Source organism: Pagrus pagrus (assembly GCF_965226575.1).
Source record: "Pagrus pagrus genome assembly, chromosome: 13".
In the NCBI taxonomy this organism is placed as follows: domain Eukaryota; kingdom Metazoa; phylum Chordata; class Actinopteri; order Spariformes; family Sparidae; genus Pagrus; species Pagrus pagrus.
Window position 1 is genome coordinate 11,279,163 of NC_140197.1, and position 286,835 is coordinate 11,565,997.

The following is a 286,835-nucleotide window of genomic DNA, read 5'->3' on the forward strand; positions in this document are numbered from 1 at the left end:
TATCAGCTACATCATTTTGCAGGACTATGTTTTCTGCTTGATAGCATCAAGCTGCTTCACTGCTCAGAAGCAACAGATAGTCCAGAAGTCACAGTTAATACAACTCTAGGAATATAAAATATTAACATTTCAAAAAGACATATCAAACTTTGCCATGAAATTCTTTGTTATTTATTTATATTAGTTAAAAGCCCAAAATACCATACTGACTGTTACTCATTTATATTGGACGACACTGTTTTTAGTTTTTAAGACACTTTGGTTCAGAGAAATTGAGATGAAGTCGGAAGAGGGCGGAACAAGGAAGACGCGCGCGACGCGCGTGTGTAGAGGCTGCAGTCCCTCACTCGGGTGTAACGTTCAGGTGCACTTCACCCTCTCAGAGGTGAAATCTCCTCAAGTCGCCACTATGGATTACGTATAACCGACAGGTAGCTTTATATTTATATATATATAAATAGATAAAACATGTCGAGGCAGCGATGCAGCGTTGGAGAAAAGTGTCGACTTGGTAAGTTATAAAAACTCTTCACTAAGTATTAGATAATGTTCGTACCGAGCAAAGTTTTTTAACCTATTGTGCAAAACGCATGGATCGCATTATAATCCATTCGGTAACAAGCTATTTTGGACGTGTGATACTTAAAGGTAGTCTACAGTGGTTCTTCTCTGACGTACTGCCTCGTAGTTATCTAAATTATTAATTAAAATCTAAATTATAACTGGTTTAGTTGCTTCTTGGGTAGATAGTAATCCAACTATCTAGTCATCTATCCAACTAGATAGTAATCCAACTTTTTAGGCGAGTTTGGCTGTAGTCTCTCATTGACTTGGCATTCTGAAACAGTCATTGTGCTTTACTGCTGTTGCAGAATCATAATCTCCATAGTTTTTATGTTACCTTAAAACATTTTTTTTTATGTTTATGTGAAATTTGTTTTGCCTGTTGCAATTTTACCCCCAAATAATCAAATGCATCTAAGACACAAAACTGCAGTTGGGCAAGATTTATGATACTGTCTGATAACCCTTAAAAGTGATGCCTTTGTAGTTTGTATACATAAATGAATGTACTGCATTACTTCCTGTGGGATGGGAAATATTAGTCATCAGATGTTTCCATGCACAGCTGAACTTTATGAGCCTCGGCATTCACAGACTGACTAAAGCAGAAAGCCTATTTGCAATTATGCAGCATACTCGATTCTCAGCATTCAGGCCACAGCACTGAGATAAAAAACCAACATCACCACAAGCTGACGTTACATACATGCAACAACACAACCACAAGGAACCTATAGTGTATGTCTGTTCATCGGTCAGTACAGTTTCTTTTTAAGTACCTGACATGGCCCTGCTCTCATAACTGCTATTCTACGAGAATCTGCAATACAAGCACAGCTTGCATACACTTTTTTCTTCCCCTCCCAGGTGTTTTGTCTTGACTTTGTGCTGCCTCAAAGAAAGCAAAGCTAATCTGCCTCAACTGTTCCATCAGCACTTTCCACAACAGATGTAAGACATAATAAACAAACAGGGGAAACTATACCAATAACAATGATGGGTATTACCCCTATACCCCTACACTATCCCTGCATCCCAACATATAGACAGTGCAGGTAGTGTACAAGCCACACAGTGAGGCAGCAGATACAATGTTAACGTGCGACAGAGATGTGGCGTCACTGTGGCCAGAGCTCTCATATTGTGTCCTCAGCTGGCACCAACAGCAGGGGAGTATTCACTTTCACACAAGGACAGTGGACTACACAGCACACCATGACTTGACTTGATAAAAAAGCTGAAATGTGAGGCTTTCCTTTGGATGGGAAGTGGTGATGACTGGAGAGAGAGATGATAGAGTTTAAGTATCCCCCCTTTTTCAAAGATGCATTTCAGATCTGAATGCTCGCGGTGTGACCGAAGCAATGTGAAAGTCACTCAAAACTGTGGAAAGAGGGGAGAGAAAAGGGAATGAGAACAAAGGCAAAGACAAATGTAACAGAGGACTTGCTGACTGAAAAGGAAGGGGGAGAAAGCTACACCAGACTACATTTTGTTTCAAGTGTTGAAAAGAACAATTGTAAGACAGATTTTTGGGCACAATAATGACTGATTGTAATGCTGAAAAGGCAATGGAATTGATAACGAACCATCATTACTGTAGTGGCGATGATGGATTTTTATCTCCAAGCTGATGATACGAGGAGATTCATATTTATTATAAGGAGAGAATTTTGGCTCCACTGCATGAGATTGCTTTTCTTTAGTTAATTAGATTGATGGGTCTGTCGCTATGTGCGCTGAGACTCCATTCAGACCGAATAAACCCCATGTCACATAATAACGGGTAAAAGAAGAACAAAAGAGGGAATAATAAGAGGCACAACAATGAAATGCTTCAAGGCATTTTTCATCTACACTGTACAGCCGTTGTAACTTTTATCCATTTATCCACCCACACAACAGCACCACACAACTCAGCCTAGACTCACCCTTTAAGTTGGTAGAAAATTGCTTTTACTGTAGAATAATCTGTGTGAGCCTGACTGTTAATTTTGTTTCCCCTCCCTCTTTTTATTTCTATATACTCCTCCAGGTTTCTAATCACTTTCACCTTTTCTCTCTCTCATTTTTTCTGTTTCAATTGTCACTTTTCTCATCTGGTCATGTTCCCTCTCCCTGGCTCCTAGGTTGGGGGTTCTAATCTTTCTGTCCATGAACTAACCAATCTGTCACACCACAAACTATTTCCTCATTCTCTTCAGCTATCCTCTGTCTTCCCTTCTCCACTCCTGTCATGTCTGTATCCATGAGGAACCCGCCCCAGCGTCGGCGATCTCTGGGTCCTGTCTCACCCAAACGCATCTACAGAAACCTGTCCGTCAGACTGAGAGGTGGAGAGTCATCTGTTGGCGGCGATACGGACACACCCAAACACCACAGCAAGTCTGCAGACACTGTAAGATATTTTGGTGTGATTCGGAAGAGAAGTTTGGGTTTCTTGGTTACTGGGTTTCTTTTTTAAATTATGAGATCTTATTTTGACATTACATGCTGACTTTGTGCCACTATGAATTCATCATCTCAGGCGAGACTGCTGCTCTGATTTATGATTTCATTTATGTACCCCGGTGTGTCCTTTGCCTCTTCCTTTGGATAGCACCTCCCTTCCCTCTACATGAAAAAATAAATCTCTATCTCGCTTTAAACCCTTCTTCCTCTGTCTCTGTCCCCCACCTACTCAACCCCTTTTGGCCCTGCACCCTGTCCCCTGCTCCCCATTAGTACAAGACCCTGTGGGAGGCAGTGGAAAATGAAGACACTTTGGCCGTACAAAGCCTGCTCTCCAGAGACCACACCAACCATGGAGGAGGAAGCATGTGGGAGAGAGGAGAAAAGAAAGAAATGGACTGGGAGAGAGCGAGGGAGAGGGGGGTGAACAGGGTGAGCGATCAGGGCCTGGTCCCCCTGGACGTGGCCGCCCTTACCCATAATTCTCCTCTGCTACATGTGTTGACAAAGGCTGGGGCCAGACATAATCCTGTTTGTAAGTTTGCATTCTTTAAAATATCACATAATAACAAGATTTCTGTTGGGAGCAGATGGTTTTAAAATGCTTCAAGGTTAAATATATTCATCATTATACAACACAAGATTGTGCCCATAAAGACAAAATTATTTAATGGAAGAATAAATAATCAAGTCAGAAAAATCAACTTCAATGCAAATCATTTTCAGAATCCATCCTCTCTCTTGCTATCTCAATCTTACTCAGTGTGCCGACCAGCAGAGTGGGCACTTAAGCTGGATGCTCTGGTGGCACTGGCGGGCAAACGGGTGGAGGAGAGGAAGAAGGAGTTGTTGAGGAAGGCGGGGGCAGGGCCTCAGGCCCAGGCTGATGTCCACAGACACATCCGCCTCTGGAGCCTCAGGCTGCAACTGTACTGCCGGATGAGACAGAACTTCCATAACACAGGTCAGTGGTTAGGTCAGTTTGTGGCATTTCTCGAAATCCAGCTTGGGACACAAATCACAGGCCTGTTTTCTTTCATTCCTGACTTTCTAGAAATTCTGGTATTTTTTCCTGTCCTCTTCAAAATCAATCTGAACAAGGCAGAAGTACTTTTTTGTCCAACTCTCCTCTACGAAGCCCCTCCATCACTGCTGGCAAGACCACAGTGATCAGGTATTCAGCCCAACTTCTTGCTTAAGTTTTACTGATTTGCTGTCTGGACTCCTAGCTGGCCTCTTGATAGTCTCCCTCCAGCCCCTTTCACCTCATCCAAATTCAACAGACTTGTCATCAACCTTCCCAAAATCTCCCTTGCTCTACACACTGTCCACCGGCTCACAGTGGCTGCTTGTATCGAATTAAAAACTTTGGTGCTTGGGTGTGTGGATTAAACAACCAGAATACCTCCAAAGGCTTTGGTGCAGCCTGTGTTCTGCAATATTGGGCCTCTTAGCTTTGTTTTCCCTGCACTAACCTGCTCTACATTGGTTCATACTCAATTTTTTGTTGAATGATGTGATGATTTCCCCCCTATATTTTCTTTAATTGTTCTGTATTAATGTCTCTTTTTAGCTCTCACTTTAAGCACCTCCAGGTCTCTTCTCTTTTGTGATCACAATGCTATTTAAGGGCAATAAGGCCCCGGCTCTTATTCCCGGTACATTGAAGATTGTTAGCAAAATGCTTCAAATGTGAAATAGAATTGTGTTTTTGTCTGAGGTTTATGACTTAATCTATTTAGTACAGATCATATTCCATTTGAACCAATGCAGAAGTTCATCTTTATAGTGATAGGGATGAAGTTACTGTCATGATGATTTGGTGATAGTTTGTAGGGAAACTGTTCAGTGGCTCTATTCATATGAACGCAAATCATTGTGCAGGATCAGCTCTCAGAGAGCAGGTAGAGATTAGTCCTGGGGCTATGCAGAGCTCCAGGCAGCAGAACCACTAAATTTTACTAACAACCATGGCTGGTTAGGTTGAGGACCAAGATAACAAGGTTCTTGTTGAAATGCAAAACTGACTTGTCATACTTATGGTTATTCACTGGGAGTTGGCAAAGCATGATAGCTGTTTTGATATGCAACAATTAAGGGACAGCTCACCCAAAATCAAAATACATATTGTCAGGTGTCAGATTTTTTGTTTTCAAATAAGAAATAAAAAGACATATTTTAAAAAGATTTTTTTTTATTTTCTTCATTCTTTATGTATGAGGTGTCATGTACTATCAGAACAGTAAGTATGCTCATTTTGATCACTGGTGTGTCTAAATGTTTCACCTAGAGCTCCCTGGGCCTCCCAGTAATGTGTCCATACTGGTGACCAGCACATCATCTCTGTTCGTGGCAATCAAAGAGCCAGAAGGTCACACCACGGGTCTCATCACCCGCTACAGAGGTAGGTGGTGAATAAGACTATATTATTTTTTATGGATGGATGGATGGATGGATGGATAGATAGATAGAAAGATAGATAGATAAAGGAATAATATGATATAATCAAGGTCTCACACACCATTTAGGCTGATCAGTATAAAAGCCTTTTATTTATGGATGTAATTTAGCCTCTCTGTTTTTGCTGCTTAGTTTAGCAGCTATGTACATGTCATACTTTGCAGCCAAGGGTAGATTAAGCCCAGGTACAGCAAGTTCCCCGAAACTGTAAACACTCAAATCCGTAGTTCTGCCCTATGGGGGCTTTGAGTAAAGCCAGAGAATAATCTGTCAGTGAGATTGTTTTGTGTTCACAGTGGAATGGAGCACCTCAGCCAGCTTCAAACGCATCCTTGGCTCAGCCCAAGTTACAGAGACCAAGAATCCATCCCATAGTATTAAGGGACTCACAGCAGTAAGTCATCCTGTACCTACTCTACTAGTGGACTAGTAGCTCATATTGCTACTGCAAACACACACATACACATACCTTAGATCTAAACCTACGCACAGACTCTGTGTTTTACTCCTAAATCATCATCTTCTTCTCTCCTATATCTTTGCCCTAGAATTGATGATTCAGATTGTTAATGCATGGTGATAATTTGGCGGTCTGGTGCTTCTCCAAATACAGGGAGTGCATTACTTTGTAAGAGTGAGCGCCTTCAATGTGAAAGGATGGGGCCTGCCTCAGTGCTCCACTCCAGCCAGCGCTGCCCCCTCCAGTGAGTATACTGAACTGCAAACTTTGATGAATGTCGACTTAGTTCTTTGAGAAGGCTCCATTCTTTTTCTCTCTGTGCCCAAGTAATGAAATCTCTCGGCTGACATCAAGCTTGATGTGAAAGAAGTGGAGTCCACTCAAGCCTGGTAGATTAATGAATTATTAAAACCTGGAAAATTAAAGATGTCACTGTATGCACTGAGTTTGAATTTAGCTCAGTAGTTGCTGTTACTTTCTACTTTATGTTGTGCAATGACTGCAGAAATTGCCACACAGTGTCTTTGAAATGGAGAACATGTTGCAGGGTCAGTTGGGTAACACAATGTAAGTTGTAAATCAATTTTAATCTAACTTAAAAGGAGGCATAGTTTCAGTAGCTCAGACTGAATCAGCAGTGAAACTTTCAGAGCACACAGATGGTCTCTCATGCAGGCGCTCTCACCTCCTAATCAGAAACTGGGGGAAAGCAGCACTCAGGCCTCGCCAGCAAATGAGTTCTTGATTTCCCTTAATTGCATAAAAATGAGAGTGATGATTTGTTTCTCTTTTTCTTCCTGTGCAGGTTGGAGAGAGTGCGTTGGTGTGAAGTCACAGTTCAGAAATCATGATGGCCTTGTGAAGAAATTGCTGGAAGATGCCAGAGAACCACATTACAGAGGATTCTGCATAGGTAACACTGGCTCTATATGTCACTTGTGTGTCCTTATATATGCATATTTACTATTAAATGCATTGAAGCAAAGTCAAAATGTTTTTCTATTAACATCTATTCCTGTACTTTTAACCCCTGGAAATCATTGTACCTTTGGTGGTTACTTCATATTCCAAAAAATCTGATAATGAAAACTAATCTTGCATAAAGCCTCCTTTCAGAATCAAAGCATTGTGTTCTTTTTTTCAACCCCAACCAATTTCTAATCAGAATTGCTTTTATTTTTGAAGGCGTACAATAGTGTTGACCTTTTTTCCGTGTACCTTTGAAGTGTCAGACAAGGAAATGAACAATGACGACATTGCAACATATTTTTAAATGATTTTTTGTAAGCACCTACTAAGCTCACTCTACAGTTTGTTTTCCTACATAACATGATTTTATATTAGCAGCATGTACTGCATGTGTCAGCTCTTTTTACCACCAATTCAACTATCTTGTGCATGCACAGTGAATATATTTTGGCAGCAAAGTGATTCTCATCCTGGCTGATCCTCCTCTCCTTCGCTCTACAGAGAGCTCGAAGCCCCAGAGTCCCAGCAAGCGTCTGTCTGTGTCTCGAGGCATCAAACAACTGTTCCAGTCCGCCACCAAGTTTGTTCGTCTCCTACAGAGGTAGCGCTCCATCTGTCTTACCTGTCCCACTGTGCCTTGAGGGTACAGGGAGTAACAGATTAAATGTGATGCGATTACACCGGTGTAGGCTGCAAGTCCAAACTTGTTTTTGTTACAGTTATTGAAAAAGAACAGTAGTCGCATTAAAGCTACTGAAGCCTCAAGATCAGTGAGGAGGTCTTTTGAACAGGATGCAGTTTGAAATCATTCAATTGTAGAAAGTGGCATGTGGCTGTTCAAGGCTTCTTGCTGCCCCAGGTGTTCAGTGGACCACACCAAGGAAATTAATTACACAAACCAAAATTATAGTAGACCAGGAAACATACAATATATTTTAAATACATGTATTTTCTGATCATGCTGTTATTACTGTCAGCTGTACTATTATATGTAATACTGTACTATAATTTTGGTTTGTGTAATTAATTTCCTTGGTTTTTAGGGAGGATGTTTTGTAAGTTGAGGAAATTCTCTGATCTCTCTCAGTTGATGGCAATTTTAAAGTTTTATCATTTTCGTGTCAAGCTTGACTTTAGTAAAAAAAGAAAGTAGTCTGACAGAGCAAAGGTCAGTTATACCATTTTTCCACTGTTGAATTTAGTTGTTCTAGAATTAAAATATCTTATAATCTTTTATTCATGATAATTTGATCTTAAAAGTATGATTTTGTTTTGTATTTGTGCACAGATTTATATATTGCCTTGTATTTTTCATCGTCTTTTATTGTTGTTATTGTGCCTTTTTTTGCCACTGACTAATTTGTACAGCTTTCTGGTTGTTTTTAAACATGCCACATAGAATAATATATATATCATATAAAATATATATTATAAAAATAAACTTGATTTGATTTTTTTCTGTATTCTCTCTTTGTTTGGTCTGTCTCATGTTGATCTCATTAGGGGTGTGTACTTGGCTACTGTGTTCTACCACAAGGAAAACATCCTGGTGACTGCTGAAGATCAGATCCCACTGGTGGAGATCCAGTGCTGCTCCACCTCCATCACCCAGGACTTTCTTTGGTTTGCCAAGGTGAAGCACATGCACACGTTATTCAACATACATGCTGTTGGTAACTCATCCATATGAAACATCCAAAACATGTGAAGTCAGGTAGCTGTTTTCCAAGCACACACAAATCCTCCATTGTTATTTATTGATTCTACAAATTTTAACTATTCAGTCGGAAGGCAATGGAACTTTCTGTGTGAAATTCTGTTTAAAATTAAATGTCATTTTTTCCCCCTTTAGTTGTCCTGTGCATGGCAACAAGTGCCCTGGCTTCAGCAGGCCCTTTTCACGGCTCATTCGTCCCCCTCCTCCCTCCTTCAGAACAGGCACAACATTTTAAGAGCTGTTTCCCAGCTGCAGGTAGGAAGTTAAGCAGCTTACCCTGCATGATAAGAAGCAGCAAAATGGGTTAATTACTATTTTAATTACCTCCTACTCCTCCTACCCTTCTTACTGGTGCCTCGTTTCCCTATCTCATGCTACAAACCTGTTCCCCAAGAACCTGTGTTTCACTGCATTAATCCCTAATATCCTCATATTTATTCATCCTCATGTTTCTCTTTTAATTCTCCACCCTTCTCTGCCTTCAGTCCTCCCTGGGAACAGTGGACCTGGGCCAGGTGTACTATGAGCCTCTGAAAGACCGGCAGGGCAATGTCTTACTAGTGACTCTGAAGGAGTTCCCAAACCCTCCCAGGTGAGAAAGAGTCTTTTGTCACTTTCTGTTATTTTCTGTCAGATATTTTTTCTTCCCCCACCCAACAAAGACCTCACAGCCTCAAAGAAAGCTCTAACCCTGTTTTCTCTTTGAAGAACATTTTCCAACTCACCACTCAGCTGCTCAAAGTCACATCCCAAACATTTTAAAAATGTCAGTCAGTCACCCAGATCAGAATCTTCCTTTCCACATGGAAGATACAAGCCCTAATCAGGCATCAGGCAGGGTTTTCAGCATTTCCAGCCTGTATATTGATTGTTGGTGTAATACCGGCTGTGTTATACTAATATGAATAAACCAAACTGAGCATTTCATTGGTTGTTCCATGTGGTTGCATTTCATTTTCACCGACCCAAGCCATCCTGACCCTCCGCTTCACTGGACACCCCTCGCCCGCCTGGAAAAAAACCGCAGCAGAACTCCTTTGCTTCCAGAGCCCACTGCCATGGACATGCTGTATGAGCAGCTCAAGGTGAACCTGGGTTTGTGTTTGTGTGAAAGAGAGACGCATAGAAAAAGTACGTGAGCAGCAGCTATGTGCAACAGAATGCAGTGCATAATGATTGAGTGTATTGACTTTCCTGAATTGATTATTGGGCTTTGTTTTTCTCCTCTGTGCAACTCAAATAGCCCTGAAAACACAGTGGAATTCATCTAACAAGCCTGAACCTAATTATCTAAGACGCTGCAAATTAAAGGCATCTAAACATCGCTTCCTATAAATATCTTAAAACCCCCATTATTGTTTCTCCCTGTTCTCCAGGAGAAACTTTCCTTCCACAGACACAGTATTCAGTGGGCACAGTCGGGTCTGTACGTGGGCATCCTGAAACTGTGCAGCTCAGTGGAACAGATCAGGGTCCTGGTGCCACAGAGGCTGCCCAATCTGCTGTGCCACACACGGGTCCGACACAATGCCCACGTTTCTAGGTAACACCGTTTGAACATGTGACATACTGAGCCAACATGTGACACACCATGCCAGTTCTCCATATTGTAGCTCAACAACAAATCATACATGCATTTTCCAAAGCATACCATGCCACACTTGCTGCTTTCTTGGTGTTGTAGAGAGATGATATTTCAAACGCAGTAGTTCCTACCATTACAAAGGGGTGCTGTTTGGCAGCCAACCATCAACTTTTGAATGTTGGACCACAAGTCTTCACCAACAAGCTGCCCCTTCTTGCAACTTAAATCAGCCAAAAAAACGACAAAATATTCTTTGCATGAACATTAAGTATATGCAGTTCTTAGTTAATGGGCCACAACATGCAACAAAGCTGCTCACATGGAGGGTTTTTGCACCTTTGAGGTCTCTACTTCTTTGTCACAATGTTTTGCTAACTGTGTTGTCGTTGTGACAGAGAGGAGTGGGCGTGGCTTCAGAGTCATGTTTACACCACAACCAATGGCAGTGTTCAGAACCTTTTGAGTGGCGAGGACGAGAGCTTGATGGAGAGCAGCGGTCTGGTGGAGTTCGTCAGGTCTCTGAGGGTTGCAGTCACACATCTCTTGACAAAGCTTAACATCCCCCTCTACAGGGTAAAACTGGTTTAAGTCACCTAGAACTTCTCCTTTCTGTGCTATTATTGTTAAGAAAGGATAAGACATGACAACGTTCAGCTGAACATATAGCATCCAACAGATCTTCATAACATTTGGTCATATTTTTTGTCGGTGACAGGCTTATCAGTATGGTGTGTACACCCGTGAGCTGGTGCAGTTCGGAGACAAGCTGTCCATGTTGCTGCTGCTGCCTCCCAGTGAGGACTTCAGCTCCAGCTACTGGCCTCTGGTGGGTACCAAGGAGCCTGGGCTCACCATGCCCCTGCAGATCTTTGAGCTGGGTAAGTGTAGATCTACACTTGCACATGCATCCATGCATATGGGATCTCTCTCATAATAGTACTACTGTGTTTTTTCAAGCAGCACTGAGAGAGCAGGGCCACAAAAAGAGGAGCTAGACAATGCCACAAGCAAGCGTAAACACAAAAATATGTTATTCATACTGTTACATGTTCATCTCTTACCAAGAACAACATTGTGTCCAGGAGCCCTTTTTAAGTTAAAGGAACAGTGCATCCTAAAATCAAAAATACATATTTCTCCTCTTACCTGCTATTTATGCACATAGATAGTTTTTTGATGTGAGCTGTGAGTTTTGGAGATATCATTTTAAAAATCCCTTTCCAGAAACCATGACCTGGTTATTTAAGATAATCCACAGACCTTGTTGTGAGCTGTTTCATGGAGGAACTATTTTCTATCTACCGTATAACACCTGACAGCCTTGGCACCGAGGCTCGTGACAGCACAGGATGTACACATTAATGGCGTCCTCCTCGGCTGAGCTGTAAAGTTAGCTAGCTCAGTGAAGTTAGGTGAGCTAGCAGCTAGCTATGAACTAATCTGGTTTAATTAGTTTGCTCCCTTCCTCATCCTGCATAACAAAGTTGATGGGTGTAGTTTGTTTGAAAGAAATTAGTTCCATCATTAAACTGCTCACAATACGTCTGTGAGTTTAGTGAGATTATCTTGAGTAACTAGGTCATGATTTCTAGAAAGAGATGGATTTTTTTTTGGTGCTTTGAGCACTGCAAGCCTAATGCTATCTAGGTCCATTATATTTGAGAGAAAGCAAACATCTCCAAACTGGGGTGAACTGTCCCTTTAGGAAAAAACGCTAGCATCACATAAGAACAAAGTGACAGAAGCATACACCTCGTCAAGATCAATAAATGTGTCTTATCTTCAAAGGAACTAAAGGAAAGTTTTTTACGCCCAACAAAACCAATGAAATGCATTTCAACCTGAACCAATTAGGTTTAAAGCTAAGGTGCAGTATCTGATCTTTTGGTCTTTTGAAGACGACTCACCTTTATTGTTTTTTTCTTTCCTCATTAGTCCTTTGATCCTTCTTTTCATTTACACTTTAGGATTTGTTTTGACTCTAATTCTCACGCTAAAGGTGTGATAAAGTGCACTAATGAGTTCCCAGGCTCTGTCTCTCGGCTTTGATGCAGTGATTGCTTTTTCTCCCAATCTATCTTATAACTAGTTCACTTCTGGACGTATGAAAGGGACTTCCTGGCCCAGTACTGTCAGGGCTGGGTGAGGCTGGAGCTGGACACTCATCTGGCCCAACAGGCTCTGCGGGAGGCGCTGGACACCAAGGAGGTGCAGGAGGCCCGAGAGCGTCTCAACTACATCACTGAGCTTTCTCATGTAAGACCATGAGAGCAGAAACAAAAGAAAAGCTGAAACATACCTTTTATTCATCTCTCCTTCTGTAATAAATATGGGTTTAATAATGAAAATGAATAAGAAATTAAGGCTTTCACTTGGATTCATCCGTCAGTGTATATGATTAAATGTGATTTCGGTTTAACTAAGTCAGCCGTTTCTTTGTTGCCATTTATTTTCCTGTTCCTTCAGCGTCTGGATGTGGTCTGGAGGGACGCCCGCTGGATTATGGACTGTCTGCAGTGTGTTCGGTCCAAGCAGTGGGTGGGGGCCGTGCCTCTAGGCCTGGTGATGGGAGGAGACCCGCCGGCACGTCCTGATGGTGAGGACGAGGAGGAGGAGAGTTTGACTGCCAGGCTGACGTGGCCGCATCGGATACAAGCACAGAGACAAGCACAGAGACAAGCCATTTCAGGTGGGTGAGGGTGTAAATAAGCATGGATCAAACTACATTTTAGTACTGATTTCAGAAAGAGGCCGCCAAGTTAATAAATTTAGTTAAAATCATAAATACAGCATGTATGCTCCTTAGTAACCTATTCAATCATATTGCAGGTTTATTTTATGCAAGTACACATTCTTTAAATCCACAACATTCATTTATAATTCTTGTCAACATCCAATTTTCCATAGGTATTAAACACAAGGAGATATTGTATTCTATGTATGAAACAATGCATTAGTAATGCAGTATACAATTTCCCATTTGAAATTGCTGTTATAACTTATAATACCATCTTGGGATGGGATCACACGAGCTGCAACACCTGTCAACATCCATGTTCCAATCCATGAGTACTCAGTACTCCCCTTGCTCAAGGTGAACCTGGGTTTGTGTTGAAAAGAGACGCATAGAAAAAGTACATGAGCAGCAGCTACGTTCAACAGAATGCAGTGTATAATGATTGAGTGTATTGACTTTCCTGAATTGATTATTGGGCTTTGTTTTTCTCCTCTGTGCAACTCAAATAACCCTGAAAACACAGTGGAATTAATTTAGCTAGCCTAAACCTAATTATCTAACTTTTTTTCTTTTTGAAATGAGACGCTCCAAATTAAAGACAGCTAAACATCACTTCCTATAAATATCTTACAACCCCAATATTGTTTCTCTCTGCTCTCCAGGAGAAACTTTCCTTCCGCAGACACAACATGCAGTGGGCACAATCACAATCTTGGGATGGGATCACACCAGCTGTGACACCTGTCGTCATCCATGTTCCGATCAATACTATACGAGTACTCAGTACTCCCCTTGCTCGGACCACACCCATATACGAATTTGCCCTTCATTTGATCTCAACTACGAACCTGTAACGTGTAGTGATTGTATCTTATTTGGTTGTGATTCTATCGGCGTGACAAAATCTGTCTGTTGTCAGTGTTTGACAGTGATCCGCAGCTTAAAACGAATATGGGCCAGGGGCATAAAGTGGGGGACCAATGCCCCCTTTCCTACTCCCTTGCTCCCTGTTACCAGTGCTCTTGTGCAGACCACTTCCATTTTCAAACTCAGACAGATATTGATCTAAACTACACACCTTTGAAGTTTCGTGACTGCATCTTGCACAGTTGTGATGCTATGATGCTGACAAAAATCTGTCCACAGACCAACAGACAGGCATATATATACTTGGCAAAGTACTCAAAACCACTTCTGTGTTAGTTCCCGCTATATTAGGTGTCTCCAGGGCAACGTTTTGCCATGATGACACACACACACAGACTCGCAAAGTGAAAACATTACCAGCTGACATTGCCACAGATGCTTTGAGTGCTTTGAGTAAAATGCTAATGTCAGTGTGCTAACATGCAATAATTACAATTACTACTTAGCTAACATGTTGATGATTAGCAGGTATAATTTTTACCATCTTCATAACCCTTGTTGAGCCTGTTAACTGCAACACTGAATTACTGTGACTTGAATGCTGCCATAACTTTTTTTTTTGGTAAAAGCAGGACATTCACATATCAGCATATTTTATTTTTACTTTGACTACAGCAACATTAGAGCTCAAAGAAAGAAAGACAAATAACAAAAAATTCAAAAACAAAAACAGAACAAAACCACACACTATAAGAGAAAGCAAAAGAAAAAAGAGATAGGAAAAACGGAAAAGGTTATTGAAATACTCAATAAATTATTTCCATTAATAGAGAGACCATCAGAATTTTGTTTTGTCCAAGCTTTGAAAAAACGTCACGTTATTCAACTGGACTGTAAATGAGGGTTGAAGATTTGAATTTGTTTTTCGGTCTTCCCTTTCAGACTGTCCAGTCAGCGGGACGCCACCAAATGTTGTCACCGCCGAGGTCTCACCTCCAGCGGGGATAATGGATGTTCAGGAAGAGGCCGCGTTGATGTTGACGGAGGGCGTTGCAAAGGGAGGATACCCTGTAGACATCGCCGCCCAGTCGACCATAGACTTGACGAGCATTGGCCAGTCAGAATTAGGATGCCCAAGCGCTTTAATCGAACCTGGACTAGAGCCTGCTGCTGATGCACAGCTGCAAATGAGCTACACAGTTCTGGACACACAGGAGTCTTACAGCGAGGAGCAGGACTTCCCTTCCATTACCGAGGTGATCCAGCCAATGGAGATGGCAGAGTTGGTGGACATCCTGCCCACACTGAGTCTTATTGAGGAGGAGACCCCTAGCGGCCCGTCCACACCATCAGTAATGGAAATGCTAGAGAGCTTTGGACTAGGGATTAGTGAAAACAACACCGTCTTCGACTTAGAGAGTTCAAACTTAAACAGCGGAGCCGGCTGTCTGTCACAACCCAACCGAAACTATGCCAGCAGCAGCAGCAGCATCAGCAGCATGAGAGAGACGCACTGTGAGAACACTGTTTTACAAGAACAGGACATGTCTGCCTGTCACGCCGTAGTGAACGACACAGGTGGTGACGTGCCTGTTTTGAGCCGGGAGTTTCCCCCAGAGGCTCAGCAGGTTCCCAGCAAGGGGGCGTGCTTTCTGGTGAGAAACCAGGTGGAGTGGGACAGACCCTCTAACAGTTCATCCTGATATTGACTCAAGTTTGAGCCTACTTCAAACTTGTACCAATTAAAGGATAACTACCGTTTTTTACAACCTGGACCTTATTTCTAGCAAAATATATGGTCATTTACTCACCCAGATAACTTTGGTGTCATTTGAAGTTGTTTGGATGAAATTAGATCCGGTGTAGCGCCGATATAGCCATATAATGCGAGTGACGGGGCACCGAAGTGCAGCCTTTATGAGCATTATCTGCCACGAAACTAGTTCATTTCACCAATATTTTGTTATGATACGCTAGCGCTATTCCCCTCTGAGTCCGGGCTCGTGTATTGTCAACATCCGGGGTCTGTAGGTTGCCCTACTACCTCTGACCTGGAGGATGTCGTCTCTGAGCTGCGCCCGCACCCACGACAGCCCGGCTTGTTTACCTGTAGCTGCTACTGCTAGTTTGACCCCGGATGTTGATAACAGACGAGCCGGACTCAGAGGGGAATAGCACTAGCGTATCATGACAAAATATTCGTGAAATGAACTAGTTTCGTGGCAGATAATGCGTTATATAGAGGCTGTGTGTCGATGCCCCGTCATTCGCATTATATGGATATATCGGCGCTACGCTGGATCTAATTTCGTCCGAACGACTCCAAATGACACCAAAGTTATCTGGGTGAGTGAATGACCATATATTTTGCTAGAAATAAGGTCCAGGTTGTAAAAAACGGTAGTTATACTTTAAGCAGTAGATTTATAAGCAGGACTTTGAAATTTCCCTCAATTGCTGACTGTCCATCAGTGTCCACCTGTCTCGTTAATGAGAACTGTTATGGAAGGAAGATTCAAGTGACGTCTAGTTATATCTTTATCTAACACATCCTTAAAGCTGACGTTATAATGGCTATGGGAAATGAAAAAAGACACCATAACTACACTTTTTTATGTTGTTTGCACAATTCTGGGCCTGTAGTTTATCTTTTGTAAGGTTCGGTCCATTAGAGCTTCACGTGTGGAAAATCTAAGCTTAGTTTGTAGTTTTTATGACTTTAAAGTCCATCACTCACTACAGCCTGAAGCAACATTACTGCTTGTTGGAGGTGGCAAACAAACATTTTAATGCATATAGTTCAGTAAAATGGAAATGTTAATGTACAGTTGAAAAGCTGGTATACTGTATGTGCAATTGAATACTTGTGTAGTATTTCTGGTTTACCTTTGTGCACTTTTGGCATTCCTAAACAAAACTATAGCAAGATTTATAATCCAGTTGATAATACATTTACTGCTGTCTTTCTGCAAATTATGATAATCAAGTTCTGATAATGAGAGAAAAAACCTGATTTGGACATGAAATGAAGTCAAAATGTGTGTGCTGTAAAACAACCAAACTCAAGATGTCAGTCCACAGTTTGTTCTTCAGTTATTTTCACTAAAAATTGCAAATTCAAAGGCAGGTTTTCAAAAGTATACTTAATTCTTTGTCTGGAATTACATTTCTTGGTTGCACACAGCACACAATATTCTCTGGGTCTTAATTTGTTCAAATGCACACACTCGTGTCAGTTATTTTTAGCTTTGGAAGAGATTTGGCCTTGCATTCTTGCTTCTGTATTTACTTTGTCTTTACCTCCTTCTGTACAGCATCCAGTCAACCAGAGATCGAGATGACAAAAAAGACAAATGAAATGATTACATAAAAATCTGCTATAGTTTCGTTCCAGCAGCAATGAAGTGATGTACTCTAGGCAGGCTGAAAATACAAAGTTAAACACAGTTAAATAGAAGAGAATATAATGGAATAGCTTTTTCTTGCAGCTCAGTGCCTTTCAGTTGCATCTTGCATTTCCATAGTTCATATTATAAGTGAGGTATTATATGTGGTCAAATAAATACTTATGTGGGTTAAGTTATAATATTTTAAAAATCATGAACATGTGGATAACCATATTATGTATTAATCTGTTCAGTGGGATGAAATTGCCCAAACGAATGTTATTATAAATCCCATTAAATACTGCCTGAGGCTTTCACATCGTGCTTTATAATTTTGTTTCATTTTCGAGGTGGTTTGTATTGGTGGTACACGGTGAACTCCAACAAGTGTCTTCACGTATTTTTACATAATTAAATCTGTTCTCAGGACTTGATAGACATCTTCGCACTCTCCAGGTGCACTTGTTGAGGACAACCTACACATTTTACCAGAGCCAGTCTAATGTTCATAAAGATGTTAGGGAGTAAAATAATTCTTATGAATATGGCTGATAATCTGCACTGAAACAAACCTCATGGGGAATTAAATAATTACAAATAACCCCAAACATCTTTTTTCTGCATTATGTTCTGTAAGAAAAAAGAGGTTTTTTTTTATATTGGACAACATATACGCCATTACATATATATCTGTGTAAGGCCGATACATCAGTCGGGCTCTAAATTTGATATTCTTATTGGTACATTGGTGACCTCATGTAAATCAGGATAACTGAAAACACCAGTGTGTGTGCAAGGCTTTTAAGATATGCAATTACACGTTATTAATGAAGTATACGCACACACAACCAGTTTCACTCGAGATCAGTGAATTGCCACATTAATCACATTTCATCCTAATGATAAAGAAACATGGGGACATCTACTCCGGGGGCATATGTTCAGTTTAACAAAACAATCTAGCTGAACAATCTGTGGCGAGTTTCCTCCCTGCTGTGCTTTAACAGCTTTAACATTTGTGCGATAAAGGGGTAATAATGTGACATTAAATTTCAAATTAACTTAGTGCCAGCTCTGCCTGACATCAAATAGTCACTGATTAAGAGATCAAAGCAGAACCTTATCAATTTGTTCTGAGATTAACAGTCATTATTTTTGTTTTCCGATTACTAATTATTACTTGCACCACTGATGAGTGTGGCTCAATATGGTTAAATGGTTATCTGATGGAACAATCTCTATGGCATCTACTATGTAGACTAGTTCAGTGGAGTCACACTGATCATACATAAAGTTTAACAATCAATCAATCAATCTCAACAGCCAATTTCCACAAACATGCAGTCATTAAATTTAATGTTAAACTGTAGTTCAGGTTTATTCAGGGCCAGATTTGAAAAAAAAAGTGTGGAGGGGCCATAGTGTTACAATCTCTATGTCTGACCCGTTAAGCTCAGAATTCTGAAAACAATGCCCTTTAATTTAATTTAATTTCTCTAATTTGTTTGTTGGTTTTCAAAAATGAAAAAGAAACATTTAGAAAAGTACAGGAAAAAAGAAACAAATGTGCCTTTTTAATCTTTTTTAATCTTTTTTTCTAGGTTTTATAAAGTCCCTCTGCTTAAACACTTAAACTTAAAAACTTTTGTAATGTAATAAGAGTATTTTTGTGTGTTGCAACAGACAAAAGTCATTAACGTGATAATTAGCCTACTAGCTAAATAGTCAAGGGGCCTGAATGAGGTTTTTAAAGGGCCACATTCAGGCAACGGGCTGCCTTTTGAACAGGTCTGCTATAGTGGGTAAGCCCAATCATATGAAAATCAACTAGACATTTGTCAATACATAAGCTTTTAGGGTTTGTTTAATCAAACCAACAGCTGCTGTAATAGCAGAGGAAATAGTGCCCTCAGCTGGTTATATCCAGGTACTGCAACACAACATTTAACAACGGCTAACACAATAGCATTAACATCAGCATAACAGCCTTAAAAATCAATACGTATAAGTCAGTATAGTGTGATATTACGAATATAAAACAGTAAAAGAAGCAATATTGGTAATAACTATATTGATGAAGAGCAGTTTTCATAACCCGAGGGAGAACGCCACCTAGTATCGAGGGAGACTTTAAAGAATCACAAGTTTTTACTGCCCTCTAGTGGCCACAGCCCAGAACTGCAAATGAAGAAATCCGTAAAGCAACATCAATGCACACATGAAAACACCTCCAGTACATCCTTTCAAAATATTATTTCAGGATTATTTGCATCAGTTCCTTTCTTTTGATTCAGGTTGGTTACCGTTTTTTCAGGTGTCAGTATCACGTCTCTGAGACTCTGAGACAAATTTAATCTGTTGCAGTGCCTCACTGTAACCACACAAGGGCAGTAGAAAACTTACAATTGAAAACATGTAGGCTGTTTACAGAATGCATTAAAGACTTTAAATCGGCTAATAACAAAGTATGATTATGATTTTTGTGGCTAGCTGTGTCATTCTCGCTATAGAATGACGAGAGACAGTGCTTAGCCACAAAACATTTAATAAATTTATAAAGTATTTACTGGAAAACGTAATATACTATGATCTCTGAATTGCTGCTAGCTTGACTAGGCTAGTGCAGTTCCTGATTGTGGCCACTAGAGGGCTCTATTGATCACTGATCACTCTATTGATCAGAATTGATCACTTCTCACAGTAATCAGAATCAGAATTCCTTTATTTATCCCGCAAATGGGGACATTTCTTAGTCACAGCAGCCAAAGGACAGTATCACACTTAAACAATAATAAAAAGTAAAACATAAACAATATAATAAGAGATAAGTGATAAGAAATAGAATTTAACTCGTATATACATAGTATTTACAATATGAACTGAACTTGGTATTTACAATATGACATAGTATTTATCATATGAACAGTGTAAGTATAAACAGTTTGGTATTTTTATTTACAAACAATAAATAATAAACATGGGTATTAAAAATTGTCCAATAAGTGCAAACCAGAAAGTGTGTGGATATGTGTAGAGTTTTGTATTGCACAGTGCACATGTGAGGTCTACTGGGAGCAGTGCTGGTTGTATAGTCTAACAGCAGCAGGAAGGAAGGACCTGCGATACCTCTCTTTCACACACTTGGGGTGTATCAGCCTGTCGCTGAAGGAGCTGACCAGTGCTGTGATAGTGACCTGCAGGGGGTGGGACTCCTTCATCAGCAGCGATGATAAGAGTGGCATGGCAGGTAGGAACAGCCAAAACTAGTAAGGAATATTCATGACATAGACAAACCAATGCATTCAATAACAACAACAACAACAACAACAACAACAACAACAACGAAATGAATAAACAAATAAAAAAATATAGTATCCTTTTATAGTCTATGGTCTATAGTTATGATAGCATTTCTAGTACCTCTGGTGAATATCCTGACCTGGCTATGTGAATATTTCAAAATGAAGTGACCTAGATTACTGCTCGATGTCCTGTCCATTCCCATATAGGTGGACACTTTTTAAATGACACACTTGCTCCCTGTGGTTGTTTTGTTTCAGTGGTTTTCTCCAAGAATATGAATATGAAACTGTGTCTGTCTAAGACTTTAGTCTTCAGTCTGGCAGTTACAGTGTGGCTCTTCACTGCCATCCAGTGGTCACAGTGGGAATTACAATATTAAATAATTATTAATAACAATGTAGAACTCATTATTTGTGTGATTATGACAAGTAACAGCGGTGACAGCAGTACTGGTGGTGGTAACCGTATTAGTAAGGAGCTGTTTTAATAAGAGTTCACCGCATGATAACTTTGCTCCAGTGTTATAATTTCAGGGTTTACAGCGTCGTGGTGGCAGTGTGGAGCATCTCTCTGCTCCTCCACGGATTTGCAGCACCACTGACGCTCCCTGCGGTTTGGGTGGTGATGAAATGACAATTAACAGCAGGAGGACGTCTCACTCGCAACGAAAGCATCCGCCTCCTTTATCTTCGGTCACCGAAAAACCGGCAAGACAAAGACTTTTAATGTAATTTCTGTTAGGATGTCGTCCCCTGAAAATGCTGCGTCATGTGAAGGTATGTCGATTACTGTCATCAGACCAAGTTGGTGTTCAGGAGAGTGTAATGCCAGAGCACTGTATGCTTAAAAATGTAATCACAGTAATTTAAAAATATAATACATGCTATATTATATCAAATTAAATGACCAAGTATATATTACATAAACCTGCCCTAAATTTGACCTTCAAATTTGAATGTTCTCTAGAAAATGTAGTATTTTTGGAAAATCTGATTCAAATATGTTACATATTACGACTGCAAAAATCATGATAAAATGATAATAATAAACATGTGCTATGATTGTAATTTTTGCAGGCTGCGAAACACCACTCCCTACATCAGAGGCTGAACCCCTGAGGATTGTTCTGTTGGGGAGGACAGGAACGGGCAGGAGCTCCTCAGGCAACACCATCCTGGGCAGGTCCGCCTTCTGGGTCGATGTCTCCCCCTGCTCGGTCACCACACAGTGCCAGAGAAAAACTCTGACAGTGGACGGGCGGAGTGTCTCTGTGATCGACACTCCTGGTTTCTTCCACACACAGCTGTCCCCCGAGGAAGTCATGGCAGAGGTGGGACGGTGTGTCGTCCTGTCCTCTCCGGGACCCCATGCCTTCCTGGTGACCCTGCAGCCTGGCAGGTTCACCCAGGAGGAGAGAGACACCTTAGAGTGGATCAAGGTTATGTTTGGTCCTGGAGCCACCAGGTTCACTGTGGTGTTGTTCACCTGGGGAGACCAGCTGCAGGGGAAAAGCATCGAAGACTTCCTGCAGGAGAGTGATGAGCTGTCAGAATTTGTCAGGAGCTGCTGTGGGTGGTATCACGTCTTTGATAATAGTGAACAGGAGAAGACAACAGAGTGTCCACAACAGGTTGTACAGCTTCTGAAGAAGATAGACAAGATTGTGGCAGACAACGGAGGCGGTTGCTACAGCAACGAGATGTACAAGGAGGCTGAGAGGGCCATCAGTGAGGCGCAGGAGAGGATTCTGGGAGAAAGAGGACACAAGTTCCTTCAGAAGGAGGCTCAAGACAAAGAGGAGCAGGGAGGGTTAGAGAGGGGGAAGAAGGAAGATGAGGAGAGGAGGAGGGAGGAAGAAGAGGCCAGGAAAAGGGCGGAGAGGCTCTTCTGGTCTGAGCTGGTGACTGCGATGGGGAGAGGCGCAGCAGAGGGAGCAGGGATCATGGGGAAAGACAAGGGGAAAGGGAAGGCTGTGAAGAAGGTGAAGGTGGTGGAGAAGGCAGCAGCTCTGGCAGCGTCGCCGCTCTCCATCCGCTCAGCTGCAAGAGCGGTGGAGGGAGCCGTGAGGGAAGGAACTAAGGTGTTTTTTAAACACAAAAAAACTTTGCTGCATTGAGGGATACTTGACTCTGTGTTCAATGAGGTGTTGTCAGTAAACAGGGACAAAGTGGATATTATGGTCAACATTGAGGTGATGATTAATGTGAAAGAAGGTCACTTTGTTGTGTTTTTTCACTGTGCATCACGCATCTAATGCTATTGATCTGTTTTAATATCAGCACAATGCACCAGCACTTTCAGACTGTCCAGTTGAACGATAACGTACGTGTGTGTGTGTTTGTCAAAGGCAAACATCCTGGTGTGTGGCAGTGCATGTGGATCAGTCATAAAAGAACACAGCCACACCTTCAAATTGAGAGAATTCACGATATAATTAATGTCATGTCAGAAAATGGTGTGCAATTAAACATATTATGACTTAAAACATCTGTAAGCGTCAAAATCTGGTCAACATTTTACACTTCCCCCTCCCTTTTTTCTTAAAAAAAAATCCCTGACGAAACAAGACAGTTTGGCCAAGGGAGCGACCGAGGAACTAGAAAACATTGCAGCAGGTGTCTGTTCCGTCTTTGGCTTCATTTAAGACATGAAAAAATGTTCAGCCCTTTTTTCTCCCATGAATAGATACATTGAAATATAAAAGACGACCATTAAGAGGAAATACAAAAAAGTAACTTGGCAATAAGGAGAGAAACTGTTTGCACGTAATAAAGTGAGCTATTCTGGGAGTGTGTAACATTACAGAACCACAGAGGAAGACAATTTGAGGCAGGTTATAGAGTACACATTTACAAGCGCTACAGTATTTCTCATTACTGTAAATCATCAGGGAAGACGTGTCATGTTGATTGGATATAGTGTAGAAAAACTCTGACATGAAACTCTGGGTACTGTTTCAGCTTCAACACAGGTCCGTATCTGTACTGTGTGAAAACTAAGGCTACATATTATCTATCTGAGTGCAGCACGTAAAAGCTACAGCCAACCCCGTTTACACTTTTGTGGGTTTGACATGCTAAGGCTGGATTCAGACCAAATCAGACGTTGCAGCTGCAAGCACAGGGTTGTGCAGCGGTGTGGAAGGACACAACTGGGAGAGTATCATAGTTTATGAACTTCACCTGGATAGCACCCTGTTTCTGGCTCATGGCCTGAGATTAGTCTACTGGCAGCATGATGTTGTTCGAGGCACAAAGCAACATGAATTTGGAACGATTTTGCAGACCTCTGAATGTTTGTGCATGTGTATTTTTTAAGCCTGTATGATAGTATCTGTGACACCCTGACATAGAATATGTTATGTCAACCAGCGCCCATAAGAAAACATGAAAACCTTCCATTGCAAGTATTAAAGTAGTAAGCTATATATTTACAGTCTCATATTAGAAAGTTAGTGTGAACAGCTTCAGAGATAATACTGCTGATCTGATCGCCAGTTTATTCGATTCTGTTTAACTTTTTGCATCGGGCCGCTGCGTTTTTTGTTGGCAACCCCTGTGGTCCACACCGTACTACCCTAGACACACTACCCGGACTCAAATGAGTGGGAGGACTGGCGTTTTTGGCTGCAACGCCCGATTTAGGTCTGAATGAGGCCTCCAGAGCCAAAGTATCCATCAGAACTGAAAAGAGAGAAAGTTACGCTGTTTCCATAGTGTTCCACACTTGCCTGAATTACGTACCACATGTACACCAGGGACACTTTTCCAGTGTCACATTTGCATCTCATGAAGAACAAAAACCCCCGAGCAGATATATGCAGATGCAGACACACACACACACACACACACACACACACACACACACAAAATACCAACCATACAGAAATAACGTTCTAGAGGTGCACTCATTTTGGTTTACAGATTGACGTCCAACCATTAGTCCCATTGCTAAATTCATGTACAGTTGAAGGGCATGGACTGTGTTCAGATGCTGAACTGTAGCAGGCACCCACGGGTAGCTCAGCGGCACAGACGTCTGTTTTTAAACGGGCATCGGCAGGCTCATCTTTCCTCTTCCTCTAAGCACTGCAGACAAAAGGAAGAGGCGTGGTAAGAAAGTTTGTTTTTCGAAAATTCAATTAAAACAATTATTTTAATCTAAAAAAACATTAAATGACTGGGTATCCCATTAATCCAAAGAGATCACAGCTGAAATCAGCTCCTCCTTGCCGTAGTTGTTACTCACCCCTTGTGGCGTAAAGGTAGAAGAAGTCGCAGTAGAAAATGGTCTGCACGACGCCGGACACTACGGCGATCTGATCGAAGAAGCCCTCCGTGTGGTAACGCCACACCCAGTTGGCGATGTACAGGGCTCGGTAGAGGCCGAGGAAGAACAGGTAGTGGGTGGTGATGGATTCTGCCTCGCCCGTCTTGGTGATCATGAAGAGCTGCGGCATTATGGCCACCGCCTCCAGGAAGATGGAGAAGGTCCACAGGATCTGGTTGGTATCAGTGAGAGGGGGACAGATGAGGTGTTGAAAGTACAAATGAGAAAGAGTTGTAATGTTTGTGCAACTGCACTTACACTAAACATAAATCCCTCAAGCTGCAAGCTTATAAACCCTGAGTGATCTTATGAGTAAAGAGCTTTAAACTTTTCTACACCTGGACCCAACTTTTATCAAAGATATACATAATTTTTTTAATTTTTTTTTTTACCTCCAGTGGGGTGAAAGCGTAGTTTTCCAGGAAGGAGAGCCCGATTACTGGCACCAACAGGAACTCCACACGGAACGTGTCGTTCTCTGAGTCATATGTGTTCCTGAAGCGCATGTAGATCAGGTACACGGTGGCATAGGACAGAGCCAGGAACACCACCTGAGGGCAGAGTTGCACAGTATTGATTATTGGCCATGCAAGTCAATGTGTACATTTTTCATTATTTTCATTAGACAATAAAAGCACAAACTTTGGCTTTGTACACATTGCGGTTAGGTTACTTTCACTTGCAGTGAAAGTGCACGTGTGTCACGGTGTGGGTGGGACTGTTTGTGATCTACACTCTTACCTTCATGACTGTGTTGTAAGCAGAGATGAAGACTGTGAACAAGTCAAGGTATCTGGTGGTGAAGACCAGGGCAAACAGCACCTGAGACTTCCCAGAGATGCCTGCAGGGAAAGAAAAGGGGGTTGGATCACTGTGTAAAGGGCAGTCAAAAGCAGCTGACCCCAAGAGACCTCCAGCTCACAAATATTAGAAGAAAATGTTATGATTTCCCCGTTTTTATGAGTAAAGAAAACAACTGTGGTGCAGAATGAGTTTGGTTTAAAGATGCAGGCTGATGTATAATAGGTGGAGCAGGCAGCAGATTGCCTGGTTAACATTGCCACGTCGCTTCCACTCATGCAGATCTACACAGCATGCAAATACCCTCCATCATGCACTTGACTGATATCTACAAAAGCATTTCACTCTGTTTGTGAACACTGAGTCACTGCTGCACAATACTGTACAACTACAACTACACAGTGAGGCTGTACGATCGGTCTGCAGTGAGTTAAAGTACAGTGATGTCTGTGTCGGTGTCAAACTTACCAGCACAGGATTTGGACCTCCATATCTTCAGCAACAGGATGATGATAGCCACCAGATGTGACACGTCACCCGCCAGACGAAAGATGTTCATGTTGTTTGATTTCCGCCTTATTTACTAAACCGTAAAACAACTCCTCAAAGGCCTGACGAGTCCTCGGGAGACAGGGCACAGTTGCTTGACCGCAAAAAAAGCGAACACGCGAGTGCAGAAAAAGACGCGTTAAAAAGCTAAAAGAAGAGAAGAAGAAGAAGAAGAAGAAGAAGAAGAAGCTAACAGCTGAACAGTGGACTTCGAGTCTGTCTGTCTGCTCGGTGGCTCGTTATCTAAACGCATGCAGATAACAAAAACAGATATGATGTCTACTGACTGCACTCACTAACTCAGCTGTGTCTAAGGCAGCCTGGGAGCAAAGTTATTTCAGAGGAGGTGACGTGGCTGACAGCTCGGACAGCAGCTACCAGCATCAAGCTAACCGGGATATAACAACTGTATCCTTTTCCGGTTCGGATTTTTCTAAGTAAAATTCGTGTTAGTCAACACGCGGTCTTCTGTTTAGAATTAGGCACAACAGTTTATAATACTGACCTGCTGCATCTTAAATTCATCAAGTATTTAACACTAGTGAATACTATCAGGCGATTCGTTATTTCATGTACACGTTGGTGTTTTATTTTGAAGGCAACACCACATATTTTCCGGTGTTGACTCTCTGGTTAACTTGACGGAAATGGGAGGCCTGGGCTGTGTTGTGGGCCATCGTCAACAAGTAGGCTACAGCCCTGATTAAACAGCAGATGGCGACATGCTGCAGTCAATAAGGAGGAAGAGCACCATTCTGCTCAGTAGGAGGGAAATCATTTTAAGAAATAACTAAAATAAATGTCTTTTTTTTTTTTAACAGAACACTGAGCTATATTTTATCAGTATGGGGTTATTCTTTTTTGATTCACAAGATTTATTAGGAAATTATAAAGAAATCACAAATCAGAAAATTGAAACTCCAGGGAATGCACATAACAAAAGTTACGTTTACATTGATGGTTACTCACCAAAACGCTGTATCCTTGAGATCTAATGAACTTGTGAAGTGCAATTCCTTCTTCGTAAAACAATTGCAAAGCAGCTTTTAAAAAACATCAATGTCCACATCCATATTTACTAGTTTGCAGTGTTCCTCTTCTGGGTCTTTGCTGGTGCATTGCAGCTTAATTTGATGATTAGATGAATAGTGTGACACCGTTGGTAGGAGTGTGTATCACTTGTGCATGTGCACGAGACAAAAGAAAACAGGGACTCACTCAAAATAAAAAAACGCTCCAAAGTCTAAATGCCCGTGCACCCCCACACTGTCAGGAATAAAATTCTGTGGGTGAAAAACTGAATCATTTAGGCTATTTATTTATGTACTTGGTTTAAAAGTAGACAAATGTATTATAAGTGTTTTGGAGACATTTTATGCCTTCATCAGATTGCAATAGTGAAGAGATGACAGGAAACAAGGGAGAAAGGGATGCAACAAAGGTTGCTGGCTGAATTGAAAGTATGGATGTTGGTTCAGGGCCAGCATCTGAAAAAGCCACGTGCTTGGTATCTCATAGACTTTATATAAAAATGAATCTGCCTTTAAATCCAGATTAAACATGTTTAAGTTCTCCTCTGCTTTTTCCTGAACCTTCAACATCCATCATTATTCCTTTTATTATCTTTGTCTTCGCTGTGTGATAAGTTGTCGCTACAGTATTTGTGTTATTCTCGTTAAAATAGATTGAAATGTGTTTTTTGAAAGAACATTCAAGTTTTTGTGGAATGCAAATGAAAACTTTCTCTCTCTTCAGGTAAATGCCATGACAGCCCGTCCTCCAATTTGTGTTGCTGAAAGAATCTTATCCCCAACCTTTGTATCCAGTGAAGGCTTGTAGCATAGCACTTATGCTTTTCAGTGTTTTAAAATACTTTCCAGTCTCTCTTTTCACTGTCTTCTGACGCCACCTGACTTCCTTTCCTCCTAGTTCTGCTCTCTGAATCACTGTTGAGAAACCTCAAACCACTCGCACTCCATTTCTGATCATTTGGTGTCTCCCTTCCTGTAAAATCCCACCGTCTCCACCTCCTCGTTCCTCCTCCTTCTTAATCCACAAATTGCAGCTGAATTCGGGCGTCACACACATCCTTCTCCCCTGCATCCTACTCTCACGTTTGATACAGTAAAAACCAGCACAGGGCACCTGAGACTACTTAGGAAGTGCTTTCAGCCTACTTGGAGTGCACCCGTGATGGTGCAGAGAAGTGAGGGGGCACTGCACACCAACGAAGAGTACACAGCTTACTTATACACCCCTGAAGCATCCAGCACACAGCCTGGTCCCTTTTTTCCGTCGCTAAGTTGTTCAAGTTGAGTACTATTCTCAGGCAGAAGTGTTCATATTGTCTGAAATGTGATACATCAGACAGTAAGAAAGAGGAAGGCACAAAGTGGAAACAGACAATGATATACAGAATATGCCATAAAATGATGCTTCATTAGTCTCCTGAGGGTGATTTATTCCAGACAACCGTACTGTAGAGGACATCCTCTGGACAGAGCTGACCCATACGTATATAGGCTACTGTTATGAGAGTGTGCTGAACAAAAGGTTATGGGAACTAATCTGACACCCAGGCCTGATTAGCAGCTATTTATACATCACACAGTCCGGTCTGCCCTGAGGAGTCTGTCTGCCTGGTCATCTCCTCCTCAATGCCAGACTGTGTGTGACTGTTGGATCAGTCTCTCTGCAACACCTCGATCTCCTCTGGGTTTTTTTTTTACACAGCCCATCTCCTTTACTGTAATGGTACCCAGTCATTTAATGTCTGACTCTGTACAAAACCACCAACGCTTTATGGCGAAGGCTCACCTCAGCTGTGAGCACTGACGCTGTAGCTGGTAAAGGGTGTGATTATCTGTAAAACGAGGCTCAAGGTAATTAATAGGTGCAATCATTTGGACAGTCATGTAGAGTTCAATTTAACCACCTGGAGCTACCTTTTAGAGCTTGTCTGTCATCACAGTTTTCTCCGCCTATACGTTCTCTACAATCTAGGGCATATTTAAATTGGTTTAATCGCTTTTTATGAGTTAAATTAGACCAGAATTAGACCTTAAATAGTCTCTTCCAAACCAGTGTTCGAACTCAGGTTAAAGAAAAACTCATAACATAGCATTTACACTTTCTTTTCAACTTTTGAGTGATTCAAGGAATCTTTCAGAGAAATTTTCACCACATTTCTCTGTTCTGGGTCCACTGTTGAGATTGGCTGACCTGTACTAACCTACTGTTCTCATCATTCTTGTTAATCTCTTTTGGTGGTCTGACCTGATGTGTGGTTGCAGTCCTTGAGTGGTTGCTCTATTCTCACTCTTTGTGTGTGTGTGTGTTTTGTGTGTATTGTGAATTAGGAACCAGTATTTCCTATTACCACTCACACAGTCCTTGTCATGATTCGTTGGCCTCTGAATAGTTCATCCTTGACACTCGAACTCAAACAGACTTCTTTCAGAAGCGTTGCTCCTTCTTCTTGTACATGTTGCCCTCAGAAGCTCCCTTGCTCTGTCCTCTAAGTTTCTGTTTTCTGTTTACCACACTGTTGCTGCTACTTACAGTGCTGCTGTGTCTCCGTCCGCCCCCTCGTTCCTCCTCTGTGAATTTGTCATATGGGCAGATGCACACCCACATCCCTATTCAGAGTAAGAGATTTTGAAAAGAGGTACCCCCCCTGCTCTATAATTTAGAAAGCAGAGGGATGGAAGGAGAGCAAGAGGTACGAGGATAGGGAGGGAGCGGTGAGGGGGCTAAAGGGGAGCTGTGGGTGAAGGCAGGAGGGGGAGAGGGGTGGTTTCCATAGAAACTGTTTGGCTCACTTCATATTTCAAACGGTCATGTGGATCATGGATGAGGGAATACTGAATTAAACTAGAAAATGTCTCTTGGGGTCTCCTTTTATTGAGCATAATGAGACTGTGTCAATCATCATTAGGCAGCAGAATGGCTGTGAAAGAAAGTTATGCCAAAATTGTTGAAGTGGTTTTGAGGTCTGCTACTGCACTTGCCTGTTTTTTCAGACACTAGATACTATTTTCTGATGTTTAGCAATGAAACAAATTCACGTGTTAGTTTCAAAGCCAACACTCTCCTTACAAACCTAGTGCTGATTAACAAAAAGGTGAATTTTATTAACTTTAAAATAAGCAGAGGTAGAAAGTACATTACATCCAGTACAGTCTTGATGCATGATTTTCCATTTCGGGAGGCTTTAATTCCACATGTATACATATACAGCTATGATTTATTTTGGTAGTTATCAAAAAAAAAGTAAAAACAAAAGTCACATGAAAAGCATTAAGTACAGACTTAGTTAAATGACCCAACATTATAATGAAATAGAATTAAAGGCAACTTGCATAACATTACAACATTAAAACACTGCTCACACATTAACACACCAATCATTTGACACACAAACTAAAAAAAAAATTGTTTTACTTTTGAGTAAGTACACTTTAATGATTGTACTTTTTAACCTTTAATTGCTCACTTTTGCACTGTTGTGCAATTAACCATTACTGGACAGGACCCTGTTTTTTACACCAAGCAGAATTGCAAAAATATCACTAATGATTCACCTAAACACCTGTAGCATTACACATTTCTTAACTTCAAATGTTACTTTCCACTTTAAAGAAGTGGATGTGAATGAATGTGAATGGAAAACTTAAAGTCTTTAGGTTTATTTATACTTGATCATCCCATCAATCATCACAGGTACTGTAGCACATGGGTTTAATTGTCGATGGACCCTTACCCATAATGCTCCTCACTTCATTATGAGTGGGTGCCTTTGTTGCTCCCCCTCTCCCCTCATTTCCAGTCATCTCTCTGCTGTCAGTAGGAGGCATAAAATAAAACCCATAGTCTTCAGGCTCAGTCATTGTCTGTCATAAAGTTGAATGAACTGACACATCACAGCTGAAACCGGGAGTTTGGCTGAGAGATATTTCAACTGTACTTGTGATGTTAAACTAAGCAGCACAATCCAAGTCTCTTTTATTTGCTGATATGCTCAGTGTGTCCCAAACGTATTTTCACAGATTTTGTTTAAAAAAAATAACGTCCCCAAAATCCCTAAAAGTTGTTCATCACCCAGAAGTTCTGTTTGGTCCCAGCTCACATTGGCTGACACCATGCAGTCAAAAGTTAGCCAAATAATAATCATCCCATTGCAACATCATGGTCCGTTAAGTTAAAGAGCCAATCAACACAGAATTTCACAGGGCAGAAAAACTGCTGCTGCGCTGCCTGAAATCCTCAAATCATTATTTTTCTTCCTTGAGTAACTCTGTCTCAGTGTGGCATTTAGCATGTGTTAATTGAGCTGCCAGGTTATGGAGTTTTCAATGTGCTGAACAGCTATCATGCATTGGCAGTCAGCTCTCTGCCTCACCACTGAAAAGATGCTGAAAACCATCCATGGCACAGCTGTGAGGGAGTAAATGTAAAGGGATTATGTTTACAGGCCAATCTAGAGTAACAGCCCTGTATTACTGTAATCATCGTGGTGATGCACAGTGTTGGACTATGATGGCAACTCAACCACTTTATTTCCAAGCCCCCACATTATCTACGTCTCCCACCTGTTACAGTATCATCTCTGTTGTTCCTCGAAGAGACTTAGCCTAGAAATCATGACTCAAACGAGTTCTCGCTCGCTTACATGGGCACATCAGGCATTATTCAACACCTACACATGCTTAGAGTGCACAGAAAAAGAGTGGCAGCCCCCCAGCAGTCTCCTCTCTGATAGTCTCTTTGCCTTTTTCTCAATCCTCTCCTCTCCTCTCTTCTCCTCTCCTCTCCTCTCCTCTCCTCTCCACCATCCATTCCTCCCTCTCTCCCTCCCCCCCACCTCCCTTCCAAACCCATACTCTGCAGAGGGGGGAGATTGACACAGCATTTTCTGCCCAGGGTGTATGAGTGCGCACAGGAGAGAGCGCACAGACAGGATTATAGTCGGTGAAGGAGGCAGCGGAGGACAATAACGGATTAAAAGCGAGAAACAACAGGGATGAAAGAATGAATATGAGATGAGGAAGAAACTAAAAGAAGGAACTAAAAGAGAGAAAGAATAAAAGAAGGGATCACAGACCACATAAATCTACAGTAAGGATGTGGGACCTTTGCCCTGGACCGTGAAAGTGGGACTTTGAGAAGTGAAGTGGTCAAACACAAGGAATTCAAACTACAACCAAGAGACAGAAGACAACAGCTACTAACTTGCAGGGTGAGTATCATTTATGCTCAATTATAAATGGCATTTCAGCATGAGGCGATAACGCAATAATAACTTGATGGATTAAGGTTTTTAATTTGTTTGATAAATTAATTTCCCGACTTTGTGCTCCAGATGACAGATATTTAGAGTAGTTCTAGTTTTACCCTCAGACAGTACGCTCACAGCAAAATAAGCACTGCGTCAGAGAGACTAAAGCTAGGGAAAAATGGAAACTGTTGTGTCGTGTATGATCAAGTGAACAGTCACACTTCTCTGTCATACACTGTAAATCTCTGTGGCACTGGAGCAGCTCAAAGACATCACCTGGGAACATGTGAAGGTAGAGCAGGTAAGCGATATAATATACGTTAGAGTGATGTGTCATTGTGCACCTGTTGATCGTCTTCAAACAAATGTTATATAATATATCTGGATAAAAATACCTCCTTTGTTTGCAGCTTTTGGACTTTTTTGTGGGTTAATTTAGTTTTTGTGCATCATGTAATCAAATCAGAAAAAAGCTCTGCTTCTGAAGCATTGATCTGGCTATATAGGGATCTTTGTAGTTTGAATGAAGAACTAATTCATCGTTGAGAGGAACATCGATGTGTCTGTGCCACTCTGAATAAATCTCTTTAAATCAGACAGCTTTTATGGCCTTATCAAGGACCACTCGGGAAAAACAGAATGCAAAAGCAAATCAAAACAGAAATATCAATTTATGTCAAATTTGAATGTTAATGCCTACATTTATTCTAAATATAATTGTCAAAAGCACATTCATGTGTTTATGGAGTCTTTTATTAATTTCTTTACTTGTATTTTAATTTGGCAGTTTAGGTACTCCATACTTAAGCTAAATAAATACTTCTACTACAGTTGCAAGTGTATAATTGACATTTCTTATTATTAACGACGATGCATCACATGAACTTGCAAATGTAATATGTTTTGCAGAGATTACAATATGGAAAAGACAATATAAAAAAAAAATCTGACTTGAAGCCAACACGGAGGTTGTCTGGGATGTGATGGTAGCGTGGGAATAATTCTTCACACCGGCTGACTGCTTCTCTGTGGGTTGGCTCGTGACAGGCAGAGGTGAAACCAGGGTAGGTATTGATTAGTGTTCACATAGTACAAGGAAGTTTTACAAAGGAAAAACAGAAGGAAGGGAAGAGAACCTGCTCAGTGGAATGACTGACTCAAAACAGTCACCTACGGTCCCACTTTTGCAACACAAAAACCTGTGGCATGAATCACTTCGGTGAGACAGTCTCAGCAGGTCCTCGGGGTAAATTACATCACAAATGTTTAATAGACTACATTTATGTAACAAGGTCAGTCTGTGCTTTTCATGATATTAGTTTTAAACAATCATCTTAGCAATCAGACTCACTGTTATCATTTTGGCAGAAACACAAATTTAAGAGACATAATTTGCCTTTGAATGAGTCTGATAATTTCCTCTTTTCAATGACCAGCATATAATGAAATATGACTCAGTCCACTTTGTATAATTGCCTCACCAGATGCCATGTCTGTACAGCCATATCTGGGCATAAAGCTCTGGTACTCGCACTGGATATATAATTTCTTTTTGTGGCAGATGTAATGGTGTGTCTCATCATGGGTGATTACCAAAGGCTTTCAGGGAAGTGGACACTCTTGCATCTTAATCCCTCTCCCATGAACCGACCTGCTTATCACTGCCTTACTCTCCGTGCCTCTTTTGGGATTAACAGTCAGGTAATCTCCAGGAAAACGTTCATTACAGAACAACTCTGACTTTCTTTCTTACTTCAGTGTGAGAGATCAAGCCTTGGTTATATTTTGTTCAGTAGCGTACTACTTACATTATCCCAAATGATTCAAACCCAGAAAAATACATAATTTTATTCAAGGTAATGATGCGTTTCATTTGGTCGCCTGTTGCTATAACTTCTGTCTGTGTTTGACTGTGTATATGACTCAACGTTATGCGAATCAACCATTAAAACATTACCTCGTCCATGAACATTTCAGCCTGAGTCACATAGATAGATTTTCATCAGCATTGGTTGTTTAACAATGAAGACAACAACTTCCATGATCCCATGCTGCTTGACAACATCTTCAAACTACGTCTTTGTTTTGACTGTCTGGGAGACCAAAATTACATACTGTGTGTATAATATGTGATTTATGAAATTAGGGAGGAGGTAGCAATTCAGAGTTACAGAAAAAGGCTTCCACAACACTGCAAAATCATATTGATAAACATATTAATGTACATAAGATTGGTAGGGAATGTGCAAAATATGGTACATGACTCTCAAATTCAAGGACCCAACACAGCATAGTTTGAGACATGGATCAAGGTTTTACAATTTAAAAGAATATATCAAATTCAATATCTAATCTTGCACAAATTCAAACACCTTCAATGACCCATGTCTTTTTGTCTATATTCTTGATTTTTCCCCTCAAATTCACAGACTTTTAAGGGTTTCAAGGACCCATGGGAACCCTGCACAATTATTTTGATATCAATTACTGTGACACTATTTCTTTAATCAATAGAAATATTAAGTCCATGAAATGACAAACTGACAAACAATCCAAAATGAAGAGAGTTTTAATTTACCTTGACAATATTTTGAAATCTCAAAATTGTTGTTGATTCATTTGTCAACGGATGAGTTGACCGATCATTTCAATGCAATATCAGTAGAGACATGATGACCTTAATCCGTGAACATTTGCAACAAGTTCTCTCTACATCCAAATTAACACTGAATTAAACATAATTAAACAAAATATAGCTGCGTAAAAATCTGTGATTTCTTAAACATTATAATTATTGTAAATCCTTTGGTCTAAGTGGAGTGTCCTCAGGGCAAATCATTAGGAAAATAAGTGGGATGAAGTGAAAGATAAAAGCTTTTTGAAAATGCTTTTTGACCCTGGTTTTTGACCACAGATTTCCCTCCCTCACTCAAAAGAGTCTCCACTAAGAGTCACCTTTTACACCTTACTTAGAATCTACTTAAAATCAAATATAGATGTTACATTGCTGCCCTCATGCCCATTACTCCCTCCCTCTGTGACTCATGTTATGAGAGCACTTAATACCGTATACTAGCCCCCCTACACCACCATGTCTGTGGTGACTCTCTCCACTTCTGTCCGTCCCCCAAATGCCACAGGAGATGTGTTCCTATGGAAACTGGCTTCAGTAAAAGTCCCCAGTTTTACCTGGTGACCACTGACTGGTTTTGTATTGTGCGTGTCTCATCTCTGCTGTAACACATCCGTACCTGCACCTATCTCCTCACATTATAGGTTATAGGGAGATGCCATTGATGATGAATTGCTGGCTGGTTGCATCTTCCATTTATAGACACGGCTCGGATGTGGAAGAACTTCATTTCACAGCTGTGTTATTAGTTAGCAGCCAAGGACACCTGTATGAAGACAGACAAAACATACAAAATATAATCCTTATGTACACCAATGCAGCCAGATATGCCTGTGTGAGTGTCATCACAGAGACACAATATGTAGATACTCATCTGATGTGCAGTTGTTTTAAATTGAGTGTAATCATTTCCTTAAAATGACACTGACATGCAATGTGAAACCAAGTCATTTTGGTTCTTGACACTTTCTGCAACTGATGAACTGACGTGTTGAAATATTTTAAAGCAGTTGGTAAACGTAAAACGTTTTGAAGAACGGAAAAAGTGCACCTTATATTAAACCATGTTTAAAGCCAAGGTTGTCCCTGGGAGCTGGTGATTCATCACAAACCCTGCTGCAAACACAAATGACGACACAAGTCTAATACAGAAATCCTCCCCATTGATTATACTATACAGAAATGTAGAAAACACAAACAGCTACAACTACAGACTTCAGCTTGAATTTACTATCCGCTCCGCATCACAAGTATTATGATGGAAAGATTATGAAGCAGGATTTTCTCAGTATTTCTGGACAGTTTTCTGTGTAATCTAAAAAAAAAAACCTTAAGCGGTGCTGATGGCATTTAAGACTCAAGATTGTCCTGGAGAAAAGCTGTTGAGTTTACTTTGTCACGGAAAAACGGTTTGCACTGTATCACAATGAGGAAGTTGTAGTTTTACAGGGATCAAATGATATCTGAACACATTTTGTTAAGGCCTGTCAAGGTGCCAAATATGTAATTTTTAGCCTAAGCCTAAGTAATTTTTCTAGCCTAAATTTCAAAATAAAAGAACCTGACTTTTCTTATTGAATGAAAGTAAGACAGAGGTAGACATATCTGTCCATCTGTGACTAAAAGCTCCATCAAACCTTTTTGACAGTCAACCATTAGGTAAAATCTGGGAATGTTTATGTATTTATAGAGTTTTGATGGCTGTGGTTGTGATTGCAACTATTACTTCACTATTAATTCAGGATTACAATTGAACTCAACATGCAGTCAAGAAAATGTTCCTTGAAAAGCAAAGACATTTACATGATTAAAATTGATCACGTGTATTGATTGAACTTGCACGTTGACCCACTTTCCACCAACATGGTACCGGTTGCCAATCCACTTGGTGCACCTATGGTAATTTGAAACCATTTGGAGCATTCTGACCAAAATGAAATTGGTTTGGAAACCCGAAAAGTAGATTTCCCTTGACCAAGAGTGTGAAGCAAAGAGGGCAGTCATATTCTACAGATCTATGTGCATTGTGCAACACGCTCTTGTTGTTGACACCACCTAATGGTTCTGCTCAAAACTGGTGGAAACGCACTCTAGTTGGCTAGATGACACAAAAGTTCCAAGAATCATGAACGGACCAATTTGCCTCACAAGATGTTGTGAGGTGTAGAGACAGAGACAAAGCTGTCAACAATAGCATTTCAATTAAACTTGTCATAGTAGAGTGTATTGCCAAGCATTGTAAGTTTGAGTACTGGAGAAGTGGGCAGTTGGGTGCACGTCATTATCCTTAATCTTTTGGTTTAAGCATAATAGACGGGCTGATTGAGAACATGTTTTGTAAACCGTGTAACCAAAGTAAACACTTTGCATACCTGTAATTACACCACTTACAGCTACATCCAATATTGCAACTCTATTGTCAAGAGAGTTGTCTCAGACAGGGTCACTGTTCGTCAAGACATTTTTCAAAATCAAATTAGCATTAAGTCTAAATCCATGTCTAATCCACAAAACCCAGACTATAAACATAGGCCCACAGTACATTGTTTAGATATATGAACAGATGAAATGTGATGAAACGATGTTAGATTAGATTTAAAAAAATCATTGAATCTTTCATCAGATCTGACTCACGGTCAACAACTCTTATCTGATTTCGATGATCTCACTGATATGGGCTTATACTGTAACTCTCCGTTTCTCCTGCAGTGGTCTTCTCAGTGGCCCAAGTACCACCTCCATGCTTAAGACCTGATCTCTGGGAGCAGGACAGAGTCTGTCCTCCCACCCAGGACCCACACCAGTGTCCAATGGTGCCATGGGAACAAGTAGGTCCAACAGGTGAGGGGTTTAATCTGATAGCAACCGCCTGTCTAAGACTACACTAAGACACACACGATTTATTGGCAGAAAATGAATATATATATATAATTATGTTGTCATTAGTGCATAATCAACTGAAAATAAGAAATGTTGTGGTTTCATTACCTTAGAATGAGCAACTACTCAAATAGATGCCCCTAAATCCTACACACTGGACCTTTATTTCCTCATATTATTTAGTGGCCCTTTTGAGTTTTATAAGGGTTTCAGTCTACTCTTGAATATACATTCCTGTGTTGTTATTCCTTTGCCACCTAGATCATTTTGTATCAGTGAACTTCTATTCTACTATAATCCATTTAATTTGCAGCCTTTCTATGAGTCTCAAAACAAGTTATCCTTTTGTAGGTTGTCTTGTCCGGAAGTATTACCACAGGCTTACTGGCTGTACGAATGGGCTTGTTAATTTGGTGAACTAGTCGGAGTGAGTCAGGCCCAGCTCAGGGATATTTACAGCAAGCAGATCTTTACAAAGGCCAAGGCCGTCCTACACTGTCCTGACCAGCACACAGAGCTGTTCCTTTCAGGCAGCAGCAGCAGCAGATTGCCTGTTATAAGAACAAGAAGACTAAGGTTGTCTTGTTAATGGCAGTTCATATGTGCATCACATCACACAGTCACATTGCCAAAATATTTGAATTATATACCAGCTCAATTCTGAAATTGCCTTTTGTTGGTTTTGTTTGGGTCTTATAGTTGTCGGTATGGGTTTCCTTTTGTCTTACAGTGTAGTTTTCAACTCTGAAACTTGGCAAAAATGTTGGTACACAGCTTGCCAACTTTGACATCATATACGCAGAATATGGCCGTAACTGTTTGGTTGATGGTTAGAAACATTATTGATTCACATGATGCATATCAATACTCACATGCAATTTGTAATATCCTTTAAGGTTGTAACCATTTCTGTCCATGCAGTTACCTTGATCAGCTGTGGTGTTTTGGTGTTAATCCTGATATAATAAATCAATGCAATATTTTAGTGGTTTTAGGGAATGTACTGGTGCATCAACAAGTCTGGGACAAAATCTCTCTGTGATATAAATCTTCAATCATCAAGCAGCTAACAACATGTTCAGAGCAATAAAATACAACAAATCTTCTTTGTAGCATCCAAGTTATTAGCACATTATGCCTTTAAAGGTCATTACCACACAAGAACAACTTCCCAAATCAGGAAATGAAACCATTCGAGGAGCATGTGAAAGCACGGGACAAAACTTTATAGGTAGTGGCTATAGTAAAACAAAAACTCCCTCCAAAAATTGAACGACAGATTGATTTGTTGTTAAAAGGAGCAGAAATCCATCCTCAAAACAGCTTTCCTCTCTGTTATCAGTGGTTAATGAATGCTTCCCAGAGAGTGTGAACATTCATTTACATATAATCAGTAACATATACATTGGCCCATCTGAAAATGGGTTGTCTGACTGACACTGACTCAGATATAATCCTATAATCTGTGATGACAGCAATCCTTCTCACGTAGATAAACTGAACTCACCTTCCCAGCAGGTAATCCTCCATGTAAAGGAGAGAGACAGGTTAGGTTGATTGAGACACTCAAGAGTGTGGCTAATTTATGTAGTTTCCCCTTAAAACTGGTGTTTTCTGGCTGTTTCTGATTTGATACTGCTCGCATCCCTTGTGTTCCTCATGAGTCAGGTATTAACTTCCTATCACCCTACGAGAGGGTGCATAGCGTCTGGATATAGCTAGAAAGTACACAATGATCAATAAGATTACTTATAAGCTGTCCTCCTGCTCTTTGTTCCTCTTACCTCATTGTGCCAACTACAATCTGAATGATTCAAACACCTATCTGTTAAACATTTAATTTATTCTTCAATATTCAGTGTTTTCTCAAAGTAATGGTAGGATTGAAGCCTTTGTAGCATTTGCACCAAAACATTTCAGTGAAACACCTTGGAGGTTTGGGACAGATTTGAAATTGGTTTGCATAAACATACTGATCATAAATAAATTATAAAATTACACATGTAAATAAACATTCCTGATTATTTTATTGCCAGTCTGTGCTTGTTCTGAAGTTGTGATCAGTGTGGATCCTTCTCATTTTTACCCTTTCCCAGAAGTTTTAAATCTCTGTAATCTAAATGAGTCAATCTAATGTCACCAAATTTTTAAAACACATTTTTGAAGCCTAATCTTCCCCTCTGTGTTGGCCTGACAGGTACAGCATTGTGTCAGACATTATACCAGAGGAGGAACGCCAGAAGATCTCTAGCTTAAGACTACAAAACGGCCACAGCTCCCCCAACTTCCAGCCAGACTCAGCCTCCAAGACAGACGCAGAAGATAGAAGGGGGAGGTCGGGAGCCTCTGCTGCCGTGCCCAGCACAAGGGTACAAGGAGGGATGAACAACTACAACGGCAAGATTCTGACAAGGGGCTCCAACCAAGTGAGGAGCCGGTTTGTAAAGAAAAATGGACAATGTAATGTTATATTCACTAACATGGAGGAAAAGAGGCAGCGCTACCTGGCTGACATCTTCACCACCTGCGTGGACATCCGCTGGAGATACCTGCTGCTTATATTCTGCACCAGCTTCATGGTCTCGTGGCTTTTCTTTGGTATTATCTTTTACAGTGTCTCCCTGGCACATGGGGACTTTGAGGAGCAACCTATGATGAAAAGTGAGGTGCTGGCGATGGCAGGACTGCATGGACCCACCTCTGGACACACAGCTGGAGGGCAGGCACAAAGGATGCCCTGCATACTTCATGTCCGGGGCTTTGTTGGGGCGCTCCTGTTCTCCATGGAAACCCAGACCACCATTGGCTATGGCTGGCGTTGTGTTACCGAGGAATGCCCTGTCGCTGTGCTAACTGTGGTTGTCCAGTCCATTGTGGGCTGCATCATTGACTCTTTCATGATTGGCACCATTATGGCCAAGATGGCACGTCCAAAGAAGAGGAACCAGACCCTTATGTTCTCCAAAAATGCAGTCATCGCAATGCGCGATGGCAAGCTATGCCTCATGTGGAGGGTGGGCAACCTGCGGAGGAGCCACATCGTGGAGGCTCATGTCCGTGCCCAGCTCATACGTTCATATGTCACTTCTGAGGGTGAGTTTATCCCCTTAGAGCAGATGGACCTCAATGTGGGCTATGATGAGGGCACAGACAGGCTGTTTCTAGTATCCCCACTGGTAATAATTCATGAGATAGATAAGGACAGCCCCTTGTACACTTTAAGCCGAGCTGATCTGGAGACGGATGACTTTGAGATCGTTGTGATCTTGGAGGGGATGGTGGAGGCCACAGCCATGACTACACAGTTCCGTAGCTCTTACCTTGCCAGCGAAGTCTTCTGGGGTCACAGGTTCGAGCCTGTGATCTATGAGGACCGGAACTGCTACAAAGTAGACTATGGTCGTTTTCACAAGACGTACGAGGTGCCGTCAACGCCCCACCTCAGCGCCAAAGAGCTCGACGAGGCCGCAAGCCGGGCCTCTACTGCTTCCCCCGTTTCTGCATGTAGAACCACAGAGGACTTGATTCCCAGATCGCTGAGCGCCTTTTGTTATGAGAACGAGGTAGCATTGAGCTGTGGGGAGGAAGAGGATGACATCTTTGACTCTTCTCAGATTGTAGTTAAGGAGAGGGCAGAGGAGAGGAGGACTTCAGTTTCTGTAGACTTTCAAAATATGTTCCAAGACACTGCAACAATGACATCAGGCAGTCACAACGTCATGTGTGTTCTGGACATGGACAATAACCAGATGGAGTTTGACATCCTACAGACTGCCATCCCTCTTGATCCGGTGACCTATAAGAGCGAGCAAGAGATCTAACGTGGCAGGCAGAGTGGATTCTCAGGCTTTTGACAGCATGTACAAAAATGTAAACCCCCTTTGCCTTGCCCGTATTGTTTATTTATATTTGTTTGTTTTTTCTTCTCATGGAGATGAAAATAAAGGAAAAGAAGAACTTGTTTTCCTAAATAACTTTTGGCACATGCAACTGCATTCCTTGAAGAGCCATAATGATAAACCAGACTGATTCTGCAGCAGGACAAAGAATCTCTGAAAAAGTGCTGGTGGGCTTTTGGCACCCTTATATTACGATTTCACAAACAAAGGAAAGCACGATAGCAGAAAAAAAAATCTGGAAACTTGAGTCATGTATAAGACTGTATGTACATTTTGCATAGACAAAAATGTACTTTATTTACTGTAAGAATTTCATTTTTTTCTGTGAATGTAAACAAGAGATTTTATGAAAGCAATAGCAGTTTTGATGTTACTCTCTTCCTTTTTGAAGAGGACTGAGGTCACGACTTATCCAGTCAGTTTTTAAGAGGTACTGTTTTATCAAAGCGTGGTGGATTGATGCTTGATAATCTCCATGTTGTTCATGGATTTCAATGGTCATCATGCCTGCAATAGTTCCCCTCAAAGTCTGGTATTTGCACTTATATGAGACTGCTTATTTTCTTCAGTCATTTCCTGTAACACATGAACAAACCTCGCTTTATTTAGCCGTTTTAGTGTACATTAGTGAGAATCTACTGTTGCTGATTTTGCTTTAGTAAAAGACCATTCCAAGTGCAATCACTAAGTGTAGCAGAAGGAGTGTTTATTTTTATGAATTTGATGAAGATTCCTGAAGACAAAAACTTTTGACAGCCGTCTTAATCTATTGCTATTTAGGAAGACATCACTTCATTTTAAATCTTATGTTGCGCTCTAAACAAAGTTGAGTTTCAAGAGAATATATTGAAAACAAGAGTGAATTTTTAGTTTAGTATTTAAAAATACCTTTAGTAGATTATAGATACTTTAAAGAGCCTAACTTTTATTTGTTAATTATTGATATCAATATTAAGCAAGGTAGGTATTTTGTTCACTTTATGGATCACTTCAAAACGTTTTTCTTGGTTTGTTTCTTGCGGAGGCTGCAGCCAGTGATAACAGAAACAATACTGAGAAGTGGCTTTATTTCATGTTTGTGCTGTTGTTCGCCAAAGGTCTGGGGTTGGAGAGTAAAGTTCGGAGCACCTCTTATTTATGATTTGGAAACTGGGGTGCATGCAGCCTAAGTGTACTCATTGTCTTTGACAGTAGAAAGGTGTGAAGCCACCATGAAGCACAACAAGAAACAAAGGGATGGAGGCTGAGGAGCGTCTGGAAATGTGCAATAAGTCACTGGATTGGGACAGTGAGAATAAAGTCAAGTGTAACTGTATGTCTGGTAAAATATATGACATGAAAGGGACAGGGAGAGCAAAACAGCAGGTTCAGCTTACTGGGGGATGCAGGTGGTATATGATACAATTTGAAAAAAATAGTAATCATAGAGAAAAAATTTATCTAACTAGTCTGAAATACTTGAAATTAATTTTAATGACTGTATTATTTGGTACATGTTTGAATACCATTTAGCAACAGCAACATTAAGGATGTGTTTTTCCTTGTCCCCTGTGGGTAGGGTCATGCAGCAGTAAACCTGCTACACCTGATGATACTGCAATTCTCATTCTTGAAAGACTTTTATTGTTTGTTTTTTGTTTTTATTTGTTTTTTTGTTTCTGCTGGGCATATTGCTAATAAGCAGGCGTTTTGTATCAATATGGGGAGAGAGACTGACTGTAGAGATCACGTGCATCTGAGCAACAAGCATTCAACAGTATTAGATTTCAAAATTTAAGTTGTCAAGATTTTCATTGCAAAACTTAAATATCCCAGAACATAATAAGCATATATAACAATTTCATTGACAAACGTACACTGCCAGCCAAAAGAAAGAGCAATGTGTTCATAAATGCATGATGAATACCTGTATATGAAACTTGTAAGTAAGATAACTCATAATTAGGCCTCTATAACAGACTGTACTGTACTGTATTAATGTGTATTACTTATATGTTAATGATTTACATTTGATGGCTAGGTATTAAACAGCACAGCAGGACTACCAGAACTGCCATTCAGAGTCCAGTTTCCAGATGTTTAACTGTTCAAAGATACCATAGTTTAATTTTCTTTTACTGAATGTGTTGATTGCTCCAAGTGCTTAAATGTTTATTTTTTTAAGCTCCAGAGAACTCGGTATCACATCAGTATTTTTTAAAATTGTTTGCATGCTCTTAACCCTGTTATTGTGCATACTGGCAAATGTTTCACTAGGTTTAAAAGAACTGAGCCATTGTAATGTCATTAGTTCCAACTGTGCTGTTCCTCCTATGTGCATTTTATGCCATGAAAAAGGATCTATTGGTGGGCTCTCAGACCCTAACTGGAGCCTCTAAATAGTGCTTTATTAGATGCAGGTGTTAACACATGTAGACAGTGTCAGTATTTCAAGTAACACATATGCAATGCAATATGTTTTTCCTGGTGACTAGTCATTCCAATGAAATAAAAGTCATTAAACCGTTGGAGGTCCAGTAAAGTCTTTCTTAATTTTATTATTTCATTTCAGGTTATTCATCATGAAAGTACTTTTAAATTGCGTAAGATCAGTCCAAAAATGTAGGAAAATACAATGTACAAAAGGTTTTGACTGGCAGTGTATAACAGTCTTTCTGTAATGGTGGTTTTGATTGTATAACTATCTTATAATTAGATTATGAAAAGTGAAGGGGAACCAATGTGAGTACAAGAAACCAACCGCTGTAAATGCCATCATGTTTAAAAAAATGAAATGCTTTGTAAAATCTAATGATTTTCTAACCCCTGCTTCAAGCCATATGCACTCAGCAAACTGTTGAACTAACTGAAATGAGCTGAAAAAACAAAAAAATATCTCAGTACAAAGCACTTTATTCTTCCTTGTACCTTTTGATGTTGCAAATAAATATTTATATATTTGAAATGGTTTCTCCTTTTTGAAACTTAATATGCTGGTCCGCAGACTGAACCTTTCTATATGAGTGTTGAAGCTCCAGAGCCACTAGATGCCTCTGCAGCCATTTCTATCAAAGAGGGTTGTAGCAGAAAACACTCCCTGTGTTCCCTCTAGTGGTGTACTGTGGAAGAAGCAGAGAAGTTTCAGTCTGGATCAAAGTACAGTAAAAATTCAAGGAATGTTTTGAGAAAAAATAACATCTCATAGAGCAAAAGTCAAATTTCCTCCTTTAGTTGTAAGTTGGTGGGACAGCTAAACAATTTGTGCATTTCCTGGAAAGGTTGGCAGCATGAGGAGGACAGGCTGACATATTACACATTATAGTGGGTGCCAGAGCCCACGTGCACATCACATGTTTCAAAGCTTTCAGTGCCACAAATCTGAATGTCTGATGAATCTTCAAAGGACTCTAAAGTGTGCAGTGATTCACAGTCAAACGTCTCCTCTGGTTTGTCGCTGAGCTGGATCATCTGTACAAGACAGAGGAGGAATATATTGTGAATGGAAGCGCTTGAGATGTTCATAAAACTATACAGAATGTCAAACTAGGCTGATGATTACCTTCGTGTTAACTGAGCATCACTCTGACAGGGACTTTCAAAACTCTATCTTTCAGTCTTTCATGCTGTTTTAATGAGATGTTTGCCAAAACACCACACCTGGTGCCAATTAGCCAATCAAATAATCATTTATATATCCAAACTAAATCGATGGAGCACTTAAAGCTGATTATCTGCAGCACATCCACAGTTACAGTTACTGTAGAAATGGTGCAGCTCTCCAAGATCAGACTTTACACCTTTACTTTTTTCTAAACCCAGTTCTTTAACATGTGCTTGCAAGCAAGTAACAAACAATCTGTTCTGGCTCGAATATAGTCGGGGGAGTTTAATTACCTTTAAATCCATACAGATTAATTTTTTCATACTAATGAGGAATAAATATGTTTTTTTCCCCCCATGGGATGTTTCATGAATTTATGATGAACTGGGCACTTATGCCTGCAAGATGAATGCAGCCAACTCTTCATGCTGTGGAGGCCAGTGCCCCCTGCTGGACAATCATCAGACATTTGTTCTGAATAGCTCTAACACATATAAACAGTAGATGCCAAGTTGACCAATAAAGTGAGTAATCAGGACATCATTTCTTGACATTCTGGGAGCTATGGAAGAGTCACCTCTTGATCTGCTGATGAAGAGGCTGATGAGACTTACTGACTTATGTCTACCAGATGCTGAGGAATACCAACAATCTAAATAAATAGTTTTTGCAGAAAAGTTAACACAACACAAGTAAGCGAAAGAATGTGGATATAATTTGGCTTTAACAATATATTTGCACAATTAAGTTATCAGTTTTTGCAATACTTTTAGCAGAAGAGGATGAATTTGAGAGAGAGGAGACGTGTGGATAGTGTTATCTAAATGACAATTTTGTGAATAGTGATCCATCCAGTTAGCTTGCAAGCAAAAATGTTATGCATCAAAAAGTGCATAAAGTAAGGATATATTAATGTTCCCATCAGTTGTTGATGGGAAACTTATTATTGTAACACTGTACCAATAATAACACTTAACTTCAGCCAGGGCATGCATAGAAAGCTAATGTTAGCATGAATCATTAGTCATTTTGCACTGAGATACACTTACAGACGTTATTGTAAAAAATGAAGAGTTCATCCCATGTGTTTGTACATTGTTAAATATTTCAAAATATTTGCAATGTGTTATAAAATTTACATTTTTTCTTGGGTGGAAACCCCAAAATGGGCTCCCGCTCAGTCCAATGAGAACTGCTCAACGTTAACTTCATGGCTACGGCCTTGAGTTGTTTAGCTACAGGTTGCACTTCTGAGGAATTTGACAGGGGGTTCAGTGAGGCTTAAGCTCCTCGCAGACAGGTCCAGGCTCATTGCAGGGTTGTCACACCATCAGCCTCTGTGTAACATGCTTTGGACAGCATGCAGCTTCTCAGGGAAGAGATCTCTGCAGGATTTCTGACATTGGGAGGGTATCAGGTCTGCATTTTGACAGAAAGCACTCACAGCTGTTTGCTTGAGGCTGCCTTCCTTACCTCAATATGTATCTCCATTTCTCAGTCATTTCATGTTCCTATCCTATAATTAAATCATTTCTGTCCAGATTTTAATTAAGTTAAAATCATCCTGTGTCAGGCTAATAAGAGACTTCCCCTTACTGCCCTGGTTGTCCTGTCTTGATCTTTCTTTAATTATATATCCTTCATCTCTGTCAGTGTTTCGCCGTTCCCATGCACAGGCAACAGCAAAAACCACCCACCCATTGGACCTCTGAACCTCAGGAGACCTGGAGAGGCATTTCTCTCGGTGGAGGCAAAGATGAAAAGAGGGATATGAGGAGGAAGGGGCAAGCTGCTCAGTAACTGCAGGCCTCGAGGCCATGAGCTTTTCATTAGCCAGTCAGTGAGTGAGTGAATGAGTGTGATCGGTGGAATGGTAAAATGGGAGAAGCCATGCTGGGCCACATCAGCTATTAGGGTGATTTGGGGGCTCCCACTGACTCCTATTGTGCATTGTCTCCCAAGTGAGCAACCGAGGCTTAACAGTGAGCCTTTGTGTGGGACATTTAAATGCCTGTTAGCATGCTAATTATGGGATGTGTGCGTGTCCGTGTGTGCCAGTGTGCGTCCATCATATTCACGTCCTCTCCATCCTTCTATCTCTCTCCTACATGGGATTTACACCCCTCCAGCTCCCTGTCCTCTGTCACTTCTTTTTCCCCAAGGCACTAATGCAGCACTACTAATCTGTGAAATACTGCTGTGACCCCTCTCAATGCTCCTTCCTGTTGTTTTCCTTTTCCTTAGGTCTGTCTATATTTTTGTGCTCGCAGTGTCTTCTTTGGTCCCTTTTGTTTATTAATCAGCTGATTCCGATTCTGCTATGCTTGCATCAGATTCGCTTTCAATCCAGCGTTTTAACATTAAGACTCTCTCAAAGTCAGTGTGTGTCCTCACATTTAGCTGCGGAAAACCTCAATTCAGACATGTCCCTCTCATCAGTGACTAATCCTCCTGCAAACTCTTCTGCCATCTCGAGCCTGTGCTTCATTTTGTGCCTGTCTCCCTGTTGCTGGATTAGGGGTGTACGATTGCGGATTCCCAAAACATTTTTGGCCAAAGAGGGTCATCCTAGAAGGGAGAAGAATGGGGCTGGCAATAGCTTTTCATGAGTTGGACACAACAGCATGCAAACCTGCCACATATGTTAAAATTCTGTCAAGAGACGATGTGAGGTTTTTTCCACCACTGCACTGAAATGCATTGAACAACTCGGATTCCAGGATGCAATCATTTGCAAATCCTTCTCAACCCTATTATTATTTTTAGTTAATATACACTCACTCTGAATCTGATGCCTGTAACAAAAAGTTGGAACATGGGCATGTTTTCCACTGTGTTACATCACCTTTTCTTCACAACCAGAGCTTGAGCTTAACACAATATTGCCTGTATGCTTGACTCAAACTGTTACCTCATACTCATGCCTAAACCTAACCAACACAACCAATGAAGGCAACCAGTCAGAGGCAGAGTAGGATGATTGAGAAAAGCAGCGGGAAACACAATAATGCACTCCTGAGTATTTTGCTACGTTAGCTAGCTAGCAGTTTGTCTGTGTTAGCAAGCAAGGTAATGTTAGTTAAACAGCTGAACCCATAATATCACAATTTATTTCTCATGTTTTGCAGTGACGTTAGTTTTGACTTTGGACTTTGTATTGTACTCTGTCTTGCGGTGGGTGCCTGTTGTACTCACTCAGGAACGTGCATAAACATCACATCCCTTGGATTATCCCGGAAAACCGTCCTTTACATAGATATCAATCCAAAATCTATTATAGACATCTGATAGTGAAAGGTCTCTTTTTTTAAGGCTACGTTAAGACAAGTAGAATTGATTCACATTTTTAGATATGTTTAGTACCATTTAAATATGCAGCCAGAAACAGAGATTACATTTTTATTAATGACAGGTTAATGGGCAGAACATTTTTTGAATCTTTAAGTGTTGACTCTTTTTTAGTTGTGTGTGTGTGTGCGTGTGTGCGTGCGTGCGTGCGTGCGCATGTATGTGTATGTGTATTTGCCTGAAGACAGTTGAGTAGGCCGCACACACATGCAGATTCACATATCAGCATGTTGTTTGCACGTCTGCCTGTTTGTTTTAGTTAAGTGTGTGTTTGTGTGCATGTAGAGTCCCATGTTTTCATGCATGTATGTACTTCTATTTGTGTGTGTGTGTGTGTGTGTGTGTGTGTGTGTGTGCATGTGTGCGTGTCTGAGGAGTCTATGTGAGCAGCTGTGGGCCCTGTGTATGAACTCTAGCTCACATGGGCAGAGCGAGGGAGGGCCGCAGGGTAAGGAGGCGATGGGAGAGGGGACTGATGCCCGACAAACTCGCCATCTCCCTCTCCCCTTTCATCTCCCTCTCCCTGCATCAAACAACAAACTCTTTCATTCAGGCATCTTTGCGGCCAGCCACCCCCAGACCCTCGAGGCCCCCACCCGTTCACGCTGCTTAATTCAATGTTCCGAGAAAAACTCATGATTTGAAAGTGACTTTTTTTATCCTCGTCCTTTTCCATATCTCCCCCTAAGATTCATCACCCCTCTTCCTGTTCTCCCTAACTCTGTTTTTTCCTATCACATCAAAACATCTTCTGTCCTGTAAACACAAAAGTAATACCCAGGTCAGTCACATCTGGTCTACGCAGTTATGGTAAATAGAACATCCAATGGTATCGAGCAATAAAATACCATTACATGAAAATTATGTTACAATACTTTTTGTACAGTAGTTCTCTGAATGCAACGTTGGTTTGAAGGACCAGCATTCACCCATAGATACAGTCAATTATAAGGTAGTCTAGCAGAAGCTAAGGGTTTGCTCATCTATGTGTTTAACCATTAAGTGTAAAGAGTATGAATGACTCAGATCAGCTCTGAAGTTGCACAATGACATGACCTCCCTCAGTTCCTTTTGTGCAAAATTAACTCAAAAGTGAATTACCTTGGGAGCAGGATGCCAACTAGATGTGCACAACCAAACATTCTCAAAAGGGACTTTCTACTTATCAGAGAAACTTTCTTTTTTTAAAATATTAATTTTTTTGGCCTTACATGGCTTTATTTGACAGGACAGCGTGGGACTAGACAGTACATGGGATGAGAGAGAGGGCGGATGACATGCCGCAAAGGGCAACCGGATGCCCAATCAGACAAACTTAATAAAAAAATGATATAGTTATATCAGTACTATGAATTTTAAAGGGGCTGTAGGTAACATTTTGTAGCAATTTACATGAATTAATCACTTTTTTACTGGCCATAAGTGTTCTTCCTCATGTTTCTCAGTTGCCTGTGGACGATTTGTTTGTTTAATGCTGCAGGACTTGTGCACTTCTTTGTGAAGGACTCAGGTTGGATTTTCTGTGACAGTCCAAAGGATGTGACTTTATGCGCATTCTCGAATGGCCATGTCTCTAAGCCTTGCTCCACTCTGTGAACAGAGAGCAACAGTAGCTAACGTTAGTTTAGAAATGGAGTCTGCTAACATAAAATAGCTACTGGATTCGAGAACAACACGGAATTTCCACAAAGCCCATTTAATATCGTGTAGACAAAATGAATGTACACAGTCCTTACTGTAGAAACTAATTGCAAAGTCCAGTACTTTTTTCTTCTTCTTCAAAACCATCTTTAAGTACTATAGCAAGACACAAGCACAAGAGGAGCCATTATCAGGCCTTTGGCTGACACTTAACGGCAAGACCAAAACAGGGAAATGACATTTTGGAGAAACTCAAAAGACCAGGTCATTTTAGCTCATTTGCTCGCTTCTTAGGTACACCTAGCTCAAACTACTGCAGTTTAGTACAGTTGTGCAATGAACTTTGTTTTCTTGAAAGTTATAATGTCCAATTTATTTTCAATCTGTTTTAGAGCGATGCAACTTTATGGTCATTGTGTAGGTTGTTGTTTGAGGTGCTGTTGATCTGTATTGTGTAATACCAGATATGGTTATTTGTTGTACAACAATAAATCCTACATTTAAGATTTTACATAAGTATTATCATCAAAGTGTAGATAAAGTATCCCCTTTCATAATGCTTAACTACTGTATAATGTTATATTATTGGTTTATCAATACTGATGCATGATAATTTGCTTGCTGCGTTTAATTTTGGTCAATGTTAAGCCAGTTCTAACTTCAATTTTCTATATGGTCAGGTAGCTTATAGAAATACCTCAAATTTTATGAGATGATTGTTTGTTTTGTATGTAAAATCTTTATCTGTACTGACTGGGTATCAGGTATGAATGCCTTTATTGTAATGGATTACATCATATTTCATAAACTGATTATATGTTTTGTATGGAAATTCTTTTTAAAAACAGAAACAAATAGTAGAGGTAAATGTAGAATGATTCACTCTTAAATACGGTAAATAGTAATAAAAAAAGCAGAAAATGGAAATTCTCAAATAAAGTACAAATATCAAAGCAGTAGGCTACAAGTACAGTACTTGAGTAAATGTACTCGTTCCACCAATGTTTTAAAATATCTGCTATTCATATTGTTGTGCTCAGCTATCAGTAAGTCAAGCTAAATTAAATATCTAATGAGAATTTTGTTTTGTGTCCAGGGGGAAAAACAGTCTGTGAGAGAAACATTAAAATCGAACATTTTTGTCAAGGCACATCATTGCTGTGTGATGATGTCCTGAACAGCAACCAGCCAGACATGCGGTAGAGACATCCTAACAAAGGACACCCTTGTTCTCAGCTGAATTCTTGAACATCATTTTCTGCATTTTCCTGCAAATGACTCAATCTCCACGTCCCTCGCCTCTCATTCCGCCCAATTATCATTTTTCAAGCATGTCCCCTTATGTCCTACAGAGATGGGTTGTTTGGGAGTTTCCAAATCTGACCATGAAATCTGTTTATATGTGTAGGGATGTGTGCCAAAAAACACACACATAGTATACACACACGCAAACTGCATGGTAGATGAAGAGAGGTGGACGTAAAAGAATAATGTGACTGATTTTGCTCCGAGGGGGAGATGGGAGACAGTTGCGAGGGACACAAGGCAGCATTGAGGATTCTCTTTTTCTTCCTAAATCGTCCCCTTTTTTTCTTTTGCCTTTGTTGCCGTCACAGCTGCAGCAGGGCCCGGCAACCCCACAGTTTTAAAGGCCAGTCTTGGTTGCAAAAGGGTGCAATGCTGCTCAGTGCATCTGTGCGTATAAAAAAGGAATCAGTGTAGACCAGAATTGATCATAGGTCAAAGGTCATGTGAGGCTTAAGTATCACAACAGGGTATTCACACTAAGCCACTACTGTCATTTTTTACTGCATGATAGATGATAGTAAAACAAATTTCATAAACTCATAATTATTAGTAGGATACAGAAATCGAATATGTTTGTCATCATATTGTAATTAATAAAGCTAACCTCACTTACATTTAGCAAGGTTTATATATTGTATTATAATCTGGATACGATGGCACCTATTCAGTCCAAGAATTGCTCACAAGGCGCATAAACCTAGACATTTCAGGCTTCCGGGTTTACTTTTTGGTTATGTGACTCACTGAATGTGCGCAAAAGAGCTTCTCCCTGCTCGCAAGTTCCCACTCTGCCAATAAACTTTACGTTGTGATAGACAATGTTGTGATGTGACAGATTTAGAAATGACTTTTTAATGTACAAAAGCTGTACGAATATAAAACTTCTGGATCAAGCTTTCATAATAGAAGGAGTCATAATTGACCATCTTTGCAGTTAGAGTTGTTCTGTCAACAGTTTTACAGATGTCTCTCTCAGAATGGTGGTCTATGGGGAAAATGCTTTTCAGGAATTTTTCACTGCAGCACAAGAGTGGCTACTGACTAAAACTGGAAGCAAAGCTGATCAGCAGCAATATGTAGAGCTTATCATACAGCCATGTCACCAAATCACTGAGTAGTAGTGTCACTTGTTTCTGGTAGTGCCCATCTGAAAATCATGTGACAAATTTTGTTCACTGAACTTCAACTTAATGCTATGAAAATGCATGCAACATTCCACTTACGTAAATGTGAGGGGTGTAACACCATGCAAATTATATGAAAGTCAGTTACATTCAAGTTGCATCAAAGTGTTTTTTAAGACTAGAGCCATACAGCCCAGCGAGTGGCTTTGTGAGGCCACTAGGCCCAGCAGAGCATTCAGTTAAATGCTAGTGCAAAATTTAATGGCAACCAATCACTTGTTGTTGAGACATTTAGCTTAAAAACAAGTTAACATCACAGTGGCACTATGGGAAAAGTCAGGGGATTACCAATGTATTTAAGATTCATCCTCAGGGAGCCATTTGTGCCAATCTGTTTATAAACTAGAATAGCACCCGATAGAGCGCATACCTCCGTCTAGGCCCAACAGTCCCCTTTAATTCAATCAAGCCAAATCAAATATCCAACTCTGTAGCCCATGTATCACTCTGAATTTTTAAATTACTGCTTAGCCATACTTTAAGTTCACCAGATCTAGGATCCACATCAAATTGTATTCACTCATAGATACCAGACACCTAAATATGCCTGATTTCTTTCATCAAGACCCATGCATAATAACCAGGGAAATAAAAGGAAAATGTCAAAAAATGTAAAACAAAAGTTATTGGGATAGCTGCCTTGTGAGAGTGAAAACAGGAAATATGAGCCAAGCTCTCAAAAACATACCAGCAGAGATCAGCCACAGGAAACTCACCTCTCGCTCTCTCTGGCTCACCTGGGACCCTCTCCCTAATACCCCCCACCCCCTCCAACACCACCACCCTTCCCCACACACCCCTCCTCAGCCGCCCCATATATCAATTTCCTTTAGATGTTCCCCCTCACACAATTGAAGTAACTAGATTCTTTCCTTTGGCTGGCCAGTGGAGATATGAAGCACACAATGGGCTATTCATTAAGGTAGCACACACACACACACACACACACACACACACACACACACACACACACACACACACACACACACACACACACACACACACACACAGGCAAGTCTCACTCCATTCATCCAAACCCAACCAGTAGCAGCACCGTCCATCTCCTAAAGCCCACACACATATGTTTACCAACCATATGCTTCTGTGGCATTAATGCATGCACATGTTGGCAAGCAGACACACACGTACGCACACTATCTTACAAGGGCACACAGAAGCACATGCAAATACATTAACATACCCACATGTGGCACACTCATACACACACAACATCCCACCTCACTACCCAGCTGCAGAGAACCCCCGTCCAAGATCTGGCCAACCCCTCACACACACACACACACGCACATATTCACAAACGCACGCACACACACAAACACACACACACACACACTGTTTCTACCACGCCCACCCCTCCTCCCCAGCCAGTAACTCAGAGAAAGACAAGATTAACACAAAAGAGTAGGAACTTTGGTGGTATGAGCACAAAGGCAGGATTCACAGACATTTAAGAGGGGGACCTATTTAAATGTAACACAGCTGCATGAATTTATTAAGAAAGATGGACGGGGAGAAAAGATCAGGAAGGTCTTGTGGGGGGTTGAATTATTTTTATTACCCTTTTGAAGATTTCGTGACATTTTAATTGAGGATGTAACTATTCGTATGAAATCTATAAGTTATAGATGTTCGGTACTCGCCTTTCATTTGGCTTACAGTAGGCTACTTTTAAAATGAATGGGTGGTCTGATGCTAGAAAAGAACAAGGAACCTGCTTTCCTGAGCAAGACTGTGAATCCATACCAGCCCTAGTTGTGTCGGTCTCTGGCTCTGACCTCTGACCTCCCTATATGGTACGAAAATAATCAGTAATCTATCAATATCTCATTATTAGTGGCATTATTCCAGAGGAACTCAAGCCAGAGTGCCGCTTTTATTGCAAAATATAAGACAGAGTTGATTACATTTGTAATAACTTAATAACTGCAATAACAGTAGCCCACCGGATCCCCCTGCACGGCTGAGTGATCCACTTCAACGGTGGAACACTGACACACCTGCTCTGTCCTGCACAGGTGCAAGCAGGAGGAGAGAACGAGTGAAGGAAAGAGAATTAGACTAAGAATGCCGCAGAGAGGTAGAGGTAGAGTTTTTCTGTAAATATGAGAGGGCTATAAACTGATTTCAAATGATACAGTGACTCACGTTTTGTTATCATCCTACACACATACTGCATGTTGAGGTTTTCAGTTTACATCTCTGCTCAGACTTTTCACATAACCACATTAACACCAGTGTCAGGCCAGTTGAACAGATTCCTCCACCGCGTGAGTAAGCAGGAATGTGTTTTGTCTGAAACAGAAAACAGGCAAAAAAAGGCGACCCCTTTGCTTTACGGTGCTGTCGCTCAAAAAACACACATTATAAACACTTAGATTTGGAATTATTTGATTAGATTATTTACGTTTTATTTATTTTTTTGCATTTAACGAAATGCGTAACAGCCACATCACTAGATATAATAACATATATACACACGTGACAATAAGGGCTGTAATAGTTTTGATTTGGTTATGATTACATTCTGATGTTAATAAATCACAGCAAATAAAGAATGCAGCTATTTTATGTTCTTATATGGCTGAGCCTCAGTAATTCCTCTGGAATAACTTCTTACTCCTACGTATCCAATTATTTTGTTAAATTATTTCAAATTTGTACATCTATTGTATTTTAATGTGTTGACAACTTGTTTATAGAGAGTGACATCACCTGGCACTGAAGATTAGACCATCAGTTAAGTAACTGTCAGGTCTTTTGATTGGTTTACACATAAACAAACGATACAAATTAGTATACACATGAGCAACAAAAGATGTGATAGAGAGGTGCATAAAACCCTCGGGAGACCTCGATCTGGGGAGCCGTCCAATGCAAAGGCTACCTTAATCCATTAAAAAAAGAGAAAGAGACTCAGCACTGAGGTGATTCTGGCCTGGCCCCACACTGACAGGGGTGGACCCCCAGGCCTAATGGTCACAGGAGCGCGTGGCCTCTGTCAGGCTTGGGCTTTGCTAACGCTGTCGACCCAAACAGCAAGGCCTGCTGACCTTTCACTGTCAACGTCCATGTGTGCTTCACAACAAGCTACATCCTTTTCCAATGTCAATGAAAATTGTTATGAATTTTCCATATTTTTTGGTTCTTTTATGGCTTTTAAACATAAATGCAAGGTGTTTATTTAGCATCAATCACTCATAACATCACAAAGTTATTTATTATAACAATCACAGTTTATTCATGCCAACACTCTCAACGTTTTAACTATTATTATACTGGAGTGACCAACGCAGTGGCTGATTATTATTACTTAAAAATCTACTAAAAGTCTAGCATCATTTTACTTTGAATAATTTCTTTTACACTTTGTCGTGTTTAGGATTTTGAAAGTTGCTTCAATCTCGTTTTTCCTGAAAAAAAAAAAAGTGGAACAAGCCTACCGCAGTGTGATGAAACTAGAATCACACTTGTACATTTTATAATGGGTAGCGCACTTTTTACATGCTGCAAGACGAGGCTCTCACGCTGAACACATATTTACCTTCAATATTACAATTAGGCCCAATAGAAAAACAGACTAAAGGCTAAAAAACACAATTATCTTTAATCTTTTATAATATTTAATAGTTTTAAATGGGAGAGTTTTTTTTTATATCAAACACTTTAAACAGCACTGAGGTATTATAGCATTATCTTATTACATATTACAACATTACACAACTAATGTTTTGTTTTCCGAAACCTTTCTTTTATTTCTCTTAAACATAGATTCATGTTTAAAAGTTTGACTGTCAAGCATTAAGGCATCAGTTTGGATATTCGGATATTTAAGGAAATTATGAAGCAAAGAAGAAAGATAGATAAACGCTCGAAAGTTAATTCAGTGATAGTTAAATCAAAATTATTCTTTTAACCATAAAATGATTTTTTCTCAGCGCGATATCTAAATTGTAACCGGATCATTAAGTTCGACCCGTTTATAACATCAGCCAGTATATTTGTCTCAAACATCTCGTGGTTACAGAGACGTGTGTTACATGAATTGACATTTTTGGTCTCACGTAAATGTCCTCAGTGCAACTTTGTTGGGCCTGTTAATATCTCCTCGTTATTTGCGTACAAACACACACACACGCCAAAACAAACACTCACGTCAAACCGAGGCCGGGCCGCAAATCCTCCGCTCCACAGCGGGACAGAAATCCGCGGAGTGGCTCTCTGAAGGTCCCCGGTTTAAAGCTCCAGGAGCCGGACTGTCCCGCCACAGCTCCCCGGGCTGAGCCGCCGCGCTCCTGGAGTATTTTTCTCTACTATATGTCAGAGTTTGTTGAGACGCGGACAAAGAGTGGCATGAAGAAGGGAAGACACAAGCTTTTTCCTTCTTTTCTTTTCTTTTTTCATATGCACAGAACTGCTTTTTGTTCCCCATTTTTTTTTATTTAAGGGGGAAGGGGGTGCTCGTTTTGATCACATGATTACAATTCACCTGTGATAAAACAAAGGACGCAAAGAAACGAAGGGAGAGGAGGAATGAAAGGGGCAGAGAGTCAGACAGAGAGATGCACTCATGGTTAGGATTCCCTTATCACAGTCAACATTAATGGATAGTGAAAAAAAGTGGTGATTTTTGGATTGGGCGCAGTGTGTCGCATGGCGGGGATACAAGGGGTCATTGTTGTGAAGAACAGCGCTTGTGTTTGTATCCGTGCGGCCCATAGTGTCCCCTCTCATCTCTCTGCTCGGCGCTTTCTACCAATACTGTTTGGGTTGAAACGCGCGCTCTGTGCCTCTCACTTAGAGGCGTTGATGCAATTATAAAACTCACACACGGACATGAAGAGGCGCACTGTGCGCGACACGCCATCTTTTGAAGGGCCTTGAATGTTGTCCACCTGTGATGCGGTGGTGAAACAAAAGTGGATGAACATGTGTATGAATCCAAACCCCACCTTCAGCGATGTATAATTGTCCCGCTGAATCTGAAAACGGCCTCGCAACACTCTTTAGATTATGTGAAATCAATTCGAGTCTTTGGGTTTCCTGACCTTTATAAATTCTCGATCCAGACAAACGATAATTTAGGATCTTTGTGTGAGATACAGCTCTCTCGTTTCTCCTCCCAAGATGCGATCAGCCCACTGATAAAGCTCAATTTATGGATCTGTCGGCAACATACCTCCGAGCATGTTCTGAAATTTGAAATGAAACCGCGTCGGGTTCATCAAATATCACACTCGTGATGAATTGTCCACGAAAATCCTGCAGCGGCTCACTTGATTAGAATTCAGGAGTTTGAATTTAAAGAGGCCCGCCATTTCTCAAAAGAAAGAAAGTGTTACTTTTGGTCTCTGGAAAATTGCGAATGTAATTTACTGGCCTACAGGTGTCACATTAACTATATACGCTTCCCTGTACAATACAGAATGTGCGGGTTTGATTGATAACACAATGCAACTAGGCATCTCCTCATCCAAGCGTAATGAAAGTCAGTTATATAATTCTACATGTTCAAATCACTGTGCGTAAATTTCGTGCGCGCAATTACGCACAATGGTATCTGACTCACCCTTACCATTAGAGAGAAATCAAACTTATTGCTCTCCATCTTTTGAAACATAATGACTCTAGATAGATAGATAGATAGATAGATAGATAGTTAGATAGATTTTGGAGCGAGAGTGCGAGAGATGGCAAACTAATATTTCAACCAATCAGAAATCTCCGTGCCTGCATCTGTGCAGTATCGCTGCTCCTTTAAGACTTGTCCCCCCCAGTATCTTTTTATTTTTTTCTCTCAGCCTCATACAAGGAGCTCTTTAAGCCCCGGTACCGACACACAGAGCAGGCATTCATACTCGGGCAGCGCGAGCGAGGGGGCTGGGGAGCGAGCGTCACTCTGGAAACTCGGGAACTCACGGATTCTCGTGCTAAACCGGCGACCTCCTTTTCTCATTACTGAAGTAAGGCGCTTAGCATTTCCAACTCTTTCCTCTCTGCTGCTGATGGCTGCTCTGACTCTGCGATTTGAGACAGAAGAACCTCGATTCACATTTAAAGATGTAATATTATCTCTGACAATCGTTAACGCGGCACGATGATTATTAACAAACTCTGTCAGGATTCGTGAAATAGCACTTTGGTTCAATACTGGTCCAAAATGGCTGATTTGTTCGTTTTCTAACTTTAATCATGTTACATTTGGGACATTTCACCCATTCTGGTCTTTGTGCAGAACCATCTGAGAATAGTTTTGTTACAACATTTACTTTCAGCAAAAAAGAAAATGTGATGTGGCCTGAAGAACAATTTCTGACACTTATATGTGCAACAAGTGCTTCTGTTTTAAATTGATTTCTGGGCCTGACTTGTTGATCGTCATTTATTTGGGAAATCTTTCTGTCTGAGTTTAAAATTCAAGGTTTTCTGTTCGACAGAGGAAGCAGTAAGCCTTTTTATTTATTAAGAGTTAAGTTAAATTAAGTTTATTAAATACATTAGTTGTAAGAGCCTAACTAAACAAACATCATCGACAAAGTCGCTTATCCTCTACTTGTTTTTGGTGTAGATGGGAAAATAGTTAAAAAATATATTTTCATATATATTTCCCTTGTTAGATTAAAGTGCATTTGGATGAATTCCATCTTGTGCTGGTTATTCCAATATTTAGGCTACTGTTGTTTTGAAGTTGTGTGGACGAGATGACACTGTAAATATGAGCTTTTGTAAAACTAATTGAAAAAAAAAAAAAGTTTCTAAACAAGCAAATTAAGGCCAACTTACTGGCAGGTCAAGCGGCGATAATGAGTTCACATAACCGAAATTCATGACGCACAGTAAATGTGCTCACAATTGTATTTAATAATGAGGATTATTTAAAGGATGAGTGAAAAACAAGTTATATTTGATATAATGTCGGATAATAAATCGAGTTACATTTGCTGTTGCAGCCTGATGGATTCACCATTCGCTTTAGTCCTAATTTAAAACGCTATCTACTTCAGAAATAATATACTTTATGATTAATGTCGTCATTGACCACTCAGTCAACGGATTCTTGATCATTGCACTTTCCTGTCTTTCATTAGAGTGACAGTACAAGCCAGAGCGTGCCGTGCGACCGCGGGCAACACGTGCGCATTGAGGCATTCGGTGCCTTTACGCACGACATCTACGTGTTGTGTCTGCTGCAGGGACGCTTTCGAGACGTGACGAGACTGTGAGGTGACCAGGTGGCAGGCGAATGCAATTATTAATGCGCCTCAGACAGATGGTGAAGCTGTACATGCCCCTCCGCGGTTAATGGATGCGATTCCTGGCATCCATTCTGATGTTAATTACAAGCTGGTCCAACTTTTATTAAGAGCTACATAATCTGTAATTTAACTCTGCAATCAGCCAACAGAGCCAAATGCCATCTTTAAAATGACTTGTTAACACATACTAGAGCTCACTTATGAATAGTAGATGATCAGGAAAAGTTGTACCCAGAAATGAGCAGACTGAAATGAACAGCCTTCATCAGAAAGGCATAAATACATTCACCTATATTGTACACGAGTTAAGTATCAGGCCAAACGCAAGAAAAGGGTGTACCCTTCTCTCAAATATAAAGGTGAGGTAAACTGAGTGTTAACACAGTCTGTTAAATTGACAAGCCGTTTCATAATGCCACTGGAAGTGAGCGAGATCACTAATTGACCCGCAATTTGATCCCGAAGCGGAAAACAAACCAGCGGGCTGTGGGGCTGCTGGTTCACAGGAAGTTCGCTGATTTAGGACGCGAAGTTCGAGGCAGGGTGTTGATTTAATGGACAAAACAAGGACACATTTTGCTGCCGTCGATAGACCCGGTCCTGTTCAACAAACGGACTGTGTCCAATTCACACGCGCGTATACTGACACGCATGCACGCTGGGTTTATATTTCCAGCGCCAGGCCATGTTTATCCAAGAAGTGCACAGTATAAATCCGAGGTCTGTGCTGCTGCGGCCTCGTATCATTCCAACACTTTCTCTCCGGGGAGCTTGGAATAACTGCAAAACCTTAAACAGTAGCTTGTTTTGGGGGGGCGAGGTCCAGGTCTGCAGAGAGGCACTGCGCTGGACTCCATATCCATAGCCTATGCAAACAGTATATACTTCTGTGCTTTCTGATAATAACGTTTATTAAACATAAGGTTAATACATATTGAATAGACCCCCGGGTGCAGTATAGCTCATCTTTGTTTCTCACAGATTTGAACAGATATGAAGTCTCCTTTGTCCTTCTTCCATGAAAATGTCTCATGATATTTAAAGGAACCACTTGAGGCACTTGTCATATCTTTATGAGTGCTGTGGAGACAATCTGAGGACATGGCTTGAGGACTATTTTATTGAGAAAAAGAAAAATGGGGTGGGGCAATTATTTCAGGATGAGTCTTTTTACGTTTCATTGCTGTGGTGGAGAGAATGAAATCATGCAAATTCAAACAGACACCCTTAGTGAGGGGTCATAAAAGACTGACCAGATAATAACGCCTCCTCCATAGAAATATACAGTCAATGGGCATTAAGGTGTTAAAGCAGGGACTGCCACTCTTCCTTTCTTGAACTCACGCTCTTCATCACTCTGCTGTTTCAGGTCCTTGCCGTTGGATTTCAATCGTGGGACAAACGGAGGAGAGAGAGAAGGGGAAGTCAGGAGGGAAGTGAGACAGGGTGAGTTTGGTGCAGACAGGTGTGTATTAGCAGGTAAACTGGGGTCCAAGGTGCGCACTGAGCCGCCTATGATACCAACAACGCGGATGGAAAGAACTTTAATGTGGAACCCTCACAGAGTTTTGCAACGGAGGCTGAGAGTAGAGACAGACTGGCAGTTTATATTATAACTTAGAGGAGGCCAGAGGGACAGAACAGACAGCAGTCAGCCCACACTCCGTACGTCACTGTAGGGATAGACAGGAATAAGGACCCGGCAGGTAGAATTACGCATTTAGGAACAGGCCTTACATCATCTGCGCACCCGGAGGATTGTGTGTGTAGGAAGATGTCCAGAGAGGAGCAGAGCTTATCGGAGGTTGAGCTCAGTCCCGGGATGTCGGACGACAGTCGCTCCCTGTCCCCGGGCCATTCCTCCGGTGCGGCTGGCGGGGGGGACTCGCCTCTCCACGGGCAGCAGCTGCCGCAGCTGGCGGGTCTGGACGATTCGGCGGCGGGCTGCTCGTCCGTCAAATCCGACGATGAGGACGAGCGTTTCCCCGCAGGAATCCGTGAGGCGGTGAGCCAGGTGCTCAACTGCTACGACTGGACCCTCGTGCCAATGCCGGTGCGTGTAAACTCCGGAAGCAAGTCCAAGCCGCACGTGAAGAGGCCCATGAACGCATTCATGGTGTGGGCGCAGGCGGCGCGGAGGAAACTGGCCGACCAGCACCCACACCTGCACAACGCGGAGCTCAGCAAGACCCTGGGGAAGCTCTGGAGGTGAGGGGCACTGTCATGGTGTGAACAAGCTCACACTTAGTACATCAGCTGTGAAATGTGTAGACAGCAGAGGTGTTTAGTGATATCAAAGCAGGGGGCAGCAACATAATGTTTGTGTCTGGAGACACCAAACCAGTATAGGGAATACAAAATATTCAGGATTAAACTTAACATCTTTCAAAAACACATTTTCTGAAACATCACTGCTCTAGATGATGGCTAGAGTTTATTGTTAGGGTGGGGGTATAGGACAAGGGTCAGTGTCATGGTCAAGCCTGAGAGTTTCAAGAATAAATGCACCTGGTTAAAGCAATCTTGTTGTTGCTCTGAATAGACAAATAGTAATAAAACCAACCTAGTTTTCTAAGGACCGGCTTACAAAGCATCCCCCCAACCAGCTGATTTTTTGCATCATGCACTGCAGTTCTCCATATTGTTTTTCTTCATTATACCTTGTTTTTTGTATCATCACTCTTCATTGATTTTATTTCAGGCCAACTTGAAGTACACTCACATTGATGCTGATATTAAAAACAAGGGTGGTATAAGTTGTTGGGTACTTGCAGATAGATGTGGCAGACAAAAGCACACAAAAGTCCATCGACAAAAAAACAAACATTTTGCCTGTCAACTGTTTTGAAAGTCTTTTTTTTTCATGGAAAAATGTCAAACATTTGCTAGTCCCTATTTTTGAATGTGAGGATTTGCTGCTTTTCTTTGTCACTTATTATCATAAATGATGAGTCTTTAGGTTTTGGACTGGTGGTTGGACAAAAGGAGCAATTTCAAGACATCATCAAGACATTTTATAGATTAAATGATTTAACGATTAGTCATGAAAATAACTGGCAAATCAATCATTAATTAAAATAATCGTTAGTTGCAGCCTCAGAGTAGATTAATGTATATATTATATTATTATGTTTTCACTACTAATGATAGTATTATATAATATAAACTCTCTATTAATATTATGATAACTGTGTAACAAGCTCTTGCCTTTTTTTGGACCAATTATTTTTTTTTTTGTGTGTGTTTTTTTAAAGTTTTTTTTGTGTTATGAATGATGATATGATTGTGACCTTGTCATGTGATCATGTGTCGTATGATGTTCTCTGCAAAATGTATGTGCTGTAAAAGAGTTGTACTGTGGTGTGTTGCCCCAAAACTCTGCCACATTGTCTCCCTGCCCACCTTTGGACACAGCTCACTAGTTGAGAAGCATTTGAATGTCGTTACTGTGAGTGTCACATGATCCTTGAGTCTAATTTCATACACTGTTTAATTACTGGCCATGTAACTGCAAATGGCTCCTGAGGGAATAAGATGGTGCTTTCACAACCTTTCAGCTCATATTTAAAGTACAGGTTTTCTACCTCCAAATTTGAAAGTATTGCAATATTTTCCTTGTTATTTTATTCAGCATTTCATATTTTAAATTGCTTTTGCCCCTCTTACTTAATACATTTGCTTGTTTACACGTTTATGTAAATTCTGGTTTGAGATTGCTAATATTCCTAAATTTAAGCCTCTCACTGTTTCTGATAGCTAGTTGTCAACATCCCTACATCTTGATCACAAAACCCCTGCAGTTTTTCAAGTTTAAAGTTCTGTCAGACCATCCATCCAGCTTCTATTTTCTCACACAGGACACTCACTATTTGCTGACAAAAAGGTCAGAAAGGGTAAATTCATTAACCTCGTGGGGATTGAACATTAATTAGATGAAGACTTGACCTTGGGCTCAGGCATGATTGGTTAATTGGCCCAGAAGCACGATGAACAGCAAGCCTGAGGAAGGTCAGGGGTTTCTCATGCCATTCCTGCCAGCAGTAGAGCTCAGTTTCATGTTGCAGACAGGATGTATCTTTGGCCATTATTATTTCATTACTGTCCAGCAGTTAAAAGCCCCTCGCAGGCATGGCACTACATACAGCTGCACAGCTGTAGTGAATGAAACATAATATATTAATATGCAATCAATTGGATCAGACTGCTGAGCTTATCACTGTTATTTGTGAAAGATTATTTTGATATTCTATTCTACGTATTTATCTTCTTTAGTGGACATTAATTCTTGACTTACTCCAGATTATTTCGTCTTGAAGAATTCATCTTAATGTGCATTTTTAGTATTCATGTTACCATTAACAGACCATGACTACAATTTCCATAGTATATGGAAAAAGAAATACACCAAAAGAAAAGCTCCCAAAAAAGACTTTTTGCATCATTATGTACCACAGCAAAAAACAAGTGTGGTCTAATTTTTTTTGACTGTTGAGGATTTTATTCTGTTCTTCATACCTAAAACATCAACTAACTTCTTTTCTTTTATCAAAGGCTTCTTAATGAGAGTGACAAGCGACCTTTTATTGAGGAGGCAGAGAGGCTGAGGAAGCAGCACAAGAAGGACTATCCCGACTACAAATACCAGCCACGACGTCGCAAGAACGGAAAACCTGGTTCCGGGTCAGGAAGTGAGGCCGACGGCCATTCGGAGGGTGAGGTCAGCCACAGCCAGTCCCACTACAAGGGCCTCCACCTGGATGTGGTCCACAGTGGGGGGGCTCGGTCCCCTCTGGCAGAGGGGCACCACCCTAATGCTGCAGGTGGGCTGCCGGCTCCCTGCCACTACCCCACTGACACCAACCTCGTCACACTGTTAGATTAGTTTAGATACAACTGGACTGTGGCACACAGAGAGATAACTGTCTGAATCTGCAAAGACTACTGTAAATACATGTTTTCTTGTGTCTCCACAGGTCAGAGTCACAGTCCTCCCACACCTCCCACCACTCCCAAGAATGAGTCTCAGTCGGGTAAGGCAGGGGATGGTAAACGGGAGGGTGCTGGGAATGGGGGCTCCCGTGGCACAATGGGAGCAGAGGGAAGCTCAGGTCCTGCAGGTTCTGGGAAACCTCACATTGACTTTGGTAATGTGGACATTGGTGAGATGAGCCATGAGGTGATGGTCAACATGGAACCTTTTGATGTCAATGAGTTTGACCAGTACCTTCCCCCCAATGGGCACCCGGGGGTTGGCCAGAGTGCTGGGGCAGTAGCTGCAGCAACAGCTTCTCCAGCCTCTCCATACACTTACGGCATCTCCTCAGCTCTGGTAGCGGCCAGTGGACACTCAGCAGCCTGGCTCTCCAAGCAGCAACAGCAGCAGCAGCAGCAGCAACATCATGGCTCCCCTCTGGGCTCAGATCCCTCCAAGGCCCAGATCAAGAGCGAGGGGGGAGGTGCCGGGGGTCATTTTGCAGAGGCAGCCTCAGCTGGCTCCCATGTCACCTACACTTCCCTCAGCCTTCCCCACTACAGTTCCGCCTTCCCCTCTCTGGCATCCAGGGCTCAGTTTGCTGAATATGCTGAACACCAGGCCTCAGGGTCATACTACGCCCACTCCAGCCAGGCCTCCGGGTTGTACTCTGCTTTCTCTTACATGGGGCCCTCCCAGAGGCCCCTGTACACTGCCATCACTGACCCAGCCAACGTCCCGCAATCACACAGCCCCACGCACTGGGAACAGCCTGTCTACACTACACTGTCGCGGCCATGACAGACAACGAGACCAGAGGGCACTGGTGCAGGTTCAGCCCCTATGTCAGACCCATGGAGCAGCAGCAGCAACAACAGTGTTGGTGGTAGCAATGGTGGAAGAGGTCTGGGCTGGGGGGATTGGGCAGGCACTGGGGGAGTCGGCTGGGGAGGCAGGAGGGGAGGAACCCCGTTCTGTTCTCAGCCAGAGGCAGAAATGCCGTCACAGCTCAAGGATGAGCTTGGAGCGTGGTGCTTTTGAAGCGTGGCTCATTATTTGGGGCACACAGTATAGTAGCGAAAGAATGTATTACTTTGGCAGCGCAGAGGAGAAACACCCAACCACCACCAGTGCAGAGTTCAGGTTAGATTTAAAGCAGCAGAACCTCCAGTGGTAGTGTTCAGTGTGGTAACACATCGTGTCCCTGTCAGTTTGGTGACTCCAAGTGTATCACAGTCTATGGCCTTCTCCCACAAGTCACATGGGGTAAGTAGCAACAGCGACCATGGTCCACATTCAGAATTAGAAAGACCTTGATCTGTATTCTGAAGGGTGTGACTGAGAGGGATCCAAATTCATTCTATATGCAATGGATGTTTTTTGTACCAGAAGAATGGAGTGCCAAAGTATTTAGCTGTGGCCCATTCACATCTCAGGCAGACTGACCTTTTTTTTTTGTTTTGTATTGCTTTTGGAAATCAATACAACAAACACTGACAACATTCTGTCTGTTTCTGAGGCACATTTGTGCCTATTTACAGGTCCAGTGTGTAGGATTTAGGAGGATCTATTGGCAGAGATAGTTAATAGATAATTATATTTTCATTTGTCTATTATCACCTGAAACTAAGAATTGTTGTGTTTTTGTTGCCTTAGAATGAGCCTTTTATGTCTACAAAGGAAGGGGGTCTTGTTCCATGGAGTCTGACATATTGCACCGGCATGTTTCTACTGTCTCCCAGAATGGACAAACCAAACACTTGCCCTAGAAAGGGTATTTAAACTTTTTTTTCTCTTCGCATTTTTAGCAGCCACTGTCGGGAAAGGTGAGGAGAGGGGTATTCACTTGGTTTCAATCTGCAAACTCACCACTAGATGCCACTAAATCCTTCATACTGGACCTTTTATTCAAATGTTTATGCTGTGTTCACTTAAAATGCCTTTTTATTTTTTACACACAATGAACGTGCATGGAAGACAAATGCCATAAAACATGTTGAGGTTTTGTTAAGTGAAATATATATTTAGTCAAAAAAAACATTTTCATGATGACTAACTATCAGGATAGTTTATACTATACTGTACTTGAAATTGCAAATGTATTGATGTGTACAGATTTGAAATATTTGTGAGACAACCAAAGTTTTGAGACCAAAACTTGTAAAGAAGAAACAGATTGTAAGGATGTTTCTCCCAACGCGACACTCAAAACTACCTACACTTCATTAGTTTTCTCTTAGCTTTCTCCAATGTGACTTATTGTAAATTACTTCAAAACATGTCAAAGTAGTGTCAAAAGTTACTTTTGCCTTTTTCACAATGGCACTGATGAGTGTGATGATTTTTCATTAGTATTTGATGTATTCATGGACAACATTAATGATAAAAATATCTATCTATACTTAGATAATCGATTTGTATTGACCAAATGAGTCATGGAATACAAGATAAAAGCTGTTTTAACAATTTACTGTATTAATACTGTCAAATGCTTTTTGCCATAATTATCTCCACTGACAGTCTGCGCCACTGCTTTTTCTTTTCCTTAATGCATGTTAAAATGTGTATATAGAACAGTATTCAATATGAAATGTCAGATCTTTTGATTGTAGTTGTGCAACTTAAAAAACAAACAAACAAGAATTTCTGAGACAGATTCACTGTGGAAGATGCCAATACAGAGAGACATTTGCCAGAGATTGAGAGCGTTAAGCTTCGAGGAGATAATACATTTTAACAAATTTTTTTCATGACCTAATATGAAATATAAAATGTGCCTTGTCCTTCATAATAACTGCTACTCACGTATCAATAAGCAACAACTGTATGTTAAATCATGTTTGTTTTCCACTTTTTTCATTAGCTCATGTTGTTTTCTCATTTCTCTTCTCTCTTTGGTCTTTTGTTTTGTTACTGTTTCCACATTTCATTTCTGTCCCTCATCTCCGCAACAGCACTGTATTTTAAGTGTGTTATTCTCCATCTTGGTAAGTGAAAAAAATAATAATGAATTTGCTTTGTTTTCATGTGTATCATTTAAAAATATTCTTTATCACTACTGGACACAGATCCAAACCATATGCATGCAGCACATTGAAGTTTAGAGCCCATTTTTATTTAACCATTTACCTCCAGCATAAGAGTTCCTTTTACATCCTTGTTGCTATGTGTGAAATATCTGTAATGTTGCTATGAATTTTACATTTCTTATTTATATTTGCTTTATGCTTGTGTGCGCTGTTATTGCTTTCTCACCGTAATGAAAAAAAAATTGACTGCCATTTTAGTATTTCATGGTTTCCACTCTTGTATAGCTGTTGCCAACACAACACAGCAACACAACCTCTAAATAACAGCAAGAGCGAAAGTCTAAACATGTGATGATGACTAATGATCTTTTACTCTCACTTGAAATAAAGCACTATTATTTCTGATTTAATACATGTCTGCCTCTTGAGACATTTTTACAGTGGAACAAATCATCTTAAATAATCATCTATCAATTAAAATCTCTGTCTGAATAACATTATAGTAATAACTAACTAAAAAGTGTTCCTATTGTTATGAAGTCGACAGAAACAAAGCAACAAAAACACGTCTTCATGGCATCTAGTGACTCAATCACTGCTGACATTCTTGGTAAAATCTGTTCAGCTGATGGATAATTCACTTTAGCTGGCTGTAGCAATCTACAACTGACCATTAGCAGAGCTAAACATGAGTAATGGGGATGCGCAGGCACTGTGTTACAAAAGTAGCAGAAGTGTCATCAAATCCACATTCATGTACTGTAGTTTGCAGCCGATGACTGCCATTGCAAGTTTCCTTGAACTTGAACTAATCCAGCCCTAGATGGAGGTACGATTGGTTATGCATGCCTATATGCATATTTTGAGCTTGTTATAGTGTGCATGTATATATGTGTATGTGTGTGTTTCCCTGTGTGTTGCAGGTTAAGCCTGACTCCTAATTCCCTCTTTTTAATCGGCTGTGTGATACTTTGGAAAGACAAAGAGGGCCATTGAAGGGGAGCTTGGGGAGGAGGGAAAAAGGGCAGAGAGGGAGCCTGCCTGGCCTGTAGCTTCAGCGGGATACAAAGGGACTCTCATACTCTCTCTGCGCATAGACCCCCACTACCCACCCTCCTCCTCTCATCCCCGACACTCACCCGCTCCACTAAAAACATCCCCCAAACTTTCTTTTTAGGTTGAAGCTGTAATGGGATTAAACAATGGAAAGGTTAATAGAGTTAACCAGAAGGAAGACTTTGGTCGAGTTAATTGTCTATTTAAGTGAATAGTGATCACCAAACTGTCAAAGCAGATGTCAGCCAGAAAAAGCAGACCCAGGAAGGTGATATGTGGCCTACCCAGGCAGTCAATAAAGCCACCAGCTCATCCTGCCACCATAGAGTGCAGAGCAAGAATGGATGAAAAGAAGGGCCAAGTGCAATATTCAAATTGTAGAAGCTGACAAAGGTAAAATGTGACAAAACAGCGTTATAATGAAGTGCTGTGCTGCAGAGATGTTCTCCAGATGCATATTTGGTACAGACCACAACAAGTGTCATAGCTTACCATATTTTGCAGCCCTATTCAAAAGCATTGTTATCTGGAAGGGTTGTGTTTGTTTCCTCCAGAAAGGGTGATGCATTGAAGGTCTGGTAAAATCAGGTGCTGCATCATGAGAAGACCATGGAGCTGGTATAAAAGTAAACACAAAACGGACAGTCTGTAAACATTAAGTCTCCATTTTGCTAAAGAAGATTGGGGTAGGAAACATGAGAAAAGTTTTCAATTATTTAAAAAAAAAGAAGCCTGACCTATGCATTACAATGCATAACAAAATGTGTTGTGTCTTATGTTGCCCGATTGCTTAAATTTACAAAGATACAATTACATTGTTCTGATCTCAAATTTAAAGCAGAATAGCCAAAAATCATGGAATCATGTAGCAAGACTTGTTTGCAAGAGGATCTGTAAAATAATACACAATATCTGAACAATTAAAGTAAAACACTATTTGAATTAACATAATCCATCATCCCTCAATCTAATAATCCAATCAACAAAGCCAGTCAACAAATGTTAGAGTTGATAATGCTCTATGTAGTCCATGTGCCGCGTAAAACCAGGGGCTGATGGGGAATTGTCAGAGGACAACAGATAAAACATACCACATATTTTGCGGTAGCCTCAGCTGGTTTGAGGACGACCTGATGGTGTCCTCACTGCGGCTGGTGCTGCTGAGTGTCACATGGGCTGCCCCATCCGCCCCGTGAAAGGAGTGCAGCGTCACCCTGAGGCGCTGTCTCCTCTCGTCAAAAGGCTCACAGATGAAAGCAGTTTTACAGAAATTAATAACATGACTGTGGCAAAACACGATTATAGATACCAGTACAGACTGGCCTGTCCCTGATGATGTTTAACTGCCTGAGATAGAGGAGGATACAACAACGCACATGTGGCTTTGTTTTTACCTCTGCAAAACAAGCTGCCTCATCAGTTCATATCTTTATTCCCCAGGTGCATTTTTATCAAGTAGTATGTCCTCATCATTTACATGTCATGCATAGTGTACAATCCATCCTTCCATCTACCAGAGGCTGGAGTATCATCATACTGCTTCTTCCAAAACAAAGCTGTTAATCCTCTCATTCTCACAAACTTTCAGCCCCCTCTATCTTCCAGCATGCTCTGACCCTCTTTCTGCCTGGGCAACAGCCCATTTTTACTAAACAATACAGCGACTGTTTGGCTGCTTTGAGCGTGTGTGCGTATGCGAAAGGCGGTGAGATACAGTGAGCATGATGACAACATGGTTACACACTACTGAAGGAGAAAACCTGTTCCATCACTTTAAGAGAGCTCCTGAGGCCAGACCTGAGCATCTGTCACGCTTTCATACCAGTTATTGGACAGGGTGGTGAGATAACAGCTAGCTTTTTTTGAAGCAGTGTGGTTTGTTTTCAGGACATTATCTACAGTGTTTGATGAAATGGATGTACCAGAAAACAGCCCTTTTTCTTTAAAAAAAAAAAAGAAATCTCATCTATATAAATATTGAATTTCGAGCAAAACGTATACTGCTGACTGATAATAAACATGATAAAGAGTTACATGTGTACCTGCCTTTGTATCTGTGAGTTACAGCCGTCTATAGCTCAACTGCACACTCAGTTGTAAAGGTTATTTAATGTGTCGGTCTAGCAGTCATAATAACTTTTGCTACACAAAATCTACATGACACAAGTGGAAAAGTGGACATACTGTATATGTAGACTCTTAAGAGGATAATTAGTTAATACAATTAAAACTAAAGCTGTATCAACATCCCTGACAGTTAATATTAATATTGAATGTCAAATTGGTATTGTGTTGTTGCAATGTGTTTAGGGCTGCCACTGAGATTATTTTAATCATTGATTCCTCTTCCAATTATTTCCCTGATTTGTAATCTAGTCTAAAAAACATCCCAAAAAATTGTGAAATATGCTCACAACTTCCCAGAGCCCAAAGTGGCGTCTTCAAGTTGCTTCTTTTGTCTAACCAACAGTCCAAAACTGAAATACTCTTCATTTACATAAATGACAGAGCAAATGACATTTTGACATTTTTGCTTGAAAAAGAATGAAATTATTAACCGTTTATCAAATAAAGGGTGATAAAATTCCTCTCCATCCACTGATCGATCTATTGACTAATCGTTGCAGCTGTTATTGTAGAAAGTTTGTTCTTTTTCTTGCTGGAAAATTGCTCTTTCACATCACATACGCTCAGGTGTGTGTGGCTTATTGCACAGTTAAATCCCTGTAGATTTTGAACAGTTCATAGTGTTATTATGAGCATTATGAATGAAACATCGTCCATTATACAAAAGAGTTTATTAATAACAATAAAACACTTTTTTCAAACTAATCACATCTCTCCTTCAAAACAACAGATGAAATAATTACAACACAGGATTATTTTGTAAAAAAAAAAAAGTTAATGTGTGACCAAGTTACATTTCCCCCTTGTGGCTCTAAGTTATAAAACAGCTGTTAAGAAAAGCAGTTTCTGTACATTTCAACTGTGAATTTAATTTGAGGTGCATGGCATATAACAACACAATGAGACTGAGAAAGTAACAATAAAACACACTGTTTTGATTTTGATGAGCTTCGGTTGTCTGTTCAGTATATTTTACGTGGTCATATTTCACCAACCCACAGAGTCAGCTGATGTGATGTGGATCAAATTAAGGTATGAACCGGTGGGTGATAATTGCACCCATCTTGGGAACCTTCTGCATTTGTTTAGCTGACTGACCTGAGACGATGGTGGGTCTGAACCAGCATATATTGTTTAGTCAGTAAACACTGGAGTAGCTGTTTAATCAGTTATGATGAGTTCGTCACAGCCCCAGTCCTCATAACTCCCATCAGGAAGGTACCTGCGAATGATGATTGGGATCTTTCTGCCCCTGTTGGAGAGAAAAAACAAATTGAATGCTAAGACACCGGGAAGTACAGTGAAGCTCTAAATCGAAGAATATTATCCTACTCTTTAAATCATGATTAAAGAAACTAAAGATGCAGTCATTCATTTAAATTTTTTTATAAAACATCACTGATCATTCAAATTGTATTACTTACTTAAGCTCTTTCATTGCGATTTGCAAAGGGTCTGTTTCTCCCTCCAGCTCCACCATGACTGGGGCACACATTCTGTTGGAGACAAGTCAGCAGATAGACAGGTGAAGTAGATGCTGCATTACAGGCGATACCTTAGTGGTGAACTAGCTGTCGACTAATTAAGTTGCCTCCAAACAACCAAACCCTCCTACTAGGGCTGCAACTAATGATTATCTATATTGTTGATTAATGTCTGTTATTTTCTCGATTAATTGATTAGATATTTGGTTCGTAAAAGTTTGTTCCCAAAAGCCCAAGATGACATCTTCAAATGTCTTGCTTTGACCACAACTTGAAGACTGACTGACACAGAGGAGTAAATAAACCATAAAACATTCAGATTTAAGCAGCTGGAATTAGAGAATTTTGACTTTCTTTTACTAAAAAAATAGTCAAACCAATTAATAAATTATCAAAACAGTTGGCAATTAATATAAAAGTTGACAACAAATTGGCTTGGTTATGGTACTCTATAACATTAAACGTATTGACTAGTGTCACTCAGATGAATAATGTACTCAGTGTTATCAATATTCATCTATGTACTATGACAAAGCTAATTATGTGTACTTTCAGAAAAAAAAACACATTTTTGACCATTATTAACAGTAAATGAATATAAGACCAAACAGGAGGGAGCAACAAGAAATACTTTAAATCATCCGTAAATCCATTATTGCAGATATTAGTCAGACTAGTACCCACAATTGTAGGTAAAACAGTAACATACACAAATAAAAGCGAAGAAACGAGTCTCTGTCCTCACACACAGCTCTTCCACCTCCATCACACATGACCGTAATACAATAAACACACCAGCAAAGAGTGTAAGCAAGTGTCCAGACAGGAGTCAAAGGTCAGCAGCCATATCTGAACCCAGGACATTGTGATCACACTACCAAGACACGGTGTGATGGTTCACACACACATGACAACACTCACGCTATCTGTAGAGCTCGTGTCCCAAGCACTCTGGCCCTCTCATATTTAGTCATATACGGTGTTGTGATCCTCTTCTGGTTGGCCTGCTGCCCCTCTCCTGCAGGCAGGATCTGCACGTTCTCCTGGTCCTCCTGATCAAAAGAGCAGAGCAAAAAGGTTTGGACTCATCTAACGCGGACCAATTTGCTTAATCTCATAGCAGCGTTGTCCGAAGCCAAAATACAAATGCCTTGATAAGTTACACACAAGCTAAATGTAGGTCTTACAGTAGCCACTTATCTAATAAGGAATTGGTGAACTTACATCTTCTGCGTTTTCCAGGTCATCTAACCCCTCATCCTCTTCAGCATCATCAAAATCTCCGTCGTCGAAGCTACAAATTTGATATGAAAACAGTTAGCACAAAGAAAACACATCCAGGTTTATCGGACAGTTCTTCTGCCTAACCGGCTAAATGTTCGTTAGCTATAACGTCAACGTTAGCCCACGTTGTGTTGTGTTAACGTTACAGTAAACAGGCCGCTTAATATGATATGTTACACAACATGTGTGTCGTTACTTACTTATCTTCGTTGTCGGACATGTTTTATTCCGAAGCTCGTAATGTGAATCCTTACTAGTACAATTTTTCAGAGACACTTTTTGTTGTCAACATGAACCCACATGAACGGTGAGAACTTTCAGCTTCCGGTGGCTTCGTGCGTAGGGAAATATTCCGGCTGCTCAAGAGGAACGCTTGTTTTTCGTTCCGCTTGGACTGTACAAGGTGTAAAAAAAAAAAAAAAACTAGTGGGGTATTCTCTGGTGTAACAAAGTCAAGTATAAATAAGATAAAATACACTGGCAGGCCAAATGTGTCTGTTTCATTGTCGAGTCAATTGGTGGGTAGCGTCTTGGTCCACCTTCCTACGCACTTTACTTAATGCGGCTTAAACCAAATAGTGACACACTTGCTTACAGTTGTTAAATGTGCTGAATGGTTGAAGGGTACACTGTTACTTCAACATCCAAAGGTTAGGCTACTCCATAACCTTTGGATGATTTTTTACAATAACACAACCACCCTTTTTTTTTTTTTAAATATAGTGAATGCATTTAATGCTTTTAATTAAAAAAAAAAAAGGATAACAATTGCAAACAGTAAGATTATAGCCAGGATAAAGTGCTCTGCTCGTCAAGGATCTCAAAGTTCTGCTTTCCAGTATTTCTATGTTAAACCATAATATTAGAACAAAAACAATTAAACTTATCTTTTGTTCTTAAGAATTAAATCGCTATGGCACTTTTGTTTTGCTTATTACTACAAATTTGTTTTGAGCAAATTTGCATGTACTTTTTTCAGCATAGCAGATAACTAGCATTTTCAAAACAGTTTGAAATAAGAGTTGCTTAATCATAAAGTATACAGTTCTAGACAAGACATAAAACTTGGCAAAATAAATATTTATTGCATACCTCAATTAATGCAAGTATGTAATAGCTTTTACAAAAAAACATAAATATAGATTGCATAAGGGAAACAGGGCAAGTAATTAAACATGAAGAGAAAATGTATTGTAAGACTGAACTATTTGCACTTAAAAAAAATAATAATTCATTTGTTTTATGCTACTGAGCAGCTCTTCAACAAAATGAAGACACTGACTGATATTATGATAAATCAGTTTGTTGTCCTTGACAGTTTCTGCAGCCATGACAGCATTTCAGCTCTTTTTGTCCATGGAGTCTTTGGTGCTCTCTGCTCTTTGGTTCAGCATCTTAAAAACTTTGGCGGGCTTGAACTTTCCTTTTGACTTCTTGAGCTCCTTTAGTCCTTCTTTCTGGAACTCTAAGGAGACATGTCACAGTAACATGTAGTAAGAAACTTCACAAGTGTTTTTATGAGCAGAGAGGAGCATAAAAATGGACAGCAGAAGACACAGCAGTATGAAGAAGGCAGGTGGAACTTTTAAAAAGTAATTTTCATACCTTTGTTCTTCATCATGGCTTCCAAAAGCATATCTTCTTCTCTTTCCCTAATCAGAAAACCAAAATTTCATTCAAACCTTCAAACAATTAAAACCTATGAATGTGAAAGCAGCATGTATTTTTTTTTAATCTGTGCACCTCTGCCTGTCCTGATCCAAGCTGCTGATGATCTGGTTCCTCTGTTCGATGACCGCAACCAGCTCATCCATCAGCTGCTGCTCCTGATCTCGATCCTTTGGACTCCAGTCGCTCTCTTTAGATGACGGTGTGCAACATTTAACAAAACAAAGCACTGCAAGTCACTTCTTTGCACCGCGCCACACTGACCACATTCAGGAACAGCAGCCAGTGAGGTTTCTGATATATTTGTTAACCCCTTGTACACAAATATGTTTCAGGTCAGAAGGCAAAACTCACAGAACCATTTTGTTGTTTTTGTCTTTTGTTGAGAGCCAAATTTCAGTGTTCCATGAGAGTGTAATATAAAATGTGTAAGTGTTTTTTAATTGTGATGCTCTTAATGCCTATTTACGCTCTTTATTAAGTTGTTTGGTTTGGGGTGAAACTAGAAATGTTGAGACTCCTGTTTAAATTATTATAACCCCCCCATGTTTCCCTGCAGGAATGGCCCTGATTTCAGATTAATAACTGTTACCATTTTCAGATATATTAGCTGGAAAAAAGTGACACACTGACCTGGTTTATTAAGGAGACATCTGAGCTCGTACTCCACATCTGCCTGTCTCTCCTCTAATTTTTGCTGCTTCGTCCTGGGAATGACACAAAATGTCTGTAAAGCACTGCAACACTCAAGAAACCGCTTGGGTGCAGAATAAACTGCAGTGGAAATGAAAATCAATGGCACATCATTGTCCTGGTCTTATCTACTTACAGATAAACCAGCTCCGTATCTCTGCGCACCAGAACCTGCCTCTCATGGATAAGAGAGAACCACTCCATTAGCATTTGTTCTTCTTCTTTATCTGAAACACAAAAGAGGTCGTCAGAGATATAAAAATCCGTATTGCAAGTTAATCATTTCATCTAAATAATCCAGGAACGATTTGGTGAACCATTCTTGCAGTCTCTCAGATTCCTCTCCAGTTCGACTCCTCGTTGCTCCATCGCCTCCAGATGTTTGTCCAATTCTCTCATCTCCACCTGCAGGTTTTCTGCAGAAACATTCTGGTCCGTCTGCACCTGTCGAGCGACATAAAAAAACTAAAATCCCGATACATAATTTCTGCAAACCAAGTATGAATTTACACCACAGACATTTGCATGACTGAACCTCATGATTAGGGATAAAATCAACTCTACCTTGCATATAATCTTTCTATTAAGGTTGATGTGGAGGCAGTTCTAAAAGTTGTTCAGATTGCTTTTTGGAAAAAAATGTGCAATATGTATTTGGAACTATAAACAAATAAATTAATACAAACATTAATTGAGTTATTTTTTGTTGCCTTTGATTCCTAAATTCGGCCATTGTACCTTCCTTTTGATGAGTGGGAAGCCATGTCCAGGAGCAGGGGCCCGTCTAGATGGGAGGGCCTGAAAAGTCTTTGATTTGGGTATTGCAGGCTTTCGATCAAAAGGGTTCTCTTTGCAGGCCAGCTAAACGTGGAAACAAAATGGAAAATTGTAGGGCAGTTCACACTGTATACTAGTGTCTTGTTAAAGGTAAGACAAAATCATGACAGACAGACTGATGTGAAACCTGACTAACCTTGTGTAACATGTTTACAAAGCATTAGCACTCCATAAAAACATCCTTTGGTAGGAGCCAGTCTTTATGATTAATGAAATAATGAAAATAATGAAATCTAGTATGATGTTTTCTGCTCCACTTAAAGATTAGTTTAGACTTCATTATCAATAGTTACTCATTATCTTTATCCATACCTTAGTTTGACATGGGGTCACCTGGTCACCTGCCTCTGTCATGTCAGCAGGCACAAAGGAACCTTGACTGGGGGCGGATGTGATAGCTGGCACAGAGAGACTCCTGGGTAATTTATGAACCGATGCTTGATCTGAAGTGGCATGCGGCCCTGCTGCTGCTGCTTCAGTCACATCAGGGAGTGAACCTCCTGTGTTTCCAGTTACATGCAGATCTGATACACCAATTTTATTCGTATCTCCAGCTGGTTCACTTGAAGCTTCCCCTGTGTTAGAAATTCCACTCAGATTGCTTTCATTCCCTGCCGATGAGGGCGTGGTTTGGTCTGCAGGCTCAGGTTTTGCGCTCTCATCCTGAGTGACCTCATCCACATCCTCTCCAAATGGATTGGGAGCAGCCACTTTGGGTCTGTACCATGACCTGTGCAGGTTAGAGACAGATTTGGATCGTGGAGTGGGTACTGGAGCTGGAGCGGGAGGCAGTTGCGTCCAGGGTCCAGGATGGACGATGGTCAGCCATGGATGGTTGGCTCTCACCTTCGGGCTGGTGCTAAGAGGGGAAAGATGGAGGTGTTTTAAGAAATGACTCCACAAGTGAGGAAGAACTTCGGAGTCCTTATTTCCTATTAATAAATCATTACTAATTGTGAAACAACCTACCAGCTGGAATAAGAAACTGTGCCTTCACACAAAATCTAAAGGCATTTCTTTTGAAAAGACATGTGAACATGTTGTCGTATATGTTGTGTCTTACAGTATGGCTTACTGTATGTGTTGGATATACGATGTCACCCTTTTGCTAACTTGAAACTAAGATTTTTAACATTTTATCGTGATTGTCGTAATTTTTTTTGTCTTGTGTCTTATTGCTGCTCTGCACATCTTCATATGTCTAGAAACATTTATAATCAGTATTTCCGGCTGTGTTTTGTTAGCTTTGTGTTGCTTGTTTGGCTACATGTATTGAGTAATGGATATTGTTGCTGCATTACAGTACTAATATTTAGCTGTTTCCTGTTGCTCTGAATGGCTTGGCACAGTCTTGAGCACGCTTATTTTGTGCTGTTGATGTTTTCATTGCGTCTTGTTGTCTTCTGTCTGTGAATCTCAACCATCATCTCATTTGTTTCAAAACAAATTGCCCAAGGGCCACAGATGAAAATTAGCCAGCTAGAAAATGTACATAAATTATGATAAATGTACATTGTCCTTATAAATGAAAGAAAATTAAATGATATTAAATCACATTCTATTTTATTAAGGTTATTTGACATTTAGATTTGATGTTATTTGTTGTGTTTTTCCCACCATGGAAATTCTGCATATAAATAGGATATGTCAAAATGTTTATAAAATTGTTTTGTTTATTGTCACTATGTAATACATTTGTAGCTGTAAGTTACAGAGGTGAAATGAGTAAAACAGGAGAGAGGTTTTAAAAGACAATATATTCAAGAGAAAGGAGACAGCTTAAGTTTTGTGCCAAAGGAAAGCAGAGAACAGGCTTTCTGTGCACTTACATGTGAGGTGAGCTTTGTGATGAAGTGCCTGCACATGGAAAGAGGAAAAAAACTTAATATCAACATACAAACAAAATAATGAAACAAGAATTAAATTACATGGTGTCCGTTTACCTGCAGCAGGGGAGCTGTTGGTTTCCTGGGAAGCTTTGGTCCTGGGAGCAGGAACAGGGACTACAGAAGAGCCCAACATTCGCCTGGGTGCTGGAACCGGCCGAGCACTTCCTTCTGTCACTTGTGCACAAGGCGAGGAGAGCTCAGAGGAGTCTTGAGTCTTTGCTGCTTCCTGCTCTGTCTTGCTGGCTGCCAGAATAGGTGCAGGTCCAGCTTTTCCAGCGCTTTCGATGGTCCTGTCTTTAACACTAGGTGGGGGTAGATGAGAACGTGCTGGCTTCCTTATCGTGCTCTGCACTCTCCTCTCCTGACTGTCTTTCCCCTCCGTCTCTGCTGTTTTACCAACCAGTCCGTCTCGTGACTCTGTTTTCTTAGCGTAATGAGGGACGGTGGTTATAGCCAATCCGCCCAGAGAAAAATAAGCGGCCTGAGACACACATTTGGGCCGATTGTCAGTGGATCCAATTTGCTGATTGAAGACAGGATGAGAACTTTTACAATGGTGAGTGCAGATCAAGGAGCCAGCTTCACTCCCCTGTGTGTACGACCCTGGTAAAAGAGTGCTGCAGCACACTTTGCACCTGAAACACAAACATGAAATTGTTGCAGCACTAAAAACAGATGACTAAAAAACAGTTCTCTTCTCAAGCTGTATGACTGAACACAGATATATATTCCTTTGGCTATAATCAAGTAGGAGTAGTCACTTGAAACACATTTGAAACGCATTCTTATGTGGGAACTGCACATGTTCGTCTATCCGTCTCAACCACATCCACACACAGCCTTGATAAATCTGGATCTAGACCTTGACAGAAGCAAAAAAATGCTGCTGTTACCTTATGAGCAGTGCTGTTACCTGAAACAGCTGCGATGGTAGACCTTTCCGTCGATCCAATGTCTCTGTATGAGGTGGACAGGCTTGAAACACAAATGACACACTGTTTGTGGCCTCGTGTTGGATAAACGATCCTCTCTACTGGTTTCGAGATCGGTCGAACTCTGAAAAGAGAAGAGAAACCAGCAACTGAGATGGCAAACACCAAGAGAAAACAGGTGTGTTCGCATCGGGAGTATATGTGCGTTAAAACGGCTGCCAGCTATTACCTTTGTGAGACTGTTTAAGACGGTGACATGTGATGACCTCAAACTGGCAAGACCTGCTTCAAAGTCAAGAGAAGACATGCAAATAGAGCACAGTTTGGCAAACAAGAACCTCGAAATGAAAATGTGCTGTCTTGCTTTGAATAGAGGAGGGCATTGGCTGTCTGTGAAGAGTATAAGGCAATGGTGCACCCAAAACACTGATAATAAAGCATGTTCATGATTTGTTTATCTTGTCAGGAGCCCCTGAAAACCACAGATATAATCATTTGAACCTGTAGTGTCCTTCACTAATCATGTACCTTGATAAAGTGCCCTTGAGTAAGACAATAAACATCTGCTTGCATATTTGTTGTAACTACGTCTAAAAAAAGAGCTGAAAAAGAGAACAGAGAGAGTCTACTTAACACACCAAAAGACTTCCTGTTGAAGAAATAGTAGAACTGGGAAAGGTAGGTGATGATGCTCAAACAATCAGGCACCTTGGTGGAAACCATGTCTTTTGGGTCCAGCAATGCAGGGATGCCCAGCTTTGTCTCTGCAATCTCAAATGCCTGCAGACCAGGGAAGACAAACAGAGGCTTAAGGTAGACAAATGTGAAGAGGGAGTTGCATGAATAATACTTACCCAGAAGTTTTGTGTAATAGTGTTTTGTGTTAGTTATGAGAAATAAACCTCAACCACAGAGTTATCATGGCTTTAGTGAAAAACATAGGAGGAAATGACTCACCAGTTTGTTATTTTGAAAAACATTGTCTTTGGAGAGGGAGCTGAAATCTCTGGAGCAAGGTGAGGAGGAAAATGGAGAGATTGATTAACTGATGGGGAAAAAATATCAAATCACAAAACAAACCTGAACAGTATCCTGTCTGTGAATGGTGGTTAACAAGTGACTATGCAGCCATAAAGCGAGAGAGCACTGTATGTGCAAAATGCAGTTAAAGATCAGAGATCAGATGAGATGTTTCCAGTTCAATCACTGTATGTAAGAGGTAAAAACAAACCAACCAATCCCATTAAACTGGACAAGAGAAGGCTAAGCAGAGAGACAGAGAGAGATTAAGCAAAGGAGAGCAGATTAGTCCTTGAGACAGTGTGCAGGTCCTGCTCTGCTCCAGATTAGACAGCATGTTAGTCAATCAGGAAAAATCCCAGTCGAAGACAATTAAATCTCAGGGCTCCCAAAACAGACAAGGACAATGTGTCTGTAATGTTAGAAATGTCCTAGTCATGCACCTGCACATCAGTCCAGGGCTAACTAGTGGTATACTTACATTAAGTCAGGTCTGTGCCTGTGGATGATGGCACAAAAGGCAAGTCCATCTCTGAAGGAGGTTGACATGTTTGTTATTTCCACACTGGGGTAATGGGCGCATGTGACACGGCACCACTCTCGTAAAGCCTTCGGAGAAGCCATTTCTTGTGTGAGAATTGTCATGTAGGGTGGGTGAACATGGCACGTTACAAGTTACAGGACAACAAATAAAGCTGGCAAGTTTTTTTCTTTGAAGAGGAAACAGGAAGCGAGCATCTATTACCCCGGCAACTACCTTTTTTTTCTTGCAGAAAACCTGCGGCCAACCTGCGCTTTGAGTTGGTAAAGCAGCAGGAAGGAAGTTATTTTCCCCTGTTATGTTGCTTTGTCAAGTAAAAACAAAAGTGTCTGCGCATGTGAAGCGACTTCACTTTGCCTCAGTGTTCCCAGCCACAAGTTAGCCTCTCAGTCTCAAACGGTTTCTTTCACTCACGGCGACACATTGTCACTTTTCACCACAAACCACCATCGAGCTTCTGAAAGTGGTGAACTGTCGTCCCAACATCTTGCAGTGTTCATACAACTCCTGGTCGTTTTGATAGAAGAGGTGTAAATTTAAATAAAATCCCGTTACTTGCCGTAGTCCACCTTGTTGTGCTCCACGTTAACTGCAATACACAATATCTGCCGCCAGAGGGAGACGCAGAGTTGCTCCTGCTCTATAATTAGGAAAGTGAGGTCTCTGGTTACAAGATTTATTTCTCGGATAAAGACTTGACAAATATAATACAAGCTATGGTTTTTAATCCAAACGTGATAATGCATTACAGCTTCATTAAAACATACAATTAGCTAATCCCATCCCTCCTTTACTGCCATTGATTGATCAACGAACAGATCTCATGGTTCAAAAATATGATTTTATGTGAGCATGTTTATTTCCAGGCTACAGTATTATTTTGCAATGTTTGGACAACACATCCACTTGTTTCAATGAAGTTTTGTTATGTTAGTAAACCACAACACTTCCGGCCAAACAAGTTAAATCAAACTAGCAGCATTAGTAAAAAAGGAAAAAACGAAGAGACGACATATTTGTTATAACGCTGTGATAAAGTGATGACAAAAGTGTGCTTTATCACTTATAGATATATGTTGGCGGCCACACTAACCAAACGTTCTGCTTTTATTGTGAAGGATTTTTACTTCCGGTATGAGTCTGTTTCCTGGCTTGTCGCAGCACACTTATAGAAATTGATGTGCTAGAATGGTTATACCCATTCAAATTCACACTTTATAAATTCTAATAATTAGCGATTTTTTATTGACATTGGCACTGACATACAAACACAAATAATTAGCATTAATTAGCAACTTTGTTAAAGACATTAGTTTAAAAGATAAAAATGTTTTATTACTATTTTCATTTTTTGTACATCAGTAAGTAACTTTCAACCAGGGTATGTATATTGAGAGGATCCGAGACGTAAGAATAAGGTGTTTTAATACTGAAGGTAAGTATTATAAAAGTAGCTTTGAAATACATTAGGCTTTTACTTTGTCATTTCTACCCGTTCGAGTTCTTTGTCCCTTCTGCCGCTACGTGCCCGTGTTCGTCCCTCGCGAGACCCACCGACACATCACATAAATCTCGCAGTGATGGCTGCGCCGCCCGATGCGGAGAGTTTGGAGTCGCGTATCAGTGAGTATTTTAAACTTATTCTGTCGAGCCAGTGCTGCCTGAAGACCCGGACTCTCACAAATTATCATCCCCGAGTTGTCGTCGGTGAGATGACAGCTCACCACAGCAGCGCGTGTCCCGGCAGAGGGGACTGAGACCCTGCCGTCACATCCAGGATGCTAACGTTAACCTAGCTCTGGAGCTGCTGTGCTTGCCAGCTGTCAACACACAACACAGCCAGGCGTAGCATTAGCTTTGCGGCACGATAGCTCAACTAAGGAACGTTAGTGGGCGACAAGAGTACGGGCCCCCCCATTTTTAATCACAGAGGTTTTATTATGATAATGACAAAGCTCTGGCCTCGTTAGAAAGTTCTAGACGAGACAGTGAGACAGTGACACAGTGCGACTACCGACAGTAAGCTAGCTAACGTGACACTCGGTTAGCACCTGCCCTGTATATTTCTCTCTGCACGGTGGCATGTTGGCGTTATGTGGCAGAGACTTAATGAATTTTAATGAAGGAGTCACTTGGGAAGCCTCAAGGCCTCCTTGGACGCGCTTGGGTGTTTATTTTAAGTGTTATATGCCAAAATCTTTAACATTTTTCACTCAACATCTCTATAATGTGAACACATATTGGAGTGAGTGTTGATGCTCTCATTCAAATGTTAATGTTAAAGCGAGACTTAACACCAAACAGAAACAGACTGATGGAAAATAGAAAAAACAATGCCAACGTTGTGCAATGAGATTGTGTTTGTGTTAAAGCTGCTGTAGAAAGGGGTCAATTACACTCAGTGTTTTGAACATTTTGTTAGCCTCAATAATCCAAAAAGACAGCGTTAGTTTTGGATAGATGCACTTCATAAAGTGGCAGCTGGATGTAGAAACAACTGAACAGATAGAGATCTTCACTGTTGTATTCACACAGAAGAAAACATTAATCATTTCAGAAAGATAAATGATCTTTATAGTAATATTATCTTTAATGTCAATAATAATGCAACCTGTGTTATTTAACATCACAAATATTCTTTAACCAAAATATTAGACATATTGTATGTATTCTTAAACCAGATTAACAACATTGTGATATGACCACCTCTTTTGTCTGACATCCCATTTGCTGACATTTCAGACAGAGCCACAAACCCACTCAACAGAGACACAGACTGGATCAGCATCCATGCCTTTTGTGACCAGCTCAACAATGATTTGGAGGGGTAAGAGGACATCGCTTTGTGCTTCATACTTTAATAATTATGGTCTGGTTGACGCTGATTCAATTTGTGTTTATTTTTTTCTACCAAAGGAGGTCTTTTTGCTTGTTGAATTTAAAGTTAATGAAAACAATTTTGAGTTCAAATTAACACATGTATTCAACAACTGGAATTTTCTTGCTGAATATAAATCAAATCATCATTCTCTTAGCACTAAGCCTGTAAAGATATAAAAAAGAAAACATATAAAAGCCTCAATTTCTGTTTAGGTGTGGGAAATTGCATCTCAATAATGAGTGCAATAATGAGAAATTAGACGGACCTCAATAGTTATAATAACTTTCAGTTAGAAAACATTATGAGGTTAATTTGACTTATTAATTGATATCTGTGTTAATTTCCTTAATACACTGAAAACTTCTTTAAAAACACTATAATATGAATACAGTACCAAAAGAAAATAACAAATAAATCTATGATATCTTGCTCAGCACTACATGCAGCACACTTGACCACTCTGACATTTGCTCATCTGTCCTCAACTGCTGCATGCAGTGTCTTGGATATCTTTGGACATTCAGTATCGATTGTCACTTGTGTTCCAGACCTCAGCTGGCCACCAGGCTCCTTGCACACAAGATCCAGTCTCCACAGGAGTGGGAGGCCATGCAGGCTCTGCTGGTGAGTTCAGATCTGAACCAGGATCTGATGTTAGCTGCCTCAGTACTGATGACCCTGTTTTTTTCTACCACACTAATTGCACGGGATGCAAAAATTTGTTTACACTTTACTTAAATGTGTTTATACTTTACAACAAGACTATTGGGAGATTTAATCTAAATTTAAGCATCTGAATCAGAAGTAAGTCAGCCGACTGTCTAAATATGTATGAAATACAGTATTGTGTTGCCTTTTTCAGATTATGTTTCATCTTTGGCATTGTTTTTCTTCTCAAGGTTCTGGAGACATGTATGAAAAACTGTGGTAAAAGGTTTCACAGTGAAGTGGGCAAGTTCCGTTTTCTCAATGAACTCATCAAAGTAGTTTCACCAAAGGTAAGGCTTTCTGATTGTCTCTCTGAGTACAACTATGTTTTTCAGACAATTTTTTTTAGACATCTGTGTGTAAATAACCTGTTTTTTGTCCTCTATCCCCCCATTCAGTACCTGGGCTCACGGTCACCAGAGCCAGTAAAAAAGAAAGTTTTGGAGTTGATCTATAGCTGGACTTTGGGGTTACCTGACGAGGCCAAGATCTCAGATGCCTATCAGATGCTGAAGAAACAAGGTATCTGCCAACAGATGAATGAAAATTATAACTTCTTAATTCGTAAGAAGGCACTAATGTTTTTAAGATTAAAAGTAAAGTAAAGGAAAAAGTAATTGGATGAATTTAACTTCTTGTCTTGTTCATATTCTTTGTTTGTAAATCAGGTATTATTAAACAAGATCCAGAACTGCCACCTGACAAACTATTGAACCTTCCTCCACCCAGACCCAAGAATGCCATATTTGAGGATGAGGAGAAGTCAAAAGTAAGAACTTGTCTGTTAAAGATAAATTAATCAGTTGTTTGTAAACAAAATGGGACTTGAGTCAGTTCATTTTGCCACACGTGAACTCTGACTGTCTCCTTTGTCAGATGTTGTCTCGCCTGTTGAATAGCTCGCACCCGGAGGACCTTAAAGCCGCCAATAAACTCATCAAAGAAATGGTCCAAGAGGTAAACCTATTTCCTTCTCCTTCCTCTTTATTATTTTTTTTTTAATATAAATTTCACTTTTCAGACATTATTTGCACTACCACTGTCTTCAGTGCTGCAGATATGCAGATATAGTCATGGTGTGGCATTTTTAAGAAAAGGAGTAAAATACCAGAGGGCTGCATTCACAGCAGGAACGTTAAATGAATAAGGGAAATGGGTTGGTTGCCCTGAGGGGTTTTGTGTGTCAGTGGCAGAGTGATTCAGCAGGAAATCAGAGTAACTTTGTCCTGAATTCGGGGGTTATCAGAGCTGCTCTTTGCTCTTACTCCCAGACATTTTTAATGGCCTCTCCCTGACCTTGCTGTACTGTTGCATTCTTGCCTTTGTTGTGTTTCTATGGCATGTTTCTGCAGCCTGCTTCCTGTATGATGATTTCATGCATGTGCTTGTGGTCACACCCTGTCGTTTGTGAATTGTCTGTTCTATGTTCTAGGATCAGAAGCGAGCAGAGAAAGTGTCAAAGCGGGTGAATGCCATTCAGGAGGTGAAGGAGAGCGTCACTCTGCTGACTCAGCTTTTGCAGGACTACGACAGCACTGCCAGCAATCATAGCAACGATGAACTCATACAGGTGAACTGACAGACAAGTGTTTGGTATGTGCACAGCTATACCATAGTGAGTACTTGGTTTCAAGTATTTAATATGGTGTGTTTTGTGCGGTCAGGACCTGTACCAGCGCTGTGAGAAAATGAGACCGACACTGTTCAGACTGGCAAGTGATACAGAGGACAACGACGAGGCTCTGGGTGAGCGTCAACTAAAGCCAGTGCTGGCTCTGACACTAAATTTCATATACTTTTTAGTTTTGTCCCTTCACTTTAGCTGGAAAGATGCTTGCTGATACATTTACTGTCCAGGTGTCAGTTCCGATAACGGACATTTTCTAATGTCTTTCCACAGCGGAGATCCTGCAAGCCAACGACAGCCTGACTCACGTCATCAACCTGTACAAACAGCAGGTGAAGGGGGAGATTGTAAATGGCAACAACACATTAAACACACAGAAACAAACGGGTGAGCACAGAAATACCTAAAGATTGTTTAATAGATTAGTCTCAGAATTGTAAGTCTACAGACAGGTTTAATGTGGAGAAATGTTTATATTCAGAAGTCGTTAGTTTTTTTTTTTTTTTTTGTCATTTTGAAATGAACTGGAATCGAATCCATTTTCTCACAGGTGGAGGGACGGCATTATTAGACCTGTCAGGATTGGACACATCACCACAGTCGCCTCCGTCCTTCCCAGAGTTTCCCACTCCGACAGACAGCCTCAACGCCCCCTCGCAAGAGATGGGGATCAGTCTCCTGGACGATGAGCTCATGTCACTCGGTAACAGCATGTCTGACACCACACACCAATGAGTTGCAGGTTATTAATTAGGCTTCTGTTAAGTTATCTTGAAGTGAAGGTGCAGTCCGTCTTTAAAATATAGGAAAGAAATCTTTGTCAATACTCTAAAGTTGTGTAATTTTATATCTAAATAGTACTGCAACTATTTCTGCATCTTACAGGTTTAAGTGAAGGAACACACACCTCCAACCCTCCCTCACAGCCTGAGGACTCCACAGCCTGGGACTCCTTCCAGGTGAGCAGATGGAGGATTCATTTACTAATATAACTGTGATGCTTCACGTACAGTTTGTATGATTTACAATGACGTCATACGTTTTATCTGTCTTGTCTTTTTAAAATTCATGTTAAAGAACGAGACCTCTGTACCATTAATTTTCTCACACATTCTGACTGTCTACTTCTAGTCCTCCGACAGCATAGACGCAGACATCCCAGCAGCACCCAGTCTCCTCCTGAGTCCAGACCCAGCCTCGCACTCTCAGCCCCTGTCCTCTGGCTCCACCCCCGGGAACTCGGCCCTGGACGAGCTGGACCTGCTGGGAAAGACACTGCTGCAGCAGTCCCTGCCTCCAGAGGGCCTGCAGGTCAAATGGTATTTGACCTAACACTATTATAACACTGCCACGTCATTTCTGAAACTATGGGGAAACAGCCTCAAGATAGTTTTTCATTTTTTGTAAGTTAGTTTGCTATGTTTGTCTGCTTTGTGTACTTTGATATACATGTGAGTCGAATGCATTAGATTTCTGTCTTTCTTTACTCTTTGTTGCCTGCATGAACATATTTTTCTTCAGAAGTTCTTCAACAACCTTTAAAAAGTGCCTGATTGGTGCCATTTTCAATTGTGACTGAGGGAATTAATCATCAAAGTCTGGAGTAGGTAAATGGGGGATTTTTTAAGATGTGTCATTATCTTCAAATTTAACCACTCTAACTAAAATTGTGGTCACCTCTCTTTTTACTTTAGTTAACATGACATACAGTAAAGTTTTTCTCAAGCTCCTTTCAATTTGGACTCTAATGGCAGAATTGAGCATCCTGTCAAAAGTGCACAAGCACACAGAGGTGAATTGTTCATTTTTCTGCTTTTAGGGACAAGCAGCAGTCCAAACCAACTCTGAGAGACCTTCAGGTTAAGTCCGGATCTAATGTTGCCCCAAACCCCATCCCAGCCTTCTCCACTGAACCCCCTGCACCCCTCAACTCTCAGCCCAGCCTCGGAGCAACGTTGCTGGATATGTCCCCAACTCAGACTGAGACTCCTTCTGCAGAAGTCACCCTGACGGATGTTTTTGTACCGCTAGAATCTATAAAGCCCAGTAAGTGAATTTGATGTTTTTATGCCTCTGCCCACCTCTAAGTACAGATTTACGATATGATGTCCTCCTGTCTCTTCATCTTCCTGTCCTCCAGGTAGTCTGTTACCTGTGACTGTGTTTGATGGACACAGTCTGCGGGTTCTCTTTCACTTTGCTCGTGACTCGCCTCCTTCTCGTCCTGACGTGCTGGTGGTGATCATCTCCATGCTGTCGTCTGCTCCTGTTCCCGTCACAAACATTAACTTCCAGACCACGGCTCCAAAGGTCAGCAGTAGGAGAGTTCAAGGCCTTTGTCTACAAGATTACTATTGATAAGATCTGTACATACACGCAAGGCTCACTTTTTAAAGACATTGTTACTATGTGTTACTATTGTGACATGTTTGTTTTCGTCTATGAACTCTAGTCTATGGCAGTGAAGCTGCAGCCCCCATCAGGATCCGAGCTCCCAGCTTTCAACCCCATCCTTCCACCTGCTGCTGTCACACAGATCCTGCTGCTGGCAAACCCAAACAAGGTAAGCTGAGCTGCTTAACTGCCTCGACATTGGAGTACATTGAAATGCCTCATGTCTCAGCTTCCACTTGACTTGTAATTTTCAAGTATAAAAGAAAACAAAGTACAACTTTGTGGTAACTGTTCTAAGTGTCTGTTTAAATATTATTTAAACACTCCTACATAGGTGCTATAGCAGCAGTGCTGTATTACATGACACTCAGCTGACATCTACAGCAAGAAATGGAAAGAAAGGAAAAACCTACTTTCCCTGCTAAGTTTGTCACTTTACTGTCTTCTCTGCAAACTGTGCCAGTATTTTAAGCTACAGCTAACTTTGATACTTTAGAAAAGTGACAAAAACCAAGAAGAAGTCCAGTGAAAGTCTGTAATAAATCTGTAGTAATTCTGGTTGTATCAAAGGGAGGGCATCTCTAGGCACCTTTGATTGTGATTCAGAGGGCTACGATCCAATCATAAAATGATTATAGATGTATCAAAGTGTTAGTAGTAGGTCACGCTCCGCCATCCTGACCAGAACTTAAATAGTGGCCTAGCTTAGAATGCAAACACGACGCGCATGTTTATATCTGTTACCTTTCACCATCGAATTCAGTGTCATCTCAGTAATTGTTTTGTAGCTGTGGTGTCAAGGGGGTAATTTCTGATATTTGTTCCACATGCATCCATGTTGGTCTTATTTTGGTTCTGGTGCTTAAGTACAAACCTAGAGCCCAGTTTAATTAAATTGATACAGGCAATAATAATGTAGAGAATTTGTTTTTTTTATGTATTAATGATTATTCTACATTGAGACATAATCTTTAGGAGAAGAAGAGAATGGCGATATGTATAAGAATAGATCTCTTTTTCATCCTTCCCCTATTGACATCAAACTGAGTGGTACCTCTAACTAATGGCAATGAGATTAGCACAGAGGCTGTCCATCCAGCCAAGGCTCTCTGGATGATTAACTATGTATCAATCCACCTCTCCCATCCTGTGTGCATGTGTGTTTGTGTACTTCAGGAGAAAGTTCAGATGCAGTACAGATTGACCTTCACCATGGGAGAGCAGGAGCACAGTGAAAGCGGCAGTCTAGAACAGTTTCCTCCACCGGAGACATGGGGGAACCTATAGCATTTAAACACCACCACAATATGACAGACTCTCTGCTTCTCTTCAGACTCAGCCTCCCTCCTGAACCGGTTCTCCAACTCGACACTCTACATAAACCTATTTTCCTTTTTGTAATCATGCAGTACTTTCTTTGATTGGTATTGATTGTTTTCCTTGGATTACGCTCATGCTCAGTCAGTGTAATGTGTGTATGCTTTGCTTTAAATGAGTTGTGTGTTTAGGTCTAGTCTGCTGTATGTGGCTGCTTTAAAACAACCTTGCAACTGCTTCCCTAAAGTGGTTGCAGTCTTGTGATTTTGTTTTTAACAGACAGTGCTACAAAGGAAGAAAACCACATCAAATGTGTGCATTTTTGCTCATTTGGTGTGCTCAGTTTTTTCCCCCCCACACTCTGTTAAAATCCATCATCAGTTACGTTTAACTTCACCTCAGCATGCTCTGCTAACACGGGACTCCATGTTTGCAAAATCCAGCACACCAATAGAGGAAGGACATAAGCATTACACAGATGCAGCTCATCTTAATTTGCAAAACAATGCTACACTTAATCAACGTTTTGTGGTGTCTAGTTTGTGATGAGTGAGTATCACTTGTGATATATTTTGCAATGACTGAGTCCACTTTTTGATTTGCACAGAGAATGGTTTTTTGATAGTACCGTTTTCCTGTCTTTTCCCCCATCTTGTGTGAAGAACTAAAATTCTACTGTAACATCAGAGTTGTGTATCTGCCATATGTGCCTATTTTGCAGTTCTAACATTTAAGTTCTAGTGTGTTTGGATGGATTTGATTTTCTCATCTGTTACATGTCAGTCATGTTAGGTCTGCAGTTTGTCTGAGATGCTGATCGGCTACATTATAACCTTAAATTCTTAATATATTCAAAGCATTTTCAGTAGGGTATAAGTTAAATTAGAAAAATCTTTTCTTTAGCTTGTTTTAGGTTAATATTTCAGCATTTGAGTAAAACGGAATATCCAAAAACTTGAGCACATGTAAAGTGAGCTGCAACCAGGTGCTCTGAGCACTGGGTCTGTCTCAAACATGTTCAACTTGTTTCTACTGTCTGCAGTGCATGTCAACCATGCTGAACACTTCCTCCTCCCCACAGGCTCTCAATCACATTCCACTGCACTAATCTCTAATAAGACTGCTATGTAAATACCAATGATGGCAGTTCTGTTATGTACATTTGACTTGTGCAAGAGCATAACACTGGTTAAATATTCCTAATGGGTAATAAAGTTTTTTTTCTTGGTGACCTGAAGGCACGTTCATTTTTGTCATAGATAACTGAGCTTCTACTCCTACTACATGCAAACTCCACAATACTGAATATAAACCTGAAGCTACTCGTGAAAGTTAGTGTCAATGATTGAAACAGTACACAATAATACACTGACGAGCTTTATTAAATAAACTGTAAAAAGGGACATTCCACTTGCCAAGAAAATCTCAACTGTCACTGCTGCAGACTTGACCACACTGCTGATTAACTGAATACTGTGATCTCACTTGGTCTGATTTGTCAGTAAACAAACTTGTTTAGGCAAAGTTCCTTTACATGCATGTGACATTAACTGCTGCCATGGCTTCACAAAGCCCCTGCAGAGTTGCCTCTATATGGCCCAAAATAAAATCAATGCTATGAAATCAAGATAAATTTCAAAGTAAATCTTGCAAAGTAGGAAATACCTGTATAGAAAAACATTTTTAAACCTAGTTTTGCTCAGATACACAAGGATCTCTAAGTTTCTTCTTTTATCATTTCAAATAGATTGAGCATATTAAGTTTCAGAAACAAAATATAGATATTGAACCTAAAACAGAAACAAATGTTGTATACAAGAATTACCTTCAGCACCTACCTTTGATACAGCTAAAAGGAGAAGCAGATTCTCTATAAATCCTCTGAAGCAGCTCACAGAGGATCACAATACAAAAACAGCACCTTTGTACGAAAAGATTTTTCAAAACAAACTTGGTCAAATGACACAGACAAGTTTCTGTCAAACAATAGAATTACCAGTGATTAATTTGACTTCAAAGAAAAAGTAAAAAACATAACGGGTTGACCACTTAAAAAAACTGGGAACCAGTTTAAATGTTGTCGTGTCTTGATTTATAGAAATGATGAAGTCTAAAAACACAATGCACTGATGTGTTGCAACCTTAACAAGCTAACAAATGTCATGTTGATGTTAGAGTGGTCAACTACTGAGGACTAAACCCTCTAAAATCAAGATTCTCATTAATTTTGAGACTGTGTTGTGCTGTATTTGTGACTGACATTACTTTCTGCTTGATGGAGAAACAAACTGAAATGGTGAGTGCCCCATCAGGCCCACCATGGGCTGTGGAAGGTTGAACTGCTGGGCCATTAGAGGCTGGGGGCCCGATGAAGGAGGCTGGGCCTGCCCCACTCCACCACCTCCCGACCCAGAGCTGGCCCTGGAGCTGCTGTACTGACTGCTGCTGCTGCTGCTGTTGTTATTCTGGTACTGGTCGTATGAGTTGGAGCTTGAGCTGTGGCTTCGCCCTCCGTCCCTGCTGCTGCGATCTCTGTAAGAGGAGGAGGACGAGGAAGAGGAGCGCTCCCCGTCCCGGCTGCTTCCTCCACGGTTATCTCGGCTGTCACGGCCATAGCTGCTGCCACTACGGCTGTCCTTGGTGTTGCTGCTCCCACCCACAGAACGCATTCGTCTGTCACACTCGTCCTGGTACATCAGGTTGGGATTGTTCGAATTGCTGCCACGGAAACGGGGACGGCCACCTGGAAATACAGGATAAAAGGGGGTGGTCAAATTGCCATCTGCTAGCAGCTACTTGCCATCTACTAGCAGCTACTTGTTTATGGGATAAAACACAAACACCTCACAAAAGAACATTTGTGAACAGCGCAAAATGTAATCAATGATATTCCTGTGCATGGACAGAATTTTCCATTCCACAGTCGTATCGTCACAAAAAAAAAGTTAAATTCCTTTTGATAACATTTTGTGACTATTTCATGACCTGTTGCAATGCTGAGCTGGTCCCTTACCTCCTCCGCCTCCTCCACGTCCAGTATCGACCAGCTGCAGTAGCTTTGGATTGATGGCCTGTCGGGCCTCCTCCAGCACCCGGATCAGCTCGCGGGCCTGGCGGATGTTCCCTGGAGTGAAGAAGGTGTAGGCAGTGCCTTTGTTGGTGCTGCGGGCCGTACGACCTATTCGATGGATGTAGTCCTCCGAAGAGTTGGGATAGTCATAATTGATGACAAACTTGACATCCTCCACATCTTGACATTTGAGGCAGTGGTAGGGTTGAGGGGGATGGTGTGATGGGACCAGTAACAGGGACGGAAAAGACAGAAACACAAGTGAGAACAACACTAACAATGGCTGAGAAATGAATCAATCAATCTACTCCATTCATCATTTTTAAGTTTTGTACTTCTGCAACTGAATTTTTAGACAGACAATACCTCCAAGACACCAACCATCTTCTGAAAGCATCACTTACCTGTTTAAGTATCAGCTATTTGTACACAATTAGAACATTGATTTACTTACCATGCTAATTACAAAAAAGGGCTCAATAATCTCATAGACTAATAAAGTACTTGCACACATGCAACTAAGTTTGGGTACAGCCAACGTTACAGAACTGAACTAAGTAAAGAAAAAAAGTTAGTGGTTGCTGAATAATTTGGAAAATATTAAGTAAAATTTACACAGGGAAAAACAAAATTTAAGAGGCAAATGATCCCAAAATAAAACCTAGCATGTGATCTTTGTGCACAAGGCAGATTCAGCAGAATGAAAGGTCTCGCTGATTAATGGTTAAAGTATAAGAATCAAATAGATTCTTTTGCAAAAAAATATTATTTTTGCCTCACAGTTGTATGCCTCCGCCAACTAGTCCAAATTGAACTTTATCCACGTCTGTCCCGACTCATATACTATATGTAGTGTCCATCTATAAAATCTCAAGTTTCTTATAGGCATAGACAAATTTATTATACCATTAGTACCTTATCAGTACTTATAAGGGTCTTATTTCCTATTACCTAATACTTATTACAAGCACCTAAAGTGTTCATAAAGCATTACCTAATTCAGTCCTAAGTAGCATATGAATTCTTGAGTTATGGTGAGGTCACAGTGATCACCAAATTCTAATCAGTTCTACTTTGAGTCTTAGTGGACATTTGTGCTAAGTTTGAAGAAACTCCCTCAAGATGTTCCTGAGTCATCTCGTTCACTAGAATGGTACGGATGGACACACAACCTGAAAACATAGCAGCAGCTGTCGCTGGCAGGGAGGCTAAAATACAAACTCTGCAGTCTAACGAACTAATTAATGATTTAAATTTAAGAATCAAATGAGATCAAGTTATTGTCTTTGAGAAGAAAAATTCTGTTCAAAACAAATCAAAAGTCTGTTTCTCATTACAGATGACAAAGGGCTCAGAAAACACTGCTGATTAGAGGAAAAACAAGTCTTGTATTGGAAGCACAGTGATGGAAGGCTGGTGGAGGAGAAAATGGGGAGGGGGGGGTTGAGGTACAGTACTTACCCTGTATCAGAGATTTAGTGATGGCTTACAATGTTACCCCTACCCATCACCCAATCCTGGGAGGTCTGCAGGGGTAGGAGGAGAGCACACAGGACAAAAGTAGTCCCTTCTCCCGCCTCGCCACTCCTCCACAACACTCCCAAAGCTGGAAACTGTCTGAGCTAGAGCTGCAGCTGGACTACGCTGGGATGTGGTCCTACACTAGTCTTATCTCTGTCCTTCATGTCATGTATAGGGGGCCTACTTGATTCTTTTATGTAAACACTTACATCCTTCTAAGAACAACTAACTGCCATCTCCTACATTAGTGGGTAGCAGCCTCAGCTACTTAAGGGCTTTGATGGTATATGATTGGTGTGGCTTGTTCCAAATGCCTCCCTGGTCACTTCCAATGGCAGTGATATCAACAAGCCCAGCTTTTCAAGTTCAGTAACAAGAAACAGACACTAAGTCGAGGACATGTAGATGTTTTGACTAAAGGATCAGAGATTGGGCTCTGTCAGGGAATTTAAGTCCTGACATTTTTTTTGGTCCATATGAAGAGATTTAGCAAGTCATCAAGAGCCAGTGACTGGACTGGTGAGTCAGGTATAATGTAAACAAAGAAAAAATGGCAAAAGTGTTAAAAACAAAGGGGGTTGAAAGCAAGACACAGTAGGATTTGGGGGAAAGGGGGGAAAAGGGACAAAAAGGACAGGTCAGAAATGGTTTAAAGAAAACAAGAAGATAAGAGGAAACCTAGATAGGAGGTTGAAGAGAGAAAAAAGGAAGAATGAGAAAAAGAAGAAAACATTTAGGAAATTAGCAAAAGGGGGAGCCGGATAAAAATGGAGATGATGTGTGAGAAAGGCAGAGATATAGAGTGAGAGAAAGGACAGAAAGTGAGGGAAATCGATTATAGAGAGGTGGCTCCTCCAGGCCAGGATTCCTGCCAGCCAGGACCAGACATGACGTCCGCAGAGGGAGAGGCCGGCCGGCACAGCCAGTGGTGGGGGGTGGTCAGGGGCTGGCATCAGGGGGCAGTTCAGAGGGGAGCCTCCAGCATCGCCGTCCATACCCGGCTTTGGCTGCTCACTTCCTGGCCGTTGTCTTTCTCTGTCTCCTTGTAATGCACCACTTGTATCTTAAGTATCATCTATCAAAGTGAGTTATCTGCAGGACCAATTTAGGCAAAAAAAAAAATTTGCAGTCCAAAGTTTGTTATTGGGAATGGAAATGCATCTCCTCAGGGACTGTACAGGAAGGTTTTCTTAATCCATATCCCATCAGAATAATTGGACAGATATTGAAAACTTTTATACAAAGTCTCTTAGTGAATTTAGTCAGCAACAAATGCTGTGGTGCATCACTGTGATGATGGCATGGCTGAGGGGAGCCCACCCTCCTCCATACCCCCCTCTTCGCCCTCTTGCCTGACGGCCGCCCCCGACCCTACGATCAAATTTGGAAGCCCAGCAGCACCCCGCGCTTGCCTCCACCCCTCGTCACCCAGGCAGCCAGTGTCCTGGAAGGGGGGAGAGTTTTGTTTGTGGGCTCTGTTCTAGGTTTTCAGTGGAGTTGGCTGTGTGGGACTGATTAATCAGGCCGTCACTCTCCCCAAGTCAGCTTTCGATTTGTCATGCCTAGGTCCGGCTGCAGGCTCCCGAGGGCCTGTGTGCTTCTAGTTGCCGGAGGAGAGACTTGGAAACAACAAACAAAAACAAAATGAAAAGAAAAACAAATGAAACATAGAATTAGGTTAAAGGTTGATTGCCATCCTGTAAGGGGCTGCTTCACTAGCCTCACCCCTTACATCTTCACACTTTATTCAACATCATTCCTATGCTCAGTGTTTTTCTGTGTCAATAGAGCAAAGTGGCTTCAATCTTTACAGGAAACCCACGTTAAACATGATATACTTCTTAGATATATCTTTATCTGAGAAGCATACACACTTTGAAAGAAAAGCAAATCTGTATGTATTTGTGTTTGACCTTTGATCATAAATCTACCAATAATAAACATACAGTGAAGAGTCTGATCATTATATTTTGACCATTGTTGTCGTTATTACATTTCCATTATCCTGTATATTAAGTGGTCAAATAGCTTGTGTGTATGTGTAGTTATACAGAGGAATATTTTTGCTATGCACTTGAGCACACAGGACATACCCAAACCACGCGAGGCCACGTCAGTAGCGATGAGGATGGGAGCTTTGCCGCTACGAAACTCTGCAACACCAGACAAAGAATACATCATTAGGAGCTGAACATCATCTTCAAAAAGCAAAAGGGAACAATACTGCTGTTCAAATGTCATTCTGTTTGTTGTACCTGTTAACACCCAGTCCCTCTCTGGCTGGCTCTTGTCGCCATGAATGCACATCGCTGGCCACCTAAAAAAGAAACGAGCAATCTTTCATATAAATGACCATGTATATTTAACCAGTTAGTATCACTATGACTGAGTAAAATGATGCATTCTTAATCCCCAAAAGGAAGTGCACTCCTTCCTGTTCCCAAAACCTCTTGGTCAACAACAGAATGAACATGGTCATGATAAGATCTTGCATCATAAAGATTGCACAAACAAAACTGTACAGGACCACAAAAAAAAAAACTGGTTAATTTTGGTGTAAAAGTCTTTTTTTTTTTCCTTTTGTAGGAGTGTATTCACACCACATTCATGTACTCACCCATCACGTCTCATCCTGCGTGTGAGATCGTCACATCGTTTCTTGGTCTCCACGAAGATGATGGTTTTGTTCTCTTTCTCAGCCATGATCTCTTCCATCAGCTGGATTAACCTTCAGAAAGAAAACAAACACATAATATTTAAAGGCCACAATCATTAAATTAAGGATTTAAAGGGGACAGGAATGGCATATAGTATAACAGAAACAATTACAACAGAGGAGGGGCCCTTAACAGTACAAACCAAACAATCTGTGATAAACCAAAACTGAAAACAAAAGATCTGCTATGTGACAAGCCTCTTACTTGTGGTCCTTCTCATTCTCCATACAGACATCAACAATCTGAAGGATGTTGTGGTTGGCGCTGAGTTCTAGCGCTCCAACATTGATTTGGACATAGTCTTTCAGAAAGTCCTCTGCCAGCTGGCGAACCTCTTTAGGCCAAGTAGCGCTCCACATCAGGGTCTGTCTGTCAGGCTGGGCAGAGAACACACAAAATGAACAGAGAAAAGTAAGGACCAATACTAAAATAACTGCTTCATTTCACAATAACACAAAGCATAAGCTATCAGATCAGAGTTTTCTTTGATGCTTAAAGACAAGCACTCACATACATTAAAAATACATTTTGTACAAAAAACAAATACCAGTGTATTAGCTTTACCCTGATCTGGTCCACAATCTTGCGAATCTGTGGCTCAAAGCCCATGTCCAGCATGCGGTCTGCTTCATCAAGAACTAAATATGTGCAGCGTCGCAGGTTGGTCTTTCCAGCCTCAAGGAAGTCAATCAGACGACCCGGAGTGGCAATGCAGATCTCAACACCTATGTTTCAGTGTGTTGCATAATTGATTAAACTCACACAACATAAATGACAGACAAATCCGATGTCGATTTCAGTTGGAAAACAATTTCTTAAGCTGACTTGGACAATAAAAAAACGAAACCAAACAACATTAATCCAAACATAAAATTACCCTCACCTCTCTCTAGGTCTCGGATTTGAGGTCCTTTGGGGGCACCCCCATACACACAAGTGCTTTTGATGCGGGATGACTTTCCATAATCATATGCCACCTGCTGGACCTGCTGCGCCAGTTCTCTTGTGGGGGCCAGAACCAAGCACTGCAGAGCACACATGCAATACCATAACAATCCACTGTTAGCTTACTAGACATTCAATGTTGCATTAAGACAGCTTTAACATCTTTCTTGTACACTCTGATAGCCCAAAGCAGACTACTCAGTGATTAGTGTATTCCTTCACGTACAATGGGTCCATCCCCGCGCTCCAAGTAGGGCTGATGATTGATGTGCACAATGGCAGGCAGGAGATACTGTTGAAAGAAAAAAGGGGAGAGGTCAGTTGATTCTGCTGCTGTGCATTTCACCAGTAAGTTATGTATTCAATTTTGCAAGTGCAGGGGTAGAAGAAGATATGCGTCTCACCGATAAAGTCTTCCCAGAGCCAGTCTGAGCAATGCCCACCATGTCTCTACCGCTGAGAGCCAGAGGGAAACCTTGAGCCTGAATGGCTGTGGGCTCCTTGAAATTCTGCTGCATCAGGACATCCATTACATATTCTAGAAGGAGAGGCAGAACAGATATTCTAGTTTATTCTGTAACAACTGATTTAGTTTAGTAGTTGTTAGCTACCCAGTTTTGCTTACGGGGATACTGTGCCTGATGAAAATTGGTGAGGGGCTTTGGGCAGCCAGAGCCTCGAACTGTGATTTCTTTCTTCCTGCGATACTCTTCAACATCATACTGAAAACAAAAGACAAGGACTGAGTTTCTCAAACCAACACAGACTAAACATAAGAGTACAGTAGTTTATCACACTGCAGTCTCTCTTTCCATACCCAAAATAAATGTTTGCATGCATCAGATGATCAGACTCAGGACTACCTGGCTCATTCGCTGCACTTCTGGATGTTCACTGTAGAAGTTCTTCTCGAATTTGGGAAGCTCATCCAGGTCCCATCTCTTCTTGCGTAAACGGTCCCCGGGGTTCCCGAATTTTCTACCCGGTGGTGGGCCGCTTCTGCTGGACCCAAAACGAGGGCTGCTACAACATATCAAGACACGCATTGTGTAGCTAGGTGTAAGAGTTTTCTGACCTGGTATATGATTAATATAGCATTATATCTGCTATGACTGTTAATTGCAATAATCTCATCAAAGCCTTTTACAATGACAACTACACTAACGGTTCGGGCTAACGTTAGCTTGCATGCAAATGGACTGTTCTGACTTGGCTGCTTACCTTCTGTCACGGCCACGGTCTCGATCTCTGTCTCCGTACGAACCTCTCATTTTGAGGACACACGCTCTTCTCTGAAGGATGGAGTGGTTATTTTATGTTGTCTTTAGCTCAGTGGACCGGTCTCTCGGAGAGGTGACCTGGCTTTCGCTTGTCTTTGCCGTCTCTGGCCTTGCTTGAAAACCACCGCAGCGTTACTTATTTCAGCCAAATGCTAACGTCAACGTTACCTTAGAAGCCTGGCTGAATAAAGAAACCGTTGCTTACTTGTAGGCTTGTTGAAAAGTTAAACATTAAGCCGCGCTGTGTTTTCGGTGGGACGTAGTTAAACCTAAATTCTGACACAATAACAAGACGGTGCAAGGTGTACTGTTGTGTTGTTGTTGTTGTTGTTGTTGTTAGCATAGCGCACAGCCGGCGAGCGGAAGTCACTGCTGCCTGAGAAGCCCCGCCCCCAAGTATGATTGACATCTCACGTGCATCTCGAAAACAAACGTGCTTTTTTCCGTCTCTTACAGCATAGCGTATGGCCAGTTAATCTCTTCTCTTGTGTCCTCCTTTGAGAAGTATTAGGAACCAAAAAGGAGAAATTCATATTCTATATTTTTGGTTTCATGCTGGCGCCTCCCATTTGTGTAGTATGTAAATGGATGTCTTGTTGTGATATAGCCAATTAAATCCTGCGTCAGCCTCCGGTCACACTGACAGCAACCTGTTACACAACAGCCTCAGACGTCCAACAACAATGCACAATAGCTTTCGTGTTCCAGTCTCCTTTTTATCCATGTGACAACCACGAACACGCGTCTTGGCCTGTACTTGTTGAACTAGCGTACAAACAGATGACTCGAGAGCTTATTAGCTGGCAGCTGCGGCATATCGAGCAGTATTTAAACATACATGCAAATGTTGCGTCGGTCTGTAGAGTAGTCTTTACTCTTCTGTTCGTGGCACTGACAGTGTTGTTGGCCCATACAGCACATGTAGGCAACAGCACAAGTTTGTTTACTTTCTCTCGCCAGTTTGGCAGCCTGCCAGCTGCTGATAATCAATCACAGGTAGGGACAAGCCCTCCAGCACGTAAGACAAAAAAGGAGCATTGCATATATTTAAACAAATACCTTTTCACTTCCTTTTAATAATAAGACTATGTTGTTGGGAGGAAATTTATTCAGAAGACTTCACTGACTGATTTTTTTTTTCATAAACAAACTGTCTTTTAAAGTAGAACACAATTTCATAGGGTTTTCCTTTGTTTATATTTGGCGGACCCGCCACCTTTCTAGCTTCAAACAGACCTTATTTTCCTCTGAGAAAAGCTTGTTTGTTCAGTTATGGATAAAATCATATAAGATCATTATTGTAAGTATTAAAATTCATTATTGTAAAATTAAAGTTTTTGAATTTCTTCTCCAAAACTTCATAGTGCCCCTTAAACAACACATTTAAAATACACTTACTTTACATACTTTGGTATGAAAAGGCAAGACTAGATGGTATTTGCGGTTGGACCACTTTTTAAAACAAATAAATAATAAAGCTTTATAAACAACTGTCTAGAACACATTTTAAATGGTATTCAGTACTTGTATTCACTTCTGCTACTTTCACAGGATGGAAAACTATTAATAACTTAAAAGTTAATTAATTCTTTATCATTTACGATGAGGGGAGCTCCTAATATTCAGTCAACACCAAATATAAAGTTATTTTGACAAAGAGAATACTGCAGGATTCAAGTGGACTGTATTACTCCAGTAGTGTAACAAGTATTTTCTTGTTATCCTTTGTGACAGTGTAAAAAAATTAATTACAAGCAACAGTCTGGTTTCCAAATTGTTATTTTTGTTTTGTTATAATTGATAGTACATCAGAATTTGCAGCAAAATGTACCTTTAAAATAAAAAGTACACAGCAGGGAAATGGTCCTTGTTATTTATGGATCTATTAACATATATGCAGCATTTTAATGTTGTAGCCAGTGGAGTTGGAGCTAAACTTCAGCACTTCAGTGAATACAGTTACTTACCGTCTACCACTGCTGACTACAGGGATTTCTATTTCTCTGGATGCTCCTAGGTATTTCTACAGTGTTATCTATCAAAATAGATAGTTGAACAAAAACCTGGCAGAGATGTGTTGCCTGCATTTGTCTTTTATTTCCTTTTCAACACCAATAGACCCCAATACAGCATAAAACATGAGATCAAATCACCAATATACAAATTAAGAAGTAAACAACAGAAATAAAATCAGAGAATATATGAAAATTAAAATATTAAACTACAGCACTATACCAAGCAATGCCATTTCAGCCATCATCGTGAATGTTTCACAGTGCCTGGTTTAGCTCTATTTACAACATTCGTTCCTTTCTGGTATAATATTTCCTCGTTAATATATTCAGCTTTGTGATTAACACCCAGCTTTAAAAATCACATGGTAACAGAACAAATTATATGATAGTGTTTTGAATCAAGATGCTTGGATCTGATATGCTGTTAGACAGGGGCAGAAAATAAGGCAGCAAATTTCACTTTTCAATACCACTAAGTCAATGTTAGATCAATACAACAATGCCTTTAACTGAAGCACAAAAGGTTCAGTGGAAGGAGATAAAAAACTGAAACGTGTGTTGAAGTTGTTTGGTAGGAATATGGGTTAGCAGTCACAGCTGAAAGCCATTTTTCTAACATTTCGACAGACACCGATTATTCTGCTAACTCATTAAGATTTTCCCATAAGGAAGTTGATTGTGCTGTTTTGAGGTTGCACATCAGTTTGGCTGGTTTCTCCATCCTGACTACATTCATTACCCACGAGGACTGTACCATTTTTAACCTGCAGTTAATAGGCTTGAGTCAGTGTGTAAAATCAGTTTTGACTCTACACACAACACAGCAAGAGGAAAATGATGATCGCAAATTCAGAGGCAGCACTCGACGTAATGTCCCCTTTGAGAAGGAGCTCTTCAGCTTTGATACCGCTGTGCTCTGCCATCAAACATTTACGATCACGACAACAAGCATCTTCTATACTGGCCTCTGCTAAAACGCATATTAAATATTGGTTTATGTTCGTATGAACAATTAACTCAAACACAGCTCATGCTATCTTTTGGAGAAAAAGATAAAAATAACTAACAGATGGCAGACAGGCCTGAACGATTTGATTCACTCGAAGTTGTTTTCTACCATGCATCAGTCTTCTGGCACAACATGTACCTGAATGCTCTCTTTTCCAAATTTGAATCCAGTCAGATTTAAAGGCTCATGCGTCCTATCTGTCTGTAATGACCAACATCCTCCCTATTGCTGTACCAGTGAGGCCATTATAAACAAAACCAGCAGAGGCAGGCATGTTCTATGCTACGTGTAATGCCCTTAATTATGGGATTACAATCCACAGCACATCACAGCTGGGCTGCCTCTGCGGGGAAGTGTTGCTTCTTCAGTAATCTGTAATCTGTGTGGGTGTTGTCCTTCCATCAGTCTCTGCCCACACTAAAATCTCTCCTACAGCTGTTCCCTGAGCGCTCCACAGACAACAACGTTGTGCGAGGAGCCCAAGTCAGGCCAACAGCTGGAGTTACACAGTTAATCTTTTGAGTCACTTTTTCATATGAACCCACAACAGAATGAAAACAAACACATAATATTAAGAACATTTCTGGAATAACAATTTTCCAACAAACTAGTCTTTAAACAAGTTATACCTCCAAGGTCATACAACATTTAAATAAAAAAATTATTTGTGATTAAAATCTTATATATTAAAATGAAGCCTGGTAATTCAAAGGCTCCTTAGTTTTGCGTGACTATAAATCAATTCTAAATCTTAAGACAGCATGTCTCAATAAGTGGAGCAATGGGCACTGCTCCCTCTATTTGGCAATGTTTCGGTACGAGGCAGAGTTGGCAGAGGAGTGAGGAGGAGGATGGACTGAAAATCAGTATAAAAACTCAAAGCTGAAGATGGCACTTATTTGCTCTAGCATACACCTTATATCTGTCATACCTTTTTTTGCTGTGGTGTTTAAAGTGCAGCATAAGGTTGCTATATGAAGGCATGATCATTTATACCAATCCATAATCACTGGATGAATATAGTTATGATATTTCTGTCAGAAATGGCCTCTATGACAGCAACATTATGACAACTTGACCAGTTAATAAACCTAATTTCTAAACATCTCAATTTTGCCCCTTCACAACTATATTTGTTGCGACTTCTCCATCCTCTTCATGCTCCCTCTTTTCCCTCTGTACCAATTATTTCCTCTTTGTCCCTGTAAAATAACTCACTCTCCTCCCACAGTCTGTTAACTATAGTTTTGTATGTCTGACATGAATCAGGCTTTATCATTGTTGTCTAAATATGAAAGACAAGAAAACAGAAATCTGATCTTTCATGTTAAGGTAGCAACAAAAGATCAGATTTGTCTTACATAAAAATTCAATATGGGCTACAGGAGTAAAGTGAGCCTCTGAGTGCACGTGTTATTCTCAGAACTCATCGTCAGAGCTGAGCAGCAGGGTCTTTTCATTGTCCCCACGAGTGCTGAGGTTACTGTGGCTGCGGGAGAGCGGTGGCCCCCCACTTCGCTCCAGTGTGGACTGCTGGGTGTACTGCTGATAAGCTGGGGAGAAATTGTGGATGGCGTCCTGGACCATGTCCCCCGGATTCATGGTCTCCTTCAGGCTGCTGGAGATGCTCTTCATCGGGGCACAGCGACCTGGAGGTGAGGTAGGAAGGTTGGAAAGTTAATTAAATCACGCAGAGCAGGATAGACAGGGAGGGGCATATGAAAGTGACAGATGAGTGAGAATAGTACAGAAACTATGTTTCCATCCATGTGATCCATGTTTCCATGTCATCTGAATTTTCCAAATAATTCTGGAACTGTAGCCAAAAAATATAAATTTACAAAATTCAGTCTTTTCAGCAAATCTGTTCCCTGAATGCCGTTGACATGCGGATTATATAATCAGCAACAGTGAGTATTATGATGATACTGGAGGCCAAGATGAATGCATATTTTAATGACATATCAAAAGACACTTGTCAGACAGTAGATGGAATCACTGTGACGTCATGCTAACAACAGTCACTTCCGGTTAGTCTGCTGGCGTTGGTTTAATTTGCAGAGATATGGGAAGCCAGGTTGCTGGTTGGGCTAATTATTAGTTTTGGGTAAACTCTAGCTGTCATTTTGTAAATTAGGTCTCCAACCTAACGTCAGTGAAAATACTGTTAAGATGTGAGATATGATAGCATAAAACATGCATTTAAGATAAATTAGGTACTTTGAAATAACATCATGAAAAAAGATAATGAAAGTGTAAGTAAGCTAAGTGATGCAGGGGTTTTCTACCTGAACGCGACTGTGTCACACATTGACATTAGTTTTATAAAGTTATAACACTGGGCAGGTGATGATTTAACATTGGTTTACATCAACAATTTTTTCCCCTTCAGGTCTTCTCGCCTACATTGTTCTAAACACAATTTTTTTTCTGCTGTGAGAGTAAGAGTCACAGGGCATCACAAGGGCACCAGGGTAGAAACAAAGACTAAACAAAATTGTAGAGCCCGTCTGATATATCTGCATGTATTGTATATGCAGAAAAAGATGCTTTGGATAACTTATAATTCTTAAATTTCCATTAAGTTTACTGTTTCAGTGCACTGATGTCATTTTAGACAATAAAGTTTATTGTGAAACTGTATGTTTCATATCTTTGTCACATGTGTTTGATAACCACATTTGAGGTATCATTCGAAAAGATTTGAATGTATTGGCCATTATATCAATATCAGAATTTTGTACTTCCTAATGTCGGTATCGGCATCGGCCCTGAAAATCAAGTATGCTCTACAGCATTACAGCATGTGAAATGAAAAGGCAAAATGTTCAAAGCCAATACACTGACAGCGAAATGAACACAACGAAACAAAACAAGACAGCCATTGACCCATGATTTTAAATGTATAAACTAATTTCATATTTGACTGAAAATAACTGTAAAATAATGGACAATAAATCACAATCAAACACAAAAAAGACACAGAGAACTGTAGATACGGATTAGACACAGCTAACATCAGACCTACCGTACTGTCCATAGATAGGAAATGAGCCTTTCAGTGCAGCACAGTGAAGAAGAGAGAAACAAGAGAGAGGGGAGACAAAGAGAGACAAGGAACACAAGAAAGTCAAGATGAAAATGAAGGAGCAGAAAAACAAAGTTGAAGAAAGGAGATAGACTCAAAATAGTTAGAGAGTGTCATAGAAAGGAATCAGTAAAGGGGCTGGGACACAAAGAGTGAGGTCAGATCAGATCAGCAAGACGGCAGAAACCATTCTGTATTAAGACGCATTTTAAAACTTTCAGAACAGACAGTTTATAATGCACACTGTAATATGTGTATTTTGCTTTACTTTTCCAATATCAAACCCATCAGAATTAGACCAGCCTCTTAATACCAGCACACACACACACACACACACACACACACACACACACACACACACACACACACACACACACACACACACAGACTTCTCTTACCATATGAGTCCAGTCTTTTATCCATGTAGACCTTGTAAGTAAAGGCATGGCGCAAAGCAACAGCAGCAAAGAACATCTCAATGCAGATGATGAAGTTTTGGTAACCAGCGGCAACTGTTCCCTCGCCCACAGAGAAGTCAGCTGAGCTGATCTGAGGAATGGCTCCGCACTTCTCCAGAATGGCCAGCAGCATCCCTGTATTGTACAAAGAGAGCCATGGTAAGAAAACAAGAGAACAGGCACAAACTGAGCTTTCATCGGCATACTTTGTGTGCATTTTGAAAACCTGTTGCAAAAGGTGAAATCGCTTGAATATTAACAAGCACAAATGGATGATAAGGTCACAGACCTGTTTCCAACTCTTTTTCTGATTATATTTCTGGAAGTTTGATGCAGCATCATAGAATTCAGATCACTTCACTGCAAAATCCCCAAATAAAACAAATTTTAAAAAGCCCCTTTAACAAAGCCTGTTCAGCCTGTTGCCTTGTTCTTCTGCATCACCATTTTGTACAAAAGGTACAAAAACGGAAACGGGTGTCACCAGTGGAGGTAGTAAAAGAGCCTTTGCACTGCCAAGAGGAACCAGGAAATTAAGTAAGCAGTCTAGCTTTTTATTCATGAGCTGTTGTTTGTTTTTTGTGTTGTCTGTTGTTTACACAGCTGAGCAGCTGAATTCAAAATGGCGGTTGCCGGCACTGTCCCCTGAAATCGACCAATCAACGTACACTTACATCACTCAAAGTTCCTCTGGTGCTGGGAGAGTATCTACTCTGAAGTTGGAGCTACAAAAGTCCCTCAAAACTGAGTTCTAAGAACTATGATCGTTCACAGTTCTTGCGTTCTTAGAAAGCGCTGCCCGATGTGTATGTAAGACACCAACTCTGTTATGTAATACGAGATGCCTCTTTTATTTCTAGAATTCTGGCATGCTATCTAAAATCACACATTAGGGCAGCGTAATGCTGCTGTTTGATTCAATGTTAAAAAAACAAAGGCAGTGGCAGTATTGCGCAATCTCTGCGTAAAAAAGGGCAAGAGCTGTCATGTAATCACACTATGAAATCTTGTTGCATTAGAATATTTGCATGAGGTTTCCATTCTTTGTTGCCAACCTATTACAAATTCACTTAAAATATTGACGCTGGCTGTGTCTCAATTCAGGGGCTGCATCCTTCGAAGGGCACATTTAAAGGCCAATTACGTCACAACGCTGCGCGAAGGCTGTCCCAATTCAAGGCTCCTTCAAATGCACCCCACAAATGCGGCCTTCTTTTCCATTTTTTTGGAGGACGCATGCTACTATCCTTCGTGGCCTCCCATATCCCAAGATCCTTTGCGCACCCGAAACAGAAGAAAGAAAGAAGGAAAATGGCCAAAAGGGGCGGGAACATCAGGTGACGCAACCAGGAAATGCTCCGAAGGCTAGACCATCCCATTTAACAATGGTGGACGCGGCTTTCGAAGGCCGCGTCCTTCAAAGGATGCAGCCCCTGAATTGAGACACAGCCAATGTTGAGATAAAGAAACCCCTTCAGACTGCTGAACAAAATATGTCCGAATATATGTTGTGTATGTCTGTGTGTTGTCTGTGTGTACCTTACCTTGCCAGAAGGAGAGAAAGATGACTGACTTGACCATGAAGAACTTGAGCACGGGGTTGTATGGGACAAGCAGTTCACGTGTGGCAAAGTAGAAGAGGAAGAGAGCGTAGAGTGACAAACTGACGGATATGTTGTAGATAATGGTCACATACAGGTAGCCACTAGCCACACTAGAGGTGAGAGAGAGACAGAGGAAAAGAATGTGCTTTAGCTGTGACACACAAGGCAAATGTTTGATTGAACAAACAAAGAAACAGGAATCATTTAAACCTCAACGAAAGGTGCACCTTTAGGTGATTACATTTTTAAGTTAATCAAAAGATGGAGATTTGGACTGTAGAGCAACACTCTGATGTTTTTTTTTATACAGGCTCTCATTAGGGATTTTATAGTAATGAACTAAGAACTGCAAAGTAGAGATATCTTGAGATTTAAATTAATATCATTTTAAAATCATAACTTATTACAGATATGAATTCAGAGTGTATGTTCAACCAACACTGCTCAAACATTATGGAATGAAAAGACTTTTGGTTGAGCAGTCTGTGTCTACAAGAGAGTGATGACATAACACAGCAAGTCAGAGGATAAGAAATCAGTGCTCTGGGAGATGTCCATGCTGTGAATGACAGTGGGTAGGTTGTTGTGGCAACATACTTAAAGTCTCCATCTCTGTATTTCCCAAAGGCCTGAAGAATGACAGTGATCACTGCCATCAGGGGTTTCACCACACAGAATTGGAGAGTTGCCTGAGAAAGCAAGAGAGAGCGAGCAAGAGAGTGAGACGAGGGAAAAAAAGAGTTGGTAGTAGAGAATTAGGGGAAATACCAGGTCAAAAAAACAGCAATGCCCCAGCAATGTTAGTCTCCATCACAAGTCCCATATATCAGAATTTCTGAACTGAGCCAAGGCTTCTGACAACAAGTAATTTCCAGTGACAAGCACATTAAAAGGACAAGATTTTTAAACCATATGGGAATAAATATGTACTGCAAAAACTCAAAATCCAACCTAGTATATTCATCTATTTTATAGTCAAAAATATCTCATTACACTTAATATAAGACACAATAAGTCACCCAAAGTGTGGCAAATCAGTGTGATTATAATGACACTTGTTTCTCATCAATTTTCGCTTGTTCCATTGTCAAACATTTTAATTATTACAAATAAAAAAAACACCTTGTAGTCACTGTTTTTTATAAACTTATCTTTGGAGTGGTATATTTTTTCCAGTGTGGAAATGAGTATCATATTGAATTTGTAGGGAACTTGATAAAACATGCACTGTTGTGATTATCACAGTGGACAGCATTGGTTCACCTATCCATAAACAACAAAACATAATTATAACACCCTTTGATTTGTACCTGTTTGCAAAACCTGAGGAAACCAATGGAGTACGTCTTCCCCCACAGACAGCAGGTCCCATACATACAGCTTGACCTGAAGTAAAGTGCATGTTCATACAGGTCAGACTTTTTGTAAACGTATGCAAGCTACTGTATAATAATTTAAGAATTATGAATTAAAATAATATATTTTTTTAAGTACTTCTTTATACCAGAAAGAAAGAGAATGGGATAAAAAAAAAGGCTAAGATGAGAGCAAACAAGACTTACTCAATGGGTTTCCCTCTGATCTCGGCCATGATGGCGCTCTCTCCTCCCAGATACTCATAACACAGACTCAGGAAGTTGTAGATGACGAAGGCTGCAGAGTGAGACACATAAGAAACTACTTACTGGGTTTTCAGGGTGACCACTGACAAAATCACTCCCAGATTTACATTTTGTATTTGAGTAAGTGTATTTGATTAGATAAAAAACTGGCCCATTTTTTTTAGGGAAATTTGCAAATGGCACCAAACTATCCAGAAATAACAGACAAACCCATCTTCAACAGCAACTTTGTCTTGGCGATAAAAATCTGAAGCTAATATGACTTCAGAATGGGTCAGATGTAAATGTATTTACAGCATTTATATCTAAGTTCTAAAAACATTGTGTTAATGTTGCTGATGTGGGTTTGGGTTATTTCTGACAGCCTCCATGAACACACTGATACATGATAGCTAGAGCGGCAGTCCATTACTTAAACAGTGTTTTTAGGTATATGTCATAATTACAGTTATGTTGTGCTGACTTTGTCTGGGAACTGCTGAGCTTGCCATTTCAAGGCAGAAAGGTGAGTCTTTCCCGTCGTCAGCATGCTCAGAAATGATTGGGTAATGTTATGAGTGAGGTATAAGCCTAAGCATAATTGTAAGGTATAGGGCTCTACTGCCTGCAAGAGAAGTGGATCAGTCTGAGAATGGACGCCTGGGAAAATATAGTTGAACACTGAAGACAGCTCACGGTCATGTCACACTGCCACACAACAGTGTCACACATAAGAAAACTACACACAATTAAAGGTATACTATGCAGGAACTGTTGGTTACTGTTTGTAACACAACATTCAAATTCAGCCACTCTTCCCCAAGTCAATGCCACCAGAAGTGCACTGCTGGTACATACATAGCAAGCTGCTATTGCAGAAACATTACATTTGTTGTAATGGAAAAAGCAGATACTTTAGCAAGCTAACTAAGCTAACTGCACCTACCAACTCCATGTTGCTTGTCATCCTCATCCACTCTTTTAATGCTTGCCAGCAGGGGAAAGTCACCCCAGATTCATTCTTGTTTAGGAGCTTGCTTTGTCGCCTTGCAATGTTAGTGCGTTTTGGTGCTTTGCCCATCATTTTTGTAGCTTCCTCTTGGAAGCATACTGCTTACCATCAAATGGTCACTACCTTTTTATAAAGACCCCACCTCACCTGTTTGCTGTTATTGGTTGTAGGCTACACACCCACTGACCACAGGTTGTAGCCTAGAAATGTCCCAAACGCAACAAAATTCGAAGAAAATAAATAAAATACAGGCAGGATCACTGCAGATACAGACACTGTCACATTTGTAGCCAGTCACAGATGATGAATGAGATGGATTATTTTTCTATTAACCTATGCATTTGTTTTTAGGAAAATTCTGCATAGTGTACCTTTAAGGCTATAATAGTCAGTCACATAATGTGTTACACAACTAACACAAAACATCACATGTTAGAATGTGATTTTGATCTTTATTAGCAGTATTCTTCCACAGCATCGAGGGCAGAAATGTGAAGCTACACCAGGTGTGTCTCTAATCCCTTTCTATTCACTGGTCAGATCTGATATGTAATCGACCTAATCAATGCACTGAACAAGTCGATTACATATCAGACACTGGTTGCCTTTACAGGTTTTGGGGTGAGTTTATTTATGCATGGTTTCAGATGAACAATGGTCCCAGGTATCGTTATACAGTTAGCAACAGTAAACAAGCTTCCACGTGGCTAATCAGTCAACTGCTGAGGTTTTTGACTGGAATAAAAACATGCAGATTTCTGTCTCGAGACAACTGCTGTGGTGTAATTCACTTGACACATCTGTCATTTGACACTTAAATACCTGCTCTTACATTTTAAAATATATTCTTCTTATACATTTACACAGGTACTCCCAAAAAAGCATGGAGCCCAGTTACATCATATCATCTACTGCTTATTGCTTAAAAAATCTAAAGAAACAGGGCTCTACCATTTGTCCCTGAATGATGAAGAAGCCCATATGACATAACTGCAACCTGTTCAGAAGTGTTCGGGCAAATCAATGCAGCATGGTTTGATTCATGGAAAAGCCCTCCTGGTCAATAACATATTAGTCATTCTGAAAACACTAACTTACTTAGCATTTTGCTGAGAAGTAACATATAATTGAAATAAACCAGATTGTACTGCTGGACAATGTTTTTCATCCACTGCCCCAGGTGTTCTCAGGCTAATTTAAGGGTAACCCACAGTTACCAGCTCCCTACTGTCTCAGCTCTCTTTACTGTATAAAGTGGCTGAGCACAATGACAATCCCTGCCAGAGCACAGTCAGCACAGTGCTGGATTTGTTGCATAACTACATCATTAGGTATTTTTTCACTCTCAAATGTACTTCTACACATGAATGTCTTAAATGTTCATTTATCTAGATCCTAATGGAGACAAATCTTGCCATGTCAGTACTGCATCTTATTAAAGCTAAGTGTCACTTCTGTCACACTGAATAGCATATTCAATATCTAATTTCATAAACTCTTCTACCAATTATTCATTCTTTAACACATACTGAATTGTGATTAATGTGTGCACGGGTGCAACTAACCATTGTTTTGAGGATCAGTTCATCTGTCACTTCTGTTCAGGGTGAATCAATTAATTGTTTAGTCTAAAGGTGTAAGAAGAAGTCAGTGTACTATAATAGTACTGAATCCAATGGGATGACTTCAAACTGGCAACAGAAACGTTTGTAATAGCTATAGAATAATGATTCCATCAGGCTTTATATTGGTTACCTATAAACCTTGCTTTCACTTTGCTATTTTGTCTGCTATCGGGCACAGACTCTACTGGGAAAGTGAAAGGTGACTGGTCGATCCAGTCCGGCTGGCAGCCTGGCAACATTTCTATCTGCTTTCATGTCTCCATTACAGACTATATATATGAATGAATTTTAAATGATTTAGTCATGTGCTGTTGGTCGTTGCTACTCTATAGAAAACGGAAACAACCTGGTTGTCTTTGTGACAGCGCTGCCAATAATATTACCATTTGGAAACTGTTGGTTGGGTAAATTGATTACCCAACCCAAACCCAAAGGTATTCAATTTGTAATGACATAAACAGAGAAAAGAAACAAATATTTATGACTGAGGAGCTTGAACCAGCTGACATTTGGCATCTTTGCCTTCATGTAGATCAATTAATCAGCACTATAAGAATATTCAGGCAATTACCCTGAAAAAGCACATTTGATGATGAAATAATTGGCATTAGGCAAAATGTCATTGTCATAACTACCACGCTAACTGCTTGTTATATTCTCAAATTCAGCATGAATAAAATGCAACAGATACATTTAAGTCTGGAAAGATGAAGAAAAAGCGTACGATTTATCTGCTCACAAGTGAGATGCCTTTTTAAAGTCTTCACAAGGATTTGCTCGTTTTCATACAGTTGCTAGGTAACAGGTTTCCCCTCCCCTGAAATCCTAGGAGGCCATGGAGCCATGAGAACAAAGATGGCAACCTTTGTAAATGAAGACACTGCAAAGGCCATCTGCCACAGAGGTATCACAACACATAAATTCTCCCACTCTTGTTTCTACTGGGAGTAAAAAGAGACACTGGAACACAAAACACTCACTCCCACCACTGTGGTGAATACTGGCTGGCTGTTTGCACGCCACATACGGCAGCATACAATCTAGCCTGCAGCAGAAAATGCTGGTGAACCAGTAATCTGCACTCACCTTCATAGCAGTCTCGAACTGTGTCAAAGTACACGTAATACTCCTCGTTGGTGAAGAAAAGAAGGCTGAGCCAGGAGTCGAAGGCATAGATGGGGACTATGAAAAGGATCCTTACTATGTGCCTCTGTTCATTTGGAGAGCTGTAGTAACGCAGGTGCATGTAGATCTAGAAAGAAGAGAGAAAGAAAAGTTGTGGGAAAGGTTTTCACCAAAGAAAAGTGCAAACATACATTCTAAAGCAGAATTTGTTTTACTCCTATTATCTTTCTATGATTCTGCCACATTTGGTGCACAATTGCTTCACTCCCAGAGGCTTTGGATCAGCACTACAAAACAACAACACATTTTACTTTCAACTCGTCTACAATATCAGCTTCCAGAAGTTGCTAAGGGAGTGGTTGGAACATTTTTTCCTGATGGTATCATATTAAACCAATTGGACTTTGGGCTTTGCAAAAGAGCTGCTCATGCTAGGAATACTGAATGAGCTTAAATAATCAATAAATAATCAAAGGGGGGAGAGAAAGATGAGAAAATACACTGAAAACACTGGCAAGGGAGCATGTACAGTACGCATACACATGAAAAATGGTTGCGTCAGTTGATGAACAGCAGATTGGCAGGATGCAGACCATGTATATATTATATTGTGTGAAATATGGAAAATGGCCCAAGAATTACGTCTTACAAAACTGTTACATCATAGAATTAAATGTTTGAGCCTGTTCACACCTGGCATTAACATGTATCCCCACATACGTCTCGAGTGACCACTTGTAATTGGATCTCACGTTCCTGCTCTATAAGCAAATAACCAGGTACATCACTGGGACAAATGGACACTTTCTTTGCATAAAGAAAGAAGTAACTTAATGTATACCATTTACCGTATTTACAAGAAGGTCCAAATAATTAAGAATTTGTCATAGACACTGTTTAGCGAAGTTTATAACATTTCTCGTAACTCAACAACTCACAAAATTGAGCAATTTTTTTAAGGGAGTCCTGGGACTTTCTCCAGTGGCAACAAAGAAGTAGCCAATATTGATTACTGTCCATTATATTTGTTAAATTTCACGTTTACTATCAATAAAATGTTGTCTTCTTTCACAAATTTAGTGTTAAGTGTGTTCAAACAACTGTTAATGCTGGCAGATAAGACTCATTTTTGACACTGAGTAGCAGGAAGGCTGGTAGAGCAATGCTGCGACAAACCAATACTTTTTACAAGGAAAGAAACAACTTGGTGTATTACATTGATGCCAAATTGATAAGTAGGTACAAATAATTTAGAATTTGCTGCAGCCGTTTGGAAAACTTGATTAAGTTAAAGACAAAAATGTGTGATTTTTTGGGGGGCTCTGGGGATTTTGCAGTTAGTAGGACAAGGGTTAGACCAGTTGAAACAGGCAGTGTGTTCACATACATCTACTGCTAACATTGGCCGGTTAAGAGAGCCCCAACAAGTAATTTGCACTACATTGAACTACATGGAGATCAGACAGCGCGTTATCCATTCAGCCTGTTGTTTTGGCTTCTTCTTCTTGTTTCTTAGTAGATGTCAGTCAAGTAGGAGGTCCTTCACTGTGGACCAGTACACATTCAAATACACTGCTAGAAGAAGGTGGTCACATGCCGCATGCGTCCCAGACCATCTCTGAATGAGGTCTGATTGATCGGATCTCAAATGCCTCAATGCATTTTGGGTGCATTAACACCTGTACTGTGCACTTGTGATTGGATCATTCAGGATGGATGTTAATATCGTGTCCACAGGGCCTTTGAAATAGCAACACATAAATGACTTAGCTGCCTAATGGCTGCCTCATGAAAACTGCATGTTCTCATCGGGCTCTAGTCCGTCTGTAAAGGTCAGAATACAGCCAGTATACATTTGCCTAAGATGTTAAGTATATTGGAGTATTGTATGCCTGAAAGGTGTGTGTTGCGTGCGGGCACTGACACGTGGGGTTGTTTTGGGTAACTGATATAGGGCTTTTATCACTCCTATTGAGAGCAGCAGACAGCAGGAAGAACAGGGTGGGCGTTTGTCACCAGCACGTATGTCTGCTCTATCCGGCTCCTTTCCACTTACACAATGTCCCACCTATCACCTTTCCTGGCCTGTAAACAGACACACACCAAGCTAAAATAACAAACAGAGGGTGACAACACACCAAGCCAGACAGTGCATTCCACTCACAGGGCTTGTTGCTAGGTGACCCTCCTCTCACACACACGCACGCACGCACACCTGACACACACACACACACACACACACACACACACACACACACACACACACACACACGCACGCACACACACACACACACACACACACGCACACACACTGTTCTTTGATGTCGTAGTCAAGGCAAGAGCACCTGTTGCCAGAGTGACAGAGGGCTCTTCTTTAACCCTGTATTTGAAGAGCAGCCACAAACAATAGAGGACAAATCATTAACCTAAGCCTCGGGGCACAATAGATCTCACTCACATATAAGGGACGCTTCACTGTAACTTGAGGGCTGATGAACTGACAAACAAAGAGCACTTATGCACTGTGCAGCTCTTATCGGCACTGCTAACAATAAACACCTCCAATCTCCAGAGATTGTAAACATTATTCTCACCTGTCAAAACACAGGAAACAAAAAGATGTCCCTTTTATAACTTTGGGCGCACAAACATTATGTATATTCTTATACAGGCGACAGAAAAACAGCAGTTAAGGCAGTACACACTCATATCTGGCCATACTTCCCCTACGGCAGGGCTACTGGAGATATTTGTCACATGTAGGGTGTGTTTCAGGGGTAAAATCCACCTAAAACATTTTGACAAAACAGCATAATAATCCAGCACTGCAGGGCTGCAGAAGTGCCCTGGCCTACAGATTCCGTTCTCCTGATGCTTTTACCATATTATTTAGCCCTAACCACAAATAAGAGGTCCTATAGACTCTGGTGGTAAACATCCGTAAAACAGTACAGTCCAGCCTTTGTTATTCATAAGAAATGGGTTAATAAAAAAACTGCTTTTTTGTCTCATTACATTCACACAACCCTAAATGTGTATGTTACATAAATATCCTAGGTCGAAAATCGGTCAGTATTTGGAAGAAGCCTTCCCCTCACAGGATGTAAAACTTTCTGGATTAATGCATGCGTTTGGTGGGTGAATGTGTACATATAGAGCCTTAGTAATCTAGGGAGGCTCATGGAAAAAGACCCCGGGGTGTGAATGTGTCTACTGTTTTTTTTGTTTTTTTCTGCTTCTGCTGAAAATCAGAGCTATTTGTACGTAACAACCCTGCATACAATACATGAAGGCTAAAGAAAAAGAGATTCTGTAGACATTCGCTAGACTTGAAGATCATGAGTGAGATTTAGGTTTTATCCTCCTACTCCAGCTGAACCCTTTGCCCAAAGGCTGTGGGCAAAGACAAGAGAGATGCAACCACTTCTTTGCACTCTTTATTGGGCTGCTGCACTTCTCCAGAGCAACATGCTGACCTCCAAGATCATATCGTTTACTAGAGCTGCAAAAAACAAATAGCCCACTATTTTGATAACATATTTAACTGAATATCTTTGGGTTTTGGACTGACTAAACAAGAATTTTAATCGAGAAATATATAAAATAATTGGCAGATTAATCCAAAAGGAAAATAATTGTTAGTTGCAGCCCTATATTTTTCCCTCTCACTGGTACACATAGCTCAAGTTGGATAAAATAACTAGTTGTGGAGACAGTAACTGAAATCTTAAAGTTATGTGTTAAGCTTGAGCCCCCTGACCACTAGATCATCTGCAAACTCAAATTGTTACTCTTTCCTTACCTGGTGACATGTGATCAGAAGAGCTGTCCAAACAAAAAATCCTGATATAGTCTGGGCAGCGGAGGTCATGAGGAAAATTGGCTCTTCTGGTGTGACCAATGGGGTTTCTGGTATCCATGTGGAGTTGGATCCTTGTGGGGCCACAGTGGCTGGGGCTTTTGGGGCAAAGCCGACAGGAGAATCATTCCCCAATCTCTCTGACAGGGTTATGTCTCGCCGCCAAAGTTGACTCATCTGTATAAAGAAAGGGTGTAGATGAGACTTCATTAACAAAGCTGCTTTTTAGGTAATACAAATTAATTTAGCCTATATATTTTAAATAGGTAGTAGCCTGTGGTCAACAACAATCAGCTACACATTCAAGGTTATAATGCCTGAATGAAACACAGTAATGTGTAAATTCATCGCAGTAGGCCTGCCGGTGTAAGACCTAAATCTCAAGTCAACATCTGCTGTTGTTAGAATGAGAAAAAATACAGAGCAGTGCAAAGTAGGACACTGCACACATCTAGATTGGCAAAGAGACTATTTGGATAGACAGATGAAGCGAGATCAAAACAGAGAGAGTGAAAAGGGGAGGCACAAGGTACCAGGTGGGAAAGGAGAGGCTGATAAAGAGTGTAAAAACCACAAACACCAACACATTGGGGGTTGGGGGGCTGAATCATTCAAACACAGCGAATCAGTGTGACAGCAACAAGCTGAGGGCTGCTGACCTAATTTCTCCCCTTCTTTTTCTCTGTGCTTTGCTGAGAAAACGAAATGGCATTAAACACAAACATATTTCTTCAGATAAATGGAGCACTTCCACATATCAGCACTTAGGGGCCTGATTTTAGACATAAAGCTGAAATAAAGTAAAACCATGATGTAATCTCATTCAAAACAATACCATCTAAAATGGATAAAGACCTTCTGAACAGATTCCGTTCTAATCCTCCAATCTTTGTTTAATGAAAAGGTAGATATTGAGTCGGATGTACTATTTTCCATTGGTGAGTGGCTTTAAGTGTCATGTGTGCATAAATAATAATTGCAATATTGTATACTTTTCTGACCTATTATGAACCCTTACACTTATACTGTGTTTATGCCACATCAGCAGAATGGGAATATATCACATCCACTGGAAAATCCTCATAACTCAAAATTTCAATAGTGAGTTATAGGAAGTAAAAAAAACAACAACACAAGTTGTGTCTGTCACATAATTACGCAGTACAGATTTAGGCAGATGAAAACAAAACGGACAAAACAAGGGCTCACAACATCAAAAGCATCCAGAAAGATGCTCCATGTGCCACCAACCTACTGATCAAATCACTGCAGATCTGTCATCTGTCATCTCTTCTCAGCTACATCAGTGTCTTGGTGTGGATTCCAGGAAGGCGATAATCTAATCATTCCCAGTGAAAACTAATTTCACAATGACTTTCAAAGCCCCCCTGTGCGCCAGCTAAATATAGGTTGGTGCTCAAAGTGGTCATGGATGACTCATGCTGCTTGCCAGCCAAAGCCTCAATCAGCTTGTGGCAATGCAGTAACTAGGAAGACAACATGTCACACATACAGGAATATATTGAAGTATTTAGGCAAAGAAACTGTGAGGAAATCAATTAAGGACAGCACAGAAAATACCTTCTGCATACCTGGGCTTTTTAGAAAAATGTACTGGACAGTCAAAGCCAGAACATAATTTTACTGTGTTTACTATAGGACTGCACAATTAATCAAAATATAATCGAAATTCAATACGGCTAAGTGCAAAATACAAAGTCAAATGTGTGACAAAACAGCAGCAAAATTAGGTACTGTAGTCCTGCAGCGATGTCCTGGCCTACAAATCTTGTTCTACAGATGTAAGAAAACATGTTTGTTGTTTGTTTGTTTGTTTGTTAGACCCTAACCAATGTCATGATTTTAATAGTTTAATAGTTATAGCAATATGATTATTTCCAGTCCTTTCATTCAGCCCTAATTTACTATAAAGCATTTACTTAGTCAAACTTCTTGTTGCTCAATGATTTGTGAAACTGCAGGCAGCTCCAGTTTGATTTTCCAAATATTCATTTCAATGTGATCAACATCAAGACTATTAAACAGTGTAATTTCAGTGCCCAAACAGATGTGAAGTGCTATGAACTGAGATTGGGGGATGGTCTTAAAATGTATAATGGTATCTGCTTGCCATATTGCCTAGCAGGTAGACTAGTAGTCTGAAAATTGAAACAACTCATTTATTTAACCATGATTGGGTGCATGCAAATCAGTCGACCATTGGTTGACATATTAAAAAAAACAAAAAACCTACATATCATTTGAGAAAATGAATGTAGAGGAATAAAGGGTGAGGTCTGTGTTCAGTAGGCTATATTCAAGCACTGGTGACGTACACAAGCACCAGCTTGCACCTATAACAACAAAGCTCGATGCTTCCCAGTGGGCCACAGACAAGAGAGAGAGAGGCAACTCATCAATCCTGCTGACTGCACCCGTGTGTAGGTTTCAAAACATGCATTGTATTTTGACCTCAATCGAATCAGCGGTCTTTGTGACAGGCCATCATAAGTCCTAAGGCTAGGAGGAGACCTGCCTGAAACATATTGTCAAGCATCCGGCCACTGAGGCTGTGTTCAATCAGAGGCACTGAAGACCACTGGGCCACTTAGCAGTGACCACAACTATAACAAACCCCACAAAGAAACAGGGCGCAGGTTTCAACCTTCAGTATGCACATAGCCGTGCTGCAATTTAGAGTGACATCATATGTACTGGAAATCTAGCGAAAACGATATTTGCCTCAGTACTGCTGGTTGAGATCATTTAGAAGACGTCTGCGAGTTAAGAAAAACACACCAAACTGAAAAAGGGTAGCTGTTGTTCAGGGCTCATGACTCCATCCTGATGCTTTACTTACCTTCTCTGCAGTTGTTTGATCTGCGCTGGGTTGAATCAAAGCATCACTTTAGCTCATCGTCTCAAGTCGATTGCAAACCTTCTGGAGTACAAAAAGTTAATTGGCCGAGCGCTAACATTCAGACGACAGCCAGCTAGGTTATCTTATCACTGCATCATTGTTTGAAAGCCGGAAACTTGCCTTTTTTTATACAGGCAAGTGTCGGCAGCTGAGCGTTAACTACGCCGAGCACTGTTAGCTTTCGTTAGCCAGCCTTCCTAGCCTGGCGTTAGCTTGCTGTTGCTTCTCTCCGTAAAGTCAAAACAAAGCAAATAAATATAGATAACGCTTTTAGAATGCGACACAATTACAATTTAACAATGTCTACGAAAAACAAGTGTTTTTATCTCGCCATTTCCTATCCAAAGCTGATGAGCTGGACACCGTTATTTCATCCACATCACCATCGGCAGTTCACTATACCAACAGCAGCAGCTGCCAGCAGAAACTCCGCTCTCGGCGCATGCGTAGTCCAGCTGTTCACTTCTCCGGGTTTTAGCCATTGACCATGATGTAACTTTGTATAAGCTAGACTGCACTGCATTGGCTGTTGTGTCCAAAAAACTCAATTAAAAACTAGCACATCACCTTAAAAACATCTACACACAGCAGTAAGGGAAATATGCGCAAGAAAGGTTGTGAGCAACGTTATTCATTTTTATTACTTCATAAAATATACACAAATACTGTTGTAAATAAAGTGTGTTAAAGAACTGTACAAGATATCAGTACACAATACATAAAGTGAAATCCCCATCACCTCACACTCTTCTATACCATTCCCAACCCAACAGTTACAATACCACTGGGTCATGGTGGCCTGTACAAAAGGTAATTACACACACAGTACACTGTTATTTACACATCCCTGCAATTGCATCAGTTGTTTTCTTTTTAATGACATCATCAAGGTTGCTGGAGGTTAAAATCCAAAGGTGACATCAAAACTATTAGCATATAATCTTTGCAGAAGGAATATTGAAAGCCCTATGTATGACATGAAGTGGATAACCTTTGAGGCCTAAAAACAAAAAGGGACAAGCAAAAACAAAAAACAAACAAGCTACTTCTAATGAGTTACAGGAGGATGAAATTGAACAGAAATAAGAATAAGGGAGAAAGTTATTTCAGACAAATAAAAAATAGTTTAACATAAATAGCTGAGAATAGAGATAAAAACAATCAGCATACAAACAAAGACAAAATGAATCTTGTATTCTTAGCAGGGAGTCATCTCACTCTCACATGCAAAGCGTGCACACACGTGCACACCACACACACACACACACACACACACACACACACACAATGTTGGATGACCCAGATGGCAGAGTAACAGTAGCCAATCCCACAATTTAGTATTTTAAATACCTAAAATTCTGAACCCAGCCCCAATTTATGTCATTAGTATGCATTTTTCTACTTTACACCTTAAAACAAATAACCACATTTTGGCTTTACATCGAAATAAAAAATATTTACAGTGAAGTAAACATTAAAAAAAAAAAAAAAAGAAATCATTGGATGTCCCATCCCCCTACAAGTTCCCTAACAGAGCCTGCCCACTCCCCTATGACCTCCAATAACAAAAGAATAAAAAAGGTAACATTAAGAACTATCATAAAAATTGCAGCCGCTATTTGTTAGCCAAAATGGGCAGCTATGGTCTCTGGTCAAATACACTGAGAAATTCCTGAGGAGATTTCCCTCAAGACTTGGGAGTGTGTCTTTGCAATATCTATGGTCATTCTTCACCTTACCCACTCACATTAAAACCAAAGAAAACATGTAAGTCAAAACAGGCAAAAACAAGGGTTGGTGGAGGTTTTTGTGGCCGCGTTTTGAGGGAGAGTAAAATATTCATGACATGGATGAAGGCCAAGCAAATTGCTACTTCACCAGAAAATGACTCTACAACAGCTAAAACATCACTTACTTATCCTTTTCTAAGTTACCTTTCTTTTTTCCTACTACCCTTTCACCTACCTCTCCCCATTTCCGTATCTTTCAGCTGTTATTTCTCTCAAAAAAGCAAAAAAAAGGGAAACTCATAACAAGCTCCAATTGAAAGATAAAAGGGGTGACAGTCACTGAAAAGTTGTTTTTGTGGGGTTAAAACTGAAAAGAGAAATCTTTACAAAGCCAATCAGCATATCAGAAGCCAAGCTGACCTTTGACAAGAAACACGCACGTGTCAGATACCTTTCTGCTTCATTGATGCCAACAGTTCTTCACATTTGTCAGACAGAAGGTACTGAGGGAACATTTTGAGGAGTGGAGCAGGTATGAGCAACCATGGAGTAACAAAGATGTAGAACTGTTATTTATTTGCTTTTTGTCTTGTGGTGGTCCACGGTTCAGCAAGAAGAGTTCATGAAAGAGTGCATGTTGGATACTGTCATGTACTTCCGTGGATCCTTTTAAGATTTACTGTCCTTTTCCAAAGATCCATGTGTCCATTGGCAATCATCTTTTCATAAGACAAGGTAAAAATAAAAGGAAAACAATCTGGAGCGATGAATATACTTTGCAGCCCTGCAACAACAAAAAAAAAAAAAAAAAAAAAATGGAGAGATGGTCATTGGAGCACGATGTCTTGGCGAGTGGTGTATTTCTGCAGTCAGCATGTGAATTAATGAGTGAAATTAGACCTCACCTGTCAGTTTCATGTGCATGCAGAGCCAACCACTTCTACTTCCCCATGTGCTCAAATGGCACGCTGACCTGCAAAAGTAACACAATCAAGACTCAGAAGAGGAATTAGCGGTCTGGTGCTCTCTCTCTCACACACATACATTCACAACTGTTATAGCATGATTAACCAGAACCATCTCCTATATAAAGGCAACATCACACAGATCCAAACATTCAAATGGCCAGTTGCCAGGGGACACATTTTGTCACGATATAGACTGTGATCCAATAACAACCTTGTTCTGACGAAATTGTTTTCATAATACAGCTACTACGAGTACTATTTAGCCTGTTTTAAAGTGTAATCCAATTGTCGTCCATTAAAATTGTAATGTTGACTCTAGTTTCCCAAAAGCCATAAAAGAAAAACAACACTTGCATACTGCAATGCATGATACTTAAGTATAATAGCCATGTGACAAATACTATTTTAAAACTTGTCTTTTGTAACCATCGCAAAGAAGTGCTGAATTAATTCTATGGACATTTTTGAGCCCTTAGGTTTTGGTGCTGCTGTATTAGTTTGGATTCTAGTGCAACAAAGCTCCTGTTATTGTATTACCTTCTAATTTAACAAACATAAAATGTGGGTGGAAGAAGGGCTCAGTAATAGTTTACTGTTATCCCTTCAATATATATTAGTAACACATTTTCACATTGAAATTGAATACTTTGGTCACTGCTGCAAGAAATTGACAAAAAAGACAATGTTGTGATAAGTTTCGCAATGTTAATGAAGCACCCTAGATGAATTCAGTCTATGCCAGATTTTGCAGGTGCAGTTTGTACACACTCAAACTATAACCCTAGTCCTTAACTATAAGGACTAAGGAGCTGCGATTTTGGATGTCAAGCTGTATGTAAAATGTTAAACAAGTTGACCAGTCCTGGCATTGTCTACTTCAACACACGGCATTCTCATAAATTAATGATTTTTTCAATTAATGCAGTGTGTGTCACATGGCCGACCATGTGTTATATTATTATATCTGTTATTATATTATATATAGATATAGATATATTATATTATATTATATCTATATCATTATATCTGTAAATACTTGGAGTGGTCATTGAACACTTCAGATTGTCTACTTTATTATTTAATTTTATTGTCTACTCTACTATTTTATTTATATCTTTATCTTTTGTTTCCATTCATGCTATATTTCTATTTCTACTTAGCATGGAGCATCTGGAACAAAAGCAATTTCCCCCCGGGGATTAATCAAGTATTCTGATTCTGAAAGGAGCTGTGATAATAATATTAATCATAACAATAATAATACATTTTACTTATATAGCACTTTTCATGATGCATCATCAGACATTAAAACCAACACATTAATAATGTAGAAAAACAACATCTGTGAGTGTTTATTCACCTGTGATGTGGAAATCCTGGATTGGTCATGACGGGCTGTGAGGTCAGAGGATGATACGTTGGCAGGAGCTCCACGGTGAAGCCGCATGCTCACCTTCCTCTCCCTCTCTGCACGAGAAATTGCACGAGGCGATGTGTTCCCTGAAATTATGGATAAAATTGAGAACCACATTAAGTGCCGATATTGCAGTGTCAGCATAGTATTACTCCATTGTTAGCAGATGGATAGCAGGAATTTGAGACTTTTTATTTAGCAGTACTCACCAGACTGCTGGACCCTTGAGGCAGGGTTAGAGATGGCCTGCTCTGGCCCATTCCTGACTCTGTTGGCAGCTCCAGGGTTGGGACCTGGAGGGAGGCCCCGTGATGCAGACCCCCTGGGGGCTCCTCCAATCCTCTCATCCCTCTCATCTCCGGTCCTCCTCTCTCGATCCCCATCCTCGGCTGTCCGACTGGCACCCTGATAGATAAGATCAGCCACATTAAAGCTTTTCCATTAACAAAAAATAGCTTTTCTAGGCAACAAAACAAACAAACTCGTTTGTAAACTTACAAATTTGAGCATGTTCCAGTCAAAGACGTAATCGTAGGAGAAACCCTGACGATGGAAAAGATTCCTGAAGAGCTGTCGCAGGTAAGAGTAGTCTGGCTTGTCATCAAAACGGAGTGAACGGCAAAAATTCAGGTATGTGGAGAACTCGGCTATAGGAAAATAAACAAAACAGTCATTAGGAGAAACTCGACTTCAAAAGATTAGACAACATTTGCATTGTTAGTGTTCAATTCCATATTAAGAAAACCCAATAGTGCAGCTGAAGATCATTTCAGAACTGCAGGTACATTACTAACCAAATACACAGAGGCACCAGAGACACATCACTTACAAGGGTATCCTTTGCAAAGAACCTCGATGGGTGTGGACATTTTCTTCTCACTGATTCGTTCATACTTCTGTCTCTTGGTAGCGGCCTTGAGGCCCTGCCAGGGGAGGGAGCCCAGGTTGAAGTACATGAGGACATAGCCAAGAGACTCCAGGTCGTCACGTCTGGACTGCTCTGTAGACAGAAAATGCGAGAGTGTGTACAGAATGGTCATTTACACAGGCCTTGTTTACAGGTTTGAAATAATAAATCGCCAGTGATCAGTAACAGCTCATTGTGTGTAAAAACAACAGTCACTAGTAAGTCAGCTCTTGCCGTCAAAAACGGACAAAGGGGCCCATTGGCACAATTCCGCCGATTATTTTGTTACCGCACCTTCAAGAGATTTTAGGTCGCAGTTAGAGATGTTCTGATACCATTTTTTCCCTCCCGATACCGATTCCGATACTTATGCTGTGGGTATCGGCCGATACGAGTACCGATACCGATACCAGTGTGTTATAAAAAATATATATATATATATATATATATATACAAACACACATATATATATATATATATATATATATATATATATATATATATATATATATATATATATATATATATACACACACATACATCATACTACGCCTGTGATATGATTATCATCGTGGTAAGGCCTGGCTCAGGTTAAACCCTTTGTAAAACATGAATGAATACAGCAAATGAAAGCCATTTATTTTTAAAAAGAAAAGTATAAAGCCGAATTCAGCACAGCGCAGACAGGAAGTCAGACACGAAATAATAACATGACATCCGGTTAATTTTCAAAATAAAACACTCCGTGTTGATACAAGCACAAAAACCTCAAATAAGAGACAAATACGTGCTCTTCTTCTAATCCTTCAGTCGGGAACACTTTGTGTTGTTATGTTTATAACACATACATATAACTGCGGTCGTGTGTGATTATGTAATCATCGCGGGAATTCCTCGGTTTCGTAACTCAGCTGATTGGCGGAGCTGCGCTGTGGCGGACTCAAAACACAGCTGGTGGGGGTTGCCGGACGAGGACGACGGAGCCAAACCGTACCGGAGCCGTAACGCAGCAGACACGTATCCGGTAGAATCTCGGAGCTAACGGAGCTAGGCTAATAAATTACGTGGTATGGGATCGGTGCCTGGACTCCAGTACTCGCCGATACCGATGCCGGCATTTTCGGCAGTATCGGAGGCATTTCCGATACTGGCATCGGAATCGGAACAACTCTAGTCGCAGTGATCTTCAAGTTGGCAATGTGTCACAACTCAGCCAAACAAACATTTATTTTACTTCACCTGACTACAGTAGAAAATGCTAAGATGGAGTTTAACAGGCTCTGAAATATGGGTGGCTCATCTGTTTAATTCAGTATCGGTATTCCTGATACTTATGTGTGGTATTGGCAACACAGTGTAATTTTCTTTCCATCACACAAAATAAGGTGCTCATGTGACACTTACTGACAAACGTGTGTTGCCTGTTAATCAGACAACACTTGTGTGTGTGATTCTTTTGAATCCCTTCCTGAACACTGCGTTTACATCTTCTTTAAAAGTGGAAGCAAGTAGTAAATATTATTGGTTGCTTAAATATCACATTTAATGGATTCTCCAAAATAACTACTTGATGCAATGATTAAGTAAGGCAACATTTTCAAACTGAAATAGCATATCCTATGACTCTCACCAAAATAATTGTCCATTCAGTAAATGCTGAAACGGTCACTTGTATTAGGGTCGGGCGATGTCTGCCGAATTGGCATATGACGATGTCTACAGGGAAAACATTGTGACTGACGCGGACATCGTTGTTTACGAATTTGAGGCAGCGTGTCCCCTCAGTGCAATCGTAAGGCAGCAGTTGTGTATTAGCTCACCACTGTAGGCGCCGCAGTTAACCACAGTTGCTCTAACATGAATCTCCAACGGTCTCACCCTGCAGAGGAAACCATGTCCCGTAACCACCGGCATACAGCCTCATATGCATAAAACAATGTTGGCTGACTAGCCAAGGAACCTAAGCTAAGAAAACTGTGTGTAAAAGCGGCATGACAGAGAAACAGTGGCCTGTGGGAAAAGAAATGTGTCTTGGGTTCTCCTAACTGAGCTGTAATAAACAGGACATGGAGACGTAATTTTAGTGCACTGAGCAGCAACACACAAACAAACAACAACTCTTGCCCTCGGCAACTCTTAGGGGACACGCCACTTAATTGGTGGGGAGCCTTTTATATCACGATGTTTTAATGGTCAGGGATTAGTAGTCAATGGCTGTCAGCCATTGATGATGGACAACCCTAAATGGTATCTATCCAAAATACAGACGTAAATAATTATATATTAGGCGCTGAAACAGTTCAGCTAGAACACTGCAATGCGATGGGATACTGTGTTTAAATGGTTACATAAAAGAACTCGGTAGAATGTATGTAGAAGGAATGAGAGAGCATTGCACTGAAATGACAACACCACATCAGGGCTATTTTTCCCCGATGGCATTTCCTTCTTCTACACTCTCATGAGCCCTCTGCCTTCACATCATCTGTCTGATCAGATAGGGTGTGTATAAACAAAAAGACTATACAAAGAGAAAGCATGTCCGAAATCAGACAGCAGGAGGACAGAGAAGAGGGAACAGCAGTGACAATCAGGGACAAACTGTTTATGGAATGTAGAGCCAAAAGATGGCTGCTTCCTGGCTGAAAAAAGTTAAGCACCAATAAAAACTTCAGGAAAACTAAAATTCTGAGGCCATTATTATATTCTGACACAGACAGTAGAACATAGTGAGAAGGAATGTGACTCATTAAAAAAAAAAAAAGATTCCAAAGACTGTTGACAGGCCAAGTCTGACAAGTAGTAGCGTACATTACACATCCAGGCTAGGGAAGAATGTAATGCAGGGGGAGGTATCATTATAAGCCAGCTCTGATCAATAATATTTAATATGGTGATTGGAGGCAGCTTTCAAAGTGAAGTGAGGGCGTGATCCCGTTGGATTAGAATTTTTATATGCCACACAACAAAAGCTACCTATCACTGGGACCACAACATTACGAATGCTCTTATCAACACCATGGAGTGAGGCGCTGTTGTTGTGAAGTGGCATAGTTTGTTCAACTCTGTTTTTATTGCTATACATTTTTTTTTACAAATTTTACAATTTCTTTTTTAACACCGTTTTATTGGGAGAAGACGCAAGATTCTGTTCAATAAAATCCCTGGACTGAACTGACTGATTGCATCCTGCTGAGCTTCAGTCTGCTTAAGTCAGGATCACCCACACATTTAGATACTTTAACCTCTCCGCCATGGCAGTAGGATATAGAATGTAAATGAACATAAACAACAACAAGTCTAACAGGGACTTTGTTCAAAGTGTCATCTGTGTCACAACTTGTGTGCGAATAACAGGGTGAAGAACCAACAGCAGTGATGTTTTATGAGGATCTAATCCAATGTGCAAAACAAGTGACTTATCAGGGTTGTGCATTTGCTCCACGTGTGCCTTACCGATTCCAAGATGTGTGTTGATGGAGGCATAACGTGCTGTGCCAGTCAGGTTCTTGTTCTCCCTGTAAGGGATGTGCTGGTGTGTGCGGGCATCACGGTACTTTTTGGCCAGGCCAAAGTCAATGATGTACACCAGGTTACCCTTCTTGCCAAGCCCCATCAGGAAGTTGTCAGGCTTGACGTCCCGATGGATGAAATTCTTTGAGTGGATGTACTCAATGCGACTTATCTAAAGAAGATATAGGTGACAAAGAGTGGTGTCAGGTTCTGTAGTACAGAATATAAAAAACATGGATACACAGGATACATTGGAAAGTGTCATAGCAATAAGGTCACAATTTCACATTCTACATGCTGTCAAGCCAGCACTCCCCTTGTGTCGTTTCACTGAGCAGTAGTAGGTGCACCCAATACATCAATAACTTGAGCAAACTAAAGCAAAAGGACAAGGGAGGACAACTGGATATATGAAGACAGGACATGGAAAGGTGATGACCCCAGGCTATAATGGGAGAGTCAAGCATCCATATAGAGTTCTGACACAGCAACTTGGCTGCAGCTAGAACAAAAGGTGAGATGAGTTGTGCTTGAGAGAGCTATGTGTGAAATGAAATATCTAGGCCAGCGCAGTCTAAGACGAGGCCAAAATTACAGAGTACACTGGATGCACTAGAGTAGTGGAGACCAAAACGTCTACAATCTTTAAAGAAGCCTTAGGGGAATCATGTGCAAGGGATATACTGTATATAGGGCGTGCACCAACAAATAAAAGTCAAGTAGGTCATTCACATGACCTAGTAGGATCATAAATATATTTTCTCTGTATTCTACTAGTAATCAGAAGTGTTTCACAAAGTGGGATCTTAACTAAAGCAACAGTGAAACTGTCCTAATTCTAATGCCCCTGGCTTAACATGAGGGTTTGTGTCATACCATCTGGTCTGCCAAAAGCAGGACAGTCTTTAGGCTGAACTTCCGGGAGCAAAAGTTGAAAAGGTCCTCCAGACTGGGACCAAGGAGCTCCATTACCATCACGTTGTAATCTCCCTCTGCACCACACCACTTTATCGATGGGATGCCCACTAGGATAAACACATACGCATACAGAGTGAGTACAAGGTTTGTTCAACCTGTTATAACGGACATACCTGCAGTTTTTTTTTCTAATTTTGCATCAAGTACATTTTCTTTGTTTAAACTTGGTAAATCTAATACAAGATAATCCATTTTTTGAAAAAATGCCTTTACTCATCTAGGTTTACTTAAGTTGGATTTAAATATAATAAGATAATAATTCAGTCAAATTCTTATTGTTAAAAAGAATTTATTGTACATCTTTCCAGCAGGCTGAGGAGAGTATTGCATCTACAACATTGACTGGGACAAAAAAAATAGATAAGCACCACTTGAAATATCTTGTGGAGCATGTCACAGCTAAATTCACTCCTTACCTCCTCCTTGCATCATCTTGTAGAACTTGCTTTCAATGTGCAACTGTGGGTGTTTGGTCTTCACACATTCCAGCTTGATGGCTACCTCCTCACCAGTGGCAATGTTGGCACCTGAGGTAACACACAAAAATACAACCACAGCTGTAAGAGCTATGGCTATTGTAACAGTAACATGCCAATGATGGAATATAGGGGTTGGTGCCCAGGTAAGGGGGGAAAGTATGGTATAGTATGAAAAGAGAGATTTTCCAGAATCTAATGTGGAAAGAACCATAATAGAGGAGACGCAGGGAAAGGTGGGGGGATAAAAGGTGTGCCTTTTCACTTACCAAGGTAAATATCGCCAAAGGAACCACTCCCTATCTTTCGCCCGAGCCGGTACTTGTTCCCCACTCTCAGCTCCATGGTTGCGTGTTGTCACTGCCACCAACAGAGAAATAGAGATGATTATTGGAAAGCAAAGGACACATGACACCATGCTAGCTCATCTGTGCACCTCTTTTCACTCAGTACTAACTCTGAAACATTATAGAGTTAGTGCTAGCTCTATAATACTAACTCTATCTCAACTGAATAGAACATAGGTCCTCTTCCTGACTTTCCCAAGTGGCAGAATGAGGGATGATATTCTTAAGAGTCAGTCAGCTGCTCACATGATGATCCGTCAGTCCCAGACACACAGAACTGACCACGTGTTTGTGTGAGAATGTTGCCTGAGCAGGGCTAGTTGATCAGCAAACAGCTGTCTGGCCTCCAGAGATACACGATTAGGATTGGGAGGGGGAGGTGGTTGAAGTGAGATCAGCAAAAGCAAGGAAGGGAGGAGAAAGAAATACAGCAAAGTGAGGGCTACACAGAACTGTAAGTTGCCACAGTTGAAAACCAGAATCAACTGCTGCATGAGTACTTGAACACATGAAGTGAAATGAAGTGCATCTTCTGAGCTGAACTGCACGTGATGCTGGAGCAGGATCATCATTTATTTAGTACTCGGTCTACCACGCCACAATGTGCAGCCACTGCAAAAGCAAGACTAAGCTCTCTCTACTGTTCTGTACTAGCACTGCCAAGGGAGGGAAGGCATGAGCAGCCGCGGAGCACTGGCTGGCTTTATCTGTGTCAAGGCCCTCAGACGATTCTGTGCAATGAACTTCAGAAAGAAAAGTGCTGCAGAGAATGCATCAGCGTAGAGCATCATTAATCAAGGAGATCTGCTTCCTTTCTAACAATTTCAGAACACTATGTAAACAAAAACTGTGCCCTTTATAGCAACAATGGGCCCCTGTTCCAAATGTAGCACTGCTGCATCTTCAAATAACACTTCCAGTCATGTGCCCTACTGACAGTTCAACAATATATGAAAAAGAACATATCATCTTTATGGATTCCTGCCCCAATCCACATCCCCTATAGAAAACATGAAACAGTCTCATGACAACTCAGATAAATTACAAAACAAAACATTCTCAGACAACCTCAGTTTTGCGGACATGCCAACTCAAGCAGGCAGAAGAGTCATCAATTCTGCAAGGACTTGTCCATCTGCATTCAGTCTGCTTCCATCCAGAGTCTCCTTTCTCACAACATAAATTATCCTAGAAGTTACTTTGCTTGATTGTAAGCAGAGGGATTGAAAAAAAAAGTGCTACTGCCGACACCAGCTCTAAAAACAATTTTAACAGTTATGATGGCTTACATACCATCACCTCGGACCATGTGAGCCTTGTTCAAGGATGTAAAATCAAAATAACTTGCATTTCACTGTCCTCATTTCAAGTGAAAAAACATTAATTGCACCAACATATTGTAAGATAGGTAGGCCCCTAGACCTCCTTGTCAACTCAAGCTGATAAGAGGACAGTCTGCCATGTGGATGTGATGGAGGCAGATGGATATGGGTTAATAAAGGGTTAGGTTTCATTACACCAAGAGGGTGTCTCATATGCTGCAGCCAGGGACCCTGTTTAGGGAGCAACATTAATCACAAGGCTACACAGTAAGTGCCATTGATTAATTACTTGGTACAGGAACAGTGTCACACAATTTTAAAATCGCACAGTTTCCATATGGTTCTCATTTGCATATACCCTCATTTTAAAAAGCTTAGCAAGGGAGAACTTGGTATTGCAAAGACATGCATAGTGAAAATTTAGCAGCAATGTAAAGAATGCATGGTTTGATGTTTAAAAGATGGCCTGTCCAATGGGATGTGTAACAAGCTTAACACACTGCACATGAAAAAGCAGTTTGTGCTTTTATTGTTGTGGTAATGGTCTTTAAGACAGTGGATTGGTTAAAATAACACAGTACATAACCACCGGTTAAGGGGAGTCTGGTGGCAGGATGTCCTGAGGAGGTGGTACATTGAAATAAGCCATACATCACTGCGATCCCCTGAATCCCAAGTGTGAAGTAATGTTGCGTTTCTTATTCAGTGAGTAAGATTCTCTTGTGTAGAAAGTAGCCATGAAAGTTCAAAACAAGTTCTCTTTTTAAGGAGAAAACAAGTGTCAGGGACCCAAAGCTAGAGCTTCCAGTCACATGAACAACAGCACTGTTACGCCTCTCACACTCCGACAGCTGTCACTCCACAATCAGCTCCTGCGTTCCAGACTCGACACCAAATGCAACCACCAATATAACCCGAACTTAAAAACCTAAAATAAATACAGTCTAATAATTCAATTGTTACGGTGATGGCATATGTCAGGCTACGGTGCTCTTTCCTGGTTTGAGAAGCAGCAAGTCAGTTGTATTTTTCGCTACGAGGGCAAAAATATTTGCTCTAACAAACATATTTCATGAAATCCACTCTCAGCTATGATGTTTTAAAAGACCCGTTTGTATAATTTACAGCCGCCTGCAGTACAAATATAAGGCGAAGACATTTACGTTAGTTAACTGTGAACGTTAGCTGCTGCGAGTAAGCTAGCGTCAACGTTAGTGGAAATACGTTAACGGAACCGTGTTACGTACTGCACCAGGATTATTTCGAAACTAAAAAGGCTAAAAATACGTATATATCGCATTTCGCCACATTTTGTATCATACTTATAACCGCACCCATGTATGTACTAGGTTAGCCTGTATAGATAGCCATCCTTACTACTCGCCCCCTCCCCCTCTCCTCTAAGCCGTGAATACTATACTCTGATTCGGCCGAATCAGGCCCTTTTCCCCCTTGGTTTCTGTGGTTCCCCGACCCACCACTTACCCGATATTGGGTTCGTCCGAGAGCTAATTCAGTGGAGGTTCTGATCCGATGGTTGTCAGTCGGTCAAGAGCCTGGGCAGAGGAGGATGGGAGCGGATTCTGGCGGCTCTCATTCCCCCAGCTCTTAGATCTGTCGTCGGTTGCACTCCCTGTTGATAGTCCCAAGAAGCTCCAGCAGCACGAGCGGCCGTTCTCCACTCGAGTCTGTCTCCCCCTCTCGTTACTTAACAACGCGCCCGTTCACAACGTCGATGATGTCATTCTCTGGATGTCAGGGCACAGTCATTAAAGGAAAAACGTCACACTTAACTGCTCCTTCCTCCATAAATTTGACCATTCATAAATTATCCCGTTTCTTTCTTTTACTCCATTTGGGTCATAATGCTGTTTGCCAAGTGAATCCAGTCGTTTGGTTGTGTTTATCAACACACACATCACTTTTTAATGTCAGTAAATTACGATAATGATAATTGTATTTTTCCTGTGATCAATAAAGTTTATCTATTAGTTAGTACATATCCAGCATCTTCCAGATAATGTCCTGATAAGCATCACATCTCAGCAGGGTTGGGTCAGATTCCTTATAAATGTAAACTGTCGTCAATTACTGAATACAAAATACATTGCAATTTTTGTAATACTAATGTAATCCATTGGATTGGAAAATTTAATCTAATCTCAATACTTTTAACTCATAATCAAACATTAAAAAAACAAAAAATGTAAAATATGGCAGCTTATATAAAGAAAATGGCAACATTTACAAAAAATGTAGTTTGTTTATTAGTTGGTGTAGTTTTCTCTTTAAACATTTCAAAACTTTGTTAATGCAAATAAAATGCATGTTTCTATATTCAGTTTCTACGGTTATCACCCTTACAAAAAATGTACTTTCACAAATCACAGGTGTACTGTGTGTATTCTACAACACGAGGCGCTGTTTCAAAAGAAACGCCATATTTCAAGGACATTATCAAACATCAAGATCAACATTATCAAGTAATCCTTAACAATTAACAATAATTCGTTTTTTTCAGATGTAATCCTGGCTAATTGTAATCATCGTACCTTTAAAAAAAAAAAAAGAAATCTGTAATCTCATTATGCAATCCCAATTACATGTATTTGGTCACTACCCAACCCTGCTCACTGGATGTACACACCTATACACGTGTCAAAATTTCAAGCCAGTCACATCTGGTAGTTTCTGGTGCCCTACAAATTGCAGATATGTACAGTGGCCTCAGCCTGGTTATAAACACTCATTTGAAAATGGTCCTGTCGCAAAAAATTAGGAAATCTGGGTTTAAATCTATAGGAAAAAATGTGATCTATAATACATTTTTTGTTGACAGTTTATCCAATTAGCAAAACAAAAAGCCATAACAGTACCAGAGAAGGTATATCATTTCATACAGTAAGCAGTGGCTTACTGTAGGATGACGTGGGTGTTAAATAGGATTGGTTTGTGGACAGTAATAAGAGGGTGACAGATGGACATGCTGGCTTGTTTTTCTGTGGTCGTGTCTGTATGTATGAACAGCTCATAGGCCTTTCCCGTGATGTAATTTCTTCGTCATACTCATCACTGTAATATGTACAAGGCCTTCTTTTTCTAATATGCATTATAGCATCAGGGGGAGTTTCAAACTAGAGTTGGTTCAGCATAGAAGGTACTCAACACAAGAAACCCACAAGTACTTTTCACCATCCAGAAACCTAAAGTGACACATAAAGAAAATACATTACAAATGACCAGAAGGACACATTTAGAAGCCAATACTTTCATCTTTATTAATCTTGTTCTCATTTGTTTAAATAAATTTTTCCTTTGTAAAATCTCATAACGAAAACACTGAACAGGAGTGTTAAAGCCTGTCTTAATTTAAAACGAATACACAACAACAGAACATTAAAAACGTACGGTAACTCTTTACTCTGCATCTGTAAACAACCCGTCCCACCCCTCCCTCCCACTCCACACAGTTTGATAAGATTTGGCATGTCCATTTTCTCAACGCATATGCCTTCAGCTCTTTGTGTCATTAAAATGTTCTTTTTTATTATTGCAGGTCGGACAATAAAAAAAGACAAGTCTGCTAAAAAAAAAAAAACCCAAACAACTTCAAATGAGAGAAAAAAAGCATTAGTGCCAATATTTCTTAACACACAGTCAGCAGTATACCGAATGCACTCAAAACATTTTTGTATAGACCTTCTGTATAGTAAGCAGCCTTGCCCAAATTATGACAGGCAGTAACATGCGCACACACTCACACACACATTATCCTATCATTCATACTCACACACGCGCGCAAAACAACTGTGGTGGTTTAATCCACTTACTTGGTCTCAGTCTCACTCACACTCATGTCCATATAGTGTGTATGATACTGCGCACAGTACTGACACATGGAGAAATGCAACATAGCCTCAAACTGCCAGCAATTTAACATTTATCACTGCAACAGTAACAAACATGTTCAAGAGAGAATAACAGAGAAAGAGTGCGTGAGATACAACAGTAGGAGGTCAGCATTTTGAAAACAGAACAATGACATTTTTCAATATTTTCACTGTTCAAAAATTAAAACCATACATACAAACAAACAGAAAAAACTAACTTAACATACACAGTAAGATACAGTTCTGTTTTCAATCAGAGCTGTTTGCATGTGTTTGGATTCGGTCTCCGTTTTCAATGGGGACGTGAATACAAACTGCACTTTAACCTCACATCATGTAGTAGTTTTAAGTTCTCTTATACGATGAAGGTAATGCTGTTTACAGTGCCCATCTGTCTGAAGGCTTGTCTGTATTTGGTGTGTGCATGTGTATGTAAATCTGTCGAAAAGTCCCCTATTTACTAAGCACATTGCAATCCAGTCAAGTCTTTCAGACCAACTGACTTTTCATTCTGTTTCAGGTTTCAGGTTTCAAGTCTAAGCAGTTGAAATCTTCATCTGTGGAAAAAGGCTGTATACACATCTAACAGTCCCTGCATTTGTTTATATAATAGCTTAAGTCTGGCCACGAGAATGTGTGTAAGCATGTCTCACATTTCTGCTTTGTGTGTGCACGTTAATATGCATACCATGTATATGTGTGTATATGTGTTTTACATTAATATGCATACCATGTAAATGTGTTTGTGTCTGTGTGTGCTATAGTAAATACATATGTATCCCAGTGTATGATGTATCAGTGTGTCCAAACCTACACATGCTAATGGAGGGGGCTCCTCAGATAGAATCAGCCCCTCCCCCCAGCAGGTCGCCAGGCAACAATGCGGCAGGGCTGTCCATTTGGTGCCTTTCCTCCATTTGCGGTGCCCCCCACAAGCTGCTGCTGGGGTATCCCGCACTCATGCCACCCCAGAGCCCAGACCTCCCAGAATCCACTCCGCTGACACCTCCTCCCTCCCCTGCCCCATTGGTGCTCCATTGGGAAAATATCCCCAGCCCAGGTCCTTGGGCTGAGGAAGTTTCTGAAGAACTTCCTGTACCATCGAGACTCTGCCAGGCAGAGCCAGAGGACCTTACACTACCTAGAACTGCTGCTCCGCTTTCCCCTCCTCCACCACCATTTCCATTTCCACCTGAAGTTGTGCCTGCTGGTGCCCGCTCATTCCCAGGGGAGCTACCTCCACTGCTGACCACAGCTGTGCCTGTTCCAGATGAACCCTGCGTCCCGCTGGTTGCGGCCCCTCCTGAGCTGGCCCCCTCTGCCCCTCCGGCCTGGGAATGTGCAAAATAACGGGCGACTTCTTCCTCACTCACAAACTCTGCCAGGATTGTGGTGTTGCCCAGAACACACCTGAGAGAGAGTAACAAGAGAAGGGATCATCAGGAACATGCTCTATGTGAAATATACCGAATGTCCATTAGTGAGTTTACTGGTTAACCTACATGTGCAGTGCACCCTGAGCCTTGGCTGCTTCCTGCCGGCTGCTGTAGCGAATCAGAGCGCTGCCCTGGGTCAGGCCGAGGTGGAAGGTCAGCAGGGGGCCATGCTGCATGCAGATCGTCCTCAGCGTGGAGCCGTCAATCTACAGGGTTAAGAAATAAGTATGAGTGGAAAAGATTGTGTGTGTGTGTGTGTGTTTTGACGATGCTACAGTAATTGTCCGCAATCTTGAGTCATCAATTAAAAGGCCAGAGAAAGGTCAGGAAATCTAAGAGGTTATATAATGGTTATGTGTATGAACCCTGTATCAATAAGTAATGAAGTGAGATTGCAGACAGTGACTTTATCGTTCTGTAATTCTGTCACACTTAGTTGTGTAAATTGTGTAAGCCTGTTTAAACATATTACTGTAAAAAATGATACCACACAAACAAAAAACTTTGTCTAGACTTACAATTAAACATGTTAGAATCTATGCCATTCCCAGAGCAGTGTCATGTGAGTGTCATTTGTGCAATCCCTAATTGATTAAATGGCTCATCCAACTTCACAATCCAATTACAGCTGGGTCATGCATCATTCCATCTAATTTGCATAAGACAGACTGAAGGGGAATACAGATGAATGAGCACAGCGATTTAATGCTTTTGAATTTAAACCCCGACCAGTCTGTCTCAGAACTGTTTTACTGTATAGCCCGGATAATTTCTATTTTGATGAGGGGGTTGTAAAAACAATTTAATTCCATAGAGCTTGCACAGCATACTAGCGTTACATCTTTTCCTCACCCTTCTGCACTAGTTTATAGATAGTAGGATTACCAGTGGTGACACTGTTCATATTTAAAACTTTTGGAATCAAAATCCCTGAAAATTGTTCGTTAATTTTATAATTTACGTATCAGTTTCCATCTCTCTCAGCCTGTCCCACCCTTCTTTTTCTCACGCTTTACCTGAGGGGTCAGGTTACTCAGCAGCAACCAACAGCTGCCTCTGGAGGCAACACCATCGCTCCAAGCTGAGCCTATAAAGAAAAAAGAAAAGGAGAGAAGAGACAAACAGAAAAAAAGACCAGGAGGAAACAATTAGCAGGGATGTCATAGTTGATGACAAATTATGTTGAAGATTACCTTATTTGCATAAAGACTTTTATGCTACATTTCATGATATTGTACTAGGACCTGAGTCGTCATACCACTGTCAAAAAGGTTTTTCTCTACATGGTATTCAGTTATGAAATCTGACATGGTTATGAAATAATTCAAACCTTTCCTTGTAAAAAGTACAGTACCTGGCCCAAATCTAGATTCTTGATTCATCCCGCCCCCTCCCCAACTCCGGGCCAACCGGGGGCCTCCACTACCCCATGGGGAGGGCGAGGCCTGCTTCTGATTGGTCAAGCCAGGAGGGGGGCGTGGCAGCTGTGAGCTGTTGCGATTGGTCTTCCACAACTTGTTTTGTCCGATGGGCTCTGGGGGCCAGCTGGGCTTGTACTCCGAGTACTTTCCTGAAGAGGAAATGGGGAGGTGGGGGAAAGAGGGGGAAAATGAGTTTTTGACAAACAGACCACAGAAATAGGAGTGGAGAGGACACAGTATAGCTAGCTCCTTTGGCATCTTTGTAGAAAAAGCATAACTTATACACCAGTAAAATACAGCGCAAACACAATATAGTACGAGAAATAAAACTGAAAAGCAAATGACAACTGAACTAGTAGGGAGAACTAGTAAATGAGATTCAAAAGTCAAAATGCAGAAGGAAATAAATAATACTTGAAAATCATTACATACCTGTGCTGTGTGCATTGCTGAGGGGACTGTCTGAGGCACTGTAGGGCCAGGCACCAGGTGAAGGCAGCGAGGTGTTGAGGGTGGGGTTTGGCCCTACAAAACACTAAAAGGTTATCTGAAAGCAACACATCGAGTCCCAAACAAGACAAGGCAACTATAGTACAGCTCGACAGCTGATGAGGAATACTGTTTGTCAAACCTTTGCCCCTAGAACTTTGTGCATGTACATTTCACAATGGGGTGTCAGTGAGTGAATGCAAGACATTCAAGGCAACAACATGCTTAAAGTTCAGCCTTATGTCTGGTTGTGGAAGGTTAATTGAGTTAGATCAGTTGATGCTCATCACACCGGAGAAGCCAAACAGGAAATGTTATTTTCAGTTGGCACTCCAAGTTGAACTCCAACAACAGAATTGTGTATCTTTATTCACCATATACCACAATTCTACAGTGATAAATTCATAGCTCAGCCCTAATTCTCATGTGAAAAAGCTGTGGCTTCAAAAGGAAAATTCAAGTAACACGCTTTATTAATAACCCTGAGCTTGACTTTACTTTAGATAGTTCTATCTAATCTATAAAAGTTAATATTCCAATTAAAAAATATTCTTTTCTTGCTGGGTGAAAGTAACTAATGCGATTACAAGGAAGCCCCTGTAATCTATTCATTGCTCTTATTTGGGACCAAATAGGCACTTGTCTTACCACATTAATTTTTTGAGATTTGTCATTTTAGGCGCCAATGCAAAATTAACAGCTACATTCATCAAAATATTTGGCACATTCAAATACCTATGTTGTCTCGCAGTAACTGGTGGTCAGAGTCGTTGAGGCTTGGGGGTCCCGGGGAACCAAGAACACTACCAGGGGTTATGTAGGGGTCAGATTCTGGGTCGCCACTACTCTGGATTCCTTTCCAGGGCACGCCAGGCTGGAACTCTGTCATCAGAGAACAGAAAACTGAAATGATCTGCATATTGGATGGCTATACAAAAAAGTTGCAAATGCTATTTTGCTTCAGGTTAGGCAATTTTTTTAAAACGGCACAATAGCTTCTGAGATATATACAGTGAGTATTGAGTCAGTTGACATATGTAAGTATTCATAATTACAGACAGCCCTTTGGGAGCATGTAGCAGATATAGACACTCACCTGGAGGCCAGCTGGATGTGGCAGGTTTGTTTCCCATTTTACTCCCAGGGGTCCGGTGCCAGCTGTCAGCAGAGCCTTGAGGGGGAATCCCTAAACCATCACTGCCCAGTATTTCATACTGGGCGTAAGGGGATCCCCCTCTCACCTTTATAGCACTGGGTAAAGGGCCTTGGGAACAGCAGAGAAAGGAAATAAGGTCAAACCGATTGACATGAATATATCTCACGTAACCTTAATTTGCAGTGGTTCATTCAGATGCATTGTGAAAGAAGGTGATCAAGAATGCAGTTATAACCAGATTGACAACAGCCTGGGAGGTGTGCTTTCCCAAAGTGAATTTTGCCTTCATCATATTGTAAACCATCTGTTAACCTACCGTTCTTGTGAAGGGTTGAGTCAGGGGGAGATGGAGCTGGGGAGTGTCCCTCCATCATCCATTTGAAGCGCGATTGCTGTCCCCCTGTGTCCTTCATCCCTCCCATCATGGGACCGAGTTCCAGTCCTGACAGGTTACCACCTGGGGCAAGCCCTGACAAGTAAAAAAACACAAACACTCATGGATACATTACATTTTTACTAATGTTCTGTTCAGGGCTGAGATTGCTCTAAGGTAAGGGGCAATTTAAAATGGAGGACCATTGTTTTATCAACAATGATTACAAAAGATAAGGTGTCTGTGTCACACTACACTAGTTTAATAGATAGAACTGGATGGTTCTTACTGGCTCACCTAGACAAACAGACAAATTAGTGACATGATACTGAGACTCTATTAGTGCAGGTGGACAGGGCTGTACACCATTACCCTGAGGCACACTTGATCCTAAATGTCAGTCTCTGCTGATTTGCTGACTACATGTAGCCTAAGATGGCACTCTATCATGCTATTTTAGCAACCTAACAAACACAGCTAAAAGTAAACATCAAACTTCAAACCGTACACCAGTTGTATTTATAGTTAGATATTTAGCTGACTGCATCACATCTAACCAATGGAGTCTAACCCACAAACATGTTGCCTGTTGAACTCACCAGAGTACATCCCTTGCGTTTTGGCATGAAGGTCTGATAAGGGGGCCCCCATTCCAGGATGTGGAAGGGAGTCTACCATGGGCTGTTTGGACAGGCCTCCTCCCAGGTGAGAGGGGGAAAGTTTGGAGCTCCCTCCTCCTGCTGCTGCTCCAACTCCACCCTGCTGATGCTGTCTCTGCTGCTGCAGAATAGCCATTATCCTTGCCAGCTGAAAGGGACAAGATCCGAGAAAATAAATTACTATAAGTACAAATGCTCAGTACAGTAAATGGTCTCTTATTGTCTTGATGAATTGCCATCTTATCTACCACATTTAGAGCTTTACAGAAAGCTCAACTTATTACCTCCAGTTAAAAAAACAACATTTAACCAGCATAGACCACACATCTTTAGTTTGATCAAGGTAACGGTTTTGCAGCAGAGAAAATAAATGGTAATGGTTTAAGTCCCGATGACAATGCATTGTGTGGTATAGAACTTGACTATGCTCACCTGCTGTGGGTCTGGCTGTTGCCTGAGAGGCTGAGGCTGAGGGAACTTCCTCTGGTTTTGCAGAAGCTGCTGCTGCTGTTGCTGCTGTTGTAGCAAGAGCTGACAAGCCTAAGGGTAGGTGGGCAGAAATGGTTAGAGATGGAGATGAATGCATAGGCTAGGTTCACACATAGACACTGCAAGTACATTATTAGGGGTGGATTTATTATGATTGATCACGTATTTTAAGTCATTTCAATACATGGTTACACAAAGGCAGATAAAACAGACAACTATGCATTATTTTTCTAAATGTGATGAATAAATCCATCAATCGACATGCTAACATTTAGCCCCTTACCAGATGGAACTGCTGCATGTGGGGGTAAATGTTGCTGAGCATTGCTAGCTGCTGTGGGGAAATTTGAGGAGGGAATACTCCTCCACCAACACCACCAACACCACCAACCCCTCCGACACTTCCAACACCACCAACACCACCAACACCTCCCACTCCTCCCACTCCTCCCACTCCTCCAACCACTCCACCCACACTGCCACCAGGAGAGGGCATCTGCTTCAGCATAGGACCCGGCACCTGCATGGCACATAAATATCTTTATACATGGCTGTTGATCAACACTTGCATATAAGAAATATGAGAAACGGCACTGCATTCATTCAGCTCAATTCATTTCAAATTTATGAATGATTAAAAAATGTAAATTCAAAAGTTTGAAGAAAATCCTTGCACATCATCAACTCTTAATGACAGACGCACAGGATCAAAAACTATTGACCTGGAAGAATAAAATCTCTATTAGCCAGCATTTCATGAAGTCGAGAAGCTTCAAGATGTATTACTGTCTAAGGTGGTGAATTAGAACCACCAACAACTTAACAATGTTACAAATTGCCTAATAAACAGAGAACTGAGGAATACTGGGAAAATAAAACCATTTAATAAACAGTTAATATACAATAAACAGGAAACAAATAAAACAAAATTGATGATTTCTTATTGTCTAAATGTTAATGGCCTCTTAAAAGCTATCCCCTAGCCTAAAAGCCTTAGCCACTGCTATTATTTATTGCCAATCCACAAGGTAATCAGGCAATCAATAATCCTGCTCAAGACCTAACCCACAAACAATTTGTGAGAGTTTACTAACAGGAATAATATACTGATATGGGTTTACTGCATACGAATTTCCCCTTAATTATTTCCAATGTGCAGCAACAGCATTATGGGAACTATTTACTTAGTAGAGAAAAACAGACAATGAACAAAAACCTGTGTTTGTGTGAAGTTAACATTGGCAGAACTCAGGAGATTACATCACTCCCAAATACAACATTCATCATGACTATTTACATCAGCGACAGTAGACAACAGACCTGAGCAGACAGGAACTGATGAGGCACTTGAGCACGTAACCCCTGGGAGGGGTTCATCGGATGCATGCCAGGCTGGTGCATCCCTCGAGGCGTAGGCATACCTCCGCCACTGCCGACAAACACTCCATGGCCACCCATCTGTAGTACAATGGAAAGCATACGACAATAGCAATGCATTTGTGGTGAAGTTTTCTTATTTCATAGTACTTTTTTTAACATCATCAAGTTAGCGCAACTAACATACAGAATTTAACACCCATGTAGCAGATATTGACAACATTAAAAGTTGAAAAAAAAACAAAAAAACAGCTTCATACCTTTTCACCATAAGGCCCCATGTCAACAGGGCCCATGTCTTTGGAACTAGGTATGCGGTAACCTCCTGCACCTCTTCCTCCTCTCCGCATCTCTCCATTATAGTCAGTTATTCCTCTCTTGTCTCCTTCCATCTTTTTGTCAAGACTTGGGTCATCACCCTAAGAAACAGCGAAGTACATTGATAATCCATTAATCAAAATCACATTATCAATTTGGGTAAAGCAAGTTTTGTAAGAGAGTTTTCATTGAGTATCTTCCAAAAAAACAGCAATATGACAGGTAAGACATTCAAGTAAAGCATTTAAGAACATATAACAACTGCTGTTTTCAATAGCTTGAAATTTTAAACATTTTAAAAAAAAAATCTTACCAGAAGGCCCATGTTTGAAAACTGCCGTGAGACTGGGTTCATCCAGCTGTCCCCTCCTCCACTCTTTAGGAAAGAAATAATAACATTACTCTCAGCCAAAAAAAAATGGGAATAAGAAAGAGTAAATGGCTGTCAGCATTGAGGAATGTTACTAAACAAAGTAAGAACTGCATTGTCTTAATACAGTAAACTAAGAGAGGACACAAACTTGTTTGTGTGTCCTAAAACTCCTTCTGTCTACCTTGATGTTCCCTCTCTTTCCACCATGTGTCTGACCCCAGCCTCCAGAGTTAAAGGAGGAGCTGCTTCCCTGGGAGCCAGTGCTGTTCCAGACCCCTCCACCACCATCATCTTCCTCATCCCAGCTGGGGTGACGGGAGGCTGCAACAGAGCCCTCTCCCTTCCCACCCCAGCTTTCCATTGACTTGGTGCCTGCAGCAACATCAAAGCAAATGGTTATGATAATGTTGGCAGTATTTCGTCCATTTGACAAATGGTGAACCCAATTCAAATTGAAAAAAGTCTCTGTGTCATGTCTCAGATTGATAGAGAGCATTAACACAGAACTCCGATATTTTAATATTTTGAATTATACACATTGTTACTTCTCTTACCAGGTTTAACAGGGTTGGGTGAAGGGGTCCCCCAGCCAGAGGCTTTGCTGGGTTCATCTGGATCGCCCCAACCCGTTGCTGCATCTGACGTCTGACCCCAAGCAGCTGTACCATTATCCACAGATTGTACACCACCTCCCCACATACCTGGACCTGGAGATTGATGAAAAGGAACACTTTTAACATGCAGTTAAATGTGTAAATTTTTTTTGATGGCAAGAGTCAATGAGGTGTTAATTAGGCTGACATAAGCAAGCTGTTCCTGATATTTGGAAGATTATATATATAAATATATATACTTGCATTAATTGACGTTCAGTCTAGTTTGGTTTTGGCCTGCTGAATGCAAACTTATCTTATTTCTATTTTTAACCAGTTCACCTTCGACTTACCAACTGCAGTACTGCCAGGGTTTGTATCCCTGCTGTGCTGAATCCCCTGCTGCCTTCTAGGTGGTTGTTGCTGCGTGGGTGGTGGGACCTGGCTTTGGTCGGCTGCAGCACTTTTTTTGTCCCACAAATTCACATTCTTGCTGTTGTAGCGGGTTGGGTCTCCCCAGGCTGAAGTGCCATCATCGATTTCCATTTTGCGACTGATGGACTGAGGGGAGGGCTCTTCCCAGCCACTGGGCTCCAGGGAGTCACTCCCACCTCCGGAGAGCTGGGGGATCGGGCCGGAAGTCCAGCCCGAACTTTGGTTCTGATTCTTGGAAGGTGGACCACCACCTCCAACGTTGGACCGGCTGTTCCACCCTCCCTGCATGGGACCTCCTTGTGGCTGCTGGCCCTGTGATTGGTGCTGCTGTTGATTTGGGGCTTTCATTGGTGCCACTTGGCTGTTTGGTATCTGTGCTGCTGCATGGGGCTTGGTACCCCCCCAGTCCTGGTGGGATTTGCCTCCACCCACATCTCCTCCTCCCCATCCTCCTCGCTGAGATCCGCCTTCTTCCAAATTACCCCAGGAAGATCCCTCATCAGTGTTGCTTCCACCTCTGCTTCGCCCATCACCACTCCCACCTCCAGGCATAGAGTCTCTCTGTCCCCAGTCTCCTCCCCAACCACCCGCTTCTCCTCTTCCAGCCCCCTTCCAACCTCCTGTCCTGCCCTGTTTATCCTCTGGACCGTCTCCCCACCCACTACCCTGTTCTCCAAAGTCTCTCCAGTTCCCTCCTCTACCTCTACGATCCCCCCATTGTTGTTCTTCAGTCCCCCATCCTTTGCCCTGCTTTTCAGGCGGGAGATCACCCCAGCCTCCAGCTGCCTTGCCCTGGTTGCCCTCCATATCTTCTTCGGGTGTTCCTGGCTTTCTTATAGTGTTACCAGGCATGTGAGAACCACAGGTGGACTGTGTAGCACCACCATCCCAGCCATCCCTCACTGTAGCAGGGCCAGAGTTGTGGCTAGTCGTGTGACTGCCAGCAGATAGATCATTAGTTATTGAACTGGTGTTTGACGGGTACCCAGGACCGCGACTAGTGGTAGTGTTCATGGTTGCTGATGAGAATGCTGTGGAAGATGAAGCGCTTCTTTCATTTCTATTTCCTCCTCCTCTTGCGTTGTCCAGATCCCAGGCCACATTCTGTCGAATCTGGGTCTGCCCCCAGCCTGTGTTAGACAGGACCCTGGGGTCCAGGTCAGATCGATTGAGCATGCCAAGTAAGGCCACTTCAGCATTGGAGGTCTTCTGGCATGCAGACGAGGATCCCTCCTGCTTTTGCCCACTATCACTGCCTCCTCCAACACTTCCAGCTATAGACCCCCCTCCACTAGAGGATGAGGGTCCTCCACCTCCAGTGCCTCCACCCTGTCCACCCCACTCCCCAACTGCACTGTCCCCACTTTCAGTCCCTTTCTGATTGTCCCAAGCTTTTGTCATAGTTGCAAACTTTGGTGAGGCGGAGTCCTGCAAAACACTGCCACCAAGACCTACACTGCCTCCACTACTGCTGCTGTTGCTGCTCCCATCTCCTCCTCTTCCACCTCCTATTGCTAAGTTACTCGAACCTGCACCTCCCACTGTGCCACCCCACTCCGCTTCTAAACTGCCTCCTTCCCACGCTCCCTGAGATACCACTGGGGTATTTGAGCCACCATCATTTCCCCTGCCCCACCCTGCCTTGTCACCCTGGCTACCAAAGCCCCACACATTCCCTTCCTGCCCCTGAGCTACAGTCCCTCCTCCACCCCATCCATCTGCCTGTGCGGCACCTGCACTGTGGTCAGAGGACACCGGAGGCATGGACCTCCAAGAAGAAGACGCAGTAGAGGAGGAAGTGGAAGAACCAGAAAGGTTACCATTCCCCTCGCCTTCAACAGTAGTAACCCCACAATCCCTCTCATCGCCACCTTCTTGATTTGGTCCTGCTCCTCGTGCTCCCCCACCTGAACCCGATTCCGGCCCCAGGTTTCCTAAGTGCTGCTGCTGTTCCCCCACAGCTGTCTCATTGTGCTGCTGATGGAGACCAGGTTGATTCACAGATGAAAGAGAGTGAGTGGTGATGAGGGTGGTGCTGGCCGAGAACGAGGAAGCTGAAGTAATGGATGAATGTAGTGGAAGGCTGTCGCTAGCCGAAGTCGAGGTCCCGCCCTGAACCAGGGCAGGCCAGGCAGAGGGGTTCACATTGGGGTTGAAATTGGCACCAGGGACATTACTGCTGCCACTCACAGGGCTCTCCTCAGGCCCAGGAAGAAGATGGGAGACTTTGGAATTGTAAAATGCTGCTGATCCTGGCCCTGCCTCCACCTGAGAGGAGGTGGTAGAGCCCCACACACCACCACTTGACTGAACACATTCATTAAGCGAGGAAGAGGACGAAAGAGGAGAAGAACGAGGTGAGGAAGGATTGTCCATGTTCCCTGCTCCTCCTCCTACAGCTCCTCCCTTCTGCTGGATGCTTCTCTCACTCCATGAGGCACTACTGTTGTTGTTGTTGTTACCAGGGCAGTCTTGCTCCTGCACCCCTCCTCCAGCCCCTTCAGAACTCAATTTGGCCCCGCCTAGGATGCTAGGCCAGTCCCCCAGGTCAGTCCCATCCACAATCACCTTCCCGCAGCCCTGAGAAGAGGACGGGCTGCCAGAGCCTGCCCCCCATGTGGAATTTGCATAAGTTGAAGTAGTAGTAGTAGAAGAAGACGACGACAAAGCAGCGACACATAATGAAGATGAGGAGGAGTTGGGGGGTGATGCAGAGGATGAACCCAGGTTGGAATCTATAAAGACAAAATTGAGACCATTTATTTAGCTGACAAATTGAGCATTAACAATCCTCAACTTCCAGAACAAACCAAATGATGGTCAAATTACTGAAGATTTCAAGTATTCACTACAGTGAATGCAGATCACTGTAGTCATGTACAACTCTAAAACTACAATTATAGTCAGTTTATATTATGTCAACTGCTGGACTGTATGCTTTTGTAAAATCCTTGCCGTGGCTATTTGATAAACCTTAAAATACATTTTGGTGTTGCAAAACAAAAGCAATTTCCTGGACTACTTTAAAATATAAGATCACTACTTTTTATGGCACTCATTGGACTCCATTTCAAACTTGATAAGACATCAACCCACCTGTGCCTCCAGCTGTGTTTGCATTGGGGTTATCTGCTCCCTGTGAGGAAAGCAGTGCGGTGGCTGCCCAGCCACTGCCTCCTCCAACCCCTCCTGCACCCCCCTCGCCTCCTCCTCCCCCCAGCAGCATGGAGGACAGCGGTGGCTGGCCCCTCTTCAGTAGCACTTTATGGTCCTGCTGGCAGCGAAATCTTGGTGGAACCTCTCTGGACATGTATCGCTGCTGCTGGGAGGTCTGGCTTCCAGAGGGGGAGGAGGAGGAGGAGGGCTGTCCGTTGGCCACAGCAGTCCGCTGCTTTGCATTGTTCCCGCCACCAGGAGGAACTTGTGCAGAAACCCCGGCTGCACCAGGACTGGGGGATGAGGGGGCAACAGGGCCAGGGCTGGGGGACACTGAGCCTGGGGTGGCGAGAGGCTGGGAACAGGAGGGCTTGGCTGATTCTGGCACTGAAATGCACAAATAACCAAGTGTTTGACTCACTAATTAGCATATGATAAAAAGAGGAAGAGGGTGTATGTTACTCAGCTGCAGGTAGGTTAAGCTACTCTATTGGTCATAGTTCAAGAAAAGTTTAAGAAAATGTGCAAAGTGCATAAACCTATGCTTAACTCCCTAGGTCATCACTATACATTAAAGCTATTAAAAGAGCAGGGTACTGCTGATTAAAGCACATTTAACAATATGACGTAAACACCATACCACTGACATTATCTTATGGAACAGAAAGTGAAAAAGGAAGCGTGTGATGATGAGATAAACAAAAGGAAAAAACTAAACATACCTTTGATTTTCTGTTCTGGCACCTAAAATAGAAAGATAAAGGGAGTCAGATACAAAGCAGAAGAGAATTTGCTGCTGGCAAACTGATGAAAAATAAAAGGCAACAAGAAAATGTAACGTTGTTTTGTTTTGAGATCACTACCTACCATCCATGTACACCTAAAAGTGTAATATTACTAATTTAGCCTCGCAACTGAAACTGAAAAATATACCAGCAGCCTATTGTTTAAAGTGAAGATAAAGATATGACACTGAATATTTCACATTACAAATTCACTCTCTAACCTCAATTACCTAATAAAATCATAAAGATGGCAAATTCATTTTGAAATGCATCCACTCCAACCAACAAAACAATACTGGCAGAGTCAGTGTTAATGATATGGAAGAAGGAATATCACATTGATTCTCTGCAAAACAGAAAGTTCAAATCAGCTGTCAATTTTTGGTGACACTATTTACCTTCTGAGAGGTTTCCCTTTTCTTTTTATCTTCTTTCTTCTTTTTCTTGTCTTCCATGAACTACTGTTCCCTTTCCTGATTCTCCTGTCTGTGAAGAGAAATGTACACATTCAATTATTTATGTTACACCTCAAGCCATACTTAATAGTAATTTAACACTCACAAACATATACCCCTACATACATTAAGACATTTACTCCAAATGGATAATATGCATGTCATCAGATCAAGGCTAAGTATTCTCCTACATAGTCAATGTTGTAAGGATTGTAACGTTAACCAAGAGCAGACAGCTTGACAACAGTCCTTGGTAGCCTAGCATCTCACTGCATAATTCATTAACCAGCAAACGATTGCAATTCCAACCAACAGACAACCCAGGCAGCAGCCAAACAAACAAGGGACTTCAAACTCCAAGAGATATAAGGAAAATTCAAGTTATTCTGCATTGCAATAGAGACAGTAAGAGCAGCATGATCCACAGAGCACTAGCTTTAATGTGACGAGTACTGTCTAGTGCCATGAAAGCTCTCGCTGACCTCTTACCTGCCAAAAGTAATCCTATACGATATGAAAATATAAGTTATAACTAAGCCACGTGAGTCTGTTTTCGTGTGAGACAAAACGGTTATATGTGGTAATGTAAAGGGATCTCAAATACCAGAGCGCTGTAAATACGACTGGGCCCAGGGTTCCTGTTAGCTAAGCTGCACATAATTAGCACCATGTCACATAGCACTGTTGTAAAGCTAACTGAACAAACCTTCACTGTACCCTCCATTTACGTAGCTTTATGTATACCTTTGTGTAGTGTATGAGAACCCCTACGACGCAGATGTTTGCAGTTGCATTGGGAGCAAGCAAAGTGGATTTTTAAGTGAATAACAGGCCAGTCAGGAATGGGTGTGTGGCTACTGGGGACCACAAGAAGAGCTTCATTCGGGCGAGAAACTACCTAATGCTAGTCGACTTTAAAGCAGCTGGTGAGCACTGTGCCGTGACCTCAAGAGTCGGGGGCTCGCGACGGTAGACTGTCCCAGAGCAAGGTGCCTCTGTCGCTCCGCGCGACGAATCTAACCTCTACGCAGTTGACTGCAGACAACAGGCACGAAATGTTAGCTAACAACATCACCATTATTTTCAAACACGGTGCATTTCATGAACACATTTGACTGTTATAAGTCGTAACATAACAGTGGGTACAAAAACACAAATAAAAAGTCAGCAAACAGATGCTAGCAAGCTGGTTCATCAGTACGAACGGTCGACAGGGCCAAATAAAACGACGAACTTCAGTGACGTTTCTTCAGCATTGCAACGCGTAACAAGCGAAGCTACTCTAAAACTGAAACCCAATTGTTGTTGGCTATGTAAAGGTGGAAATAACCGACTTCTTTACTCAGTACATACACAATGAAAGCTACCAAAACGCAGAACGTTAATACTGAATACTCACTTCGGGAATCACATAGGACATAAAGTGCTTCTGTGCAAAAATTCTTGCAGACCTACCGCTAGCAGGCTAGCAAGGTAGCTAGCCTAGCGAGCTAGTTCTTCGAGGCTTCCAAGGCTAAATTGAATAAGAAATGACATCACCGAAAGGCGAAATGTTAATCGTAGAAAAATTGAAGAAAGGCGAGTATCCTTTTTGAGCGACTGTAGTTCTCAAGCTGTAAACAAAACATGCATAACCCCTTGATGACTGTCAGACGCTGTATGATCGGTTAGTTTACTATCGGCCATTTTGCTTCTGTGTGGAGGTTTAGCCAGCATATGATATCACCAAGCTGGTTGTTGATCAGAGAGGGGAGGAAGAGCGGGGCACCTACCGACACTGTCCACCAGAGGGCGGCCGATCACTGGAAACATGACGTCATGCACGCGGAGGGATAAATAAGTAAACAAATGGCTTAAAAGTCTGTGAATACATTTACTGTGTGAGACTGTGAATGACCTTATGGGAAACTGGTTGCCTTTCTGAGCAACACACTTACTTTTTTAAAATTTTAATTTTATTTTTTTTTACATGTTTTAGCTTTTTATTCCATGAATGAAAAAGTATAATTTTGCTGAATAATTGTGTGCACTGTTATTTATTTTGATCTGTCAGGAATACTGTGATGTTTGTGTAACTTTAGTTACAGTTAAAAGTTTCCTGATTGTCCAAAAGAGCTTCTGAAGAGTTTTTTTTATTGCTTTATTACACAATTTGATTTATCAGGATGGTATATCTTATTCTTCTTGTCGTGGTTGTTCCAGGTAGTTCTACAATTTGCCCTTTAATGAAATATGCACTATGTCTTATAGTGGGAATTAATAAAAACATTGTCTCTACTAGTTGAGCGGTTCTACAGTTTGGTTTGGTTTTCCATTATCGTGTCAATATTATATTTGTGTTTCAGGTTATAAGTGTAGTTTCATTTAATGTAGCTACTGCACTGATGTCTGGATGTACATTGTTGTTATTTTTCAGTTAAAAAAAAACTAAAAATAGAACAAGTCTGTTGTGTATTTAAGCACACAAGTGAAGTAAAAACAATTATTTTGCATTAATTTATTTTTTTTAAAACCAGTTAGAAAACAGAATAAAAATTTGACAGCAAAAAAAGATCATGGTTAACTACAGCTTCTGTTGTACAATGCAGTGTAAATAAAAATGCAGCACTTGACAACTTTCAGTCATGTGTGGCCCATATCCTCAGTTTTCCTCTTTAAAATGTTTAGTAATGTCAGCCAGTCTTCATTGCAAACACAAAATGTGGATAAGCAGATTTGTGCCCTCCATTACATACATACAACAACCATATACACGTCAACCTTTCTTCCCTCCTTGTGTCCTCACAGCTTAGCCTTCCACTTACAACATTGGTAAATGACAAATGACCCACATTCCTTAAAAATGGACGTCCTTGTGTTATCCCTTGACCATAAGTTTGAAAGTAGAGTTATATAATAAAAGTGCATTGAGGTGTCTGAATGGTAAAAAGTAACATGACACAATTCCTGTTGATAAAAACAGCTAAGTATTGGTAGGTATTTCCATATATACCTTTCCTTGTGTGGTTCAAATCTGTTTTAGTTACATTTTTTCAGCCAGTCCAGCTTGGCTTTATAGATATGAATTATAAAGTACCTGTTTGCATGCTTGTACAATAGGCCAAATCTGGCCTTCTTTGAAAATCCATGTAGGTCCAAAGTTGATCTTGGTCCACTATATTAGAATACAATGATGATCAAATGTGGCTGTGTGTGGTGCCTGTGGGCAGATTATTTATTCACAGACAGAGAATATCCACATTCTGCTGTGCTACTCTCCTCTACTGAAGCCTGTCCAGTTCGACCCATGCAACTGCCCTCTGCTGGCTGTGGATGGCATTGCGTATGCCTGCCAATAGCTCCTCAGTGCAGCTCCAGGCGCTGGGCTCCAGGGTGTAGTAGAGGAGGGGAAGTGTCTCCAGCTGCAGCTCCTCAGCCTGGCACACCTCCTCCATTATGCTGTCTTCTCCACACCGTGGAAAAAACTTCCTATTATAAGTGTGAGAGGTTCATATGCACAAGTTAGAGGAAGAAAATTTAGGCAAGACTTTTTTGCATATATGTAATATGACATTTCCTGCACATGAAGTAAAATGCTCGTTTATGAAAATGGATGTGCACATACCTGAGCGTCTTGTGCTTTTTGTTCTTAGGGCGGATATAGATGACGATAGGGTAAATCCCTTGTCTTAATAAGCCCTCAACACTGGGCAGGCCTAGCTCCAGCAGACAGTGCTTGTCCTGAGATAGGGACAAAGGGAGATTTATGTAATTTGTGCCAATGTACATTCATCATTATTACACATTAGTGTGCTTTATTTCCAAAAAACAGGTAATACCGGTGGATGGTCACTGATTTCATGCCCCACCTTAAGATAATTACAATCACTGAGCGGAATGCCTTGCAGTTGGACAAACAATAAGATTATCTTTTTGGGGAAAGAAGAAAACAAAAATAATGCTTTTTTTTTCATTACCTGGCTGATGACATCCTGTATTGATTGCAGCCGTATGCCCAGAGCCTGCTCTGGACTGTAGGAATCCAACAAGAACACTCTCTTGTCACGTCTCTCTGACGCCTGGATAGGCTCTGCAAACCACAGGAAACAGAAGAAGGAGACTGTAGTGTATCATATGAGGACCGAATGAAGAATCACGTTTGTTTACTGGTGTTTTGGGGCATCATGTGTGTAATTAAGTGTGTTTGCTGTGCAAATACCTGGTGGGCAGGTGTTGAACTTCAGACCGGACTCTGCAGGTTGCAGCAGCCTCTCTATGAGTCCACGGGAGAGAAGAGAGGGAGAGAAGATGACCGGCCGCTTAGTCTTAACCTGCACTGGCTGCACCACACTGTATGGGATCAAGTGCTCCTCATGACCTGAGGGGACAGGCACACATGAAGGTATACAGTCTTTGTGTAAACACTTAAAAAAAAAAAAAAGAACAGCTTTATCACTCAGATTTGATGTTGCATTCTGGGAACACCACTCCTGGATCTTACGTTTGCTGAGTGTGTAAAGGACGTGCTGTGTGGAACCGATGCCGCGGCAACCGGGGTCCACTGCCTTGACCAATCGTACACGTCCAGATGGTTTTTTCAAGAACTTCAGGAAGATGGAGAAAAATAGGTTGTGTTAATCTTGGTTACCAGCTGTGGAATAGTTTGGTTTTATACAGTGACTGAAATTGAGCCTGCTGTTTATTCCATTTCAACATGAGCAGTCTTATCACCTTCTTCTTGAAGTCTTTTTGCTGCAGGGCCATTTTCCGTAACCTTACAAGTAACAACTGTTGTGCCCTGAGATGGAAAATGGTACAATTCAGTTTATATGCACTCCTCATTGTGAAAAATTAAATGCTAAGGGCTTGATTTAACATACTACATACTATGATTAAAACCAGGCTGACATTGGTCTTTCAGAGCTACTGTAAGAAAATCCTCATTGGCCTGAATTAGAATATGGTCCAAAATAATATGGCAGTAAAATGTTCTAATTGTCTTACCTGTTGTAGTTGGGCATGGTTCCTGCCTGCAGGGACTTGGCTGTGTGTGGGTCCACCAGAGAACAGTGCCAGTCGTATTTGCCATTGTATCTTGTGTCTGTGACATGAATAATGTCGTCACAGGACACACCCAGAGACGGAGGGTCACCGTGAGGCTCCATGTTGAGATTGACACGCACATAGAAGGAGTCAGCACCCATAAAAGTAGGTGCTGAGAGCTGGGAGCACAGCTTGGAGTATGCTGAGGACAGGAAACAGAAGAGGGAACGGCTTAGTCTCTCAGTCCTTGTGAGGCGTGAATGAACATATCTTTATGTGCGTCAAGGGAAGAGGTTTCAATAATACAGTATTTCTGTTTTGTATATATTTCTTTTCCTCACCCTCTGGGTTGCTCTGGTGTTTGAGTGTTGAGGGCTCAGTCCACCACTGCAGAGAAAAGTGGGCTACCTCAGCGGTGCACTGGCTCAGCAGCACACTGCCCCCACCAAACAAAACTCGCTCCAGCTGGACCACATGAAGAAAAAAACAACGTGTTATGTGTTTTATGTTATGTCTCTTTATGAAGCATGTAGTCACACATACAACCTTCACACATGATCTTTTCACCATACTGACACACACCTCCAGCAGCTGACTGCCCTCCTTCAGTCCACATTGTTCAGCTGGGGAATCAGCTCTCACATAGCTGACGAAGATCCCTGTTGCGTTTCCTCCGACTATCGTGATATCGTCTGCTAGACTGGCTTTTCGGTGCTTTGGTGAGGTGGGTGGGCTTGAAGAAGGGGAGCGGGGGGGTATCCTAAGAGATGGCAAGAATGGGCAGCAACAGATAAGGATGATGTGACATGGACATCAGGGAACGATCTGGCAAAGAGTAGTACAACTCCAATAGTCTGTTCACTTTCTATAACCAAAACTTGTTCTGTGCTCAATGAATTTCTTTTACCATACAGTCGCATCATGTATGTCATGTAAATATTTGCAATTATAGTATTAAATCTATTAAAAAACTGTTGGACCCTATCATTAACATTTAATGAGATGTTATTATAAGACTACATCAGCTTGAAATACATTTTTGGTTGAGTTTAAAGGCTTCCACAACATCTTCAGATCATGCACTTTTGTCATATAAGGTCCATGGGCCAATGTTCACACCATAGCCTTGTAAAATTTGCATCAGCATCATCATTATTATCATCCATGAAGGTGTTAGATGTTGCTGAGAGAAGTGTGTAAGTGGCGTTATTGGTTATTAAAGGTGACATATTATGCTTTATTTTAGAATTTCAGAATTTGATTTTGGGTTATTTCAAGAATAGGTTTACATGCTTTAGTGCTCAAAACACATTAGTTTTCACACACTGTCCCTTGCTGCAGCATTGTATTCCCCCTCTGTCTGAAACCCTCTGCTTTAGCTGCTGTCTCTTCAAGTCCCCCCTCCTGAATCCCCTCTCTCCTCTGATTGATCAGCTCACACATATCTGACCCTGCACCGCTAAAACAACAGAGCAGCCGTGTTAAATCAATTCTTATGTGCCAAACTAGCCTCTAAATTACTCAAATTGTGACTCTGTGACATAGTGAGACGCTATTAAGTCATGGAATTAAAAGTGAGACTATTGATAAGGCGTTTCAGGAGCAGTGTTTCTGTGGGAGAGAGGAGCTTCTGTTGGTGCAGACTTTGACCTTTTTAGCTTTCAAGATCTTTTACATGCTCAAGAACCTGTATATAACACTGAAGGAAAAGAAAAAAATAATAGGTCACCTTAAACAAAAAGCCATCACATATGTGATTGCATGCAATTTTTTTTGTGGCTTTCATTGATAGGCCTCAGAACTATGAGTTTGTACCTGGGAACATTGGGATCGGGTTGATTTGAAGAGACTGCAGGCAGGTTGACCAGGTCAGGGGGGAAGAGATGAGAGTGTAGGGAGTTACAGGAATCCCACAAAGAAGGTTCACTCGGCTCACCTAAAAACACCAGAAAGCATCAGAAAGAAAGCAAAACCTGAACGGGACTAAATGCCTTTTGTAGTTTGTTTTATTGTTCTTTAATGCCACATGAAATAATTAGAGAATCACAGATAACCATTTAGAAGTTAATTTGCTTTATTTGCCCTGCATCATTGATAACTGGTCAAAGTCAATGAGGACTCAAAGTCCTCATTTTTCCAGAAAGAAGACAGTTGTTCACGCAAAACACAACAAAATCAAATATACCTGTAATGTTATCATTCTCATCACTGCCCCAGGACTCCAAATCAAACCTTTTCAGAGCAGAAAAAAGGGATAATCAATTAAAATCAAATTAAATAAAGGTGAGATAATTAGTTATGTGGCGCTGATAAACTCACTCTGTGTTGAATCTTCGGTTGATGGAGTTCATACATGGAGGAAAGGGGAATGTGGAGAGCCGATTTATTTCCTTTTCATTGTCCTAGAACAGAGGTAAATAAAAACACACTCATTCTTTCACACATTCTCTCTATTTTTCCTTCTGTTCCTGTGTTTTGTTAATGAGCAGAGCTGTGATACTCACTGATGAAAGGAGATTCTCCTCTGAGTTACAATATGAATCTGTGAAGGAGCAGAAAGATTATTTGAATAAAAAAAGTATATCTATGTTAAATAAATAAAGTACTTAAGTGCAAGTATTTTCTTGTTCAAAACTTGAGAATCATCTTCCAGGTGTCAGTGCATACAACATACCCTCAGAGTTTTCATTGGCTTGGCCTCTAGAGGACGCCTGTGGCACAGATAAGACGAGAAATGATTAGTATGACCTCACAGCTAGTGAGAGGTATTGTGCAGGTACAAACACGCTTAGAGTTGCATAAGAATCTACTACAATTTCTCATACTTCTAGACAATAATGGGATCAGATCTGGTCTTGTAACTAAAGATATTGACTGCAGTCCAAAAGCTGCATTCTTCGCATAGTGTTATAATAACAATGGGCGTGAACATGCTGTTGCAGCCTCCAGAACAGTTGTGTCCCATGGAAATGATCCCTTACAGTAGATAAAGAAGAGGTTACACTACATAAACAGCAGCTACAAATGCTAAGATTGACTGTAGCACCACAGTCCTACAAATGAGGACCACTGATTATGATTCAAATCATAGATATGGCTATGGTGATTCCACTGTTACTGTGAATTGTAAATTTCAGCCCTGACCTTTCGCAGCAGCAGACGAGGGTTATTGGCCTGGGGTCTCAGGTCCAGCCCGAGGGAACAGCAGGGGTCGTAGCACTGGTCCTCGCTGCACAGGGACAGGTGGGACTGGGCAGACACAGGGAATAATACGTGTATAAAACTTTCTGTGGTTGCATCGAAAAGACAGTCCTGCACTCCTAACTCACTGTACTGTCCGTGCTAACTCACACAGTGCAGACAGGGGCTGCTCTGCTCCATCTGCTCCCGGCTCCTCTCCCTCTCTCTCTCCAGCTCCCTCTGCTGCTGCTCCAGGTTGGCCTGAAGCTCCGCAATGCGTTTACGCAGACGGTTCTTATCTAGCAGACAGTCAGTGTACTCCAACTGCAGGCTGTCTCGACTATGCAGAGCCTGGTAAAAAGATGAAAAAAGTAAGAGAAAAGAAGTTTGCATGATGTAGAAAGTGTTATAGGTCCCATATCATGCTCGTTTTCTGGTACTTATCTTTTGGGTCTCTACTATGAAATGTTTTAATGTTCCAAAAACACTTTTTTATTTTATTTTCCTCATATTGTCCTTTCCTGTAGCACCTCTATTCGCCCTCTGTTCGAACATATAAGCTCCTGTCTCTTTAAGGTGGGCAGGGTAACAAAAGTGAACCATAATTCCAGGCTCGATCCAGACCCTCCACTCACACTGACCTGGTCTCTCTCCTTTTCCAGTTCCATGATCTGGTTGAAATAGGACACACTCCTCTTCTGCTCAGTCTCCCAGTCCAGCTGGAGAGTTCTCACCTTCAGCTGTAGCTGCTCGCACTGCGACTCCAACTACAAACATAGTTTACCATTACAACCTCTATTCAAAGGCAGAAAAGAAATAAAACACCGTGTATGACATCTAATCTTAAAAATCATTTTTGATATCTGTTCACCTTGTCCCTGTGCTCCTCAGTGCTCTGCAGCTCCCCCTGTAGTCTAGTAATGATGTCGCAGAGCTCCTGCCTCTGCTCTGCAGACTCCCTGCGGTCCTGCTGCAGGATGTCCATCAGAGCCTCGGGTAAACAACAGAGAGAACATTTTAAGGACATAAAAGACTGCACCTTTAGTGAGACATCACTAGATGCAAATCTTTGGCTTGAGGGTCAAACTATGACGAAAAAGTGCGAGTGATAACGGTGCTTTCAGAGGATAAACATTGTAGATTTATAAACATACTATGATTCCAGTGGCAGGAACTGAGTCCCTCATCTGAGTTACTTTCTTCTCAGCTTTCTCAACATCAGTACGATGCAGTGGCTTTTCTGGCAAAGCAGGTGGAGAACCATTCACTCCATTGGAAAGCAAACTGTTTCTTTTCACCGGCGTAATATTCCCTGGAGTATCGAGTTTCTCTGCCTCTGTTAGCCTGGACCTTAGCTCCTCTACCTGCATGGAGAACAAGCAAAGCAGCTATGAATACATGGAAGGTGGGCTTTTACACTTTCCCACCAGGCATTGCTTATGCTGCTGAAAACATGTTTAAAATGCAATGACATGGCTAATGGGTCATTCATCTACTCATTAATGATAAAAATGTAATTTTGCAGAATAAAAGATATACATGCTTTTTGTACTGTATCTTACAGATAACGTGTCACTGCAGGACTATAATGTAAGACATGAGGTACAAACACATATCTTCTTTCTAACTTTTGTTCCAGGAAATAAGGAGTTGGGGGTAATTAAAGGATAACTGTTCATAAACAACTACAAGACCTACTACATTAGAATTAGAAGGCACTTTGCACATAAGGTTACATGACCATAGTAGAAATAATATATCTTGTTATTAACATAACCATTTTTAAGGAAAAAATTCACCACAAATACCTCAAGGTATCTGCAGCCAAGCTGTTTGCACCTCAGCGGTATGGTCGACATGTTGTGACAGCACACAAACTAAATACAAGTGTGCTGATAACATCCACACAGTTGGTTTGAACAGCTCACTTTAGCTCTTGTGTTGCAGCTGCGTGCCAGCTGAAGCTGTCTCACCTGCCATGAGCAGCAGTTATGTTTACTTCTTTATCATTCTGTCAAACAAAACATCTTTATTTTTACCCTCAACCTTCCAAAATGTATGAAGATAGTTCTCCCTATCTCTACATACGACATGACAAACAAACCCTTCCTCTGTGAGATAGAAATTTCATGCCGTCATGGAGAACCTAAAACAACACGTTTAAGAGAGCAACAGGGGACAGGGGGATAAAGCTGGGGGAAATCCACTATTTCCAAAGCAAGTATACAGCTGCTTTTAGAGTCGGGATCAGCTGAGGAATGTGGTGGTTGAAGGGACATGACTCATCCTCTCACTTTATGTTTAACATTGAGGGGCTCCCGATTGCTTCAGTTCCTCAGTAAAGACTGTTGTTGTGTTACACATCAATATCTGCAAGTTTAATGAGTTTATAATGCTGGTTGTGGTACAAGATACATACATTCTCATTACACTTTTAAGGTTAATCATGTTTAAAATGAATATAAAATCTTTATGGAATTTTCAGTGTACACTTTCTGGTTTTACTTATGTTACCAACCAACCTACCTGTGTCAGTAGCTCTCTCTCACGGTTGGAGGTCTTGCCTTGTTCCTCCAGGGCCCTGGAGTACTTCACAGCCTGCTCCAGGTGCCTGTCCTTTAGCTTGCCCAGCTCTCGACTGGCCGACTCCCAGTCCTGACGCAGCCTTAAGATCATAATAATAAATGTTCTCAATGAATAGTTCTTGTAAAAATGTAAGACTGTAAAACAGACTAGAAGACTTGTTAATACTTTGTTAGAAGATTTTACAACTGGATGTTGAAGATCAACTTTCCCCCTAATGAAGCTGATGACAAAAGAAAAAACAAAAGTTTCTTCCATAACTCCACTGCTTACCCATAAGTTTAGTGAATATCATTCTCTGAGACATTCTTTCTTTTAACAGCTCAACAACAGAAAAGAAAACTTAGAGGAACAATCCAAGCTCACTGCAATAGGTAGACAAACCTCTCCAGCTGCAGCCTGTCATGACGTAACTCCTGAGCTTTACGTTCAGCGCGGCTGCGTTCCTCCTCTGCCATCCGGCAGCGCTGAGACATACGTCGTTCACACATACGGCTGTTTCGAAGCTGCTCCCTCAGTTTACGCACCTCCAGAAGCAGAAACTGGGTCAAACCTTCAGGACCCTCTTCATCTGGGGAATAAAGACAGGTCATAGCGACTAGTGGTTAATGTAAGGAGGGGGTAAATTCACACGCAAAGAGTCAGAGAGGCTTGTTTTAATGTTCAAGGTTCAAGTTTCAGTTATTTGTCGTTCTTCACCAAATTTGCACAAGGAAATACAAGTTGTAGTCCCTTTATGTGACACAGGAAAAATGTTTTTAATGGTCGAGTGCTGATGATGAATTGAGGAGTCTCACAGCTTGAAGAAAGAAGCTGATCTGTAGTCTGGTGGTACGGCAGCAGATACTTGTGTATCGCTTGCCAGACAGCCGTGCACAAACCATGCAAACTTGTAATGTTTCCAGTGAGGATGCTTTCTAGCACTTCTTTGTAAAAGTTGGCAAGAACTTTGTGCAAGTGGCAAGCATGCACTTAAATATCTGGGTACCCTGGAACATTGTGTGTCTACTTTGTCAAAGCAGAGGTGCTGTAAAGGTTAAAATTACTAGAAAAATAATAGTTTTTTCTCAAGTTCCAACACTGACTCTACATCTCTTGATCTTCTTTTTAGAGACCATTAGTGCCAAATGTTCAAAAGCCTTCCATTTTAATATAATAAAAGGCTGTAGATACTCTTGAGCATCATAATAACAAAGAATTGTATGCTCAGCTCTGCATAGAGTACTTATCTACTAGATTACATTGCACACTTGACGTTCTGGCTCTAAAAGTCAGTTGTTAACAGCTTTTTAAGTGCCTTTATCTCAGGTCTGCTTGCAGGCCATGAAACATTCAAATACAAACCACAGTGAGTTCTTTTCACAGATTGAATGTCTTAGCTCTTAGTGTGTTTGCAGTGTGTCAGTAAAGAAGCCTTTACACAGCCTCCCATGTAGATGTCCAGTGAACACAAGCGGGGCAAAGTAATTTTTTTTTAAAGTCAGATTTAGGTCTCAAGACTACAGTCTGCAGTACTAAACTTTGCATCTTAGTGAACAGTCTTGACAGAGACCGCTTGCAAACATGTCAGATACAGATGTCTTTTCATTCAAGGGGTATGCATGAAAATGTTCATACCACAGACAGATGTTTCTCTTTTCTCTCAATCTTCCACTCTTCACTTACAGTATTTGATTACAAAAAGAAATAATTCGAAAGAGGAAAAAGGTTTTTTCTTCAAAAGTACAACTTCCTTGAAGTGGGCCAACAGTTTGAACAAGGGCTATTAGTAGGCCTTATTCACAACACATGTAAATGTAATATGTAAGTACGAGCCTAAAGTCAATCTTAGGATCTGAAAGGTCTAACTCAACTCTGTGACAAGTCCACACCTCTGCTATCCTTAGCATGCAGAGAAATCCATGCTTACCCAGTATGAGGGAGCATCGCTGTGTGGGCTGTTTTCCAGTCAGCTGTGTGTACTGCTCTGGGTGGTAAAACTCCAGTGATTCCATGAAGGCCTGAAGACCTCGCTGGCCCTGACCACGCAGAATGTCCAGCAAACGTCCTGGTCAACAAAAGGGAACAAAAACAAAGTCTGTAAAACTGTAACAATGCCAAATGAATCATTATCGCAGTAAAACTGTCTTCAACAGTGGCAATAGCTATAGCCACACTAGAAATGCAGCCAGTGTTGGAAAAAAACGTTTTGGTACTGCAAACCATCACAGCTGAAACAGTCTAACCATAAAAATGCTACCTCTTTGTTGTCAGTGTCATTTACCCCTGTAGTTACATAGGTATTTCAAACATGACTATGATGAATGGCTGGCTCTGGGATGAGCTTACTCACTGGCAAAGAAACAACAGTGATATCAGGTGCTTGTCTTGCGACATCTCCCCTTCATCTTTATCTTCTTTCACTCCTCATTCCCGTCTGTCTGCCTAACACTCCCCTTTACTTGGCGTTGTCTTTCATCTTACTCTCTCCTTAGTTCCTGCCTGTTTCTCACACTGCAACATTTATCTTCACCCACCTGTTCCTCTCTGACCTGCTGCACAATCATTCACACATAATGTTTCCTTTTGGGGGGATCTTATAAAAGAATGCACAAGCATGTACTGGACTTTCCATATGTCATCCAGGTCATCAGTACATTATTGCAACCCACTTTTAAAACAACTTGTACAATTGTAGATTGGTTTCTTATTTTCCAAGCAGCCATTTGTATCAGTTTACCTTAGAAAAGAGTAAAGACCATATTGCATCTTGTCGCCCTGTTCTTTTCCCTACGATATTTGGCACTGTTAAAAGTATGCAGAATTTGCTATTAGCAGTTCCTCATTGCAACATAGCCATGGACGAAGATAGCCGTCACTGGATTAAGTTGATACTTATGTTACCAACTTTAACTGACACTGACACTTAAAAATGTGATAATTTTCAGTCAAGTTCTGAAGTTCATAGAAATGTCAATTTTAAAATTCATTTCTAAGCAGATTTATGGATGTTTTTTCACAATCGACCTTGAAGATAATGCTAACCCCAACTGTGATGGGATGTAGTTTGATGGCTGGTGTTACTATTTTGATTTACTGAAGTTTGCAAATGAAATGTTCTGCCTCTCACCGGCCTTGCTGATGCGCAGTGGGTACTGTGTGGAGTTGAGGACCTCGTCTTCATCCTGTTCATCGATGACCTTGCACTGGCGCAGATACGGGGTGATTTTGGCCGGGTTAAGGATGCGTGTGAGCTTGTGCCGTACCCCCTCCACGCGATCCCAAAGCTCCTCATAGCGCTCCTCTGACCACGGGGGAGAAGATCGCACCTCCTCCTGAGCTTGGTCCCCCTCCTCTACCCAATCTGTGACACCTGCAAGAGACCAAAAATGTACACACAAACTCAAGTTTAAGTATTGTATAAAAGAATTGTGCATTGACAGAGACAAGAAGACAGACTTTTTTTTAAATCTTTCAATATTGATTCCATGAATGTTTTGATATGCTGCTAGTTTCTCGTTCACCATCACACTTCAAGCCTGAAGGCCAGATTACAGACATACCTTATGTCCAGTCCTAGACAAAATAGTTTTTCCCATGGAGAATTCCATTGGAGTTTGTTATTGTCTGACAACGCTTATCTGTGTCTCTGCAACTCCTAAGCATCTAAAATGGGTCATTACATTATGTCACCAGTATGGTTTCTAAACAATCACAGTCTGATAAGGAGAAGATGAGACATCTGAAGCAAACAGACAGTATGAAGCACCTCAGTGTAATATTTTAAAATTCCTCTTCATGACACTTCATATAATGATCATTTTTCAGGTTCATAACTTCATTTCGGGTTACCACTAGAATAGGTTTGCATGCTTAGTGCTCAAATACACATTGGTTTTCTCATACTGTCCAGTGCAGCAGCACTGTATTCCCCCTCTGTCTGAAACACTCTGTTTTAACTGTCTCTTTAAGTGCCCCCCCCCCCCCCCAAATACAGTCTCCTCTGATTGGTGAGCTCACCCATGCCTGAACCCGCACCACTAACAGAGCAGCTGTGCCAAATCAATTCTGCCGTGCCAAAGTAGCCGCTAGGCATAATTTATACATCTCTGTGACTCTGTGAGGTACTGTGATGTCACAAAGTCATAGAATTAAAGGACTACTGAAGAGGCGTTTCAGGACCAATGTATTCTGTGGGAGAGAGGAGCTTCTGTTGGTGAGAACTTTGACCTTTTTAACTTTCAAGATCTTTTACATGCAGAACATATTTAAATACTTAAGGAAAGGAAAACACAATAGCTCTCCTTTAATTAAAATCCTCTCTGTCCAACACTGAATGGCTATATAATTGAAGTCATTCTTAAAGATGCATAAAGGATTGCTGGGTTATCTGCCACTCAGATAAGGAACGAGTGATCAGGTGACTGGAAATCATCCAATGAATGCAAGTCTGATGGATGAACATATAGCTTGAAGTCATTTGTCTCATAGACAGCAGATATGGTGATAAATCTCACATAAGAGGACACCTTGATTAGGTGAAAGCCAATAAATGTTTGCATGATGTTCCATACACTGTGTGTTAATTTAACAGCAGCAGCGGTTTTATACACTGTTTAATTCCTGTAGAGCAATGGGTCTGTTGTTATGAGGGTCATAAACTATGGTGGGGAGGACACTCTGTGGGTGGGTGTCTCAGAGCGAAGGAATGAAAATACTGGCGTGACTCATATTGCACACCTAAAAACACACCAGGGGACTGCAGACAAAAGCTTTCTCAGCCCCATTCACTTCACACTGTGGAGGAGACAATGAGAGAAAGTGAATAAAGCTGCAAAAATTTGCTAAAGACGCAACTACTTGCATAATTTAACCGTAATTTATTTTAATTATCCACATTTGATAGAAATACTAACAAAATGGATGATTGTAAAGCTTTAACCAGCTGTCCAAATCCAGTGAGAAATTGCTTAAACAAGGTGCACTATAAAAACACAAGCCCCCTAAAGCTGTGCTGGTCTACAGGCAAAATCCCATGTCTCATTTCTGTTGGTTCAACCAATGTAGTGAGTCCGTGAGAATCACAGAGAGGTCCAGACCGCCAGTTTCACTCTCATCTTTCATTTGTCATCTCTGAAATACAATGCAATATGTGCTGCTGATCAAATGAACAAATGTAAATACTCTCATTCTAAGCTTACTTGTGTTAAACTTTACACACTTTTAATCATTTAAAATGAACTTTTAGAAACAACCTATATTAAGCAATCACGAAAATGAAGTTATCAACATAAACCCTTGCTGTCTCACTCATCCCATCCAAGTTATTTACTCATAATGAGAGTGAAGTGCCTGCTGCTCTGTGCAGCTGATCTGACCTATTTTAGCTAAGGGGCAGGTTGAGGCAGGTCTGCATGCTCTGGAATCTCTGTCATTACCCATAAACAGTCTATTGAGACACAGTTCTCATGTGATTACCACTTGACTCCTCCTCCTTACACTCAAGTTAGTGGAAAACACTCACGCCAAATTGGAATACTACCCTGTATCTACTGTCACCTTTTCTTAGAAAGTGATCGATAGCACCCAGTTAAAACTAAGGTGCGGTGAAGACTGTGAAAAATAGTTGCAAAAGGAATATCTGTTTCCACTCAGGGAAAACCATTAAAAAAACAATTAATGAAACAAAACTATATGTGTTATCTATTGATAAGATAATATATTCCAACAAGAAGCTATAATAAATATGAGATGCAATTTTGTATTTGACTGAACTGAAAATATACTGTCAGTTGTTGCCAGGACTTCAGATTCTTGTGTTGTTTTGAGAAAAGCCTGTTGTCAAAGTTTTCAAACCAACTCAGACCTGATGAAAAAAATAATAATAAAAAAAATAAAATCTGAAGGCAACTTGAATCATTAGCTCAGGTCCTACTGAACTTAATTCAGCCACACATAATATCACAATTTAAAGACTGTCACTACACAGAACAACATATATAAATCCAGTGGACACATGTCTGGGAATGGGATATAATATGGTAGATTATTGTGTTATTATTCCTCAGACAGAGCAGTCTATTTCATGTATTCCACACAAACCGGACCTGAGAACCTTATCACTGATTTAAAAAAAGCAGAAAAAAAGCGCACAGCCATATGTTGACTGACTGTGATAAGTCTGTTAATCATTTAATTTCTCTTGAAATCTTAAATGCTGGCTTACCGCTCATGTCTTGAATCTGTTTTGAAGATGAGCCCAAGTAAAGCGTAGGGTAATCAAGTCCTCTACATCCCATTGAGCTCCACAGTCAGGAGTGAAACTGAGTGAGCAGTGAGTGTGTGGGCGCCACCTGACTGGAGAGCCTCGGAGCGCACAGGTCCTCCCTGGCGCACTCACAGATCCTCCACCCTCGGTCAACCACAACCAGCCAATCGGGACCCGGGGAGAAAAGAAAAAGTCCCACTTATCAACACATCACAGCGGATTTCCTCGAACAGCACTATCAACTGGGCAGGAACGTTTTTACAGAAAGAGACCCAGTGATAGTATCTGCATGGTTCAGCCTTTAAGCACTAGATGGCGCTTTCAACCAATGAGTGTCCACACATAAATATAAAGGCTATACGCACAACATTATGGCAAAATACTGTTGCAAAATATTCCCAGAGATAATAAATAAATAAATAAACAAATTATCCTCGTTCAGCTCTCACAGGTCTGCTTCCTTAAATTAGGTGTTTGGTCATGAGGGCTTGTCACAGTCTGATATATGACAAAGACAATGTGAGTCATCAACACTGAGTCACTTTCCAGGTGCTTCACTGCAATAAAGAGCAAACTATAACTTACTACCTTTACTATGCTGTAGGACTTTGTGCCCTGGAGGAGAGCAGGTTAGTCACCAGCATTGTCAGGGGAAACCTGACAGCAGGGTGACACACAGTTTCATCCTCAGTTCATTTTCTTTTAATGTTTATAGCCGTTTGGTTGAACTGACTGTAATTAACTGACTGCTGAATAAATGGGACAGGTGACTCATATTATTTGATCAAGAGTGCCACCAGTTCCTTGTCAGTAACAATGGGTTTGGCTTGGAAAAAAGGGCCAGGAAGTGATGTAAAGTTCAATACAAGTAAATGCAAGTGCATCTTTCCATTGAAAGAATTACAAATTAGTGGGACGACCACAGGGCACAGTCAGAATCATTTAACATAATGTGAAAGTGGCGCATTAAATGAGAAGAAAGGTGACTTTGTGTTTGTTACATTCAAACTACATTGTAGAGGTATATAATGTAACTTAATGTAATGTAAGTCCTTGGTTTAAAGAAATATATTTATACATGAATACCACTTCCCAGGCAGCTGGCTAACTCATGAGTGTGGGGGACACGACTGGGTCGAATGTGTCCTTCAGATACAGTATGAAGGCAGAAAGGATACATGGGGTGCCTGGCAGAGGAATGTGTCTTTTTCTTGGCATGTGGACAGGAAATGTCAGGCTGCCCTCAGTCTCTGGGCCTCCCCTGAATAAACAGGCCTCCTGTTTGGGGTCTCAGTACTGTTGCTTGGAGATAGTGCCAGTTAATGTAGACAGAGGATGAAAAGGAGATATTATATAATGGACTCATATCTACCCATACAATACAGGAAGTGTAGTTAGGCAGTGATAATTAATTATCTACTCAAGTGCAAATTTGAGGTACTTGTACCTGAATATCCCTATTTTCTGCTACTTTATACTTCCCCTCCACTACATTTGGGAGGCAAATACTGTACTTTCTTTTCTAACCACTTACTTTGCAAAGCATACTGCATCAGAACCAAAGTAGCACTTTTTAAAAATGAATTTATTTTTTATCTGAAATTAAAATAAAAAGAACTGATTCCAATAATCAGAAGAATGATGTATATCACATCAAATAGTCTTCCAGGCTGATAATAGGTGGACTCATATGTAAACATGTGTATAGTTGACTTTTGCTTGTGCTTTTGATACTTACATTTATTGCCAGAAAGTAACCTTTGATACTAAAGAACATTCAATAACAGATTCTTTAAGACTTTTACTGAAGTACTATCTGTATGGGTAACTTTTACCAAAGTAACATTTTAGCACAATATCTTTACTTTCACTGAAGTATACATTTGGGGTTCTTTTTAAAAACACTGTAGTAAGTTAAAGTTATGTCACTTTTTTACCTTATAATAACAGCTTCAAAATCATGTTGATGGTTCAATGTCTTGTACTAAGTTGAATGTTGTCTCTGTCTCAGCCACTCCGCCTCCATCACTTGTTTCTGCATTATGTAACTTCAGTGAGAGGGTAGGATCACAACGTTACATGCATGTTTACTTCAAAGTATAAGTTTTCAACCTGGGACTGGTAATACTGACAGTGGTGTTGCACTTAGAAACTGTGGGGGGAGCCAAATTGCGCAAAATGCCAATTTCTACATAATGTTGCTTTAAGGATGAATGACTCGGTAGGTGCTTGTGCATTATTACATACAGATTTTGCATCAGGTTTTCTTTTTATAGACTCACACGAAATCTGTAGTTATACACACCACACCTAAAAAATTAGTTGAGCTGTGTTGATTGTTATATTTTTTCTATTACAGTTATGTTTATCTGGTTATTCATGTAAATGTGAGAATTTACAGGAATTGACAGGAAATAGAGTAGGTCATATATTTTTGGCACCATCTTTGGGTATGACTCATGCTCATACCTCCTCTGTCTACAGTATATCTGTCTTTCTTCATCTTCTTTTCCTCTTTGCCTGCCTTGCTGTTTGTCATTTACTCTCTGCCTCCTTTCTCCGACAGACCAATCCATCCTCTAAAAGTCCATCTAGGCTGTGGTCGGGAAGGGAGGGAGGGAGGGAGGGCTTCAGTGGATGAGCATTCCTGTTGTCTCTGAGGTGACAGCAGGACAGAGGAGCCATTGACAGCAGCACTGGACCCCACAGTTTGCTCATGCTGGAATGTGTGATATCGTGACAGTTCAGTCACACAGAAATAGACCGTGCAGAATTCCTTTAGTGCACCATACACTTTAGGTTTTAAGCTCTAAGGGTGATTAACTTTTACACAGACCACAAGTGATGAGCAGGTGTTGCTTTCTTTTTGAAAGGACAAGAAAAGGAAGTTGCCTGAGACAGATACTCAAACCAGTTGACCACCAAACCATTTGCTATTTTGTTTGACCTACAGCATCAAGACAACAGGAACTAAAAAGGCTTATTTTTTGGGAGGGATGAAGGCAACAGGTCCCCCGCAATATTTAGACCACACTCAAACATGAAACTAGGGTTAGGGTTGGGGACTGTGTTATGAGCTGCTTGCCTGAGAGCCTTACTGCATTATATGCTGTAAAGTTATTTTGAATTGTCACCTGGTGCCTGAATTTTGTGATTTCCTTTACATAAATTAAGACATTTTCATGATGCAGAAATTGGTGCATAAAAATGAACAAAATGCATGAAATGAAGTATTTGATGCTCAAAATTCCCCATGGGAGGACTCTGTGTCATATGTGCCCCCATCCCAAAAATCAGAAAAATGCATTAAAATACATCTTAATTTATAACTATATATATATATCTATTAACAATGCTTAAACAGCGCCAGTGTCTGTGGGTTTCATTTCTATATTTGTTCCACTCTGATCCTGCCCGGCACACAACAGGCCCAGCTCTTCACCCAGCAGCTGACCCCCCATGGCTCCGTCTATGACTCAAGCCTGGCGGCTGCACAGAATCGCCCCTTTGTGCCCGTGAAGAATGTGTCTTTTCTGACTTTTTTTCGGAAAACAGAGGCAGGAGAGGGATGGGGCATGAGTAATTGAGACAGATTTAAATCTTGACATGTGATTTATGATTCCTTTGTAGGCAGGATACTGTGGCAGTAGCTTTCACTATTGATCAGACTGGCGGTACTCAAGATTCTTCAATGTCTTGTGACAAAATCAAGATTATAAGTGAGAGATAAAACATATGTGTTTCCACTCTGAACTTGTAAAGATGAAGATATATCTAAAGGTTCTGTGCTGATAAATTTGCCTTGACCAAGAAAGCCATTTGTGGTATACGCAGTTAATATGTCCTCTAATTCTCAGCTCTGCAACTATATGGCAGCACCAGAGTGGCTTGATGAGATCTTGTAAACATCCCCCAGTAATACCATGCAATTTCCTGTTTAACATGGAATCAACATCAATAACACCAGAGGGTCGGAGTGAAGGAAGGAATTGTTATTGAAGCAAACAAAAAGCTTGGACAAACAATGAGTGGGACATAAAATATTAGAACATTTAAACCAGAGGGCACTTTTAGGGAGCATTTGTTTATCACTGAATAAACTTGAACGACTTGTTGATTTAATTTCCATGACCTGCTGTGTGAATGAAGACGTTTTTTTTGTTTTTCTTTGGTGACAAAGAAAGCTCATATGGAGACAGTGTGGCTGATCCCTCTTGATACAAATCAGACCTCACAGAACCTCATCTGTACAAACTTGGAGGGGCTGGAAGAAGTCATAATTCAAGCAGGACACAATCAAGGAGTAACTGAACATGAGTTTACATGCTTAAGTTTTTAAATCATTATAATATATATTATGTCTTGGTCCAGGTTTCTCTCCCTCAAAAAAGCCATTTTAGTCCAGGTGCAACAGTCTCTCTCTCAGCTCCTGTACCCCTGTTCCCCATACTGTGACAAACAAACTATGATGTACAAATGGTCTGTTCATTGATTCACTTTACCGCTTAGAGCATCTTTTTCAACACGCTTACAGACAAATGTGCACACACACATACACATACACATACACACACGGCCCCGTGGTGCCAGTTGAAACTGACGCCCTGGCCTGCTCCCCTTCCTGTCACTCTCCTTCCAGAGCGAGTGAGGTTTGAGTTGACATTTGAATTACAGGGTGTTACATAGCTGTCTAAATCTGAGCTGCACCACACATTTGAACTACAGACATAGACAGCTTTACCAACCACTGCACATCAATTTACAGATACACAAACAGTTTTAAAAATGCAACCATCGCTAACCACATGCTAAAAGTTGCCTCGGAACAGGAACTATATAGTAATGGAGCAGTCACGATACGCACAACACTTTAGCATCAACAGTCCACGTGTTTGTCTGAGAATTCATGTGTGTATACTTAAGCGTACATGGACTGTATTGTGAGTGGATGTGATGTTCCTGTTTTCTTTTTTTTGCTCTGTCGTATGAGGTCTGAACATCTGTTTCTATTTGTTGCGTGCTTCACCTTCTGCTGAATCACATTTCTCTGGCTTTAGGGATTCCCTTTTTAACTGACACCAACAAAACAAACACCAGGGAAAAAAACATTTCTCCTGGGAATGATAAAGTAAGAGGGTGGCAGTGTGGTTAGACGCTTAAACTCTATTTCAAGCTTTACACAACAATGTTTGTCTGTAATCTTACAAACAGAATATTTTCGGGATCATTCAACAGACAAAGATGAGAACAAAAGCATGCCATGTTACAGGAATTTGGAGATTACTATTCATTAAGATTACAGGAAGTGCAATAAACCCCTGACAATATTTGGTCTCTTCCATGTCCAGCTCTATCAGCATATGTGTGCACGCTCTAACCCTAAATGCAGTATGTCTGGAAATACAATGGCTGGTTTCAATGCTCAGCAGCTTTCCCAGACATCATCATCTGTCTCCCCACCAGGCAGACATACAGGGACAAGGACTTGCTGAGTCCCAGTGACTCAGTCAAAACTACAGAATTGTCCTAGCTGTTCACTGTGGTCTGCTTCTGAGGAAGTAAAATCTACTTTTTCAGATTGTGAGCGAAATGCATCAGTTATTATATTTCTAAAGGCAGAAGCTATCACGACTACTATGAGATTCAGAAATCCTTTCTTGTGAGTCGTCTTATGACCCCTGAGCTCTGACATGCAATCTTATCGGGCAGTTGGCACAAGGGTGAAGTGCCTCTGCTCGAGGATGAGTATTGAGAGTAACGCAATAAAATTGAAAAAAGCCTGTATTTACATCATCAGAAAAGGTAAAAAGTTAGACTGAGGACTCAAAAGTTTCCAGATTAGCTCCCATGTGATCTATGCTTTCTGGATAACTCTAGAACTGCATCTAAAATCCTCACCTGTACAACAGACAATCAGTAATTGAATATAAAGTAACGGTAAAATTACATTTTGTACACTTATGAATCATCATCACTAAGTGTCATCACTGGAAGGTATACTGTTTACCAACTATAACTTTTGCTGCTACGTAATGTTATGCTCTACAATGTGGGATTGTTACCAACATGGGACTTTCACCCAGGAGCCCAGGTTTGTGTCCTGTTTAAAACCACAAGTCAAAAGTAACTTCTTTTAATTTACATACAGAAGCTTTATACAACACAGTTAACTTATGTATGTAACATTATATATAATTTCACAAATGTATGTAACATACTTAGCTTACGTCATGTACCGCCATCTTTCCTGAACCTAACCCAAGTAGTTTGGGCACCTAAACCTTACCAAACAACCTTCAGCTGAAATGTTTCTGAGCAAGCTTTATTTTAAAATGCTAACTAGATGTTGCATATTGACTATTGCGAACAAGAAATGAAAATGTGCACTTTTCATGGGTTGTTAAGACAAAATGTGGAATGGTGTAACCTGTCCTCATCAGAAAAATGTCCATATAGGTCAACTGTGCAAGTGAGCCTATATTTGTGTTTCTTGTTAGGTGGCAACCTGTATTGAACATAATATATATTACTGCAGTAAAAGAGGAATTCAGGAGAAGTAGTAGTGAAAAAGTCTGCATAGGAGGGAGGATGAGGTGGATGGACAATTAAAACATACGCAGGACTTTCAACCAGGAGAGTGCTGTTCATGTCCTGTATGAAAAAAAAAAATCAATGGTGGATGATTTTAACTTACGCCAAACACCAAAGCCAAGTAGTTTTAGTGCCCACACCAAACTGAGTAGTTTTCTTGCTTAAACCCAACCAAACTGTGAGCATATGATGAAGGTCAGGTACACCTGTAGCAGTAAAGTGCAATGGTCATATTGTTTTAGGAGTTGGTGGCAATCAACCTATTCAGTCTTTAAGGTATGAGGATGTGTTGAATGGTGGATATTCAGACTCTTGGTGATTTTTCCATATCAAGTTTATATAAAAATGACACGATTTTCAATTCACAGTTAGCTTTATGTTCTATAACATGTATGTTGAACCTGTCCACATGTGAAACCACCCAATCAACTCATTATCATGCATGTGTATATTTAGTTTAGTGAGTATATTAGAACATACTCAACATCAACAGCTGCTGAGTGGATTATGCTGCAGGAATGTTTTTACATGTTTCTGTGGAGGTTCAATATTGGTGGGATATTCCTTTAAGAATGAATAACTACTGTGCAGGGCTGTTGCGATCCCATGGTCTCTTCCGGACCTTTTTTTTAAAAACATCTGACTCCTAAAATTAGACCATGTTTCTAAAATCAAAGGTGAACAGACACTGTTCAGTGACTGTCAGCACTAAGTGTTTCAGTATGTGTCTGTGTGTTCATGTCTGTTTTTTTATTGTAGCCTCGAAAGCACAGAGGACTGACATTACAAAGCTGTATTGTCTGTGGGCCAACACTCAGCTTCCTGGAGGGTCAGAATCCAAGGAAACAGGAGCGCAATCCAAACAAAAGACACAGGGGTCCACTTCTTTCATATATTCCTTAACCGAACCCTCCCTATTTCAACCTCATCACACCACTGGACCCCAAACCCCCTTCAACTGAACAGTCCCACTTCCTGAACAACGTTCTTTCTCCAAATGCACATCTGGGTTTTATGAGAACAGGAGTCCAGGCTGGATCTGTCCTCTGGAGCAGGAGCCAGATTCACAAAACCCAAAAAAGTACATCCAGACTGATGGACACCCACCATGAAGAGCGATGCTCTGGGTGAATTGGAATCTCCTTTGCACTAATTCACACATGACCTGTTTGAATGTGTTTTTACTGGATGAACCTAGTTGGTCTGAGCAACAGCAGTGAGCTAAATGGCTTTCAGCGTCTGAAAAAACTTCTTGGCTGCCTCCCTGATTTGTGAGAAAGCCATTTCCTGTGAAGAAAAACTTTTTCTGTGTCAGAGACTTCCCATCCTGTTTGACTAGCACTCCTTCCTCTCTACCTCCTTCCCTTTCTTCCTTTCATGCCCAGGAACTTCATGTTTGTCCTCCATGTTGGACCATCTGTAACCTAAATGCAGAATAGTAATTAAAAACCAATCCCACACAAATCTTGACATTTTCAGTATCAACATCATTTTAAATCACTCCCCCTGTCAGCTGTTTTTTCTTTCCCTCTCCCTCACATTCACTGCTCATCAGAGAGCGTCTGACATGTTACAGCTGTTGTCAGCAGGAGCTGCTCGCCCTCCCGGATTCACGGCGAAGATGATCCCCCTGTTTCTCTATGTCTGTTCTCAAGGCCGACCCCACCTCTCTATCTCATCTCCCTCTCTTCACTCAGCTCCCCTTTTCCATTGCTCACAGTTTTCTCCTCAGCCTCCTCTCCTGTGTTCACCCTGCTTTCTTTCTCTTTCATCTCATCCCTCAGTCGATTCTGCCTCTCTCGTGTGTCCACGTTTTCCCACGCATCATGGGATATCCATTTCTAGGTAGTAAATTGATTAATGTTTGTCAAAACAAGTAATCCGTTTACTTAGACATTTGAGCCCTGGTTCATCCAGAAGAAATCTCTTGACTATTTTTTTTTTAAATTCTCATGACACATTGATTTTTGTTTTTTTCAGTGAGGAAATTGTATTATATATTATTTTATAGTATATTGAGTGTGTGTTTCTTCAGTATCTTGGTCTGATGTCTGATAAATGTGCTGTATACTGTTTGTGTGGTGATTCACACACCACACACGCTCACCGTCCTTTGCATCTGAGCTTGTGTTTTAAGTCAGGAAACACCAACCACACACACTGATGCAGAAGGAGACAATGGCACCATGTATGCCATACTGCTGCAGCATTCAAATATCTGTTCAGTTAACCAGACAACCCTGATCATTTGTAAATCTGTGAAGGGCAGAAGATAGACTTATTGATGGCCTGCTGTGAGCTTTCTGCAAAAAGTGCAGATTCAGTGTTATTACTCTGAAACTGCCTCTGAAAATCAGGTCAAATGATTAAAAGTGCCATTTGAAAAATTGTAAATGTGCACATATGCATGCACACTCTCACTGACTGAAAGTTGGTGATGAGTGTATTTTTGTCAAGAGTGAGGTGAAGAGGGGTCACAGAGAGAAGAAAGTTTGATGACACCCCTGGGAACACTTAAGACCACATGTTTACAGAGATGAGTAAAGGTCAAGGATGATATCTGTATGTGTGTGTGTGTGTGTGTGCTTCATTGTGCTTGATTCATATTTCGACTCAATATTTTCATTTAATATCCAAGTCATTGCAGCCTACGCTCAAATTAAAGTTGGTTCACGTGTAGAACATTTGTCTAAGATGATGGGACAGAGAGGATCTGAGGTTAAGACCTGATGAGTTCAGGCATTATGAGGCTCCTCGCGCGCGCACACACACACACACACACACACACACACACACACACACACACACACACACACACACACACACACACACACACTGAAAATATTCAGAAATGAAAACATGTGCAGATATCCATATTTAGCCAGAAGCACAAGCACACACTGACAGGACAGTGCGGGAAGAGAGGTTTACTTTTGCAGCCTTTGGTCGTGTCTGTCTTTGTCACACCGCCTCCTTTGAGGACCTCAAACTAACATGTTACTGTTGTTCTATTCTTCCCATTTTTTCCATGTGCTCTTTTGTCTTTTAGCCTGCATGTGTTTTCATCTTGCTCAAATTGAAAGTTTAACATGACAGGACATATGCTTGTTGTAAGTCATGCCCTCATATGTTCCACAAACCTCTCAAAAACCTCTTTACCTTTAAAGAGTCATCTCTATACTCTGACTAGTATAGAGATGCCCCGAGTCCACCCACCACCTCATCGCCTCCTCCTCCTCCTCCTCCTCCTCGTCTCCATCTCTTTCCAGTCCACTTGTCGTCAGCAGCAGCAGCAGCAGCACAGAGCCGCTGCCCCGCTGCGACCCACAAACTACAAAGTTCATGTCCAGGCGGAAACATACGGTCCAGACCGCAGACCGAGCAGGCTGACAGAGAGAAGAGGTGGGGAAGCTGTCTATTTGCGAAAGGACTGCTCTGACTCTGACTTTAATTTAAGGTAAGTCGACTTTTGAAAGTTTGTAGGCTGAATCACTTTGATGTAGTGCTGATTTCCGGACACCAATGGTAACGTGAACTCAACAGAAAACAGTAAGTTATACACGGTCTAAATTTATTCCAGTCATTTTGGCTTTCTCTTAAATGACGTCTGAGTGCGTGAAAGAAGAGAGCAGTGAGAGCAGCTACAGGCGCAAAGTGTCCACCTCCACCCGGTCTCTAACAAAGTCACTACATTATCATCTATTGCACCCGCGTGCGTCTGACAACGTACCTGTCACGTACTGTACGTCTTTATGGCCTATACTGTTTATGCATCTCTAAATATATACTCTGCACTTTTTGATGAAAACAGTATGCTTCCTCTCAGTCAGCTGGTTACATGATTTTTTCGTGTTTCTCTTTGTCATTTTAGTCATTCAGACAAAATAATGCAGTCAAATGGAAGTTATAATCACGTGGTAAACTTGCCTCAATGCCAATAAGCAGCATTTGTCAACTTAAATAGGCATAACTTCCAGTCGAAATTGCAGGTGCATCATCCAAAAGACCAGACCAATACTAAGTAAAACTGTCAAGATGAAGGGTCTCGAAAAAATCCTGACTACAGACTACAGCTATCAAACTAGTTACATCTTTATGATTGGACAACTTCTGCAAATGCTTCAGTTGGGCATTCAATCTGAGGTAGAGCCACCTTTGTATAAGAGTTTGCAATGGTGAGACAGTTAAAGGATGAATTCAACCTAAAGTAAAAATTCAGTCATTCTTTACTCACCCCCCTGTCAGTGGAGAGCGAGGTGAAGTTTCATAGTCCGCAAAACAAAACAAAACAGTGTTGCTGCATTCTCCTAAACAGCTGTAGAAGATGGGGACTTGTTTTAAAATGTGAAACCACATTTAAAAAAAAACATGAAACGGCTCCATACAACTCGTCTGGCACAATCAAAGTCTCTGGAAGAGAGTATGACTTAGACATTTTTTTGTGAACTTATCATTTAAAGTGTTATTTCACTAGTGCTTACATTATGTTACCCTCTAATCACTGTGCTTCCCCCTCTATGCATCACTTCCCTTGAGTCATATATATATTGGCAGAACATGGTATTGAATATGAAGGCCTACATTCGGCTCCACACAGCTGAGTACCAAGAACCGCAGCTTGGTTCTAACTGAGGTGGCGAAACTATGTTGGGTAAAAACTACCAAAATCAATTGGTCACTCTGCCTCTCCTGTGGAACCATCGAACAACTGTGCTAGAGTTGTGCCAGATCTCAGATCAGTGCGTTGGCAGCCTGCCAAGGAGGCGGCGTCATGGTTAGAGAGACTGTCTGTTAACCAATCCGAGCATCTGGCCCACCGTTAGCAAGACACTCTGCAGCAGTGTGGTGGACACTGACACTTTCTTGCCTGGAGAACGATGATTAATAGCTGAAACACTAATCGAATGTGTGTAATAATGGGTTTACTGGCCGATATCAAGTGTTTTATATTATTGTGACGGTGTAACATAAAGGCAGCTTAAAAATATGATTTCAAGAGGTGAAGATCGTGACATTATGACATAAAAAAAAGAGTGGTAGAGTAAGTGTTCAAGATGGAAATGGCAGCCATGGTCATTTAGTTTACCCTGCTGCATACTTTAAACAAGACTTTGGATTGAGAGACTGAGAGTTCCTCTAAACAGCCACTTTAACTGTGCCTCATGGTTTGTGTTTGCTGTGTGGAAGTTTGGAGAGGCAACATTTCCTTATGCTCTTTGTTCTGCGTGGCTATTGAAATGGAATGAGATTTGTTTGCACTTCTCTGTTGCTTGGCCTCATTTCCCCTGTGCTCTGTTGTCCCATACATTACATAAAGAATTCATGAAAGTAGTGGCAGGGGTTCAACCTGACCATAAAGATTGATTTTGCTGCTTAGCCTCCTTGTTGTTTGTCATGTTTTATTTGAAGTCTTTGTGCATTGTAAAGGAAGTCTTGATATAGCTGAAGAGGTCTAATGTGCAAAGACTTCTTATCTCAAATGTCTCTTCTTGTGAGTTATTTTGTTGACTCTGCAGTGCATGGAGGAAAATGTGAGGAGAACTGAGCAGGAAGTTCATTTAGAAGTCACAGTACTCAGATATGACACATGCGTCACATCACACGTATCTGTGTTCACAGTCTGATACGTCTGGCAACTTCATGAACCACAGTCATCAAGCTCATCAATCACAGATCATCACGGCAAGCTATCACTGTAGTCAGATAACATGCAAGACACTTAAGTCTCAACATTGTCAAGAAAGCCTCTGGGGTTGCAAGGGGACGAACAAGATCTTTTATCATTCAAATTCTTTATTTATTAGATCTCTTAATGCCCTATGTCCCTTCCGTTGATTTAAGTAAAATTTTACGGATATGTAGCCTCTGGGAGGGCACATCAGAATCATGTAATACGGGCTCACTGTAAATATGATCCAAACAAATTTACTCAATGTCCAACCTATGCTTTTGCTTGAGTGTATGCAGTGCAGAGAGACATACCGACACCCTCACCATAAGGATCTGGCAGGCCTTCGAGTGTATTGCCACGTTGCAGCGGTAGGTCCTTGTAAACTGAGCGCATGTTGTATTTTGGAGCCATGTGTAATGGTCAGGGTGTTCTGACCTCAACCACAGTTTGCTGGTGCTGTGCTGTAAATGGGCCATGGCCCTCCGGTCCAGTGGAAGAAGCAACCTCAGAGTTGACCCACTGCGACACAGCCCTGTGTGTGCGTAAGTACAAGCGCACAGACGAATCTCTCACTGAGCCACTGTGACCGAACGGCCCATCAAACGTCACCAGGGCCCTTTTTCTGCAGTTTGTGGCTCTGTGGTTCCAGATGTCTGAATAACAGTAAATCTGCTTGCAGCGACAGGGTGACCGAGAAGGGAAACATGTTTGGTAGTGTATGCGTGTTTGTGACAGAGGGAAAAACAGAGAGATAAAAGACAGCGAGATTTATTGGAAAAAGGTTTCTAGAATAGAAGTTTGGGGGGAAAAACATGTAAAGACAGAAGGTAAAAATGTGTTTCTCATCAGCATCCTCAGATCCTTTATTTGATGGCCATAATAGATGGCGTCCGGTCTGCTCTCCCCGTTGCACGCTGTTCCCATTAAACTCACCCCCCACCCCCCCCCCCCCCATCTGTCTCTGCCTCTGCAATCAGTCAGGCAGCTAACGCTAAACAGGCTTGTTTATGGACATCTGCAGGTACAATTTACAGATAATTACACGTTTGGCCGATCTAAATGTCTCAGTGTGTGTTTCTAATGAGGTCAATTTTCTGAATATAGTTCCCAAAGTGAATTTCTGTGCTGGTATAACACTTTACTGGACATGAAGTGATCTGAGTTGAGCTGAGTTTTCTGCTAACAAAGTCACGAAGGAAGAAGAAAACTGTATAAAAGGTTGATATTTGGGTAAGAGAAATTGGAAGCTATTTAAAGCAGGAAAAACATGTTAAATTGGGCATCGGATGACTGACATGCCACACCAAAATAACAGGCAGAAGAAAGAAAGCAAAACAACTTGTTGGGGATTACTGGTATTTTGTCAATCTGAGAAACAATGTTCAACTCAAGTTCTGATTTGATTTGATTTTATCCACATCATCAGTGGATGTCTGTCTCCCTTGCTAATGTTTATCTGCCTCTCACCTTCTCGTGCCCCACAGTCCTTAATCGCTGCCTTAAGCTAAATGTCACTGAGCTGTGGGATCAGGGGTGGTCAGGCACCAGCTAAAATCTATCCTCCCCTCCTCCTCTTCATGAATGGTCAAAGTTGATTACTCCTTCTGCCACACCCATGCTTCCATCATATCTCCCCTTGTTCCCTTTTTCTAGGTTTAAGATGGTGAGTGCTGCCTGTGATGGCCACCCTTGAGCATTTACCCTGTTGGAAACTGGGATTAGTTAAAGATTTAGGGAAGGTAATCAGTGCCCAGCAAGAGCGGCACCACACCTTGCTAAAGTCGTTATGTCACAGGTCCAGATTGGCCTGGCAGCAGCATCGGCTAGTAACTCCTGTGACATTAATCCAAAACTGGCTGAGGTCACGTGTTTGGAGCTTATCGGTGCTTCCTTTTCACCCTGGAGTCATTTTGTTCAGCAGACAAGAGGAAGGTTCTCAGAGTGTCCCCAGGAAAAATATAAAAGCAGACACACGATGGAGGTTGTAGGAGAAAATGTAAATCTCTGAAGGGGCGGACTTATGGTATTAATACTGTGTATAAATCTGTTAGACAGACCTGGCATTTTTTCCACCTTGGTGTGCTTGAACATGTGTGGACAAGGGTTCCTGTTTTTATGTCATGTCACATTAAAATCGTTATTTTTCATTAAGTTAAATGGATTCCCTCTGGCATAAATATCACATTAGAAACATCACTTACCGTCCATTAAACAACTTTAATATAAACTGCCACTCAAAGTGATTTTAATATAAACTAGTCAGTCAATTATTTTACTGATGAATTGTTTAAATGTCAAGAAAAGTCCCAGGCATTCCAGTTCAGGGTCTTCAAATGTCATCTTCCTTCAAAACCAGATGATGACAAAAACTGGAGAAAAGCAGCAAATCCTTGAATATGGGAGACAGCAAATGTTTGGCATTTGTGCTTCTTAAAACACTTTTATCGATTATTAAATTAGATGATGATTTAGTATCGATTATAACTGTAATAAAATCTGCTGACTCTGGAGAGTATAACAAAAGTGCTCTTACAGAAAAAATAATTAGTCATATGAGTCAGAAAGTACACAAAAGACTTTCAACGTTCCCACTGCACTCAGGTTTTATTTGTTTAGTTCTGTCCCTGAACAAATTCTTGAGAACCTGCTCACTTCTCAGGCAACAGAGGGAGAGAACAAAACATCCCCAGAATCAGTCCACCCAAAGTTTTAGCTGCCTGACACATTTATGTGAGCCTCAGTGCTCCTGCTTTAGTCTTTGGTCCAGTGTGTAACTCACACCTCTCTCCTTGTCTCCCTGTCTGTTCTCTTAGCCGGCCTCAAGTGAACTGAATGAAAACACAGGAGCCCCCCTGCCATCGGAAACCATCAAAGGACTAAGTGGATTGAAGAAGGCAGAGAGCAAGTGAGGGAGTAAGAGAGGGAGGGAAGACAGGAGGGATTAGCAGCTAATCCAGTGCATGGACAATCCTGGAGGAGCCTTATCTTTCTTTCACGATGATGCAGACAAAACAGTTGCTGGATTACTCCACCTTACTTTATTGCCCTTTTCAAGAAAGCATCACCCTCCTTCTTCCGTTGCACTGATGAACTAAAAGTCTGGCTTCTTGCATGCGGAAGGACCAGGGAACAGAGGACAAAGAAGCGGGGCAACAGGCCTGTTGACAGGATGTCTCATGGACAGTGTGGTGCCACACATGGATAAACCTCTTTAGTGGGAGACGGTGCGTGGCAGTGGACCCCCCTCGCTCTCTGTGCTTGGAGTTTGAAGACACACAAGATCCTCTCAGAGGTTGGGATCTGTTGAACACACAAGCAAGAAGGATTCACTGCCAGTAAGCAAAAGAGTGGAGACACTTCTGTTTTGACACTCAGCTGGGTGTTTCATGAATTACTTTTTTTTTAAAAGAGCAGGACTACAGAAATGTGTTGAAGGCTTCTGAAGCTAAAAGGAGAAGGCAAGAGAAATGTAGATCGTCATTATTATTAGGTAAATGAAAGGACGATCATCACTGCTTGGGGACTGTGCATGCAACGTGGGTAGGATGCTAAAGTAAGGTTAAGGTCAGGTACTAATCCTTGTAGGCTAACCTGCAACCTTAATAATAATGAGAAGGAGCGCCACAGTCTGGTGGAGATCAGCCTATGAAGTGACTCAATCCAGTTACATTTCCTAAAAAGAGTTATCGATAAATTCATCAAGTATCAGGTGTGCTTGCGTATTCTTTTTTCTTTTGTATTAAAGGCAAATTAAGAACACACAAGGTGATAAGACCCTTAGTGTTATGAACAAGATGTAAACATCAGTCTGTTTCTTTACTTTTCTCACACAAACCAGCTGAGTTGTTTGGCTGGAATCACATCTCGATGTATTTGCAGTTGCGGCTGGCCTTTGTATTTCTAAACTGTCATTGACTGAACCGAATCTGAATAAGGATCCAGCCAGGCCCAAACTCTCCAACCACATGAGCTGTGGTAACCAGAGGAAACAAAATATGACCTTGTAATTCATCTTCTCTGTTATTTTGTCATGACTGAAAGTGACTGTTGTGCAGGGGAAGTGAGCCGAGCCTTTAGGTCATTTTGGACAGACGTGCAGCAATGGCTGTGCATGAGAGAGGGAGAGTGAAAGAGGAGATGTAAACAGGGACTTGACTGGCTCTATATCCATACTGGCATCTTTCAGCGTAGACCCAAAAGGAAAACGTGGGCAGACAGTGGATGAATAGTTGGCTCTGGCCGCGTGGAGAATGGATTATACACACATTCTCTGCCGACTGAACAACCACATATTTGTGATTTCTGTTCTCACTGTCCTGGAATTTTAATTTTCTTTTTCTCTCTGGTTTTACAGTGGACCCTAACTGGAATTTGAATTTGACTGACATGTAATAAGAGCTCAGGCACTCATTCCTATAGAAGAGAAATTGCACAACTTTTCTGCCACCATGAGTCTGGGAAAACTGCCAGGAATTAAGGGCCTTGTGTCTGGATCTCAGGGGAAACGTCGTTTCAAAAGCGAGCTCTCCGTGGACATGATCAGCCCGCCGATGGGTGACTTCCGTCATACTATGCACGTTGGCCGTGGCGGGGAAGTGTTTGGTGACACCTCCTTTCTAAGCAACTACGGGGGCACCAGGGAGCCAGGAAGTCCAGACTCAACAAACAGCTCCAAGACAACAGGGTTCTTCACACGCACCTTTAGGCACGTGCGGAAGACCTCTGTGCCGCGAAGGGGCTCCCGGGACTTGTCATCCCCGCCACCAGACATCTCACCCATCATCAAGAACGCCATCTCCCTGCCCCAGCTGAACATGGACTCCCCCAATGGGTGCATAGAGAGGGTGCTGTTCCCCAGCTCTGTCAGCTCAACAGACGACTCACTCTGCACATATGGTGAGATAATAAAGATAATCACTTCCAGCACGGAGCAGGGTTTTGTGTAAAGCAACTTAGCAGCAAGATCAGCAACATTAAAAGTGAGTGGAGAAAATTAGTGGTCTTAGAAAAGTGAAGCAAAGAGGGGTCTTACTCAAAAATAATGGGATATGATACAACAGCTGCATTGGTGCAGATTTATTCACAGCAAATCAACTCCAATGTGTTTGTGTTTGTGTCAACATTCAAATTGGCAGACTTCCATGACATGCTGGGCTAAATCAATGGAAGGAGTTTGGCCAAAGAAAGCATAGTGTGACATGTTAACTCAGTGAGCACAGCTGAAAGATTTTCTACAGATACCCAGGATTGATTTACTTCAGTTTTAAGTTTATTGTGATTGTAAAAGATTTTAGGGTTGTTTTATTTTTTTCGAAGTATATACACAAAATTTTATTTGATAGTATGTGAGTGGACAAGTGGTCCTTTTGCACCAAAGCTCAGATTTGACCTCAAACTAATGTGTTCAACTGCATAATATATGTAGAGGTTTTTTTTTTTTAATTTTGGATAACAAAGACTGCAACTGGGTGAACATGTAAGCAAACAAAATGTCATTTCATTTCATGGGAGTTACTGCCTTCAGTGTTAAGCAGCTGCCATTGCCAAAGAAAATCTGTCTATGTGATTCAGGCTGAAATGTTCACAGATGAGGAAGCGTTTTAAAGTTTTATTTAGGTTATGTTTAGTCGCGTTCATCAACTTCCTTCCTCACTCACTGACTCTCTCCCGGATGTAATGGCGACAGGTGACCAAATGAAACGCATGGTCAATAAAATGACAGATTTCTCTGGGTTTGAACAAAACAAAATAGTCATTTTTAAACATTTTAATGCAGAGATGTTGCATATTATATCTGTAATATAAAGTTATTTAGTACAAAAAAGAGGCCTACTTGGTAAGTTCATATTCATTGGTTAGAGGATCAGAGCATCACTCTAATTTTTGTGTGGATGACATATACGAGACGTTTACATTAAGAATGTTGTCTTTTTGCTGTTGTCGTCTTCAGGTTACAGTTAACTCAGAAACAATGGATAAAACGACAGGCAGAAAGCTCCTAAAAGGTCCTGAAACCCAGACAGAAGGATCAATGGGCTGAAGTCGAGTGCTGGAGCAGCACTGCATTAGTCACCATGAATTAGGAAGAAAAGCACAAACCGGTCATGTGCTATATAATTACAGTTGCAGTTCGCACTATTTACTCTCCGGCAGACCAAACAGCATACAGAGCTGCTGAAATGACTTGGACTATACAGGACTATAAATGTCAGTGAACACACAAACAGAGATGGTGAGGTTGCCCTCTCCCTTTCAACATCGTACCCACATTCCTCCAAGACAACCAGCAAACAAGCAGGCTTCTCCTGAGTCATCTGGAATCACCTTGGCAACACCTGTACACAATTAGGCCTACAAACACAAACACACACAGCTGGTGTGAGAGTAAGAAAGATACTTTGAGGGCATTTCCTGTCATCTCTGTGTGCATGTGTCACTGCCTGAATGCACAGCATAAACACAGCATTCATTATATCTGCTAACCAATCAGAGCTTATCAGGCAGCAGCGTGCAAAGCCAGGACTGGAAAGCCCCTCTCCGTCTCCAGATCCCTTACACAATTCCTAAGGAATTTGCTCAAACGTAGTGATGTGGAGCTGGCATACAGAGTCAGTGAGCTGAAAGATGATGGGAGTCTTGTCATGAATGGGTTTCTCAGTTTGTCTTTCATGTCATTATTTCGATATAGGTCTTCTTTACATGAATGTATTATTAAAGTCAAGTCTACCAGTAGTGAAAAATCAATGTCAGTATTCCAAAACTAGGTATGCTGTAGGTACAAAGTGGGTATTGAAAGAGAAAAAACAACAATTCTGCAAAAGGTTAAAAATAAATTTAGTTCAGTTTAATTTATTTTGGTCATTTTCCAACTTATAAAACACAGATGCACTGGTAGATAGACAATAAATACACATTAACTTAATGCTTTTCTAGCCTCAAAAACAAATCAAACAAACAAACAAATACAAAATTAAAACAAACAACAACAAATAAACAAAACAGGACCAAAAAGGTGTAGGCTGAAGCCTTAGCTTATTAACCGACCCTTTTAACATTAATTATATTTTGTCAGCTGCCTTTAAATTATACAGAGCAATTCAAACATTTACAGCGCCATGACAATTTCTGGTTTCCGTTCACTTTATGTTCACTCCTTTCCATCCCTGTTCAGTGGCCTCACACTGCTTTTTCTGTTTGTACTGTCTGTCAGTTTGTAATGTTAAGTCCATCTAGGAGACAGAAACCTGTCTGTCCCTGCAGTGAAGTCTCAGCAGTGTGTTGTTGGGTTGTTACATACTGCCACCCTGTGATGAAAGAACTGAATTGCTGGACATACAGTAACTCTATAGCTCAAACTTTTTAAACTTCCTTTTCAAATACAAACTATGAACTCTATGGTTTCCAGTTAGGTAAAATTTGTTTGTGCTTATAAACACTTTTTAATAAGCATCATTAATAAATGATACATTTAATAAACTTAAGTAAATAGTTATTCACTGGTATTTTACTGTTACAATCACTAAAATAGAATATTTTCTGCTGCTTCCGTTTTAGGTTGGATTTCTTTTCAAGTGTTGTCAGATGTTTACACTTTTGTTACACAAGTGACTTCTAGTTGAAAATGTAAAGTCATGATATGAAAACATAACCTTCAATTCAAATACTTAACTCCAAAAAACAACTCCTACATACATATTCCTTGTAACATCCTACGTTGATGTTATTCTGGTGATCTGTTTACTTTTTATTTTTTCATCTGTAAAAACAGGTAAAATTAAGTTCTAGCAAGTAAAAAAGTTTCACTAGGATGATTTTATTAATTTGTTTTTCAAATGTATCTGTATTTATTTTGGTCAGGATCATTTGTTTCAATATTTATTGTTGTAATACTACTTTTGACCACAAGAGGGTGAAGTGCACCACTACCCCATTTTCTAAACAGGTGAATTTCTCCATGCCTTTTAAACTCAAGTTACAGTTATTGTGTGTTAGTAGTATGTCACATAACTTTTATGATGTGTTTAGTGGTGAATGTAGAAATCAAAACTCCCCTGAAAGAAAACATGAATGCTTTAAGCTCTGTTCAGAACAGGGTATAGCAAAGACTAAAAACACCAGCCAAAATTTTAACCTGCCAAAACGTTTGCATGAAAACCAACAAGTAAAAAAAAGTGGCAAAAAAAATTTCACAGGCCAAAAAAGACACAAAAAAGAAACCAAAAAAAATGTAAAACCAGAAGTTTTTTTCTCACTTGCCTTTCAGGGCTTCTGTACAATTGCTAGTCACTGAGATGTTTTATATATGTCATGTCATCATTTCAGTGACTTCAGTGTGTTTTCTTCTTGTGTCTGTCTGCAGGTCTGCAGTCTGGTTTTGTCACTCTGCCTCGTCTCTCTCGTCTTGATAGACAGTTTCAAGATGGAGACATCCGGAAGGGGTCTCTACCAGACAGCAGTGGTGTCACACTGACACGCTCTGACTCCCTCACCTCGTTCACTGTAGACCTTGGCCCTTCTCTCATGACTGAGGTACTGAGCTTGTTTGACAACCCCAGCTGCCTTCACATGTCCAATCACAGCCAGGCAGCAGGTGAGAGAGAGGAAGGAGAGGAAGAGGAAGAAGATGAAGACGGCTCTCTAACAGAGACGCCTGTGCAGAGCCCTGTGGTGACTTCACCCAACTCTTCCACGGGTAGCGGGTCATGTAGCAGGAACATGAACAACAGGGGCCGCTCATGTAGCTCTGACAGGACAGAGCAAGATGAGGAGAGGTCACTGAGTACACCTGATGTAAGCAGTGGATCTCCTCAGAGAGCAGAGCCTGCAATGGAGGCAGAGAGGTTCCAGAGAGCAGCTGACGTTCTGTGTCGTCATTATGGTGGAGGGTCCTTCACAAAGAGAACGAGGACCGACAACAACACCACCTCTCCTGCTCTTTCCCACAGATGCAAAACACCGTATGCCTTTTCTGAAGAGGAAGAAGAGATCAAAGTCTAGATGTTGAAACTCCATCTGACAGAGGGCAGAAACTTAATTGATGCAATAAAACTATAAAACATTTCCACTGACCTGAGATCTGGGCTGCTTCTGGTCAAAGGGCCTGAAGATTGTGTGATATTCTGTTGTTCCTTCATGAAACATTTGTCCTCCTCTCACATGCACCTACATGGAGGCACTACAGATCAGCCACCAGATCCTTGTCTTTGTTCAGTTTCTACAGTATGGATGTTTGATACTAATCTTGACCCGGGCCTTCTGCCTCTTAGAACTTTGTTGCTGCCGTGATTTTATACAGATAATTTAAACTACTCGAAAGACATAAGTTATGGAATAAGTCTGACACCACAAAATGGATTCTTGTCAAGATAAGATATTAATAATGAAGTTTTAGTTTTATCAGCAACACAGATTTAAATGTGCTATTTGTTAGAAAATCTCATTTTTGAGTCTTATTCCCCACTCGTCAAAAACCACGAGTTGAAAAACCCAGAGCATCACTATTTGACGAGTGGGGAATGAGTCTCATAAATCAACTTCTCTTACAAAAAGCACCTTTAAAGTGAATCCAACCTGTATTAATAATACTCATAACAGTTGGCTGAATATACTGGGAAATAATGGAATTTTGAATAGACTTTGATTTTTCTATTTTTCCTCTCTGTATATAATAACTCACTACATCATCACACTGTTTAACAGCTAAATGTATTTTACATTACAGATGTTCAGGTTAAGAGGTCAGAGGGGTCAATGTAAAACTGAAATTTGAGCATTACTGTTATTCTGTTATAAAGGTTGTGATAAAACTTCTGTATATTGTAAATAAATTAACAGTAATCCGGAATAATTGTGAAAAACTAAGATAGTTGTACAATTACATCTGATAGTACTCTAAAGTCTGACTGTTTATGAGATTGTTTATCAAGCTTTTATCAGTAGGACTATTAGTTTTCTTTTCTAAAATGATACGGCTGATGTAATAAAGGCCACATTTACAACAGACATGTCATTTCATGAAATTTCTGGTTTTATTTAATTTGCTTACAAATATTGCAAACTCACATCAAATTAACTCGACAGCTACTGAGTTTTGTGAATAAACAGTCAATATTCTTATGGTGCAAAACAACATTTCAAAGAAATTTCAAGCTATACTCAAACTCTGAATCCAAATGATAATTTATGACAGTTGGATTTAAGAAATGTATTTTCAGAATATGCACAATATAAGCTCTGACCAGCAAGCCAGCACTGGAGGAGAGAGTCAGGTGCACAGCCAGCCCATCTGGAGAAATAAACACCAGAGTCAAATCGGATTCTGCTCTGGTTAGGAGAGGTCAGAGATTATTTTGAACATTTGGAATTAAAAAGGGAGATGACCTCTATTGCCAGGTATCTGTATACTGTAATGTTGACTGTTATTTAGTGGAGCTGAAGGAGAAATGTATTTTACTTCATGAACGTAACATTACAGATAGGAGAGGTGAAGAGAAGCAGAGTTTCTGGTGAGTGCTGAGTTCATTGAGAGGTTGATCTGGATTAAAGCAACACTGGGTAGTTTGGACTCATTACTACCCCCAGCTGGTTGAGAAGCGTGTAGTAAATACTGCCGCTGTATGAGCATCCCTGGGGAAAATGAATCCACGTGAATTTGTTGACGGAGCTGGCGAACCATGAAATCGTCTGAAAAAACCTCAATCGCGTGCCAACAACAAGCTAGATTCAGAGATAGCAGTTGGTAGTTTGTTAGCATATAGGCTACACAGCACATTAGCATGCTAGAATTATTCTCATACCGAGTTGGTTATAGTGATTGCACCGCCTAAGTTACTTCCAAAACACGACGCTTGTGCGTGAATGTGTTTAGTAACATCTGAAGGTATAACTATGTTTTCGGGAGTTACTAAATACAATCGCAAGTTGACGTTGTGTTGCAATATTCTGTTGCTCCTCCATTAATCATCACATGCACCTTCATTGGGGCATCACTGATTAACCACCAGATCTTTGTCTCTATTCAGTATCTGTAGGATGGATGTTACATGGTAATCTTGACCCGGACCTTGTGCTCTCTCTGCACATTTTACTGCCATTTATACACACTGTAAAAAAAAATCCGTAGAATTTACGGTAAAATACTGGCAGCTGTGGTTGCCAGAATTTTACCGTAGAAAATACAGTCACAATGTATGAGACATTACGGTATGCTGTTTTGGCAACCGTACATTTTACAGTAGATAACTGTTATTTGTTTACGGCAATTTGCTGTAAAAATAGCAGTTATAGAATAAAACTGTTTACGGTAATTTGCTGTAAAAATAACAGTTATTATATAAACCTGTTTACAGTAAATTATTTTAAAAATAACAGATATACTGTAAACCTAATTACAGTCCATCAGTGAAAAAACACGGTAAAACTGTAAGATATAGTACGGTATTTTATTGCAAAGTTCAACTTTACGGTAAAATACTGGCAGCTGTGGTTGCCAGAATTTTACGGTAAAAAATACGGTACAACACTTATGGAATTACAGTTTGTTGGCGTAGATTTTACAGTCAGCAAATGCAAATGGTAAATTATAAAGGAAATAACCAATTAAGCCCATTGTAAACCAAAGTACAGACTATAATTGACAAACTTTAAGAACTTCTCTTTGCATATACACATTCTCTGTGAAAAACAGAACTTGCCCAGTATACTCACAAGGCAGTGTTGACATCTTGAAAAGACAGTGTGTGTCCATACATATGAAGGATAGTCCATGGTAGAAGAAATAAACATCATGAAAAAAGGAGCCACTTGCCCTGTGTTGATCAACACTAATGAGTCACTGAGTCCAGACTTGGCTGAAGAGGGCTCTTAACATGGACATGGTGTTCAAGAAACTGGAACTTAAAGCATTCAGCAGTCACCAGTTCTGCTTGAAGACTCATATGTTGTCCATCTGGTGTCCACTGTAGACTGGCATGATCCTCTCTGCAGCCAGAAAACAGAAACAAAGCAAAGGTTAGATTGATGCAGTGCCTGAGCATGATGCCTACAGAGATAAATTCAGCCTTCTGTTGTTAAACTGAGCTCCAATGAGCTATACATAGAATGAAACCAGCACTCTGGAATATAGTTTTGCAGGTCATCAGGAGTATTTCATTTATTTTATTGTATTAGTGTGAAAGGTAGAAACAGTCACTTTTCAGGACTAAGTGATCATCAGTATTTGTTTCACCCTTGTCGAATTGCAGCCTAAATCCTGAATCCTGTCCATAATACTGATTTTTTTTCTGCTGTATGTTTGTATGAAGCTGTTGGCACCGTGCACTTGAGGGAGATCGATTGAGTGAAGTTTGAGTTGTGCTTGCATCTACTCATTTGCTATACTGACATAAACCATTGTTTACCTCTAATTAGCCTTGACAAGACTGGTGTTTGAGTCATTGGGTCCAGACTTGACTGAAGACAGGTGGGACAGAGTCTCATACAGACATGGTACAATGTTAAGGAAACTGGAACTTTGGGCAGGTGTTGTCATCATTCCTGCTTGAAAATTCACCAGCAGTCTTCAATCAGGTGTTTACTGTGGACTGGCATGAATCTCTCTGCAACCAGACAAAGAAAGACAACAAAGAAAAAAGTGTTAATGATAATAATGATAATTATTATTATATAGCACTTACACTGTTGCAAAGTGCTTCCCGCAACAACAACAACAACAACAACAACAAAAAACAAAACATTAATTAAAGAAGTTGGAACAGAAAAAAAATTAAATGGTGAATGAAGAGTAGGTTTAAAAAATCTCATAAAAAGGCCAACCTATAAATATGATTTCAGGAGGCACTTAAAACAGTTAACAGATTTAGCAGATCTAATAGATTGAGAGAGATTGAGGGAGAAACTGTGGAGGCTACAGCTGAAAACACACAATCCTTTGGATTTGACATCGAATCAGTGATTTTGATTTTTTTTAAGGATAGTTCCGAGGATTTACCCTTAAGGAACTCCAGATAACAGGGTAGTAGACATATATGGGAGAAATAATTATTGATGTGGCCATGTAAGTATTTGACAGGTATGAAGAAACAAAAACATTTAATGGCAGCACCAGTTCAGAAGCCTATCTATTTAAATGTACTCACTGAAGCTGAGTGCTGATAACGATGACGATGAATCAGAGTACTGGCCATACCGCACTCCTGCAAAGTTGACTGCCTTGCATTATCCAGCTGCACCGTGCTGTGGAGAAGGTGAAATTATTTGTTAAAAAATGGTATGGCTAAGGTGTTAAAGGGATCATTCTCACTTGTTATGTTATCTTTGAATTCGCCTAGATCAAGTGTCAATAAATGTTTCCTTCGTAATACATCCAAGTCTCCTTGTATCATCTTTTATTAAGAATAAACCAGTTTCTCCATTATTTCCATCACAATTATATTATGAAAGGCCTAGATTTATGCTGTGCTTAAATGTAGAGTATGCAGAATTTTCAAAAAAACAACATATGGACCTGTACAAACATAAATCCTCTCAATCATCACTCATGACCCACTAGAAGAGTGTGGTGGTCTGTTTTTCTCATGAGACTCAGCCCTCAGCCATTGTTTTGATGTGTGGCCGGTCTCCTTCTGGGTGGCAACCAGTGCTTATAAAAAGAGATTAACATAAAGCCTTCTATTGTTAAATTAATGCATGGTCAACTGTGCAATCACTTATCACTATTTATTCTTGACAAGATTGGTATCTGATCACAAGGGTAGATTAGTAGGCCAGCAAAGAAGTTGATGAGTCCATGTCAAGTACAACCACTAGTAGACTACCTGAAAGAAAGTGTAAGGAGAAGACAGGATATACATCCCCTCAAGTGAAATATGAAATCATCAACTCTTTCACTCTTTCCAACACATAAGATTGCAAATTACAATTAAATGACTCAAAAACATGAGCAGCTGGGCCAGCCAAAGACCATGTAACACATATTTTTAATATCACAGCGGCCAAGGTTCAATTGTGGCTTGGGCCATGCTACAAACTCACCCTGCAATTTCAAGTAGAATAAAGACACATTTCTGAGAAAAAGATCACTGAAATCCTCTGATATATCCATATCACCCTCATCTTTACCTGTCCCTGTACTTGTCTCATTCACTTGAGCGCCAAAGTTATCTGATTCAGTTTGAACAGATGATGATTGTGAAGCAGACTCTCTGAATAAGTCACTGATACTGATATCTGTAAGATCTCTGTGTTTCCGTGACATGTGCGCGGAAAATGAGGATTTGACCTTGAACACATTTGTGCATCCTTTGACTGGACATGTCACAGCACGTCCTTCCACAATATGCTCCCTCAAGTGAGCTACCAGATCTTTTGTATCGTGACACTGGCGCTCACACATCGCCATTGCACACTTAAAATCACGTACAGCCGTCCCAACAGTAATGGGAGTAGGAGCAGATACACTATGCCTCCGGTAAAAATGTGCCCTAAACGCTCCATATCTGTAAAATGTCTGCTTGCAACCGGCTCCAGTGCACTTAAATAAACAACGTGGTTCATTTCTATGGAGTTTGCAAAGAAGCACATAACCCCTCAAAGTCTTAACCGACTTGCTACAGAAGTTACAGCTAAACATTTTTCTAGCATTAGCAAAGTTAGCTGTAGCTAGCGACTTCTCAGAGCCCTTAAGTGACTCTTCTATTCTGCAAAAAGCAGATAGCGACACGTCCAGCAACTTTTAAGATATAGCTACCTGAACTCCTCTGCTTGAAAGTCAACGAATAAGAGCTAATGTGGCTCTGCGGCTAGCTAACGTTGATCGGACAGACTCAATGAGCTGTGAATGTGCTTACCTGAAGAAGACACTCTGCTCCTGTGGGCGCGAAGAAATGGCGGTGAACTGAAATTTCCGTTAACTCCGCGGTCCTCTCTCTGCGTGTCTCTCTCTCTCTCTCTCTCTCTCTCTCTCTATCTGTCGGTCTGTCTGTCTGTCTGTCTCTCTGTCGTTCTCTCTGTCTCTCTCCTCAATTCAAACACTGCTCCTGTGGGCGCGAAGAAATGATGGTGAACTGAAATTCAAAATTTCTAGCTTCTGTTAACTCTGCGGTCATCTCTCTCTCTCTCCTCAATTCAATAAAGCTTTATTGACACGGAACAACAAACACAACAACGTTTTCATTGTCATGTTTTACATATAATAAAAAATGTACATGTACAAGAATAAAATACATATACAATAAACAATAAACATGTATAGTTTTCTATTGCATTAAGTGCTTTGCGTCAGCCCAATGCCCCTTAACTGTGATATAATAAGCACATACCACTGCCTGTCCTGATGTATTGCTTAAATATACCATACTTTTTAACATTCTACTTTCTATAGAAATGATGGTATGATTTTATGGTTGTGTACCGTAAATTTAAATGTAAACACCAGCAAAATCTGTAATTCAGACAGAATGATACCGTCAATTTTAAGGTAATTACACGCTTGTGACATTATGGTATTTTACCGTGAATTTTGCAAACTTTTTATAACATTCACAGTAAAATTCCATATTTACAGTAAAATTCCATATTTACTACTTAGTAAGACCGTACAATTTAAAGTTATTTACTGTTTCTTGATTTACAGTAATTCAATGTATTTACTACAGTGATATACTATTTTTGATTTTACGGTATTTCACTGTTGCTATTTGGCAGTTTTTTACCGTAATTTCTACGGACATTTTTTACAGTGCAGATCATTTAAACTACTCTAAAGACAGTTAGAAAAAAGTGTCTGAATGAGTGTGACAGCACAAAACGGTTTCTTGTCAAGACAAACTATTAATAATGAAGTTTTAGTGTTATCAGTAACACAGATTAAAACTGTGTCAGGTTTGTTCCACCTGCATCAATGATATTCATAACAGTTGACTGAATAAATTGGGAAACAGTGAATTTTGAGTGGACTTTGATTTTTCTATTTGAGTATGCTCAATGTTGACATGATATTAACTGAAATATTGCCTGCTTTGCTCAGTTGGTAATCCGGCCATGTCTCAAATGTGAGATTAAGTTCAGGAAAATGTCACATGAATGACAACTCAAAAACCGCCGCATAAAAATATAAATAAAATAAAATAATTTTTAAAAACTGAACAGAAATTATTCCAGAATTTCTTTGATTTTGTTAGCTGATCACAAATAAGGTCAACCATGACAACTAAAAATGATAAAGCTAAATATTCAAGGAGAACTTCTAAATGTCTGTATATTCTGTCCAAGATTAATCTTGTTTCCCCCATTGAAAGAAAGAAAGAAGAAAATCATGCATTTCTTTGCTTGCTTTCTTTACTTCACAATCCAACATTAAACTCTTACACAATTGCACTGATGTCCTGATAAAAGCTTTTTGAAACCTCATCGAATACTTTCCACTCACTATAAAACTAGACTTTCCAATATGTTTTAAAGCTAAGACAGATGTGCAATTACAGCTGATAGTCTGAAGTCTTCATGCACCTCCAGCATGTTTATAGGATTGTTTATCAAGCTTTTATCAGTTCCAGTTAAGATTTTTCTAAAATGATGAGGCTGATGTAATAAAGGCGTGATTTCCATTAGACATGTTGTTTCATCAAATTTGTGCTTTGTCTTGTTTGTTTTTTTGTTGTTTTTTTAACATTTTAAATTTACACCAAATTCCTTCAACATCTGTTAAAGTGTATAAATAAATAAATATTCTACTTTAATTTGGCCCAAAATACAATTCAAGGACTTTTCTATCAACTCTTAAATCTTGAATTCTGATAAAAACTTGCTCTAATTTAATTTAATAAATATTTCCCAAATGTGAGAATGAGTTCAGGAAACTGTCACATGAATGACGACTCAGTAAACTCTCACTCCCTTGAGAGTCATTGAGCCTGTACAGTTGTTATGGCTAACCTGTGAGCAAACAACTGCCTATGCCTGATGTGAACACCCAAATGCTAAAACACTAACTGGGTCCTGAAGAACAACCCAATGAGTCTTTGTTTTGTTTGTTGTGATAAACAAAAAGTTTGAGTCATTTTATTTGACATCAATATGAAATGATGACATGATGATTTCTGAATTTCTTCCATTATGATGATAAATGATCACAAATGAGGTCAACCATGACAACTAAAACAGAGAGATAAATATTCAAGGGAGAACTTGTTGGTGTTGGTCTGTATCTTCTGTATAAGTAAATGGATCTTTTTTTCCTTTGCAATCCAAAGAATGGTGAAGTAGATCATCTATTACACTTTAATTTGCTTGCTAATGTCAACTTGATTTACTTTAATCGAAACTTAAGACCGACACTACACATCAATCAAACATTAAACTCTTACACAATTACCTTGATGTCCTCAAAAGTTTTTGCAATCTCATTGAAAAATATTTACCACTCTCTATAAAACTAGTCCTTCTACCTCCATTTATCTTGTTTGTTTCCCTTCTTATCTTGCTCCGCAAAACCGAAACTCCTCATAAGATAAAGTATGATGAGATAAACCTTTATTGATCCCCAGTGGGGATGTTGTATGCTGATTGTTGCAGCAGGATGATGACTAAAATTAGTATAGATTAGTACACAGAGTAAAAGAGGTATATACAAGTGAATACAAAAGTGAATACAAAATTTAAAAAAATGCAGCAGCATTTGGAGAAAAACACGACATGGCAAAGGGCCATATCACCTCTGGTTGTAAGCCAGAAATTTGGACGTCAATTCAGCGTACAAAATATTACTTTGTAAATTTCTAGACATTTTTTGGCAATAACGGTACTTCAGCATCAAAAGTTCAAGTAAGAGTAATTAATACATATATTTAAATGCAAGGTGGACCTATTATTGGACTGGTTGGTCATCAGATCTAATATTCAGCAAATTGCTGATTAACAGAATGACTATTTTTTTTAGCTGAGTGCTGATAAAATGAATTTATTTACTGTACTCTGGCTCTGATGCAACATGCAATCTGCAAAGAAAAAACCTCAGGACTCACTGAGCTAAACCAGCTTATAGCATTTTAATATTTACAGTTTATTTAATATTTATTTCATCATATAGCCACTGGTCAATCTTTAACTAATCTCGTGTTAGTAAACAACAATCTACTTTTAACTGTAGAATATATATATATATATATATATATATATATACATATACACATTTCTTTATTTTTAGATCAGATTAGAGTACAGTTTTGAAAGAGCACTGAACATTGTGTTTTTCAGTGGTATCAGTTGAAGGGTTTCGGGGAAATCACGAGTTGGAGCTGAACTACTTTCACTTTCACTCTTTGTCATCACTGGTATATAAATGCAGATGGTTATTTTGCAGTGCAGACTGGACAGTTCGGAGGGGCAGACCAACAGCTCATATTGTGATCTCTGGTTATTTTGAAGGATTTGTAACAAGGCAGCACATCTACTGAGACCAGGCAGAACTATTACAACACAAAGGTGAGTTTATTCAGCATTGTTACAGATGTATAATATTTTTCATTATCAGATTAATAATCCTATGGATTACTTTACCATCCTTTATGTAGAAAGTTTAAGAACCATGGACATAATTTCCGGAATGTAAGACCTAAATTAAAAATTTGAAATAAGTTTAATATTCATTTAATTTGATCTTTTCTACCTAATCTCCTAACTGGTGGTAAACAACATTTAACTTTTTACTGCATCAGAAACAGACAGATGTAATATTTTATCTTTTATGTACTGTTGTTGTTCTTCTATGTTCTGTGTGTATTTTTTATTAAGGTTGTCAAGCGTATAATTATTAAGAACTTTTAAGATTAATTATTAAAATTAATTAATTGCACATACCAATATTTGCCCTAATGTTACAATGCGTAGTTTTGGTAGGACCCAGAAGCGGACAACAAGGCAAGGAGTTGAGTGCAAGGAGATTTATTGACACTTCACAAGGGTTATGCAACTGTGGTCAAGCCCGACTCCACTCAGAAAACCCCGGTCAAACTAGCCCCCAGTTATTTGTGGTGCCTGTATATAGTAGATATTACGGTAATGCAGCGCAAGAACACAATTCAAAATGAAAGCAACGACCTATGGACGCAATTTCACATTAAAACATTAAACACAGAACTGAAGTCAAAACTGTGGACAAAACAGCAGTGTTATTACTGAAAAAAGGGGAAGCTAAAATTAGCTAGGCTCACTTCATGTTAATATACATTTTAAAAACTAAGCCTACTCACCGCTCATGCACCAGACATAAAAACAGAAAACACTGGTAAGGGGCAAACAGGGATTCCTCACATGGACAGCCACAGCAGAGACAGAGCAGGAAGCAGAGGCAGGACAATGGCACACAGGTGCTTCCGCTTGGCCCTGATTAGGGAATTTGTTGGGGGAGGAGTTGAGTACAGGCTGCATTCACCAGCACTACACCTTGCTGTGTACTAGGGGAGTATACCCCACCACACGATTGCTATCCATGTTAATGATGTTAATCATGCTGAAACAACAGCGTCTGGTAGTGATGGTATAACATCCAACTATTAACCACAGCCCATTCTCAGTGTGACACAGAGTGTTAACAGGAAGAAACACTGGCTGCAGTGGGACTTTTCCATTCAGTAGTCCAGCAGCCTTTATTGCCCATTCAGCTTGAATGGTAATTCAATCTTGCAGTAATAGGTTATCACAGTAATTAAATTCAATATGCTTTATTGGCATGAATGTAACAGAGACAGTGTTGCCAGTGTGTGTGTGTGTGTTGATGTTGGTGGTGTGTGTGTGTTGATGCTGGTGGTGTGTGTGTGTGTGTGTGTGTGTGTGTGTGTGTGTGTGTGTGTGTGTGTGTGTGTGCGTGTGTGTGTGTGTGTGTGTATCAGTACATACCTGGACAGTGGAGGGTCTGGGTGGTTGTGTATTTAGCTCCTACATTAGAACCTCCATCACACAGTGAGTATCAGTATCAGTATCAGTATCAGTATTAGTATCAGTATCAATCGTTCTAATAGGAAGGAATTATTCAAAGTTATCAAATAGCTATCATCATGTAATCATTAAATTATTTATAGATCAAATAAATGTATACTAGTCAGGTTTTAATAAACCAGATAAATTATAGGCCCATCAACCAGGTTGACTGATATATACAAGAAATCAATAAATAATTAAGAATGAAACAATTAAAAAGAAGTCAATACTGAGTTGTGTTTCTCAGGTTCCACTGGCTGTCCTCAGGTCATGACATGAGGTGATTTCAAATTCAGGGTGTATATTGTATTATATTGGGAAATGTTCATTTCTCAGAGCCGTGGGAGCAGAGTCTCTCCTCCTCTGGCAGCCAGCTCTGTCTATGCCGACCCTTCTCTATAGCTAGGCTGTGTTCACTGAGTCTGTACATAGTTAAGGCTTTTCTTAATTTAGGATCTTTTACTGTGCTCAGATAATTTGCTAATGTGAAGTTTCTTTTTAGGGTCAGATAACATTTTAATTTACTCTGTGTTTTAGTTGTTTCCTTCCAGTATGTGATATAGATTTCTTTTTGTTGGTTGATAATTTGGTTTAGTCTGATTGGCTTGGTGTTGTGGTCCCGAGGCTGTCTGGGGCATGTTAGGTTGTCTGGACAGAGCCTCTGGACCAGTTGGCTGAGGGGAGTCTTCTCTGGCTTCAGGTCTTGGCAGGTTAGGGCTTTGTGATGGTATGTCTGGGGATCACTAGTTTTTAGGTGATTGTAAAATTTAATTGCATTGTTTGGTGTCTTTCTCTGTCCATGCATGATGTTCTTACAGAACTCTGTGTGGAAAGATTCTATTATTGTTTTGTCCCATTTGTCAAATTCATTAATGTATAGATTGAAGAGGACTGGACTAAGATTGCATCCCTGCCTCACCCCACGACCTTGGGAAAAGAAGGTTGTTTGTTTTGTCTCCTATTTTAACTGCACACAGTGTTTCTCTAACTGCCTTTGTCCTGTGACTTTATAAAGCATGAAGAACAGATAAGATGGAGGAGGAGAACCAAGACAAGACACCAGCTGGAAGGGCTGAAGACTCGGATGTCAACTCTGTAACACCACCTGTGACAAATATAAAGGGTAATTTAAAAGTATTAAAACAAACTAAAATAAACTTAGGACAAGGAGTTTACTAATTATGATGTTTTTATGCTCATCATGTTTATTCTGATATTCCAACATGACCCTGCAGTGGAGGAGTTACAGGAGAGTGAAGATGAAGCCAAGGTAAATGTAAGATTTCAAAACACATCTTCATCTCAGTGGGTCTGATGTGACGAGTTGATCAATAAAATTATCCATTTTCTCAGTGTGATCCAGTGAATGAACCTGATGAAGACCAGCAGTCAGAGAACAATGATGACACAGGTGGAGGGTCTGAAATCAAATCAGGATCATCTGCATCCAATGAGAAAGGTAACAAACTTAATTATAACTAATTGTGAGAATGTCAGATTTGTTTATTACCTTTCATTGTGTCATTGTTTTTCTGCAAACTCTGTATAACTGTGATACTGTTGTTTTTAAATGATTTCTGCAGTTTAACATATTGATGTTTTATTTGTTTCAGTGCTGCCTGAACTCACACTTGTGTTAATTGGTGACACAGATTGTATTGACATTGGATCTAAAAACATCTTACTTGATCATGATGAGCAGGCTGATGTGGAACAGTTTTCCACCAAACTGTATGATTTGTGTGGGAGGCTCATCTCTGTCATTAACATGCTTGGCCTACAAAACACTGACCAATTCCCATTAAATGAGGGAATTCATGCCTTTCTCTTACTGTTACCAAATGGTCTGCATAACAGCCATTACAGCTCAGGAGTGCAGTGGTTAGAAAAAGCTTTTGGGAAAGGCTCACTCACTTATTTAATGACAGTTGTGACTCATGAGTCAGATGAAAAATGTGAAAATGCGCTGACAGAGCTGAAATCCAACAGCAGGTTTGCTGAAAAAAGATATCACACATGTACAAGAAGTATGATGGATGAAAAAGAGATCATAGCACTGTTGGACAAAATAGACATCATGGTCTCTGAAAATGATCCACACTGCTACAGTGGACCGATGTGTGATGAAAATAGAGAACAGAAAGAACATCTGGACCACAAATCCCATGAAGAAGAAAGCATAGATTCATCAGTGTTTCAGCAAAATCAAACAGGTGAGATTTTAATGTTGGCATTCTTAGATAACACCTACAGTGCTTTATCAAGATAAAATGTACAGATATTTCCCTCTAGAGTTGGTGGAGATCAAACACAGACCAAAAACAGTTTGAATAATGGACTTTTTTCAGGTAGCTGAAACATGAGTCCCATTAAATGTTAATGTTTTCTAACTACTGAATGTATAAATATGCAGAGTTTGCCAACAAGTTCACAATATCAACTTATAAAATCTAAATGCAGTGTTTACAACTTGTCTCTGCTGCCCTCATGAGGCCAAAAGTCAGTTATTGTACCTTTAAATAACTGAAATGTCAAAGGGGAGGGGAGCTCGTTGGAGAGCGTCTGGTGGCCTTTATTGACCCATGGGTATCAGCCAGGCACAGCCTGAAGAAAGTACATGGAGCTGCCGCAAATAAATCTTCAGTTTGAATAGTTCACTGACAAAAACGCTTTTTTATGTTCAATCCTACAATCTGCTTGTTTTTACATTACCCTGCAGGAGACGAGCTGGAAGAGAGAGCAGCTATAACAGAGGTGAAGCTGAGATCTTTTCAACCTCAGTAGTCAGTGTCATAGCATTTCTGTTTTTAATAATACCCATTTATTCGACTTTGCCTCGTTACCTATTGCACATCATACACATTGCCTTAATTACAACTGTAGACTAACCTGCAGATGGTGACTCTGTTCAATTTTAGTGTAAATGTGGACAGATTGTGACTCGCTGAACCTCCTGGTGCAGTTGGAAACACTTTCCTGGAAGAAATTACTTTCTTCTCACTAAATTACAAACCTGCTTACTTTTAGTTTGTGCATATCGTATTTCCTTGCTTTTATTCTTTTGTGATAATATTAATGGTTCAATCAGGGGAGCTCAAAGTCATATATAATCATCTGTTTTCTTAGCGTGATCCAGCTAATGGTGCTGAACACTCAGACAAGAACAATGACAGCACCAGAGAGGGAGAGGGAGATACTGAAAACAAGTCTGTGATACCATCTGTAACCAGTGATAAAGGTGAGATTTTAATGATTTTTAGGGTTGTATATTAATATACATTTTAAAGTAACGTTATTTTTCATTTTCAATCTATTCAGCTCAAGCTTCATGCAGGTTTGTAGAAATACAGGAAGTAATCTAATCTCTTAGTACTCGGCTCTATTGAATGCTGCTCTCTGATTGGTCCATCGCTGCGTTCTACAGTCCGTTATTTCTGTATAATGACCGTCGTCAAGTATAACAGACCGTTGCTAGGGATGGCGCTCTGATCCGCCCTGGCAACATATAGCAACATAAGCAAGACAGCTGGACTTTCAACGCGCTACACCAACCACAGCATAAGAAGCACCGCTGTCCAGCTCCTCTCTCAGGCCGGCCTTGAAAGTGAAAGTTAAAGTGAAAATTTTACTGACCAATCCTTGTCGCTGCTCAATCTTTGTGGGTGATTATTTATTATTTATTTAACTCGTAAGCTGTGTAATAAGTGGGATAATGTATAGTTAGTATGGAACCTATCCGCTTCGTGTCGGGGTTCCATACAACCTGTTGGGGTTTATTTCTCCATAACAGCCTCTGAACTATACATTATCCCTTACATATTTGTTGTCTTTGACCCTTCAACAGAAGAGGCTGATGAAGGTAAAGAGATCAAGAGTGAAAGCAGCAGTCACACAAGTGAGAGGTCCATGGAGGAGAGAGCAGCAGTGAGGGACACAAGTCAAACATCTCAGACAGAGTCAACAGCTACCAAACAAAGTAAGAATTACTTCATTTCCTTTTGTTGTTGTTTTGCATTTCTACAAACTTTTTTATAATCAAAACAACATGATGTAAATGTTTAACCTTAAAATAACAGCTTCAAAATCATGTTGATGGTTCAGCGTCTTGTGATAAGGTGAATGGTGTCTCTGTCTCAGCCACTCTGTCCCCCATCACTTGTTTCTGCACTATGTAGCTTCAGTGAGAGGGAAGGATCACAGTGTTACATACATGTTTACTTCAACATACAAGTTTTTAACACAACATTGTTATGATGTAATGAGTTTTGTTTGTAGTTAGCACTTACATTACATCTGACAAATCGTTACAGAGCTGGGATTTACATTTACGACAGTGGTGTTACACTCAGAAACTGTGGGGGTGCCAAATTGCACAAAGTGCCAAATTCTATATAATGTTGCTTTAATATTAAAACACCTCATCTCTATTTGGTATAGAGGAGATGCCTCTTGTTAAACAATGAACTTTTTGAACACACACACCATTTTTGCAAATAAATCCTTTTCAGGTGTAATAGTTCACTGACAATAACATTGTTTTATTGTTTTATGTTCTACAATCTGCTTGTTTTTACATTACCCTGCAGGAGACGAGCTGGAAGAGAGAGCAGCTACAACAGAGGTGAAGGTGAGATCTTTTCAAATGAGGACAGATTGTGACCCGCTGAACCTCCTGGTGCAGTTGGAAACACTTTCCCAGAAGAAACTTTATTTTACAGTACATTAATAAGACGTAACAAGCCACACTTTGTATCATATTAGACAAAAACAATACGCTAATAAGACGTAACAAGCCGCACTTTGTATCAAATTAGACAAAAACAATACGCTAATAAGACGTAACAAGCCGCACTTTGTATCAAATTAGACAAAAACAATATGCTAATAAGATGTAACAAGCCGCACTTGTTGGCCTTTATAATAGGCATGGCCTTCATAATAGGCTATTAGGACAAAACACACAGAGTTCAGAGGAAAATACATTTATTTGAGCTTTAGTTAACATAGTTTCACTTTCTTACAGAGTCATTTATTGATCATTAGAAGAAAACGGAACCTTAACTAAAGTCAAACCACATCGGTTAACATCTGGTCGCTACTACACACGTCCATGGTAACCTGGATGTTCTCTGGAGTCTTGTGGAGTTTGTAGGTGGCTTCCTTGACGCTCTACTCCCATAGTTAAGACATCAGACCATTTAAAGCCATGTCACTATCCAACCCCAGTAACATTAGACCAGCTATTGAAGCTGCCAGGACATTGCATCTATATGAAATGGACTAAAAGAGCGGTCATGAGTCCTGCTGTAGCCAATGATTTATGTATTACATAAAGAGACTTGCTCCTTTTGTGATGAGATGAGAGACTTGATGTTTTGTGATGAGATTTAAATATAAATGTATTCATATTCTGGCAATGGCTTACAATAGCAGCCAGTATGAATCAAGTCTGTTACAATACTCTCACACCTTGGAAGAATTGTCAATAAAATTAGGCAAATGTTGATCTGTGTCTGTGTGGGTTAATAACACTGTGTACATATACGATCAATTTCAGTTCCACTTGTGTACTTTTTACTCTCAGCTATTCCACCCCAAAGCTGATGTGTTACTATAAACTTTAACATGTAAGTTATAAGATAGTATGTAAAACATGCTGGAGCACTTCCTCAAAGAAACCAATATGCGTGCAAAAGTATTAAATAGGCTACTCTATCATAAGAGTAAGCACAACTACAAGCCAAGTATACTTAAACTTTCTATATAAGGCAAGAATACTTCATTCTTCTTTTCTGAAGTATATCTCGATCAAAAGATTAAGTACAAGTATAGGCCAAAAATACTTAGACTTCTTTTAAACTAAAAATAAGAAAGTATGCTTTCAGTATACTTTTTATGTACTAATCATATACTTGACTTATCTTATATAAGTATACAGAAAAGTCTAAGTATATTTTGCCAGAGTTTGAACCAAAACAGACTTTAATGCATGAACACCTGGTGACGCAACCAGGAAATACTCCGAAGGCTAGACGTCCCATTTAACAACGGTGGACGAGGCCTTCAAGGTCTCTCTGAAGGACCTGACCTTCGTGGGCCGCAAAGGCCGCGTCCTTAAAGGATGCAGCCCCTGAATTTGGACACAGCCACACTATCCACAAGAACACCGGATGTTTTCGGTTCAGCAAGACGCTTTCAAAATAAAAGTCCCGCATTTATGTCTAATATAATTAATGAAATAATAACCCGGCTTCAAACAATATCAGTAAACTAAATGAAAACAACATGTTCTTAGAAACAAGTGTGTTTGTCCGACTATTATAAATGCCATGCCCGATATAATATGGCAGTACATTCGTCTAATTAAGCTATAGGGCGATGTTGGTAGCATTAAATGCATAATTTGGTAGTGAGGGTAGAATAGCGTCTAACTAGCATATTTTGGATCTGATATGGCATTGTGTGTGATTTCTAATGAGACTAAGATCTTGTAAAATGGTGTCTAATAATGTATTAGGATCGCCGATTTGGTTTGTAATTACAGTATAATTTGGTATAGGCCTAATAGTGTCTAAGTATTAGCCTATATTTTAAGTACTAAAAGTCTAATATGACACAAAGTGCGGCTTGTTACGTCTTATTAATGTACTGTAAAATAAAGTGCAACCGAAATAACTTTCTTCTCACTAAATTACAAACCTGCGTGCATTTAGTTTGTGCGTATCATATTTCCTTGCTTTTATTCTTTTGTGATAATCTCAATGGTTCAATCCGGGGGAGCTCAAAGTCATATATAATCATCTGTTTTCTTAGTGTGATCCAGCTAATGGTGCTGAACACTCAGACAAGAATGATGACAGCACCAGAGAGGGAGGAGAAACTGAAAACAAGTCTGTGATACCATCTGTAACCAGTGATGAAGGTGAAATTTCAGTTTATTTTTATGGTTGTAATGTAGATTTTTAAAGTAACATTATTGTCATTTCAATTCTGTTCAGTTCAAGTTTTACAATGCTGTCCAAAATACATGAACTAGCTAATTTCTAATTTCTGAAATTTGTTGTCTTTGACCCTTCAACAGAAGAAGCTGATGAAGGCAAAGAGATCAAGAGTGAAAGCAGCAGTAGCACGAGTGAGAGGTCCATGGAGGAGAGAGCAGCAGTGAAGGACACAAGTCAAACATCTCAGACAGCTAATGGTGCTGAACACTCAGACAAGAACGATGACAGCACCAGAGAGGGAGGAGATACTGAAAACAAGTCTGTGATCCCATCTGTAACCAGTGATAGAGGTGATATTTTAATGATTTTGGGGTTGTATGTTAATATTGATTTTAAAAGTAACATTATTTTTTATTTACAATCTATTCAGCTCAAGCTTCATACAAATCAAAATCAAATCAAATCAAATTTTATTTGTATAGCCCAAATTCACAAATCACAGTTTGCCTCAGAGGGCTTTACAATCTGTACAGAGACGACACCCTCTGTCCTTCGACCCTCGATTCGAGTGAGGAAAAACTTGCCCCAAAAAAGGCCCTTTTAACAGGGAAAAAATGCGGAAGAAACCTCAGGGAGAGCCACAGAGGAGGGATCCCTCTCCCAGGACGGACAGACGTGCAATAGATGTCGCATGTACAGAGCAGATCAACGAGATCACAATGTATTCAATTATAAGCGATGGTTGACAGGAGTGAAAGTACACAAAGATGTATTACAGCAATAATGATGAAGAAATACATGAAGTAATCTAATCTCTGATATGTGTTGTCTTTGACCCTTCAACAGAAGAGGCTGATGAAGGTAAAGAGATCAACAGTGAAAGCAGCAGTAACACGAGTGAGAGGTCCATTGAGGAGAGTGCAGCAGTGAAGGACACAAGTCAAACATCTCAGACAGTTTCAACAGCTACCAAACAAAGTAGGAATTACTCCATTTCCTTCTATTGTTGTTTTGCATTTTTGAAATCTTTGTATTCTTAAAGCAACATGATGTAACTTTTTTTTACCTTAAAATAACAGCTTCAAAATGCTTCATGTTGATGGTACAGTGTGTTTCAATAAAGTGAATGGTGTCTCTGTCTCAGCCACTCTGCCCCATCACTTGTTTCTGCACTATGTAACTTCAGTGAGAGGGTAGGATCACAGTGGTATATATATATATGTGTATATGTGTATATATATTAGGGCATTAATGACTTCAGATTTTTTCAAGTCGACTTATCTGTCAATAAAGTCGAAGTCGAGTCGACAAGTCGTTTGATGACGTCATCACATTGACACAGCGGAGGAACACCTCCATACATGGGATGTGTGTCTGGCCCACAGCCGGAGAGTTTTAAAACCAGGAAACAGCTGATCACAGCAATCAGTCCATTACTTCATCCGCGGACGTCAAGATGAGCAACTGGAAAGCAGCTGAGATCCGGGAGATGCTAGCCTCTCCTCGGTCTTTGTAGCTGACAGCTAGCGGACACAACCAAACAGCTAGTAGCTGCTGTCAGCTTGTTGTGTAGCGGCAAGCTACGAACGGTCGCTACTTTCAAATTAAAAGCCCCCAGCTAAGAACCCAGTTCTAAAATCCAATGGGGTGCAATGTATAGCTCTTATTTTGAAGACAAATTTGTTGTCACTGTTCACTGCCCAAAAAAAAAAAAAAACACAACTTGTCGACCACTCTCAGGGGTTGTCGACAAATTGGCTTTTCTGTTAATGCCCTATATATATATATATATATGTACTGTATACATATGTACTGTATATATATATATATATATATATATATATATATATACACACACACACACACACACATATATATACATATATAGAGAGAGAGATCGAGATTTATAGATATAGCATATATAGATGCATCTTGTTAAACAGTGAACTTTTTGAACACACATCATTTTTGCAAATAAATCCTCTTCAGCTGGAATAGTTCACTGACAACTTCAATCCTGCGACCTGCTTGTTGTTACATTACCCTGCAGGAGACGAGCTGGAGGAGGAGGAGAGGGTGATTAAAACCGAGGTAAAGGTGAGACCTTTTCAACCTCAGTACTCACAGCAGTATTTATGTTTAATGCCACCTATTTTTCTAAAGTTAGACCTTCAACTGAAGATTGGAGCTGTTTATGTTTTTAGTTAGGACTTGAACAGTTTGACTCCATGGATCTCCTGATTAGACACATGGATGAGTTGAAAACACTTTCCCAGAAGAAATTACATTCTTCTGACTAAATTACAAACCTGATTGCATTTAGTTTGTACATATTGCTTTCCTTGATTTTATTTTTGGTGGTACTACTGTGTTATTGATCTTTAATTTCAATAGTTATAACCTGGTAACAAGAAATGAAATTAAATAATTGTGTTTCTTAGTGTGACGCAGTGGACAAACCTGCTGATGTTGAACACTGCGAGAAGAATGACAACAACACACCAGTAGCAGGAGAGTCTGAAATCAAGTCTGTAACATCTGCAACCGAGGAGAACGGTAAGATTTTGGAAGATTATTTAATAGTACAAAACCATGAAACTGTCAAAGACATATCTGACTTAATTCATAAAAAATTTAAATGTTATAGGATAAAAAGAAAAAAATGCATTGGTCCAATAGCACGTTGCTCTGACACTTTCATGATAAAGTTAATTATTTTACTGCAGGTACTTCAGATATGAATCTTTGTGGAAACAAGGATAAGGTAAGAGACTCCTAACTTTATTGACAAGATCTGTAGGACTATTTACTTTATATCCCATCCTATGTCAATGAATTTTGTTACATACAGTACATTTTTAATCACTTATTTCCAGCAGTCAGAGAAGATTTCCCAAGAGACCAACATGAAGAAACAATATCCAGCACAAACTGAAACACTGCTCGGCAGACTTCACCTTCAAGACAGATATCAACAGAAGTTTTCACCAGCAGATCTTCTTCAGATAGGTCCACCTGTGAAACAGGATCATGAGACATGTGAGAAAGATCTAGTTCATACTTTCCTTCACAGGCTGATGATGTTAGACTACAGAGCCAGATATATTCATGTAAGACAAGACAGTCCTGAGGTCAGCCATTCAAAGCCTGTTCCAGAGATTCTTTGCACAGAAGAAAGTGCTTTAGATGCTCTTTATGGCAACACTGTCAACTCTGATAAACCAAAACAGTCTCATGTGCATCCAATGGACGTTCAGATGGCAGCATTTCACTGCTCAGACAGCTTTTTTAAGCAGAACATGATTACAAAGCTGTCACAGTGTCAGTACGCTGTACCTTTGCTTGTTCCTGACCCAGTCAAAATGGACATTGAATGTCCTCTGTGGACATTCAGACAAATAATAAAAACATGGAAGAAAACCAAAGATAATTCAAACACTGTCACCATAAAGAGTATGCCCATCTGCAATGCTGAGACACCCATGGTGTCATTTTTCCGTCTTGGTCCACTGTCTCAATCTAAATCTCAGCTGATGAACACTTTGATCAACGACCGTCACAACACCTTCTTCCACAGAAACTGTCCAGGTAGCACAAAGTCTCGCCATTTGATGGATGGAGTGGCAGATATTACCTGGTACTGCCCAGCTGGAAAACCCAATGATGCCTTCACTGACTGCATTGCCTTCTGTAATCTTCATGGTGATGCTCTGTTAAATGAAATACAGCGTGACATACTGACTGAAAAATCTTCAGTCAATGTTGTTCTTGTCCCAACTCTGGATAAAGGTGACAAAAGTTCTACAGTTATCTCAGCCCTTTTCAAGTCTCCAAAGCCTCTCATTATTCTCATTGCTGATAATGATAGTGGTGCAGTTCAGTTGACAAAAGGAAAATACAAAATGGGTCTGAAGGACAGAAGCCTGTCAGATGTTTCTAAAGAACTAAATAGAATCATTAGAAACATTTTGTCTGGACCACATGCATCCTTCCAGCTTGAAACCATGGCTGAGGTCTCTGGAATCAGAGTGGATGAAGATGACAGCCTCTGCCAAAAAGGGAAATCTGCTGCTATGAAAACAGTGGATTTTAAGAAGATGGATGTTTCCATGGTCAAAGATACATTTCTCCAATGTCAAGGCCAACTTTGGCATGAGTGGTGCAAAAAAAACAAAAAACTGTATCACCTGACAGGACATCTCGAGCAGGAGAAATGTAAACGGCAACATGAACTGATGCAAATACGGGAGAAACAAGTCAAAGCTTCCTGTAGTAAACTAATGAAGTTGTTCATTGAAAGCCTCTCATCTTTGAAATCAACAGACAGAGAGTATTTCCTGAAATGGACTCAGATCTTAATCGATGCCCTCTGCACAGACGATCTCTCTTCAATTCTCCAAAGCTATGATGACAAATGGTCTGAGGTCTTGGCTTTGAAGAAGAAACATGTCAAATCTGATCAGCTCCAAATGAAAACGATGCAAAAAGAGCTTGAAGAAATATCAACAAAACTACAGTCAGCAACTTTTGGCTTGGAGCACATGTTTAGAGAAATGGGACAGATCTATGAAGCCCATAAATCTCTGGAGAAACGACCAATGAGTGGACAGACTGACTGGTCTAAATACCCTGAGCTGGCTGCAGAGGTGATGATATCAGGACACCCAATGGAGCTGATGGATGGTGATGCAGGTCATGTGCCTTTAACATGGATCTCTAGTCTTTTAGATGAAGTCATCAAGAAACTGGGCAACAAGAGAGTTTTTGTTTTGTCAGTTTTAGGCGTACAGAGCAGTGGAAAATCAACAATGCTGAATGCCATGTTTGGGTTACAGTTTGCAGTCAGTGCTGGCAGGTGCACCAAGGGTGCCTTCATGCAGCTGGTCAGAGTGTCAGAGGAGATCAAGAAAGACTATCAGTTCGACTACGTTCTGGTGGTGGACACTGAAGGACTGCGTGCTCTTGAGTTGGCAGGTAACGCCACTCTTCACCACGACAATGAACTGGCAACATTTGTTGTTGGTCTGGGAAACATGACATTGATCAACATCTTTGGAGAGAATCCAGCTGACATGCAAGATGTTCTGCAGATTGTTGTACAAGCTTTCATGAGGATGAAACAAGTTAAACTTTCTCCAAGTTGCGTGTTTGTTCATCAGAATGTCACAGATATTGCAGCTACAGAGAAGAACATGGATGGAAAGAGACGCCTGCAAGAAAAACTGGACCAGATGGCCCAACTTGCAGCTGAAGAGGAGGGTTGTGATGCTGAGTGCTTCAGTGACATCATTGCATTTGACGTTCAAAAAGATGTGAAGTACTTTGCCCAACTGTGGGAGGGAAGTCCACCGATGGCTCCTCCAAATCCAGGTTACAGTGAGAGCATCCAAGAGCTGAAGACCTTCATCCTCTCTAAAGCTTCACAGTCTGAAGGGATTACTCTTGGACAGTTCAAAATCAAAACTCATGACCTGTGGAATGCCCTGCTGAACGAAAACTTTGTTTTCAGTTTCAAAAACACACTTGAAATTGCAGAGTACAGAAAACTTGAGGTCCAGTATGGGAACTGGACCTGGGCCCTGAGGAGCAACATGTTGACCATTGAAAACGAGCTTTACAACAAAATAGAAAATGAAGAACTTGTCAAGGTTGAGCTCAGTTATCTTAATAAAGAAATTCACAAAACTTATGGAGAAATCCAAAATGCAATGACAACATACTTTGATGATGACAGAGACAAAGAAATGTTGGCTCAGTGGCGAGGGCGATTTGAAAGCAAAATCAAGGATTTTCATGATGAACAAGTGAGAGGAGTCCAAAGAAAAATAGATGAAGTTATCCAGCAGAAGAATGCTCGTAAAAAACTTGATGATAAGAAGACAGAGTTTGAGAACAAACTGCTACAAAAGAGTAAAGATCTCGCTCATCAGTTAAAAGACAAGGTCGAAGATGAAAAGGAACTTAGAAAGCAGTTTGACTCAGTTTGGAGTGGCTGGGTTACTGAGTTAACTGTAGGCACAACACCTATTAAGGACATCAACTATCAGGAGGATCAATATACTATCCTTCAAGAGCTCGGTATTGAAGGCAATCACATAAATGAATCAAAAGTCAAAGGCAGATTCAAAAACATGCCAGAAGTTGGAGACTATTTGGATTATGTGACCCTCACCAAGCACCAGGAGTCCCGTGACACAAGCCAACGATCCCAAGACAATCAGACGGAAGACAAGAACGCAGAAAAGCAAGGACATTGGTTATTTAGGCCTTTAAAAAACCTTTCCAGACTTTGGTCAACACAACAAACTGAGAAACATACATCGAGTTCTTTATCATCAAAACAAACAACAAAACAAAAAGAACACCTGCCACACGAAGAACAGGAACTGATCCGATCCCTCATTGATGATGTTGAACAACAGACCTTGAACATAATTAAGAAGAAACCTGTAGCTACACAAGGCTACAATCAAGCTTACTTGCAAGAAGTTGCCAACAAGGTAAAAGAAAAGGTGACAGAATTTAAATCAAAGAGGAAATATGCTCTGAAGAAGGAGTTTACAGTTGATCTTGAGCTGTATGTATTTCACAGAGCAGAGAGTTGGCTGACAGAGTCCCACAAGAAATTCAAAATTAACAATGATGCACATGTTTATTTAGAAAGCAAGAAAGAGCAATATTACAACATTTTCAGAAGCTTCTGTAAAGGGAGCTCATCTGCTGTTGTGTTTGGAGAACTGATCTGTGAAAAACTGAAGAGTTCCACTGTTGAGGCCGTCTGTAACAAGACAGCTATTGACATCGCTGCTGAGATGAGGTGCAGTTTCCCAGCATTCAGTGAGAACAGGTTGAACTTAGAGAAACATGTGTTGAAGTCACTGGCAGAGAAAGAGGACTTTGATGGTTTTATCACCTACATCAGAAACCCAAGGAAGCAAGTTGAGGCTTTTATAAAGGCGGAAGTAAAGAAATACATCTCCTCAAAACAAAGAGATAAAGCAGAGAATGCACTCAAGAAAAATGTTAAAGACATCAAAAAACTTGTGAGTAAGGCTTTATTTACTGCAACAGAGGAAAACAAAACAGAGGAAAGCAAAACGGACGAAAACAAAACGGAGGAAAACAAAATGGAGGAAAACAAAACGGAAGAAAACAAAATGGAGGAAAACAAAATAGAGGAAAACAAAACAGAAGAAAACAAAACAGAAGAAAACAAAACAGAAGAAAACAAAACGGAGGAAAACAGAACAGAAGAAAACAAAACGGAGGAAAACAAAACAGAGGAAAACAAAACAGAGGAAAACAAAACGGAGGAAAACAAAACAGAGGAAGGGGACATGGACAAAGGGGACATAGACAAGTGGGTGAAGACATTTTCCCGTTGTCTGAACAGCAAACTAAAATTCACCATCTGTTGTCAAAACTTCAGAGATATAGACGACTTTGACTTTCTAAAAGAAGAGATAGAGAAAGGCCTTGAATCCATCATGGAGGAGATGAACAGCCTCTCACTGGATAAGATGAAGGAATTCAAGGACCAGCCTGATCAAATCCTCATTGATCAGCTGTGTAACTGCTGCTGGGTGAAGTGTCCATTCTGTGCAGCTGTTTGTACCAACACACTGGCAGATCACAGTCCTGATGACCACAGTGTGCCTTTTCATCGATCTGCTGCAGTCAATGGTTTTCACTACAGAAACTCAGTGGAACTGAGTGTTGATTTCTGTACAACAGATGTAGCAAGTGATCACAGTTTTTACCATTCAGGTTCAGACAAGTCAGTTCCCTTTAAAGAGTACCGAACTGCTGGCCCAAGGTTTGCTAACTGGAGAATTACCCCTGATGAGTCAAAGGTGAAATATTGGACATGGTTTGTGTGTCGCTTCAAGAAGGAACTGGAGGATCACTATGAATTAAAATTCCAAGGCAAAGGAGAAATTCCCAAAGATTGGAAAGACCACAAAAAAGATGATGCCATTAAAAGTCTGGATGAAATGTTCAAGTAGTGAGTGAGCCAATAAAACTACAACCCTGCTGAAAATCTCTTGTTATTCCTGAATCACAGAATAACACAACTGATTTTATCACTGACAGGTGAATTTGTCTGTGAGTGAGAAATGGATTCAGACAACAAAAGTCTGTTTGCTTGATTGAGGTGAAGGCAACAAGGGAAAGAATGCAAAAGAACAATAGTTATAATTCACATGTACTAAGTCAGTTACATGTACGTATGTAGGATTCATGGCAACATTTCTATGTAATCATGACTTAAAAGGAAATGAAGACAAGAATTATTACAACGTGTCGCTGTTTGATTGAAACTGAATCCTATTACATCATTGTTTTACAGGATGCACAATATTATGTACTTCTATTATATAAGCATGTAATGAAAGAGTATTTCAAGTATTTTTTTTACTTCATATTTCTACTTTTTAAAGTTTTTTGCAGATAAATGTCTAAATCTTTATTTTGATGTAGTTTTTGTTTAATCATTTGTTGTTGTTTTTTACAATATGTTTGAAACGTTTGGTTTGAATTTGTTTCAAGGAGCGAAGAAATGTGCCAGAAGTTGAAACACGATGTTTGAGTTTTATGAACATACTTTTAATTATTTTAGTTTGAATGATGGAATGATGACACATTTTTATTTGTCTCTTCATTTTATTTTATCATGTTAAACTCTGTTGAAAGATTTGACAGCATGCACGTTATCGCCTTTGTATATTGCTTTTTGAGTTGTATATTTACATTTTTATGGAGAAAATTGATGAAGGTGTGACATGTGAAATCATAATATATCAAATTTGAAGTTCTGAGGCTTTATTAACAGAAAGAGTTGTCAGATATATATTGTCAGATAAAATATGTAATTCTTATACAATGACGAATGTTTTAATGCGTTCAGTTTCTAAAATTCACACATGAAAATCATGTCAAACAAATATTGCCTTTAGTATTTTTATGCTGTAACGATGTACTTTGAATGTTCACGTTAAAGAACATACCATCTTCATGATAATGGACGCTTTATGTTTTTTAAGTATATGAAGTGTAATCTCATTGTACCTAATCTTAATATGTCCACATTAACATGAGTTTTTTCTTTGTGTCTAGTCAGATTTCTGCTCCATCAAAAGCAAACTATTCTAATATCCTGAATTAATGTAGACAGTGTTGTCTTTGTGAGAAGAATCATTGTTAGATTCTTGTATCATTCAATAAAAAAAAGAGTTTAACTTGTATGTTATTAGTGTGTGTTATAGGTGATGGAAATAAATACTTTCTGTTCACAAAAAGACCGGGTTTCTTTCTGATTAGTGTTTTCAAACTTATTAAACATATTTAACTGCAAATATGCCGACCTTTTTTTACTATTACATTTAAGTGCTTTGTCCTACTACCATTGAATAGTGGCCTTCTTCTAATGACTCTATGAACCTTCACCAATGGGTTATTAACTTTGACTGTAAGAATATCACATTACCCAATAAGTAGTGGTGACTTATGTTAAAATAATAATTAAAACTGGACATTTATAACATTGAAGACTTCAAGAATTCTGCTTAAGATAAACATGTTTAACACAAACACACATATTCTTCCCCTCTGCATAAAAATAAATGCAGAACTAACTATTTTAAACACAACAGTCCCAAAAAAATCAACATTGTGGAAAACACGACAGTTGAGATAATGATCAAGGTGGGACAACACTTCTTGTTTGTGATTGGATGAACTCAAGTCCCTGGTGACAGTTCAATGTCATTTCCTGTTTCTGTTGCGTACTACTCTCAGCCTCAGCTCTAATTCTTTCAAGCGTACTGTCAGGGTTTCTTGGGACAATTTAAAGGCATCATTATTCAAGTGGGGTTGTATGAGGTACTTACTGTATCCATAGTCAGTGTATTACCTATAGTAGATGGTGGTCAGCATGCACCCAGTTTGGAGAAACAGCAGTGGTACGGGTGTAGAAGGTAACCAATGTACTGCTGTGGACAGGGGCTGCAGCAAAACATATTTAATACACCTAAAAAAACGCCCAACCAAAGACGTGTACACTATATTTAGAATGTTTTCAGCATCTTGATTTTAGTAGCCGTTTCTGACAGGAAACTGAAGCCTTTCTAAGCCACCAGACTCCTTTGACCAAACAGTAATTTACCTCGCAGAAGAAAGGACTTGCTGGTCTACGATCAGTTAGTTGGTTTTATTGTTATTGTGTGCCTCTTGTGTTTTAAAAGAGTTAGTTCAGGTTCACCAAAGTCTAAAACTGCATTTTAGTATTTACACTGAATCACACATGTAATACAAACAACTGAATTAATTTTGAGGGATTTGTTGACTTGTGAAAATGCAGATTAACGTGCTGAATGATGAAATAAAGAGTTCATCACAAAATGAATAAGCACACTGCAGTGAAGAAGATAATTAGCTCTAAGCTGACTGTGATGGAGAAAAGATAAAGCCCTGACACAGGTTTGTTGGCCCCTCCAACAATTAATTTTTCCAGTTTTCATTTTCTTCATTCTTAATGCACTGATGATACACAGGCATCATACCACATCTCTGATGCTTCTCTGAACCATCAATATACTGTATACAGTATCTAAATTGACTAAATTATTCTGACCGTTCCTCCTTTTGCTGGAGCAGTTTGTTCTCTAAATCGATCTACGTTGTCATACCATGTGTCACTTATGTCTCCAATCTTTTCTTTTTTCTGTTTGTCCATTGTGCGCAAAAACATTATAGCCATCTTCTCTGACTGTGTGTATTTTTGAGTCCCAGATCACGATGAATGAAGGCAGCAGTAAAGTCTCAGACAGTCACTATTAGTTTAATAGATTCCAATCTCAGTAAGCTTTTTATATGCAGTTTGCTTTGTCAGACTGCTACTCTGTCATAAGTACACTGATATTGTGTGTGAAGTCAGTGTTACTGTTTGTGGGAAACAGTTTTTCAAAGCCAGGATTAGGCTTCAACCCTTCAAACACAACCAAACAAGATCAGTTGAATTTTAACATTTTATATTCTTGTGCACAACATGAGACTTTTAAATAAAGATACATTTCCAAAGATCTACATCTCTAAATGAATAATGTTTCTCACAATACCTGACTAATTCTCAATGTCTTATCTTTAATCAAACTGATAAATGATACATGTGTGAGAGCAGTTGTGTCTCTCAGCAGATCTTGAAGGAAGTCAGTTTGACGGCAATTTTGACGTGATGACATCCATGCTATCACGGTTGGGAAACTGGACTTCCTGTCCGTCAGGAAGCTCCACTTCAAACATGTCTCCAGCTAGCTTCAACACAATCTAAAACAGAGAAGATACTTTGAGAAAATGTTTTTATTTTTAGTAGAAAATATCTGACACAGATATCTTAAAACCTCTCCAAACAAAACCCAAACTCCCTTCATGGTTAAACAGTAAAAATCTGTAAGATAATAAATAAATATATAATATATGACTTACAAATCCAGTAGCATCAAGGCTAGGTCGCCATCAGTTCACAACGAATAAACGTGTGACGTATGCCGTAAAGCAGGTCGCACTAGATGCCTTTACGTCAGACAGGTTCCGACCCACTCTGGAATGCAGCATAATGCTGCATTCCAGTTACATGGGAGACCACTCGCCCGAGTTGCTCTTATGCGAGAACGTGACGTCATTTCCTGGCTTGTAGCACTTTTAGCGTTCCCGTTTGTCATCGCTACACGACAAGTTGGAAGAACATGGACGCCATCAGGGCAGTTGCAAGTCATTGTTTTGTTATTGTTAGCTACATTAGCCTATTTAGCAAACCAGCTTGAAAACAAAACTTTACATTGTATTGCAGGCACAGCAAGACTGTGCAATGCATAAATTGGTGACCGGATTAAAGCAGCAATGTAATCAAGTGTGTAAGAGCATTTAAAATCGACATTAAAACGACCAACGTGGTACAAATACAAAGAAAATACATCAATTATGGGAGCAGCCATCTTTGTTTGTCACGTCGTTTGTCTATCCTCGCTCAACTCGGTGTACTCTCATGAAGACCGAGTCGGACAGTGGATATTCCGACCAAAAGGGGGCGTGCCTCGGTGAAATGTCGCAAGACAGCTGCGAGATTTCCCACTTTCCAACTTGGATGAGTGGTCTGCGGCATAATGCTGCATTTCAGTTACATGGGTTAAACAGTGCGGTTTCTGCCGGCGCAACCCCCCTCAGGCTGCAGAGACATCAGTATTTATCCTATTAACCATTTTTCTACCACTTAACTGAGTTTAGAAACATTATTTTAAGGTCGAAAAACTACCTAGTGTTGCTTTAACCAGAAATCACATCAGACTTTTGTCAACGAGACTTTTACTTGTCGAATCTGATTGGGAAGATCAGTGTCAATAACAGTGGGAAATGTCAAGGTTTGAGAGAAGGTTAGGACCCAAATGCAGAAACACACGGTCGGCCAAAACCAATAAGTGTCAATGTCGAAAAATGCAAAGTTACAACACAAAATCTTAAACAAAGTACACATAATTTCACCACAATAATTGTTTATAAGCAAATAACTTTACATCTGATCTGGAATTGGGGAAATGAGCAGCATCAGCAAACAAGATCAAAGTTTTTTGTGACATTTTGCTCAGGTAAATATTGCTAATGTTATTTATTTGTCCCTGTCACACAATGTTGCTTGTACTTATACCTTTACTGTCTACACATACACTCTGTTTAACATGTGTCTTTTATTTGTCTCTCATAACTGACATCATGTATTCCTCACTGACCTCTGGTGTTGTTTCATCATCACTAAAGACTGCTGCAATCACTCCAACTATCAAGAAACCTGGTGCAGACCCAAATGACTTGAACAATTTTCGTCCCATCTCAAACCTGCCATTTCTCTCCAAAATACTCGAAAGAATTGTTGCAGTACAGCTAAATACACGTCTGTCTCACTACAACCTCTTTGAACAATTTCAGTCCGGCTTTCGTACCCTCCATAGCACTGAGACAGCCCTGGTGAAAATCACAAATGACCTCCTGATGGCATCCGAATCTGGCTTACTCTCCATCCTGGTTCTCCTTGACCTCTGCGCAGCCTTTGACACCGTCTCTCATGACATCCTCATAGACAGACTGGCCTCCATTGGAATCACTGACATCCCTCGGCTTGGCTGAAATCCTATCTCACTGGTCGCACCCAATTTGTTCAACTAAAGAACCTAAGATCCGGCTCCTCTCCACTCTCCAGTGGTGTTCCCCAGGGCTCTGTCCTTGGCCCCCTCCTGTTCACTATTTAACTTCTGCCCCTTGGACACATTCTCAGGAAATTTCATATTCAATTCCACTGCTATGCTGACGATACCCAGCTCTATATTTCCACCAAGCCTACCTCCACTCTACCACCGACAGCTCTATCCAACTGACTACTGGAAATTAAATCATGGTTCTCAGTCAACTTCCTTAAACTGAACAGCAACAAAACCAAGGCCCTCCTCATTGGTACCAGAACCACCCTAGCAAAACACAACCCCTTCTCCATGTCCATTGACAATTCCACTGTCCTACCATCACCTCAGGTAAAGAGCCTGGGTGTCATCCTGGAGGGCACCTTAACCTTTGAAGCCCACATCAATAAGGTTACCCGGTCTGCATACTTCCATCTACGCAACATCAACCGTCTCCGTCCCTCACTTACACCAACCTGCACTGCTATTCTTGTAAACACCCTGATTACATCCCGTCTGGACTACTGTAACTCTCTCCTCCATAGTCTTCCTCGGAAATCACTCCATAAACTCCAACTGGTCCAGAACGCAGCTGCTCGTATCATCACCAGAACTCCCTCGACTGAGCACATCACTCTGGCCCTGCAGCAACTCCATTGGCTCCCTATCAAATTCCGCATTGATTTTAAGATTCTACTCCTGACTTTCAAGATCCTTCACAACCTGGCACCACCATATCTCTCAGAACTTATCCATATCCACACACCTCCCCGCCCTCTCCAATCCTCTTCTACCATCCAGCTCTTTGCCCCATCTGCCAACCTAACCACCATGGGGTCAAGAGCTTTCAGCTGATCTGCCCCCACCCTTTGAAACTCTCTCCCACCAGACATTCGCACTTCCGACACTGTCTCCACCTTTAAATCCCACCTGAAAACGCACTTATTCCGAGTGGCTTATTCTGTATCAGACTAATCATACAACCACATCCTTGCCTATATTCTACAATTGCACTATGTAATCCCACATCCATATTTATTTATTTATTTACCTACCTTTCACAATTGCACTAAAATGTTTTCTGATTTTCTTTTTTGTTGTATCGTCGTTGCTATGTGTGGTGACCTTGAGTGCTTTGAAAGGCGCCTTTAAATAACATGCATTATTATTTTACAGGTTCACTTGTGACAAGTGACCAACAGACCACAGTGAAGTAACAATATAAAGTACTTGATGTGAGGAGCTACATACTTTAAGGGACCTTGTTAGCCTGCACATTTAGCACAGCATGTAATGTAAACACACTACTTTATTTATCAGTAAGTAATAAAACAACAGTGCTTGCCACTTGAGGATCATGATGGCCAACCAGTTGGTCGATTTTTCTTTGCTATTTGGAAACATGAGCCTCTGATGCCTGCTTCCTTTCCTCTCTAAGATTTTCAGCTCCTACTTTACTTTTTGACTCTTTCATCTGATCTTGCTGTTGTTGATGCACGTCTCTAGATTGTTAACTCAACAGGGGCAAGTAAGACCATTGGTCAAACAAATTTCCCAACATGCCTTCCTTTGTAACTTTTGGGAAGAAAACAACCTATTTAAATAAATGGTGGATAGCCTAAGCCTATACATCGTTTTTCGGACATTCCCATAGCCAAAGGCAAAACACAAATAGGTAAAAAATAGGTTGTAACTCAAGACAAACAGTCAGGGGTGGTCCCTCATATGGGCAATATGGGCAGCCAACCAGGGCGACAGTTGTGGAGGGGTGGCATGAGCGCCTGCAAAAAAAAAAAAGAGAGAGAGCGGACAGTCGCCCACAGTAATCAGCTCTGTAGCAGCTGCCTCTGGGCTTATCTCGGTGGCTCTCCCCCGGTGCCGACCCGTCCCAGCTGCCTTAAATTTGTTTGTATTCATTTCATCCAGTTTTGTATAACTCATTTACACGTCAAGTCAGTTAGTTCATGTTGCTGTGTGGGGAGCGGGCAACATGACTTAATTGACTTGACGTGTAATCAGCAATGATCCGTGTCATAGCAGGTACCTACCTTTTAAAGGTCCCATATTATGAAAAACTCACTTTTTCTGGGATTTGGGGTGTTATTTTGGGTCTATGGTGCTGCCACAACGCATACAAACTTTGAAAAAAGACCATCCGTGCTTTTTTGATAGAGATACAGATTTCTGACGGTGTCTTGCCTGCAGTTTCCAGATGAGCAAGTCAAATTCTGCCGGTCGTCGACGTCGACGACCGCCAGATCCCACCCACCTCGTCGATCCCACCCACAGTGTCCACCCACCAGGTACAGCGCTACCGTCTCGGAGATCCGCCATTACGCTATCAATCAAAAGCACCATGTCGAAGCGCAACGAGAAGTGCTCTGTTTTTGGTTATAAAAATCAACATAAGTGCCTATACTCTGTCCCAGCTACAGAGGAGACAGTGGTTGCGTTTCATTTTTAACAACAACATGCCGGCTACAGTTCTTGTGAGTCTGTTTGTGTGTGCTAACCACTTCACATTGGACTGCTTCAGTAACGAGGGTCAGTACAAAGCTTGCTTTGCCTCGACACTGACCCTCCTAAAAGGATCAGTCCCATACGGGACCCAGCAGCTGCACCCAAGCCACAGGTAAGAGTCGCCACGTTTTGATAGTATTTACAGTTGCCTACAAGTATGGTGAAGTAAGCCTGAAACTGGCTAACTAGTTAGCTCAGCTTCGGTCCACTATGCAACGGCGTTTGAAGCGAGTTTCTGTGAGCTTTGGTCTTCTCAACTGGCCCCACAACATCCATTCCGAGCCGTTGGAAAGGGACAGTGATGATGGGCAGAGGTTGAAGAGGAGCTCTGGGGGGCCCCTTCACCGGAGCTTGCTGGCATTCAGGACAGCTCCTGCAAAACTGAGCAACAGCACCACCTATCCCAGGCCAGAAGAAGTGACGCTTGATGCGTGCTATAGTCTTGTTCTTCCCCAAGTGTCCAGCCCAAGGTATGGAATGACCTAGGGTGAGGACTGTCCCTCTAGCGCCCTGAGGAACCATCAACTGTGTAGATGGCCCACACCATCTTTCAGGAAATACCACCCTCCAACATCCTGATCAGGCCTAGGCTTCCCCTCTTGTTCCTTAGCCTTCTGTATATAGCTTGCTAACGTTGGGTCATCATTCACAGGGAGTTTAAATTCCACTGGTGGTGTTAGGGGAGATTCAGAAGACTGATGGCTGACTGTGTACTGGAACCTATCTTGTCTTTTATGACTGCGTGACTTCCGAGATCTCCCGGGTGCATTCTCCAAGTCTGCATCATAAAAAGGCAAACCACTCATGGATTCTTGGATTGGGACCTCGTCATTGCAACATTGCACGTCTGCTTCTGCTGCAACAGGTCCGGCAGTACTGGCAGATCTCGGCCCAGCACCACCGGGAACGGGAGGTTGTCTGCCACACCCACGGTCATGAGGTACGTTTGGTCCTGTACTTTAAGATAGACATCAGCAGTCGGTATTAGCTTCTCATCTCCATGCACACAACGCACTGGAATACAGTTAGTACTTTGCACAAGATTATATGCAATACATTCCTGATGCACCAATGTTTGGTCACTCCCAGAGTCCACAAGTGCTTGAAACTCTTTGCCATGCACTTGCACATTGATCATATGAGGCATCTGCTGGACTGTCTGGTCTGACTCAGCCTGTGGCCTAGGAACATGGCATACGTGATTTACCTTCGCTGCCCCCCTTGGACATCTTGGCTTTATATGGCCCTCTTCTCCACACTGATAACAGACCGGGACTCTGCTAGTAGTCTTTGATGCAGAGGTAGGAGTTTCCTGAAAGGGAGGCTTACCAAACCCCTGGGGGTACCGCTGCATATGCTGGCTTTTAGGCTTACGTGGCTCTCTGGGGGTCTTCCAGGCATTGTAGCTCCACTGCTGGCCCTTCCTCCTTGCTGCCACGAAGACGTCAGCCAGCTCTGCAGCTTCCGCTGCTGACTCTGGGTTGTGCTCCTTGACCCAGACCTGCAACTCAGGAGACAGCATACGCAGATATTGTTCAAGGATAAGAAGTTCATTCATTTCCGCTACAGTTTTACCTCTTGGTTAGATCCATTTCACATAGTTTTCCTTTAGTCTCACATAGAGCTCCTTTGGACTCTCTTCCGACCCAACATCAAGGGACCGGAACCTCTGACGGTATGTTTCGGGATTAATATCATATTTTCTCAGAATAGCTGCTTTAACTCTGTCATAGTTAAGGGCTTCGTCTCCATCCATATGGACATACGCACCTCTGGCCTTCCCAGTCAACAAGGGGACAAGATGCAGGGACCAGTCCCCTCTTGGCCACTGGCAAGCGGCAGCCACACGCTCAAAAGTTATTAGAAAATGTTCTACATCATCTGAGTCGGACAACTTTTGTAGCTTTGGCTCGGCGTAGCGGCCTGGCCGGGGACCGCGTGGAGGCGGCTCGTTTGGATCCGGTTCACCTCCTACCTCATATGCTGGACCACCTCGAGCTCCCCCGAGTGGTACTGGAGGTGGTTGCCCCGCCACGTCCTGCCGCAACAAACCAAATTGTTGTCGGAGGGCCTCGAACCGCCGGTCTTGCTCCCCCAGCTCTTGGATGCGCTGGGCTTCCCGTGCCTCCTGAGACACAATGTGTGTGCGCAGCATGTCGGCCAGCTCTTTGAGAGTTGGTTCTCCCAGATTGCTGGTGTTGTCCTCTTCCCCGCCACTGCCATCCTCAGGGCCTTTCGCTAGCACCACACCAGGGGTTGCTGCTGCTCCTCCTCGCTGGGTGCCACGCCCCCTGCAGTTCCGCTGCATTTTCGTAGGGGGTTGTTGCACTCACAAAAAGGGAAAAAAAATGGTGAGAATGGAGGAAAAGGGGGAAAAAAAATAATTTTGGAGGGGGGAAAAACAAGTCCACGTCCCTTACTGGCTATATCCCACCACTGCCACCATATGTGAGGGACCCAGCAGTCGACACAGGGACGCAGACTCAAAATTATCACAAATAAATTAAATTTATTTTCTTTTGTTGAACATAAGTCAAAACTCAAACGGTTAACAAAAGATTTAGGGCCCTTTAAAGGTTAACTTAACAAAACCAAAAAGACGCACCACAACCCAAACATACCCTCCACCTCTCTTCTGCCAAATGAAACAAAAGGAACTGCTTAAATACTACTTGACTAAACCAAAATACTGTAAATGACAGGGTAATTATCAAATCAATTAAGCTTACAAAAGAACCAACATTATGGAAAAGACAAACTAAAGATTTCTACAGAAATAACCTATTTAAACTAATATTTACATATATACACAAAATTATCTAACCCAAATTAACCATAACAAAATCCCAACAAAATCTTAAATCCCCCTCCACGACTGGACAGCAGTTGGATCATGCTGAGCGGGTCTTAAACTGGCGGAACCTTTCTGCCCGTCTTTTGGCTGGTTTCCGCCCGGACCCCAATCGTTGCAGCACGCCCCACCACGACGCCGGAGTTGGCCAGACTCGGGACCCCCGCGGTGGGCATGGTAAATAAAACAGAACAGGACAGAAAGAATTAACAAATAAATAACAGCAAAACCATAGTCAACACAAATGTGTGCACTTGCAAATGTGTGACCATGACGTGCTTAAAGTAAATAAAGTCTGTATGATGTATGAAATCAAAAGACTATGTGTCCTGCATTTATTTGTTTACTCGCACTGCCCGTGTTGTGTTGTTGTGCAATACTAATAATGATGATAATAATAATAATAATAATAATAATGTGCAGAAATAAACTTAAGTGTTTAAATGATCAAAACAGAAATGTGAGTGCGAGGGGTTACCGACAGTGTGCTCATGGTGTGGCTGCGTCTGCGGCCATCACAGTTTCATGTTAATAATATTACGAGGGAGCTTGGTTGTCACAGTAAAAAGGCTGGAAACATGTGCAGACTGGAGACAGAGACTATGCGGACAGTGTCCAAGAGTTTGGAGACTGTGTTGGAGACAAACACAGCTTTCGCTAGCTGTTTTTAGCTGTTACCTGTTGCAGGTCAGTGGGGGATGGGAGCCAGGTGGTTGTGTCGGGGAGTCCTGCTGCAGCCGCAGAGTCTGTATTTTTCTGAGCCTCTCCTTCTGGGTCCGATTCTGGGTCAAACTGGTGTGGCTGAACGACAGCATCTCGGTGAGCCATAGTGATACATCCATTGAAACATTGGCACATGCTACCGCTAGCGTGAACGGCATCCTGTCCCTAAGAGGGCCGTGTAGTGGGACACCGTAAACATTAGCACATGCTACCGCTAGCGTGAACGGCATCCTCTTCCTGACAGGGGCGTGTGTTAGGACGGAGCTCATTAGCATAAAAGCTGCAGGCACAGAAACAGCCTGCTCCCAGCAGAGCTCATGCCGCGTTCCAGTTACATGGGAGACCACTTGCCCGAGTTGGAAAGTGGGAAATCTCGCAGCTGTCTCGCGACATTTCACCGAGGCACGCCCCCTTTTGGTCGGAATATCCACTGTCCGACTCGGTCTTCATGTACGGAAGCGCATTGCATTCACTGGATAAAAAAAAAATTAGATACCTTATCTCGTAATTACGAGATCAGGATCTCATAATTATGAGAAAAAATCTCCTAATTACGAGAAAAGATCTCGTAATTATGAGATCAGGATCTCGTAATTATGAGAAAAGATCTCGTAATTATGAGATAGTGAAACATTGCGGTCAAGCCAGCCCACACATTGCTTTGCGGTGTGCGCATATACTGTGTGTTTTATTAGTGTGATTACACTAATAGCGAGAAAAGACTTGTTTCAAAGGCTTCCACAACAACCTCAGGACGTAACAAATACTCACGTCAATCTGATGTAGCCTTTCAAAATAAAAGCCCTCTAAAATGTCAAATATTTCTAATATTTCTCTCTTAATTCAGATCGATATTAGGAGGAAACTCCCTGTTTCCACAGACTAATTTCAGTTCGGACTGATAGTGGTCCACCTCAGAGCCTCACTCATGTAATATCAGGAAGTTCTGATGTGGACCTTCAAAATTAAAGCCCTCTGAAATTTGGATTATATTTTCAATATTTTCCTCAAATTCAGATTTACATTAAAAGGAAACTTCCTGTTTCCACAGACTAATTTCAGTTCAGACTGATAGTGGTCCACCTCTTAAACCTAGTTTATGCTTCTGCGTCACGGCGACGGCGTTATTCTGCAATTCACCGCCAACCGGTGTTGTTACACTGTTGACCGGAAAAAGCAACTGCCGGAAATGACGTTCTGAGCGGACCAATCACAGTCCTTGCCGTTCGCGTCTCGATGCGTTGACGCAATGCGTAGTCAGGATTTTTTGGAGGCGCACGTCAGGCTACGGCGCAGGGTCGGCGTAGGGGTCTGCGTCGACGACGTAGCTATGCCGTCGCCGCGACGCAGAAGCATAAATCAGGCTTTAGACTCACTCATATAATCTCAGGAAGTTCTGATGTGGAATTACAAAATAAAAGCCCTCTTAAATGTCAGATATTGTCAATATTTCCATGTGAATTCAGCTTGACATTAAAAAGAAACTACCTGTTTACACACAAAATATTTCAAATTTCAGCAGACTTTAATTTTGAAATTCCACATCAGAACTTCCTGATATTATATGAGTGAGTCTCTGAGGTGGACCACTATCAGTCTGAATTAAAGTTAGTCCATGGAAACAGGGAGTTTCCTTTAAATATCCATCTGAATTTGTAAATAGTGACAATATCTGACATTTAAGAGGGCTTTAATTTTGAAATTCCACATCAGAACTTCCTGATATTAAATGAGTGAGTCTCTGAGGTGGGGTACTATCATTTTGAACAGAAATTATTCTGTGGAAACAGGGAGTTACCCTTCAATGTAAATCTGAATTTGAGGAAAAATGTTTAAAATATTTCAAATATCAGAGGACTTTAATTTTGAAATTCCACATCAGAACTTCCTGATATTACATGAGTGAGTCTCTGGGGTGGACCACTACCAGTCTGAATTAAAATTAGTCTGTGGAAATTTTTGTGGAAAACTTTTTTTGAATATTCATCTGAATATACATGTAAATATGGACAATATCTGACATTTAAGAGGGCTTTAATTTTGAAATGCCACATCAGATTGGCCTGCTTTTTCCTGGGTGTCATCCTGAGGTCAAGTACTACCAGTCTGAAGTGGAACGGTCCAGTAATAACGGGTAGTTTTTAAGAAATATGAATCCTAATGTACATATAATACAGTGAAATATGAAAGTTCAGAGGGCTTTTATTCTGAAATGCCACATCAGATTGACCTGATTTTCTGGGTGTCCTCCTGAGGTTGAGTACTATCAATCTGAAGTGGAACGGTCGAGTAATAAATAATAAAAAAATGTTTTTTTAAACTTTAACCTTAATGTAAAGGAAATATGAACGTGTAATGGGCTTTTATTTTGAAAGGCTACATCACGCACTGCAAAACAACGTGTGGGCTGGCTTGACCGCAGTGTTTCACTATCTCATAATTACGAGATCCTGATCTCATAATTACGAGATCTTTTCTCATAATTACGAGATCCTGATCTCATGATTACGAGATCTTTTCTCATAATTACGAGATCCTGATCTCATAATTACGAGATCCTGGTGTCTAATTTTTTTTATCCAGTGAATGCAATGTGCTTCCGTATTCATGAGAGTACACCGAGTTGAGCGAGGATAGACAAACGACGTGACAAACAAAGATGGCTGCGCCCATAATTGATGTATTTTCTTTGTATTTGTACCACGTTGGTCGTTTTAATGTTGATTTTAAATGCTCTTACACACTTGATTACATTGCTGCTTTAATCCGGTCACCAATTTATGCATTGCACGGTCTTGCTGTGCCTGCAATACAATGTAAAGTGTTTTCGAGCTGGTTTGCTAAATAGGCTAATGTAGCTAACAATAACAAAACAATGACTAGCTTGCTACTGCCCTGATGGCGTCCATGTTCTTCCGACTTGTCGTGTAGCGATGACAAACGGGAACGCTAAAAGTGCGACAAGCCCAGAAATGACGTCACATTCTCGCGTAAGAGCAACTCGGGCGAGTGGTCTCCCATGTAACTGGAACGCGGCATCAGTAGAGCCACTTTTAGACAGCTGATATTCAGGACCACTGATGGGTTTGGGGGCAATACATTTCGAATACAGTGTTGTTGGACCTCTGACAGCTGTATGGAATTGATGAAAAACAGTATAATATGGGACCTTTAAGTTAATGTCGTTGTGTTTTTCTTTTTGTCTTTGTGTTTTTGTTAATGTAGTTGTGTTATTTATATTTGTATATGTATATATATATATATATATATATATATATATATATATATATTTTTTTTTTATTTTTTTTTTTTTTGTCGTAGTGTTTTTCTTTTTGTTGTTGTGATTCCCCATTTGTTGTCGTTTGCCCTTCAGGGCCACCGTAAATTCATCTTATAGTGCACAACTAATGCAACTAGTAGGCTAAAGTCAATCACATCACGAATTGCTTCCACATAAAGCACATTTCAGTCATAGACAGAAAGACAGACAGAAATTAGGTTATCAGAGCAGCGGGTACATTCAAATATAGAGATGTTCCGATACCATTTTTTCCCTCCCGATACCGATTCCGATACTTATGCTGTGGGTATCGGCCGATACAAGTACCGATACCGATACCGGTGTGTTATAAAAAATTGTGATATGATTATCAATGTGGTGAGGCCTGGCTCAGGTTAAACCCTTTGTAAAACATGAATGAATACAGCAAATGAAAGCCATTTATTTTTAAATAGAACAGTATAAAGCCGAATTCAGCACAGAGCAGACAGGAAGTCAGACACGAAATAATAACATGACATCCGGTTAATTTTCAAAATAAAACACTCCGTGTTGATACAAGCACAAAAACCTCAAATAAGAGACAAATACTCGCTCTTCTTCTAATCCTTCAGTCGGGAACACTTTGTGTTGTTGTGTTTATAACACATACATATAACTGCGGTCGTGTGTGATTATATAATCATCGCAGGAATTCCTCGGTTTCGTAACTCCAGCTGATCGGCGGAGCTGCGGACTCAAAACACAGCTGGTGGGGGTTGCCGGACGAGGACGACGGAGCCAAACCGTACCGGAGCCGTAACGCAGCGGACATACATCCGGTAGAATCTCGGAGCTAACGGAGCTAGGCGCTAATAAATTACGTGGTATCGGATCGGTGCCTGGACTCCAGTACTCGCAGATACCGATGCCGGCATTTTCGGCAGTATCGGAGGCATTTCCGATACTGGCATCGGAATCGGAACAACTCTATTCAAATACAATCAAAATACAAGGGCAAATATAGAAACAATAAAGTATTATATACAATATATTAAAAACAATGAAATACTATATACAATAATATGCTTAAGTAGCTATAAAATAAAATAGGGGGCTGAAGGTGAGGTTCGGCCAGGGCGTCTTGCAAGCTAGGACTGCCACTACCAACAGTTACAGTGACATACAACCAGGGAAAGTGGTACATATAGCTGCTAGCTATACATTCACCATAAAGGTTGATACAATGGGATCTTTTAACCCGGTGAATTGATGATAACAGGCTTGTAAATGGCAGTGGCGAACCGTGCCTATCAGAACTGGGCCTTCTGTACCCCCCCTCCCCCCCAAAAAAAATCATTAACGAAAAATACGTGGCGTCCCTGGCCATTTTTAAGCTTTAGGCAAAATATAATTTTACTGCTCCATCTTCAAAATTGCGTTGTTCTAGTTATGCACATAGCCACACACACACACAGCCGCAGCCACAGCCGCAGCCACACACACGCACACACTATCGGACGTCAGGTAGACAGTCACTTTATGAACAAACATTTAACAAGTGTGTGGAAACAAAATGCAACCAGTTCAACGAGATGTAACACTGCAGCAAAACCAGCAATAAAAAAAATCAGTTCCACTCACCAATGACGCTCACTTAAAGACGAAATCCATCCTCCTGTCCTTTTGGATGAATTTTTCAATCACCCGGTCATAAAGCTGATCACTGGTTTTCAGATCCAAGAGAACTTGCTTTTCAATAGCCATAACAGCTAATGCAGAGAGTCGGGATTGTCCTGTTGTGTTCCTTGCATACGTTTTTATCCTTTTGAGGGCAGAAAATGTCCTTTCCACGGATGCAGTGGTGACAGGGATAGTTAAAACTAAACATGTTAGTGCATATAGCTGATGCATGCTGTCACAGAGTCCTTTACGGTGGAGAAAGAGGAGGATGTCAGATGGGTTCTTTCCCTGAAAATCTCCCATAGAATACATCACAGACAGTTCGGTTTTCAGCCGTGGCAAGTCAAAGTGCGGCCCGTAGCTGTCTGTCAGGCTTGAGAAGGCAGTTTCAGGGAATGTAGTCTTAAAGCTGGTGAACTGTTGAGGGTCCAGAAGGGAAAGGAATGAAAGTTTTTCGTGGTCTTTAAACCGATTTTGCACTTGGTTCAAAATATTGTCAAGAATGTCATTGTGCAGCTTCTTGTAGTGTGCGCGACAATCTCCGTGGGCCCTCCGTCCGGTTGGCACGCCGGTGTTCTGCACAGTCTCGTCATATATGTGATCAAAACGTTCCCTCTGCCCCTCAATGCAAAGACAAAACTCCTGCACCCTGGCCATACAAAACTGCATGTCAAATGACTTGTTCTGTAAAATGTCAAAGAGCACATCTGCATGTGCAAACATTTCGTTAAAAGTTGAAAGCAAAAAGCAAAACTTAAAGTTGCCCAGGTTTGATATGTAGCCATCAGCACTGTGTATGGCAGCCTCTTCAAATTCATCATGGTGGTCAACAATGTACTCAAACAGATCTTTAAGAGCATCCTTCTTTTCAAATACAGTACACACCAATCTTGATGCAAAATTCCACCTGGTTGGTGCCACCCGTGGCAGTCGCTTCTGACATATCTCATCAAGCAGCTGCGTTCGTTTTGGCGATCTCGAAAAGAACGCAGCCAGGCCAGACAGGTGTGAGAAGAAAATTTTGCAGTCTCTTATTTTTGCTACACCTTGAGATAACACCAAATTAAGGGCATGTGCATAACAGTGTATGAAAAGCGCCTGTAGGATCTTCTCCTTCACCTTGGCTTGCACTCCGTTCAGCCCCGAGGCCATAACGGCGGCGCCGTCATAGCACTGGGCTACAAGTTTGTCCATGCATCCATATTCCTCCAAGAACTGAAGTGCCAGGGCTGCTATGTCCTCTGCCCGTTTACTCCCTGTCACATCCTCAAATTTGATGAACCTCTCTTTTACGCCACTGTCTGTTACAAAACGAAGAACAAGTGATAGCTGAGCAGTATTGCTGACATCTGATGTTTCATCCAGCATTAAAGCTACAAAGGGTGCTTTCCTTATTTCTTCTTTGATGGTCTCACCCATCACATCGGCAACAGCACTTATCAAGTCGTTCTGTATTTGACTTGAAGTTCCAATGAACACTTTGGAGGTGGAAAGATGGTAGTACAAGTCTGGATCATATTCCGCTAAAAATGACAGTAGCTCCAGGTAATTGCCACGATTAGCTGATTCTCTGCTCTCATCATGGCCCCTAAAAGGTAACTCCTGTTTCCCAAGGAAAATCACACAGTGGATCAGACGTTTCAAAATCTCCCTATTTTTTTTCTCACCTTTTCGTTGTGCATCGTCGTGTCTCTCCGTCTCTGTTCGTCCAGCTGTAGATCGATCCTTGTGTCTCCAAAAGTTTTCAAGGAAATCGTTGCCTTAAGATGACCTGCTGTGTTTTGGTGTTTTTGTGCAGCCTTAGTTAAACTGCTAAGATTATCATAGCCTTTCCAATTCCATGCACCCTTGTCGGTCCCAAACAACAAGCATTCCCAACAGTAGAGCCTCTTGCGTCGAACTGAGCCTGTCAGCCAAGTGTATCGTTCCCAGTTGCTAGCCTGAAAATGGCGCACATAGCCTGCTTTTGCAGGCTGATTGAGCTCGAAGTGTTCGGGTGTTGGCTGACCTTTCTTAACAATGTCCATCTCTTCATCAAAGGGTAGTCTTGAAAAGGGCACCGTCAATAAATCCGCGACAATATCTCCTCCTGCTGCATCAGTTTCATCTCCACCTGCTGCCATATTCAACGTCGGCTAGCTAACAATCACAAGTTTCGCAAGTTGAGCTAGGTCTCGCGTGACTGAGCAGCAAGCGGGCCTTCTAGAATACCCTGGAGCCGTAAAGAATACGCCCATTGGCTACAGATCCAAATATGATTGGTTGATCAAATTGTCGATCCAAATGTACGCTCTCATTACGTTTAATGGTCAAGGCATTCTATAAAGGAAAGAGAATACCCTCGATGGAGTATATTCTCCCCAGAGACACCGTAGAAAATATCTGATTGGTTGAATTGTTTTCCAACACAAAACCACTCAAACGCGCAGTGTATGGACAGAAAACTAGAGAAACAAGTCGGCATAATTTTATTTTATTTGTAGAATTAATACGATACGTTTCTTTTTCATCTGAGGATTCCAGGGCCTTCTCTGAATACCTTGAAGGCCTTGAAGATTCGCCACTGGTAAATGGGTAGACCAGTGTAAAAGAATGCGTCTGACCAGCCCAACAATGCGCCAGCACACTGGGATTTGTCCCGCCTGGCTGGCAGTAGATAGCATTTAGATTGATCATCTATTATCCCGTCGTCATTGTGGATACGTTGTATTGACGATCCAGACATGAGGAAAGATTTTAAGAACCTGGGAAATAATTTTTCCTATCTTCTCACTATTTGCACATTATTGCACCTCATGTGAACTTTATCTCCCTTTTACCAGCGAGCTTGATTAAAAATAACAGATCAGTGCCAAGCATTCAGCTGACCAATCACTCAGCTGTCGAGCCCCAAGAGGATCACGGCAAGAATTTTTGCATTGCCCGAACACAGACAGGGTGCTTTTCCAGCGGGTCAGGGGGAGCGAAAAAGTCAGAGAACAGAGAATCCTGGAGCACATCGGACAACACCTGGGGGTTGGCAGTAAACAAAGCTAAAACTGTTGTTACAAACTGAGCCTTATTTATTTACATTAAATAAATCAGAGCATTCACAATAATCCCTCAAAACCAGCAGGGAGATGTGCATAGTAACAGCTGATTGTCGTTACTGTTTGCACACTCTCTCTCCCTCCTTTTCTCTTTTCCTACTTGACTGTCCCTTCACCTCCCTGTCGACTCGTCTCCCCTCTGGTTGTGGACTGCTACAATGGGGGGAAATGGAATTAGGGTGGAAAGCTATACAAACAACTACAAAAAGCAGTAGGCTAAGAAACTAGTGACATGTTCTGTCCGTCTGATCAATCGCCTCCAATCTATTTGAGTACTCCAGACAGTGTCATAGACTTGCACCTATACACATCAGCTTGAATTAACCACACTAATTTCATCATTTCATAGTACAAACACTCACTAATATGCCAGCTGAGCTTTTTTGTGCACACACTTCTGGCATCACTGCGTGACATGACCGCTCCCTCAACCTCTTTTTTAAAATCTGATTAAAAATGCCTGGCATCTCTGTGTGACATGACCACTCCCTTTACCTCTTTTTAAAATCTGATTAAAAATGCCTGGCATCTCTGCGTGACATGACCGCTCCCTCTCTCTCTTTTTTAAAATCTGATTTAAAATGCCTGGCATCGCTGCGTGACATGACCGCTCCCTCTCTCTCTTTTTTAAAATCTGATTTAAAATGCCTGGCATCTCTGCGTGACATGACCACTCCCTTTACCTCTTTTTAAAATCTGATTAAAAATGCCTGGCATCTCTGCGTGACATGACCGCTCCCTCTCTCTCTTTTTTAAAATCTGATTTAAAATGCCTGGCATCTCTTCGTGACATGACCGCTCCCTCTATCTCTTTTTAAAATCTGCCTGCACAATAGGCAAACTAGTGATTTTTGAGAAACTTGCACAATAACGCTGCTGTTTTGCCCTCAGTTTTGCCTTCAGATTTGTGTTATGTCCTTTTGCCTTTAGTTTTGCCTTTTGTTTAGTTTTGTGTTTTAAACCAACTGGGTTACTTTACTTTGTTAAACTAAAAGAAGCACAGGATAGATAACATTAAATATTTCACCAAATGTATTTGATAGTGACAAAGGAGATGCTGGATCTAGGATGTCCCAGATCTTGATTTGCGTTACACACCGACCTTCTTCACCCTCTTCTTTGGTCTTCTGCTGCTCTTGTCGGGGTCACTTATTCTGCAGAGCCGCTCTTCACCATCAGAGTTTATCTGGGCTCTTTAGGTAGAGCAGACAGACCGGCTGCCCACTGCCGTTGGGCTGCCGCTTCTCCACCACCAGTGGTGTATAAAGTACTGACATGCTATACTTGAGTAAAAGTAAAGATCCCTTGCTTGAAAATGACTCTGGTAAAAATAAAATTTACCCATGACAAAATTACTTGAGTACAAGTCTTAAAGTAGCTTACATCAAATGTACTTGAGTATCACAAGTATTTGTCAAGTATTAAAATGTACTTAAGTATCAAAAGTAAAAGTAAAAGTACAAAGAAATAAAACAGCCAGAAATTTAATTCTTCAATTTAAACTTGTTTAACAGTAGGGCTGCAACTAACAATTATTTTTCATTGTTGACTAATCAGTCGATTATGTTTTCCATTAATTTTGTTTGGTCTATAATGTGTCAGAAAATGGTTGAAAATGTGGATAAGTTTTCCAAAGCACAAGATGATGTCCTCAAATGTCCAAAACTTAAAGATTTTCAGTTTACTGCCATAGAGGAGGAAATAAACCAGAAAATATTAATTTAAGAAGCTGGAATTTGAGAAATGTGCCTTTTTTTCCTTAAAAATATGACTCAAAATGATTAATTTATTATCAAAATAGTTGCCAATTAACAACAGCTTAATACAACATCGTTGCAGCTCTAATTAACATTATTTATACCTCCCTCTACTCCTTCCCTATCTCCTTATACTCCCTCTGCTCTCTCATTCCCACACAGGAAAACATTTGTTTTAAATACGGCCACGGGTGTTATTCTTCCTCCGAGCTAGCCTTGCTAGCTGATGCTGTTGTGGCAGCATCGTCCATATTTCCTCCAACGGTGTCAGTGGACGAGGCGGCTGCCATGATTACGTTCGCGGTTTACAGTTAGACTAACGTCAGTTTTTCGCACGTGTCGTGAATACATTCAGCCCGGATACAATATCATGAGACAATTGGGCTATTATTCAAATATATCATTTTGTAACGAGTAACGACAGTGTCCTGTGATAATGTAGCAGAGCAAAAGTATGTTTTTTTTCTTTATAATGTACTTCAGTAAAAGTTATAACAAAAATCTACTACTTATCTACTTATCCCAAAATCTACTTAAGTACTGTAACAAAGTACTTGCACTTTGTTACTTTACACCACTGGATTTGAGCCCACTTCCCCATGCAAATATATACCTATATCACTGGAACAAAGGGATACAACCTTTTTTACACACATAAAAGAAATATCATCATGTGTAACATTTGACAAACTAACAAGTACAGTAGGCCCAAATAGTAAAGAATGTGTTGTAGACAGTTTTTCACAGGAGGCGTGGTCATTGTCACTGCCACTTACAAGAGAATATGGTGCGTAGTTCCTCTGAAAAACATGTTTCTTTGAACTTCATATCAATGTTAAAAAAATACTCATTACATGAAAAATGCACTATTTGTGATTAAAATAACAGTTGATGGTAATGTATTAGTGACCCCCACAGATGTATGAGTTCACTGATTTCATGGGAGATCAGACCCCACCTTATAGGAGTTCAGCTCCCATAAGGCTCCCATATTGGCTCCCATGTAACTCAAACCCTGTGTTACCAGACTGGCATATAAAATCCTCGATGACACATCCCACCTCCGATTCCCTGTGGGGGCGAAAGCTCAGAGTTACCTGTGTACAGAAGTGCTGTTTTAGAATACATAGCTATACATCTTTCTTCAGAAAATTCAGATTTAAGTACAGATTTGAAAGAGCACTGAACATTGTGTGTTGTTAATTCAATGGTATCAGTTGTAGGGTTTCAGGGAAATCACGAGTTAGAGCTGAACTACTTTCACTTTTTGTTATCACTGGTTTATATAAATGCAGGTGGTTATTTTGGAGTGCAGACAGGACAGTTTGTGAGAGGCAGACCAACAGCTCATATTGTGATCTCTGGTTATTTTGAAGGATTTGTAACAAGGCAGCACATCGACTCAGACCAGGCAGAACTATTACAACACAAAGGTGAGTTTATTCAGCATTGTTACAGATGTATAACAGTTTTTATTATCAGATTAATAATCATATTTGAAATGGATTACCTTTACCATCCTTTATGTAGAAAGTTTGAGAACTGTGGACATATTTCCCAAATGCAAGACCAAAATTCAAATTTGAAATAAGTTTAATATTCATTTAATTTGATCTTTTCTACCTTATCTCCTAACTGGTGGTGAACAACATTTAATTTTTTACCGCATCAAAAAACAGACAGATGTAATTCTATCGTTTATGTACAATTGATGTTATTATATGTACACTATGTATTTTTTTTTAAATCAAGGTTGTCAAGCATTTAATTATTTAGAACTTTTAAGGTTAATTCATTAAAATTAATTGCACTAATGTTACAATGTGTAGTTTTGGTAGGACCCAGAAGCGGACAACAAGGCAGGGAGATGAGTGCAAGCACATTTATTGAAACTTCACAAGGGTTATGCAACTGCGGTCAAGCCTCCACTCCGAAAACCCATGGTCAAACTAGCCCCCAATTGTTTTGTGGTGCCTGTGTATAGCAGATAAATTGTTTTACGGTAATGCAGCGCAAGAACAGATTTCAAAATAAAAGCAATGACCTATGAACACAATTTCTCATTTATTCAGTCAATCTGGTAATTGATTAATTAATTGAGCATTTAAGGAATTCATTCATTGATTATTTACTCAATTCATTTTACCATTGTAACTCTGATCACATTGAAGCGTTAGAAGATGGAGGCCATGGCATTGTGCGAATAATTAGTAAGACGTAAAAATAAACTCTCAGGAGCTTCTGATGAGGAATTTCAAAATTAAAGCCCACTTCTTAGTCAAAGACCTCACCACGGCTGCCTAGCCTCCCAACAATATGGCACTCTGCTTACAAAAATAACTAAACAAATGGTCAGAAAACAAGTAATCAAATAAACAAGATAACAAAAACAACAAAGTAAAGTAACCCAGTTGGTTTAAAACACAAAACTAAACAAAAGGCAAAACTAAAGGCAAAAGGACATAACACAAATCTGAAGGCAAAACTGAGGACAAAACAGCAGCGTTATTGTGCAGGTGAACCTGAAAAAAGGGGAAACTAAAATTAGCTAAGCTCACTGCATGTTAAAATACATTTTAAAAACTAAGCCTCTCACCACTCATGCACCAGACATAAACACAGAAAACACTCTGGTAAGGGGCAAACTGGGACACCAAACACTGCCAGCCACAGCAGAGACAGAGCAGGAAGCAGAGGCAGAACAACTGTCACAGGTGCTTCCGCTTGGCCCTGATTAGGGAATTTGTTGGGGGAGGAGTTGAGTCCAGGCTGCATTCACCAGCACTACACCTTACTCTGTACTAGGGGAGTATACCCCACCACACTATTGCTATCCATGCTAATGATGTTATTCATGCTGAAACGACAGCGTCTGGTAGTGATGGTATAACGTCCAACTATTAACCACAGCCCATTCTCGGTTTGACACAGTGTAAACAGGAAGAAACACTGGCTGCAGTGGGACTTTTCCATTCAGTAGTCCAGCAGCCTTTAGTCATCTGCCTCCATCATGTTTACAAAGCTACTGCGGAGTGTGAAGGTAACATGTTCAGTGACGTAAGGCCAAGGGGTGTCATAGATTTTTAGTTAGGGTCCGGGCAGCTAAGCTGCCAGGACACTTATTAGGCTCGTTCGAGATGAGCCAGGCCTGCGCAGAATCGATCACCGACGACCACCGCACAATGCATGCTGGTTAGATTTGTGTCCGACTTGATCCCGACTTGCTCTGACGTCATTGACGCGCCTGCAACGATTACCACGCGAGATCAAGGCGGCCGCATGGATCTATAATATATAATACATCCATGGGCGGCCGCAGTCTTTAGAGCCAGGCGCCGCAGTTGCTCTCCACCGACTGCAAGACCTCAGGGCATGATGGGAAACGCCTGGCTGTCGCCTGATCAAAGAGCTGATTGGCTCTTAGTTAGGACTACTGCTGCCTTCATGTGCTATGGTACAGATGGTATTTTCCACTTGTGATCTGGTATTTACCAGTGCGTTGTGTTCATGTGCTTTTGTTGTTGTACAGAGAAAATAAGCTCCTATTGACATCTGCTAGCATCTGCTCTTGGGAGGTAAAACCAAACCATAACGGTATTTTAAAAACTGACACCGAGTGTTAACGCATCATATTACAATTGTCAATGGAGCAACACTTTATAGGCTCCAAAAACGATCCACTTACAGTAGCAAAACACGTTTAGTAGTGTACATTGCTTACCATTCACAAATCTTTCGTTGTTCGCCGCCATGTTGAAAAGGTGACAGGTTATCTCATCTCGGCAACTCGGGCATCAAAAAATTCTACGAGTTGCCCAGTGGAAAATACCACATGAGAGGGTGTTCATGTGCACTTTTCACGTCGTCTTTTGGTATTTACCATAAATACCATAGCACATGAAGGCAGCATACGTTCAGTCGACAATTCTTATTTCCTGTGTATTGTTTATATTTAATGTTAGATTATATGAATCTCATGTGCAATGAAGGTTTAATCTGTTAACAGACATATTTTGTGTGGTTGATATACTGTATATAATTACAAATATAAATACATCAATGAATAAAGATTATAAGAAACCTTTGCTGCTTGTCCTCCCCATGTGTAGCCTATATATGTACAGTAGCTGTGAGAACGTTTGGACTGTTAATTCAGTAGTTCAGTTTCTTAAATTTAGGGATTGTATGATTTATAAATGACAGTGTCTTTATATAAGTCTACTTTGTAGACAATTCTTGTTCAATAAATTACTTCCAAGGGCTGAAATCTGCCCAGTCGTTCTGATTCTCACCTCAATCATAACAGTGGCATCGTTAAACAAATAAAAAGTTATGATTGACAAATTTAGACCACAGTGAAAAGAAGTTATTTTAGAAAAATCCACTTTGTATGACCTCAAAGTTTGTATTTCTATTTGTTACATTTGTGAGATTAAATATTAAAAATCACACCACATCCCATCTGCCCATTGAGAGGATTAACACAGTGTAATTTATGTGCAAAGTGGAAAAGTAGGGGGATCTCTTCTGCTTCAGTTTCATCAGCGACCAAGAACGCATGTGCAGTTTCTTCAGCCATAGCTATCTGAACGTGTTGTGCAAACTACAGGTAGCCTACAGATGGATCTGACAGGATGTAAATATTTCTGTGACTTCCTGTATTTTCTTTGACGGCGGCTGGAAACTGTCCGACTTGACTGCAGCTTTTTGCCACTGCCCCCTGCTGCTGCCGCCTGGTCTCGTCCACCTTCCAGGCGAGGCGCAGTTCATCTCGAACGAGCCTATTGTATTCCTAGGAATTCTTTCTTTCTTTCTTTCTTTCTTTCTTTCTTTCTTTCTTTCTTCTTCTTCTTCCGAGGAAGTCATACTTCCCATGGGCAAAAACTCACCAAACTTTACAGAAATGTCCGGCCCCATGCCAGATTTACTTAATTCCAAGGACATGTCAATATTCCTCCTGGGGGGGGGGGGGGGGCACAATAAGCGTTTAAATTTAAAAACTTTAAAAATACCTACAAAATCAACAGTACATGCTACAGTTTTGAAACTTTCACCAAACTGTAGCCCCAATACTGCTGAAACTTTAGTCCACTTAAACTCATTACAAATTATGAAGTCCATCACTCAGTTTTTTTCAAAACCTGTAAAACTTATAAAACCTATCTCCTCCCACAATTTTTGCCCAATTGTCACCAAACTTGCTAGAGAGCATCTTCAGACCGTCCTCCACAAAACTTGTTTCTCGGATTTTTGATTTATCAAAAATTAAGCCTACAGTGCATCAAAATGTTTGACTGTAAACAGTACTGTAAACATATACTATCAAATTATTGCTAAATACATTTTCAATCTTCCTGAAAAAAATTGAGAATATTTTGCAGTCATGGTTGATGGAGTTTGGCAAATATCAGAATTTTATCTCAAAAACTGAATTTTTGAGAACATTTTGAATTCTGCTCTCATGGGAACAACTGGAGTCAATGGAAGAGTGGCATTTTTAAACATCAAATTTTCTCTTATGAAGCAAAACACTTTAAGTTAAAAACAAATCACCAACATTTCGATACTGTCAAGATGCAATTTATGTATTATCAGATTTTTTTTCAGGTAACAGAATTTCTGACATTTTGACCATTTTTGAAATCTGCCTTGACAACAGCTGCCCGGACAGTGACTCCCTGAGTCGACAAATGAAGCCACACAGCAGGTCTCACTTTCATCCAATTAGCTCAGTGAGTTAGGAGCTGGTGCTTGGTGTCAGGGGTTGTGGCTTCAAGACCCAGCAAGGATGATGATGATGACAGATCAAAATATCAGATGTCCTCAACATGAAACACAAGACCATTGTCCTGATGGTGGCATCACAGCAAGCCTCTAAATTAAATAAAAACAAATAGCTTGGACTGGACCATGGATGAAAGCTAACCAAATTTTGCACAAAGGTCCAGTCTCATGCCAGATTACCTCAGCTGTAAACCCAAGCCAATAGTCCTGATGGTGGTGCTACCGCAAGCGTCCAAAGTTCAAAACTTTGAAAAATCATAACAAATCAACCATACTTGCTGCAGCTTCAGAACTCAATATTGAAGAAACTTTTGTACATTTAAACCTATTAAAAATCATGAAGTACATCACTCAGTTTTTTTTCAAAAACTGTAAAACTTCTTAAACCTCTTTCCTCTCTCCTCCTTTGATTTATGAAAAATTGAGCCTCAAAAACTGAATTTTTCACAGCATTTTAAATTTTTCTTTCATGTGAACAATTGGAGTCAATGCAGTAATGACATAGCTAAACATCAGTTATTCACTTATGGAGCAAATCAATCATTTTTAAAAACAATTTACCAACATCTCCATGCTGTCTAGATGCAATATGTGTATTTTCAGATTTTTTTCCTAATAACTGAATTTTTTATTACTTTGTTTGTTTTGTGGTGATATAATTCCAGTCCAAACATAGGTGGCTGCAATGTGCTTTAATGCTGATTGACACCCTCCATTTAAACTGAAGAAGGAGAATCACTTAAAGTTGATCCAGCTGAGAGTAGGAGACAGGATCAGTGATCTAGTTCAGTGAGTGGGAAACATATATATAAAAAAATCACAGCAAAACAAAGATTAAATCAAGAGAGCAGTATTTCAAACCAATCTTTTTGGGGGGCATTTTTGCCTATATGGATAATACAGTGAGAGACAGGAAATGTGGAGGCAGAGATTTTTTTAAATTTTTACAGTGGTTACAAATATGCCTGCATGACAGTGTATAGCTTACTCACTTTGTGAAGCCTCACATGATCTGTCACTAGCCAGTTAACTAAGTGAGATAGAAGATGGACTTAGGTGTCAAAGGTTGTAAGTTCAAGCCTCAACTAATGAAAAATGAACATTATGATGTCAACTGTCTGTCTTCCTGTTACACTTTGTTGCTCAGCCTCAGAGTTGCCTAAATTTGCCAAAAATAGCCCGGACCCGACCCATCGCTGCGCAGCAGCTATAATTATAGTTATTTTTTCTTAAAAAATTTGTGAAATTAAGTTTCATTATTGCCTGCATTGACGGACAATTATGTTTTTGAATCTTGAAATGCAATTTGGTAAATGTTTCATATTGCAATATGAAAAAAAAAAAAAATCTACAAAAAGGATATTAGACTCATATTCTCTTGGTTAAATACTTTGCCCATTCAGCTTGAATGGTGATTCAGTCTTGCAGTAACATACTTGCCAACCCCCCCCCCCCCCCCCCCGATTTTCCCGGGAGAGTCCCGAATTAAGTGCCCCTCCCGAAAATCTCCCGGGGCCAACATTCTCACGAATTTCTCCCGATTTCCACCTGGACAACAATATTGCTACACCATCCTTCACTGGGCGCCGTTTCCGGCCGGACAATAATAATGGTTACACCTCGAAGTCAAGCGCGGCTTGATACCGGACTCTGCGCTGCAGCTGGCAGGCTTCCAACTCTTCAGAGCGGATCGCGACACAGAACTTTCCGGTAAAACGAAAGGTGGAGGTGTCTGTTTTTACATCAACAGTGGCTGGTGTAAGAACAGAAGAAGAAGAAGCAGAAGAAGAGAGGGGTGCTGCCCATACCCACGCTCCTTCAAGGGCTGTGCTACTGGCTGAGAAGCATTGCACCTTCAAAAAAACCATGTGTAGAGTGTTGTTGTTATGGATATTGTTATGGTTAGGGAAGAGTATACCCAGTTCTCTGTCTATGTATGTACCCGTATCTGTTGTTGTATAGGCTATGTTTTAATTTCCTTTTGATGATTACTTTTATTTCTAGCATACATTGCATAGATTGATGGCTAATCTATGCAATGTATGCCTTTTTTGTTTTGCACGGGTAGGCTACTGTGGACAGCTATTTAATTTGTCACTCTACTTTACTTTGTTACTGTGGACTGTTATTTTGTTTGTCAAATAAATGAACACTGTGAAATTCAAGTATTTCATCTTTATTTTTTGTGTGTACTATATATAATATAATATATATATATACAGTACAGACCAAAAGTTTGGACACACCTTCTCATTCAATGAGTTTCCTTTCTTTTCATGACTATTGACATTGTAGATTCACACTGAAGGCATCAAAACTATGAATTAACACATGTGGAAATATGTACTTAACAAAAAAGTGCAAAACAACTGAAAATACGCCTTATATTCTAGTTTCTTCAAAGTAGCCACCTTTTGCTCTTATTACTGCTTTGCACACACTCTGCATTCTCTTGGTGAGCTTCAAGAGGTAGTCACCTGAAATGGTTTTCACTTCACAGGTGTGCCCTGTCAGGTTTAATAAGTGGGATTTCTTGCCTTATAAATGGAGTTGGGACCATCAGTTGTGTTGTGCAGAAGTCAGGTGGATACACAGCTGATAGTCCTACTGAATAGACTGTTAGAATTTGTATTATGGCAAGAAAAAAGCAGCTAAGTAAAGAAAAACGAGTGGCCATCATTACTTTAAGAAATGAAGGTCAGTCAGTCCGAAAAATTGGGAAAACTTTGAAAGTGTCCCCAAGTGCAGTCGCAAAAACCATCAAGCGCTACAAAGAAACTGGCTCACATGAGGACCGCCCCAGGAAAGGAAGACCAAGAGTCACCTCTGCTGCGGAGGATAAGTTCATCCGAGTCACCAGCCTCAGAAATCGCAGGTTAACAGCAGCTCAGATTAGAGACCAGGTCAATGCCACACAGAGTTCTAGCAGCAGACACATCTCTAGAACAACTGTTAAGAGGAGACTGTGTGAATCAGGCCTTCATGGAAGAATAGCTGCTAGGAAACCACTGCTAAGGACAGGCAACAAGCAGAAGAGACTTGTTTGGGCTAAAGAACACAAGGAATGGACATTAGACCAGTGGAAATCTGTGCTTTGGTCTGATGAGTCCAAATTTGAGATCTTTGGTTCCAACCACCGTGTCTTTGTGCGACGCAGAAAAGGTGAACGGATGGACTCTACATGCCTGGTTCCCACCGTGAAGCATGGAGGAGGAGGTGTGATGGTGTGGGGGTGCTTTGCTGGTGACACTGTTGGGGATTTATTCAAAATTGAAGGCATACTGAACCAGCATGGCTACCACAGCATCTTGCAGCGGCATGCTTTTCCATCCGGTTTGCGTTTAGTTGGACCATCATTTATTTTTCAACAGGACAATGACCCCAAACACACCTCCAGGCTGTGTAAGGGCTATTTGACCAAGAAGGAGAGTGATGGGGTGCTGCACCAGATGACCTGGCCTCCACAGTCACCGGACCTGAACCCAATCGAGATGGTTTGGGGTGAGCTGGACCGCAGAGTGAAGGCAAAAGGGCCAACAAGTGCTAAGCATCTCTGGGAACTCCTTCAAGACTGTTGGAAGACCATTTCAGGTGACTACCTCTTGAAGCTCATCAAGAGAATGCCAAGAGTGTGCGAAGCAGTAATCAAAGCAAAAGGTGGCTACTTTGAAGAACCTAGAATATAAGACATATTTTCAGTTGTTTCACAATTTTTTGTTAGGTTTATAATTCCACATGTGTTAATTCATAGTTTTGATGCCTTCAGTGTGAATCTACAATTTTCATAGTCATGAAAATAAAGAAAACTCTTTGAATGAGAAGGTGTGTCCAAACTTTTGGTCTGTACTGTGTATATATATATATATATATATATATATATATATATATATATATATATATAAATCCCCCCCCGGCCCTTTTGAATATCTCCCTAATTCTGAGGTCTCAAGGTTGGCAAGTATGGCAGTAATAGTTTATCAGAGTATTTGTCTAACTGACTTTGCCCTTGTTCTTTATAAAGCATGAAGAACCGATAAGATGGAGGAGGAGAACCAAGAGGAGACACCAGCTGGAAGGGCTGAAGAGTCGGATGTCAACTCTGTAACTTCGCCTGTGACAAATACAACGGATAACTTAAAAGTTTAAAAACATTCTAAAATAAACTTAAGACAAGGAGTTTACCAATTATGATGCGTTTATGCTCATCATGTTGCAATCGAGAGTTACAGGAGAGTGGAGATGAAACCAAGGTAAATGTAAGATTTCAAAACACATCTTCATCTCAGTGGGTTTGATGTGACAAGTTGATCAATAAAATTATCCATTTTCTCAGTGTGATCCAGTGAATGAACCTGATGAAGACCAGCAGTCAGAGAACAATGATGACACAGGTGGAGGGTCTGAAATCAAATCAGGATCATCTGCATCCAATGAGAAAGGTAATAAACTTAATTTTAACTTATTCAACTAATTTTGAGAATGTGAGATTTGTTTATTACCTTTGATTGCATCATTGTTTTTCTGCAAACTCTGTATAACTGTGATACTGTTGTTTTTAAATGATTTCTGCAGTTTAACATGTTGATGTTTTATATGTTTTTTTCAGTGCTGCCTGAACTCACACTTGTGTTAATTGGTGACACAAATTCTATTGAGATTGGATCTAAAAACATCTTACTTGATCATGATAATCAGGCTAATGTGGAACAGTTTTCATTCAAACTGTATGATTTATGTGGTAGGCTTGTTACCAAATGGTTTGCATAACAGCCATTACAGCTCGGGAGTGCAGTGGTTAGAAAAAGCTTTTGGGAAAGGCTCACTCGCTCATTTAATGACAGTTGTGACTCATGAGTCAGATGAAAAGTGTGAAAGTGCGCTGACAGACCTGAAAGCAGGTTTGCTGAAAAAAGATATCACATATGTTCAAGAAGTATGATGGATGAAAAAGAGATCATAGCACTGTTGGACAAAATAGGCGTTGTGATCTCTGAAAATGATCCACACTGCTACAGTGGACCGGTGTGTGATAAAAATAAAGAACAGAAAGAACATCTGGACCACAAATCCCATGAAGAAGAAAGCATAGATTCATCAGTGTTTCAGCAAAATCACAGGAGAGATTTTAATGTTGGCATTCTTAGATAACACCTACATTGCTTTATCAAGATAAAATGTACAGATATTTCCCTCTATAGTTGGTGGAGACCAAACACGGACCAAAACCAGTTTGAATAATGGACTTAGGTTTTTCATGTAGCTGAAACATGAGTCTCATTAAATGTTAATGTTTTCTAACTACTGAATGTATAAATATGCAACAGTTTGCTAACAAGTTCACAATATCAACTCAGAATATCTAAATACAGTGTTCACAACTTGTTTCTGCTGCCCTCATGAGGCTATAAGTCAGTTATTGTACCTTTTTAAATAACTGAAATGTCAAAGGGGAGGGGAGCTCGTTGGAGAGCGTCTGGTGGCCTTTATTGACCCATGGGTATCAGCCAGGCACAGCCTGAAGAAAGTACATGGAGCTGCCGCAAATAAATCTTCAGTTTGAATAGTTCACTGACAAAAACGTTTTTTTATGTTCAATCCTACAATCTGCTTGTTTTTACATTACCCTGCAGGAGACGAGCTGGAAGAGAGAGCAGCTATAACAGAGGTGAAGGTGAGATCTTTTCAACCTCAGTAGTCAGTGTCATAGCATTTCTTTTTTTAACTCTACTTATTTATTCTACTTTACCTCATTACCTATTGCACATTAAACACATTATCTCAATCACAACTGTAGACTAAACTGAAGATAGTGACTCTGTTGGGTTTTTGTCTAAATGAGGACAGATTGTGAATCACTGAACCTCCTGGTGCAGTTGTTAACACTTTCCAAGAAGAAATTACTTCTCACTAAATTACAAACCTGCTTGCATTTAGTTTGTGCGTATCATATTTTCTTGCTTTTATTATTTTGTGATAATCTCAATGGTTCAATCTAGGGGAGCTCACAGTCATACAAAATCATCTGTTTTCTTAGTGTGATCCAGCTAATGGTGCTAAACACTCAGACAAGAACGATGACAGCACCAGAGAGGGAGGAGATGCTGAAAACAAGTCTGTGATCCCATCTGTAACCAGTGATAAAGGTGAGATTTTAATGATTTTGGGGGTTGTATATTAATATACATTTTGAAAGTAACATTATTTTTCATTTACAATCTATTCAGCTCAAGCTTCATACAGGTTTGAAGAAATACAGGAACTAATCCAATCTCTGATATTTGTTGTCTTTGACCCTTCAACTGAAGAGGCTGATGAAGGTAAAGAGATCAACAGTGAAAGCAGCAGTAACACGAGTGAGAGGTCCACTGAGGAGAGTGCAGCAGTGAAGGACACAAGTCAAACATCTCAGACAGTTTCAACAGCTACCAAACAAAGTAAGAATTACTTCATTTCCTTTTATTGTTGTTTTGCATTTTTTAAATCTTTGTATAATTAAAGCAACATGATGTTGTTTTATCTTATAATAACAGCTTCAACATCATGTTGATGGTACAGTGTCTTATAATAATTTGAAAGGTGTCTCTGTCACAGCCACTCTGCCCCCCATCACTTGTTTCTGCACTATGTAACTTCAGGGAGAGGGTAGGATCACAGTGTTACATACATGTTTACTTTAACAGTTTTCAACACACAACATTGTTATGATGTATGAGTTTTGTTTGTAGTTGTCACCTACATTACATCTGACAAATTGTTACAGACCTGGGATTTGTGTTTACGATAGTGGTGTTACACTCAGAAACTGTGGGGGTGCCAAATCACACAAAATGTCAAGCACATACATTTTACATAATGTTGCTTTAATATTAAAACACATAATCTATATAATCTATCTATTTGGTATAGTGGAGATGCATCTTGTTGAACAATTAACTTTTTGAACACACATCATTTTTGCAAATAAATCCTCTTCAGCTGGAATAGTTCACTGACAACTTCAATCTTGCGATCTGCTTGTTGTTACATTACCCTGCAGGAGAGGAGCTGGAGGAGGAGGAGAGTGCAGCTAAAACCAACGTAAAGGTGAGATCTTTTCAACCTCGGTACTCACAGCAGTATTTATGTTTAATGCAACTAGACCTTTAACTGAAGATTGGAGCTGTTCATGTTTTTAGCTTAGACTTGAACAGTTTGACTCCATGGATCTCCTGGTTAGACACATAGATGAGTTGAAAACACTTTCCCAGAAGAACTTACTTTCTTCTCACTAAATTACAAACCTGATTGTATACCTGAAAGCATATAGTATTTCCTTGAATCTTATGTTTAGTACCACCACTGTGGGTTGTTGACCTTTAATTTAAACAGTTAAAACCTGGTAACAAAAAAATGAAATGAAATAATATTGTTTCTTAGTGTGACCCAGTGGATAAACCTGCTGATGTTGAACACTGCGAGAAGAATGACAACAACGCACCAGTAGCAGGAGAGTCTGAAATCAAGTCTCTACCATCTGCAACCGAAGAGAATGGTACAATTTTGATATTATTAACATTATTTAATAGTACAATAACATGAAACTTTCAAAAACATAAATGATTTTGGTCATAAAATTCAAAATGTTATAGGCTGACATGAAAAAATGTATTTGTCTGATGGCATGTTGCTCTGACCCTTTTATGATGAAGTTAATTATTCTACTGCAGGTACTTCAGATATGAATCTTTGTGGAAACAAGGATAAGGTAAGAGACTCCTAACTTTATTAACAAGATCTTTAGTACTGTTTACTTTATATCCCATCATATATCAATATATTTTTTTACATACAGTACATTTTTATTTACTGATTTCCAGCAGTCAGAGAAGATTTCAGAAGAGACCAACATGAAGAAACAATATCAAGCACAAACTGAAACACTGCTCTGCAGACTTCACCTTCAAGACAAACATCAGCAGAAGTTTTCATCAACAGATCTTCTTCAGATAGGTCCACCTGTGAAACAGGATCATGAGACATGTGAGAAAGATCTGACTCATACTTTTCTTCACAGGCTGATGATGTTAGACTACAGAGCCAGATATATTCCTGTAAGACAAGACAGTCCTGAGGTCAGCCATTCAAAGCCTGTTCCAGAGATTCTTTGCACAGGACAAAGTGCTTTAGATGCCCTTTATGGCGCCACTGTACAATCTGATCAATCAAGACAGTCTCATGTGCATCCAATGGACGTTCAGATGGCAGTATTTCACTGCTCAGACAGCTTTTTTAAGCAGAACATGTTAACAAAGTTGTCACAGTGTCAGTACGCTGTACCTTTGCTTGTTCCTGACCCAGTCACATTGGACATTGAATGTCCTCTGTGGACTTTCAGACAAATAAGAAAAACATGGAAGATAACTCAAACCAAAGATAAATCAAACATTATCACCATGAAGAGTATGCCCATCTGCAATGCTAAGACACACATGGTGTCACTTTTCCGTCTGGGTTCACTGTCTCAATCTAAATCTCAGCTGATGAACACTTTGATCAACGACCGTCACAACTCCTTCTTCCACAGAAACTGTCCAGGTAGCACAATGTCTCGCTATTTGATGGATGGAGTAGTAGAGATTGCCTGGTACTGCCCCGCTGGAAAACCCAATGATGCCTTCACTGACTGCACTGCCTTCTGTAATCTACATGGTGATGCTCTGTTAAATGAAAAACAGCGTGACATACTGACTGAAAAATCTTCAGTCAATGTTGTTCTTGTCCCAACTCTTGGTAAAGGTGACAAAAGTTCTACAGTTATCTCTGCTCTTTTCAAGTCTCCAAAGCCTCTCATTATTCTCATTGCTGATAATGATACGGGTGCAGGTCAGTTGACAAAAGGAAAATACAGAATGGGTCTGAAGGACAGAAGCCAGTCAGATGTTTCTGAAGAACTGAAAGGAATCATTAGAAACATTTTGTCTGGACCACATGCATCCTTCCAGCTTGAAACCATGGCTGAGGTCTCTGGAATCAGAGTGGATGAAGATGACAGTCTCTGCCAAAAAGGGAAATCTGCTGCTGAGGGAATAGTGAAGTTGCTTCTGGGGATGGATGGTCTAAAGATTAAAGATACATTTCTCCAATGCCAAGGCCAACTGTGGAGCAAGTGGTGCACAACAAACAAAGAACTGTATCGCCTCACAGGACACATTGAGAGGGAGAAATCTGATAAGGAACGAGAACTGAAGCAAATACGACAAGATCAATGCAAAGCTTCCTGTAGTGAGCTGATGAAGTTGTTCATTGAAAGCCTCTCTTCTTTGAAATCAACAGACAGAGAGTATTTCCTGAAATGGACTCAGATCTTAATGGATGCCCTCTGCACAGACGATCTCTCTTCAATTCTCCAAAGCTATGATGAAAAATGGTCTGAGGTCTTGGCTTTGAAGAAGAAGCATGATAAATCTGATCAGCTAAAAGTGAAGCAAAATGAGCTTGAACAAATATCAAAAAAACTACAGTCAGCAACTTTTGGCTTGGAGCACATGTTTAGAGAAATGGGACAGATCTATGAAGCCCATACATCTCTGAATAAACAACCAACGAGTGGACAGACTGACTGGTCTAAATACCCTGAGCTGGCTGCAGAGCTGATGATATCAGGACACCCAATGGAGCTCATGGATGGTGATGCAGGTCACGTGCCTTTAACATGGATCTCTAGTCTTTTCGATGAAGTCATCGAGAAACTGGGCGACAAGACAGTTTTTGTATTGTCAGTTTTAGGCGTACAGAGCAGTGGAAAATCAACAATGCTGAATGCCATGTTTGGGTTACAGTTTGCAGTCAGTGCTGGCAGGTGCACCAAGGGTGCCTTCATGCAGCTGGTCAGAGTGTCAGAGGAGATCAAGAAAGACTTTCAGTTTGACTACGTTCTGGTGGTGGACACTGAAGGACTGCGTGCTCTTGAGTTGGCAGGTAACGCCACTCTTCACCACGACAATGAACTGGCAACATTTGTTGTTGGTCTGGCAAACATGACATTGATCAACATCTCTGGAGAGAATCCAGCTGACATGCAAGATGTTCTGCAGATTGTTGTTCAGGCTGTCATGAGGATGAAACAAGTTAAAATTTCTCCAAGTTGTGTGTTTGTTCACCAGAATGTCACAGATATTGCAGCTGCAGAGATGAACATGGATGGAAAGAGACGCTTGCAAGACAAACTGGACCAGATGGCCAAACTAGCAGCCAAAGAGGAGGGTTGTGATGCTGAGTGCTTCAGTGATGTCATTGAATTTGATGTGCAAAATGATGTGAAGTACTTTGCCCAACTGTGGGAGGGAAGTCCACCGATGGCTCCTCCAAATCCAAGTTACAGTGAGAGCATCCAAGAGCTGAAGACCTTCATCCTCTTTAAAGCATCACAGTCTGAAGGGATTACTCTGGAAAAGTTCAAGAGTAAAATTCATGACCTGTGGAATGCCCTGCTGAACGAGAACTTTGTTTTCAGTTTTAAAAACACACATGAAATTGCAGTGTACAGAAAACTTGAGGTCCAGTATGGGGACTGGACCTGGACCCTGAGGAGCAACATGTTGACCATTGAAAACCAGCTTTACAACAAAATAGAAAATGGAAAACTTGATAAGGTTGAGCTCAGTCATCTTTCTAAAGAAATGAGCAAAACTTATGAAGAAATCAAAAAAGCAATGACAAAGTACTTTAATGATGACGGAGACAAAGAAATGTTGGTTCAGTGGAGAGGCCGTTTTGAAAATAAAATCAAGGAGTTTCATGATGACCAACTGAGAGGAGTCCAAAGAAAACTGGATGAAATTATCCAGCAGAAGAAGGCCTGTAAAAAGCTTGATGAGAAGAAAACAGAGTTTGAGAACAAGCTGCTAACAAAGAGTAAAGATCTCGCTCATCAGTTAAAAGGCAAGGCAACAAAAGAAGAGGAACTTAGAAAGTTCAACACAGTTTGGACGGACTTGTGCTGTAAACTAACTGCTGATATAAAACCTATTGAGGACATCAACTATGAAGAAGATCAATCAGCTATCCTTCAAGACCTTGGTTTTGAATGCGCTTTCATAGAGGAATCCAAAAGGAGTGTCTGCTACAAAGAAATATCCAAGGTTGGCGATTACAGTAAATATGTAGCTCGCCATAACACAGTTCAACAAGACAATGAGAAGAAAAGTGACAGAAGTGGTAGGGAAAAAATCACTAATGTTAAAGACAAAGTCGTTGGATTTATTTCATCTTTGTTTAAGGGACCTCTTCCGTGTGATGAACAGCAACTGATCAGATCTCTCATTGATGATGTTGAACAACAGTCCCTTGATGCAATCAAAAGCAAACCTGTAGCTACAAGAGGCTACAATCCAGCTTATTTGCAAGAAGTGGCCAAAACTGCAAAAGAAAAGGTGACAGAATTTGAATCAATGAGGAAATATGCTCTGAAGAAGGACAGAGCAGAGAGTTGGCTGACAGAGTCTCACAAGAAATTCAAAATGAACAACGATGCACATGTTTATTTAGAAAGCAAGAAAGTAATATATTACAACATTTTCAGAAGCTTCTGTAAAGGAAGCTCAGATGCTGTTGTGTTTGGAGAACTGATCTGTGAAAAACTGAAGAGTTCCACTGTAGAGGCCGTCTGTAACAAGACTGCTATTGGCATCGCTGGAGAGATGAAGAGCAACGTCCCAGCATTCAGTGGGAACAGGTTGAACTTAGAGAAACATGTGTTGAAGTCACTGGCAAAGAAAGAGGACTTTGATGGTTTTATCACCTACATCAGAAACCCAAGGGAGCAAGTAGAGAAGTTTATTGAAGAGGAAGTAGAGAAATACATCTTCACAGAACAAAGAGATAAAGCACAGAATATACTCAAGAAAAATGTTGAAGACATCAAAACATTTGTGAGTCAAGCTTTATTTGATGCAACAGAGGAAAACAAAACTCAGAAAGGGGACATCGACAAGTGGATGGAGGAATTCTCTAGTTTGCTGAATGATAAGCTAACATTCGACACCATTTGTTGTCAAAACTTCAGCGACATAAACAACTTTGACTTTCTCAAAGAAGAGATCGAGAAAGGCCTTAAATCCATCATGGAGGAGATGAACAGCCTCTCACTGGATAAGATGAAGGAATTTAGGATGAAGCCTGATCAAATCCTCATTGATCAGCTGTGTAACTGCTGCTGGGTAAAATGTCCATTCTGTGCAGCTGTTTGTACCAACACACTGGCTGATCACAGTCCTGACAAACACAACGTCCCTTTTCACCGACCCTCTGGGATTAAAGGATGGCACTTTAGCACCACAGTTGAACTGGTCATTGATTTCTGCACAACATTAGTAGCAAGTGATCTATGTTTCTACCCTCATCATGATTCAAAGGAGACTTTTCCTTATAAAGAGTATCCAAAGGCTGGAGGGAAGTATGCTACATGGACGATTACTCCTGATGAGTCTAAGCTGATATATTGGAAATGGTTTGTGTGTCAGTTTCAACAGCAGCTTGAAGAACACTATAACTTAAAATTCCACGGCAGAGGAGAAATTCCCAGTGAGTGGAAAACACACACTAAAGAAGAGGCTATTAAAAGTCTGGATGAAATGTAAAATCTGCAGGGACCCGAAAACAGCTGAGATCTCCTCAAAGTAACAGCAGCCCAAAATAAATTTAACTGTTCAAAAGAAATAAGAATTGTTGATTTGATTAAAAGAGAGCAACAGCAGCAACAGTAAGGATGAAGCCTTTCAAAAGTGACTGAAACAAAATCTAATTATATTTTGATCAAAGATATTTTAACAGCTAACAGTATGAGCCAGATCAGAATAGTCAATTACGTTTTCATTTGATTAAAACTGTGTTTCTTTACTCCACATGATGAAGAGGATGCATAACATATGTATGTGGAATATTTAAAGGAAAACAATATTTTTAAGAAAAGCACTTAAAAGGAATATCTGTAGCTTGTAGGACACATTTTTGAACATATTTTCAATTATCATCATCATTATTCAACTATAAACAGGAACATGAGCTATGATTTGACTTTTGTTTTGTTAATTTTAGTTTTATTTAAAAATCTCATCAAACATACATGAAACCATTCAACAACCAAGTTGTATGCTGAAATAAGGATATTTTTATTCATTCAAGATGAATCATTTTTGACATTTTCTTTTTACAGTTGTTTAAAGTTCAAAGAGTAAGATGTTGAGACAAGGCATATTGTCCTATGGTTATATAATGTAATTCATTTGAAATAAGAAATGGTTCCCTCCCTTGTTCATTTTAAGAGCATCATAACAAGCAACATGTTTAGTATTACTTTAAGAGTTTTATATAAATATCTGAAATTTAACTTTTGTTGACTGTTTTAGGGGTTATGAGAGAATTCATTTAGCATAACTGATAGATAAGTCATAACATTGTTGTTGATTGTGAAAATACATGAAACTTGTGTTTGTATGAGACTTGTTGAGTTCCATGAAAAGACAAAAACTTGTTGACATGTTGAAAACAATGGAATTATTTTTTATTCTTTTGTTCACCTTTAAGTTGTTCAAGTCATCTGAGAATCATTTTCACATGTAACAATAATATTTTCATCCTCATAATTAATTTGAAGTTTTTTTTAAGAATTCAATGAAAGATACTATTTTAACTCACTCTAGTCTAGTCTTGTCCTTGTTTCTCCAAAAGAAAAAGTGGGGATATTTTCCTTACATGTACTAAATAAATGTTTTTACATAACTGATAGGATGTTCTGAGATTGAAAGAAATGTTGATTATAAAAAAGCAAGAAACTTATTTGATTTATTTGTATTTGAGACTTGTTATGTTCCATGAAAAGACAAAAACTTGTGACAAGTTGACATCATGTTGAAAAACAGAATGGAATTATTTTTCTTATTATTTTGCTGTGTCTGTTGTCCAACTCATCTGAAAATCATTTTTACATGTAACACAAACATGTTTTTCTTAATGTTTTTATTTGATGGATGATGGTTTATCTTAAGTTTTTTCTTTGTCATTTTAAACGTCTTATGTTGACATTGGATTTTTTTTTTCTTGTACTAGATTAAATTTTTTGTCAAAAGACACATTGGTGATATTTTCTTTAAATGTAATGGCAAAATCTTTTACATAACTGACAGGATGAGTCATAAAGGGGATGTTCTGAGACTTAATTATTGAAATGGTGATAAAAAAGGCCTGAAACTTTTCTTTGAGACTTGTTAAATTCCATAAAAAGGGACAGAGTTGTAGAAGTTGACATATGTACAAAATATGTGTCTGAGCTGTATCTGTTGTCAAACTCATGCTTTTTTTGTTATAAAACATTTTATTCTTCAAATTTTGTGTTTATTTTGTATAACGTTGATGATTGCTTTTACAGTATTTGATGATTTATCTTTCTCAAGTATTTCGATAATCTTACACTTATCTGCATCTAATGTTAAATGTTCTATCATGCCCATATTGGAATAGACTTTTTTTTCTTTTTCTTTAATTGTTCTCCTGTCATTGCTGCAGTATATTGATATACAGTGGTACTGACAGAAACATCAGTCATGTCTTTGTCAAAAAGAAAATGCTGAACATTTGCTTTAACTGAAATAAATAAAGCCTTCAAACAAAGACCAGATTGTCTCTTTTCACAAAATATGTCACAGACCTGTGATATACTAAACCATCATTCATTTTAATTATATAACCCAAAATCACAAATAGTGTTAACTTTGTCAGCTATTTTTAGATTAACACTGAAAAGATCAAGTGTCCATGTTAAGTTTAATCATATGTAGTTAACATCCTTTTCTTATTTTTTGTATTGAAGTTTAGTTTGATTAAAACACTGGACATTTTGGTCTCATTTTACTTAAAGAAAACCATTGTAGTTCAGTTTTAGTTTAGTTTATTTTTTTCAGTTTAGTCATCAAAATTTTCACTTTTTACTAAACCTTCATAAAGCTGCTTCAAATAAGATTTCATCCAATGATTTTTGGCTTAAGGGTACCGAAAATTAGCCACAAAATAAGAGGTTCTATGATTAAGAATGCAGCTTGACAGAGAGTTAGTCTCATCTGATGTTATGTATTTATTGTGAACAAACACTGGTCAGCAGATGAGCCCCGAGATGAATGGAAGATGTTGTCTTGCAATGCTCACCTATTATAAAGACACTCAACAACAACAACAACAACAATAGCGACATACAGTTGTAATTTTTATTGTAATTATATTACAGACACTAATTTCAGTAACACTCTATTACTATGCCTTTTTTCCAGCTTGGTGACTGTCTTGAGGGAGACAAAGGGTTCATATCACTGTGGTTGCTCTGCATGTTCAGGGGTCACTGTAGTGCTAGCTTGTCATCTTGTGTTCATCATGGGAAAAAAAGGTTTGAAAACATTGCTGAATTTGTCACATTTTTAACTAATTTAACTAATTTTCTTTCTCTGGGCTTTAACAGTATGTAAGTCAACTTTCTACTTTTCAGCTTTTTGACAATACATTTTCAGCTAATCCAAGATTTCAAAAATTATTTAGCTTAAGTAGGGTTTCCTTAACCCAAAAAGGATGAAAAATTGTAATCTAAAAAGGTAACTAGTAATTAAAGTTGTCAAACAAATGTGGAGTAAATGGTACAATATTTGCCTCTGATGTGCAGTGGAGGAAGAAAAGGCTCTAAAGTTGGATAAAATGGGAAAAAACAAAGTGCAAGTTCCTCCAATTTCTACTTAAGTATGGTGCTTGTAGTTGGTTACAACTCTGGAATACTTCAGTATTCCAGGCAGCAGAGCCACAGCTCACTTCTTTTGTATTTTCCAAAATGTCTTATTTTTGTAAGTGTTAATATTCATTGATCTTAATGTTACAACCAGGGCCTTGGGGAAACCCTGGCACAACATGAAAATGAGACACCCCTCCCATCCCCCAAGCAGCAAAGCAATTTAAAAGATTTATTCAAAAACACATTTAGTACACAGACAGCCTGTCAGTGTGACTGAGAGAGGATAGCCCACAGGAACTGGGAAGAGCCGGCCTTTAAACTCCTGGCTTTGAGGCAGGAACCAATCAGCTCCCTGGACAACCTTCAATCACTTAAACACATCTGCAACCAATCACACACACTCGGGTAACTCAAGGCTGAAATCTCTCTTTTATTTCTAAAAATAATACAGTGTAATAATAAGTGGAACAAGTTATCAGTGTTGAGCTTTATTGTCTGAACAAAGTGCATCATCATCATATCGCTTTCACTTTCAAATGGATTGAACAACGTTTTTTAATCTTTCCAGTAAAAAGACTCACTCTTGGTTAAGATATAACTTCCTTGAGTCTCTTGAGTCTTGAGCTGTGTGTTAGTGCTGGCTGGTTGTCCAACAGGATGTGGTAAGAAGCAGTGGTGAATTATGGTAGCATAATAATTGTCACAACGCGGTGAGGGGTGTCTTGTCCTGGTTTTTCTGTCTTGTCATTTTCATGTTTTATTTTGAAAAATAACTCTCCTCTCGTTTCAGGTCACTTGCCCTTCCTCTTGTGTCACCGGTCTGACGTCTCCCCTGATCCCTGATTGTTTCCACCTGTTCCCCATTAACCTCATGTGTCTTATAGTCTGCGTCTCCCTTTGTCCTGTGCCAGAGTGCCTCGGTTGTTCGTGTGCCCACATGTCCACAGCCTTGTCCTGTTCCAAAGACCACGTTTGTATTTTGATATCTCTTGTTTCCTCTTTAGAAGAGTGATTTTCTGTTGTAAGTTTTTTCTGTTTATTTTATAGATCTAGTATTTGTTTCATAGCCTTGTTGTTTTTTCCTCCCTTTGGAGTGACTTTGTTTTCATACAGTTTTTTCTAGCCTAGGTGTGCCATAGCCATACACTTCACTGGTGGTACACAGAACAGCTTCATTATTGGACCAACATGTTTCAGCTTGTGGCCTTCATCAGGGTCTTTACTGGACTCCTATCAGAGCCGGTTTAGACCTCCATGGGGCCCTAGGCAAAATTCTGCTAAGGGGCCCTCCTAACTGAACTCCAAAAATGTTCAACAGTCGCACCTGACACCCAGTGCTTCCACTCATCCCCCCTTTAAACATATTGCACTGTCGCCAGCTGTTGGTCTAACTAAGAATAAATTCAGACCAAATCAGAACAAATGGCTGGAGTCTGTGCTGCTTGTGGTGAGAAACTTAAGCATAGCACCTGTAAAATATAGATAAGGCTACTATTAATTCAGCTCCATCAAATTGGCTGCACTTGTTTTACTTTCATATACTTCAAATGTAGGTAATTATTTATATTATTATTTATTATATAATTATTATTTATTTAGCACCATTGTCATAATATTTCACGAGTTTTATTTATTCACTAAGATATCTGCATCTATATGTGCCTGTGGGCTATCCAAGCAAATACAATTCAATCTTAGTCAATATTTATCCTTTACTTTACATTTTGTATAAGTGCAGTTGTAACTACACTACAACTAAAATATAGATGCCAGCAAGACGCACACGGAGACCGGGGTTCACCGGGCTCACCGCCCTGTTAATGTAGGTGAAACACGGTCTAGTCCCTCCCACTCTCCCATCCGAAGAGGAGAGTTACCTGACTGCTGTTCCCGCAGTTCATTGTCATGCTGTTTCTTCCTCCTTTTTTCATTCCCCGAGGAATAACTCCGCTTCATCGTGGCGTGCTAAACGCTGTCTTGCAAGGCTGATGCGCTGGGAATCTGGGACACGTGCGCGACGGACGGTCACGTCGTCACGTTTTTTGTTTGTTTTTTTTTCCCCACGGGGTCTCTATTAGTTTGCGGGGCCCTACGCAACGTAGTGTGCGTATTGGGTGAACCGGTACTGACTCCCACCATGAAGCACCATGACGATTTCTGGTTTCCGTTCACTTCACTCCTTTCCATCCTTGTTCAGTGGCATCACACTGCTTTTTCTGTCTCCTCCTGTTTTGTACTGTCTGTCAGTTTGTAATGTTAAGTCCATCTAGGAGACAGAAACCTGTCTGTCTCTGCAGTGAAGTCTCAGCAGTGTGTTGTTGGGTTGTTACATAGGCTACTGCCACCCTGTGACGAAAGAACTGAATTGCTAGACATACAGTAACTCTATAGCTCATACTTTTTAAACTTCATTTTCAATACAAACTATGAACTCTATGGTTTTCTAGCCAGGTGAAATGTGTTTGTGCTAAAAAAAGCATTTTAATATATTATAAAGTGATATCAATTCTACTGTTCAAATCACTAAAATAGGATCATTTCTGATATTTCTGTTTTAGGTTGGATTTTCTTTCAGATATTTACACTTTGAAAAGTGACTTCAATTTGAAAATGTAAAATCATGACATAAAACCTTTCAGAAATACTTCACTTCAAAATCCAACTCCTACACATACCCAACACTCATTCCTTGTAACATCCTACATTGATGTTGTTCTTGTTTGAGATTCTGGTGATCTGTTTACTTTTTATCATTTCATCTTTAAATAGAGGTAAAAACTAAGTTTTAGAAGGTAAAGAAAGTTTCACCAGGATATTTTTTTTCAAATTTGTTTTTTAAATTCATCTGTATTGGACCATTTGTTTAAAAATTTATTGTTATACTTCTTTTGACCACAAGAGGGTGAAGTGTTTTCAATAGTGTAATCTTCCAACTGAGTTTAAATTTCTCTATGCCCTTAAAACTCCAGGTACGTATATTGTGTGTTAGCAGTATGTAACATAACTGTTATATGTTGTTTTCAGAGGTGCATGTAGAAATCAAGGGACAACAAGATGCTTTTAGCCCTATGTAGAATATGAGATAGTAGTTGACTTCTGCATCTTGTGGCTGATATGAGTAAAGCAAAGACCAAAAAGACCCCCAAAAATGTAGCAGGCCAAAACTTTCATGATGAAAACAAACAAGCCAACAAACAAACAAAAAATGAAAGAACTGTAAGTCTTTACCATAATATTTTTTCTCACTTGCCTTTCAGGGCTTCTGTACAATTGCTAGTCACTCTGAGATGTTTTATATGTGCCATGTCATCATTTCAGTGACTTCAGTGTGTTTTCTTCTTGTGTCTGTCTGCAGGTCTGCAGTCTGGTTTTGTCACTCTGCCCCGCCTCTCTCGTCCTGATAGACAGTTTCAAGATGGAGACATCTTGAGACATCCAGAGAGCAGCTGACGTTCTGTGTCGTCATTATGGTGGAGGGTCCTTCACAAAGAGAACAAGGACCGACAACAACACCACCTCTCCTGCTCTTTCCCACAGCTGCAAAACACCATATGCCTTTTCTGAAGAGGAAGAAGAGATCAAAGTCTAGATGTTGAAACTCCATCTGACAGAGGGCAGAAACTTCATTGATGCAATAAAACTATAAAACATTTCCACTGACCTGAGATCTGGGCTGTTTCTGGTCAAAGGGCCTGAAGATTGTGTGATATTCTGTTGTTCCTTCATGAAACATTCTTCCTCCTCTCACATGCACCTACATGGAGGCATTACAGATCAGCCACCAGATCCTTGTCTTTGTTCAGTTTCTACAGTATGGATGTTTGATGCTAATCTTGACCCGGGCCTTCTGCCTCTTAGAACTTTGTTGCTGCCGTGATTTTATACAGATAATTTAAACTACTCGAAAGACATAAGTTATGGAATAAGTCTGACACCACAAAATGGATTCTTGGTGGATGGATTAGACTTTATAAGCTCTTCTTACATTTCAAGAGTAAACTTTATCATGTAGCATCATGATTTCAACAAACCAACTGCCATCAGACAAATATGGTGCAGTAAAATAGATTTGCTAATATGAAGACTCGTCAGGTAAAGGTTCTTGGGTTAGGGGTCAGGGTTATTATGAGAATATTTACATATAACTGCTTTCATCGATTTGGACACAGGTATAATCACAACAGTCACAACCTGATAAAAGTGGCTTGTAGGGACCTAGTCATTTATTTTTGACTATTGTTATTTGCTGTTTTGTATTTGTAGTGAAGTTCCATATTTATCTATTGTTCACTTTTCTTGTTATAAATTGCAGTTTAATCTTTGGGACCTACAGCATCCACTCTAAATGCATTTATTAATTTACGTGTACAATTTGATGTATCATTTTGCTTGTTACAATGTACAGTATTTTGCCTCTATATTTTCACTTAATCATATACTTTCAGTTAGGAGGTTGATGTTGGTTATTCATCTAGATTTCATGCAGTGATTGTGATCGACTGCAGACTTGCAGCCAGTCCTTGTTTAGGATTGGCTTCTCTTTTTAGACTGTTTACCTGATGAAGGTTTAGTATCAACACATTGCAAATAAATGTATTTTTGCAAGTTGAACAGTGTGCAGGACTTGCAATTCAAAATCACAACAGGGACAAACAGTGTTATCACTTCATGAAGTAGTAACAGCAAACATGTTGGCAGACAGTTACACAGAGCAACATTAGCATTCATTAAGAGTTGTTTTTCTGGCCACTTGAAGAAAGAAAAGTTCAGCATTTATTCTCCGTTCAGTTCTGGTTTAGTTTCCACCATAACTGAGGCAAGAATCTGTCTCATTAGTTGCTAAATGTTTCTTTCTGTATACTTCTTTATGTACTATAGTACTTGCTAACTGTGTTTGTATGCTGTTTGGTGCAGGGCAGTTACAGTACGTAGTTTTTTTTAGAGCTTTTAAAGGTAATAATAACAGCCTGCTGCTGCAAGAAATGAGACTGATGAGTGTAGTAGCAAAATGTATCATTTGCATTTAACCACACATATTGTTGTTACCTTGCATCACCTTGCACTGTTTCATTTCATGTATTGACCTATAACCTCAGTTTATTACACCTTTAACACTGTGAATTATAACCTGGCCTAAGTGTGAACTGTCTGATTTACTTTTAAACAGTGACCTCGCTGATTTATGGGAAAGTGTTTGTGCACAATAGCACTATGTGCTTGTCAGGTGTTGTGTGTACATCCAAGGCCGTCTGGACAGCTGGATATTGTTTAGTGAAATCTCCTTTTCTCAAGGTATCTCTGAGTGAGCTATAAACTGACTTTGTCTGTGTCTCTTGGTCAGTCTCTGCCAGGATTTGCTTGGTGGATGAGGCTGGCCTTTCAGCTGAAATTGCTTAACTCTGTTTACTTTTTGCTTTTATCACTTTATTAAATTACACAAATACAACCTTGTGTGAATCATCTTTTATTTGTTCACTTCTAAATGAGAATTTCCACCACAATGGGGGTGGCGAGAGTATTTTGGAGATTTCTGTAAATGATGAGCTGAGAAATTTTAATAAAACCTTTGGTACAGCTGAGACAAAAAGCAGGGTCAGAAGATGATTATCTTTGGGTTTCAATATTTCTCTTACAGAGGCAACAACTTTGTAAATTACAAGTGTTCACTGTTGAGAGAGCATTTGTGTCATCAGGTTTTTGGATCACCACGAGTCGGAGCTCACCTACTTTCACATTCACTTCTTGTGATCACTGGTTTACAAGAAACGCAGATGCAGGTTTGGGAGGAGGAAATAGGACTTGTTTGTAAGGGGCAGATCTACAGCTCACTCTGTGATCTCTGGTTGTTGGAAGGATTTGTAACAAGGCAGCACATCTACACAGACCAGACGGAACTGAGAATACGAAGGTGAGTTCATCCAGCATTGTTACAGATGTATCGCTATAGCAGACAGGTTTTTTTTTTTCAGATTCAGGTTCAGATTTGAAATTGCTCAAACTTGGCATACACTACTGATTTTAGACATATTAATTCCAGCTCATAATGTACGAGTCAATCGTCTACGATGTAAGGCCAAAGCTCACGATTAATGTGCTCACAGTGTACTCGTCAAGCCATGACCTGAAAGCTCACACTGTACGTGTAACAACGTCCTGGCTACTGACAATTGTCAATAAAGATTAGTTTGAAAACTCCGAGGCAGGTTTTAGCAACAATGCTAACAAGGCAGACGCGTGCTTCCTCGATAACCTGTGCAATCCTGTGTGCTAAAACCTGCAAGAAAAAGAGGCGCCGGTATATCACTGTGTAAATGTATTACTTTTACTAGGACACTAAGAACCTCTGCCATCCCCAAAACCCTGCTGCATTCATGCTGTTGTCATGTATGACCTTTGAAGTCATAGACACCCTGAGCTTCTTCATCTCCTCAACAGAATCCATACTGTTCATCCAATTAGTAAAATGTATATTCCAATAAGTGATGCTAATACAATCTAAAAAGAAAGGGTGACATACAGACAATAATTGTGGATGAATTCTTGTTAAAATGGTTGTATTACCCTCTGACCATTTTATGATTCTGGATTTTTCTGAATATTACATAAAACTACATTAATTGATTCATATTTAGGCCAGTGGGACAGTGGAACCAGGTGAAATCTTAACTGGCACATGTTGGCTAACAGTTGCATTCATTTGGAGCTTCTTGCTACTTGATGAATGTCCAATCTTTGCTCTCCCTTCAGCTCCGGTCTGGTTTACCCCAGTTCTGAGGGAAATATCTGTCTACTTAGTTGCTTCTATTATGTTCACTTGCGTAATCTCTAACTGTTTCTGTCTGCTGATTGGTGCTGGTCAGGGAGTGTACAGTGTGGTTAGAGCTTTTTAGAGTGAAAACAACAGCCTGTCGGTGTCAGAAACAAGATGGATGAAAGCAGCGAGAGTATTTTGGCTGTAAAAACAAAATAAAGAGCTAAAAGACTGAAATATTCAGTAAAGCTGCAGAGGGGATCATTCTCTGTGGGTTTGTCTCGATCAGGGACATGATGTGACCCCTGTTAAACTGTCAGTATACCAATATTTATTAGTGTAGTTTTGCCACTGCTGTAAAAATGATTAATCTTTATAGAGCCGGCTCACTAAGAACATTTAATATTGTGTGTTGGTCAGTGGTTAATTTAATGGTTTCAGTATTGTTTCATATGGTTTCAGGGAAATCATGAGGTGCAGCTGACCTAGTTTCACTTTTGTCATCAGTGGTTATCTAAAAATAGATGTTTTTCTGTCACTTTTGAACTTTACTACCATCTACTGGATTGTAATATGTATGGCATATATTCTGTTGAGGCCAAATGTCCTATCTTGTGATACATTAATAAACATTAATAAAAAGATAAATAATGTGTATCTGCCCCATGATTCAGATCTGCTCCAAAATTCAATGAAAATTAGGCCAGTGGTTTTTCCATAATCCTGCTGACAAACACGAAATCTAGACCAAACCCAAAACATTACCGGCTTCATGGGGCTAAACCCTCACTCCCTTGAGAGTCATTGAGCCTGTACAGTTGTTATGGCTAACCTGTGAGCAAACAGCTGCCTATGCCTGATGTGAACACCCAAATAGTAAAACACTAACTGGGTCCTGATGAACAACCCAACGAGTCTTTGTTTAGTTTGTTGTGATAAACAAAAAGTTTGAGTCATTTTATTTGACATCAATATGAAAATGATTTCTGAATTTAATGATTTAATCAAGTAAATGAATCTTTTTTTTCCTTTGCAATCCTGAAAGAAATCATGGTGAAGTAGATCATCTATTACACTTAAATAAAAGATGTATTTTGCTTGCTAATATCAACTTGATTTACTGTAATCGAAACTTAAAGCACGACACTACACTTCACAATCAAACATTAAAATGTTACACAATTACCCTGATGTCCTCAAGTTTTTGCAATCTCATCAAAAAATATTTTCCACTCTATAAAATTAGACCTTCTACCTCCATTTATCTTATTTGTTACCCTTCTCATCTTGCTCTGCAAAACCAAAACGCCTCATAAGATAAAGTATGATGTGATAAACCTTTATTGATCCCGAGTGGGGATGTTGTATGTTGATTGTTGCAGCAGGATGATGACCAAAATGAGTACAGATAAGTACACAGTAAAAGAAACAAATAATAGAGGTACATACAAGTGAATACAAAAGTGAATACAAAATTTAAAAAATGACAAGGCAAAGGGCCATATTACCTCTGGTTGCAAGCCAGAAAATATGGACGTCAATTCAGGGTACAAAATATTACTGTGGTAAATTTCTGGACATTTTTTGGCAATAACGGTACTTCAGCATCAAAAGTTCAAGTAAGAGTAATTAATGCATATATTTAAATGCAAGGGTTAGGGTTATGCATACTGTATAGTATAGGTGAACCTATTATTGGCCTGGTCGGTCATCAGATCTAATATTCAGCAAATTGCTGATTAACAGAATGACTATTTTTTTTAGCTGAGTGCTGATAAAATGAATTATTTACTGTACTCTAGCTCTGATGCAACATGCAATCTGCAAAGAAAAAACCTCAGGACTCACTGAGCTAAACCAGCTTATAGCATTTAATATTTACAGTTTATTTAAAATGTATTTCATCATATAGCCACTGGTCAATCTTTTTTAACTAATCTCCTGTTGGTAAACGACATTCTACTTTTTACCGTAGAATATATGTATAGCTATATATTTCTTTATTTTTTTTAGATCAGATTAGAGTACAGATTAGAAAGAGCACTGAACATTGTGTGTTATGTTAACGGTTCATTCAATGGTATCAGTTTCAGGTTTCGGGGAAATCACGAGTTGGAGCTGAACTACTTTCACTCTTTGTCATCACTGGTATATATAAATGCAGGTGTTTATTTTGCAGTGCAGACTGGACAGTTCGGAGGGGCAGACCAACAGCTTGTGATCTCTGGTTATTTTGAAGGATTTGTAACAAGGCAGCACATCTACTGAGACCAGGCAGAACTATTACAACACAAAGGTGAGTTTATTCAGCTTTGTTACTGATGTATATCAGTTTTTATTATCAGATTAATAATCATATTTGAAATGGATTACCTTTACTGTACCATACTTTATGTAGAAAGTTTAAGAACTGTGGACATATTTCCCAAATGTAAGACCAAAATTAAAATTTGAAATAAGTTTATTCATTTAATTTGATCTTTTCTACCTAATCTAACCGGTGGTAAACAACATTTAACTTTTTACTGCATCAGAAACAGACAGATGTAATATTTTATCTTTTATGTACTATTGTTGTTCTTCTGTGTTCTGTGTGTATTTTTTATTAAGGCTGTCAAGCGTTTAATTAATGAGAACTTTTAAGATTAATTATTAAAATTAATAACACATACCAATATTTGCCCTAATGTTACAATGCGTAGTTTTGGTAGGACCCAGAAGCGGACAACAAGGCAGGGAGTTGTGTGCAAGGAGATTTATTGACACTTCACAAGGGTTATGCAACTGCGGTCAAGCCCGCCTCCACTCCGATAACCGATCCTAAACATACAAAAACACACTGGAGTGGGGCTTCAAAAAGCACCCAGATGTTGACAGGAGCACTGTTTATTTACGCAATTTCACATTAAACATTAAACACAGAACTGAAGGCAAAACTGTGGACAAAACAACAGTGTTATTACTGAAAAAAGGGGAAGCTAAAATTAGCTAAGCTCACTGTATGTTAATATACATTTTTAAAACTAAGCCTACTCACCACTCATGCACCAGGCATAAAAACAGAAAACACTCTGGTAGTGATGGTATAACGTCTAACTATTAACCACAGCCCATTCTCAGTTTGAGAAAGAGTGTTAACAGGAAGAAACACTGGCTGCAGTGGGACTTTTCCATTCAGTAGTCCAGCAGCCTTTAGTCATCCGCCTCCATCATGTTTACAAAGCTACTGTGGAGTGTGAAGGAAACATAGTTCAGTGATGTAAGGCCAAGTTTAATTAAATAAAGTTTAATTATTGCCTGCATTGATGGACAATAACGTTTTTGAATCTTGAAATGCAATTTGGTAAATTTTTCATATTGCAATATCTACAATATCTACAGAAAGGATATTAGACTCATATTCTCTTTGTTAAATACTTTGCCCATTCAGCTTGAACGGTGATTCAATCTTGCAGTAATAGTTCATCACCGTGTTTGTCTAACTGACTTTGCCCTTGTTCTTTATAAAGCATGAAGAACCAATAAGATGGAGAAGGAGAACCAAGACAAGACACCAGCTGGAAGGGCTGAAGAGTCGGATGTCAACTCTGTAACACCACCTGTGACAAATTTAAAGGGTAATTTAAAAGTTTGAAAACAAACTAAAATAAACTTAGGACAAGGAGTTTACCAATTTTGATGTTTTTATGCTCATCATGTTTATTCTGATATTCCAACATGACCCTGCAGTGGAGGAGTTACAGGAGAGTGAAGATGAAACCAAGGTAAATGTAAGATTTCAAAACACATCTTCATCTCAGTGGGTCTGATGTGATGAGTTGGTCAATAAAATTATCCATTTTCTCAGTGTGATTCAGTGAATGAACCTGATGAAGACCAGCAGTCAGAGAACAATGATGAGACAGGTGGAGGGTCTGAAATCAAATCAGGATCATCTGCATCCAATGAGAACGGTAACAAACGTAATTCTAACTCATTTTGAGAATGTCAGATTTGTTTATCACCTTTGATTGCGTCATTGTTATTCTGCAAACTCTGTATAACTGTGATACTGTTGTTTTTAAATGATTTCTGCAGTTTAACATATTGATGTTTTATTTGTTTTTTTCAGTGCTGCCTGAACTCACACTTGTGTTAATTGGTGACACAAATTCTATTGAGATTGGATCTAAAAACATCTTACTTGATCATGATGAGCAGGCTAATGTGGAACAGTTTTCAGCCAAACTGTATGATTTATGTGGTAGGCACATCTCTGTCATTAACATGCTTGGCCTACAAAACACTGACCAATTCCCATTAAATGAGGGAATTCATGCCTTTCTCTTACTGTTACCAAATGGTCTGCATAACAGCCATTACAACTCAGGAGTGCAGTGGTTAGAAAAAGCTTTTGGGAAAGGCTCACTCGCTTATTTAATGACAGTTGTGACTCATGAGTCAGATGAAAAATGTGAAAGTGCGCTGACAGAGCTGAAATCCAACAGCAGGTTTGCTAAAAAAAGATATCACACATGTACAAGAAGTATGATGGATGAAAAAGAGATCATAGCTCTGTTGGACAAAATAGACGTCATGGTCTCTGAAAATGATCCACACTGCTACAGTGGACCGATGTTTGATGAAAATAAAGAACAGAAAGAACGACTGGACCACAAATCCCATGAAGAAGAAAGCATAGATTCATCAGTGTTTCAGCAAAATCAAACAGGTGAGATTTTAATGTTGGCATTCTTAGATAAAACCTACATTGCTTTATCAAGATAAAATGTACAGATATTTCCCTCTAGAGTTGGTGGAGACAAACACAGACCAAAAATTGTGTGAATAATGGACTTAATGGACAGGTAGCTGAAACATGAGTCCCATTAAATGCTCATGTTTTCTATCTACTGAATGTATAAATATGCAACAGTTTGCTAACAAGTTCACGATATCAACTCAACAGTGTTCACAACTTGTTTTTGCTGCCCCCATGAGGCCAAAAGTCAGTTATTGCACCTTTAAATAACTGAAATGTCAAAGGGGAGGGGAACTCGTTGGAGAGCGTCTGGTGGCCTTGCGTTGACCCATGGGTATCAGCCAGGCACAGCCTGAACAAAGTACATGGAGCCACTGCCCTGTGGGTCCACCACCTTCAGGGACAGAGAAATACAGAAACTGTGGGGGTGCCAAATTACAAAAACTGCCAATTTCTACATAATGTTGCTTTAATATTAAAACATCTCATCTCTATTTGGTAAAGAGGAGATGCATCTTGTTGAACAATGAACGTTTGAATACACACAATTTTTTGCAAATTAATCTTCTTCAGGTGAAATAGTTTACCGACAAAAACGTTTTTTTACGTTCAATCCTACAATCTGCTTGTTTTTACATTACCCTGCAGGAGACAAGCTGGAAGAGAGAGCAGCTACAACAGAGGTGAAGGTGAGATCTTTTCAACCTCAGTAGCCATTGTCATAGCATTTCTTTTTTTAATGCTACTTTTTTATTCAACTTTAACTCATTACCTATTGCACTTTACACACATTATCTCAATCACAACTGTAGACTAAACTGAAGATAGTGACTCTGTTCAGTTTTAGTCTAAATGAGGACAGATTGTGACTCACTGAACCTCCTGGTGCAGTTGGAAACACTTTCCCAGAAGAAATTAATTTCTTCTCACTAAATTACAAACCTGCCTGCATTTAGTTTGTGCATGTCGTATTTCCTTGCTTTCATTGTTTTGTGATAATCTCAATGGTTCAATCTAGGGGAGCTCACAGTCGTATAAAATCATCTGTTTTCTTAGTGTGATCCAGCTAATGGTGCTAAACACTCAGACAAGAACGATGACAGCACCAGAGAGGGAGGAGATTCTGAAAACAAGTTTGTGATCTCATCTGTAACCAGTGATAAAGGTGAGATTTTAATGATTTTGGGGTTGTATATTAATATACATTTTAAAAGTAACATTATTTTTCATTTACAATCTACTCAGCTCAAGCTTCATGCAGGTTTGAAGAAATACAGTAACTAATCGAATCTCTATTTGTTGTCTTTGACCCTTCAACAGAAGAGGCTGATGAAGGTAAAGAGATCAACAGTGAAAGCAGCAGTAACACAAGTGAGAGGTCCATGGAGGAGAGTGCAGCAGTGAAGGACACAAGTCAAACATCTCAGACAGTTTCAACAGCTACCAAAGAAAGTAAGAATTACTTCATTCCCTTTTGTTGTTGTCTTGCATTTCTGCAAACTCTTTTTATAATTAAAACATCATGATGTAAATGTTTTATCTTAAAATAACAGCTTCAAAATCATGTTGATGGTATAGTGCCTTGTAATAAGGTGAATGGTGTCTCTGTCTCAGCCACTCTGTCCCCATGCTTGTTGTTTCTGCACTATGTAACTTCAGTGAGAGGGTAGGATCACAGTGTTACATGTTTACTTCAACATACAAGTTTTTAAGACAACAGTAGCCCTTTTCACACAGAGATGCCGCATTATCGCCGCAGCGGCGGTTTACCAATTCTCCGCCGTTGGTTGTTCACACAGAACCGAGCAGCTCTGACGTAAAAGACGAACCAGAGTATAATTCACACAGCAAGCCGGCACCGTGGATCCAAAGGAGGCGTGACGATAAGCGTCATGGTGATGACGTGTTTTTTTCAACGTGTTTCCCCAGTGTTTACCTGTTAATCTAAACATGTACACACTGACTGTTTGTAATCATATGGATGCTGTTATACTGTGTTGTGATTGAGATCCTGACCCATCAAACATCCTGGAAAGTGACAAAGTTACGTTTTTCTCTAAATTACATACAGTAATTACATAATCACCATCAGTAAACAGGACGCTGTCTGACTCTTTCACTTGCGGGGGGGAGGCTGTTTTCTGGGAGGAAGTTCACTGGAGTCTCGGTCGGGAGGGCTGACGGTCGCAGTGATTTTTTTTAACGTGACAAACACTTGGTGAGTTAAAGTTTTTTGCCTGGGACAGACGCTGTTATTCGGGCAGAAATGTGACGAAGAGTCGGTAGGACCGACAGGCTGACAGACACTTCTCCACCTATAACTGCGGTATTTTTTTCCTCATATAAGTTGCCAAAGACACGACCAGTTACTACGTTACTGTTGTTTGGTCCTGTAATGTTGCTTTGTGGGATATTTCTCTATATTTTGTTGAGTGATGGACCTGTACAGTTATCAGACAGTGAACACCATCAGACCAACACACCCTCACTCCGTGCCGTCGGCTTATCCGTTCACACTGGTTCAGTTCGCCAATAATGCGCCTCTGATACTACCTCCGAAGGCGCATCAGAGGCGGAGGGAAATTTCACCCCTCGCCGCATCTGAAACTTTCACACAGAGGCGGATGCGGAGAATTGGCGCAGGATCCCCGCATGCAAACGGCAGTGTGAATGGGGCTATTGTTATGATGTAATGAGTTTTGTTTGTAGTTGGCACCTACATTACATCTAGCAAATTGTTACAGACCTGGAATTTGTATTTAAAACACCTCATCTCTGTTTTGTGTAGAGGAGATGCCTCTTGTTAAACAATGAACTTTTTGAACACACACACCATTTTTGCAAATAAATCTTCAGGTGTAATAGTTCACTGACAACAAAATTGTTTTATTGTTTTATGTTTCTACAATCTGCTTGTTTTTACATTACCCTTCAGGAGACGAGCTGGAAGAGAGAGCAGCTACAACAGAGGTGAAGGTGAGATCTTTTTAACCTCAGTACTCATTGTCATAGCATTTATTTTTATAACGCTACTTATCTATTCAACATTACCTCATTACCTATTGCACATTACACACATTATCTTAATCACAACTGTAGACTAAACTGAAGATAGTGACTCCGTTCAGTTTTAGTCTAAATGAGGACAGATTGTGACTCGCTGAACCTCCTGGTGCAGTTGGAAACACTTTCCCAGAAGAAATTACTTTCTTCTCACTAAATTACAAACCTGCTTGCATTTAGTTTGTGTATATCGTATTTCCTTGCTTTTATTCTTTTGTGATAATCTCAATGGTTCAATCCGGGGGAAGCTCACAGTCATACAAAATCATCTTCTTTCTTAGCGTGATCCAGCTAATGGTGCTAAACACTCAGACAAGAACGATGACAGCACCAGAGAGGGAGGAGATACTGAAAACAAGTCTGTGATCCCATCTGTAACCAGTGATAAAGGTGAGATTTTAATGATTTTGGGGGTTGTATGTGAATGTAAATTTTAAAAGTAACATTATTTTTCATTTAAAATCTAATCAGCTCAAGCTTCACACAGGTTTGAAGAAATACAGGAACTAATCTAATCTCTGATATCTCCCTTCAACAGAAGAGGCTGATGAAGGTAAAGAGATCAACAGTGAAAGCAGCAGTAACACGACTGAGCGGTCCATGGAGGAGAGTGCAGCAGTGAAGGACACAAGTCAAACATCTCAGACAGTTTCAACAGCTACCAAAGAAAGTAAGAATTACTTCAGTTCCTTTTGTTGTTGTCTTGCATTTCTGCAAACTCTTTTTATAATAAAAGCAACATTATGTAAATATTCTATCTTATAATAACAGCTTCAACATCATGTTGATGGTACAGTGTCTTGTAATAAGGTGAATGGTGTCTCTGTCTCAGCCACTCTGCAAGTTTTCAACACACAACATTGTTATGATGTAATGAGTTTTGTTTGTAGTTGTCACTACATTACATCTGACAAACTGTTACAGACCTGGGATTTGTGTTAATGACAGTGGTGTCACACTCAGAAACTGTGGGGGTGCCAAATCACACAAAATGCCAATTTCTACATAATGTTGCTTTAATATTGAAACACATTATCTCTATTTGGTATAGAGGAGATGCATCTTGTTGAACAATTAACTTTTCGAACACACACAACATTTTTGCAAATAAATCCTCTTCAGCTGGAATAGTTCACTGACAACTTCAATCTGCTTGCTGTTATATTACCCTGCAGGAGAGGAGCTGGAGGACGAGCAGAGTGCAGCTAAAACCAACGTAAAGGTGAGATCTTTTCAACCTCAGTACTCACAGCAGTATTTATGTTTAATGCCACCTAATTATCTAAAGTTAGACCTTAAACTGAAGATTGGAGCTGTTCATGTTTTTAGTTAAGACTTGAACAGTTTGACTCCATGATCTCCTGGTCAGACACATGGATGAGCTGAAAACATTTTCCCAGAAGAACTTACTTTCTTCTCACTAAATAGCAAACCTGATTGCATTCAGTTTGTGCATATTGCTTTCCTTAAATTTATTTCTGGTGGTACTACTGTGTGTTGTAGATCTTAAAACTTAATAAAACAATTGTGTTTCTTAGTGTGACCCAGTGGATAAACCTGCTGATGTTGAACACTCTGAGAAGAATGACAACAACACACCAGTAGCAGGAGAGTCTGAAATCAAGTCTGTACCATCTGCATCTGAAGCGAAAGGTAAGATTTTGTTGACTTATTTAATAGTACAATAACATGAAACTGTCAAAATCATAACTGATTTAGATTATATAAGTCAACATGTATGAAAAAAATTGTCCAAAAGCACGTTGCTCTGACCCTTTTATGATAAAGTTAATTATTCTACTATACTGTAGGTACCTCAGATATGAATCTGTGTGGAAACAAGGATAAGGTAAGATACTATACTTTTATTAACAATATCTTTAGGACTATGTTCTTTATATCCCATCCTATATCAATATAATTTTTACATACAGTACATTTTTAATTACTTACAGTATTTACAGAAGTCAGAGAACATTTCTGAAGAGACCAACATGAAGAAACAATATCCAGCACAAACTGAAACACTACTCGGCAGACTTCACCTTCAAGACAAACATCAACAGAAGTTTTCACCAGCAGATTTTCTTCAGATAGGTCCACCTGTGAAACAGGATCATGTCACATGTGAGAAGGATATAGCTCATACTTTTCTTCACAGGCTGATGATGTTAGACTACAGAGCCAGATATATTCCTGTAAGACAAGACAGTTCTGAGGTCAGCCATTCAAAGCCTGTTCCAGAGATTATTTACACAGAAGATAGTGATTTAGAAGCTCTCTATGGCCCCACTTTAGACTCTGATCAATCAAAACAGTCTCATGTGCATCCAATGGACGTTCAGATGGCAGTATTTCACTGCTCAGACAGCTTTTTTAAGCAGAACATGATTACAAAGCTGTCACAGTGTCAGTACGCTGTACCTTTGCTTGTTCCTGACCCAGTCACAATGGACATTGAATGTCCTCTGTGGACTTTCAGACAAATAAGAAAAACATGGAAGATAACTCAAAGCAAAGATAAATCAAACATTGTCAGCATGAAGAGTATGCCCATCTGCAATGCTGAGACACCCATGGTGTCATTTTTCCGTCTGGGTTCACTGTCTCAATCTAAATCTCAGCTGATGAACACTTTGATCAACGACCGTCACAACACCTTCTTCCACAGAAATTGTCAAGGTAGCACAAAGTCTCGCTATTTGATGGATGGCGTGGCAGAGATTGCCTGGTACTGCCCCGCTGGAAAACCAAATGATGCCTTCACTGACTGCACTGCCTTCTGTAATCTTCATGGTGATGCTCTGTTGAATGAAAAACAGCGTGACATAGTGACTGAAAAATCTTCAGTCAATGTTGTTCTTGTCCCAACTCTGGATAAAGGTGACAAAAGTGCAACAGTTATCTCAGCCCTTTACAAGTCTCCAAAGCCTCTCATTATGCTAATTGCTGATAATGATAGTGGTGCAGTTCAGTTGACAAAAGGTAAATACAGAATGGGTCTGAAGGACAGAAGCCAGTCAGATGTTTCTGAAGAACTGAAAGAAATCATTAGAAACATTTTGTGTGGACCACATGCATCCTTCCAGCTTGAAACCATGGCTGAGGTCTCTGGAATCAGAGTGGATGAAGATGACCATCTCTGCCAAAAAGGGAAATCTGCTGCTGCGGAAATAGTGAAGTTGCTTCAGGGGATGGATGGTCTAAAGATTAAAGATACATTTCTCCAATGTCAAGGCCAACTGTGGAGCAAGTGGTGCAGAACAAACAAAGAACTGTATCGCCTCACAGGACACATTGAGAGGGAGAAATCTGAAAAGGAACAAGAACTGAAGCAAATACGACAAGATCAATGCAAAGCTTCCTGTAGTGAGCTGATGATGTTACTAATTGGAAACCTCTCATCTTTGAAATCAACAGACAGAGAGTATTTCCTGAAATGGACTCAGATCTTAATGGATGCCCTCTGCACAGACGATCTCTCTTCAATTCTCCAGAGCTATGATGAAAAATGGTCTGAGGTCTTGGCTTTGAAGAAGAAGCATGACAAATCTGATCAGCTAAAAATGAAGCGAAATGAGCTCGAACAAATATCAACAAAACTACAGTCAGCAACTTTTGGCTTGGAGCACATGTTTAGAGAAATGGGACAGATCTATGAAGCCCATAAATCTCTGAAGAAACAACCAACAAGTGGACAGACTGACTGGTCTAAATACCCTGAGCTGGCTGCAGAGCTGATGATATCAGGACACCCAATGGAGCTGATGGATGGTGATGCAGGTCATGTGCCTTTAACTTGGATCTCTAGTCTTTTAGATGAAGTCATCAAGAAACTGGGCAACAAGAGAGTTTTTGTTTTGTCCGTTTTAGGCGTACAGAGCAGTGGAAAATCAACAATGCTGAATGCCATGTTTGGGCTACAGTTTGCAGTGAGTGCTGGCAGGTGCACCAAGGGTGCCTTCATGCAGCTGGTCAGAGTGTCAGAGGAGATCAAGAAAGACTTTCAGTTTGACTACGTTCTGGTGGTGGACACTGAAGGACTGCGTGCTCTTGAGTTGGCAGGTAACGCCACTCTTCACCACGACAATGAACTGGCAACGTTTGTTGTTGGTCTGGGAAACATGACATTGATCAACATCTTTGGGGAGAATCCAGCTGATATGCAAGATGTTCTGCAGATTGTTGTTCAGGCTTTCATGAGGATGAAACAAGTTAAACTTTCTCCAAGTTGTGTGTTTGTTCACCAGAATGTCACAGATATTGCAGCTACAGAGATGAACATGGATGGAAAGAGACGCCTGCAAGACAAACTGGACCAGATGGCCCAACTAGCAGCCAAAGAGGAGGGTTGTGATGCTGAGTGCTTCAGTGACGTCATTACATTTGATGTTCAAAAAGATGTGAAGTACTTTGCCCAACTGTGGGAGGGAAGTCCACCGATGGCTCCTCCAAATCCAGGTTACAGTGAGAGCGTCAAAGAGCTGAAGACCTTCATCCTCTCTAAAGCTTCACAGTCTGAAGGGATTACTCTGGAACAGTTCAAAAGCAAAATTCATGACCTGTGGAATGCCCTGCTGAACGAAAACTTTGTGTTCAGTTTCAAAAACACACTTGAAATTGCAGTGTACAGAAAACTTGAGGTCCAGTATGGGAACTGGACCTGGACCCTGAGGAGCAACATGTTGACCATTGAAAACGAGCTTTACAACAAAATAGAAAATGGAAACCTGGACAAGATCGAGCTCAGTTATCTTTCTGGAGAAATTAGCAAAACTTATGAAAAAATCAAAAAAGCAATGACAACATACTTTGATAATAACAGTGACAAAGAAATGTTGGTTCAGTGGCAAGGCACATTTAAAAGCAAAATCAAAGAGTTTCATGATGAACAAGTGAGAGGAGTCCAAAGAAAACTGGATCAAGTTATCCAGCAGAAGAATGCTCGTAAAAAGCTTGATGAGAAGAAGACAGAGTTTGAGAACAAGCTGCTACAAAAGAGTAAAGATCTTGCTCATCAGTTAAAAGACAAGGTAAATGATGAAAAGGAACTTAAAAAGCAGTTCGACTCAGTTTGGAGTGGCTGGGTTACTGAGTTAACTGCAGGCACAACACCTATTAAGGACATCAACTATCAGGAGGATCAATATACTATCCTTCAAGAGCTTGGTATTGAACGCACTCAAATAAATGAATCCAAATGCAAAGGCAGATACAAAAACATGTCAAAGGTTGGAAATTACAGTGATTATGTGACCCTCACCAAGCACCAAGAGTCCAGTGACACAAGCCAACGATCCCAAGATGATCAGACAGAAGACAAGAGCGCAAAAGAGCAAGGATTTAGCCTTTTTAGGGTTGTTAAAAAAATGTTGGGATTTGGGTCATCGAGCTCTTCATCATCCACAAAACGAAAAGAACATCTGCCATACGAAGAACAGGACCTGATCAAATCCCTCATTGAGGATGTTGAACAACAGACCTTAAACATAATTAAGAAAAAACCTGTAGCTACAAAAGGCTACAATCAAGCTTACTTGCAAGAAGTTGCCAACAAGGTAAAAGAAACGGTGACAGAATTTAAATCAAAGAGCAAATATACTCTGAAGAACGAGTTTACAGTTGATCTTTTGCTGTATACATTTGACATAGCAGGGAGTTGGCTGTCAGAGTCCCACAAGAAATTCAAAAAGAGCACAGATGCACGTGTTTATGTAGAAAGCAAGAAAGAGCAATATTACAACATTTTCAGAAGCTTCTGTAAAGGAAGCTCATCTGCTGTTGTGTTTGGAGAACTGATCTGTGAAAAACTGAAGAGTTCCACTGTTGAGGCCGTCTGTAACAAGACAGCTATTGACCTCTCTGATGAGATGAAGTGCAACGTCCCAGCATTCAGTGGGAACAGGTTGAACTTAGAGAAACATGTGTTGAAATCACTCGCTGAGAAAGAGGACTTTGATGGTTTTATCACCTACATCAGAAACCCAAGGAAGCAAGTTGAGGCTTTCATAAAAGATGAAGTGCAGAAGTACATCTTCACAGGACAAAGACACAAAGCACAAAATATACTCAAGAAGAATGTTGAATACATCAAAAGACTTGTGAGTCGGGCTTTATTTGGTGCAACAGAGAAAATCAAATCTCAGGGAGGAGACATACACAACTGGCTGAAGAAATTTTCCAGTTTGCTGAACAATGAATTAAAATTCTCCATCTGTTGTCAAAACTTCAGCGACATAAACAAATTTGACTTTCTCAAAGAAGAGATCGAGAAAGGCCTTGAATCCATTGTGAAGGAGATGAACAGCCTCTCACTGGATAAGATGAAGGAATTCAAGGACCAGCCTGATCAAATCCTCATTGATCACCTGTGTAACTGCTGCTGGGTGAAGTGTCCATTCTGTGCAGCTGTTTGTACCAACACACTGGCTGATCACAGTCCTGATAAACACAACGTCCCTTTTCACCGACCCTCTGGGATTAAAGGATGGCACTTTAGAAACACAGATCAACTGGTCATTGATTTCTGCACAACATTAGTAGCAAGTGATCAAAGTTTCCACCCCCATCATGATTCAGAGAAGACTTTTCCCTATAAAGAGTATCCAAAGGCTGGAGGGAAGTATGCTTCATGGACAATTACCTCTGATAAGTCTAAGCTGATATATTGGAAATGGTTTGTGTGTCAGTTTCAACAGCAGCTTGAAGTCCACTATAAATTAAAATTCCACGGCAGAGGAGAAATTCCCAGTGAGTGGAGAACACACTCTAAAAAAGAGGCTATTAAAAGTCTGGATGAAATATGGAAAGGAGAGCAACAATAGCAACAATAGCAACAATGAGGATGAACCCTTTAAAAAATTGCTGAAAAAGCACCTAATTATATTTTGATCAATAAAATTGCAAATTAACAGCACCTCAGATTAGAGCCCACATAAATGCTTCACAGAGTTCAAGTAGCAGACAGATTTCTCAACATCAACTGTTAAGAGGAGACTGCGTGAATCAGGCCTTCATGGTCGAATTGCTGCAAAGAAGCCATTACTGAGGAAGAACAGCAACAGGAAGAGAAGTGTCTGGGCCAAGAAACACAAGGAATGGGCATTAACAGTGGAAATCTGAACTTTGGTCTGATGTGTCCAAATTTGAGATTTTGTGGGTCTTTGTGGGACGCAGAAAAGGTGAGCGGATGGTTTCTAAATGTGTGGTTCCCACTGTGAAGCATGGAGGAGGAGGTGTGATGCTTTGCTGGTGACACTGTTGGTGATTTATTCAAAATTCAAGGCACACTTAACCAGCATGGTGACCACAGCATTCTGCAGCGACATGCCATCCCATCCGGTTTGCGCTTAGTGGGACCATCATTGACCCCAAACACACCTCCAGGCTTTGTAATGGCTATCTGACCAAGAAGGAGAGTGATGGAGTGCTGCGTCAGATGACCTGTCCTCCACAATCACCCGACTTAAACCCAATTGAGATGGTTTGGGATGAGTTGGACCGCAGAGTGAAGGCAAAACAGCCAACGAGTGCTGAGAAATCTTTCAAGACTGTTAGAAAACCACTCCAGGTGACTACCTCATGAATCTGACTGAGAGAATGCCAGATGTGTGCAAAGCTGTCATCAAAGCAAAAGGTGGCTACTTTGAAGAAGATAAAATATAAAACATATTCTGGTTTGTTTAACACTTTTTTGTTTACTGCATAACTCCATATGTGTTCTTTCTTAGTTTGGAGTCAGTATTGATCTACAATGTAGAAAATAATAAACATAAAGAAAAAACATGAATGAGGTGTGTCCACACTTTTGACTGGTACTGTATTTTGTACATATTTTCATTTAATTATAAACAGGAACATGAGCTATGATATGACTTTTGTTTAATTCATCTTATTATTAGTTAAAAATCTCATCAAACAGACATGACATGAAACCATTCTAAGTTGTATGCTGAAATAAGGGTATTTTTATTCATTCGAGATGCATTATTTTTTATACAAGATGCTTGACATTTTCTTTTTACAGGTGTTTAAAGTTCAAAGAGTAAGATGTTGAGACATGGCATATTGTCCTATGTGTATATAATGTTATTCATTTGAAATAAGAAATGGTTCCCTCTCTTGTTCATTTTAAGAGCGTCATAAAAAGCAACATGTTTAGTATTACTTAAAGAGTTTTATATAAATATCTCTGGAATCTAACTTTTGTTGACTCTTTAGGGGTTATGAGAGAATCAATGTAACATAAGTGATAGATAAGATGAGTCATAAGATTGTTGTTGATTGTGAAAATGCATGAAACTTGTTTGTAAACGTGTTTGTATGAGACTTGTTGAGTTCCACGAAAAAGAGAAGAACTTGTTGACATCTGTTGAAAAACAATGGAATTATTTTTTATTCGTTTGTTCACCTTTTAGCTGTCCAAGTCATCAGAGAATCATTTTATTAATTTATTTGAATTTTTTTTTTTTTTTTAAAGAATTTAATGTATGATGCTTTATTTTAACTTACTCTAGTCTAGACTTGTCCTTGTATATCCAAAGAAAAAGTGGGGATATTTTCCTTACATGTACTAAATAAATGTTTTTACATAACTGATAGGTTGTTCTGAGATTGAATTAATGAAATGTTGATTATAGAAAAGCATGAAACTTGTATTTGAGACTTGTTGAGTTCCATGAAAAGACAAAAACTTGTGTGTTATTTTGCTGTGTCTGTTGTCCAACTCATCTGAATCATCTGATCATTTTTCCATGTAACACAAAAAAAAATGTTATTTGATGGATGATGCTTTATTTTAAGTTTTTGGAGATTTCAATAATTTTACACTTTGTCATTTTAAACGTCTTATGTTGATATTGGAATAGATTTTTTTTTTCTATACTCGATTCCAATTTTTTGTCAAAAGACAAATTGGGGATATTTTCTTTAAATGTAATAACAAAATCTTTTACATAACTGACAGGATGAGTCATAAAGTGGATGTTCTTAGATTGAATTACTGAAATGGTGATTTTAAAAAAAAGGCCTGAAACTTGTATTTGAGACTCGTTAAGTTTCATGAAAAGGGACAGAGTTGTGGAAAAAAATAATCATTTTTAGTTTCTCATTGGCTTCTGAGCTGTATCTGTTGTCAAACTCATCCTTTTTTTGTTATAAAACATCTTATTCTTCAAATTTTCTTTTTATTTTGTATAACATTGAATGATTGCTTTTCCAGAATTTGATGATTTATCTTTCTCAAGTATTTTGATAATCTTACACTTATTTGCATCTAATTTTAAATATTCTATCATGCCCATATTGGAATAGACTTTTTTTTCTTTAATTGTACTCCTGTCATTGCTGCAGTATATTGATATACAGTTACTTACAGAATTATCAGTGATGTCTTTGTCAAAAGAAAATGCTGAATATTTGTTTTAACTGAAATAAAGACTTCAAACAAAGAACAGATTGTCTCTTTTCACAAAATATGTCACAGACCTGCTATAAACTAAATCGAGTTCATTTTAATTATATAACCCAAAATCACAAATGGTGTTAATTTTGTCAGCTATTTTTAGATTAACAGTGTCCATGTTAATTTTAATCATATGTAGTTGTGAGAATGACCACAATTACGGCTGGATGGTACAGCAAAGAATGATCCACAGGCAGGTTTGAGGTGGGTCACAGAGGTGGTTCTTTATTCATCCATCTCAGCAAACAGCATAGACACATCAGTACCACGTCACCCAGGTTGTCGAAATGGCACCTATTTATAGGGTGTCACAGCTAATGACCCTGGAAGATTCCACCCACTGCCTACCAACATGTTTAACCCACCATTTTTATTCCTGTATTTACACCACATAATCGGTAACCTATATATACACCCTCGTTTACCTCCACTAACAAAGAAAATACACATATCCACTTCATATTACATTTACTAAAATACAACACACACACATCCACCACCCCCACACCAATTTACACTTGGTTGCCCCCGGAACTATAAAAGCGGTGTCCGTTGCCTGGGGAAGCCTTTTGCCTACACACCCTGAAGAGAAAGACTGGTGAGTACACTTGACTTATTCAATGCATACACTTATTGAGCAACACAATACACATGCTTAGCTCCTTGTTTAAGCAATTAACACATTTAATATGCACATTTAACCCTATGTCCCTCTGCTCTAGGTGGAGCCCCGTGGCCCAGACAGCGCCCACCAGCAAAACCAAGACCCGACAAAGGACAACAAACATGGCGACAAACACTCAACAAACACGGTAAACATATCCATACAAATGTGCAAAAAAACAATGTTAAAATGTATTGTGCAAATCTCAAATAAAGTGCTGTTGCTCCTCTTAAAGTGTCTGTGCAATTATTGAAGTGCATATGTAGTCACTCAGTCCAAAGTGCGTTGTGACATGTGTGCAAAGCCAGATGATGATGTGCTGTTCGTCACAGTAGTCAACCTCTTCTGATTTTTTTAATTTTTTTATATTTTTTAAGTTTGATTAAAACTGGACATTTTGGTCTCATTTTACTTAAAGAATACCATTTTAGTTCAGTTTTAGTTGACAATTGACAGTTTAGTCATCAAAAGTTTTACTTTTTACTAAACCTTGTTACAACCCTAGAGGTCATAAATGTTTCCTTTGTCTGTTTCAATAACCCTCTTTTACCTGAGTGAGCATGATTAGGCTTGTTCGAGATGAGCCAGGCCTGCGTAGAATCGATCACCGGCGACCACCGCACAATGCATGCCGGTTAGATTTGTGTCCGACTTGATTCCGACTTGCTCTGACTATGCCGCCCATTGATTGGATGCAAGACTCCAGTTTCCTTTACTGATGTTTAACACCGTAGAACTAAAAGTTCATGTAAACAAAATAAAAGACAACATCAGCTATTGCATTCATTACAAAAAACATTGCTTAGCACTGTAGCTAATAACAATAAATAGGGTAATACTGACCACTTTAGCCTGCTTGTAGCATCCCCGGCTAAATGATGGTCGAACTCTCAAACTGATGGTTTACACTCATTTATTCCTTGGACCGTAGTCAATATAAACACACCGTAAGAGCTATGAAAGAAGAAAATAAAATACAGTTACCTTTAATTGAAATTACTTTTAACTTCTTTTATCCCATAAACAATCATGTAAGTTGACTCTCCTTTTATCTATTTTAATAAACTCATTGTAGACTCACAGGTTTTACTCCATGAATTTAAATATATATTTTAACTGCTACGATTGATGTTACAATCATGAAGGAAAATTCACATTTTAACTGAAGGACAACCTCCCATAGAGTGCAATATAAAACAATATTTAACATGAAATTAGCATTTTTTAACCGTTCGTTTTTAACTCAAACAGTTTTTAACCTTAGCAGACCTCACATAAAACAGACAAAATACATCTTGTTGCATTAATAAAACAACCTACGAGTTAGCTTATAGCTTCATCTCATTTCCAATACAGACCGGCAGCTTGGCCGTTGCTAATAGTAGTTACCGTTAACCACAACACGTTCTATACATAAAAAATATCTACGGCAACCAAACTCAAGCCGGACATAAATATGGCATGAAAAGGTAACAAAACAAACCTTGTGCCCCTTATTAGCCAGGTGCTAGGGCGTTTCATGTAAGTTAGGCACACTTTAGCATTGAAGACACTTTTCCTATTGCCGTTAAAGTCCGAAGCACCGGATGTGTACGAGTTCTAGGCGAGACGCTTTCAAAATAAAAGCACTGAATGTAACGTCTGCTTAATATATAAAAAATAAAAGCCTGGCTTTAAAGAATGTTAATAAGTAAACATAAAAACACATAGAAATACTACACTCATATTAAAGGTCATTTACACTGCTTCTCAACCAACAGCAGAGTCATCCCCCAGAGGCAATCTTGACAGTCAAAAAAATGATTCTTCACCATAAACTAAACCACATTCACTTAGCTGGAGCAAACGCCAAAAAGCATGGAGTGCTAAAAAGAAACCGAACTAACAAGCTAACATCACAGCTACAGGTGCTCTTCAGTCTCTGTGTGAAGCTTACGGAGCTAACAGACATTGCTTCCGGTTTTTCTCATTTCAAAATAAAAGCATGCATTTCAAAATAAATCCAAAAACGGCTGCATTTACACTGACAACATGCATGCGCCGGCAACGATAACCTCACGAGATCAAGGCGGCCGCAGTTTTTAGAGCCAGGCGCCGCAGTTGCTCTCCACCGACTGCAAGACCTCAGGGCATGACGGGAAACGCCTGGCTGTCGCCTGATCAAGGAGCTGATTGGTTCTTAGTTAGACTACAAACATTACGTTTTGTCGAAAATCCTAATTTTCTGTGTAATTGTTAGATTATATGAATCTCATGTTGCACAATGAAGGTGCAATCTGTTAACACATATTTTGTGTGGTTTGTAGGTTCCTAATCAATGAAGCCATGAGCTTGACGCTCTCCTCCCTCGTAACGTCCACTTTAAAGGTAAAAAAAAAACTCCACACGTTCTTTCGTTCCTTTTCATAGTTTACTCCAAAAATAAAGCAAGATACAATCCAGCATGATGAAAATAAAAAAGGCCAGAGCAAAATATCTAGAAAATGCTGAGTAAAGGCAGAGGTAAACGCAGAGGTCAAAAAACTGTGTGGCTCCACTCCATGATGACTGACCTGACTGACTTCTTCACGTGAATCACGTATCAATCCGCATTAAAGGTTACATGCGTGATTTTTTAACCTCTAAACATCCACACATTTAAGTGAAATGAATTAAATAGTAACTTATTAATATTAACTGTTCACCTGTAAATAATGTAAATAACCCATTTTTATCATAATTAACAACAACCTCTTCTTAAATGTAAACTTAAATTATTATCCAAATACTAATCAACTAAAATAGCATTTAGGCTCCTACATTACCGGCCCCTAATTGTTATCAATGTCCTTGAAACAATTACTCCAAAAGTGTCAACTCAAATTAAAGGAGCCTGAATAACATTTATTATAACACATTTATAACATCACTTATTGAAAGACGCTTGCTGTTCTTAGTCCCATTTAAGATGAGATCTTCATAACAGCCCATCAGTTATCCTCTGATTCCTGAAGAAGACAAAGCTTTGTTATAGGGCGACAAAGCTCGTTGGTCTTGGTCTTCACTTTAACCTGACGAACAAGCCCGTTGCCATCAGGAAAAGTCTCCACAATCCTTCCAAGTGGCCAGGAATTTCTGGGTGACGTATCGTCCACGATCAACACCACGTCGCCGACACAGAAGTTTCTTCCAGGTGAAGACCATCGCTGACGTTCTTGGAGCTGTGTCAGATATTCTTTGCACCAGCGCTTCCAGAAGACATCCGCGAGGTACTGAATCTGTCTCCATCTGCGATTAACGTATTGGTCATCTTTATCAAATACTCCTGGTGGTAACTCGGGTTTGACTTTGAGCAACAACAGGTGGTTGGGTGTGAGGGCCTCTAAATCGGTGTGGTCTGTTGATGCCTTTGTGATGGGCCTGCTGTTTATGACCGACTCGGCCTCACAAAGTAAGGTATGGAGACCCTCTTCGTCCAACAATTGCTCCTTAACTGTAATGTTCAAGATTTTTCTGACTGAACGGATTAACCGCTCCCAGCTGCCTCCGTGGTGAGAACCTGCCGGTGGGTTTAAGTTCCACTGAACACCTCTCTGCTGCAAGTGTTTCTCAATCCTGCTGGTGTTCCATTCCTTGATCGATTTCCTCAACTCACTGTCAGCTGACCGAAAGTTGGTTCCATTATCTGAATACATCTCTCTGACTTGCCCTCTTCTGGCAAGGAATCTTCTGATGGCATTAAGACAGGCATCAGTGTCGAGTGATGATGCAACTTCCAGATGCACGGCTCGTATAGCAAGACATGTGAAGATAACGCCGTATCTCTTTACTTGGACTCTTCCTCTTTTCACTAGGAACGGACCAAAGTAGTCGACGCCGACTCTTGTAAAAGGAGGATCGTCTGGCAGGACCCTGCATGTAGGTAGATCTGCCATGAGCTGCTTGCCTGCGGCTCCATGTAGTCTTTTACAGACAACGCACTTGGACAGGAACCTTCTGATGGCTCCACTGGCTCCAGGGATCCAGAATCGCTGCCGTAGCTGAGCCAACATGTGATTCCTTCCAGCGTGAGCTGTAATGTCATGAATGTGTCTTAACACCAGCCTTGTGATGTGTGAATCCTTGGGCAAGATGGCTGGCTGCTTGGAGTTATCAGGCATCGCCGCGCGGCTCAACCTTCCGCCGACTCTCATAACTCCATCTTGGAGTACTGAATTTAACTTAAAGAGTGAGCTACCTTTCTTTACTCTTTGATGTTCCTTTAACGCAGCCAAATCTTCTTTGAAACTTCGTTTCTGACAATACTTCACAATTTCTGTTTCTGCTTCAGTCAAGTCGTCACAAGTCAGATACTTTCCTTTAACGGCTTTCTTGAATTCCGTCATCCTGCTTTCTCCGTCTACTGCTTGTAGTTCCTTTCTCTTTTCCTTTAGCTCTTTCAGTAAATCCTTAAGTTTCAGAAACCATCCCGCAGCGCGCTTCAACGCTGTCCAGGAGGAGTAGTGGTTCATCCACTGATCCATGGAATCCTCGAGCTCTTGTGCCTGAATGACATGCACTTGAGTCACTCTTTTGACCTCTGGGTCGTTGATATCCAGCATGCCAGGATCTGGATTTTTAGGCCACTGGTCTTGTGAGCTGAGCAAGAAACTTGGTCCTGAAAGCCAGCTCTCGTTTTTCAAAAATGCTTCCACAGTCTGTCCTCTTGAGACGAGATCAGCGGGATTCAGAGTGGTGTTGATGTATCTCCACTGAGATGTCTGAGAGTGATCCAGGATGACTGAAACCCTGTTCGCAACGAACGTCTTGAATCTGGTGCTCTCACTATTCAAGTACTTTAGCACAGCCGTGCTATCGGTCCAAAAGATCGATTTGTGAAGCTCCAACTCAAGCTCTTTTCTCAGAAGCTTGTCCATTTTTATTGCGACAGTGGCCGCAGTCAATTCCATCCTGGGAATAGTTGGGGACTTCAAGGGCGCGACCCTTGTCTTTGCCAGGATCAAGGTGGATTGAGTTTCACCAGCTGAAAAGCGCAGCAGTAAGTAGCTTGTGGTTCCGTAGGCATCTTCACTCGCGTCAGCAAAGTGATGGAGCTGCGCGAAGACTGGCGCACCAAACTGCTTCGACTTGACACATCTGTCGACTCAAAATTTCTCAAGCTGTGGCAAACTTGAGATCCACTTATTCCAACTTTTGACCACAGTGTCTGGCAGGTCTTCATCCCAGCTATACTTCTGCCGACATAAATCCTGCAGGATTCTTTTGGCGGGCAATATTACTGGAGCGAGAAAGCCCAGCGGATCAAAAATTGAACTGACCAAGGAAAGCAGGCCTCTCCTAGTGTGTGGTCGATCTTTGAGGTTGATTTTGAACCTGAACTGATCCGATTCGGCACACCACTGGATGCCCAATGCTCTCTCCATTGGCAGATTGTCCTCATCTAAGTCCAGATCTTGAAATCCTTGAGCTCTTTCCTCTTCCGGGATTGAGTTAAGCAGCTTCCTGCTGTTACTTGACCACTTTGTCAGTCGGAATCCTCCTTTTGCCAACATGCTTCTCAACTCAGTGCACAGAGTGATGGCTGTATCTTCATCAGAAGCCGACTTAAGACAGTCGTCTACGTAAAAATTTTTCCTGACTGTTTTAGCCGTCTCTTGTCCAAACTCCTCTGCAAAATCTGTTGCACATTTCTGAAGCACAAAGTTGGCGACACTTGGCGAAGATGTTGCGCCGAAGATATGGACCAGCATCTTATGTTC

General features: G+C 40.4%; 18 protein-coding genes and 4 long non-coding RNA genes across 38 annotated transcripts; 11 read left to right on the forward strand and 11 right to left on the reverse strand.

Moving 5' to 3' along the window:
- Positions 1–369: 369 nt before the first annotated feature.
- On the forward strand, positions 370–15,577 carry LOC311267476 (ankyrin repeat and fibronectin type-III domain-containing protein 1). 2 transcript variants are annotated; one of them, XM_084370561.1, is made up of 19 exons: positions 370–431; positions 2,694–2,962; positions 3,289–3,550; positions 3,779–3,979; positions 5,306–5,419; positions 5,772–5,869; positions 6,089–6,179; positions 6,741–6,848; positions 7,406–7,505; positions 8,408–8,537; positions 8,757–8,876; positions 9,107–9,213; positions 9,592–9,706; positions 9,998–10,164; positions 10,602–10,779; positions 10,922–11,084; positions 12,296–12,462; positions 12,673–12,895; positions 14,753–15,577. In XM_084370561.1, the coding sequence occupies exons 2-19, from the start codon at positions 2,801–2,803 to the stop codon at positions 15,511–15,513; spliced, it is 3,267 nt and encodes a 1,088-aa protein (XP_084226687.1). In that variant the 5' UTR covers positions 370–431; positions 2,694–2,800; the 3' UTR covers positions 15,514–15,577. The 2 variants fall into 2 exon arrangements, with proteins under 2 accessions (XP_084226687.1, XP_084226686.1); XM_084370560.1 differs by having other exon boundaries at positions 427–511; positions 2,600–2,962.
- Positions 15,578–20,956: 5,379 nt separating this feature from the next.
- Positions 20,957–23,289, forward strand: LOC311268347 (GTPase IMAP family member 7). The gene is made up of 2 exons (XM_084371955.1): positions 20,957–21,275; positions 21,576–23,289. Exons 1-2 carry the CDS (start codon positions 21,242–21,244, stop codon positions 22,613–22,615), a joined length of 1,074 nt encoding a protein of 357 aa, XP_084228081.1. The 5' UTR covers positions 20,957–21,241; the 3' UTR covers positions 22,616–23,289.
- On the reverse strand, positions 22,913–26,561 carry kdelr3 (KDEL endoplasmic reticulum protein retention receptor 3). The gene is made up of 5 exons (XM_084371956.1): positions 26,098–26,561; positions 25,570–25,670; positions 25,221–25,379; positions 24,748–25,000; positions 22,913–24,587 (listed from the first exon to the last, which is right to left on the reverse strand). Exons 1-5 carry the CDS (start codon positions 26,186–26,188, stop codon positions 24,544–24,546), a joined length of 648 nt encoding a protein of 215 aa, XP_084228082.1. The 5' UTR covers positions 26,189–26,561; the 3' UTR covers positions 22,913–24,543.
- Positions 26,562–30,382: 3,821 nt separating this feature from the next.
- On the forward strand, positions 30,383–44,923 carry kcnj4 (potassium inwardly rectifying channel subfamily J member 4). 2 transcript variants are annotated; one of them, XM_084371941.1, is made up of 3 exons: positions 30,383–32,756; positions 37,797–37,928; positions 40,165–44,923. In XM_084371941.1, the coding sequence occupies exons 2-3, from the start codon at positions 37,906–37,908 to the stop codon at positions 41,786–41,788; spliced, it is 1,647 nt and encodes a 548-aa protein (XP_084228067.1). In that variant the 5' UTR covers positions 30,383–32,756; positions 37,797–37,905; the 3' UTR covers positions 41,789–44,923. The 2 variants fall into 2 exon arrangements, with proteins under 2 accessions (XP_084228067.1, XP_084228066.1); XM_084371940.1 differs by having other exon boundaries at positions 30,383–32,416.
- On the reverse strand, positions 35,009–57,415 carry LOC311268353. Its single transcript, XR_014623965.1, has 2 exons — positions 57,101–57,415; positions 35,009–35,853 (listed from the first exon to the last, which is right to left on the reverse strand). It is a non-coding gene; the product is annotated as an uncharacterized lncRNA (long non-coding RNA).
- Positions 57,416–58,783: 1,368 nt separating this feature from the next.
- sox10 (SRY-box transcription factor 10) lies at positions 58,784–68,616 on the forward strand. 2 transcript variants are annotated; one of them, XM_084371942.1, is made up of 4 exons: positions 58,784–58,908; positions 61,571–62,409; positions 64,753–65,021; positions 65,175–68,616. In XM_084371942.1, the coding sequence occupies exons 2-4, from the start codon at positions 61,976–61,978 to the stop codon at positions 65,972–65,974; spliced, it is 1,503 nt and encodes a 500-aa protein (XP_084228068.1). In that variant the 5' UTR covers positions 58,784–58,908; positions 61,571–61,975; the 3' UTR covers positions 65,975–68,616. The 2 variants fall into 2 exon arrangements, with proteins under 2 accessions (XP_084228068.1, XP_084228069.1); XM_084371943.1 differs by having other exon boundaries at positions 64,753–64,913.
- Positions 68,617–72,037: 3,421 nt separating this feature from the next.
- polr2f (RNA polymerase II, I and III subunit F) lies at positions 72,038–74,491 on the reverse strand. The gene is made up of 5 exons (XM_084371957.1): positions 74,354–74,491; positions 74,094–74,163; positions 73,791–73,921; positions 72,810–72,881; positions 72,038–72,637 (listed from the first exon to the last, which is right to left on the reverse strand). The coding sequence occupies exons 1-5, from the start codon at positions 74,371–74,373 to the stop codon at positions 72,547–72,549; spliced, it is 384 nt and encodes a 127-aa protein (XP_084228083.1). The 5' UTR covers positions 74,374–74,491; the 3' UTR covers positions 72,038–72,546.
- Positions 74,492–75,212: 721 nt separating this feature from the next.
- Positions 75,213–82,300, reverse strand: LOC311268338 (MICAL-like protein 1). Of its 3 annotated transcripts, none has more exons than XM_084371934.1 (15): positions 81,674–82,300; positions 81,130–81,178; positions 80,811–80,952; positions 80,402–80,454; positions 80,154–80,296; positions 79,295–79,875; positions 79,181–79,208; positions 77,664–78,210; positions 77,253–77,375; positions 76,832–76,958; positions 76,651–76,741; positions 76,455–76,528; positions 75,897–76,011; positions 75,759–75,805; positions 75,213–75,618 (listed from the first exon to the last, which is right to left on the reverse strand). In XM_084371934.1, exons 1-15 carry the CDS (start codon positions 81,835–81,837, stop codon positions 75,494–75,496), a joined length of 2,409 nt encoding a protein of 802 aa, XP_084228060.1. In that variant the 5' UTR covers positions 81,838–82,300; the 3' UTR covers positions 75,213–75,493. The 3 variants fall into 3 exon arrangements, with proteins under 3 accessions (XP_084228060.1, XP_084228059.1, XP_084228061.1); XM_084371933.1 differs by having other exon boundaries at positions 80,402–80,457; XM_084371935.1 differs by lacking the exon at positions 81,130–81,178 and having other exon boundaries at positions 80,402–80,457.
- A 974-nt stretch (positions 82,301–83,274) lies between these two features.
- Positions 83,275–91,897, forward strand: LOC311268339 (ADP-ribosylation factor-binding protein GGA1-like). The gene is made up of 17 exons (XM_084371936.1): positions 83,275–83,356; positions 84,476–84,560; positions 85,163–85,238; positions 85,514–85,612; positions 85,721–85,844; positions 85,991–86,091; positions 86,199–86,279; positions 86,755–86,892; positions 86,987–87,068; positions 87,223–87,336; positions 87,500–87,652; positions 87,835–87,908; positions 88,081–88,268; positions 88,769–88,995; positions 89,090–89,259; positions 89,402–89,512; positions 90,520–91,897. Exons 1-17 carry the CDS (start codon positions 83,314–83,316, stop codon positions 90,628–90,630), a joined length of 1,977 nt encoding a protein of 658 aa, XP_084228062.1. The 5' UTR covers positions 83,275–83,313; the 3' UTR covers positions 90,631–91,897.
- A 127-nt stretch (positions 91,898–92,024) lies between these two features.
- Positions 92,025–100,822, reverse strand: LOC311268340 (putative ATP-dependent RNA helicase DDX17). Of its 3 annotated transcripts, none has more exons than XM_084371939.1 (13): positions 100,135–100,822; positions 99,777–99,912; positions 99,539–99,635; positions 99,318–99,451; positions 99,140–99,205; positions 98,852–98,993; positions 98,533–98,693; positions 98,173–98,345; positions 97,869–97,979; positions 97,507–97,568; positions 97,345–97,404; positions 93,674–93,910; positions 92,025–93,403 (listed from the first exon to the last, which is right to left on the reverse strand). In XM_084371939.1, exons 1-13 carry the CDS (start codon positions 100,182–100,184, stop codon positions 92,922–92,924), a joined length of 1,911 nt encoding a protein of 636 aa, XP_084228065.1. In that variant the 5' UTR covers positions 100,185–100,822; the 3' UTR covers positions 92,025–92,921. The 3 variants fall into 3 exon arrangements, with proteins under 3 accessions (XP_084228065.1, XP_084228064.1, XP_084228063.1); XM_084371938.1 differs by having other exon boundaries at positions 99,777–99,933; XM_084371937.1 differs by having other exon boundaries at positions 99,777–99,936; positions 100,135–100,603.
- Positions 100,823–102,266: 1,444 nt separating this feature from the next.
- LOC311268343 (transmembrane protein 184B-like) lies at positions 102,267–120,948 on the reverse strand. 4 transcript variants are annotated; one of them, XM_084371946.1, is made up of 11 exons: positions 120,630–120,948; positions 120,450–120,527; positions 117,533–117,766; positions 113,692–113,857; positions 109,930–110,020; positions 109,678–109,753; positions 108,965–109,056; positions 108,308–108,477; positions 106,704–106,898; positions 106,246–106,272; positions 102,267–104,866 (listed from the first exon to the last, which is right to left on the reverse strand). In XM_084371946.1, the coding sequence occupies exons 3-11, from the start codon at positions 117,764–117,766 to the stop codon at positions 104,637–104,639; spliced, it is 1,281 nt and encodes a 426-aa protein (XP_084228072.1). In that variant the 5' UTR covers positions 120,450–120,527; positions 120,630–120,948; the 3' UTR covers positions 102,267–104,636. The 4 variants fall into 4 exon arrangements, with proteins under 4 accessions (XP_084228072.1, XP_084228071.1, XP_084228070.1 ...); XM_084371945.1 differs by having other exon boundaries at positions 120,450–120,530; XM_084371944.1 differs by having other exon boundaries at positions 120,450–120,948.
- A 176-nt stretch (positions 120,949–121,124) lies between these two features.
- On the reverse strand, positions 121,125–133,872 carry LOC311268345 (casein kinase I). Its single transcript, XM_084371951.1, has 11 exons — positions 133,650–133,872; positions 130,765–130,855; positions 130,436–130,546; positions 129,918–130,066; positions 128,985–129,213; positions 125,451–125,621; positions 125,120–125,268; positions 124,831–125,026; positions 124,568–124,707; positions 123,145–123,212; positions 121,125–123,023 (listed from the first exon to the last, which is right to left on the reverse strand). Exons 2-10 carry the CDS (start codon positions 130,838–130,840, stop codon positions 123,180–123,182), a joined length of 1,254 nt encoding a protein of 417 aa, XP_084228077.1. The 5' UTR covers positions 130,841–130,855; positions 133,650–133,872; the 3' UTR covers positions 121,125–123,023; positions 123,145–123,179.
- Positions 133,873–135,416: 1,544 nt separating this feature from the next.
- LOC311268334 (trinucleotide repeat-containing gene 6B protein-like) lies at positions 135,417–151,293 on the reverse strand. 2 transcript variants are annotated; one of them, XM_084371929.1, is made up of 21 exons: positions 151,025–151,293; positions 149,513–149,600; positions 149,052–149,073; positions 148,270–148,716; positions 145,092–147,908; positions 144,700–144,852; positions 144,327–144,517; positions 144,086–144,148; positions 143,715–143,873; positions 143,398–143,535; positions 142,361–142,597; positions 142,021–142,128; positions 141,529–141,736; positions 140,873–141,025; positions 140,497–140,664; positions 140,136–140,282; positions 139,344–139,436; positions 138,845–139,060; positions 138,507–138,577; positions 137,557–137,696; positions 135,417–137,464 (listed from the first exon to the last, which is right to left on the reverse strand). In XM_084371929.1, exons 2-21 carry the CDS (start codon positions 149,567–149,569, stop codon positions 136,891–136,893), a joined length of 6,162 nt encoding a protein of 2,053 aa, XP_084228055.1. In that variant the 5' UTR covers positions 149,570–149,600; positions 151,025–151,293; the 3' UTR covers positions 135,417–136,890. The 2 variants fall into 2 exon arrangements, with proteins under 2 accessions (XP_084228055.1, XP_084228054.1); XM_084371928.1 differs by having other exon boundaries at positions 150,969–151,293.
- Positions 151,294–152,060: 767 nt separating this feature from the next.
- Positions 152,061–166,686, reverse strand: LOC311268337 (caspase recruitment domain-containing protein 10). The gene is made up of 24 exons (XM_084371932.1): positions 166,560–166,686; positions 163,464–163,706; positions 162,264–162,401; positions 160,739–160,925; positions 160,294–160,436; positions 158,926–159,131; positions 158,643–158,762; positions 158,413–158,538; positions 157,943–158,122; positions 157,736–157,840; positions 157,266–157,302; positions 157,096–157,133; positions 156,911–156,993; positions 156,777–156,823; positions 156,407–156,527; positions 155,174–155,351; positions 154,933–155,056; positions 154,553–154,793; positions 154,280–154,346; positions 154,050–154,152; positions 153,768–153,926; positions 153,526–153,638; positions 153,174–153,289; positions 152,061–153,037 (listed from the first exon to the last, which is right to left on the reverse strand). Exons 1-24 carry the CDS (start codon positions 166,630–166,632, stop codon positions 152,830–152,832), a joined length of 3,156 nt encoding a protein of 1,051 aa, XP_084228058.1. The 5' UTR covers positions 166,633–166,686; the 3' UTR covers positions 152,061–152,829.
- Positions 166,687–176,481: 9,795 nt separating this feature from the next.
- Positions 176,482–188,865, forward strand: cdc42ep1b (CDC42 effector protein (Rho GTPase binding) 1b). Of its 3 annotated transcripts, XM_084371952.1 has the most exons (4): positions 176,482–176,649; positions 181,677–182,198; positions 183,218–183,759; positions 187,223–188,865. In XM_084371952.1, exons 3-4 carry the CDS (start codon positions 183,312–183,314, stop codon positions 187,858–187,860), a joined length of 1,086 nt encoding a protein of 361 aa, XP_084228078.1. In that variant the 5' UTR covers positions 176,482–176,649; positions 181,677–182,198; positions 183,218–183,311; the 3' UTR covers positions 187,861–188,865. The 3 variants fall into 3 exon arrangements, with proteins under 3 accessions (XP_084228078.1, XP_084228080.1, XP_084228079.1); XM_084371954.1 differs by lacking the exon at positions 181,677–182,198; XM_084371953.1 differs by lacking the exons at positions 176,482–176,649; positions 181,677–182,198 and adding an exon at positions 182,205–182,353.
- A 1,420-nt stretch (positions 188,866–190,285) lies between these two features.
- Positions 190,286–193,929, reverse strand: LOC311268352. Its single transcript, XR_014623964.1, has 4 exons — positions 193,710–193,929; positions 192,000–192,096; positions 191,262–191,459; positions 190,286–190,842 (listed from the first exon to the last, which is right to left on the reverse strand). It is a non-coding gene; the product is annotated as an uncharacterized lncRNA (long non-coding RNA).
- A 5,940-nt stretch (positions 193,930–199,869) lies between these two features.
- LOC311268460 (uncharacterized protein) lies at positions 199,870–201,621 on the forward strand (the record flags this gene model as incomplete). The annotated part of the gene is made up of 5 exons (XM_084372135.1): positions 199,870–199,960; positions 200,073–200,107; positions 200,191–200,296; positions 200,451–201,050; positions 201,557–201,621. The coding sequence occupies 5 exons, from the start codon at positions 199,870–199,872 to the stop codon at positions 201,619–201,621; spliced, it is 897 nt and encodes a 298-aa protein (XP_084228261.1).
- Positions 201,622–202,700: 1,079 nt separating this feature from the next.
- LOC311268354 lies at positions 202,701–205,753 on the forward strand. The gene is made up of 3 exons (XR_014623966.1): positions 202,701–202,813; positions 203,424–203,464; positions 205,651–205,753. It is a non-coding gene; the product is annotated as an uncharacterized lncRNA (long non-coding RNA).
- Positions 205,754–205,980: 227 nt separating this feature from the next.
- LOC311268461 (interferon-induced very large GTPase 1-like) lies at positions 205,981–214,304 on the forward strand (the record flags this gene model as incomplete). Its single annotated transcript, XM_084372136.1, has 8 exons — positions 205,981–206,128; positions 206,625–206,756; positions 207,829–207,875; positions 208,220–208,334; positions 208,505–208,542; positions 208,655–211,967; positions 212,139–212,825; positions 213,075–214,304. The coding sequence occupies 8 exons, from the start codon at positions 205,981–205,983 to the stop codon at positions 213,782–213,784; spliced, it is 5,190 nt and encodes a 1,729-aa protein (XP_084228262.1). The 3' UTR covers positions 213,785–214,304.
- Positions 214,305–244,708: 30,404 nt separating this feature from the next.
- Positions 244,709–253,330, forward strand: LOC311268462 (interferon-induced very large GTPase 1-like; the record flags this gene model as incomplete). Its single annotated transcript, XM_084372137.1, is given in 8 exon segments — positions 244,709–244,771; positions 245,004–245,109; positions 245,277–245,412; positions 245,414–245,562; positions 245,565–245,692; positions 248,087–248,201; positions 248,377–248,414; positions 248,527–253,330. Coding segments are annotated over 8 exon segments (5,496 nt in total). The 3' UTR covers positions 253,288–253,330.
- Positions 253,331–262,243: 8,913 nt separating this feature from the next.
- Positions 262,244–280,401, forward strand: LOC311268333 (interferon-induced very large GTPase 1-like). 4 transcript variants are annotated; one of them, XM_084371924.1, is made up of 16 exons: positions 262,244–262,323; positions 265,346–265,462; positions 266,676–266,783; positions 266,896–266,930; positions 267,014–267,119; positions 267,278–267,877; positions 268,556–268,596; positions 268,964–269,072; positions 269,228–269,359; positions 270,843–270,883; positions 271,252–271,360; positions 271,509–271,640; positions 272,146–272,192; positions 272,509–272,623; positions 272,782–272,819; positions 272,926–280,401. In XM_084371924.1, exons 3-16 carry the CDS (start codon positions 266,693–266,695, stop codon positions 277,792–277,794), a joined length of 6,465 nt encoding a protein of 2,154 aa, XP_084228050.1. In that variant the 5' UTR covers positions 262,244–262,323; positions 265,346–265,462; positions 266,676–266,692; the 3' UTR covers positions 277,795–280,401. The 4 variants fall into 4 exon arrangements, with proteins under 4 accessions (XP_084228050.1, XP_084228052.1, XP_084228053.1 ...); XM_084371926.1 differs by having other exon boundaries at positions 272,935–280,401; XM_084371925.1 differs by having other exon boundaries at positions 262,257–262,323; positions 265,351–265,462.
- A 293-nt stretch (positions 280,402–280,694) lies between these two features.
- LOC311268350 lies at positions 280,695–282,833 on the reverse strand. Its single transcript, XR_014623962.1, has 3 exons — positions 281,941–282,833; positions 281,648–281,833; positions 280,695–281,015 (listed from the first exon to the last, which is right to left on the reverse strand). It is a non-coding gene; the product is annotated as an uncharacterized lncRNA (long non-coding RNA).
- Between the last annotated feature and the right edge of the window lie 4,002 nt (positions 282,834–286,835).

Bases quoted from the DNA above. Each gene is read 5' to 3' on its own strand.
- LOC311268333 (XM_084371924.1), top strand. From the start codon at position 266,693: ATGGAGAAGGAGAACCAAGACAAGACACCAGCTGGAAGGGCTGAAGAG. The intron at 266,931-267,013 runs GTAAATGTAAGA...CCATTTTCTCAG, and splicing joins AGAGTGAAGATGAAACCAAG to TGTGATTCAGTGAATGAACC. The intron at 272,624-272,781 runs GTAAGATTTTGT...ACTATACTGTAG, and splicing joins ATCTGCATCTGAAGCGAAAG to GTACCTCAGATATGAATCTG.
- polr2f (XM_084371957.1), bottom strand. From the start codon at position 74,373: ATGTCCGACAACGAAGATAA. The intron at 74,164-74,353 runs GTAAGTAACGAC...TCAAATTTGTAG, and splicing joins ATGTCCGACAACGAAGATAA to CTTCGACGACGGAGATTTTG. The intron at 72,882-73,790 runs GTGAGTGTTGTC...TGTCTCCAACAG, and splicing joins ACACGAGCTCTACAGATAGC to AATGTGTGCCCCAGTCATGG.
- LOC311268337 (XM_084371932.1), bottom strand. From the start codon at position 166,632: ATGGGATGTAGAGGACTTGATTACCCTACGCTTTACTTGGGCTCATCT. The intron at 162,402-163,463 runs GTGAGAGGCAGA...TTTGTTGACCAG, and splicing joins ACTGCGCATCAGCAAGGCCG to GACGTTTGCTGGACATTCTG. The intron at 160,926-162,263 runs GTAAGCATGGAT...TTTATTCCCCAG, and splicing joins GCGATGCTCCCTCATACTGG to ATGAAGAGGGTCCTGAAGGT.
- LOC311268339 (XM_084371936.1), top strand. From the start codon at position 83,314: ATGGCTGCGCCGCCCGATGCGGAGAGTTTGGAGTCGCGTATCA. The intron at 83,357-84,475 runs GTGAGTATTTTA...CTGACATTTCAG, and splicing joins GAGTTTGGAGTCGCGTATCA to ACAGAGCCACAAACCCACTC. The intron at 85,845-85,990 runs GTATCTGCCAAC...TTTGTAAATCAG, and splicing joins TCAGATGCTGAAGAAACAAG to GTATTATTAAACAAGATCCA.
- kcnj4 (XM_084371941.1), top strand. From the start codon at position 37,906: ATGGGAACAAGTAGGTCCAACAG. The intron at 37,929-40,164 runs GTGAGGGGTTTA...TTGGCCTGACAG, and splicing joins GGAACAAGTAGGTCCAACAG to GTACAGCATTGTGTCAGACA.
- LOC311268340 (XM_084371937.1), bottom strand. From the start codon at position 100,184: ATGAGAGGTTCGTACGGAGACAGAGATCGAGACCGTGGCCGTGACAGA. The intron at 99,636-99,776 runs GTAGTCCTGAGT...TTTTGTTTTCAG, and splicing joins AAGTGCAGCGAATGAGCCAG to TATGATGTTGAAGAGTATCG. The intron at 97,405-97,506 runs GTACAACAAACA...CTGGTGTTGCAG, and splicing joins GAGGGACTGGGTGTTAACAG to AGTTTCGTAGCGGCAAAGCT.
- LOC311268345 (XM_084371951.1), bottom strand. From the start codon at position 130,840: ATGGAGCTGAGAGTGGGGAACAAGTACCGGCTCGGGCGAAAGATAGGG. The intron at 130,067-130,435 runs GTAAGGAGTGAA...TGTTTATCCTAG, and splicing joins CAAGATGATGCAAGGAGGAG to TGGGCATCCCATCGATAAAG. The intron at 123,213-124,567 runs GTGAATAAACAC...TTACTTTTGCAG, and splicing joins CCAGGATTTCCACATCACAG to GTCAGCGTGCCATTTGAGCA.
- LOC311268347 (XM_084371955.1), top strand. From the start codon at position 21,242: ATGTCGTCCCCTGAAAATGCTGCGTCATGTGAAG. The intron at 21,276-21,575 runs GTATGTCGATTA...TAATTTTTGCAG, and splicing joins AAATGCTGCGTCATGTGAAG to GCTGCGAAACACCACTCCCT.
- LOC311267476 (XM_084370561.1), top strand. From the start codon at position 2,801: ATGTCTGTATCCATGAGGAACCCGCCCCAGCGTCGGCGATCTCTGGGT. The intron at 9,707-9,997 runs GTGAACCTGGGT...CCTGTTCTCCAG, and splicing joins TGCTGTATGAGCAGCTCAAG to GAGAAACTTTCCTTCCACAG. The intron at 10,780-10,921 runs GTAAAACTGGTT...TGTCGGTGACAG, and splicing joins TTAACATCCCCCTCTACAGG to GCTTATCAGTATGGTGTGTA.
- cdc42ep1b (XM_084371952.1), top strand. From the start codon at position 183,312: ATGAGTCTGGGAAAACTGCCAGGAATTAAGGGCCTTGTGTCTGGATCT. The intron at 183,760-187,222 runs GTGAGATAATAA...GTCTGTCTGCAG, and splicing joins CGACTCACTCTGCACATATG to GTCTGCAGTCTGGTTTTGTC.
- LOC311268334 (XM_084371929.1), bottom strand. From the start codon at position 149,569: ATGGAAGACAAGAAAAAGAAGAAAGAAGATAAAAAGAAAAGGGAAACC. The intron at 148,717-149,051 runs GTATGTTTAGTT...TGTGCATTTCAG, and splicing joins GCCAGAACAGAAAATCAAAG to TGCCAGAATCAGCCAAGCCC. The intron at 139,437-140,135 runs GTATTTGAATGT...AGTGTTTTGTAG, and splicing joins GTTACTGCGAGACAACATAG to GGCCAAACCCCACCCTCAAC.
- kdelr3 (XM_084371956.1), bottom strand. From the start codon at position 26,188: ATGAACATCTTTCGTCTGGCGGGTGACGTGTCACATCTGGTGGCTATC. The intron at 25,380-25,569 runs GTAAGAGTGTAG...CTCTGCCCTCAG, and splicing joins CTTACAACACAGTCATGAAG to GTGGTGTTCCTGGCTCTGTC. The intron at 24,588-24,747 runs GTGAGTAACAAC...TTTTGTCTGCAG, and splicing joins CTACCTTTACGCCACAAGGG to TGCTTAGAGGAAGAGGAAAG.
- sox10 (XM_084371942.1), top strand. From the start codon at position 61,976: ATGTCCAGAGAGGAGCAGAGCTTATCGGAGGTTGAGCTCAGTCCCGGG. The intron at 62,410-64,752 runs GTGAGGGGCACT...CTTTTATCAAAG, and splicing joins ACCCTGGGGAAGCTCTGGAG to GCTTCTTAATGAGAGTGACA. The intron at 65,022-65,174 runs GTGGGCTGCCGG...GTGTCTCCACAG, and splicing joins GCACCACCCTAATGCTGCAG to GTCAGAGTCACAGTCCTCCC.
- LOC311268343 (XM_084371946.1), bottom strand. From the start codon at position 117,766: ATGAGTCAACTTTGGCGGCGAGACATAACCCTGTCAGAGAGATTGGGG. The intron at 110,021-113,691 runs GTGAGTGCAGAT...CTCACTCTGCAG, and splicing joins AGTTCGAGACTGCTATGAAG to CCTTCGTCATCTACAACTTC. The intron at 109,754-109,929 runs GTAAGTCTTGTT...ACTTTACTTCAG, and splicing joins ATCAGAGGGAAACCCATTGA to GTCAAGCTGTATGTATGGGA.
- LOC311268338 (XM_084371933.1), bottom strand. From the start codon at position 81,837: ATGACAATTCTCACACAAGAAATGGCTTCTCCGAAGGCTTTACGAGAG. The intron at 79,876-80,153 runs GTAACAGCACTG...TTTGTGTTTCAG, and splicing joins TACCATCGCAGCTGTTTCAG to GTGCAAAGTGTGCTGCAGCA. The intron at 76,959-77,252 runs GTACAATGGCCG...GTCGCTCGACAG, and splicing joins TCCCACTCATCAAAAGGAAG to GTGCAGACGGACCAGAATGT.